The sequence below is a fragment of the Coturnix japonica genome, chromosome 2 (genome assembly GCF_054131305.1).
Source record: "Coturnix japonica strain WE chromosome 2, WE-NBRP24, whole genome shotgun sequence".
NCBI classification, from domain to species: Eukaryota; Metazoa; Chordata; class Aves; order Galliformes; family Phasianidae; genus Coturnix; species Coturnix japonica.
The window spans coordinates 113,847,935-114,136,292 of record NC_140664.1 but is presented as its reverse complement, the minus strand read 5'-3'; the positions used below and the strand labels follow the sequence as shown (position 1 = coordinate 114,136,292).

The 288,358-nt window shown below is 35.2% G+C and overlaps 2 protein-coding genes and 1 long non-coding RNA gene across 8 annotated transcripts in view; all 3 read right to left on the bottom strand.

Annotated features, from left to right (window-relative positions):
* DGKB (diacylglycerol kinase beta) overlaps nucleotides 1–5,941 on the bottom strand; it is a 325,927-nt gene extending 319,986 nt beyond the window's left edge. The window contains exons 1-2 of the mRNA XM_032443169.2: nucleotides 5,830–5,941; nucleotides 2,709–2,851 (exon numbers count right to left, since the gene is read on the bottom strand). The gene's annotated coding sequence lies outside the window, so the exon portion shown is untranslated. The remainder of the gene's footprint in view (nucleotides 1–2,708; nucleotides 2,852–5,829) is intronic.
* Nucleotides 5,942–7,335: 1,394 nt separating this feature from the next.
* LOC116653033 (uncharacterized) lies at nucleotides 7,336–27,547 on the bottom strand. 2 transcript variants are annotated; one of them, XR_004306416.2, is made up of 4 exons: nucleotides 27,435–27,547; nucleotides 13,617–13,682; nucleotides 11,157–11,241; nucleotides 7,336–7,446 (listed from the first exon to the last, which is right to left on the bottom strand). It is a non-coding gene; the product is annotated as an uncharacterized LOC116653033 (long non-coding RNA). The 2 variants fall into 2 exon arrangements; XR_004306415.2 differs by lacking the exon at nucleotides 27,435–27,547 and adding an exon at nucleotides 19,187–19,298.
* Nucleotides 27,548–98,900: 71,353 nt separating this feature from the next.
* AGMO (alkylglycerol monooxygenase) lies at nucleotides 98,901–270,786 on the bottom strand. 5 transcript variants are annotated; one of them, XM_015853865.3, is made up of 13 exons: nucleotides 270,511–270,786; nucleotides 263,967–264,097; nucleotides 251,565–251,716; nucleotides 198,394–198,497; nucleotides 193,194–193,289; nucleotides 183,254–183,320; nucleotides 180,857–180,922; nucleotides 180,665–180,744; nucleotides 179,467–179,601; nucleotides 178,893–179,009; nucleotides 171,814–171,896; nucleotides 170,614–170,719; nucleotides 98,901–102,109 (listed from the first exon to the last, which is right to left on the bottom strand). In XM_015853865.3, exons 1-13 carry the CDS (start codon nucleotides 270,613–270,615, stop codon nucleotides 102,029–102,031), a joined length of 1,323 nt encoding a protein of 440 aa, XP_015709351.1. In that variant the 5' UTR covers nucleotides 270,616–270,786; the 3' UTR covers nucleotides 98,901–102,028. The 5 variants fall into 5 exon arrangements, with proteins under 5 accessions (XP_015709351.1, XP_085394666.1, XP_085394663.1 ...); XM_085538540.1 differs by lacking the exon at nucleotides 98,901–102,109 and adding an exon at nucleotides 113,003–113,026; XM_085538537.1 differs by lacking the exon at nucleotides 98,901–102,109 and adding an exon at nucleotides 150,908–151,650.
* Nucleotides 270,787–288,358: the final 17,572 nt, after the last annotated feature.

Genomic DNA, 288,358 nt, shown 5'->3' with positions numbered 1-288,358 from the left:
TTTTATTTGCTATTGAGAAGTTGCAACAGTATCAGTCATCTGCAGTTATTGTATATTAGTACTTCTGGGAGAAACAGAGTTCAGTCTTCCAAAGATGATTTCATTGATAGCCTTAGCCTGGCTGTACAAAGTCACAGGTGTAAACTATTCAAAACTAATCTAACTCCATGTGAATTCAGCTGAGATAAATTAGCTGTATGTAATGGAAATCTGTTTCAAAATATGTAGTTATCAGAAGCAGATATAGTTCACCAAAAAAGGAAACTTATCAAAAGTTAAATCACCTAACATACACTTTTTTTTTTTTTTTTTAACTTTATTATTATTTTTTAGTGGGAATTTAGTATAAAGAAAAGCATCTTTCACTCAGTAAATTCAGTATACAGTAGGAATGTACTGCTACCTGCTTGCTGCCCAAGACCAGACACACCGCTGTTGCTCCTCTTTCCCCCCCGGCACTCTTGTCTCAAACCATCAGAACATCTTACAACAGGACTGCTGCTGGATCCTGGTGGTGACTATCCCCACTTTATGCAATTCTTGCCTCTTTCTATCTTTTCTGTACCCTGCCCTCCCTTCTCCACCGCCCTCAATCATCCGTCCTCCCCTTTCCCATCTCTCTGATTAAGATTTGTAATAAACTGGTCGTGCCAACATTTGAACCATTGTTTCTTAATCTCCTGCTGGGTATACATATACCAAAGAACTTCCTCTCCCTCCTATAAATTAGAGCAAGACAGGGAGAGACACAAACTAGGAGGACTAATTGACATACTTAAGGGCAAGACTACCATCCAGAGGAACCTAGACATGCTTGAGGACTGGAGTGAAGGAAACCTTATGAAATTTGCCCAGAACAGAAGCAAAATCCTGCACAAGGGAGGGGAAGGAAAAAACTCTGCAATGGTGGGACCAGGCTGGGCACTACCTCCTCTGGAAAAGCCCTGTGGATTTTAGAAGATAGCAAGCTGAGCATGAGCCTACAGGGAGCCCTGGCAGCAATGATGACCAACACCATAATGAGCTATATGGATAGGTACACTGCAAGTAACTCAAAGGGACTGATTTTCTCCCATTTCTCAATATTTGATACATTTTCAGTACTGTCTTATAGGATAATTCTGGCTGAAAAGACCTTGATGTCTTCTAACCTCTAGTAAAGATCAAATAGGAGATTAGACAAAGTCGATCTGAGGTTTCTTCTGTTGTCTCTTGCACCCTTACAAAGACAGAGAGAGCACAACTCCTGTGGGCTGCCTGATCTAATGCTGTACAGTCCTTATATTTTTCCTTACATACAGACTGAACACTTATTTTCACTTTTTGGCTATTAATTCTTTTCTTCCCAGCAGGTACAAATGTAAAGAGCTCATGTTCTTGAGAGCCTCCTTGCAGATAATGACAGGCTACTGTGAGGTCTCCTCAAAGCCCTCCTTTTCAAGGCTGAACAAGTCAAATTTCCTTAGCCTCTTTCACAGGCCTCAGTTTGGAGAGGCATCAGTGAAATTTCCATACTTAATTATTGCACAGATAAGGCATTGATTGTATAAATTGAGATGTAAGAGCAATGATATTTAAATTACTACTATATTTTTCTATACTCTGGACTTTAACAACATTTCTAGTAGTTTAAGCAACAGCAAATGGATTATAGTGCCTTTCAGTGAATTTAAGCCTACTTTTTTTTGTTACTCATTTTTACTTTTGTCAACATACGCAGTTTTCTCCTCTGTTCCTCCTATTTTAAAGATAGATCTCACTCTAAAGCCATCTTATCTCAATGGGAAGATTTTCAGAGATATAAATGGGCAATGGGTTTACAAGCTCATTAATCTACATGAAAAGTTCAACTTATTTCAGCTGTATGCAGGAATGAGCCCTTAGTCATAGTAGTTGAGAAGTGTTTATTCAGTCTGAAAAGACTATTTGGTTAAAGATTATCTAAGAAGCAGATGTCTTCTAACTCATTCATTCTTAAATGCTGTAATATAAAAGACTATTAAACTCTATAAATTCTTTAATATTCAGCTAGGCTGGAGTTAAGGGGCAAAAAGCATTTACTTTATATTTCTTGACACAGCATTATAGCAGTGACATGCAAAATTTTTTCACTGCTCCTCCTTGTATATATACACAGAATATCTAAAAGAAGCATCTGGCTAACTGTTATTAAAGAAAGATTTTAATGGAATATGTCAAAGATGGTTTTAAATTTGAAAAGATGATTTTAAAACATTAATGATCATCTGTATATTTACTGAACGTCTCAACTATGCAAACAGACATAGCATGTCCTTAAAACAATTGCTGAATCAGAGCACACATTTGGGAATTACTAACATTCAAAAACCAAGGTAAGTTATTATAGGAAAGCTTTATTTTATATGTAAATAATCAGCAATCTAAGTGTAATATATTCTCTGGTAAACGGTAATCATTTCACAGTCCTGATAGCCTGAATTATTAGATGTTATTAGATCACTATATGCACCTTGCACAAAGATCATTCCTGTTAATAAAATAAAAAATGAAAAACATATTGATAAGTTCTTGGCTTTCGTTGTCTTGATTCATGGAATTACAGTGAAAATAGAAACAGTGCAAATGGTAAACTTCCATGTTCTTGCAGCACATGGTAAAGAGCAGAGATAGCAAGAAATATATAGAGTACTAACAGTATTTCAAAATTCCTTGTATTCAAAAAATACCTTGTAAGAAGTAAGCATTGGAAAGAGAACAGAAATGGACATTCCAGCATTCGAAGTTTCACTAACCCGTCAGCAGTTTTAAAACAAACTCTTTTGCAACTCAGTATCCCCATGTTGTTTCCACAGTAGCTTTTTGGAGACCCCTATAGAAATATTAAAGCAGATGTGTTACTAAAAATGTTCCATTACAGATCCTTTAGATAACTTGCTTTATATATATATAATATACTTATACTATATAAGTATATATATATAAGTATACTATATAAGTATACTACTTATACTATAAGTAAGTATATATAAGATATATATATATATCACTGTAATTCCATGAACCTTTCTGTTTCCTGATTCATCATTGATTCCTTGGATCTTTAGTCAGCTGTTGTCTTTGTAAGACATCACTTTTCCTCTCCATAATAAAAAGGTTTGTATATTTTTAATGATTTGTTAAAGTTCTACACTGCCATTTATCATGTGTATTCTGTTCTGTATTACTTGTGTCAACTGATAAATTAAGGGAAAAAGTGGATGTTCTCAGTTCTCTTCTGTTCAGTCTTATCATAGATAGTGTAGGCAGATGATTCTTACAAACATCAACTATGTACATATTCATTTATCCACTTACTTATAGACACATGGCAAGCTACTGCTGCCTTTCTTTGATCTACCTGTAGGAATATATATATATTACATATATATAAAAAGCAAGTTATCTAAAGGATCTGTAATGGAACATTTTTTAGTAATATATATATACATATATATAATATAATATAATATAATATAATATAATATAATATAATATAATATAATATAATATAATATAATATAATATAATATAATATATATTGTATGTTATATATATATATATATTTAATTTGTAAGCCTTTTTATACGTCCTACCAGAAAATACCATTAAAATGTTCATATTTGTTATGTGATCATTTATGTTTTATGATATGTTTTATGTGATGTTCTACATACAGTTGAAAGAATGTATGAAAAAGCAGTTGAAAGTATGTATGAAAAATCATTCTCCACTGACTTCTATGGAAATAAATACAAACAGATTCCAGGGGTATATTTAGCATTTTGTCATCTTTTGCTCTTGTATATTATTTTACAGAACACGCTATTTAACAGCTAAGTTCTATTTTCACTATTGTTAGAGCTACCAATATAAATAACTCTAGACGTACACCATACAAATAAGGTTAAAATAGTCATTTTAAGAGTAACAGGATCCTCTGAAAAAAGCATTTAGTGGTATGCTTAGATATATTCCACTTCTGTTGTTGGCCCATTAATTAACTAATATTTGGGATCTATGCATGCAAAACCAGCACTATGATTTAAGACTGTGATTTTTAGTCAGAATGTGTTTTCCCCCCTCTGGGTAACAAAAATGCTACATTTAAAGACAACCACAGCTTCCTTAAAAAACATAAATAAATAAATAAATAAATAAATAAATAAATAAATAAATTACAGATCAATGTTTCACATCTGTCTGGGCCTTCAGTGGTACATTTTCTTTCATATCCCCCAGGGGAGACTAAGTATAGCAACCATGTTTCAAGCATTCCCAGTCTAAACTCAGGATCGAGGTCTGTACAAACCACAGGAGAATTGATTGTATTTACATAGAAATACAGACACAGGGCGAAGTGGTAGTGTTCCAAAAACTTTACAGAATCTCAGAATAGCTGTGGTTAAAAGGGACCTCTAGAGGTCAGCTGATCCAACCCTCCTGGCTCAAGCAGGTTCACCTAGAATAGATTTCCCAGGGTTGCTCAGCAGTTGAAGTGCATGGTGGGGGTGCCCCAGTACAGACCTCTTGTTCTCAACGAATACACACTTGCAACTCTTGCCTTATAGGAAGATAATTAATTTTTTATTATTTCCTGTGAATGGAGACCAATGTAGAAAAATTAACTGGACCAAAACCAGAATAATAATACAGTATTCACATACTTTCAGAAAGACAAAGAACTACTGCAATTTTGGATATCTGAATATGTGCAACTTCTAAGGAGTTTTGAAGGACAAAAGACACTGAACTTCACATTAGGCAGTAGGAGCCACACACTAGAAATTAGATTATAAATGTTTGCCTAAACATATCTAAACAATTTTTCATACCATTTTGAAGAGCAAGCCCTTATTTCCTTATGTATATTTTACTTCTCTGATTGATCTTATCCAAATCCACAAATTCTTCTGCTGTGGAATCTCATAAAGCAGTGAGCACAGTAGAGTTTGATATCTGGTTTTGGTATCTAAGAGTCCATGTATGTATTATTCACCCAATCTATAGAAACCCCAACCTTAGAGCTTTGTAGCAAAAGAAATGTCTGTTTCTAAATAGTAAATTAAACACAAATTGGGTAACCAAACAACAAATACAGTCCATGAATTTCCTACCTCCTGAATGCAAATCTTAATTACACTTTTTAGGCTAATTATTCTATGCTTAAATTATAAGCAAGTATATTACAAACTGACATTATCACCATTTTCTGTAATTCAGCATTTTTTATTATAGTTTAGCTTTATCAACTCTGAAAGGCTGAGAATTATCTGCTCCAATGTATAAAAAACACTTCAACTTTTATTAATTTTGATGAGCCCCTATTTTCATGAGTAGTCTGTCTATCTTGGATGGAATCACTACTGCCAGTCTGCTAATATGAATAAACATGCACAGCCCATTTCACAGAACACAAAACAGTTCTGATATTGAAAATTTTGCTCATTTCTGCCACTTATTTATTCAGGTTTATTATGTGGAAAGTAAATCCTTGATATTGTATGTATGCATATGTATGAACAGTCATCCACCTGCACGGAGCTATTTTTGGTGCAGTGCTTTAGCACTTGTGAGTCGGAATTTCAGAACTTATCTAGAGTTTTCAGCCTTTAATGATTAGTCCTTGATCCTTCTGTAGGAGGCTCACCTGACACAGATAATAAGGAAGGTAGGCTTGATGCAGGAGAATGGGAGATACAGAATACATTGTGCCTGACAATTCCAAATAGTGCTGCAACGAGCAGAGCTCCTGTGATGTAAGTAGCTGTGAAATAAGGAATTGGTACAGGGTCTTCTTCAGTTCCTCACCTGAATCACCTTCAGAAAATGTAAATTCAGCTTGAAACTGCCAAGTCCAACTTCCTTGCTTCTGTGTTGTTGTTTTTCCCCCAGTTATGTGATATTAAAGCTACAAAATAAATAAATAAATAAATAAAATAAAATAAAGTATGTGTTTCATACAGAAACATGGATTAGCAGGGCAATATAGACATGTCTGTTACTGATAACTGCTTGCTGTAATTTCACAATAAGTTATCAGAAAATCATTTCATAATGTATTGTATTCCAAACATTCAAACATAACATAAAATACAGCAGTGACACATATAGCAAGTATAGAAATCAGAAATAATCAAGTAAGAGCTGTACACTGGTACAGAGAATAAACAATGTTGAACAACTAGGAAGACCAGGAAATAAGCTCTGATTCTATTTATATATTGTTATATTTAAGAGCCATGTTCTCTAGCACTTCTGAATAAACAATATTCTTGCACAGGGGAAAGTATTTAAGATTAATTTCCAAGAGGAATTCATGAACTGGAAGCCTTCTATAACATAAAATATCAATCAGAAAAATGTTCTACTAATATGTAAAACTATTCAGAAGTCTACATATGAACTAATAACATTTGTTGTTCAGCTTGTCTGCAGCCAGCTTTAAGTCTCTTTAAGAGAAATGAGGTTTTGATGTTCCTACTCCCTGTTTTTAAACAGTGTTCAAAAAGAGAGGTCAGTTCTAACTAGATTTGACATACAGTTAAGAGGCACAGAAGAACAGAACTCAGGAGTAATACATTCATATAATTTCTATGAAAACCAGTGACCAAGCAGGTGAGAGACACCCAGCTTAGCACCTTAACTGGAAGAAAGGTTTCAACATGACCACAGTTAATTATCCTGCTTGGTCTTTCAGCTGACCCACATGCACACTGTATGAGGCAGGGCAAATTTAGGATCTTTCTGTATAAGCACAAGTATTTCAATTTACCCAATATGAGACCTATTCAAAGCTGAAAGTACTAGAGACAGAATGCCTGGCATGAAGCAGTTAGAAGTGGAAGACAGAGGATAAATGCATTCAGGAGGCTGGGGCTGTACAAGTCCTCTGTCCCTGTACAAATAATCAGTGAGGTATTGTAGAGTTGCACTGTAGCCCTTTGCAGACACTCATATCCCCACAGGTTCTTCAAAATGCCATCACTAAGTGTGGCAAAGCTGACCACAAAATGACACATTTTAAATTTAGAAGTGTTGCAGCAAAACAATTTTAATTTGCTAAGACAACCATTAATTACTCAAAGCTTCTTCTTAAATAACTGAGCTATGTTCTCAGCCTGAGGGACAAATCTATTCTCACAATAGGAAAATCTGCAAAGTTTGTCAAAAGAGAAATTATGCAAAGCTACTTCATCCTCCTTAAAGAGATGGTGGCCCACATTTAAGAGAAATGCTGAGCTTTGATTTGACTAAAAATCATACCAAATAAGATCTCAGGTATAACTTTAAAATCCCACATTTCATGTTATTTTTAAAATTAAATTTCACATATTAGAGGCTACATATGGCAATATGATACATAAAAATAGAGGTATCTCTCTTAAGCAGTATAAGAGAATTGTTCTTCAGTCTTCAATCTTCTTTCTAGAAAAATAAAAAAATAAACAATCCAGTTAGCCATATGCAAAGTAATGAAAGAATACCTTAAAGTAATGTCAGAGAGAAAGCTGAGGAATTTAATCAGGTGAAATGACTGATTTTCCATACACAAGAAAATAAATAACGATAAAAGAAGAAATAGAAAATTATCTGCAAATTAAAGAGAATCTTGAAATGTGTATTTAAAAAAAAAAAAGTATTTAAAAATATAACAATAACAAAAAAAAGAAAAGAAAAGGAAAAGAAAAGAAAAGAGAAGAAAAGAAAAGAAAAAAAGAAAAGAAAAGAAAAGAAAAGGAAAAGAAAAGAAAAGAAAAGAAAAGAAAAGAAAAGAAAAGAAAAGAAAAGAAAAGAAAAGAAAAGAAAAGAAAAGAAAAGAAAAGAAGAGAAAAGAAAAGAAAAGAAAAGAAAAAAGGCTTTATTATGTATTTTGTTTAAATTATTGTCAAGGTCTATGAGGAGTTTATGTAATTTTAATAGTGTCTGAAATTAGATAACAGTGCATAAAAACCCCTAAAATATGATGATAGTTTTTTCAGGAAGCATGTGGCATGATGTTACTTGCCTCAAGTTCCTGCTGAGAAGCCAGGAATTAAAGGATGGGTAAAAAGAAAATCACTTTCAAACTGGCAAAGGAACAAATATTGCATGTTCATCCAAATTATACATCTGAATAAGAAGTGTTTTATCCTAAATCCTAAGAAAAGTAACTTTGAGAAATACTTTCTTACCAAAAGGCATTAAGAAGGCTACAGAAGTAGAAATAGTAAGTTATGCCGTAGTTCTATCTGCTCTCCTCTTTGCAAACTGACAGATTAAGCTTTCAAAAAAAACATAATTCATAAAAGAAGAGCTAGATAATAAATACTGACTGTAAAATCACTTGCAAGGAAGCAACACTTTGCTGATGCCATCACCCTGTATTGTTTTTAATTGAGCTGTCAACTGAGATTAAGTTATTTGAAAGGGTCTTTCTATTCAATTAAGCTTCTTAATAAAAGTAATTGCTTTTCTAATTTCCCATTGGGCTATTACAGTATAATCCAGTATCAACTGGAAAAAACTAGAGACTCAATCATCTCAATTGATATTTGGAATGGGCCTATAGCATCAGCTATAGCCTTGGCAAAATAGTATGTAGGCAAGAATGAAACTGTATATGTTGCAGGAGAATTAATAGGGTAAAACTCAGCCTTTAATAATTAAGATGTGACAAGAAAATGGTTTCATATTATTAGGTTCCCCTTAAATTGATATACTTTAAAAAGCAAATGAAAGGAAGGGGAAGCGCAGCAGCATTTCCTCACAAAAGCATGATCAGATAGCTGAAGACTAACTAAGCTAAGAGTGAAATGAAAGTACAGATGAAAGTATGTGTACAGTTCTTACTGAAATGTTGAGATATTTCTTCACATAAGAAAAAAGCCCTACATGAAATTTCTAATTTCTGGAATACATGATGTCTGGGCAAAGAGTTCCCTCAGTTTCTAGATGATTATATAACTCTTGTTCCAGTGTGCAAATTTGATGCAGTTAGCATCAAATAAAACAGATAGCCAGTTTCTGTGGGCCTCCAATGAAAGTCAAAAATAGATGGGTTGCAAAACAAATGGAAGCTTTCAGAGTACTTTTTTTTTTTTTTAATTATTTTTGATATCTCTGAGATTCCTACTACTTGAGTTCTTTTCCAACAAATGTCTTTTGCCTAAATGCGAGTTAGATAAAATAGTTCCTATTTGTATGGTGCCTGGCACACATACAGTACAAGTCACCGTAGGTTTAGGAAATTCTACTGAGATCACTGAAAGGTATCCTGGAAACAGCACTTAACTAAAAGTCAGTCTTCTGGAAGCATGCAGTTCAGTATAAACCAGAGAAGGAGATTTCTAAGTTCTTCTCAGCTTTCCTTCTTGCAAAGCAAAAAGCACTAAAAATCTCAGGTGCAGTACCATTTAATTAACTTTCTACCTAGAACCACAGACTGGCTTTCCACAGAATTATGGATAAACTGTCATCCACATAGGCACTCCACAAGAATCAGTTTAACTAATTATTCAAAAATATTTAGAAGGTTTTTGTGCATGTATTTTTTTCTGTTCTGTCTTATAACAGGCTGCCTTAAATACTTATATTTTAACCTAATTCTTTTCTTATAATTAGAAACCATAACTATTTCAGCATATTTTCAGAATACTAAGCACTGTACATATGTCTAACTAGGGACTTCTAATGCAAAATTTGCAATGCACAGAATGCTAAGCTGCTCTGAATTGAAGCAATGCAATTGCTTTGGGGAAGGGAACATAAAATAATATGTATTTTATGTTAGATGACTACACCACAGGACATTCCATAATCAGCTAAACTACTGGCTCATTATCTCTTTCATAACTATGCCAAAATAAGATATTTTGCAAAATGAATCTTAAACTTTGTAAAACAAATAAAAATCTAGCTTTATTACTCATGAATTAACAATATAAAAAAATTACTTCTTATATACAGAACATAATACTTTAATTAAAAAGAAATTTCAAGCACTGATTTTAAACATGCATGTTAATGTAAAAAAAAAAATGCCTGCTATGCAAAGTGATTCATACTCCAGAAGTGTTACATGCAGTATAAGCAGAAGTGTGTAGGCATTTACAAGATACAGATAGGAAGTTCTCCTACCTCAGTGTATTTGCAGTCTAATGTTAAGACACATTTCTTCCACTGCCAGTAGTTAACCTCCTTCTGCATGCCAGTTAGTATTGCTTTCCATATTAATAATTTTATGATTCTACATTAGAATGGCTGGACAAGACCTCTAAGATCATCCATCCAACCACCAACCTACCACCAATACTGCCTACTAACCCATTTCCCGAAGTACCACATCTACATGTTTCTTGAACACCTCGAGAGAGTTACATTTCCTTGGGCATCCTACTCCAGTGCTTGACCATTATTTTATAGAAAAAGTTTTTCCTAAAAAACAACCTGAACCCCTCTTCCTACAGCGGGATTCTTATTGGGTGATTCATTTTGTATTTTTCTGCATATCTTGTGTGGATTTAATTTTTATTCTGTGTACATATGTATATATATATTTACTAGAACGACAAGAAATATTTCCTACTCTATATATGTAGATAATATATTTACAAAGGCATCCAGTTAAACTACTGTGGTTTGTGAAGATGCCTTACTTAGAGGCATTAAGATAATTGTACACAGTTCAAGAGCTACCCTCACCTCAAAAAATTTATGAAATAACTATATACCTCCAGAAGTTCAAGATATGAAAGAACTTTGCAAAGGATGTATATCCTGAGTAGATCAGTATATACACACAGCAGTATAGCAACAACTGCATGCATCTTCATGGAGTTCCATTAATTATAGAATGAGTAATTTTTTAATCTTATTTTTCTTCACAAGCTATGAATATTTTTAGTGATAATTAAATAATATTTTAAAATATGTATTAAAAAAGGAAAAAAAATATAGAAGAATAAAGGAAAGGAAAGTATCATAAAATTTGACCAGAGTAATAGCACCAAACTGTATTTTGCATTATGTTGAATTATCAATTCAGTTATTTTAACAGGTGCTTGATTTACCAGTGTGTAATGTGGCTCTTTGAACAACAGCACTTAGTAGTGAGAAAAATTATTTCAGGGGCTATACTTGATTGCAAATGCACTTACCACCCACAGCTCTGCGCATCTTCCTTTCATTAACAGCAGTGGAATATCAACTTAGATCAGAAGGAGAACAGTACATTTGAATTACCTGATAGATTTGAAGCAGGTAGGACATGGTTTCAGAAACTGTCCTTATTTCTGGATTCAATTTCCTTTATTTTGCAAGTTAAAACATTTGAACTTTAGACTTCTGTAGTACACGCATTTATATATGAAATACAAGGCTAAATAAAATTTACAGCAACTGTGTCCTTTTTAAAAATGTAGCTGCTTTTGCCAAGAGTGTGGTTCCAATAGAATCAAAGAATCACCAAGGTTGGAAAAGATCTACAAGATCATCCAGTCCAACCATCTGCCTCACTAAACCATGTCCCTCAGTACAACGTTGAAACCTTTCTTGAACACACCCAAGATACCTGACTCCACCATCTCATTGGGCAGCCCATTTCAGAGTGACCACTCTTTCAGATAAGTAGTATTTCCTAACATCCAACTTGAATCAAGGTGTTTTCATCACTGAATCACTGCATTCTTCATCAGCAAGTCATTTTGCCTTGCTTTAATAATCACTTAAAGTCTGTATCAGGGGGGATGGAGCATATAAAGAGAGGAAGACTGCTCAATTAAAAATAATTTTTAAAAAAGAAAGATAAACCTTGTGTTGTAGTAACAAAGATTAGTGGAATCAGTACTCTAGAATAAAACTAATAAAAGTGTGTAAACTGCAGGAGACAGAACAACTGTGAAGTTACATTAAATGAAACCAACTGGCAAATGTGAAAATAGTATACATCAGCAAAGGCAGATGGTGTCTCTAAACCTAATTTTCTTTAACCACTATGTACCCTGAAAAATTCAATCTTTGCAAATAAGACACCTTTACAGATAAATTTAGTAGAAATGACATTCATTTACACTTGGCACTAATCCTAACCATCTTCAAATAGCAATCGAAACCCATATTGTATCATCTGAATGGTGCAAAATTTATGTGATTCTACCACTAACACTTTTGCAGTTTACACAACTGAAAATAGTTTTGTCTGCATCTCGGATAACATGCACTGCCTCAGATCAGCAGTTTTCCATTCAAGCTTTAATCAAAACAATACACTGAGCATTCACATGGGGCATTAGATAAGCCTTTTGCTAGAAGCTGACTCAGAATGTCTGCATTCATTCAAATGCTTCTGGAAAACGTTTTTTAACTAAATGCATACATTTCTGCTACTCAGTAAGAAGGATTATTCTGTGAAGGTGAACTTGCTGCAAGAGTGCAAACTTTATTAAAACACATTATCAAACAAATGAGAAAAAAGCACAGAAAGAATTTCAATATCTCTAATTCTATTTCTATCTTACTGATGGTATCAAAACATATTCCCTTATGAGTCACATATAACATACTCATTTTCATTTGAAAGTTTTCTGGTCATCAACACAATTTCCAATATACCCAGCTAAACTAAAGATCAACCATAGGAACTGAATGGTCTTCTTCAAGATTTTCTTCTATAGCAAGGACATTTTTATTTATTACTAGTAATTATTAACTGATTTATGTATTCTGTTAAAATATCTAAGAATGTCCGTGGAATGGAAAGTTATTGAACTGCCATAAACAAAGTGAAAAATACCAACCTAGGTGCAGTTAATAACAACATAATATTACAACCTGGAAAAACTATAGCATTACATCATTAATCTCCATAGGAAAAAAAAATACTAGATGTAAGTTACACAAAAATAGTGATGGTCACATACCAAAGAAAGAAAGATTTGCTTTCCTATCCCAAAGATCAGGGCTCAACAAAGACTGCAAAAGGAGGGATCTCCAAGAAGAGATCCAGCCCTTGAGGCAACCAGCATGTAAATGAGGATGAGGGAGAGATGAAACCTGCCTTGTTCCAACCCTTCCAGTCATACAGGTTAATTGATTTCACCCATTCTCCCAGAGCTGGCTTTGTCCCTTCACCAAATGCTCAATCATTGATTCAGGCCATGACTTATCAATTACCATACAATCTGTAATAGATGCTTATTTATTTATTTTTAACTGCAGGCAATTTGGGAAATATTTTAGTTAAGAAATTGGAGTACTTATAAGTGAAATGGTATCTTTATAACTCCATCTATAAGTCTACAGAATCAATCTGTGAAAAGATAAGAGAATATCAAATGTATACATTAAATGTTCTCTTCCGGGATGCTTTAAATAGCAGCTATCTTAATACATTTTAGAGCAAGAAAGGAAAATTAAACCTTGAGTTACAGAAAGGACAAACTGTGCCTCACAACAATTATATCAGGACACCATGTTGGTAAACAACTGACAGGTGCAAAGCACTGCCTTAGCAAATAGATTACAAATGAAAGCAGTCATTAAATGAGCTATGTTTTGAATGTAAAATTCAAGCTCTTCATTGTCTTAGACAAGCATCCAGCACTTTCACAGATACTTACATCCACTGTGAGTTAGTACTGTGCAGAAATTCCACAGGGTGAAGTAGGTGGCAGGATCAATTTCTCCTGCAGAAACATGCATGATGAGAAGGGGATTTATTTTTAAATTTAACTTTGCATAATAGCTTTAAATTTTCTATTATGTTGTTAACTATGAATACATTTTGTTCTATCTTCACACAGGTGCATAGGACCTATTCTTTCTTTTAAAAAACTTACTTAAGTACTTAATTTGCTGATAGATTTAAAATACAAATTAATTACTTGTCACTTGGGATAAACAGGCTCTATAACAAGCACAAAAAAAAAAAGTTAGAAATTTGTCATGTTATCAAAAAAAAACCTCCTATGGAAATTCAGTTTCAATAAGATTTGCAGCATGTGATTTACACTGAATAAATGAGCCTTACAGTTAAATCTTTTTCCGTATTCCCTATTATACATTCCTCTTCCCCTCTCACACTGCATATTCTTCACCTAGGAATCAATTCTACTTTGTTTCACCTGGAAGAACAGCCTTGTCCAACTTCAGAAGAGTCTGCAGAATCTTTTTGAACATCTTTGTATGCATAATACAATCAACAGGCAACTTAAAAAAACCGCTTAAAGATAAGTGACAACCACTTCATTTTCGGAATGAATATAAATAATGTATTCAAAATCCAAGTAATAATAACTCGTGTGCATAAAACAGCAGGGATTGTGCTTAGCTCCTCAGTCCTTACAATCTTGATTCATTGTTCCTGTAGAAATCTCTTCTCAGTATAACACATTTAAGCTCAATGTAACCCCACTTGAGTTTGTATCTTCTAGATATTAATAGCCTTCTGAGACTGTGGGTTTTCTTCAGAAGGACAACAAAGCTTTCAGTATAAAGTAAGAAATGAACATTTAGAATACTAACTTGTCAGTAAATTGGCTTTTTGATGGTGCTATTTGATTTCTATTTGCAGGAGAAATGTCGATACATTGGCAAATATATAAATTCTCTCTATATAAGTATCAGTTCCGGAAGATGTGCTTCATTTTTTATGGCCTAGAACTGTTACGACTGATATAGCTGCTATTTAGAAAGCAAAAGTTCACCTTTGACAAAATAGCATGTATATTAATATTTATTGCAATATCATTGTCAATTTCAAATGACTACATAGTGCTGATATAATGCTGAAAGACTGCTTTGAAGCTTTCACATAGGAAACAGTTTCAGAGATATCAGCAGGCTGCTTCCATGTGGCACATTTCCAGATAGTGAATATCAGAGTCAGTGGTTGGTGGAAAAGAATAGGTATTTTGTTCTCAAATGAGACAGAACAGTTTTTTCCACTAGTCAAGTTATCTACACTTGCAAATTGCTGAGATGCACTGGTCAATTTGTTCATTCATCCATTCAAAGAAAAAAAGCTGTTAAATCCAGTTTAGTTCAAGAGTCAAAAAGCCTATTCTTAAATCCTGCCTTCCCTTATCATCCCAAATAATTCTGAAGAGGTGGTGAGAAATGTAATTTTACTTCTTTATAAGCATGGAATGTATGCTCTTTTTTATCTTGTATGATTATGGTTAAAAAAAAAAAAAAAAAAAAGTATCCCAGAAAAAGCCTACAGAAATGAGAATCAGGAAATAATTTTCATACAGTTGTTAAGGAAAGTTTCACTGGCATACTTATAGCAATCAAATTTCAACGGGCATCTTGCTGATAAAGTTTTGTTTACTACGACTTTCCTGACTGATGTTACTATGAAAACTTTAAAGATATAATGGGAAATATATCCCCAGAAATAATTTCACACATTTCAATAGTTAGACTCTGAAGAAAACTAAAGTAGAGTAAAAACAAACAAACAAACAAACAAACAAACAAGCAAAACAACAACAACAATGAAAATAACCAACAAATCCACACAGATTTCTTGAAGAATTTTGCTACATTGTGGCAGGAGTGAATGTTTTCATTTCTCTAGTGGTAGCCTACATGAATTTATTATAAATGCTCTTTTAATGGAAAAAAAAAGAGCAGATATTATAATCATTTTAAGACTTGTAAACATTGAGAAATTATAGATCCCCTGCATGTTAATTGTTTCAAAGCATCTGGCAGTCTTACATTCCTTCCTCACAAATAATCTTGAAATTAAGCAACTGAGATGACATTATTGTAACTACATGAACAAACAAATTTGAAGCTGTTCTTTGAGCTTGACCCGCTGTCAAGCTGGAAGCAAATACTGAGTGGGGTCTGTCCAGGATCCAATATTATTCAATATATTCATTAATTACCTGGATGATGGAACAAACAGTACACTTATTAAATTTAGAGACAATACCAAGCTGAAAGCATCTGCAGGCACTTTAGTGAATAAGATTTGAACTGAAAGTTACCTTGACAAATTGTAAAAGTGGTCATCAAAAATATAAATAAATAAATAAATAAAAGAAGAAGAAAGAAAGGAAGAAAGAGAACAAGGAAAACATGCTGTTCAATAAAGAAAAATACAAAGTATCCCATGTAGCAATAATCCTTAGCTGGAAAAAAACAGAAGTAGGAACAATTGAATATGCCTCACATTTGCAGCGGGTAATGAATCATAGAGACAGTGAGAGTCAAAACCATCATATTGTATATGCAGGATCATTTTACAAAAGAAATGTTAAATGATCCTATTTGATACCAGCATAGTTCAGTCTCCAGAATTTCTGTGGAACCTGTCTAGGGCAGAATGAATTTTAATACATCAGAAATATTTAATAGAAGAAATAAAACTTATTTCTTACCTTCTGAACTTATTTAAACTAAGAAATAAAGTTTACCTTACAGTATGCAGAATTTGAACTCTGTTTTTTGCAATAATTTTCTTTCTCAGCAGAAAACAACATTGTAGAATTGCTTTATCTTCAGGTATAGGAAGTATACTACAAACTGAATTGTATGTATTAAACAATACCACAGACATTTGATCGCAGAGATAATATTTTTTGATGAAGAATGAGCCACAGAGGTCACATACATACAAAACCACAAACTGAAGCATGAATGTTCTTTTTTTTTTTTTTTTTTTTTTTTTTTTTTCCCAAAGAGCTTGTGAATGAAAAATGGCATGCTACTGTAACCAAAGTAAGCAGAATTTATAGGAGCAACATTTAGTAATATGTCAGGGCCACCAACACTCTATACAGTCATGACTGTTCCCACTTTCACTAATGCAAGGAATAAATTCAGGAAAGATAGGACAGTCATGCCTGCCACCTCTTCTATTTTGCTCATCAGAAATTATCTTCCATGGCAAAAAATAGTTAAACACCTCTAAATACATAATCCACAGAATATATCTAGAAGACTGGTTATTTTTACATATAATCTAAAGAGAAGTTGAAATCATTAGGATAAACAAAAAAGTTCATTCTACCTCCATCATTAGGATCATTGAAATAATTTTCATAATTTAAACTATTTATTTATTGTCTTTTTATTCTGCTTGAGCAATGAAATTAAACAAAAGAAATACACACTTGTTGATAAGCAATTTGCGATGTCCAGCCTAACTCTGGTGAATACAACTCATTCCATCTATGTAATTAAAATATTCCATGATTATTTTAACCAAGGGGAGCAAAACTCTAAGTATTAATAAAGCTCTATGATTGTGAAACAAGCTTGCTTCTTCTATTCATAACGGCACATGCCTGATGTATCTTTGCAGAATCAAATATTCAGATAGGACCCAGTTTACAATTTCTTTATTAGAGTTTCATTTCCATTTCAGTTAAGCCTTAATGATTTATGCCCGGTATAATTACTTTCTAGAAGTTAAAACTAGATATTTTCCTGCCTTTGAACCACAGTTGATCTAAATGCTTTAGAATGTATTCTTCTGAAATAGTACATGAACTCTTCACGAGCCCTTGTTCATATGCATTGTAATTCAGCTGTACAATGTCATGTTTATTATCACTTGCATTGTATAATGGAAGATATGTTCAGATAAGCAGTTATTAGTGCTGATGCTGGGAAAAGAAGCTCTTTATTCCTGTTGTTTTTGGAGCAGTTACAGTCATTGTAACAAATGAATTATGCACCCAACCTTGTACAAGGATGAAGATTTGCCCTTAATTCTTGTTTCCTATGAAGTTATGGGACTAAGTCAGAGTTCTGGAAACAGTCTTCATGCAAATGCTATGTTGCTCTTAAAAACAGGAAGTGCAAAACATACATGGGATTAGATAAATTGTACTAGCTACCTTTCATGCAAATGTCTTTATTTTAACAGAGCAAGTCTAGGAGTAAAGTTTTACTCAGTATAGGACATCAGAATTGGACTTTAATGCTAGTTATGCTAACTAGAAAGGAAGCCAAGGCAATCACTTAAATTCTTACAGTATCAGTTGATTTCCCCAGCAAAAAGAAATAAAAAGGAAATGCAGTAAGAACTCTTGTAAAACCACTTACATTTTTGGAAATTCTTAATTGGGAAATATATTTACATTGTTTAAATATTTAAATGATTTAAATATTTTATATTCATCATGTTTATATTTCTATAAAAATAAATATCACCTGCTTCAGTGAAAAACCTTTGCAAAATCTATTATTCATGCTCATTTAATCAAACAAATTAAAGAAAATTAGTTGTACTTTCTAATAAGTATTAAAGTGTTAATCCTGTAAACTTGTTAGGATTGGGTCTGTTGAGGCATGCTACTGAGTGTGGCATGTTTACTTTAGGAGTAATTTTATATATTCAAGTCAAACAGAAAAGCTTTTAGTACTCTGCTCAGCTACTGTGAAATAGTTTCATTTCTGCTATTCTCTTGAGATCCAGACTCAAAGAGCTTAAGATAAAAGCAATGGGAAGATCAGACCTTTATGACAGAAAGTTTAGAGATGCAATTACTGGCTTATGTAAGAGGGTAAGAAGCAAAATAGAAAATGTAGGAAATATGGGGAGAGATAAGTCATGAAACCTGTTCTTTTACACTGGTTTATCTGTCATGACAGAAACATGTTTATCATATTGAGCTAAAATGCCTCAGCTCCCACAAGCCCACCTTTTATGCAGCAACTGATGTGAGAGTAGCTCACTTTCCCCAGGTCCATGCTGTTCTGTTTTCTCCGAAAACAGAAAGAATGTAATGGGCATACCTTGTCTGTGTGTGTGGGAAGGGCATGCTCACAACCTATGGTCCTGTACAAGGGGAAGGACATATTCCCATATCTTTACTGTGTGCTGACTAGAAAAGATGGTGGTCTGCCATTAATACTGCTATTAGTAGAGGTAGTGGGAAATTTGTCTCCAGCTATCTTATCAGATCTTGACCACTGGTATTTTTTCCATTGGTGCTAAAAAATAAGTTACATCAACTCATTTCAGAAGTAGGGGAGGTCATCATGAGCTAGTACATAATACAAGAATAATGAACTATTATTAGCATTGTTCATGAGTGGTTTTTAAAGCCCAAACCTGCTTATTTATTTATTTATGATTAGCCATTGTCCATTTCTATTTGAAATTTTTCAAAGTATTTTACTAAAAATGTGTATCACAAAAGACAGTGGTTAAAAAAGATGAACTTACACAGGAGCATAGCTGCAGGATGAAAAACATTCCTCACTTTCTGAATGACAGCACAGAGATTTTCCTATACATAAGGATGGATAAAGTGAAATCAGCTGTAGTAAGATAGTAACGTTTCCCTAAGAATCTGTGGGAAGAAAAATATTCTTTTTAAAACAACCATAATGTTTTGCCCTCAATCCATTCCAGTCTTTTAATCCTTACGTAATGTATTTTTGTTTGTTTGTTTGTGTGTTCTTAATGAGATACAGAATAATAGAGCCCTAGAACATGACACCTTTCTAACATGGGGGGCTAGCATACTCCAAAGGTTGATCTTTAACTGTCATACTTTAAACATTCTTTAAATTTCTCTTAATCATCACAATGCAAGATATTCTTCTATATGTAAATGAACTGAAACTCATGACTTTCTGCCATGATGTTAACAAGCTAAAAAGTAACAACTATTCACAGCACAGCTTTTTTTGGAATAGACAAATAAGATTGCAGTGTTTCCAAGTCACGAATAAATTCCTATATTTCCTCTTCTCTTTTCTTTTAAATAGATTCAATTGATACAACCCACTCACTGCCATCTACCATCATTAGTAATTCCAAAAACAGCGAAGAACTAAAACTTATCCTCAAGCAAGTAGAATTTGCCAAGGCTCAAAAACACTAAAATTTTTTCATTAGAACTTTTATGCCTTAACCTGGCAAACTCTTTATACCAGTCAGAAAGTACTTGTATTTGATATAATAATACAGAAATGCATTTAGAGTATTAGACATCTACTGGCTATCTTAACTGTAGCTTTCCATAGAGACAGGCTTCAGTGGAACATCTAGAACACCAGTACACTGACGCCCTATATATGCTGCATAGCAAATTAGAACTACTTTATATAAACTAATTGTAACTGACAAAATCAAAACTATTTGATGTTAACGAGTTGAAGTTTCGTACTGATTCTAGTGGAAGCTGCCTAGTGCAAGTTATTTTTATGAAAAATATAGGAGGAAATATTTGAGGTTGATGCACAAATTCATGAAACTCACTTAGGACAAAAGAGTTTTCAGGTTACTACTAGGATAGTAGACACTGTTTATGGGAATGGGTATGACTGCCTCATGAGATTTGATATTCACCCCTATCCCTGACAAAACATATGCCATCTAGAAATAAATAAATTACAAGTATTAACAGAAAAAGGGAAATGAGGCTGAAATCAGTCTTGGAACAATTTTCTTCCAGCAAATTGTATTTCTTAAAAGCTACTGAATCTGGTCTCATCAAAAGAAAATGTCACAGACTCTCAAAAGTAAAGGACAGACAATTCTACAGATTATTGGATCATGTACTATTTATAGGCATCTAACCTTTTCAGCCTCAAAGAAAAGCAAATAGAACAGTTGTGTCATAGATTCAAGCCCCAAATTAGAGTAATTTTGTAGTGTTATTGTATTTTATTAATCACACATACTCAGCAAAACACTGAGTCACCACTAGCGTGAACATTCCATTGTCATAGTAAATAAAACTACCATATTTAAATACTCCAAAATAAACAAATATGTAAATACCTGATTTTTTTGTTTGTTTGTTTTTACACATCCTTTATCTTCTCCTTGTATACTGACAACATATTGTTTCCAGTAACCATTTAACAAAACAGAGTTTGAGTAATAACTGAGAGGGAAATCACGTATGTTCTACAGTTCTGAAGGCAAACAATTCTAACAATTATATTCAATTCATTGCCTAATTTAGGTCTTATTTGGAAAAAAAAAGTCACAGAAAAGACATGAGGTACAAGATAGGACCAGTGAAATTATAGGAAAACTATCAGTTTTGGTTGTATGAGTGATAATGGAACTAATTGCATTGAACAGGCAGAGGAATCTGCAGTGCTTGAATACTTGCACCTAGCACTGATGGATTTCAGCAACAACTGTGAAGTAAACAACTGACCTCTCCCTCTCTTTTTATTTATTTATTTATTTATTTATTTATTTATTTATTTATTTATTTATTTATTTCCCTTGTTTGCTTCTTTAATTGTTCTTTCAAATTATGTGTTGAAGTACTCCAGAACAACTTCCAACAAGTGGATAAATAAAACGAAATGCTTTATCTCCTTTATGCTCCTCATTTTCAATGTAATTTTCATTGCAATTCACTAAAATAGCATTTCAGCTGTCTAAAAATAGTGAAAAAAATAATAAAATTAAAAGTGGATAGATCTGAAAACACCTTCCCTCTCCCAAACTGAGTGAAGAGTACCACAATTCAACTACTGTATATCTCACCACTATTTCAAACACTGTCAGATTTGAAATTCAGACACTCCAATGTTCCACACCATGTTATTGAAACTATTTCCAGCTTTGATGAGCTAACAGTTATGTCCATTTCATAACAAATATAAGTGTCCTTAAATGACTGCCCAAGATTCATGCATGTGTGAACCAAATTGCTCTGCAAGGATTGTCCAGAACTTAAGAAGGAAAGGGGTTAGACTTCTATCAAAGTATCAGCTTGTGGCATGAATGAACCATAATTGAGCGGTGGAAAGATTGCATCTGTTTTCAGTTCACTCCCAAATATTTATTCATTATATTTTCTGTGTTAGCAGTTTAGTTGTAATTTCTTTTAATTCAATCATCTCCAAATAAGGAGGAAATTTACTGCTTTTCTGAACCAGAAATCTTCCCATCTTATAGCAGTACAGCAGTATGATTTCCAGCACTGACCTCCTTGGCAGGAATTGCAGCACACGTAAGATAAAATATCATGCACTACTGGCCATAAGAATATTGTCATGATTTCTACACTGTTGCTGTGTGCTTACCTAGTTTTACCTAGTTTATTAAGAAAATCAGCAATTTTATAAATGTGAAGTATTTCTCATTTTATAAATGTGAAGTATTTCTCATTTTATAAATGTGAAGTATTTCTCAAGAAACGAGTGATCTTCAAGCATTAAGAAAGTAACTACCTTAGAAATTCCTTACTTTGATTAACAAGACACAATACTGTCCTAAACAAAAAAGATATTTGTTCTAATTCCTATTTTCTATCCCAATATTATATGCCAAAAGAATATCAGATAATCACGAGGAACTAAATCAGTGTCTAGAGGAATTTATATCATCATCAACAGGTCAAGAACTTAGATATTCACTTCATTCAGTTAATATGCGTGAACTGAAAGACTACAAGTGAGTGTTTTTATATGTTGAAATGTGTCTGTATGAAGACTTTCACTGACTTCAGTCAAGCAGCTCACGTGAAGAAAATCTCATCAGTGTAAATAAGTTCTGTGCAATCTAGACTTCAGTAATTTCATAACCCTTCAAGCTGTTTTTGCAAATGAACTAAGAAAGCTTTCATTATATGAAATGAAAAACTTGTGATAACAAGGCTGTCACATTATTTCACTCTTCAAACAGACAGATTACATTATTAAAAAAGATATCTTAGAAATTGTTTTCATCAGTTGTTTGCATGATCTGAAGCCCCTTATTTCACAGTTTTCTTCACAGTCTAAACTCTGTTTAACCCACTTGTCCAGTCATTTAAATCTCTTCACAGTAGGTTAGCACCTAATGTCTCTGAAAATTTATATCGCTGATATACATTTTAAAAATCAGTTTGCTAATTTTCCTTCATGGTTATCTGCAAGATATAGGCATTACCAGAGGGTGAGTCATCTGACTTCTCTCAGGATAATATTCACTTTTCTCAAGGGCTGCACTTTTTTTCTTGATTCAGTACAGTGGAGTCCAACTGAAGCACAGAGGATTCCAAAAATAATTGTAGCTGAAGTTAGCACAGATTTGATGCACAATTTGTTTTCTTCATTTCTTGTCTACTGCTGTCTCTCTACATGCACTGTAGTTACAGCACTGAGGGAGCACAGTTAACATAATACTAAAAACCAAAGGAGAAAATATAACTTGAGAGAAAACTCTGAATTACTGTCCTCACAAATGAGGGTAACCAACAAACAGAAGCATCAAATAGTTATGGTTTCCAAAATTTGTGCTTTTGAAAGATGAAGCAGTTAAATACCACACAAAACAGTTAATCACAACTGTATATAATTTAACTATAATAATTGAACTAATGCTACTTTAAGAGTGAAAAAAACAACAAGATACTTCACTTTTACCAAGCTCATCACCATAACTTGGGGACACCACAGCAGAGGAAGTCATGGAAGTTTGCAAATGGTTCTTTCTTGAAATATTAATTAGAACAGATTTAAATATCTTGAAGAAATAAATTTTCTAATTTCCTTTTTAAGAGCGCAAAAGTTTGGCAAAGAAGAAAGAAATAATTACTTGAATGCATGAATGCTACTGAACAATGAACAACAAACAATCATGCAATTTCAGCAATTTTAAGGAAGCATAAAGCCCACCTAGACAAAGAAAACATTAGCATTCCTTTGACACTTCATCTCAGTGGCTTTGTCTGACAAGGTTTCAGACAGAATATAATATCTCTCAGACCTGTCAGCCCTGACAAGAAACTCCAGTGACAAGAATAATCATAAATTGTATGAGATCCTCACTCTGATTGAAGTGGTTTATTCCAGGATAATTTTAAACAGAGCTGGCTATATAACTTGCTTTTTTGTGCTACTTAAAATCTAACCTTTTCTTTTGTAAAGTGTACACTTCAAACAAAAATAAACATTTCTTAATGGAAGAACACAGTCTTAGATAAAGAATTTGCTGTTATTAAAATGAAGATGACCTGCTGTTTTGTTTGTGGTTCTCAGAAGTTCCTCATTACTTTTTGTCTCTCCTTTCTGTCTCTCTGGCTCTCAAATCTTTTTTGCTCAACTTCCTTCAATCTTCAGTATTTCCCACAATCTGGATTTTAGCATCCAGTAAAAAATATTACACACAAGCAGTGAGATAAAGACTCCCACGCATAATGTAAGATATTACAGAGTGCCATTCTTTCTGTATATTCTGAGACTGATAAACAAGAGCCAGCTAAAGAAAAATGTAGATTAAAGAAATCATAAGACGTTGCAAAAACTTTTTTTTTTTTTTTTTTTTTTTTCTCTTCATAAAGCCATAAGTTGTTAGAACCTGTAATTCTTATCTTTAAAAGAAGTCTGGATCTCCCTTGAGCAGTGCTTCCTCCATCTTTGGTAGATTCATGAGTCTAATTCTTTATGCCTCTGAAGAATAAAACTTATACACCCATTTCTAAAATAAAATTTAATCAAACACTAATGGATTATAAATAGTCTGTTAGCCTTCATTTGTGTACTTTTTTTTTCTTTCTTTTTTTTTTTTTTTTTTTTTTTTTTTCTTCTTTATTTTTTATTATAGAGCCACAAAAATACTTAAGAAACTGCAGTACCTCTCTTATGAGGAAAGACCAAGAGTACTGGGACTTTTAAGAAGGCTCTTAGGCATCTCATCAATGTATGTAAACACCCAAAAGGAGGACACAGAAACAGGAACCAGGTGATTTTCAGTGGTGTCCAGTGACAGAACAAGAGGCAGCTGATGCTGAAACACTAGGGTTTCCATTTAAACATCACAAAATACTTATTTGCTATGAGGGTGACTAACCATTGGCACAGGTTCCTCAGAATGATTCTGAATGGTGGACCTGCTTGAATATGGGGGTTAGATGAGATGACCTCCAGGGGTCTGTCAAATCCTGTCTAGGATTTGAGAGAAAGAATCCTTATAAGTACACATCTAATACAGTAGTATCAAAAGGAGAGTATTGACAGGATTGAGTTAAAGAAAGATACTTTATCAGAATTTGAGCTCTGTTACATATAAGATTACATGCAGAATGTTTTGCACTGATTCATCAGTGACAATATAGTGTTACATCAATCATTGTATTTTGGGTCTACAAGATTTGGAGGAGACTAAAGTATTTGGGAAAATGCTGCTTGTTGTATAAAGACAACAAGAAAAATGAGAAGATTACTCAAGTAACTGAAGAGTATATTTTCTCCACTGTATTTACAGATGACTCCATAGCTATTACTATTATCTATATCTTTTATCTGGAAAAAGAGAGAGTACAAAGTGTGTTATATATTTGTAAACAGACACAGAAATAATTGTTCGAAACTGAATGTGAAAGTTTGTTACACAAAAAAAGATGACAAGACAATTCATTACTAGATCCACATTCTGTCTAGAGATGTACACATGCTGACATAACAAATGAAAGAACTGAGGAACAGATACAAAATGAAAGTGTTCAATGTTATTGTAGGTCATAACTAATTCTTGCAAAGAACTGCTTCACAGGTTTTGCCACAGGAGCAGTAAAAGAAGGCACAGTACAAAGCAGGTTAGTAGCAATCCATGAATGAATCTCAGATTTTCCACTAGTTATTAACCTGTCAACATTTGGAATCTTTACTCTTCCTTTCTCAACTAATTCTCTGAAAAGGTGAGTGTAGATCTGTTTGAAATATCCACTATTTTAAAAGAATTTACACCAGAGTTGAGTGGCATTAAAATAGGAGGTCAACTTCCAGCTTACTTTTGATGAGGCATGCTTGGAATTGTACTAAAAACCATCTGAAAGAAAATTCATGATTTCCCCTGTGTAGATTATTCATATGTAAGGACTGAACTGAACTAATGTGAAGATATGATAAATTTAAATTGGAATTTGCTACTGTGAAAATCAAACTTCAAATAAAAATGTTATCCTAAATAATCCCTAAGTATCAAAAAGTATAAAACTAAGAAATTGAAAGTTCTAGTGTCAACACTATGGAAATCTTATAAACTCTGTATTCCATATCTACATACGTTAATGGAGAACAAAATATGAAGATAATCCAAGCTGACACATTCAAATAATAACTGAGGCCTTAATCCCACTGCCTACCAGATGCATTTTGTCAGATCTTATACCTAGTAGGAAAGCTAAGAGATTAAACTTGTTTGAACCAACTTCAGGTCTCTCAGCAGTGTGGTAAAAACTGAATTTTCCTATCCAAGTCATACATGGTCGAGATCTGAGCACAGTTGGAAAGAAGACAGCTGCTGGAACTAGAATGGAGCTCAGGGGAGCTGGTCTTGCAGCCTTCTCAAGTCAGCAAAGAAATGGAGAGAAAACAACTCCCAGATGAAGCAGCTCCCTGCTCCAGCTTCTGTACCTCTAAGCCTCAGTCACAGCAGGATTTTCTTAGGTCACTCAGTGGGAAAAACTACCTCTTACAGCCTGCTGCTCTGGCATCTTCCTACCTCACCTACAGCAACAATCCATCCACAGAGCAATCTGTGTTCTTACTGTACCCAAGCAAGTGATTCCAGCTGAAACATCAGCACTGAGTACATGCTGTTTCTTCTAAGTCCCTTCTAGATACAGGCCACACACACAGTGGTCTCACATGGACCAGTGGGAAAGAGAGCCAAAGGACATTTCTCTCTCTGAAGATCAATCTACCTTGCTTGTCTTTACCACTGACTTTATTCAGAGGTTATTCAAAAGATACTATTCAAAGGATTCCCCATTTCAGTTGATTTAATTAAGGTTATTATGTGCACAAATTGCTTTAGGAAAATATGATTTAGGTTTACTTGAATGTTAATATCATGTTGGTACTATCTGTTTCTAAACAGCTAATATAAATAATTGGCACTATGCCTTGTTAATACATCTGAAAAAGAAAAAAAAAAAAAAAAAGTAATATTGTTTAATGAAGTCAGAGAAAACATCGTTTTGTGACTCATGATATTTTTAAGGATGAAAAATTTTCACAAACCTTTCTCCCAGAACCAGTACAACATTTCTGATGTGGCAAAACTCAAACATTAAACTCTATGAGATAGAAGAAATCAAACAGAAAATAAACTGGGTCTGTGGGTGATTCAATGTAAATGAAGTACGGTACATCACAGGTTCTTTGGCTTAGGTGAAGCAGCACTGAGACAAAAGATGGATAGATTATTTGAAATGGAAAGGACAGAAATAATAATACAGAAAACAAAATAATCTCCCCAAACCCCAAGATTTTAGAAGTTTTAGAAATTAAGCTACCTAGAAGCTTAATTACACAAATTCCACTTCCATATGTTTCCTCCTTTCTTAGATAAAATTCCTGCCATACTTTTGAGAAATATATAAAAACCTTTTTTTTTTTTTTTTTTGCATTTAAATACTTGTGATTCAGAGCATGCGGATATTTTTCATCTTTTTTTTACTAGCTGAAGCATAAAAGCATATTGTTCTTCAGTAATAACATATTGCTCTTACCTTTCTTGAAAAACTAGCCTGTCAGTTCTTTGAGAATACCTGGATTCAACATCTATATCAAATCACAGAACCTTATATGAAAACTTGTGCAAGGCATGAGTCTCACCTTTATATGCAAAAAACCAAAACCAAAAACAAAGCAATAATAATAAAAAAGAAGAAGAAGAAAAAAAAAAGACTATAAATGACAGATCCTTTTGCAAGGTAGGCTAGAGTGACTAGTTCTTGTCATAATGTTGTCATAGTGACAGTGACATCAATATACTTCATGACAATCAGTACAGCAATTTATCTGGAGTAAACATCAGCTTTGATTCCCAAGTGTATTTCGTTCTGATCTCCTTTTCACGTTTTATTAGAATATGTATATATATATATATATTTACACTATTCCTTGGTTCAAATATAGCTGTACTAATTCTGACTGTAAGAAACATTATCAAAAAATAATTTTTAAAAAGTGCAACAACAAACAAAATGGAAGAACATGAAGCAAAATAGTTTGTATGTAGAATTTATTTATAAGAATTAAAATCTCAGACATTGTTCATTAAAACAATGCAGAGCATTCAATCAAATGATAAGATAGCAAGTTTATAAAAAGAAAATTAAAAAGTGACAGAATATTAATAAAGACTTCATAATCAGAAATAGTTTTGAAACTAAGTAGATAAGCTGGTTAACGAAGGAATGGAGTTCCTCATTACCTACTCTAAGACTTTTGAACTTCAGTCTTAGGAAGGTTTTAGTTTGGTGCCAACAAAAAAGGTAAACATAAACTATAAAGAATTAAGGTATATATAATTCTTATGTTTGTTTTCAGTACTACTGGCCAATTATAGAGAATAAATACTGAATGAAATATATCATTGGTATTACTCAATACTTTCCTTATTTGTTTGGATGTTACTAAATACATTTAAGAATTAAGCTGAACTAAAACAATTTAAAAATATCTTTAGCCACATGTGATCCTTATTTAATTAGGGGAGGGGAAAAAAAAAAAAAAGAAAAAAAAAGAATGCATCTGATCAGAAAAATAGTAACTAAAAATATGAGGATTATCTCATTTCCCTCTGTCTTTGGATTGATTTTAAATTCGTGAAGACTGAAAGGAGAATAAGGAGGGGAAATAGACTAAAATAGAATTCTTGTTTCAGAATTTTATAAAACCAACTTAAATTCAATAAAAGTATACATAGAAGTATCTGAGACCCAGTACATAGGCTGCCAGATTTTATTTTAAGATTATACCAAGCAGAAATGCTACAATTTATTTTGAAATGTGATTATTTCACTATGTGATAAACAAAACTTACGCTCTTATTACCAGCAGAACAGTTAATGGGAGGCCTTATTGCCTCAGGATTTTATAACTATCCCTAAATGATTATATTACAGGCTCTGAAAAGTTTGAACAGAAGTTTATTATGAAGTATGAGCCAAAAATTAGATAGTTCTTGGTCCTGTGAGTCGGTACTTGGCACAAGTACGTTTATATCACAGTATGCCTATACTGAATAAAGAAAAACAGCCTTATGGATCTAACCATGCAAACTGGGAATAAGAACAGTAGTCTATGTTCCATTAAGAACACAAAACAAAGAACTGTACTGATCTAAAATTATTCTGACCAACTGTGCATCCACCTGAATACACAGACACTGAATTTAAACAGCTGTTTAAATTGTGAATAAACCTGTCACACCATAGTGTAGGTAGCACAGTGAAGAAGATAAACAATCTCCTTAGAGTTTAAAATAGCTAAGGTGTAATTGCTCATGCTTTCTTGTTTATGATGAAACACTTCTGCAAAGAAAAAAATTGCTTACTATATCATGAGTTAAGGGCTGCACAGAGTAGCCAGATTCATATACTTCAAAGACATGTTGTAGTGACCTATAAGTAGTCAAATAGCAAAATAGCAAAGTAGTTCACAAGGGGCAATCTGTATAGATATTGTTGATAAGAATGATAAACAGATTCTCCCCACAGTTGCTCTGGACACCATACTATAACAAGCAGCACTGACAGAGTGAATATATCTTCCTTAAACTCCACAGCTGATGCACCACTAATGTGTGTTAGGTGTATAATGAGTTTTACACTGTTCTTTGCAGTGAATTTCTATCCACAGCACTGTATAATAAATATGGGTGACTTATATATAGTTTTAAATTTATTTTTAATTGATCCTTTCCCCACTTTTTCAAGCTCAGTGAAGAAAGCAAACACTTTAACAGGAGCTGGCCAACTTGTACTAACATGTTGTGCCTCTCCTGTGTAGCAGTTTTTCTACACAATTCTCTAGTCAGATGTTATTAGAGACTAGTTATAACAAAAAGGAATGTAAAGAGTGTGAAAGAAGTCTTTTAAAGGAGGAGAAAAAGCCCTTGGACTCTTCAGCAAGATATTCAGACCGACTTCAAGTAACAAGTTTAATGCAGACTATTCCACATCTCTGCTGTGATTTAACCTTAGAAAGCTGCTGTACAGCACACAGCCACTCGCTCGCTCACTCACCCCTCCCACCTGGATGGTGGGAGAAACAGAAGGGCAAAAGTTAGGAAACTTGGTGGAGAGAGTGAAAGCAATTGTAAACCAAGCCAACAGAAAATCAAGGAAATTGAGCTTCAGCCTTCCTAGGTGACTGGAGAGAATGCTGACAGATAGCAATTGAGGCAATGCAGTCAATAATGTATACTGGGCTGAGGTGAATGTCTTAACTGGTTACATAAAGCACAATATCCTACTGTGACCATGAGAACAAACTAGTTGATGTAAAAAAAGGAAATAAACCTGAAATTAATATGTTAGTCAGTGCTATCATTCTCAATCTCCCTATGATTTTTTTTTTTTTTTTTTTTTTTAAACAGCTTCAACAAATGTTGCAGTAAAAAATATTTCAGGTAGACTACTGTTATTAAACACAGGAATAAAACCTTTTCATATCAGGAGAGAATTAAATATATCTGGACTGTATGTTTTAAAAAGATGAAGCATAACAGAATTAAAAGCATAAGAATTAAAAGAAACCACAAAGATTCAAAACATTTTTGCTGTTGCATAAAGTGGGAGCAGGTGCTTAAAATGAATTAAGAGGATATCCTACTGACACAAATTCAGAAGTGGAATGCATATGAAATACATGACTTTAGGAAGGATTTTGCAATAGGAGAAAAAAAATCTATATAAAATGAGAACAAGCATACTCCATAGGCTACAATAAAATTCAGAAGGAAACTGCTTCATTTTTGCTTCAATTCTTATCATAGAAAACTAGAATTCCTTCCTGAGTTGGAAGGAATCCACAAGCATCACTAAGTCTGACTTCTGTCTCCACACAGGAACACCTCAAAATCAGACCATATGTCTTGGAGCACTGCCCAAATGCTCCTTGAACTCTATGAGCTTGGTGTTAAGACCACTGCTCTGGGAAGCCTGCTCTAGCATCCAGTGACCCCCTGGTGAACAACTTTTTTCTAACTAACTCCTTGCTCCATCTTTTATGCTCCTCTTTGGTACACGGTTCACTTGGTTGAATAACTCGCCATCAGCCAGAATCCCCATATCACTTCCCTCAGGGCTACTCTCCAGACTCTTTGTCCCCAAGTCTATACATATGTTCAGAATTTTCCTGTCCAAAATGCAGAATCTGTATCTTGTTAAATTTCATTCCATTGGTGACCGACTAGTCCTCTAGTTTGTAAAGACCTTCCTGCAAGGCATTTCTACCTTTGACAGAGTCAACAGCTCCTCTCAGTTTAGTGTTATCTGAAAACTTAGTTATTATAAATCTGAGTCCTGAATCCAAGTCACTTATGAAAATATTAAAGAGAACTGACCCTAAAATGCAGCCCTGTGAAACTTTACTACTAACTGGCAACCAATTGCACTTAAGCCCATTTACTGTAACCCTTTGAGTAATTCTTAATTACTTGAAGCATTTCTCTATTTTGTATTATATTGTACTTTCTTTTCAAGTAGCCAATGCTGTCAATAATGAAACATAGTTATTTTGGTAAAATAAAACATGTTAAGTCCTTGGTTGCTATAGTTTCTCACTTAAAAAGTACAGTTCCAAATTGCACTGAGTTACATGGGTTAGGTACTCAACAAGTACATGAACCATTCACGGGTTTATAAAAGAACTCCCTCAGAATGCAACTTATGAAATCATACTGAACAAATAACCTGCTTTTTGAGAGTTAAAGACTGCCTCATTTAGTGTTCCTCTTCATGACTGCACTGACAAATATACCACAGAAGAGTTCAGAGATGTAATTAGCTCTTTTTCCTCCATCAAACAATGAAAATGCAAAGAGAATGTCCTTTTAGAGATACTAGTATGTGTGCTTAATGGGAAATATTTGAGGTTGGTAGAAGCATCATCATAAAGCTTGGGACAGAAGACATAGATTCGTTTCTGTCACAGGGTCTCTTTAGCCAAAGTTAAAGCAAGATCACCTTAACCAAGAGGGTAAAGTAAGCCATGTACTGGCATGGATGCTGACTGTGGGTTACTACTACGTATCACTGTTTTTCTTGTGTTTACATAGTAAGCAGACATAAGGATACAAAACCATCTAGTGAGTGTTGATGGATGCTGGTGGAAATTGGAGATGGTCAGAGCAATTTAATTTGCTCTGATGAGAGTTAATTAATCTCAGATCTTGAAAATTTTGATAAAACTTTGTGTACCTTCACATTTTGTATGTGTAATACTTTATGATATTTTTAGACATAAGAAGTATTCTATGGGAGAGTATTATGAGGAGAAAAAAAACAATCAAATTCTCTTTCAAACATTTCCTCATACAAAAACATTTCTGAGGAAGCAATGCTGTTTTTCACGCAGAAATTTTGTTGCTAACACAACTAAGTGCTAATCAGTATAAGTATCATTTTCACTATATGTATATAAGGCACCTAGTTTTTGAGCAGCTGCAAAAATAATGTGAAGGTACCAGTCATGTAGATGCTGTTTAAAATAAGTGAACTTACAATAGCTTTCAGCTTATTGTTTGAGAACTAAAAAATGAAAGCAAAATTAAGTAGGGCTGAACCTAGTAACATTTGAAGTTTTCATAATAGACCTTTGGAAGATTTAGAAACACAGCATCTTGCTGATAATATGCTACCTTGCCTTCAACAAATCTAAAGTAAAATGATTCATTTACAGAAGGGGGTGACAGGCTCATAGCTTTTCCAAGTAGTAGATTACAGTAGATTACTGACTCATATTTAATCACTGAGACTCCTCAGGTTTTTCCTCTCCAACTTCATGTCAGAATTGGTTGTAATTTCTAGTGTGAAGATGTATCTAAATATTTAGCAACACACATTCTGGTCCAGTTTGGATAAACATAATGGTTAATATTTCAAAACTGGTAAAATTATCTTGGTAGTCATAGAGTTAATTTTTAAGCTGCAATGTTTTGTTAAATCAAATTCCTCACAGAACTTGCCCTGGCTTTGATTATTCTCAGAATTTTTATGGACAGAATGGTGATAAAAATTTCTGTATCACCCAATATCCTAGTTAATAAAATATAAAAACCTTTACTCAAATTGCCAGATAATACCACACAAAGAGAGTCTTAAAACTTTCTGTAGCATGATTTTAAAGCATAAAAAAAAAAAAAAATAAAGGAAAAAATTTTGAAGATGCTATCAATAGAATTTAATCTGCTTGACAAAATTAAACATTTATATTTTTGCCTAAATACGGAGCAGGGAATAGCTGACTAGGTAGTAGTTCTGAGTATTATTAACAGCTGTAGTACTGAATTGGTGAAATGAGATTTGAACTAATTGGAAGGTAGTTTGTAGCATGCATAAGGACACACAGTCATTACTCCGTGCTCCTAGTTATGACTGTACTGATAGATCCACCACAGAAGAGACAGTAATGATCAAATAGATGTAATTAGCTACTTGACAATGTGAAATGTTCTGGAAGTAGAACTGCACGCTACAGATCAAGGTAAGCATTGCTAACTTTATGTATTTCTAATTCTAAGTTATGTAAAGCTTACCTTCTTCCTATAGTTCAGCTTTAAGAACCACAAAAAAAAAAAAAAAGAAAAAAAGTTTTCCTCACCCCTTCTGAATTAATCCCTACCCACACACAGAGGGTACTATCCACTATTTAAGATAGTGGGAGCAATTTCTCAACTCAGTCTCTTGCCCCTCTAAAAATGGGGATGCTCAACTGGACCCAGATGCTCAACTGGGTTGCTGTTGTGAAGGTACATTAGGATCAAAAAAGCAGCTCTTCCTCCAGTGCAGCTAATTTAATTTAGCAAAATCTGCTATAATGACCTTTAATTGTATATTAACACCTCTGATTTGAGCTGATAGCCATTTCCTGGGTATTCTTCTGAGACACAGTGCTAGCCATGAGTAATTCCTGACCTTTAGCTATTGAATTAACAACAAATTTTTAATTAGTGAGCAGTTAAGCCAAAACTCTTCCTAATGAAGTCTCTTATGAGACTATTCTTTGGCTTATCTACTACAAAATACCCACTCCCTTGGGAAGGAAATTTCTTTTCCCGAGGCTTTCAAAGTCCTGCAGAAGAATTCTGACTGAATTTGCTTTACTGTAACATGGTGGCATGTTCATATGCATCAGAATGGGGAGACATTGCATTAATAGAATTTTCTGCTCTCTTGCAAGACTTAAAGACTGTCCTCTCATGCAGAGCTTAAACTTGAACCTACTCATAAAATACGTAAGTTGCAGTCCCTCTAAGACTACTGCTGACATACTCAAAGCACAAGTTATACACAAATGCCTCATCTATGCTAAAAGTTGCATCCTTCAGTTGCCATATCACTGCACTTCTGTAAAACTGTTTAGTACTGCATAGTTAACAGAACTAAAAATATATAGAAATCTTAAAACTTCAGTTCAGTTAGAAAAAAATACTGCAACAATTTTCATCTCTCATGTAAACAGGAAGGTCTGTCTTCCCTAAATGCCAAGTAATTTGTTGGTTGTCTCTTCTTTTATCTGTCACTGTTTTCTAGGGACTTGTATAATATAGGTTGAATACCGTAGGTCTTCTATTTCCAGAAGCTCTTCCTAGGCTCATTCAGCTACTTTTACATTTCCCTCTGCCTTCGTCTGATAAAGGCTTCTAGTCAAATCAAATTTTTGATGCAAGAATTATAAATATTACCATGCTCAATTAAAACAAGTTATCCTCTTACTGATGTACAGAAAATAAATAAAATTTTATTTAAAGGAATATATAAAGCTTTTAAGAAATTATATTTAAGAAAAAATGTAGAAAGAACAACTGGAGTTCCTACTTTAGCTAATTTCTAATACACCTTTGAGGGAAACAGAACTAGAAAAAGATTTATTTTTTTTTTTAACTGAAACAATTCACGGCTAGTTTTATATTCAAAAATAAATAACATGAAGTGGTGAAATCCCTAAGGGAAGTACACAGATTTTACCTTGTAGCCTTGGGGATAGTACTACCAGAGACACATTTCACTGATAATCTGAACTACTGAAAGTGTGTGCTTAGCATAATAGAAACAAACCAGAAATCATTACTAACAAGGTAATATAAAATTGCAGCCACAGAAGCAAATAATTGCAGGGGTTGGAATGGCCCTCTGCATATCATTTATTCCATCTCTCCACTGCTAAAGCAGGTTTCCTGGAGTACATTACACAGGAAAATATCCAGGCAGGTTTTGAGAATCTCCAGAAGAGGCTAAACAACCTTGAGCTTGTTTCAGTGCTCTATAACCCCCTAAGTAAAGAACTTTTTCCTCATGTTCATATGAAACTTTCTGAGTTCTTGTTTGTGCCCGTTGCCCCTTGTTCTGTTGCTGGGCATTACTGAGAAGAGCCTGAAATTGTTCTCCTGACAGCTGCTCTTGAAATACTTATCATTGTTTATAAGTTTTCCTTCAGTCTTCTCTTCTCTGGGCTGAAGATTCTCACATCTCTCAGACTTTCCTTGGAAGGGACATGCTCCAGGCCCCTAACCACCTTTGTGGCTCTCTGCTGGACTCTCTATAGAAGTTCAATCTTTCTTGAAATGGGGAGCCCAGAACTGCACATATCTCTCCACATGTGGCCTCACCAGAGCAGTGCAGAGGGAAGCAGAGTGTTTTTTAAACGCACCCCAGGATATCACTGATCTTCTTGGCTACAAGAATACACTGATCACTGTGGTCAACCTGTTGTCCACCAGGAAACTCAGGTCCTTCTCCACAGAGCTCCCTTTTGACAGGTCATCCCCTACCCTGTACAGATGTATGCTGTACTTCCAAAGTGATTGGAAAGTTGCACACCTAAAAATATAAAAATAAAAATGCTGCTATCTTAATTTTAATATTTAAATTTCCCCAGAAGACATAAGAATAAAATGAGGTCTTCATAATTTTATTTATTTATTTAAGAGTCGCCATTTTAGAAAACCTGTTGTGCTAATTAAGTACATAGATGAGGCATTTGGTACAGCTGGATCTATACTGTGTTTTCTTGTGCTGAATTTCTCAAACAAGAAAGGGATTGAGAAATGCCAACTCAGTGTTTCCATTGTGGGGTATGAATCACTTGAAGATTGAAAAAGATTTGTTATTTTTGTGGCATACTAGACTGCAAAGCTGAGGAATTTTACAGAAACATGTATGATCTTTCAAGTTTTCAAAAATATCCACATATATTCCATATGTTCTGCATATTCTGGTGAACATATATTATGTGAAATTAGCATAATTGTGTTAACAGTAGAAGAGATTCCACAGAAATTTATAAAGCAGAAGCAGAGAAATGGACGAAAAGAAAGCTAGCAAGTCATAATATTCCACAAATCATCCCAAAATTACTGCTTTTTTGACAGCTTATAACACCCTAACTATACTGAAGGTTTTCTCAGCTATTGCATTGTAGTAGTAAAATCTACTTAAATACTCAAATATCTAAAGACTTATGTTGCAGAATATGACTATTCTCAAATAAATTCATCTGAAGATGACAAAATTACCTACATAGCCAAGGCTTTAAAAGACAGAGTATGAATGTAAATGGTCTCTATTTTTTGTATACACAAATCTGCAACAAATAAAGACTGATTTTGTCTGCTTCAATTGTGACCTATATAAATGAGTTATAAATCAAAATTAGGATAATCAATTCAGTGGTATCTCAGTCTTGAGAAAGACCCTTGAAGATAGCTTAGTTACTATGATGGTAGTCTTTAAACACCATATTAACTTGTAGACTTGTTAATGACTTATCCACTCTTCCACAAAGAATAAAACACAAAGCTTATTCTTCTTACAACTCAGACTGAGTCCTGCTACCAGATCGCTTTGTTTTTTCATTAGCAAGTGAACAACAGACCATGGAGATATTAAAAATCATACTACGGAAATTACTTCTTTCACTTAAAAGTAAGTTTTTCATCTACTGCAAATAAAAATAGTAACTGCATTATTCAAGATAGTTATAGCAATTCTTCAAACTGTAATATAGCAAACCTCATTCTGAGCCCTTTTATTCATAAACTCTATTATCTGAGAACTTATTAAAATGACGTAGGGAAAAGAGAAAAGGAAAGGAAAGGAAAGGAAAGGAAAGGAAAGGAAAGGAAAGGAAAGGAAAGGAAAGGAAAGGAAAGGAAAGGAAAGGAAAGGAAAGGGAAGGGAAGGGAAGGGAAGGGAAGGGAAGGGAAGGGAAGGGAAGGGAAGGGAAGGGAAGGGAAGGGAAGGGAAGGGAAGGGAAGGGAAGGGAAGGGAAGGGAAGGGAAGGGAAGGGAAGGGAAGGGAAGGGAAGGGAAGGGAAGGGAAGGGAAGGGAAGGGAAGGGAAGGGAAGGGAAGGGAAGGGAAGGGAAGGGAAGGGAAGGGAAGGGAAGGGAAGGGAAGGGAAGGGAAGGCAAGGGAAGGCAAGGGAAGGCAAGGGAAGGCAAGGGAAGGCAAGGGAAGGCAAGGCAAGGGAAGGCAAGGCAAGGGAAGGCAAGGGAAGGGAAGGGAAGGGAAGGGAAGGGAAGGGAAGGGAAGGGAAGGGAAGGGAAGGGAAGGGAAGGGAAGGGAAGGGAAGGGAAGGGAAGGGAAGGGAAGGGAAGGGAAGGGAAGGGAAGGGAAGGGAAGGGAAGGGAAGGGAAGGGAAGGGAAGGGAAGGGAAGGGAAGGGAAGGGAAGGGAAGGGAAGGGAAGGGAAGGGAAGGGAAGGGAAGGGAAGGGAAGGGAAGGAAAGAAAGAAAGAAAGAAAGAAAGAAAGAAAGAAAGAAAGAAAGAAAGAAAGAAAGAAAGAAAGAAAGAAAGAAAGAAAGAAAGAAAGAAAGAAAGAAAGAAAGAAAGAAAGAAAGAAAGAAAGAAAGAAAGAAAGAAAGACAGGCTTAGTTTACATTCTCTTCCTTCCCATTTTTCCTCAACTTCAGCACAATTTACAAATATTTTCTGTCAGCTCTTTTCCTTCTTGCTTTTTCTCCACTGTCATCATGCACTTTGTTTTCATCAGTCTCTCTGCTCTTCTCTGACTGTATTAACTTGATTTCTCTAGCTCCAACATCCTACCAGTGACGTGTACCAAATATTTATTACATTTGTTCACATGTATTTTTTAAGCGTATCAGCATGCTGGATTGAAGCCTGGATAGCCCATAGGAGATTTACCACATATTTTCTTTGTTTCCTATCTAAAATTATTGATGTCCTGTTTCTGGTCATAAAGATTTTAAGGAAATTCCTCTTCGATTAAAAAAGGATGTGAAAACTTTCCTTAAGTGCATTTTTTTTCAGAGAAAAAAAATTTCAAGAGAAATTGAGGCAAAGTGTTCCTGCCATCTTTCTGCCTTTGACAAGTTTAGTCAAGCACTTTCTCCTATGTATACACTTATCAAGGTGTCAAATTTGTTAATCTGGTTGAAGAGTTAAAAGCTGCTGGACAGCAATACACAAAGCTGAGGAGATTGATGCAATGCCATGTCCATGCTTAATGCTTTAACTTCCCTTCCTGTCTACACTCCCTCTCCCCCACCCAGTGCTGTCATTAGTTGTGAAACATCTTTATTTTTCACAAGTTAATTCTTAAAAGTATCGATTAAATAGAGAGTGATTTAGCAGGACTGAAAACATTCCTAATCTGGACTCAATTCTGAATGTGAGGAATATGACACGAACCCAAAAGCAGAATCTGTTAATGTCCTAGAAGTGCCAGACAATTTGTCAGTAGAGAAATAAACAATTATAACTGCCTGAAGGCAGAAGAATGGAGCTGAGAATCTTTTACTAAAGCTGTTCCCTGTATTCATTATGTTCCTTTTCCTCAGTCAACATCCTGCTGGTAGCAGCAAACTGCTGCCTGACCAGTATAATGCACAGATTTTATTATTTTAACATGCTAATATATATATATACCTTTTAGACTCTCTTCCTAAGAGAGATTTGTATTACAATATATGAATACATATTTATTTTCCTTTCCACCCAGATGAATTTGCAGCTAATCTCCCCCAGTTTTTCAAGGACATACAGATTCTAATAGCTTTATATCCTTAACAATATTGTGGAAAAAAAAAAAAAACAACATGATTGAATGGAGGAGGAGAAACTCACTAATGCCTTCCAGTGAGCTAAATTCTTATTAGAAAACAGAAAGGGTATGAAAACTCCAGTCATGGCACAGGTGGTGACAGGTGGCTAAGACATCCTTTGAATGATAAATTGAACTATATTAAGCATGAGAAAATTCAGTCAGACTTAATTTGTTACACTGCCAACAGAAGTCCAGTTACTTTCCCTGTGCTGCGTCACTTAGCAAAGAAAAGTGTTTCTGTCGCAGTGATGGGTACTTCAGCATGTCTTGGGCTTCCTGACAAATATTGTCTTTACAATGTAAATACTTCATACCTTGTAAGTCAGCTCTTTGAAATCAAATTTCCGGTTAAGAACAAATCCAGAAGAAAGAGGAAGCTGAATGAAAGAACTTCAGTGAATGAAAATGTGAAGACAAAAAGGGAAAGAGAAGGAAAATCAGTAACCAGTAAGCTGCAATTCAGAACTGTGATTTACTTCAATTAATAAAACTCAAGGTGGAGAAAAAAATTGTTACTGTTTTGAGGCTACTCAACTACATATATATTTATATACAAATAAGCAAAACTTTTTTTTTTTTATTTTTTTTTAATGAATTGGAAACACTCAGTTTAACTACAAAATCTCAGTGTTATTTAATGTGGAGGTACTATTCTTACTTGTAACTAAATGCATCTGTCCTTATAATTTTTAAAAATGATATTAATAATTAATGATCTCTCAGCAAAGTTCAGGTTCAGTTAGGCCTCGCTATTTAATAAACAAAGTAGCATTCTATTTTTGTTACAGCTTTTGTCTGAAGATCTGAATGTACTTCAAATGACTCTAGTAGTCCAAAAAATGTGTTTGGACAGATAAAGAAAGTCCTCACCCCCAAGTACAATATGGATTAAATTTTAATTTGATTAGGTTTGCCATATAATTCATGCAAATACATAATATCATTTTCATCCTGACATTTTATTAAGGATTGTGACTTGTTTTCCTCATGTTTTTAAGATTGGCTTCTAATTTATTTGACTAAGTATGACTCATTTTATTTTTTCAGCACTTCAGAATCTGTGAAACATTTGTGTATGCAGATGCCTGAACATATTGCTGTACAAATGCAATACAACATGACAATATGGTACTGGCTTCTTCAGAGAAACATTTAAATAATGGTATTTTTCTGGATATGTTATCTTGTAATTGGTATAAATTAACTAAACTCAGTGCAGTGATAAATACTAAAGAAATCTGTGACTATATTGTGAGTCTATCAGTATGTAATTAGCATGTCTTACACTGTGTGTGAGTACATATATATATACACATATATATGTGTGTACTTATATTTATGCTGCTTCATATAATGTAAAAGGAAGAAAAACATTGTAAAGCAGGAAAAGAAAGGTAAAGCAGGAAAAGAAAGATAAAGCAGGAAGCTGAAAACAGTTAATTGAAGTATAACAATGAAGGAAAAGGAAAGAAGACAAGGGTTTGGAGAAGGAAAAAAGCATAAAAAGCATAAATTTGCCTAATTTTTTTACATGTTTACATTGTACATACACTAATATACTAGTAACTCTATCGTTACAGTATTATTTTGAAGAGGGTATTTTCTGCTGGAGATAAAATTGATGGGAAATGCTAGGTAAGTGCTGGTGGTTAGGCTTAACTTTCAGTTTTTCATGTGAATGTTGGCACTACTGTTCTTATTTTTATTCCAAATGGACAAGTTTCTATCAAATCTCTTCTTCGTGAACCACATTTATTTAAGTTTATTTGCTATCAATGGAGGAACAATCATACACAGGGTATCTACATCTCAGCCTGCATCTCATGAAAGAGCATATAAAGGTATTAACAGTCCTACCTGGTATTTCCAAGGACGATTCGAACAATAGATGGACTGTGTTGTTTTACTTGGCAGACCATTGAGAAAGCATCCCAGACTGGGTCTAGAGACAGAAGTAAGAAACTAAAATTATTCCAAGTCAAAGCTACCTGGTATTCTGTCTGCCTTCAAGTTTTGTGTCATCACTTGCTGTCACAAGACTGGTTTCCAGTTCCTTCAGATGCCACACACATCTTTATCTGTGTTTAGAACACCCAGCTCCTCTCTCTTTCCAACCATTAAGGGGATTTTCAGTAGAGTTAGTATCATATATGGTACCAATCTTCTTATTTGCTATTGAAGTTTAAGCTAGATAAAACAAATCCAATGAGCACACAGAGCTATGGAAATACTTAATCCCAAATCAAGGAGGCTAAACTACTTGGTTTAAAAAAAACTCTTCTATTGTGATTATTAGATTCCATTTAAACAGCAGAGTCCACTCTTTAATTTCTTCACCCTGACTGGTAAAATTACAAAAACTTGTGAACTATAATATCATCAATGATGTTAAATCATGATTCAAAGGTCTTACGTAATGACAAAACACCTACTGTATCTGTAGTAAATTATTTTAAATGCATAATTTTGCTGATTGGAATTTAGAAATTAGAATAACCTTCCTATCAATAATTCTTGGTTTAATTGGCTTTTAAAATATTTTTGCCTACTATGATAAAAAGCCTTCTTACAGGAATCTTCTACATGGGTCATCTCCTGAATCACTCCAGCTTTTCAATAAGTAGCCCTATGAATTGCAATTTTTCTTTTGTAAAAGCTGTCTGTAATAGCCTCTGATTTTGTTAAACTAAGTACATTATAGGAGAAGACTCAGTTAGCATTTTTAACTTCTTAAATACAATGTTATCTATGAGTAAAGTACGCATGAGAGCAAAACTGACTTTCATTACAAGCTGTGTTACAAAACAAGGAAAGGTTTAATAATGGAGAACTGGAAAACATGACCTAGCTGTTTCATTTTTATTTGATACAAGTCTCAATATTGAGACAAAAATTGACTAGTGCAGAATTTGGTTTCTTTCCGTGTTCTCTGTTGGAAGATGCTATGAAAGGCTGAGTATACCTATTTGTATCACAACTCACAGCTTCACAGTTAAGAGTAAATGATACCAGCTTGTGCTATGCAAATGGCATAAAAAGAGATTGCACCTAATTTTAGTTCAAGTAATCAGGAAAAAGTAGTTGATGGTTGCAGTTAAAGTCAGTTCTTTTCCTTGTGGATTATGTAAGAGAAATCATATAATTTAGTGTGTGTTGTTTAATGGTGAATTGTTATGTGATATGCTTTGATAACAGTCTAAGTTTTAGAGTGAATTGTGTTTATCTTCTACAGCAGTCTTAAGACTTGCAGGGCTTTCAACAGAGTAAGCATCCATCTAAGAATTTTTCCATTGATAAGAACTCATTCAGCATCAGTTGGAGAAGATACATTTTGGCAGCTCAAAAATCAGTCCACTGTGATGCATTTCTGAAGTGCAGAAAGATATCTTCTCCCTGCACTCCACCAATATTACCGAACATTGTAACTATGAAAACAATGGTGTGATAACATTTGTCATACAGAAGTCTTAGCCCCACAGTCCTACAGAAAAACATAATTACTAATCTGAAGTGAATAGTTTTTGTTGAGTGTGTGTTTTGTTTCTCATTGTTCTGTCACTCCCCTACAGCTAAGCTCCTCATTGTAGCTCACAACCAATGTTTGCTTTTCTTCTTGAAGCAACTCACAGGCAGTAAAAATAATGAATATATGGGTGTAAACACTGCTACTGCCATTATAGGTCAAAAGAATTCAGTGTATAATAGTTCCTTGCTCATTCTGCTGTCCAGTTATTTATGTAGGAATTGAGAGTGAACTGAAAGACACAAAAGTTAAACAAATCACTTGTAATGATTCACAAATGCCTGTCAGAGAACACTGACACTGGCATCTCAACTTGCAAAACGTTGCAATTAAAATACAACCCCCCTGCCAGTGTAACAGCACATAGGATTGTACCACCAGTAAACTCCATCAGAACAGTGTAGGGATTAACTTCAGTTACCAAAGTACGCACAGGACTAGGTACTGTATTAAGGAACTATTTCACTGAAGATACAACTATAAAAGGAAGTGTGAACCCTAATTATCAAGTGTCATTCACATACTGGTTGGATACAATAAGCATTAATGTGAAAAGCCACTTTCCTTTTTTTAACTTGGTGTTAATTTCTCAACTGAGTTGATATGCAATAATTATATATGCAAACAATTAGGAGGACTAAAATACAATTAAATGTAATTAGAAAGGATGTTATTTAGCATCCAAATACATTTTAAAATGTTCTTATCAGTTTTATAACAGTCTATTATCGTTTTACAGTCAAATCCTCTCACCAAAAATAATAATAATCCTATTGTCAAGTTAGGAAGGGAAAATTATGAAGATTAGACTTGGAAATTCCCTCAGACATCATCACTGGCTGAGGCCAATGGAGAACCAGCATTATTTACTTCAATTTTCATCCGGATGACTCAAATATAATTCACTTACACCTCTGAGACACTCAGATGTAAAATATATTTGATGTTAAATATTTGATAACTGCAGCTCACTCTTCTTTCTCATTCCCTGGCATTTTTAAGAGAACATATTCTCTCTTGTATGATTAAAATTCTATCAAACAGAGTTGCTGTCCATATTTTGTATACATGGGGCTAGAGGTTAAGAACTTTAAGAAGAAATAGACTTGAATTCTAAGCTCTACTTGCAGATTTTAAATGCAAATTCTTCCCATCACAGACTTTCTTAGTATGCAGCTTTTGAAACACTCTGAGTGAAAGCCATCCTTTTTTTTCCCCCTTTTTCCCCAATTTGATCTGAGCCTCTGCACTCCAGGAAAACAAAAGGAAAAGAAAAAATCCACAAACAATAAATATTCCCTTGATATACTGTTGTCCAAATATCACCAACCACAAGAACCCTTGCCCAATAGTTAAGTAAGGAGTACAGAATTGAAGAAGAAATTGTGTGCTTTCTCACTGAGCCAAATAGATCCATATGCCTTGCTTTAGTATAACCTAGCTTGAGCAGGAACAAAGGAATGACTTTTTCTACTCTTACTTTGCATCTTGGACAGCTCTCAGGACGTAGGACCTCTGGGTTCAAGCCCATGCATTCAAGCAAATCTAGAAATGAAGATTTTCCTTCATGAATGCCACAAGCCACACGTAGGGCATAAAAAGTATCAAATGTTTCCTCCTCTGACACACTCTTAGAAGATAGTTCAGTATTAAGACTGGAGCAAGGAAGAGATTTGGAAAAGGGAATCCTGTAGAAATACTTATAACTGAGGTGCTCCACCACATGCCTCTAGGCTGCTTCACATTTGGATACAGGAAGTCATTTTCCAGGGAAATTCTAGCTCTCTATCACAGCCTCCATCTCTCATGGAAGAAAGAGATGGTAACTTATTTCTGTTGCTGATAAGCCTCTCTCCATTCACTAGTGATGAATCTATTTCCTTAATCCAGGTTCACAGCATTCAAAGGCAATTCAACTGTCTTAATTTTTGATCAGCTGCAAGAATAACTGCTATTAAATTGGCAACATCTCCCTTTCCTTGATCAGGAAAGCCTCTAAGGTGAACTGAACATATCAAGCTTGGGATGAAAGGCAATCTGTATCTATCAGTTTCTAAATTATATTTATCTGCTAAGTTTTTCAATTCTCTGAAGTTTGCTCCCTGAACTGTCGTACTGTTAAATTAGATTAATAACCATGCAGTATGTGGATGGCAGTCTTGAGTTTGAAAGTTAATGGAGCTTATTTCAGTATTTCAGTTTCCATGTTATTCCATATGTTACTTTCCTCAGCATTCTTAAGAGATGCTTGTCTAGAGTATTGCTTGAAGACATCATGCCCAGTGCTTTTAGTACTCTAACCACAGACCCCACATACCTTTCCATCTATAACTACATGCTCAATAAATTATCCTTAACATAATCCTGAAGTAAAACAAATGAGATTTTCAGTATGCTTGCTCACCTTTGCTAGTAATATAGCAAGTAGGTGTCTATCAGTCATCACTGTTTAACAATCTCAATCATTAGTAGTCAGCAATGATTAAAAAAATAAATAAATAATAGTCAAAACAATTAGTGAAAATACAGTAAGAAAAACATGGAAAATTTGCTAAAGATAGTTTTCTCTCATTTCACACCTTTTAATTTGGAGCTTCAGTGCCAAAACTGAAGGCATGAGCCACATGCATTATTTTCTCTTTAGCATTAGGCTTATGCTGAATATTCATAATTCTCAACTGGCTGAGACTAAACCACATTATGTCATTCTACATCACTGATACATCTGAAAATAATGAAAACAAAATATCTAGCATATCTTAGGCCTTTAAATTTAATATTAATTAAAAAAATAGTTATATCAGACTTTTTTTATTTTTTTCTTTTTTTTTCATTTTTTCTTGCTAGAAACCCATTCCTTATTGGTCATGGAATAAATCCTGAATAATTTCCGTTTAAACAGAGAAACACTATCTGAGGTAAATATTAGTCAAAGTTTATAATACATAGATTCCTACATTTCATTTCTGGAAAAAACAAACAATGAATAACTCAATTTTGATTTCAATTTTTTCTGTGAGAAGGTTCTTGTCACTGAAAAAAATACAAGCAACATCACCTGTATACTAAACAAAGCAATAAGTGGCAAGTGTACAGGTCCAAAACCCCTGCAGCATAAATAAAGTCTTGAGAGTGAGCTTCCCCTTGAGGAAACATAATTCGATAATTATTTAGAAGGTAATACTACTGAAAACAATTATAATTGAATGAAAGTGAAGATGGACTGACTACACCAGTCATCAACAATTTGTTTTGTTTGGTTGCTTAGAGCACATTGAGAACATTTGGAAATTGAGTTAAAAGATGAAAGACATTGGTAGAGCAGTCTTATAACCACTTTAAAAGGAAAATGAGCTTTATTACCAATAACACAAGTCACCTCAAAAGAGAAACAAACAAACAAAACAAAAAAACAGCAACAACAAAAACCCCACAATTCCATTCTCCCACAACTAAAGACTGAATGTATAATAATTGTCTCCTTGTGAGTAAAGAAACATGTATCAGCTGCTTCAACACATTTAGCTTAATATATTAAAAATGTACTATTTTGGTTACAGCACAAACAAGATTAAGATGGTTAGTGATAATACAAGACATCAAAGACAAAAGAGGGCAAGTATTAATCTGTCTGACTTGCTTGAGCTTGACATTTTAATCTGTATTCGAATTTCACACTTTCATTTTTAAATATGGAAATTCTTTAGTTACTTTCTAAGGAGTTGCTGCCTTATGTCTTTAACAAAGCCAAGAAGTAAGAGAAAGGATATGAGGATGAGTGAGGGAAAGAAAAAAATCTAAATCTGTTTCACTAAAGGCTGAGATTTCCTTACAGGTAGAGTACAGAAAAGAAGTCCTTTCTATCTCTGATCTGTGATGATCTCATTATTTTTGTTCTACATGAGATGCCATTGTACAGAAATTGTACAGAATTTTAAGGAGCAAATGTAATTATGCACATGTATGCCCAAATGTTTCTGTTTCTTCTACTTAACTAATAGCTGTCACATGATGTAAAAATGTGTAGAATTGCCATCACTGTTAGCTAGGATGCATATTGTCACAGCATTCAAGAACAGAGGACTTCCTACATTCACTATGGTGAAAGTACCATTTTCACACTATGTATCTATCTCACAAGGCCCAAATAATAGGATTCTCCACTCCAGATAAGCATGAAATTAGTACATTTGAGTAATTGTAAGCATCATCCCTTCTTCAGAAAAGATGAATTCAGTCTTTTGAAATTTCTTTTATCCATAATGATGGCCAACAGTGAAAAACTTACATTGAACCTGTATTACTTAATATAAAAAGAAAAAGATATATTTGATTTGTGTTCTTTTTTCTAGTTCAGTTCAGAACTTTATCTAATCATACTATGTACTAAGCTGAATCACATCACAACAAGAATATTTTTTTAATGGTTGTCTCTTCCTCTCAGTGTCAGGAGCTGGAAAGAATCTAACCTAAATTAAGCAGAGGAACAGACAGGGGAGGTGAACAAGAAGTGTCAGCAGTGCTCCTGTTCAGTAAGGTTCCATGGCAACTATAGTTAGCTTATACAAGATACCGAAGTTGAGTTAAAAACCCAATCTTCAGCAAGTTAATATAAGAAGTTTGCAGAAACCAGTCAGGAAGAAGATAGCTGGACAAATGGTCATACACTCAGTGCTTAGGATGGCATCTCAAATGACATAGATTAGTGTTTCTTAAAATTTGCCACGTATATTTGTACTGAAAGTAAGAGTTAGAATATGCTCATTCCCACATCTGCACACACCATGGATTAAGTTATAGGCATGTCCTTTCAGTTAAACAAAATTCAAAATTCCCCTGAATTTTTACATCTACTATGCCTCCACATAATCCAGAAATGTTAAGCTTCCTATATTCAGACCATACCAAAGTTTTATTATGGTCTTTTCTCTTCCCACAGAGTTTTCAAAATCACATTAGTGGTAAGATACTAATTAGTCATCATAAAATAGTAACTTCCATTTCAAGTCTGAGTGAGCCAACTAGGAAATATGCTTGAGAATAGGGAAGGCTTCGTGGCATCTGATAGGTGTCCACAGTGATCATGTAAAAGTTGAATTCAAAATTCAGTGCTTGAAGAGAAAAAAGCTGAACAGAATTGTCAACTAGGACTTGAAGACAGCAAGCTTCTCAGAGATCTAGTTAGCAGCGTCCCTTGGAAATCAGATCAGGAAGGTTTAGAGGTCCATGAGAACCAACCACTTTTCAGAAATCACCTTTTAAAAGACCAGGAACAAATGATCTCATAGTCATTTAAGTAAGCAGGGTAGACGACTAGCCTGGCTGAACAGAAAATTCTGCCTAGAACTAGGGTAGGAAAAGAAAAGGAATAATCTCTGGATGCTAATTTTGGCTTCACAATGCTAGTATGGAGCTAAAACTTGCAACTGTTGTGAGGAAACAGGAAAAGCTGATACTGACCAGCGTAGTGTCAGACAACAAGAAGAGGACAAAGAAAAACATCAGACTATTGCTTGAGGTAGATGGCTACCTACAACGCTTGGGCTGCTCAGTATTCTGAGTTGGAGGATCATGGTTTGGGAGCAGCAACTTCTCATGTGTAGTCACTGAAACAGTATGGCAACAGCTGTATCCACTCAATGTTCCTAGGTCTATGGGGCCTGACAGGATTCATTTCAGAGCACTGATGCTGTTAACAGACATTATAACTGGAGCTCTCTCAACAATTTACTAAAGGCTCTGGGAGTTCAGGGATGTTCTTGCTGACATGAAGCTAGACAACATTATACTCATCTACAGAAAGGGCATGAAAAAATACCCAGGAAAGTAACCGTAGTCTAACCTCAGTTATGAGGATTATCCCAGAGGTTACTGAAAGTCAGTTAAAGAGCAAAACTATTGTCGAGCATAGTCAACAGGAGCTCATGAAAGGGAATTCCCCTTTAGAAATTTGATCTAACTCTATGATAAGATCATCTAGTGGTGGATGATGGAAAGGCAGTGGATCTTTCTGAATTTTGGTAAGGGAGTATTGGTACCACAGCGTCTTTCTGGAAAAAACTGTTAAGAGGTCTGGGCTATGCTGGGTAATAAACTAGCTCAAAAGTAGAGGTCAAAGCATCGCAGTAAATGAGAATACATCTGGCTGATGACTGGCCAGTATCAGTGGAAAAGCCTTAAAAGAGGGATCTCTGATAACTCAGATCTGTCAGATCATATTTGGACAATGGCATTATGATTCAGCATTTGGTTAGCCCCCTAGTAGTCAGGCAATTTGAATGATGTTCTTCTGAAGATCTTCCTGTTGTTCTGTTGCCTGTGACAAGGTACTTTCAAAAATGTTTCAAGGCCCATCTTCAAGAATATCAGTAGCATCCTTGATTAACTTTACCCTGTGCAACATAAAGCTGTAAAGAGGAATTTTAAACACTGTATTTGAACATAAATCCATTTAGAATTTACCAGACTGAACTTCACAACTGTATGCTGAATCATGAACTGAGCTCTGAGTATTTCTAGAGGAGAATTGAATGTTGTCACTCTATGAATCATAATTTCTTCACACCTTCCATTCTTCCTTGGGTGAAGTAAACTGTTTTCAGTGTTAGTTATCTCAACATTTTTCATCATCCCAGTGAAAGATCTGGCCTTTACTACAGTAATTTACATTGTCAAACTGATTCTCAAAGACTACACAAAGGGATTCTTAAAAGCACATCCTCATATTAGAGCACAGACAAATCAAATTGTGCAACAGTGGTGTGGTTGCCAGTGAATCAGAATTTGTGGCAGAGAACACAAAATCATGCATTTCAGGAGCTTGCCCAGTATTTAGTTTTTTGAAAATACAGAAGCAGCAACTTCATGCAACCCATTCTAATTGTGCTATCAAAAATTACTGAAGCATTACAATTACTGAACAGTCAACACAATATCTGAAGATTATGTTCTTAGATAAAGCCTAAAAGGCTCCATAGTTATTATCTGCAATGTGTGTAACCTCAAGGAAAAAAAAAAAGTGATACTCTTTACAATTACTACAATAACCAATTCTTAAAATTTTATCTTAAAATTCTTGTCCAGTTTATACAGTTTGAGTTGAAGGTGCAGTTGTTACTAAACTTGCACGCTTTCAAGTTTAGAGGATAATTCTCTTTTGTGTAGAAGTCCTTTTTCACCTTATATTCTTTGCAGAAAGAAAAATAACATTGTCATGGTTTTGTAATTTTGTACTTTTTGCTATCAGTATTCCACATCATAACATCATGTAAAGTATGGATACTTCTATTGAATGTGCAGTCCACAGAAGAAGACTACATATCCCAGAGAACAACAGGGTTAATTATAAGTCACGGGACCAGAACGCTGTATAATCTCGTTCCCAGGCTGGAGTGCCCGCCTTCTTCTCTCGAACTTCTCGGGGAGTGGGAAGCGTTCCAGCCGTGTCGCCTAGAGTTCACAGTAGGCCTCTCGGTTTTCGGGGACTCTCTCTCTCTGTTTCATTCGATTTGTTAGCCTCAATTATATTATATTGTGTTATCTTGTATTTCGGTATCATATTTAGTAAAATAAGTTTTTCCTCCTTAGATTGTCGCTGTTTTATCCCACTCCCCTTTTCCCCCTCCTTTCCGGGCCCCGGGGGGGGGGGCCCACGGGGTGGCTTCCCCTGTCACGGGCATAGGTAAATCTAAGTAACCCGTGACATGTTGTTTTGGGACAAGTTACAATCATCTTTGACAGGAGAAAAAGAGTAGCATTGACCACATTAGTGTACTCTTCTGCATGCTTTAATATACATTAAATTACATAAATGTATGAGAAGTCATCTTAAAATCTTTGGAATACGAAAATAGCATCCATTACAAACCTTGAAACCTGAAGTGCTAACTGAAGTCATGTCCTGTTTAACAGTATCCAAAGTTGTCTATCTTAAATTGATAAGCCAGGCGCTGTCCTTGCCTACTGATTCAGAATTTTAAGGTTCATCTTCATGGACTCCCCAGACTTAATGCACTTTGAATGCTTTGCATAGTTTTGTGCACCAAGTAAATTACTAAATCAAATTCAACATATACAGTATTTGTTTTTCATATTCTTTGCTCCAGTATTTTTTGTCAAATAGAATACTCCCTTACCTCTGTGTTTCCTTCCAGGAAAATGATCAGTCATGTATATTAAAGGGTTATACACCCTTACCTTTCCTATGCTGTGCTGTCACATGTGACTATCACTCGAAGAAATCAAGTCTAATGTTCTCAATTGGACCAGTAAAGACTAAGCATAGTTTAAATTTTAGATGCTGGAAAACATCGGTGTTATTTCTTCTGAGAGATTTGTAATCCAATGAATACAAGTAATTTTATCAGCCTGTAGCCACGCATACAATTTTACCTTCTCTAGAATGACAGTCCCTAATAGCAATCACAGTAGAGCCAAATGTTAATAAAAATTTCTGTATTCTGCTTGGCAGAAATAAGACATTTAAGCTAACATCAAAGCAATAAGTTAAAGGGACAAAGAGTTTTCTCTGTAATTTTCTATCAACTTAAACATTACTTCTACCACAATACATTTTTTTTCGTCATTGAAATTGGTATCATTTAACTGTAATGTTCCAGTACTTTAGCAGTTATTAATGACATTATGTCCTAGGAGCAAAGGCTAGGAAAGAGGAGTCAGTGAAGGTGGCACAACTACAACTTCAGAAAATAAACTAAGCTTTCCAGTGAAAGATTTTGGGTAGCAAAGATTGGAGTCAGATTCGCTTTTTTCAGTAAGTTGATCCCACTTTTTAACTTGAATGATTTACTTCAAATCTTACTACTTTTGCAGGGGAGAAAACCTAATAGTTTACAAAGTTAGTCCAGTCTTTATAGGAATAGGAATACCTTAGTGAGAGCTAGGAAGGGGCACAACAAATTGCTTGCTAGAATTTCTGTGACAGGTATGTTGCTTTACTTGGAGAATTACAGAGGTTTACATTTTTAGAACCTACGTTTAAAGGTGCTTCACAAACAAAGGAATAGACATTTGAAGTAAAGTATCTCTAGTTGGTAAAAGATATTGTGACAAAAAACAGCAGGCACTTTCTGAAAAACTTAACTTTTATGCTATGTAAGTATTTTCAGACATCATCTATATTTCATTCTAATTCTTTTTATGTTGTTTTTTTTATTATTATTATTCATCACATACAGAAAACATGTCCCTTTCTTTTACATTATTAGCATATCTATTACACATTTTAAAAAAACTGTTAGTATTATCTGGTGCATAAATTATATATTTCTTATTCCACAAATCATGAGCATGAGGAAAGCATTCTTTCATCATCATTTTTTGTCAGTATGCCTTTAATCTTTTTTGCTATTTTTTAAAGCACTTAAGGGAAAACTAGAAGCCAATAATAAAGAAAGACATCACACACGTAATCCCACAACAAATTGAACTTAAAAAAAAAAAATAAATCATATAAATAAATAAATAAATAATTCCTCTAGGGCCTGACAAAGTAAGTGTAGTTTCAGTCACCTTCAGATGATCAATTCTCTTGTAAAATAATGAGTAGAACAGATTTGATTTGTACTCTCCTTTGAGGTGGTTCAAGCAGAAAAAAAAAAAAAAAAAAAGCTTTATGCATGTTCTATGAACTTAATTCACTCTTTTTAGAACTTAAATATCCAAATTAGTATTCTATAGGATAACATGGAAAGAGCATTGGTGAGCAGATTTATTATCTTAGAATTACAGTTTATCTCTGCTGATTAAGATTTTAGTAGTAAAGTATTCAATACTTCAGGTAGGTTAAAGTTAACATCTTTGCTCTGCCCAGTAAGCCAATGGATTTTATGAGCGCCTGCACCATGCATTCTCAGCATGAAATCCCTTCTAACAAGCAGACAGACATATGTACCAGTTTAAAACAACAGAAGGATACACTTCCTTGTTTCATGAGAAAATTCAGCTGCTGGCAGATAATGTGACAGAGATGAGGTCTTAATCTGAGTGAGAGTCTTTCCCTCCTCCTCCTCACCAGAGGATCCATGTTAACCACAGGCTAAAGACACTATTTTAACCATTTTTAATATGAGAGATATCCATTTCAAAAATATTCTTTCTGTATGAACTGTATTTATGACACATAAGAGCAACATCCTGATATTTTTTTTTGTTATGGGTCCCACACATTTCATACATATGGTCCTTCTATTCATCTTTCTACATTTTGAATGATTATCTAATAAAAATCCTCCTGCTTTTTTATTTTTTATCCTTACCTGGAAATTCCTACAGTATAAAAGTATATATACTTTCTTCTGTGCAAACCACAGTTTTCAGTTTCCTGAGCTAAGATAATCACTAAACAAGATGATGTGTAGTACAGAACCTAATCTTGAGGATGAGTGCTCAATGCATGACTAAATGTGTGTATATTCTAGCTTTCTGTAGAAATGGAAAAAAAAAAAACAAACAAAAAAAAAAACCCCAAAAAAACAAACCAAAAATAAAGACAAAACAAAATACAAAAACATTTTACTAATTCAACTTAGACATTCTGATATAACTGAAGTCACCCCTAGTGGTCAAAACTTTTATACTGATTTTATTTCACAGTCCCAGACAGATAGTAAGACATCACACTAAACAGGCACCTTCTGTACAGAGTGACTACAGATAATAATAGATCAAAGAAAATCTTTGCCAAATTCCTGTTCTTTGTGGTATTCTTCTCCATGACAGGGACTGTAGCATTTAGCTAATGGAATTGTTATGCTCAGTAATGCAGATTGGAGACGGCATAGAAACTTCATAGAGAAGAGCTGGTAACTGTGGAAACTGCCCTATCAAAAAGTAGGATAAAGGCAATGACCATAGAAGGCTACTTGGAACAGCTCTATGTTCCTGCATGAAGATTTATTTTGACTCTCTGTCAAGTTGGTCCTCAATTGTCCCAGAGACCTTTATCCACTGAGTCTCAGTGCTCAGTTCTTGCCTGACAGGAAAAAAATGTCACAATAGATGACCAATCAGTTATATGTGACATGTTTCCTGGAAGAATCAAGATTAAAAATAAAAAATAATAATAATAAAAAAATCTAAGTTCCCATTTCAGAAGTTGAACATGAGAAACTACACTGAATTTAATTTTTCAAAATGTTGTCTTATGAAAAAAATAAACAAAAACTTCTGTGTCAGGGTTACAGCTCTTTTTTCAAACATACTTGAACTGCTGGGGCCTCTGGAGCATAATTCAAGTCATTAAATTCAGAGCATGCAACTGCAGAGAAATTGTTCTTTGACAGAGTTTGTAACCATAGGATAAGAGAACTGAGGGCATTCAGCAAGGCTAAAGTAGAAGACAATGCCAAATATAGAAGAAAGATAGGTATAAACAGAGCAGTAAGCACTTTCCACAGAATATGCCTGCTTTTTTGCTGTTACAGCAGAACATAATTACTTCAAAGATACTTTTAAAGTGGAAAGGAAAAGAAAGATTTATTGGAAGCTCTTCTCTTAAGCCACTGTTTAGCCATACTGCAGCCTTCCTTTCTCTTTAACAGTGCCTTCCTCAAGGGGTTTGGCTAGGTAATGCAAATGTTTTGGTGCAATTTATTTTGACTGCTAGAGAACTTACAGTTTTCAAGTAACCAGAAATAATGATCTAGTAGATTCTGAAGAGCTCCTGAGTCTCTAACTGTAGTCTCAAAGGTACAAGTCCTTCAGAAGCTGGCTCAGGATCACAAGCTCTTAAGCTTGATTTGGACAAAGTTGCCTGATGTTAAGTGTGTTAAATGACTGGATGACTTTTCAACAGTGATAGTCATCCACAAGTTCTACAGTCATTTTTTAATCTTAAAATCTACCTCATTTCTTCTTTAAAACTATAAAATCCATCTATAAAAAATGAGAATTATGTTCATCCATTAAAGTTACCCTAAAATTGTATATTTATGTCTCATAAATGTCAGCATTGTTAAACTTGAGCTGTATAATACACTGTTTTGAGACCATTTTATGACATCAACAGATGAGTTAATGAGTGGCCAAGATACACTAGTGAAGTATTTATCGAAGAAATACAAATACACAAGAGTATAATTTAATTGATTTGTAGTGGAACATTATAGATTGATATAAACTAAATTTTCAGGTAAATGGGTCATAATTAAAATATTCTCTTCCATAGACGTATTTAAAACAGAGAGGAAACAACTGCTTTAACTAAGGAACAAAACTTGAAATTTGTCAGTTTAGAAAGTAGGTAGAGGAGTCATCAGCAAGGGTTCCATCAGAGTAACAGCTGACAGAAGAAACCAGTCCAAAATCTCAATTTGTAGCAAACAATTTTTTATCAGATATTGTATGATCTATACCAAATATTTAACATTTAAGTACATTTGAATACATGTTTTTGATAGGTTATGAGACTCTTCCTTCTGCTTTTTTTTTTTTTTCTAAAAAGCACCTACAATCTGAAATATGCCTGTTTCTTTACTTTTTCCAGCCCTGCTCACTAACAGTTAAATCTGTCTTCATTTTTTTGCTGAAGGGAATGGCCAATTCCATGATGCTTTGTGTTCTTCTAGCACTGAGTTCAACCAGCTAGTATGAAAGGCAGTGAATTCAAGGTGCACTCTCACATTTGTTCTCAAGTTTAGTGGCAAATAAGATCAGATTTATTTAACAGGTTTCCTGACATCTCCTAGACATACATATCTCCTCTAACTACAATTATCTTCATTATATCCTTTACTGTCACTCTGCCTCCCAAATTTATTTTCCTACTTTGCAGCTCTTAAAGTAGTAAGGAATTAGTAGGAGAGCTGAATTCAAGCTGTTGTTGTAAACAAATTGTACAAATCCTTTGAAATATAGTACATCCACAGTTTTATGCAAACTTCATAATTATTCCTCCATGAGCAATATATAAAAAATACAAGCAATACAAAAGTATTGCTCAAGCAATACTAAAATTGAGATATAACTATTTCCTCCCTCATAGTCAATGTAGAAATCTGACAGACAAATAAGAAAGAAATAGAATAAACTTTTAAAAAGACTTTTTGTAGTTATACATTCTTAAATTAACAAAAAAGGAAATTCAGCCATATATAATGAAAAGACTAAAAAAAATTAATTATTAATTAAAAATTTAATTATAAAATTAAACACTGATTTTTTAATTTTTTTTTTAAAGTTACTGCTGGATTCGCCCCAAAAGTCTCTGATTTGGAAGAAGGCTGTATGAAGAATACCTGATGTTTCTAGAAGATAAGTCACATACCATCAGATCTGCAGCTGATGATCACATCCAGAAGAACAAGATATGCACAGCAACTCCATAATCAGGAAAAAACCACACTATGGTCTGAAGATGCATCTGGAGAGTTTCTTGGTTAGTGATATTATTTATTTTTGTAAAACCCAACTGTCTCAAAGTTTTCCAAGGCAGAAGAGAGAAAAGTAGCTCTAGTTCTGCATACAAAGTGTCAATAAATCCATGTGAGCTGAAACCCTGCTGCCTGAATTACTCATTCATTGTAATTTCTTACTGAAGAAAAGCTGAGTGTGAACCACTACCAGGTGTGTAATGATTTCCACTGAAAGGAAAGCCAGAGAGCACTGGAAAATAGAGTAGGAATATGCACTGCAGTGTCAGGGGATCAGAACTCAATTGTGTATTGTGGAAGGAAGCAACTCCACTGTGGAGACGAATTCCATCCTATGTTTCTGCAGGACTACCCCCAGTCTGTACATTTAAAAATATATATCAGAACTTCCCAGAGATGTGACGAGACATACTTCGGTGTATTTCATCAAGTCAAAAGCAAAAGTTTTTGTAAAAATTATTGTGTTAGGGAAATAATAATCATAGTTATTCTTACATAACTGACAAAGTTATATCAGTAGTTAGTTGCAAGACTATTGCAATGAGAATATTATAATTAATAATTGCTAAATGTCAACAGCACTAGACAGTAAGGGCTGAGACATGTAATATATGTAGGTTACACCAAAATTAATGCCACCTATCCATTTCCATGGAAACTACAGCTACAAAGAGCATAATAACACTATTTGATAAAGCAAATTCTCCAGGCACCACCATTAACTACACATTTTCACCACTAATAAACAAGATCATGCATGCTGTGCTTGTAAAAATCTGCACCACTGGAGGTGATCCATGGTTCACAGCTGCTATGATGACCTCAGTGCCAGGGAAATGTTACTCATGCAGTTTCTCTCACATCAACCTGGCTATATGGAAGTCAGATGGCACCATACCTGGTCTATGCACTGGGTATAGTAGGCCAGTTCTGGCAAGACTGGCAATGTGCTCCACATTGTTAAAACTTATCAGGGCCTAGTGTTATCCTGTTGCAGAACAAAGGCTGTCCTATTCTCTGCCCTGATTCTGAAAGTTCAAGCTTTTTACTTAGTCAGCACTACAGTGTAGGAGTCAGAGTTGATGGTTTGTCTATATTCCAGGAAATGTAGAATAATCACCCTTTTCCTATGCTCCCCAAAATAGTGCACATCTCTTAACCCTCTGAAGGCTGTGTCTTGAAGATTTTATTTGATGGGAAGTTAATATGTTGTCACTCCATGGACTGATGTTTTGAGTCTGGCTCACAGTACCCTCTCATCACTTCTTATCACCAGTAATGTTGTAGTCCTGGAAACTGTCACCTTCAGCCTTGTAATGATTCAATAGGTCCTGACAAACTTGAGTATAGTGTCCTTTCTTTTCCTGTGTGAGCATCCATCTGCAGTATTCCTATGTTGATACCATTCTTTCCAACACACTGAAGATGATATTCAGCTCCACACACAGTTCCCTGGTTTTAAACCATCACATAGATGAGATGATGAGGACATTCTTTGAGGTGTGATATCTGTGCTTGGCCATTTGGAATGTGGTATGTCTTTCACATCCTACTATCTCACTGTACTCACATCCAGTGTTTGGTCTTCATAAATGTTCAAAAGTGTCAATGAATGTTAAGGGGTACAATTTTTTCTGCATGGAGGAAATCAGTTACACATCTTTGTTTCAAATGCAATTCCATGTTGGATGCCAGTTTTTTGGTGTTTTTGGTGGTTTTTTTTTTGTTTTTTTTTTTTTTTTGTTTTGTTTTGTTTTTGGGTGTTGGTTTTTTTTTTTTTTCAGGCTGCCCCTTCTGCTGCCATCTATTACTTAGTAACAAAATGTAATGGAATATTGGTGGGAACGTACACTCTTTAGTGTCGTACCACCACAATCTGCCACTGATGTGGTGGGCTAACACAATAAAATAGGAGACACTACTTTCAGAACAGCCCTTGAATTTTGTTTATTGAAGAAGCTGCCTTAAGCGTTTCTAAGGCTATGCCCAGCCTAAAGCAACTGATAATTTGACTTTGTTTAAACATCTTTTAGTAATGAATAAACTAACCAAAATTTGCCACAGACTAAATTTTCTTTTTTACTATCCAGCAGCCTGGTTATCAAGTCATCAAACTTTGAAGATACTTACAACTCATGACTGTTATACTCAAAACTTTATTTTACTAGATTTTACTTCTAGTATGAATTCTAGCCTTGAACATTTCCTGTGGTCACTTTTAAGATTATGGAAATCCCAGAGCAAATGCATTAAATTCATCCACAGGGAAATTTCTAGCTGGGCAAGTTAAGAGCACTGCTATCAGGCATACAAACTAGGAAACATGCAAAGAGAGAGACTCCAGAGAGGAAGCAAATCCCTTAATAAAAATTCTATATGTTTCCTAGATCAGTTTTTGATATTGTGCAATCACACATCCTCAACAGTGAACAAGAAAGGAGCTATCAGAGTGCATATTTCAATCCCAAATACCCAGTTTCAGTGATAGAACTAGAGGGAATGGTTCCAAGGTGTGGCAGGGTAGATTCAGGCTGGACATTAGGAAATATTACTTCTCCGAAAGGGTAATCAGGCACTGGAATACACTGCCCAGGGAGGTGGTGGAGTCACCGACCATGGAAGTGTTCAAGAAACGTTTGGATGTTGTGTTGAGGGATATGATTTAACTGGGAAGTATTGGTGATGGTTGGATGATCTTCTAGGTCTTTTCCAACCTTGATAATTCTGTGATTCTGTTAATTAACACATATCACAGCAAGAATTTGATTTTATGAAAATTAATAAAAATGTTAGAAATAACCTTACCCTCTATCAACTAAGTCGTAAATCAATATTTTTAATCAATTTTCATATTTTTATTGTAAAACAATTTTATTTAGAACAGTTTCACTGCTCTAGGAATTCCACATCATCATGTCTTTAAATGAGATTATTTTGACAGACATAGGAGAGTGCTACCTGGATGGCTTTAACTTTTTTTCAGGACAATGATGCTTAGTAATCCCGAAGTAAGAGAGACTCAAGGCGAAATCCTAAGACAGTGAATGGAATATATACAGATCATACACTCTGACCTGTGCACTTTTGATATAAGGAAAAGTACACAGAGAATTGACACATAGGTTAGCCAGGTATCAAATTTTATGGTCTAAGAGAATGTCTTACACTTCCATGTAATCTGAAATCCTGAGGTATTGAAGTGCTTATAATTCATAGTTAACACAGTTTCTTACATATGCAAGCTCTATTATGAGACATTTTTTATTATTTTGCTTACAATCCTTACTTTCAAACCAGAGTCCCCTTAATTAGATGCTGTAAAAAGAAATTAAAAATAAATTCTACCTCAAAGAACTTGCAGGCCAACCAAAAGAGAAAACAGATGGGCAGAGACAGATGGTGGAACAGAAGGAAATAATGAGACTTCTATAGTAGATATAAGAAATGTAATTAGGCTTATCATTTACCCATGCATGGTAAAGTTTACTATGAATGAAACGCACAGTGAGTTTTCATCGAACTTCTGCATAGCAGCCCTTTTTTTCTCTCCTACTGTAACAAGGACAATCGTGCAACACAAAAATGGTGCAATTCAAGAGTAGTTCATTACTCAGTTCCTTATTCATCTAAGTTTTGCTTAAGGGTCACCTGGACCATCTTCTGAGCCCTTTCACAATGGAGAAGTAAAGCATACATTGTGTTTAAAGTTTAAATTATTTTGTTTAAATTATTGAAGTTTAAATTATTCTGGTTTGCTAAAGAAGCATCTTTATTTTGCCAACACTGTAATAGAAACCCTTCCTAACCAAGGAAAAAGAGATTATCTAAAAATAATATTTTAAAATTGAGATATTATTAGTTCATAAGTCGTTTTCTACTCCCCTCACAATTTTACATTTTAAGTAGGAAATACAAAACTAACTCTTGATTGAATTATGTTTCTACTGTGTTTAGATGTTCATTTATTTATTTGTAAACATAATTATGAACCTTTGTTTTACTAGAAAGTGAGGATCTAATGAATTTGTAGTGTAGCAGAGGAAAGACAGGAAAACTTAATACCACCTTTGGTTCTGTGCATGAATCAAATTTAAGCTCTACAACAGAAACACAGATTAAGTTAAACAAGGCAAAATATATTTGTCTTGTTTGTTTCATTCTACTTGTCCAGGACATCTGCTGAGCTAGAAAACAGACTGCATGATTTTTAAAGATCAAAAAATATACAACGAAGTATCAAAGGTATTATATTATGTCTTATTGTTATGTAGGATGACATTTTTCTTGTCAAATATAGGCATATGAACATTTGTGTTGCATTTTTTTTTCCCCACTATGTCTGTTGTTCTGTACAGTTCTGCTTGCCACCCCTTAACCCTTTCTTCTCACTGTCATAAACACCACATAGCGCTGCACTTTTTTCCTCCTCTGACAGAAGTTTTAAAATAGATTTATAGATGACCTTTGTGTGGGTTGCCTTCTGATAAGTAAAAGCCTTATTATTTCCACTTAATCAGTAAAATGCCTATAGAAAAGGAAATGTCAGAATGTGGACCTTAATAATATTGCTACTTTGCTGAGTTACAATAAGTTTCTTGTCTTTGTAGCTAACTGTTCTGAGAAGAAATTGGTAACACAAAAGTAAGCATTTTTTCAGCATTATTATTTAGGTCACTCCAAAAGTAATGTCTCCTATTTATTTCTATGGAAACTTCAAAACCTACAAAGATCACAATAGCATCAATTGACAGAGTAAATTATCAGCTACAAAACACTATTTTTTATTTTTTTTTTTTCAGAATAGGCATCACCATTTACTATGAATTCTTGCAAGCAGTAGACAAGAGCCTGCATGCTGTGCTTGTAAAAATCTGCATGAGATGAGATGACACATTATCAGTGTCACCTCCTGTTGAAAACACCTCCTACTGCCTCACTGTGCTCACATCCACTGTTTGGTCCCCGAAAGTATTCCAGAAGTGTCAGTGAATGTCAAGAGGGTGCAATCTTTATCTGCATGGAGGAATTCAGTTACACACCTTTGCTTCATATCAGCAGCTCCACATCAGGTGCCATTTTGTCAGACTGCCCCTCTGCTGCCATCCATCACATGGCAAGAAAATGTAATGGAATACTGGTTGAAAGGTTCTCTCTTTACTGACATACAACCAAAATCTGCCTCTGATGTTGTAGGTGAATGTAATAAAATAGGAGACGCTTCTTTTGGAGCAGTCCTCATAATATCCATAACACACAAAGTTTATTTCCTCATAAAGAGATAGGGGTAAAATATGTAAAGACAGACACATTCTTCACCACATTTCACACTTCCATTGTTGGTGCCAAACATGTCAGAAAAGTCTGTTTTTTGAATGTCTCACATAAGCATAAAATGCTTAGCAAACAGTTTTCTTTATGTGCTTTCAGCCTTTTGATCTTGATACTTAGGAAACTGCAGTTACTCAGAACTTTAGGACTGGGCTTCCTGGCCTTTTAAAATATACCTAAGGACCTTCTATTTAGCCATTTTTTAAAAATTTATTTATTTATTTATTTATTTTTCTTCTTCAAAACAAAGAGGTTTAAAAGATTAAATAGAAGGAAAAACAAAAACAAAAAGAGAGCCTTTATACAGTTTCTGTAGTTAGAAGCCCTGAGACTCAACACAGTGATATATAATGGAAAATACAACACCACAGTTTTATTAATGCTACACTTCACTGTTTGATTCATGGTAAAATTACATAGTATTCAGATCAGTATAGTCCAATACAGCATTAAGTATCCATGAATTCCAAACTACTCAAATCTCAACAAAATATCAACATTTCCCGCTTTTTATAACTATTCAAACCAATGATATACAATGCCATTTCAAAAGAGCTCTAAAATCATGATTGGATTGATTTTCACAGATAATTGGAGACCTGGTATACAGTAAGGAAAGGCAGGAAAAAATCCTAAACACTTTAATGCTTTCAAAGTGCCTACAGTTTTCAGAGTCTTTGTAGACATCTGAAAGGTTACCAGATTTTTATAACTGAATTATTAGAGAGATTTATTTCAAATCAGAATGTAACTTGCTCTATTTAAAACCAGTTCCATTTATCTTCTGATTTTATAAGTACTATCCAGCTGTGTTACGTAGGACGTAAATGGCTCCAAGTGTTTCATGAAATCTAATAAAAATTGAGCTGTTTCAAAAAAAAAGTAGGTCTTACAAATATGTCATCTAGCTAACCTTAAGCCTCTAAATGTTTCACATTCTGAACTACTTACTCCTATGAAAAAATTAAAAAAAGAGAACATAATGCCTGTAAGACTGGCATCCACATGATGAAAACCTTGACATTAGTCTTGTAGGGAAAACAAAGTAAACTGTTCCTGTGAGTGCTCAGTGATGAAGACAGTCTTAAAGTTAGTTAAAGATTAGGTAAGTATACTTTTTCCGTGCTTATCACATGGCAAGAAATCCTAATGAGGAACTGTCTGTTCAGAAATTATAGAACAGCACCATGGACAGTAACAAACGAGTGCTCAAAACAAAAAACTGCAGAGAGCCGTTGCCACGTTTCAACACTTCACACTCTTTAGGGAACTGAAAGATACAGGAAATACTGAGACTTTTGCATCTATTATGGTTTAGATCTAATAACATTTAAAATCCTACATGAAACATTTGATTTGCTTAACATTATTGATATAATCTATTTTTGGTTTACCTTCTGCTCATAAAATATCAACTGATTTTATTTGTTTGTGCTTTTGTTTTCTTCTCATACAGACTCCTAAAAGTCTTTTAAATATCTACCTAATTATCTTCAGTTCACATTAAGCTTGTTTCCTGATGCATGTCGAATTTCATGAGCACAAGGAAACCTGAGAAGAAAACATTTCTACACTGTAATTTCTTTACTTTTGACAAACTCAAACTTTCCTAACTATTTTCAGTTAGATAAAAACAGTCTATTAAAATACAGCCACTTCAGAAATTGGCCAGTAACTCAATTCTGAAACATGGCCTTGAGAATGTGTTTTCAATGAAAGTTAAGGAGGTGGATTAAATTTGTTTAAAATGTGTGGATAGAGAAATTTTCTGTGGAATACTCAAAATATCTATCTTTGATGTATTCCAGTCACATATCTGAACTGCTCTCATACCCGGTCTAGATTAGATACAATTGCGAAAGCCACTCTACAGAGCATTGGCTCCAATATTTGGACAGACTATTAGACAGCCTGCAACTAAAGAATAGCAAAGCTGACAATTTAGGACCTCCCAGTACAAAAAGAAGGTAGTTGATTCTATTACATCAGTTCATCCAAGTACTACAAGGAAAATTATTAAGGGTCTGCAAATCTTATTCATCAAGAATGACCTGCAAAACTACTACTACTGTTTACAATCTGAGTTCAGAAAAACAACAGAACGGAGAAGAACATTATACTCATCCCTTCAGGAATGAAAACAACTCTGACATATTCAACATCATTTTCTCCAAAATGCTTTTTGATTTTAAAATTGCTCTATTATCCCATAAAATTGTCTTCAGTATTTCTTTTTTATTTTACATTTCAGAATACTGAACAAATCACTGAAGTATTTTCACGACAATATTTTGCAAGTATACAGCTGTTCACTGAGAAATTAAAAACAAATGGAACATCAAGCTAAGCAATTAAGTTTGATTTCATATGCTACTAGCTAGCCTGAAAACACAAAGCCCTCAATCAGCTGTGATTTTCCTGTAGTTTGAGTCCTTGGAAATCATTTCAATATACTGTATTTTCAGTGTTGCATACTTTAGTTTAAAAATTGTAGATTAACATATTTCATTACTTAGAGAGTTGTAGACTATTATCTGACATCTACAGAATCTGTGCTTGCTATAACTCTTTTTGGAATTGTTAGCATTTACTTCTCAAAATAAAAGCTGTTGGCTTAACTGTAGCTCTATTGTTTTAGGATATAACCATAGTCTTGTATATATTCATGTAAATCATGATCAAACAGACACTGGCTGTTGAGTTAGAAATGGTGAATTCAGTAACAGGTTGAATTTAGCATAATTAGAATAAAGGGAATTCTTTATTCTATGTTTTTATGGTTCTATGAAGCAACCATTAAGAAAAAAAGAAATGATAATAAAAAACAACCCTTAAGTTTCTATGAAATGCTTCCTCTGTAAACTGTGGTTACTTTTCTGTGTTGTATACTTAAATATATAAATAATTGCTGTAGAAAATTTAGTGTTATTATTATTTATTTTGCTGCTTGGCCCTGCATATTTCTGAGTGCCACAATAAAAACAATCACTGGGATGATTTATTTCTGCAAACAGGCCCCGGTGGATTTACTCTGAAGCTACTAAAGCTGAAGTCCTTCTGCCTTGTGACCTGAAATCCTGTATTTGTTTTGCTTCTATTAGCAACCATAAATACAAGCTTCAATATTTTGGTATTCAATGGAAGCCTTTTTTTTTTTTTTTTTTTTTTTTTAATCCATCTACATATTTAACCAAAATATTTTATTCCATAATTTCTTTTCCATTCTATTCATTGGCTCTCTCACTCAGACAGTGTCCATATTTCTAATCCACTGAAGAAATTTCAGGAAAACTCTCAATAAAGAAGAGTTTGCACTTCTGAAAAAGGTCTGAGTTGGAAATTAATTGGTTATGTTCAACAACTGCATCTGAGCTGTTTCTACTATAAAATGGGCCAGGCAGGCTAAGATGTAAAAAGAAAAAAAGTGCTCGCTGAGGTACTGGCTTAGCAGCAACACTGTTGTATATGGCTTGCACACCTGGCAAATGGAATCTTGCAAAAAGAACAAGCAAACCAAAAAGCAAACAACCAAAACTCAAACACTGAATAAAATTAGGAAAAAAAAAAGTGCGGGTGGGGGGGGAGGGTGAAATATTTACAGACAGTATAAGGAAATATCTTTCATTAGGATGGGGTACTGTGTTACTATATCTTCTCAATTTCCATTGCTAATCTTTTTATAGAATCTTGCATTTTTATCTTATCTTTGCACAGAAAACAAGTGAGTCATACCCTGGAATGTAAGGGTTCATACACTGTAGGTTAAATGGAGAATAATGAAATTTAATTTAAAGTGTTTCATTTTGTTCCTCACAATGCACAAGATTCACACACATAGAACCACATCAGGTTACAGTGTGCAGTGTTGTGCCCTTACACTGTCTTCATACACACAAAAAAACAATCAATATCTACATAGATAATACAATCTTTATGTCAGTTTTACAAAGTCGTAAAGAAACCTATGAATCCAGGTGTCTGGTTTCTTGTTATATTGTTGTTGTTGTTTTGATTTACATCTCTTTCATTCTCTCTTTTTTTCTTTTACTTTATTTATTTATTTAATGTGGGAAAAAAAAAAGCAACAAACAACCCTGTTAATTAATGTTTCCTTATGCAATCAGAAAGAAATGTTAGATTGCATGTATCAGCCTAAATGTGCTGAACTCCATTATTCTGAGCACAGATCCAGATGATTCATTAAAGAACTTCCACAGAATAAAAAGAAAATAAGGAGGAATTCTATATAAAATAGCATAGCATTCATAAAGTTAAGTTCTAAATAATCCAATCCATCCTTAAATTTTGTGTTTACTTGTGGCTTTTTACTCAGGAATAGGTAGGGAAAAAAATTGTATTGTACAAGTCATTCTTTGACAACTGAAAAGAGAAGTATTTGACTTTAACTCTTGTGCTAAGTTTAACACTGAGAAGAATAAGAATTATCTCACCACTATTTTTTATTTCATTGAAACAATCTTGTCAGAGTTGCTTAAGAAGTACCATCCCATCATGGCTTTAAAATAACTTTGTTCTCCCTGTGCAGATCATACGTGCTTGAGATAGGTTAGTTTTTTATAGAGATAAATCACTAATTTGGATGTAAAAGTAGTACTAGTATTTCTGTTTGAGCATCTTGGAACATCAGCAATTCAATTCTTACATCGTTTCTTTATATACTCTCTGCTATTTTGAGATTTGAAAAGTTGCAGTACATTCTTTTGTGACAGTTTAGTTCACAGCATCATATTTTGCCACAGAAATTTAGGACTAGAGCCAAAATGGAGGCAGTGGAAAGGTTCCCATTGACGTCAGTGGGCTTTGGATCAGGCCCCAGATGGCTGAGGACTAGGACTGTTAACTTACAATTAATGTGCATCTACACTGACCCTTAAATAGTTGAGGCAGGAAATTCTTCTTTTGGTTTTTAAAATTGTTTTTAGAAGTCTTTCTGGTATTTTTTGAGATAACACTAATAAAAGAACATTAAAAAATACCAATAATAATAGTAAAAAATCACCTTCAGGTACTCCAGGGGAAGCTCAAGCCTCTGTACGAGCTGCTATTTGCTGATCTATAATTAAAAAATGGAAACAATATTTGGTAATGCAGCGTTGACAGATAGAAAGGTTATTTTCCTTCACACTTCAAGTTTGTAAGTATTCAGTGTCTGAAGGACTACAAGTATTTTTTCAAGACTGAAAAAGCTTACTAATACAATATAAATGTGTGTGTGAGAGAGAGGATTCCCAGCTAATACTGAAGTGAACAAGTGCAACAAAACTAAGGTTAAGTAATGACAAAACTTATTTTCATATTTCTTTGTTGCTTTCATATTCCAGGCCTTCCATACCCACTCTCAAATAACAATGTTTTAGCTCTCTACTTCACAGTTTGAGCATTTAAATTTTGTTATGGCAGTTATGCTGGGTCATGTAAGCTTATTTTTCTTTTTCAAAAAATGCAGGCTCATTTTTTCACTTAATTAAATGCTATTGCTTTATGTGGAAGGGGAGTGGATCACAACTCATACACCACTAATAATTCACAACAGAGATGAATTACAGTTACTTCAAAATAATATGATATGTAACTAATGTAACTGTTGGGAAGGATTACTTCACAGATTTTACTTCATTGAAATTCTTTAAATATTACTGACTGGGTCTAATATTCTAGTAGTTCTTCAAACACTTACCAAATAAAAAGAAAAAAAAAAAAAGCCACTATTGAATAAATATCAAAAAACATAGTTGGTGATGGAATAGAAGCTTTTTTTTATAATTTTGAATAAACAATGTAATAAACACGTGAACTATTTTTAAGCTTGCAAAAGAACACTTAATTTGAAGGAGTAAATATCTTCTGAAGCTGATTACTCATTTTAAATAAAAGGTAATTTTATTTTTCTGCATTGCACAGATCTAGTACTGGTGGTCCTAACCATTTCAAAGAAATAGCTTGTTTGTAAAACCTTTATTTACGTCGTAGAAAGAAGGGACATTTTTATGCAATGTTTTAAGCATCTGCTCCAATGAAAATATTTTCCTTCTGAAATGCAGACTGTTTATAACTCATATGCATTTCATTGCTGCACGAGATAATAAGTCATAAACATCACAATGTAGCAGCAAAAAAAAAAAAAAGTTTGACTTATTTTTTGGAGTGCAGAAATTTAAATTTAAAAAAAGTAAATGGAGCAAAATGAGGCAATGTCAAAAATACTTAGCAATACATCTATCTCTACGCCCATTCCAGTAATACAAGACATATGTTATACCACTGAATTCAGCTACAAATTCTTACAAAATGCAATGCAGAGCTATATAGTCACTCTGATCTCCTGGTCTGTGGATGACTAACCTAACTAACTTCTAACGGTAAAAGCAGTTTTACGTAGATACAACAAAAGACTGCTGGAATTAATACATTTTTTATAGAAGTATAAAATTAAGGAGACAAGTTCCTGCATCTGGGCAGTTTCACCAAATACAAAACAGATCACCACATAGAAAAGAAGCAAATAGATACATATATGCAGAATTTATAGAAGTGTGATAATTAGGAAACAAGTGCACTTTGTCATTGTACAATATACAGGTGAAAAACAAACAAAAAAAAAACCACCCCCTCTCCCCCCCCCCCCCCCAATCTCAGTATCAGACTTTATAAGATATGAAATACAGAGAACTTAAAAACAGATGACCTTCAAGGTCCCTTCCAACTCAAGGCATTCTATGATTCCATGATAAAGGCAGTAAAGGATTTCAGGAAAGGAGTTTCAAACGATTATTTTCCATTTTCAAGGGACTCAATCAATATGCTTTCAATGGATATGACTGCACCAGTAGGAAACTACAATCTATTTGGAATTAATTACATGAATTATTTTGTACCTCTGTAACAAGTGAGTTTTTCAACAAAATGAGTTGTTCAGCACCTGTGGAATGGAAGTTCATGCTAAAGAAAATTCATTAATAAATAAACAATGCAATCTTAAGAACAAATTGACAAAAATGAGAAAGAGTTGTGAAGTAGTAATCTAGATACAGAATAAAAACTTAGACAAGTCCAGTTCCTTTTCCTGGTTTCTGCAGGCTTAGTTGTGGTCTTGTCAATGATATTCTGCCCACAGAGTGAGACAGTCTATCACTACACTGAGGAATGGTTATGGTTCTACCTTTCAGCTCTCCCACCTCTGCCAGCCGCCTATGTCCTTCCGGAAGTAAAGACTTCAGAGCTTTGCCAGGCAATGCTGGAGCAGGATGACTGAGCCACAGCCATACCCAGTTCTGCCCTAAACATCTATTTGTACTGCAGGTCAGGAGAAACAACACAGGCACTTGGATCTTCCCTGACCATTACTGCTACATCTGCTAGGAAATATAAAGGATCTTCTCTTAATAACAACAGTCTGAAGAAAGAGGAACCCTTTCCTAGAGAAGTTGAAGCAGAGTGCCTAACAAAAATATCTACTGAATAAAATGAGGCAGGATTTATAAATGTTCCCATTAGTCTCACACCTGAAGAATAATTGTAGTGAAAAGACACACCCAACTAGGTGTAGCTCTGGGCTAAGGACCATTTGCTCAGCCTTTTTCTTCATGAATACACTGGTTATATATTTGAGTCTGCAACTAGAGTGAAATAAGATTAATTGAAAAGCTTGTACAAGCATGAATCATGTTAGTTTACCTAAACCCTTTGAGATTAGATAGTAGAATACAAAAACATTTCATTGAAACAAGAAATATTCTCATATATATCATTTTGATGCTTTCATTACTCTTTCAGAAGGGAATTATTTGAGTACTGTGGGTTGGTTTCTAGAGATGTATATTCTAACACTTGCAAATATTAGAAACAAGTGATTGTTCAGAGACACAAGTATCTCTGAGTGAGTACAGTATCCTGGGAGAGGAAACAGTAGTAGCACCTCACATGTTAAGAAGTGACTTAGGGTGTGTTTATTGAAGTACACTAAGGACCCAAGAAGTAATAAATTCTTAATCACTTAGTAATTATGGGAGCTTTTTGTTTGTTTGTTTGTTTGTTTTTGCATAGAATGGGAAGGACCAACTACACTGTCAAAACTTCAACCACTTCAGGTTGAAAACCTCAACTTCAAGTTCAGAACTTCAGTTTCAGGGTACTCGGTTGCTCCCTTTTAAATCTTGAATTTTGATGACTTCACCTAGATTTATTGTTGTGATCCCAATATTATACCATTACTGAGTAAGAATTTGAATCCATCTGCAAAAAGATACTTGAGGAAGTTAAAATGAATTCACTGAAGGTGTTTACAGAACTCCATCATGCAACTCTTGTGCTGCTGTTTATTTCATACAAAGGTTGACAAAAGTAACTCAAGGCCACTGTTGTGAAAGAGAATGCTCATACAGAGTTTCATGCAGCTTAACTTCATTCATTCAGCTAATTTCTCCTAATTATCCAAGAGTGTCTGTGTATAAAAATATCTTGGAGGCACACCAATCTTTGAGCTTGCTACAGAATCTTTGACTATAATACAGAATTGGCTGCATGCCTAGAACTTCTGGTTTCTTTCATCTGGCACTTCTTCTCCTAACATTCTAGACAAGTAAAGTCTAGATGCTATCTCCTGTTCAAGAAAGCAACTAGAAACAGTCATAAGGATTCAGTTTTCTACTAGAAGAAAACATCAAAACTTGGTCCATTTCATTTCAGAAGGAAGAGTTACAATTTGTCTTTGGATTCCTATTTAAAATAAAATCAAGTCCCTCTTTTCTTGAAAATTTCTACTCTATGATTTCTCAGTTATGCTTTTTGAAACATACAACTCCTTTGGAAATACAAATGATAAAACTGACTATAGTACTGTGACAGAATTATATTTACTCCTTAACTTTCCTTCCAGCTATCCTCATACATTCTTAGTTGGATCTATGCTGAATTTCTTAAGACATTTCTTGAATAAATACTGTGGTTATTTTCCACTCCTAACTATTTATAAGCCTCATGTTTATCAGTGAAAACCAGTAGCTCTTTTGATCCTACCAAATACATTTATTAAACAGAAAAGAGGAAATTCTGTTGCCACTATGCCAATACCATAATTTAATTAATCCTTCCCATTTTTTCTCTGCTCATACCCATTAGAAGACACATAAGGAAACTGTAGATAATTACCTCAAAACTTCTTATTTGTCTCTAACACACTTTTATTTCACATTGACTAATGAAAATATACCCTTTGAACTACAATTTCAATAACTCTGTGAATTTTCTGGATCAGGACAATAATTAAAGAGATATGCACAGTCTCCCTAAAATTTAAGACACAATGCATTGTAGTGAACATGCTCATGGTCCAGAGACCTGACCAAAGCATTGTACCCAATACAGTGGATAGGATTACGTGCTCTTTGCTCACCTTCAGATTTTTCTGAACAAACAGATGTAAATCGGACAGTCATAGGGGAAGAAAAAATTGTCACACTATGCTAGTCTCACACTATCTCTTCTTGCACCTCCATCCTCAACTTACCCTATAACCATAGAAGCCTGAGGAAAAAAACCTAACATCTGCTGTAAGCTCACAGGCAGGAGTTCCTTCCTAGTGTATTTGTATGCTACTGTGTCTGCTGTACACAGCTCTTACAAGTAGCATTGCTCTCAGCAATGTATTATTGCCCTTCTTATGCAATAGATAGTGCTGTTTGTTGCCTGGGAGAACAAGCCAAACCCTCATCACAACCTCCCTTCAGGAATTTGTACAGCGCAGTGAGGAGATGAGGGTGGTCATGCACAACCTGCATTTCCTGAACCCATGCTAGCTGGGCCTGATCCCCTGGACATCACGCACATGCTGTGTGATCTCACCCAAGATGATTTGTTCCATAACTTTTCTTGGTACCGAGGTAAGGCTGAAAGGCCCGCAGTTCCCCAGATCCTCCATAAGGCCCTCCTTGTAGATGGGAGTCACATCCGCAGGCTTCCAATCCTCCAGGACCTCTCCAGTTATCTTGGAGCACTGGTAGACGGCAGAGAGAGGCTCAGCAATTACCCCTACCAGCTTCCTCGGAACCCAAAGGTTAAGCCCGTGCGGTCCCATGGACTTGTGGCAGTCCAGGTGGAGGAGGAGCTCTTTAAGTGTCTCCACCTGAATCACTGGGAGTGCATTTTGTGTTCCATCCCAGACTTTCAGATCAGGGTGTAAAGTGATTTGAGGATAACTGATCTGTCCATTAAAAACAGATGTAAAGAAGGCAGTGAGGACCTCAGCTTTCTCCTTATCCTCAGTGGTCACATTCCCTGCTGAGTCAAGTAAAGGGTAGACACTTTCCTTGTTTCTTCTCTTATCACTGACATGTTTGTAAAAGGATTTCTTAGTGACCGATCTAAATTTGAGTCATGCTTTTGCCTTCCTAACTTCCTCCCTGAATACCTTAGCAACTTTCTTATAATCTATCCAAGTAGCTTGTCCCTGCTTCCAGAGGACATCATAGACTCTTTTTCTTCCAGAGTCTCAACAGTAGTTCCCAGTTCATCCTTACCTTAACAGTCTTCTTCCCCTACAGTTCACCTTACAGCAATCAGGGAAAGCCTTTTCTTGTGCCTTTAAGACTTCCATCTTGAGGAGCATCCAGGCTTCCTGGACCCCTTTACCCTTAAGAAGTGACTCCCAAGAGACCCTTGTAACAAGCATCCTGAATAGGTCAAAGTCCGCCCTCTGGAAGTTCAAGATAGCAGTTTTGCTAGCCACCCTTCTGACATCTCCAGGAACAGAATTCTGGAATTCACGGTCGCAATCTTATTTGAATAGAATTTTTTCCATTTTGGTAGTGTATTCTAACTCACTCTGAAATGATTCTACTGCAGTTTTTTGTTACCCCTGGAATAAACAAGGGAACTGTTGGATTGTATCTGTAGTTCTTTAGGAAAGAAAATATAGAAAGTAAATGATAATTAAAAAACACAACTCAAACACTGAGACTCCTAATTTTATTAATTTAAGCACTAGTGAGCCTGATATTATTTCATTTGTTCCTATAGTAAAGTATCTGAAAAAGCAACTAAAATCCCATAGGACCTTATTTAGAAACACAATTAGACAGCAACACACAATCCCTCAAGAATTTTCTTTTCTTCCCTTCTTACGACTCCTTCCAAAGCAACCATCTAATTGTGTGAAGCTGCTGTTTGAGGAACAGTGGGAATGGATAAGTGGAAAGCCACTGTGGAGTTCTCCTGTCAATAAAAAAACTGAAGATGCTATTCTCTGGCCCTCAAGAGGATCAGAAGGGTGGTTTTCACAAAGTGGTTTAAAACTAATTTCCTTTTTTTTTTTTTTTCTTGCTCTGAGTATTTCTGACCTCATATATATTTTCACCCTGAAAAGTTTCAAGCTTTTGCATTAGGATTTATAGGAATGGATTCTGATTGTATGCGTCTAGTCCCAAATAGGCTTCATATGATAACTGCGCCCTTCCTATTGATATTTTAAAATGTCATCAAAAGAATAAATGAAGGCCATGTGTTTTTTTAACCTATGATTTTTTAAACATTTTTCAAGTTGATTTATTTTTTTTTCTTTTTTTCCCCTCAATTGAATTTGTTTCATTTGTATTTTTATTGAAAGAGAAAGCCTTCTCCCTCTCTTAAAATATCATCAATCTATACATCACCAGCAGAGGAAGGAAGAATGAAATATAGCAGTGAATGAGGAAGTAATGTGTTTGAGAATCAGTATTATTTCTGAGTGGTAGGTATCCAGAAGCTGTTTATTTATAATTCAGTATCAAAAATTATTAAGGTGGGTACTTGCTTCATGGACTTCATAGCATTTGCTGTAAGTTTTCACTGGTGTATTTGATCTAATTCTGTGTTCTTCTGCCTTCTGCTATGTGGTTCCCAATTTTAAACATTTTTTTCTTGCCTTTATCCTTCAAGTATAACACAGCAATATGGATTAGATCAACATCTGCATTATGTTTATAAATAACAACAGCAATTATATCATATGCATTTTAGAAGTGGAGTAAGAATGTCCTATATTTAGCATGCAACAGCTATTCTACTGTCTTAGTTTCAGCTGGAACAGGATTGTTTTCTTTGGTGTCTGGTAAGATGTGATTTAGTTTTAGGAAGAAAAAAAACCACAGAATTATTAACACACTGATGTTTACAGTTGTTGCTAAACAGTGATGTATAAAGCCAAGGCCATTTGCAGCGAAGGGATCAAAAAACTGGGAGAGAAGAACTAGGACAGCTGACTTACACTGGCCAAAGGGATATTTCATGCCATATGGCATCATGCAGAAGGAGTTTTGAAGGGAGTGGGAGTTCATATCTTTCTCTTCCAATGCTTGGGTGGCAAGCTGGGCATCAGTCAAGCAATTGCTTGTTATATACATAACATGTATAAAGTTATATACATATATATATTAATACAAACATAATTATGTCATAATTGTCCTTTTCCTTTTCTCTGTCTTAGTTTTATCTCAACTCACGAGTTTCCTCTCCAGCCCCCAGCCCCCCACCTTTCTATCCCCCAGCCCATTGGGAAGGCAAGGGATGAGCAAACGGCTGCATGCTGCTGATCCACCAGCAGGGTCAAACCAGAACATCTACAATGAGTTCTTATGTTGCATATGTAATTTACTGTGAATTCATGTAAACTCACTGTGTGTTTGGTTTATTGCACAGAGAACTCCATTTCTTAACATTCTTCACAGTAACTCTAATCCTTTTCTCAGGAACTGGTACTACCTGCAAGCACATTCTCAACCTGCACTTTTGCATTTGATGTCTTTTACCAAGTCCACTGGTAAAAGTCACTAGGAAGATCTATATTATTGCATTTTTTTTTCTTTGTTTGTTTGTTTTATATTTTAAACATTTCTCCAGTTTTCTAAGATAGTTTGAACAGCTCTCCCAAAAGAGATGTTGGAATTCTTGCAATTGCTGGGCATTTCAATAGCCACATTAGTCACTGCTGAAATAAAAAAAACAAAAAAACTTTACCATAGCCAGAGTAGAGCAATGAAAACATTCAGTGTATACATCCTTCTGGTGGGACTTCTAACAGTTAATTATTACTCTTGGTTCAGTGACCCCTCTAGCATCTTGAATCACTGCTCTATGGAAATCCTGTCTTCCCTAGCTTACTTGAAAACCTCTTAAACAAACAAACAAACAAACAAAAAATAAAGCTTAAGAAAGAAGCACGATGATGTAACTCATTAATTATGATGGCATTTTATATGTTCAACTGTCAAATTTAACTTACTCATTGTGATATAAAAATAAGATTAGTTCACAACACTAGTGCGCACAGTGATTGAAAAACCATAAGACTTTATTCTAATTTTATACTATTTGAAGGCAGAGAGGCAGAAATGACTTAATAGTTAGACATTATCATTAATAAATTCTGGATGCATATCATCCTACAAAGAAAGACTTGTAAGAAAACTTCTGTTTACAGACAGGTTACCAGAATTTTATTGTTAAATTTTTATGTTGCATAACTTAAATACACACCTGCTCCTCATACACCTTGTCCTCTAGCACCGTCATCATCTCTGTAGCCCTAAATAAATGAATGAAAGGTCTTCAAGGGTCAGCCTATTCAAAGCAAGAGAAAAGTGAAAAAACAATCAACCAAGTGAATTTTTTTTTTGTTTAAGTAAAAGATATTTCAGTGCAGTGTAACATACATATGGCCTTGTTCCCCATGTCTGTTTCAGTGATAAACTGGTTGAAGAGTTTAACATGAGCCACTCACTTATATAGTCATCTATTTATAAGGATGATTTGGTTATTTGGTTATGATTAATGTAAGAAAACAATACTCAAAGGATAATTTAAGGACAGAAATATAGAAGTTTATGGTTCCTATTCATTTACTCTTAAAGTTGAAATTCCTGCAGTATTGAACTTATGAATTTTATTTACTTGTTCTTGAAGACTCCAATCCATACTAAAATTGACATAACCAATTCCCATATTTGGCACAAAATCTGGAACTCCAGCCAAGTGTAAGTAAGAGCTTTTCTGAAATTTAGTTTGATTTCAAGCGTATGTGAGTGAACAGTGTTGTAAGTTGCTATTACTTCAAGTCTGTCTCCAGTTCATAAGAAAAGCATTTGCAATTTTATGGAGATATCTCATCATTATCTCTTCCAAAGCCTCATCAACTCTAGAGGACAAATCTGTCTCAGCCAAACTGGTACTGAATGGAAGATGTTCATTTAGTCTAACTTAATCTTTTTTTCCTCCCAACACTGGGCAGAAGGACTTCTGTTTCCATAGTTACAAAGATATTTCCTTTGAACTTTTTCCAGGAAACTTTTATCTCTTCCACATGCACTAACACATTACCTTATGAAGTCTGTATATATTTGTGAAACTCTTTCTCCTTCACCACCAATTCCTTACTGGATGTAAGAGAAGAAATTTAGCCCATTGTTAGGATCAAGGTTGACTTGCTGATTTAGGAATTTTAACATTTAGTAATATATTGTTATAAATTGAGTGCAGAGTACTGCAAATGATACTTTAAAGCACTTTTTTCCTGAAGTTGTTATTCAGCAAAGCTGATTCCTTATTATTAGGCATTTTGATTCAGTATAGTTGCATGCTTTAAATTTAAAAAAAAAAAAAAAGTGTCATTCTGAAATTAATTTTTTTTTTCTTCCTCCTAATATGAAATCGATATCTGTATTAAAAACTCAGGAAATATACATATTTTTTAAAGATAAAAAATTCTGGCAATCTGACTTTCAGTTAAATGCATCTCCCACCCCTCACCTCCCCCTTGAAAATGTTTATATGACTATCTTTTTTTTTTTCTAGTTTGTTCGTTCTAGTTATTATTAGCATATTGGTCTTCAGGATGGAATAATTTTCAGTATTTCTCCATAATCATTCCCTTTCAATTCACAAAAATCAGCTTTTCACTAAATCAATACCTACTCTAAACTGATATTGTCAATAAAAATAAACAAACAAATGTTTAGGTATTCTTTTTCTTAAAAGCTTTTAAAAAAAGCTTTGACGTGGAAGGATATACAATCGATTCCATGGTTCAAATTGGTGCTCCTTAAAGTGCAGTTCTTTGAGCATAAATGATTCCTCAGGCACTAAGAAGTGAGCTGCTCTTGTAGTACAACATGATGCTCAGATCTTACTCTGAGCTACAAGGCTCTGCATGCTACTTGACATACAATGCTTTTATTGCTGCCTGAGTAGTTAACTAAAATGCCTAGAACTCTCCAGCACCAGATACCTCTGGTGGTATGAAAGTTATGCCAAAGTGTGCTAACCTCTGGTTTCTAAAGAGAGGGAGGCAACAAACAGGTTTCTCTTAGCAATAAAAGTTGCCACTTCATCCAAAAGAGAACTGGGCTTAGCCAGAAGACTGCCTCACCCTTGCACAATGAAAGGACATAAGGTGCTTACATTAATATCACCACAACATTACAGAAATCCATTTTGTTTGAGAAACTAACATCTGAACAAAATGAACATCTGAAAAAAAAGTTATTTCAAGTGTGTGTTCATTTGTGTGGGAAAACACATAAACATATTCAACAGATTAAGCTGGTATGTAAATCATTGTATTCAAGGATTAGAAGATGACACAAAAGTCTGTGCAGAAGACAACAGAGCTCCCATTTTCTAAGGTCCAAAACTCTTACTACCTTAGCTTTAAATGGGAAGTCTCATTTATGTATGTTTTTGTAGAACTATAGTCAGAAAACGTATCATTTAGTAAAGTTGTTTCAGGACTATCACATCCTATGCTTTGTTAGCAATCAATATGCTATTAGTAGAGCTAGTATTCTTCTACATTCAGTAGAAATATCCTTGAAGCTCTGTGTTTGCAATTGCCTAAAAATAGTTGACTAAATATTGGACGGACAAAAAAAACACCCGATCTTTTATCCAGTGAATGTTCTTGAACACATGTCATTAGCAGCTCAAGAAAGATGTATATGATAGTATGGATCTTACTGATAGGAAAGTTAATTAAAGAAAGGGAGGGTTTGCTGTTTTAGATTGTTTGTTTTTGTTTTTAATTTATGTTTTCTTCCTATTTGCTTGTTTACCTCATTGAAAAAAAATAATTAAGGAATCATAAGGAAGACTTATCTAAAGATTTTCCTGAATTCACTCACTGCCTGACATCCCTAATTATCTGATAACCATTGTTAACCATAGAGAGAGTGTAAACCATAGAGACAAAGGTCTAGATACAAGGTCATTCTCAATTCTATTGACTCAATGCTAATGAATAAGCATTTAGTTTACTTGTCTACTGACTCATCTATAACAGCAGCTACATGAATTTTGCTGACATCCATCTATTTCTGTTAGTAATGATCTAGTAAACAGTTTAGTAGAAATTTCTCAGCTGCATTTTAACTATATACACCCATGAGACATGTGGGGGAGTTACAAAGCAAAGAACAGAACAGACAAGAAATCTGGTGTGAGTACAGTGAGTACTCTTGATACTTCTTTACAGTAATATTTCTTTTGCTTTTGCCCCTGTAGAATTCCAAATAAAATCATAATTTGTCTGTAAAGAGTCATTTAAAGCCAACAAGCCAACTGTACCATTAAGACAGATCCTAACATATTTATTAAAATGAAGGCAGTGTTTCTGAGAAAACAACACTTTATTCATAGATGGATGAAGAGCTGCTCTCTGCAGTCAGAGACATTCAGCAGTTAAGATGTGGTGTTAACACAGCTGCAGGCCCTGGCAATTTCACATGGCTCTGCTCTTTTCTTCCTCCCTCTTCTATCTCAAATTCTAGAGGAAAGTATTGGATGCTTTCTCATCTGGCCTGTTTCTGTGCACTAGTCACCACAAGAATATCACTGTTTGATGTAGATTTGGCTATTGTACTTTCCCTAGGGTTATGAAGTCAAATTAATCCCTGTTTGTTGTTAGTATATTGATAGATATTTATATATAATTGTATGAAGACAGGACAATTAAGATGAAATAGATGAATTAACTCAAATGGGCAGGGGAGAATCATGAGAAAAAAAAAATCATATTGTCTTTGGGTTTTTTCCTTTTCCTAAACATAAAAGCCTTTTGTGTAGATAGATATACCATATAACTAACTCAAACAGCGCTATAAGTAGAGCAGGTGAAGATTACATTAATATTTCAACACCAAGAGTCACTAGGAATGTTTCCTCTTCAAAATCAACAGTGATCCACAACTGTTTTGCCTTGAAAAGCATTAGATAAAAGGTATCTCTGAGAGCATACATTTGTAAGATACACATCTCTTCCATCTCTAACGGCATACATTCCTAAGACACACCTCTTCCTTTTCTTTTTTAAAGAAAAATAACTGATGGATTATTGGTTTATATGACAAATTCGTGCAGCTAAGTTATATAAAGAGACTCTGATACTGTTAGATTTGTCCCCCAAAGCAAAGTCTGTAATTTTCACTCCTCTTTAATGCTCCAAATATTTAATGTTCTTGCAACAATTGCTTGTCTTGGAATAGTTTCTAGGTTCTCCTCCAGGAAACACTTTTACTGTGATTACCAAGGGAAAAGGGCAGAAGAAAAATTCTGCTCCTGTAGATTTTCAAGTTTTAAATCGGTCCTAAATAGGATCAACTGTAATGGATGCATTTGAAAAGAAAACAATCTTTTCTCCTGCTTTGAGAGCTGATTGATGAATTTCCTGTCTATGAACTTTGAAGGAAAAAAACCAAAAAAACACTAATCTACAGAAAGCAAGGCTCAAGGAATAAATAGGAACATTTTTAGAAACAATCCTTGGATGCAAACAAAAATAACTTCCTTCATCAAGGGTATGCTGACTACTAAATTTTACTTATAAATATTTGAAAAAAATTCTTTCTATCTCACTTACATTCAACTATTTTTTGTATCCCATACTTGCATTGAATTGTTTCTTATTTTATTTCCTATTTCTTTAGAAATATGACAATAAAATTTGATTTAGAAACATTTTCAGTAGGCTCTAAATGTTAACCAGTGTTGAGTATTTAATAGATCAGAATAGATTTCAGAAAATTTATTTATTTTATACACAATTCCACAAGCTTAATAGCATAGTGCTTCTTTATTTATAAAGCATTTTTTGCCACTAACAGAAACAACAATTTTCACTGGCTTTTGAATTCTATAATAAAAGAAATAACTCTATGTTTTCTATATAACTAATGCAAACAGGTGATAATTTCACAGTGCTCGTCAGCACCAGTAATCCTGGAACTGAGTATTGAAGAGAAAGAGAAACAACAAAAAAACTTACTTATGAAGTTATTCCTAATGGGATCAAGTTAAGATGCCTCTTTTATGCTCAGTTCAGTTATGTTTCATACACACTGAGAGAGTTAGATGTCTTTGAAGACCTCTGAAAGCAAGTCCTTTATGATAAAGGCATTTTCTTCCTCCCATGTAAAGTTCAGAGTTCCAGACAGTTGGCTAGCACGTGTCTACCTGATGGCACATAAAGGACTTCATGCACTAATAAAAAAGTCAATCACTATCTGGTCTCCAGATATCCATTAATCCAGTGACTAGAGCACTACATGATAAGATGCCCTTTTCTAGTTTTCACTTAGTTGTAAGGTAACTAAGCACACACTCTCCACACCTCAAACACCTTAAAAAACCCTCTGCTGAAGATAGGGCAGCTAGCAGACAGCATTAGGGAGTAGTAGGGCCAGATCCCTCTTCACTGTAGAAGAAAATAGGAGCAAGAGCAACAATAAGAACAACAAAATAAATAAATGAATAAATAAATAGTAAAAAATTGCCAGCAGGAACTCAAGAAACCTGAACATATCTTTCACATAATAGTTAAAATTATTCTGACGTCAGCATGTTTTTCCTCTTGCCTGTTCCTCTTTTGACCCCAGAAGTCTGGTACTGCTATTCTGTATGGCTGTCTTGACACAATTCATCCATGCTCTGGCAGATACCCATTTTCAAGGGAAAAAAGCAAACATAATGCTGAAGTCATTTGTCCTGATTTGTCGGAACTATTTAGTCATTCATGTCTGAGTTCTATTTACGTAACAGCAAGGCAAGAGCTTCTAAAACTTTCTGCCACTGCAAATCACTCTGAGGCTTATCTATCTCTATCTGTCTTACTTTGAATGTAACAGAAGCATTCCCTCAGGATCCCCAAGAGGACAGCAACTTCTCGTTTGGACTAAGGTGAGAAAAATAATAACGTGGAATTACTTGCCTCAGACCTCAGGGAATACTCAGGCTGGATATCAGGAAAAGATTATTCACCTAGAGGGACAGTGGGCACCTAAACAGGCTCGCAAGGAAAGTAGGCATGATCCCAAGCTACTGGAGTTCAAGAAATGTCTGGACAACACTCTCAAACGCAGTCTGATTTTTGGGCAGTTCTGTGTTACTGCCAGAAGATGGACTTAATGATCCTTGCAGTTCCCTTCCAACTTGGGATAGTCTGTGATTCTATGATTTACATCAGTGCGTGTAAAGATTACTGTTTTCAGCTTCTGACAATAGTCTCTCACCCAGCTTTCATAATCCCCTCAGATTATAAGAATATCAGGAAAAAAGATTATCATCTGCTTCTTAATGATTGACTGCAACCCACTCACAAAAAAGTACACTTTCCAAGATATTTAAAAATTTAAACTAAATTTCAATCAGAACATGCTAAATATGTTCATCTTTCTACAAAAGCATTAACAAAAAATTAAAAAATTAAATACATCAATAATTAAAACTGTATACCCAGGGAATTTTCATACCAAACAGTATGATGTGAAGAGACTTTAAATATCTAAAGGATTAAAAACTGAATTTCTTTTATGATTACAACTCTTCTTGGTACTTAAGTAGGATCTGGGGAGACTCAAACACACAATACTTGATTGTTGATTTAAACTGTATATCCATACTCAAAAGGTAATAGAAAATCAATGTAATTTCCAGAACTTCCCCCTCCCCCCCCCCAAAAAAAAAAAAAAAAAAAATCTGTTAGAATATACATTCTGTATCAATTTTTAGAGCTTTTAAAAGATCAAGAATACTCTAGGATTTTATTTAATAGCTGTGTTTTGAAAAACCCTAAATAAAAAAGTGATTTATTTTAACTAGGTTTATTTTAGCAGCAGCAAAATTGCTATTTTATCCCTTGATGATTAAAGCCCTGATGCTTCCTGAATAGATCTTGACTTTCTAAAATTCTCTTTACTAGTTACAATACAATTCTAAAAATAGTAATTCAATGGATACTTCTGAATTTTAATCTCTTTTTGATTCCTTCTCAAGGCAGTTAACATACACTAGAACTCTTCTCTCTGGCGAGAAGGTGTAGAGTGAAGCTGCTCTGAGATATCTTTTACCTGGATAGAACGTTAACCATCTGCTGCATCTAATGAACTGGATATAGCTTTTTCCAATGCTTTAAAGTCAGAAAAAAAAGCTTGAATTAATACTTCTCTGAACACTCTCTTCTCAAAATGTCTTCTGTCTTCTTTAGTAGGAGCTTTAATGTTTAGCATAAGGCATGAACCATCTTTAAAGATATCATTAGCAAAATATCTCCTCAGGTCCAAAAGCTGTTTCTACTCTCTCTGCATGTGTTTGTAGTATGCAGATCCTACAACTCCACCTCACTTTTTCTGACCTCTTGGGTGTGCTTCTTCCAGTGTGTCAACACAACAACCGCTCTAGCATTATAATGAGTGGATAAACTGTTTCTGTACCAGAGATCATATTTATTCATCTAACCTTACTGTTTGGGCTTTATTAGGTGGGTTTCTTCTTCCGGCAATATATCAAGCCTCATGCACTAGGTCTAAATTCTACAAGGATCTACACCTTCAACAGACTGAACATGATGAGTCAAAGCCATTTCATTCTCTATTTGATAAGAAAAAAAACACTTGCTGACCACTTGCTAACTGACAATTATTATTCCTTTTTATTATTATTATTATTATTATTATTTTACTCAAGATTTTTGAATTGGTTTATCTTTTTTAATGACAAGCTAAATATGTTGTGAAGATCCAGCCAGAGAATTGAGGAATTGTTAAGGTTTGAAAAGAACTCTAAGATCATCTAGTCTGACTATCAATCCATCATCACTATGCCCACTAAACTATACTCCTAAGTGCCACATCAACAAGGTTCCTGAAATCCTCCAAAAACAGCGGCTCCACTACTTCCCTGGGCAATCTGTTCCAATGCTTGACCACTCTTTCAAAAAATGTTGTTTTTTTTTTTCTAACTTCCAAGCTGAATCTCCCCTGGTGCAACTTGAGGCCATTACCTCTCATCCTATCAGTCTTTTATCACAACCACATGCTCCATTTACAACATATTTTTAAATGTATTCTTTGGTTCTTTTCCAGTCTACATGTCTTGATTTTACAATTATACTGGTGCTCTATATATAGATCTCATTTAGTTCTTGATGGACTACAGACATCCTGCTAGCTAGCCTATTATTCAGCTTCTTATCAGTTGCTCTCAAAACCATTATTTCAGTGGCACGCATATAGAAGTTAAGTCAACTCTTGCCCTACCTGAACTGTTTAAAACTACACTTTCTAAAACAACTTTTTCCAAGTAGCAGAGGAACCTTTTCTAAATAAGGAAAAAAAAAATACATTAGGAAGATCACACAGGAGAAGATAAATGAACCAAAAGGTAATATAGCAACAATATCTGAAGCATGTAAAAGTGAAATATCCCTTACATAAGTGCAATGCCTGAATAAAATTGCATTCTTAAAATAAACAACTCCTAACAAGAGAAAACAAAGTTATTCTTTTTAAGAATTTCCGCTAATATTTATTTTCTACTTGCCACCAAAGATTCAGCAGACTTGTGTACATTAACCTCAAGCTAAAAAACATTATCTTTAGAACTATGTTGATTCAAGCAAAATGTAGGTCCTAAGTTTTATTTTCTGAAGAAATGCACTGTCCCAGATTGAATCAAATGTTAACTTTAACTCAGTTCTGTTTGACAGGAGAAAGCAAATGCCAGTCTGAATAGTCCTGGAATTTTTTTTTTTAATTATTTTTTTTTTTTCTGTGTGTGTGTGTTAAAAACATAAATTAGGCTGCTAAAACTGTATGTCTGATAAGCCCCACGTCTTAGAGATCTACAAACACAAATATCTATGGATCTTCACAGTAAAGAATGAACAGCATTAACTTCAGTAACTTACATATTACATTATAAAGAACTGGCTAGAAATTTCTGTACATTTAACCTTTTTCTGGTGCACAATCAATTCCACATTCACTGTTTTAAAATGAGTTAAATCAGAAGTCCTGCATTATTTTTTCTGAGATTACAAACTTACACTATCAGCTTTCACAGTATCAAATATGGACTAATAATAGATGGCTCATTGGTCTGACTCATTGTTTTAATTCTCAAATATCACATCCTACTTTCTAATATTATGAGTCAAGTACTCTTGAACTGTGTTGATGTGGTTTATGCCACTGCACTTTGATGTACTGTTCTGTACTCATTGTTTTTAATAAGATATAACTTTTATACAAGCCTACTGACTGAATCTAGGTTAAGTGCAAGAATTGCATTACATAGTGTAAAGGACTGAACTGTTTTTCTTTTATTGTCTCAAAGCTTACTTCGTGAGGCCTTTCTGATGATAAGACTCTGACTGGCGACTGCTAACTATCTAGGAGGGTGAATGGTGGGTGTTGTTGTGCCACAGTACCTCTGCTTATGATTGCAAAGATAAGCAGAAGCAGGACGAGCAGTCTTCTTCAGGGGTGCTGCTCGAAGGAGCTGACCACTGCAGAAGGCGATAATGCTTGTGTCTGGCAACAGAGTCCCCCCCTCCTTGCTGGCTTATCTGTGGGCCAGGAATGTCACAAAAGCTGGTTTTAAACCCTATTACAAAGTGTGTTTACCTGCTTGTTTGGAAGTTCAGTGTTTGCTCAAGATACGTTCCCGAAAATGCTGAGTCAAACTTCAAAGAAGAAGAAGAACCCCCACCGAAATGGGGGATAAAAGGCCATCGCTAAACTGGGGACTTTGGAGACAAACTCCCAAAGACACCTTTGATGGAGAATTCCCTGAGGGGAAAACCTCGTCGGAAGAACCCCGGGACCGGTTTGCTGCGGAGCTCCCTGGCTGTCTCCCATCCCCTGCGGTGATCAGATGAGTTCCTGAGATCCACGGACCTAATGTGTACCTCGCTGGACCCACGGTGGTGACTATCTCTTTTGCTCTCTGCAAAGACTCCTTGCTTCTATTTCCTACTTTTCCTATCACCTACCTTCCCTTCCCCATCTCCCCAAAAAAACGGCAAGGACTTTAATAAACTGGTTGGACCAACATTTGAACCATTGCTTCTTAATCTCACGCCGGGTATACACATATCAAAGAACCTTGCCTCCCTCCTACAAATTGGAGCGAGACACATAGCCTTTTGGTCTAGATCTCATGGTTTTGTCTTGAGGGTCCATCCATAATGCATTTTCTAACAATTTTTTTGCAATATGTTTTGCTTCTTTAAGGATCCTCATGCGTTCTTTTCCCCAACTGTGGCTTAAAAATGTTGTTACATTTCTAAAATTATAAGACTTAATCTAACTGTTTATCATCTGACCTAATAAAACAAGGATTTCTCAACCTAATAAGGATAAGAATAAATAAAACAATGAAATTTTCCATCTCACTCTTTGATTTGAAGCTGAGAATAGAAGGGAGACACTTTTACTCTCTGGGGAAAGAAACAGAAAATTAATCTTCCATTGCTTTTATGCCTGTGTTAGCAGCAGGATATGAGGTCACACTGCTGCTTCAATAACGATTGCCTGGTCTCCTTCGCCAAGTGCTGCATTCCTGCAGAGCATGAACAGCATGTCCATGAAAGAAAATCTTGAAGTAATGGTTCTATAAATGCCTAGTCTGCACTGCTAATATAGTATATCAGCTTGCAAAAAGCCCTGTAGATGACTAAAGGCTACTGAGCCTTGTAAAATTGTTCTCTCTCAAATCTTCTTCTTGGAGATCACCCACAGACAGGCACAAATGCAGACAGAACTGTAAGTTCTAAGGCTACAGTGTGAAAGATGTAAAAACAAAGATTTAATGCCTGCTTTCATTCCCCTGTCATGATCCTATAAGATGGAGGATGTAATAGGAGGGCAGGGAAGTGAGTTAGTGCAGGAGTGTTCCATAGGTACCTGCAAAGAAAATACAGCCCCTGCTGGCTAACTAACAAGGCTGGGAAACACTTGGATTGAACTATTAACAGCAACCTCAAAATTACTTTATTTCTTGTATGTAGTGCACAGTATGTCTTCTTTATCAAGCTGTGCTTATGAAAGTCATGAAGGACAGAAGCTGCGACCATTTGAGATTTATGCAGCCCAAGTTTCTCTTTCCTCCTTTAAGAGGTTTCTTTCACATATCAACCTCACCACAGAAGTTACATATCTCTATAGCTAGTAAACACTGTCTAATATTGTCAATTTCCAACACCATCATACTGTAAAAGTTCCAGCTGCCGGGACTTAATAGCACATCTTTTTGACCATGTCAGAGAGAAAAATGGAAAAGGAATGCATCAGTTGTGATTTCCCCCACAGTCAAGAAAATAGTTATTCTGTTGCTTTTTGCAGCTACTCCTACAACAAAACAACTACAAACAACACAAAAGCCAACATCTAAGGAGATTAAAGAACAAAGCACTCTTCAGATTTCTTTCAGCCTCCAATCCTTCCAGTCCTTCATCTTAAACCCCTCCTGATCAGTATGCAGTTTCTTTTTATTTTTAAGAAGCCAATGGAGAAGACATTGCTTGCGACTAACATGTCTTAGCTCATTCCTTACTCTATGACAAGGGGTTCTACAGATCAGTTAGAGAAGAACATCCTTTTGGCTGTTTTGAATCTGACTGACTACCTAATGCCAGCTGTTTGAGTTTCTTTCTTTCTTTGTTTCCTACATTAAAGTAAATACCCTCTCAGTTGACCAATCATTTTTCCCTCAAGCTCTTAGTTAAAACCTTCAACTCTTAGATTCTCACTCTTTGTAACAGATAGCAACGTAGATACAACTCAAACACAAAAGATGGTATTCAAAAACACCCTAAACAAATAACAAGCCATCTTCAATAGCCCCTCACAACATCCAGACTAGAGTGAATGCTTATTTTGGAAATTTTACATCTTTGTGTGCAATACTATTTAATTCTCACAGAGAGCATGATCAAGCTGACACTTAGATTAGCCCTTCTGCTCTAACTCCACAAGTATCATTCTCCACACTTCTCCAATAAAAACAGGATAAATCCCCTCTAAAAGTCAGAACTCTTTCTCAGAGCTGACTGTTGCCCATTCCTATAACAAATGCCTTCAGTACTTTTCTATCTACAAGGATAAACCAATGAAGTTTCATGCCTCAGAGTATGATCTTTAAGACAAAGATGTTACATTTATATATCAGTTTAAAGGATATAATTATATAAGCAAAATTCAATAATTATGAGTCATGTGGATATGGAAAAAGTAAATCATGTTAGAGAAATCCAGTTACTTCCAAAAAAAAAATAAAATAAAATGAAAAGCATTATTGGGCCAGGTAAACCAACAGGCTTGACATAGCTGGATATTTTTAAAAGGTTCAGAGGAAATTCAAAATGATGGATCGTTGTTATCATTAAGAAATTTTCTATCTGAGTAGAGTAAATCTTTGTTTAAAATAGGCTTTAAACTTTTCTCCAGTGTCAAGCACTTGTAACCTTGTGTTCACATCTGAAGGTTATTTTTCTGAAATCTGACTCTTTCCAGTCCTTGAACTTTAGTTTTTTGGGGGCACCTGTTTTTTCCTATAGAACAGTAACAACTTCAATGGTCTCCACATCTGTTGCTGTTTTTTGCCTTTAGGAAACAAACAAACAAAACAAAACAAAACAAAACAAAAGATAAAAGGTACCAGCCATCACCACAAAAAAAGACAGCAAAATAGATTGTAGGAAAAACAGAAAGGCAGCTGCTGAGAAGCAAAGTCCCATGGGGCAATAGATGATTCTCTAGATTTTCATATTTTATTCAGTGGTCTAGATAAAGCTGTAATAAGTTAGATCATTAAATTTGCAGATGATACTAAAATAAGGGGAGTATTTAAGACTCAGAGATGTAAGAATAATCTTGACATTAACAAAATGGGCTCAGAGGTGAGATAGGAAATTAAATGAATATTCATTTAAAAATGACACATTTCAGTAAAAATAATGCCCAAGACATACTGAGACACGAATTATAGTAAATTAATTAATAACCAGATAGTTACAAGTATATTTTTATTGCCATTTACATTCATAGTCTTACTTAAAGATAATAAAAAGGTCCCTACCCTAAAGGGATAGAAGATGAGTAGGGACAAAACAACACACTGTAACATAACACAATATGACTTGTTTCTGGAGTATGCTGGCAAACAAGGGCTACAGCTGCCTGGACCAGTTGGTCATTACCAAGACTCAGAAGAAAGACAGTGGGCATTATTATTGCCATCTACAGCTTTCCAGTACTACCTTATCTACAAATTCACATTTGATTACAGAATACATCAAAGGTCTACAGCTAATTCCCAAGAACATAGGTTTTCAGCATGAATACTCTTATGCTACCAAGTATCTGAATAATACTCAATGAATTTAAACATCTATTTTTAGGAAAGGAAAATCACCAGATCTTCAGCCCTCTCTCAAGGTTCCATAAGAAGGATGTGAAAATAAGGCAAAGAGAAAATAATAGTCAGTAAACTGCAGAGAAAAGGAGGAAAAAAAGAAACAAACAAACAAACAAACAAAACACACAAAACTAATCCAACACCAAGTTTATGGCTCTTAGCTCCAGTTCTCACATACACGCACATACACTAAAAACTTACAGCATGACAAATACCAAAATAATTCTGTTTATATAGCAAATTACAAAAGCTAAAAATGTTCTCTATTTATGTAACTGCATTAGCATGCCACAATATTTACCTGCAGTGCAGAATACCTTTTTTAGAATACCAGTAAAAAAGACAGGTGTGAATAAGAAGCCCCAGAACTAGCCTGTTAATAGCCCAGTTAGTTACAAATGTTCAGGTGTAGAGACTTACTAAGAATTACTCTTTGTTACAATTCTAAGACAGAAATTTTTAGGATAAGCAACTACAGCGTTAACAGAGAGGACCTGCTAAGGTCATATGATTAATTTATCTAGGAGCTTAGCAACAGACAACAAATCTGTGAAGTACTTTAATAGTGATAAGCCAATGGATTAATGCTGCATCAAGAAACATCTTGAAGGAGATCAAAGTAGTAAATAAAATGCAATGACAAGAAGGAGAATAGGTTATTCACTTTCTTGACAGTAACAAATATAGAATGAATTTAAAAGATCCCACGTGCCTTAGAGCAAAACAAGCAAATGGGGGTGGGGAGAGGAATAATGACAAAGCTTTACATCAATTAATAAAAACCAAATAAATTTACACCATTCTTTCTTCAACAAAACATCTTTGCTTTGCAACAACTCTTTTTATAAATAATGTTATTCTGAAGTATTTTAACAAAAGTAGAGTAGTTACAGAATAATGAAGTACTATTTGAGATTCCAGGAAACTAAATAATTTATTTAGCCTCCATTGCACGGAAAAAAAAAAAGGAAAGAAAAGAAAAACCATTGAATCATCTGAATCATACTGGAAATTAAGACCTCTGATTTCAGTTTAGAAAACATTGTTTGATATTTTTGCATAAAGAATGCATAGAAGTAAGTGTATCACCATAAAACAATCCAGGGCTTATATATAAAGCATTATACCACATAAATAAAGCCCACAAGTACTCCAGATAAGGCCTCAGTTAAATACAGATTTATCAGAGAATAAAACTGCTATGAATTAAAGAACATGCTAGGAGAGGATGACAGGATCACTTGCAATCAGTATATATGGGTGTATCATCCTTCTGTATCTTGTTGCTAAAAGAGTGATATCTCATCTGAAAAAAAAAAAAAAAAAAAAAAAGAAAAAAAAAAAAAAGAAACTTTTACCTCCTTGATCTCACTTGCTGTTAAACAGAAAGGTGGTATTCCATGTGGATATAAGCCACACCCTTTAGAAACTCCTTGAGCTAACTAGCAAGCCCAGGTCATCCTTCTTGATCACTGTTGATCATTTGTGCTTTGAGATAACAGCAGATTTTTATCATTAGTCCTTCAGCACACGACCTCACAATTTGTATTATTAGGTTTCATTTTCAGCTATTCTGTTCATTAAGATCACCTTATATCCACATCTGTCTTTCAGCTTTATTAGCTAATTTTCATTTCTGCACTCAAATATCATCTACCAAATTAATTTTAAAAAGTTAAGTAATGCCATGCTAGCCTCAAGAGGAATTTTGTAGAGTTCTACTAACTCCTGGTTTTCTTTTTGTAAGCTCCTAAGAAAATTAGAAAGGTAAACTGAGTTTATCTTCAAACCTAAATGTTTAGGGATAGTACACAATTTGTTGAGTGTGTGTCAAATAGACTGTGATAGATTTCATTATTCCATAAAATTATCCATAAATTCAAATTATTTTTTAATGAATCCTTTCTATACTTATAAAATTCTAAAGCAGTAAAGTTCACACTTCAATTAAGTCAGGCAAAATTTTACTCCACTTTCTTTCGAGCATAACAGTCTGCAACCTCATTTGACCTTATCTTTAGGTTAATTTCACATTAACCTTGCTGTTACAGTATTAAAAAGGCTACTGATCATCCCCCACTGATGCCCTTTCTGCTTATGGATTTACAGAACATAAACATCACATCACAGAACACCATCACATCCTAATTCAGTAGGCTTTTCTTGAGACTAGTGTATCTAGTCACCCATCTAGTCTCTTATTTCATGTGCATTACAATTCTTGCATTTATCATAGTCACTCCCAGTTTGGCTAATAATTTCATGTGTGGCATCATATAAAATTGTTTCTTAAAAATTTTTTACCTCCACATTTTCAGTTTCTCTTATTTTTTTAAACTTATTTGAATTCAATTGAGATCAAGCTAATGAGCATTAAATTACTTCAGTCATTTTCTACTTTTTTTTTTTTTTTTTTTTTTTTTTTTTAATGGAAGCATAGTATCTGCTGTTTTCTGTTGTTGAAAGCATCTTTATTTCTCCATTATTTTGGAACACTTAATAATGGGTGACCAAATCAGGATAAAGAGAAGGACAAAGAATTCTACAATCAGCTTGCAGAAGGTGCATAATTGCCAGTGCTTGTTCTCATGGGAGACTTCAACTTCCCTGATATATGTTGGAAATATAATACAGCACAGAAGAAACAGTCCAAGAGGTTTCTAGAGAACATGCAAGATAGCTTCCTTATGCAGCTGGTACGAGAGCCAATCAGGAGTGGTGGGATCTAGATAAGCTGGACTGCTGGGCTGAGGTGAATGGGATGAGGTTCAACAAGGCCAAGTGCAGGGTCCTGTATTTTGGCCACAGTAACCCCATGCAGTGCTATGGCCTTGGGGTTGAATGGCTGGATGACTGTAAAGAGGAAAGGGACCTGGGGGTGTTGGTTGATGCTCAGATGAACATGAACCAACAGTGTTCCCAGGTGGCCAAGAGGGCCAATACCATCCTGGCCTGCATTAGAAAGTGTGGCCAACAGGAGCAGGGAAGTAATCATCCCCCTGTACTCAGCACTGGTGAAGCCGCATCATCCCTGGAAGTGTTCAAGGCCAGGTCTGATAGTGCCTTGGGCACCCCGATCTGATGGCAGCAGGGGTGGAACTAAATGGTCTTTAATGTCCTTCCAACCCAAACCATCCTATTATTCTATGATCCTTCAAGAAAATTACTAACAGAGCATCATACAAGTATTATCAGAAACATTTTTGAACTTAATTCATGCAATTCACTGATAAGAAGAACAGTACAGAAAAATCTAAAACACCTTTTCTGATTCTGCTTGGGCATGGCCAATAATAAAGTTCCTGGCTATACAAGGACAAGTATATAACAGACCTTTGTGCTGCCCCTACATGCTGTTTCTTATAGTTTATTTGCCATAATCCCAGCAAAGGTTTTAGAGTTTTACTCTTTTCCATTAAAGAAATCTCTCCTTTAATGCTCAAGCCTGGAGAAAGCTTTCATTTGTACTTTCTAGTATACTGTCCTTATATTCATTTCAGCAATCAGTGACACTGAAAGCACTGATATATGTCAAAAACTCATTCTACGTCATTTGCTCAGTGAACTGGTGTCAATGAAACTGCTTATGAAACCAAACACACATGTTACCAAATCATACGATTATTCTTCTCTAACAGTATTTATGCAGAAAATTCAAAATATACTGGCTAAACTATTTGATATTTTGCCACATTATCCTTTTATAGATAAGATAGAGGCACCAAATTTGTATGATATCATTCTTATTGAATAAATGAAAGGTGGGATGAATTTGGATATATTTTCATCATAAAAATTGTTTCTACAATTTCATTAACATTCATTTCTTCCTAAGGACCTGTAAATCCTGAATGAGAGTGGAAACAAGTAAGAATGGAGACCATAATGCTGGCTGTAAAACTGAACATATATCCCCCAGCAGCAGAAGAAATGAATATATAAATGGCTTTGAAAACAGAAACTGAAGATGTTAACAATCGTTTTATTTGGTGTAAGATAGTGTTTATACATAGAAATGTGAAAAATATGCAGTTCAGAAAACATTCATGCCATCTGAGTCATTATAAATTTCTTGTGCTGTCAGATCCTTTGATTCAATTATATTTGCTACTGTAAGATCATATTTCATCTTTTCCTTTCACAGTAGAATTTCTGCCTGACTAGCTTCTTGTCTGCATTGTTTTTACTATCACAATGAAGTCAATAAAGTGTAAACAATGAGACTGGTGAAGAAACACAATGATAAACATGACATAAGATACAAGAAACAACACCAGGAAGAACAAAATATAACTAAAAACATAAATATTTTAGGGAAAATATAATAATCAGAATTAACTGAGATTTCCAAAAGAAAATAAAATAGTACTGGTATTGTACTTAGAGCTGACATTACTAATAGTTGTCAAAGTCTTTCATTTAACTAGAAAAGATTCAATAAAATCCTATATTTCTTTCATTTCAAAGTTGAAGCTTTGGTCAGTGAGAGATGGATGAGTTTCTAAGCCCACCCATCACCAGAAAGGAGAAAAAGGCATGATTTCACCTTTAAAATGATAAGAACTACAGTTATTTATATTTTTTTTTTTCCCCTCGTCAATGTTTTCATTCTTGCATTTATTTTGATGACTGTTATCTATTTGCTTTTGTTGAATTTGGCAGTTCTAGTGGTCACAACAATTACTGATATAGGTTTGATTTTTTTTCCAAAAGATTATTCTTCAAAGTTCCAATAGATGTCACTATCAAAATATAAAAGAGAACTGGTTGTGTAATGCAGTCAAGAAGAGAGGCAGTGGGAAAGCCTTACTAGACTGCATCAAATATCAGCATGGAAGCAAAATTCTCTAAAACAGGTACTGAAATGAGGATCAGACAACCAAAAAGTTGTACACCTTTTCATTCTTTAAACTCACATCATCTCATTAAGAATATCTAATAGTTTCTCAGAATGTGACAGTGTGAACCTGTTGAGTGCCTGGGCTAGTAAGCACATTCCTATTTTCTTTTTATTGTTTTCTGATTCAACTATAATGAAAGACCTACCTCTTCTTTATCCCACTTTGCACACTACTACAATGTGTTTTAGAATCACAGGTTGCTCTTGTTGTGGATCACTTCTGGAGTAAGTCAGCTTTGAAGCTTTACCATTGATTTTGGAATGACATATTAAAACATTTTTTCATTTCTCCTTGAAATGGATAACTGAACCTTATGAGTAAAATGATTTCAGAGTTATTTCCCAAGCGGAATGAAAACTTCAACTTTTGAACTGAAGACACAGATTCCTTGCCCTCTCTGTCAAACCTCTAAAACTCAAAAAGCCTATTGTTTATTTGAATATTGAAACAATTCACTGTTTTGAATCTGTTTTTACACTGATTGGAACAATGTAGCAAAACCTCATGTAGCTACTCTTTCAACACTTTTACAGGATATTGAGATGACTGTACCAGCCCTACTGTCTTAAAAAACAAGCAGCTTTACATTTTCTAACCCCCTAATTTTGGGGAATACAGCCAGGGATGAGAATCTTTCTGGATTTACAACAAAACAAAAACAAAAAACAACCAAGAAAAACTTGCTACTTTTTCTGGCAAAAATATCTGCATGCCCATTGGTTGAATGTCATTTTGATTTTATCTGTACTGGTTCAACTTTTGCAAAAAATGTAGCATGATGTATCCTCCCAAAATCTGTACCACAAGATGTCAGTATCCAACGCAAAGAGGTCCCACATTCATTCCTGAAGGCTGTGTGTGTTCTGCTCGTGAACCTTGTTCCAGTTGGGAGTTATTTTGAGTAACGAGTATGTCCAAGAAATTGTTAGCATATTTACCAGCAATTTTCTGAAGGACTAAAGAGATAAACACAGTTGAATAATTTTTTGCAAATGACTTCTTCAGCTCATTACTTCTTTAGAAATTTATCTGCCTAGAATCCTGGACCTATGCATGAATCCAAAGACTCAGATGTTCTTCCAGTGACAAGTCTGTGGCTCCCAGACCAGGGAACTTTTTTATATTAACACAAATATCTTTAAAATAAAATTTGACTCTATGCCACAGAACTTATAACATATAACTTATAACACTGCGCTTACCTTTCAAGCCATTTCTTACAGAGAGTTCAGATGAACCATAGTTTGATGAGTTTAGGATGTGAGATATTTCAATGAGCCAAAAAGAACAAACAACCAAACACAAAGGTCAGTACAGCTACCCAGCTTATGCCAATGAAGGATTGCACTCTTCTTAGAAAACCCTGTTGAAATATGAACAAGCTTTTGTTTCTTCCTTATCTAATTATCATCATTATTATTATTTTTATTTATTTTTTTTAAATAACAGTGTTACTCTGGTTTGATTAGAACCTCCCAGAGATAAAAAGCATCAGCTTCTGCTGAAGACTGCTGAGTATGAGCACATGCTTCAAGCAGCAGGGTTTCTGCCCTAAAGAATTGATAGCACCTGGGCACATGGAGCATAGAGTCAACTCTCAAGGAACACAGCAAGGTTCTGTTTCATTCACTTTTCGCCTGCTGGCTCTTGCTGGAGAAGGGTCTCTCACTAATCTTTTCTCAGGTGCTACTGACAGCAGGAACCTTATCTGGGAGACTCTCCACCTTGGAATCAGATCATTAGAGAAAATTAGACATCAGGTCCTCACACGCTGTGCCTAAGGAGTTTACTAGAATGATTGCCTTTAGAAATTTTGCAAAACAAGCAGCCAGAAAGTAGACAGAAAAAGCACAGCATAAATCTTCTTGACTCCTGAAAAATTCTTGCATGAGTAATCCATACCCATGAATGTGATGCTAAGGTCCACATTTTAGCTGGATTTCGCCACTGATGTTGTTTTCCTGTAGAAAGTATATTAAAAGCATGTATACAATTCAAAGAATACAGTGAAAAAAAAGTCAAAGATAGAGGCCTCCAATATTGTTTGACATAGCACAACAAAATCATTATATTTCTATATATTTCTAGCTCTTTTTTTTTTTTTTTTTTTACCAGAAACTATTTCACAGAGGAATAGAAAGTAAGAAGAGCCTATGTATGTTATTATTTTGCCCCCTTTTAACCTTTGTGTCTGCAGCATATGTAGTCAGTAATAACATAAGAAATACTTAACTCCAGAAATCCAGAAATACTAGAGAGTAGTTGAAAAATATGACTATGCCTTCTGGAAACTGTATCTACATATACTATTCTACATGAATGCAGGAATAAATCTCCACTTCTCAGAGACCAAATACATGTCTTCTAACCAGACATGCCCAAGGACTCAGGCACTACTAATTCTGTTGCTCTGAAACCTCCTTAGCAGGAAATTGGGTCTTACAGTTGAGTATTTTCCACAGAATATATTTAGACTACATAACTACATTTTCCATAAGTTCCAGAAAATCTTCCAGAAAAAACAAAAACATCCCATTGCACATTTTTGGCAATTTTGATGGAGCTCAAACTGTGCAACTGAATTTGAAATGCTGAATTACTTTTACTGATATTAATAATGGAATTATCAATTTTTTGAACACCTATTAACATTTATTAACAGTTATATTAGTTAGTATTAATGCTATTTTCTCCTTTAATCTGACAGGAATCCACTTCGGAATTTCTTCAATACACAGAAAAAAATTAGCTCCATAGCTAATTTTTGTGCTATACTGCCTACAACTACTTTATTTGTGAAATAGTATCTAGAAATAATATTATTATAATCCTTCTTCTTTCTGGAAAGAAAAGAAAAAAATACATATTTTAAATTCACTGCAACTATCAGATACAGTTGATTTCTGTTGATGATTCACAAGCATTGTATACAAACTTGTATTCCCATCCTCTTAAATAAGAGAAATATGATAGGTAGTGTACTCTGTAATGCATTTTAGTGGGCACTTTTAATGTTTCATTGGCCAGAGCTACGTCTTACCTATTTTCATTATCTTGCTTATAAATACAACAAAATCTGACAGGACTGTGAAAATGTGAATTGCAAATACATGAAAAATGCTTAATCCACCAGCATATTTATTCATCTTATTGACAGGCAGAAAAAAACCCTACTATAGATTAGAAGACCCATTTGGTTTACAGTTACTTAAAGCATAGTTTCATGGAGAACTTCTTGTTTTCTTTTTGCAGCAATGAACCAGAGGTTGAGGACTGTATGAAATTTCTTCACTGCTGAAACCATTAAAAAATAAAAAGTTCCAGTGGAAAACGTGGTTCTGCAGCTTTGGGTTGGCTATCTTAAGTTTGAATTTCACTTTGCTAAAAAATGATGTGAGATAAAAATTGAATAAAAATGAGATAAAATCTGTTCTAGCCTCTATATGTCCCAAATGATCTCTGCTGCCTAAGTAGTATGATGATATGTATGTAAGGCATTAAGACACTCTAAGATTTTTCTCATAACAACAGAAATATTGCTAATGAAAAAAAAAAATAAAAAAAAATCAGCTATTTCATTATTAGCCTTGAAGACAAGAGTCTTCCTCTATATATATTCCTCTTTAGAAGCCATATTTAATGGAAAATGTCTTTTATATAAGAAAATGAAAGACAATCTAATTTCCAATGGCAAATATTGCTTTAACAGTCTCAGGAGCAACTCTTTTATTTCTCCTACTGATCCCTGATTACCAGGTTTCCCTGTTAGACATCAGTATGGAATTCAGTCTGCAGTAATGACAGGGAACGGGGAGTACTTAGAGTTTTCCAGAAATAAGTGTATCGGTACCTACAGTGATGCAGTGTACAACACCTCACCCTCTCTCAAAGCCTTTTATTACACTGTGATTAACAGAAGAGTAAAAATAAAATCTGTGCTTTCAGAATGATTAAAGGTAATGAGTCATCTATGAGTCATAAGTGGAGAGAAGGTAAAAGGCTGTCAGAACTGAAATCACAAAAGCTTGAAGCAGAGAAGGAATGCCATTATATTCAAAAGACAGGCTTGTGACCTCAATGCAGACAAACACCATCAAGAGACATGATCACACACAGTAAGTTAATAGGTCATTCTTCAATCTAAAAAGTGTAATTCAATTGTGTTTGTATGGTATTTTTCTTTCTTGGCAAATATTTCTTTTATTGTAATTCATGTGCAGATAAATTACACACGTTCAAGGTTTATGGAAAAATCTAAGTAGGAGAATCATCATAAATTCCACAGTGTTTGAAATGTTCCATGGTTTTCTTCATTCACTCAAACTCTGCTTAATCAAGCATTAGTACTACTGGACTGTCTTTCTCCGCTACACTAAGATCAGCAGATTAAAATATAGTGCATAAAAACTGAAGTAGTACTTCCTAAGGCACAATCATCCAGTGATAACTAAAGCACAGCACTGAAGAGAAAAAAAAGAAAAAAAAAAAAAAAAGAAAAAAAGAGAAGGAATTAGTACCAAAGAATCAATAAAGGGAGCAGAAAATGGGAAAAGGACTGTGTTATGTTACTGTCATAGAAATAGAAAATGAACCATTAGAGTAAACTGGGCAGACATGTATGAAATAAATAAATGTAACATTACAAATAGATGAGCACTGTACTGTGTGTTTTGAAAATCAGAAGAACATAATGTTGACTAATAAGAACAGTAAGTAGTCACCTTTAGATAAATACATTTGGTTCTCATCAATAAAAACCATATCTTTCTCTGTGGGTATGAAATGTATCATTAGGTACACCTACACATTAAAAAAGGATCCAACAAATAAAACCTGACCAAAAAAAAACAAAAGCAAAAAAACAACTAATTCAAGAAGGAGACTTTTTTTTTTTTTTTTTTTTTTTTTTTGTACTGATAAATAAACACAAGAGGGGAAGAGACAGGATGAAATAAAGGATGGAGCATTAAAAATATAGAAAGGGGAGGGAGGAGAGGATTCATTTTGTATCACTTCTCTTTGCCAAACCATAAACACAAGGACACTCAGCAGTTCCTTCTTACTCAGTGTTTCCACATTTTTCTGCTGTTTTCCATAGGTGGGGCAAAAATGACAAAAGATTGAGCCAAGTTTTCCATTGGCCCTATTAATATGGAAGCCTGCCCCAATATGTGAGATATCTTATTTTACTTTACCTTGTGGTTTGTATCTTAGATTTGAACTCTTTATTTTTACACTCATTTCCTTTTTAGAAACACAGAATCCTGAAGTATACAGTACATCTCTTGTTTGCATTGAACAGACCTGCTAGGAGTGAGAGGTTACATGACAGCATGACTTTAGGATTGTGTGTGCTCAGGGTAGTGGGCCCTTGAAATTTCTGTTCTTTGGATCATTTCATTTTAATCCCAAACTTAATAGGCTAAACATAAGCACAGAACCAGGAAACCCAAGAAAACTGCCTCGTTATATTTTCTCCTTCTAAAACCAAAGGACTTATGGAAAAAGGAATGACCAAGAATAGTTTTTTTCCCACTTTCCCATTCTCATTTCCAGCATGAGCTATCCCAAGAGTTCACTAGTAAAGCCTCAAGTAATTACTAGTTTAAAAAGTAAAGTATTTTAAAATATTATTTGCTAAAATCTTATTATCTGTCCTTTAGATTTTGAAATTTCTATGACTCTTTTTTAGTAGTTAGAAATATTTCATAATAAATAATTAAAAAATAAAATCACCACTTGTAGGATTCCAGAAGACAGTTTAAGGAAAACATAATCCATGGGCAACATAGTTTGCACAATATTGCAAGATACATCAATGCTTTATTTTTTGCTCTCCCTGATAAAATGCATGTCTGAGCCACAGCGCTATGTACCAAAACCTAAAGATCAACAATGAAAATTCTGAACAACTCTTACTCTTCAGTGCCACTCTGCCTAGTTGTGTCTAATTATGTAATATAAAATCCTGAAAGCTCAAAGAAACACATCTTTGTTTGCCTTTAAAGAGAAACTTCAAAATTCATCATCTGATCAGTTCCTTTATTTTAGAAGATTTTAGGTAACAATGCCCATAATCCCATAGACTTGAGTGAAAGCTGTCTACAGGAAAGATGAAAGGGACCCCAATCCTTACTAACTGCAGTGAAGAACTTGGAGCTGTAACTTCACGTCACTGTTTATCCACTTAAGGATTCTGATTTTAACATAGCACAAAGAAAACCATGGTAGCAGCTTACAGGAACAAGCAGCTGTGCAATTGTGGTATTTTTAATTAATGCACTGTACCAAAGCTTGAGTTGCAGTGAATATTGCATCATTATTGTTTCTACATATGGAATGTTCCAATATGAAGGATAGCAACAAGATTTTCAGTGACTTCAGTGGCACAGTCATGTCTCAAGGGAACAAAGGATTCAGCTGCTTACTTCTGGATTTTCAGTAACATGATACTGACGTGTGCAAATTTTGGGCAAGGCCTTGTGTAAGGATGTGACATTTTAACAGCTGGAAAGAGTAAGGGAAGTCACTTTTTAACATCCTTGCTAAAAGAAAAAGAAGATTCTGTCAATCCTTGGTTTTCTCCCAAAGGTGTGTGACACTGGGAATTTTAAACATAAACAAAACCAAATTGAAGTCTTAAGCAATACTGCATATACTACAAATGTGATTATAATGTTTCTGACTTGGATATGTGATACTAAGGCGTTAGTTTGCAGAACATAATTATTTCCAGAGATATTGAACTGTGGATCTCTAAAAGAAAACAGGTACTTGTGCAACATCTGTTAAACAAATATATATATATATTGTTATATATATATTGTTCACTAATATTCTCATATAATTCACCTATAGTTGCTGGAACTAAACAATGTAGACATATAACAAATAAGTAAGCCATGAAATCTTAAAAAAGGGAGGAAAGAAGATATATCCTAATGATAAGCAACATCTGTAGTCAGAATTTAATTCATTCAATTAATGGTTGGTAATATATTAATGATGCATAATTCAATTCACTAGCCACCTGGCCTCCAGAGCCTCTTGATTATTCAAAAATAGATCTAGTATTGGTTTAAGGTGTATAAAAATTAAACTTGTAACAGAGAAAGTTGAATAGTCATTGCAGAAAGATATACAGAGACACAGATTTTCACCTCAGCTGACCAAGAGAGAACTAGAAGGTATCAACCACATATCCTGTTCTTGTCTCTTTATTTATTTTGGTACAGAAACTGATTTTCAATATGACTCTTTATTGTAGTACTCAGTCACTAACTTGACCACAAAATTGTTGAGGAAATGTTGATGTCACTATTAGAAATTTTGAAAGTATAGGTGCACTAACTTAGGTAGTAACTTGTGATGTTAGTAGATCTTGTTGTACATTCAAATTTTGTACTTTAATTATGGCAAGAGACATACACAATGAGTATTGCTATCGCAGTGATTCCACAGATGGGGAAATTCAGGCAAAGACATGGTTTTGTTCAGAAATGGGAAAACTCCTGGCTGCTGTATGTTAATCATGAGATTGTACTCAGAGGTATACAGTTCTATCTAGCCATTTCTTACATAGACATTTATTTATACCAGGTAATGAGTAAATGCTTAAATTAAACCTTTAAATAAGTATTTTAAATATGATTTCCTTTATTGCTTTCATGGGGCAATTTTTTTTGATCTTCTCATTACTTACATTGAAGAAGATCCACAAGAAACTTTTTCAGTTAAACATGCCTTAAATTTAGGAAGGTATTATCATTACTTTGCAGCCCATATATTTGTACCTCTAATCAAACACCTAATTTCTCAGTTGAATATTTCAGGTTCTGAAATGATGGGCAAAAGTCACTTGATCTAAATACAGAATAACTTAAAACTTGTGTATAAAGTAAAAATTTATATAAATTTATATAAAATTATGCTGGTACTTCCATTAGACACTGTTGCAATTTCATTTATCTAACGTTAATGCCTGGCTGACGACTAATTGGAAACAACTGATTGCATGATCTGTGGCATCTTTTATGGCTAAAGACTGAAAAAATGCATTAATTAAAAATAGGTTGGCTTCACACATGAAGTTAGTTAGCATGCCATTAATATCCTATAAGATAATGGTATGAAAAACAAAATAGTAGCATTTTTAATCCAAGTATTATTGCTAGCTAGAAGCATGCAAGACAGCTTTCATTTTTTAGCTACTTGACTATAAGTACAACTAAAAGTTCCGGAGCCAAGTAGAAGTTGGAAAAGTGTGAGGAAAGAAAAACAACCCAGCTCCAGTATTTTTGCCAGTCCTGCTGTTTGGAGACTCCCTTTACCATTTGTATTTAATTTTCCTATCTTAGTAGAAACCATCTTTCCAGCAGCTCCTGAAAGATGTGCATCTCCCCTGAGATCACCTCCACAGGAAATTATGAGGAATTAAGGGCCCAGCCTTACAAATATTTTGTCATGTGAGTAACATTAGTCAATGGGATACTTGTGTGCAAGTGCTGGCTTGATCAGTATCTTAGGTTGGCAACTGCAGGTGTATTCCTTAAATAACTCAGTCTAAACTGAATGCCTGTATTGCATACATCCGTCAACTTTTCTGAAGATATTTCAACTCATACTAGTTTGAGATATTTTATCATGCTGTTTTTAATAATTTTCTTGTCTCAACTATACATCTTCATGTAGCTGTATGCTAGGAACACCAAACTGTACATGATCATTATGGAAAAACTGATAGTCATGTATCAGCTGGTTGCTTTATAGCAGATTGCTACAAATATGTTCTTAATTATTCATATTCTGAAAATACTTTTCACATATGGTTAACTACTAATAAAACTGCTGAAAAATGTTATTAGTTTTACATGGCTTCTAAGACACATTGGTACCTTGAATGCAAAAAATATACATTACGAATGAACATTTTATTTAAATAGAGAGGTAAATTAAATATTTTAAACATCAAATAAAAATAAACTCACTTCCCAATTAATCTTTCAAAGCTTCATATGAAATCAAACCCTTCCTATCATATGTAAAATGACCATGATTCAGCAAGAGTCATAGCTGATTAATTCCAAGGGACTTAGGAGGTTATTCCGAAGCATTGTTTCCATAATTCAAGCAGTATAAGCTCTGTTCTTTCAGAGACGTTTATCTTTAGATGAAGTAATCCGCCTCATAGTTTGAATTCCCCAGAATGCAATGCAGAAGGAAAACAAGACCTACAACACAAAATTTAAAATGATAAGCATTACATAATACTTTAAAAATGATGTATATCTGTAAACATAAGTAGATAAAAGCACAAAACTCCCTAGAGGAAAACTTACAGAATTATTCTAGGCATACTGATAAATTCACCTAAAGGAAGTACGCTTTCTTCTTCTAGTTCTCTTCTAGTTTCCATTTGTTCTTTCTGAACAGCATCAAAACAAAGTAACTGACAAAGTCTGTATGACCTTCCCTATTTTGGAACGGAGGTTGGATTTGGAGTGCTCAGAGGTACATACAGTAAGACAGGACAATAACAGATGCTGTGCCAAAATGTGGGTGCAAAAATGTTGACTTTTAATTTCCTGGCAAATAATGTCTGAAGATCACTAGCATTGCAAGTTGCATGGTAGTATATAAATACCTAAAGTACTCTTAAAACAGTCTATGGTAAATGAAGTGTTCCAGTTGCAGTACTTTAGATAGATATTTATTCCCAAACCTACTACTTGTGTTGAGATGTAAACTAGATTTGCAGTAATTTAGGAAAAAATACTGTTTTCCTTTGCTCCATGCATTTTTTGCTAGTCAATGAATTTTAATAAGAATTCTACTGTTTTATAATAATTATTATTAGTTTGCTTGCTAAAAAACACTTGAGGAGAAGCTGGAATATTTGCAGGGTTGAATCTAATTCTGGTAATAGCTTTGTCTAAGCAAGCAGAGGAGGACAAAAAGTACCTTTTTCCATGTTTATATGTGAAATGTTGCATTTTAAAATCTTTGATATAAATCTCTGGATTTCACATTTGGAATAAAGTTTTCAAAAATAGGACTGTCATGGGTTATGAAAGTAAACATGAACTGAATAAGCATTCAGTTTGCCCTGGCAGATATTTTGGCCAGGTGATTTCTTTTGTTTGTTTGAAGGGACAGAAAATTCAAACTAAAAAGATTTTTGAAGTCAAGTTATAATAATTTTTTTCAGGTTTATCTGTAATATAAAAGTACTGACAAGGACAGCTCCAATTTTAAGATTAACATCACTTAAATTTCAAAATTTAAAAATGTATGGCCCCTAAACCTACCACTGTCCTCATCTGCACTGTCATTCATCAAAATACATGAGATCTGAATGTCCAATATAAATAAAAAATGACCATAATATCTAAGAGGTACCAATTCTGCATGGGATGGATTGAAGTCCGATCCCCCTCTGTTCTGCGATGTTGATGTAGAGGAAAAACAATTATAAATAACTATCTACATTTCTGATTTTCCTGTTATGCAATGTGCATTATGTGAATTGTGGCAAATATAAAATGACATCTTCTGACTGCAGAAAAACTATTCGTCATGCTATCTTAAGAAACACATCTTATCCACTTGTCATAATTAGTACTTCACTAACATGCTACCAAACTCGTTTCATTCCTCACCTCAAAAGATCACCTCTATTCCTGGAAGACACATTAAATATAGAAGTATTTCATTTTCAGAAGCATTCCTAAGCACATTTAATGACTGAAATGCAGGGCATTTGTAGGGGATTAATGACTGCTGGGAGATGATGATCACCTGAAGAAGCACAGCTATGGGCCATTAAGCCCCAGGAAATGTTCTCAGCTAAAGATGGTTATTGCTATTATAGACTGAAAATGAAAAAAACACGTTGGGTGAATTTTTTACTTTTAAAAATAGAGCAATGCAGTTTCTTCTTTCTTAATTAAATTATTCATTGTGATTTTCATGAAGCATGCAATCAGTGCCTGTGGGGGTGTACTTCAAATTGCAGTTATTACATTCAGAATGAAAAAAAAACACGTAATGCATGCCGTGGATCTGCAGAACAAGTTCGGCTTCATCATTCTATGAGTATTGATTCACTGCCTATCAGTGTCAGGACTGCCAGTACTCGATGGAAAACAACTTTCATAAAATAATAATGTTGCAAGGTTGAGGGGAAAAAAATAAAATCAGGGAAAAAAATTAAGGGGCCACATCCTCCCTTACATGACAGAAGCTCTGGCAGGCTCTATAGCTATAATGCTGACCTATAATGAGCAGAGCCAGCTGCATGGGGCGACCAAGCAGAAACTTGCTGTGGGGGCTGGAGTTCAGTTTCTTCCGATTACTGCTACATATTCTGGAAAGGTTTGTACCACTTGAATAAATGGCGCAGTCAGGAGATGTCAGTAATGGAAAACCAAGCTGATACATGCCAGAATTCAGTGCAGACAGTAGTGTGGGCAGCAGGAAGCAGCAGAAGAGCATTCTACCAGGTGACTTAAACTGTAACTGACTGTTTGGGTTTTTTTAATATACTTGAGAAAGTATAGTTCCTGAAACTTATACATAGATATTTTGAATTTTCTGTTAACTTTCTAGAATCTTAAATGTGATTTTAGTTTGTTTACTTGTTTTCCCCTTTTACAGTTATTTAAATTTTTACATAAATTTACATTTTTTCACATGAATTACCATTTTTTCTCAGACAGTCCAAACAGGATAGTATTTGTCTCATGGTAAAAATATTTTAATATCAGTTTCCTAATTTACTCAAATTTGAAAAAAAAAAAAAAAAAAAAAAAAAAAAAAAAAAAAAGAGATAGAATTAGAGAGCATGCTTTCTTACTTTTTTCACTGATAAAACTTCCTCCACAAATACTATTATATGTCAAAAAGCTGAACATGAGCCAGAAATGTGTGCTTGCAATTGAGAAGGTCAACTGCATCCTGGGCTGCATCAAGAGGGGTGGTCAGTAGAGTAAGGGAGGTGACTGTCCCCCTCTACTCTACCCTTGTGAGGCCCAATATGGAGTACTGAGAAAGCCTGTGAGCACTAGTACAGGAGGGATGTGGAGCTGCTGGAACAGGTCCAGTGGAGTGCCACGAAGATGATCAGGGGGTTGGGGCACTTCTATGAAGAAAGGTTGAGGGAGTTAGGTTTGTTTAGGCTGGAGAAGAGAAGGCTCCAGGGAGACATCACTGTGGCCTTCCAGTACTTGAAAGGAGCTTACAAGCAGTAGGGGGAGTGACTTTAGATGCTCTGACAGTGACAGAACAAGGGGAACAGCTCTAAACTAAAAGAGGTAAGACTTAGATTTAAGGAAGAAATTTTTTACTGAAAGGGTGATGAGGCGCTGGCATAGGCTTCCTAGAAAGTTTGAGGATGCCCCATCTCTGGAAGGATCCAAGTCCAGGTTGGATGGGATCCTGGGCAGCCTGATCTGGTGGCTTGCAACCCTGCCTATGGCAGGGAGTTGGAACTAGATGATCTTTAAGGGTCCCTCCAACCTAAGCCATTCTATGATTCTGCAATAACAGTAGTTACATAATGCAACAGCTCATCTTGAAAGCTGAATTTTGCAGAAGCATATATCCAGGAATGTTAAAATGCAAACTTTTTACCACCTCTGTATAAGCATTTGTTATCTTTATCTGTTCAAGTAACTACAAACTAATTATGGGCTCTCCTTTAGACTGCTGGAGGAAGACAGACTTCTTCCAAATATTTACATTATCTCCTTCCCTACAGTCTTTCTATTTCCATATAACCTGTGTTCCCACTGTGAATAAGTCTCCAGAAATGTAAATAGCATTATTCATAAGAAAAAGATACCTCAGCTACTGGACTAAATGCAGGATTGAGTCTGCTGTTCACAACAAATCCCCACTGGAGTGATCTAAGTTTATTAAGCTGTAAAACATTTTAAAATAATTATCTAAATTCAGGCACCCAATTCTTTGTGATTAGCTTTGCTAATGATCACTAATGTTATTTTCTGCCATTTTTTTTTTTTTGTAATGAGTTTGGTAGGTCTGAGTTGCCTAGGCACAGTGTTGTGTGTTTTGGTATTTTTCCTTGTAGATTTAATCTGGACAGAATTAGAAGATTTTAGACACTGGTCTAGAAATGTAGACCAGTGTCCAAAAGATACCCCTGCTTTAAGGAAAGGAAAAGGTTTGAACCACAAGTCCTCAGGTCCCTTCCAACCCAAATCATCCAATGATTCTCTGACATTTCTCAGATTCTGCGCAGAACTGTTCACTCTAAATTTCTCTGCAGGGTATCTTGTACCTGTTCAACAGAAAGGGTACGCAACTACCCATACTCTGGTATGGGTTCATGAAAATCAGCATGTTCAGAAACTTCATGAGGGGGACTGTTCACATAAAAAAAATAGGCCTAGTACTTTCAATGATGTGCCTTCTCAATCTGACACTGCAAATTGTTTAACTGATATGGCAAATTAAAGATTGCAAAGGTTTTTCTATATTCTTCTCTCCAAAAGCACTAGAAATCATTTTACATTATGAGTATTAAGAATAAATTTTAGATTGAGAAGTCTGTTTCTGTATATAATTATTCTTTTCTAGTTAATAGAGCGCAAACTGATATAATAGTTGATATAAAATAAAACATAATGATATAATAACAATACAGTAACAAAATGGTTAAATAAACAATCCCAAATTTCACAAGTTAGTTTTCACTCAGACTATGACTGTTTCACATCCCCTTTCAAGACTACTTGTAAACAGGAATGTGCAGAACAACACAGAGGAGATGGAAAATACATGTCTCAGAGGAGGAGTACAAGGTTTACTGTTTTGAGATGTCAGGATCTGGGTAACAGCTATATGCATCTTCTTTCTCAGTGCAATGTTTTTAAATGAGAAGTCTGAGGCTGGTAGAGAAATACCATGATTTTAGCAGTAGATATAGAAAGCATGTGTAGAGTGCACAGATCAAGTAGACTGCTGCACTAGCAAACAATTTTCAGTAACAATACTTGGAGACCAAAAAGTGGGAAGCTGATTATTATTATTTTTTAGGGAGGGTGTGAGAACTGTGGATAGAAGGGAACTATAATAGTAGCAGCTTCACAGCACTTGTCCAAGATTTCTGCAGAACTAGCAGGATGTCTGAAAATTCTCCATGAGGGTTCATCATACAAATTTAGACTATTGGTGCAACCCACATCTGGAAGTTTCAGTACATCCCAGACATAGAAAGTGTGATTAATAGATTGTTCGCACACATGCAATTAACCCAAGCACCCTTATCCCCCATAAAAATGTATAGGCAATTCACTCATGGACAGGATTCTTGCTAGTATGATATACTTCATTAGTTTTGTATTTCATAATTAGCAGATTGTGAGAAAATAATAGGGAAGCACTATGCACATCTTCAGATTCTGTTAAACAATTTAAACATTATTCTTTTTTTAAAATGTGGTCTGAGCCTCTAAAGCCATATAAGCATGAAGACATGTAAATGTAAATGCCCCCACATCCTAAAAGTCCTATGTTACACATCCAGGAAAGACAAAGAAAGATACGGAGACAGGATTCATATCCTTCAGTTGCTTTCACAGCTGGACACATTCCCACTATGAAATGAAATGCACTGCAGAGATGCTTGAGTTAGCAAGGACAGAAGCTGTTAAAAGTCTCAGCACAACACCAGGTTGGCTGACTTTCCTGGCACTGCACCTGAGCTACTACCTTACATCCTACTGCTAAACACATGGGGATTTTCACACAAGCAGATCTAAAATGGCCTATGTGCAGCCAGGACAATAACTTGAATCCTACTAGACCGAGGACTTTCAAATTGCTTGTATACATATCCTACTGAATTGTTACTTGTTATATTCCTTCCTTCTGGGGTCAAAGAACAATCCACAACTTAAACACTAGGATTCTGAATGTTTTACCTCACTCCTGAAAGGGCAAAACCAAAACCAAACCAAAACAAAAGCCTGAAACTAGGAAACTTTGCTGTCAAATATGAATAGGAACTTTCAAGCATGTTACGTTGCACTGCGCTAACACAAGGTAGAGATGGTATCAATAGTATACTTATTCACATACACATAAACTCTCTTCATGTTCTTCAATATAAAAATTGTCAAAATGTTTTACTGAAATACCTGAGAACACTTACCATAGTACATTACTTAATTCCATGCATAAATACTTAAATTATTCTAAAACATTTAGCCTTTTGAATTCTACTCAGAAGCAGAACTCCCTTAAACTGAAGTCTTCTCATATGTTCAACACTAAAATAATTTCTGCATCTTTTAACAGGTTTTTAAAAGGAATTCTGTGAAAAAAAAATCTTTAGCAGTTATAAAATGTCACTCATTCTTTGAGCTTAAAAATCTCATAAAAAATACAAACATATTACTTTGATACACATTCTTTGCTCACAGTGCTATTCCCTAGGTTTCCAACTTTGCCTTTAACCAGTAATTTGTACCAGCAAATTGCCATTATCTTTTTAAATGACTAATTACTGGAAACAAAGTAAGAGCCACAATTTGCTCTTTTTGTATTTGCCAGTCTTAAATTAATTCTCACCTCTATCTACCTGTTAGTCCCTGTGCTTATGTCTAGGTGCATATCAGAAAACCTAGTGGCTTTATAATTCTCCTAAAAAAGACATATCACCTAAAAAAATGTGTCTGGTAAATACATTTTGAAGCTCCATGCATTTCCTTTCTGATTTTACTTGTAGTGATTAAAGTCTTGCATTTGAAAGTATTTCTCAATATTAAAATTGTATGCAGATATATGAATCCATTGGCTTAAGTTTCAAAAATATGAAAATTATAATTCCTGCCCACTCTAGAAACTTCTACCAGTCATTACAGTTTTGCCAGAAAGTCCACGCACTGTGCCATCACTTAGGGAAACCCAGCCCATACTCTGAACCTCTCTTGGCTGCTGGCTCCATACTTTGCTCCTGGTGAACAGAGAGATGAGCATCATTGGACTTGTTCACTGTCTGGTGCTGTAATACCAGCTAGTTTTACCACACCAGAGTGGTTCATGGGTGCAATACTGGAAGAAAAATCTGTGAAATAATGCTTTTTACATTTTTGACAATGGAGTACTGAAAAAAAAGATAAACAGTTTTAGAACTTAATTCCAAACTTTTTGTTTGTATGTTTTAAATGAAAAGGTCTTTACATTTTCAGCTTTCATTTTCTCTCAAATTTGAGAAAAAGGCCTGGCATGGTTTGATGATTTTTAGTTACTGGTATTCCACATCATAACATCATGTAGTGCACTGGGAGTTAAAGTGTTAATGCTCCAGTTCTGGGTACCTGCCCAGAGGAGAAGAAGAACTACATTCCCCAGGGGTCTTTGCGGTCCTTTGAGAGGAGATATAACTCCTGGCAAGGTCTCCTCCCTGCTGCCCATCCTGACTGCATGCGTCGCTTCAGTATCAGTGTAAGGCCTTCAGCTGTTTGGACACTCTCTCTCTCATTATATTTGATTTATTAGCTTCAATTCTAATTGTATTGTATTATAGTGTGTTTTCTTGCATTCCGATACCATATTTAGTAAATTTGTTTCTCCTCAGATCAATGCCACTGTTTTTAATTATTTTCGGGTCCCCTGTTCTCTTTTCTGGAGATGTGGATTTCGCGAAATCCCTCTGCCCCACTAGTGATGGAACTGGGCAGTACCAGCCTGTAAACCATTGACAAGGCCAAAAAAATAAAAAAATAAAAAAAAATAATTCTTAGCATATTTTAAAAGAACAATTAAAAATAATAACACTTTCATGAAGCTGACAAATCTTAGAAATATCTCAGTCTGTAAACATACTGGTTTAATCTTTTGCAGGCTATAAGGCCAAATGAGATTGAAAGAGTTATTAATAGCTGTTCAGTGCAGAAACAAGATATTTGAGATAGTTCAGTTCCAGTTTGGCTAAAGCTGTTGAGTTTATTTTTTCAAACATTTAAAAAGGAAGTGTGCCTATTGTGATGAAACATCTCAATTACTTTTATGCCTGTCAGCAGCTGTAATACAATTATATACACCTGACTGCACCACTTTTACTCTCCAACTTGTGTTTGAGCTTTAAGAGATATCCACAAAGAAGTATTTAGTTTTATAAAATGTAAGCTAAAATATATGTAAACAGAATATTGTCCTCTCTTGTTGAACAAATATGAGGCTTGTTTTTCTTTAATCAATACTTTACTGCAGTGATCATACATTTAATCAAATTTAACTTGTTCTCCTTTAGCTTAAAGAACCGAATGCTTTACAATGCAATACTCCAGACTGGACATGTATATTGCTGTGCATGGTAAGAGTAAGATTATTGCTTTTATAAAGTCATAGGTACTATACTGCTTAATCCTTCTGTGGTGAAGTATTTTCTTACTTAATGTGGCAAATTCATTTAAAATATGGGCAGGATGGACCTGCACTCAAAGCTGTCATGCTCACTTAAAAGAAAATTAAAGCAAAAAAAAAAAAAAAAAAAAAAAAGATTGCACTTTTTGAACACATAATTATAACATTTTGAAATCTGGATTGCACATTACCTCACTGTCACCTGATGAGCACCTATGGGAATAGCTGAACCTGATGAACACCTATGGGAATAACTGAACCCCCATAAGCCCTCCATTTTTATATCTTATATATATATATATATTTATATCCTATAATATATATTACTATATATTATTTTTATAAAAATAAAAATAAAAATAAAAATAAAAATAAAAATAAAAATAAAAATAAAAATCCCAGCTTTTAACTATAAACCCATAGACATTAGATCACTGACAGGAAAACTTTGCTACAGATATTAAAAAGAAATGATGGGAAAAAGCTGGCTACTATGACTAATGGCAAATGTGAAAGAAGGGAACAAGAATTTGCAGAAAGGGATAAAACAACTGAGTGATAAACAGAAAGGATTTCCTCTACAGTGGGAAAAAGAAAACAAACAAACAAAAAAAAAAAAAAACAAAGAAAAAAAAACAACCACATGATAAAAGTATTCAAAGAAGACTGACAGACAGAAATCAAGGCTAGAAGTCATTTGAGACAAAGATTGCTCTGAAAGCCAATATGTTTTTAGGAGAAATTAATCCTTTCATCAAAAGGATGGAGAACATAGAAGGCTGTTCTCAGCAAAGGAAATACATTAATATGCATTGATAACGTAAAGGAAAAATCTTGCCATAGAAGACACATGTCCAAGACGAAGATAGACAGAACACACCCATCATGCTGGCCAGCCCTCTTTCTGAGGCCAAAAGCAGTAAAATATGACTGCTTTTAAAGTTCCACAGAAAAGAAAAATGCTGAGGTCAGTCCAGCCCTGTGTCTATCACTGTACATGGAAAAAAAACAGATATCCTTCTGACTATTGATGTGTCACTTTCTTGCTTATCAACAAAATTTCTCCATGTTCTGGCTTATTGTTTCTTTTTTTTTTTTTTTCCTATGAGAAACTCACATTCCCAAATCTCACAGTCTTTTGATTTGTAAAAGTTGCTGTACTCAATATCAACCACAGCTGTATTCAAATATTAAATTCAAAATTTAAGAGAAAAAATAGGTGTCTATATGCCTATTTCTAACATTAAAAAACAAAACAAAACAAAACCTACAAAATACCTTTCTTTTTCTTTCCTTTCCTTTTCCTTTTCCTTTTCCTTTATTTATTTATTTATTTTTTTTAATAGAAGGACATTTCCTAACAGTTTTACTTAACTGGAGATACTGAAGCAAATGTATAATTTAATTAAAGGAAAAAATATTAAATCTAAGAAGAAACCAAATGCTCAAATATAAGTGAGAAATAATGGTTGGCCAAGAGAACATCATTAAAAAAAAGCAAACCTGGAGAGTTGGAGTAGTTCACAAACAAAAAATGCCTTAATCATACAATGCTGATATAAAAAGATGTCAATACCACCGCGGAATATATTAACAGAAGTGTTTCATGTAAAACACAGTCACCATTCCTGCCTGCTCTAAATTGGTGAAGTATTTAAAGAAAATATAGATTAAGTGGATATAGTCATGAAGCAGAAAATAAAATTAAGACAAAAGGTTTCGATAAGTAGACATGTAGGAAAGCTTGAAGAAATTCTTCTGTGTATTCTTGAAGAAAGTAGAAGTCAGAAGGAGTTCTGATATGTGAAAGATTAGTGCAACAAGAAAAGAAGATAAGGTACTGCTGAAGGTAATGAAATAAGGTTATACTGTTGTGGTTTTTTGTTTGTTTTTCAATTAATCTAAGATTTTAATATAAAATAACCAAAAAAAAAAAAAAAAAAAGAAAAGAAAAAAAGAAGAAAAAAAACAACCTGCTGCTTGGAAGGATGGTACAGTGTTACAATCATCTACATTAGGAAGCTGTGAAAGGTATATGAATTGTTATACAGGCATGTGTCTATGGCATAACTGTAATTGATCCTCCTTCAAGTGGAGACTCGCTGCTAGTCCAGTATTTCTGTTTATTCACAGTGAATACAAAGGATTTCTTCATTTCAAACTAACATTTGGTAACACCATCTGCTTTGCCAACAGCAGTCAAGAAAGATGAGACTGCATAGCTCACAGAGCAACCACTACTTAGCAAACACTTTTTGCAGTAACCAAATTTCATCAACTTAATTCTCAGATCTGGCTGTCATCTTAGTCAAGGAACGAAAAGTAAAATCTGCTGCTACTTTTTTTTTTTTTCTTTTCTTTTTCTTTTTTTTTTTTTTTTTTGGTTTTGTTTTGTTGTGGTTTTTTTTATTTTTTTTTTTCTTTTTTGTTTTTGTTTTTGTTTTTCCCCCAGCTTCTAGCATTGGAAAGATTTGAACCTGCTTCCCATCAGGATGATAGGAAGAGATCAGCAAGAGATCAGCTTCCACTGGTTCTTTCAATGTTAGCTTCAAAGACTGATGGCAGAAGCACAAACTTTCTCACTCTTATTTTATGTACAGTACAGTCTGCATGAAAAGATATGGCACCGTATAGTCAAAATCATCTGCCTCTGAGGCTCTAAAAGAATAGTCAAGGAGTTACCATAAAAGTCTGGGATGCTGGGATGTTCGGATTGCATTCTTTGCAATAGAATAGACTTCTAGAATTTACACCTCCTAAGGTGAAAAACAGAGAAATCATTTATCTCCCCCAAAAGGTAGTACTTTCTAACTCCCACTTCACTAAAATCTAAGACAATTTCACTCACTATGGTAATGCAGAAAGAATAAAAACATATCAAAGACAGATTTGTCACTTTATGACTTTTTCTGTGACAAACATCATATCAATAATTCTAAATCCACAGTATTTTTTTCTTAACTGTTCTGTGCTTGCATAAACAAAATGGACATCTTTAAAAATCAGATAATTGAGTGTATTTCATATATGGCTCCAGCTATTGAGCAAATTTAGCTCCATGTTTCATGGTGCTGACCAAATGAAGAGCTAAAAATGCTGTGAGAAACTGTTTCCATCTAATGATTACTTTGGCTTAAAAAAGTTACAAGCCACTATACGGTGAAAATGTTGAAAAAAATATCACTCTGGACTTCAGTTTTACAGAAATATATCATCTTCCTAATCTAAGGTTTTGTTGTTTTCCCCCTCCCCCCATGTTGGATTCTAGATTAAAAGAGATATTGTGCCCTAAATACGATTCTGTCTTGGAAAGGCTACTGGGTATTGTTTAATTTGTATGTCAAAGGGAGGGCTGAAGTCTCAACAATTGTTAACCTCTCCCATGATGCACTAATAAAAGGTCAGAGGCCCACATGTGACTTGCAGCCTGGGGAATTTCTCTCAGTGTTCTGCCAGGGATGGGACTGCCTGAACGTTTTCTCTCATAAGTTTTAAGCCATAAACTGCATCCTACTTGGCTCAGTGTGCCAAAACTGGACCCAGGGGTATCCAGAGTCTTGGCTGATGGGAAAAAATGAATGCTTCCTATGGAAGCCACAGCTGTTTTCCTGAGAGAGAGAGAGCACAGATGCTTAAACATTTCTCTGCTTTCCGTTTCTGACTACCTGTTCTGGCAGCCGTTCCAAGAAGGGGGGAGTACAGAGGCAGGCATCCAGCTGCTTTCAATAATCCGTGGCAGCACAGGTACTGATTATCTAAAAACTAAACATGTTCAACAAGCATTGTTCTGTGAATTTGAAACTATAAAAAAGGTGAGAGCATGTACTAATGCTCCCATCCTCCTCTCTTGAGCAGAAATTTATTGATCAGGATAAACACCTTAATTATGAAAGCAGAGAGTAATTCAGGGGATAAAAAAAGAAAATGTACTTTCTTGAAAATAAAATACATAGAAGTGTGTCTTATACATACATACACACACAGAGAAATACAAACATGTAGATAGTATATATATTCTATGCATTTTCCAGGAATAGGATTAGTTTCTTCAGTCAGACAATTGCTGAATGTCACAATATGGTTTCAATTTTAAACTGTGGGGTAGTATTTATCCTGAATACAATTTCTAGAAGTCAAAGAAAGTATGTAGGCAAAGTTATGTTTTGTACTAATTTGGACCACGATTATGTCAGCTGCCTCCTCAATTCTACTGAAATCATATAACAATAGAACACAGCTTTTGATACTGCATAGCAACTGTTAAGTAATTATCTTTAGCTAATTTCTTATACATATTGGTGACCAATGAACTTTCCATATATATAGTAAGTAAAAGGTATGTCCTTTTCTTCCAAACAGGTTGTATAGGAGTTTGATAGCACTTAGATTGATTCCCTTTAACATTTTTCTCCAGTAGCATCTTTTGAAGTATTATGGAAAAAATTCAAAAAATATCCCAATTCAAGCACAGTTAATTAATGCACAATGTACAAATGGGATAGTAGATAGCTATAGCTGATATGTAAAGAGCAGAATATCACATAAGACTGTACAACTGGATTTAATGATTAGTCATTGCTCAGTGGATCAACACTTTCTGTTAAGATTTCAGTTCACCAGTTTATTTGCTTTTGAGGACAGCTGCTCCTGATTGCTACCTGCAGCATTCAGTCAGTGCCTGCTCCTTCTGTCACAGCCTATATGAAATGAAGAAACATCTGTCAACAGGGGAAGCAAGCAGATAATATTAGTGCTTTCCATCAAGAGCTGTAAAGTGCTTTAGGAAAGAGCAGCTCTAGAAAAGTAGTGATTCTTCTCATCAGCCAATCAAAAAGGCATTTGCCTGTAAGATGTCTGAATGATGTTTCCTTCAAGACTCAGGATAGACAAGTTGAACTTCAATGGGCCAGTCTTCCTCAATATTTTCCCTCTCCTTCCCGTTATACTCATCAAAATTCTTCATTTATATTTAGCCCAAAAGTGTGTTGTTTAGTTTTCTGGTTTTTGTTTGTTTGTTTGTTTTTGTTTTTTTTTCTTCTATGTTGATCACCATCCACACAGCAGACACTCAGATCTACTTCACTGATCAAACTATCTTGTGAGTGCATTTGTGCTGATGGCTAAGCTGTTCTCCAAGCCAGTGTGTTTCCCAGTCAGAGCAAGAGCTTTGGTATGACAAATCCTGCAAAAAGTATTATTTAAGATATTTTCTGAGTGCTTACTTCAGATCAAGGGAGCTTTAAAACTAATGAAGTGAAAGGTAGATATCTACTTCTAAGTGACAAGAAAAAGAATTTTGGTCTGCTGAGTGGTGATCTCACAGCTGAGCCATGCAAACTGCTTTTCTCCTTCTAGAGGTAGAAACCACTGACGGGATGGATCACGTACAAAATCTTCTAGGAACAGAATAAAAGGAATAAAGTGGTTTCACTTGACCAAGCCCCTGAAAGTCAATGAGTTTGAACAGGTAAGGAAGTCAAAATTATGAAAAAGAGCTACTGTACTTGAGCAACACGTTGCCTCAAAGTGTTCACATGGGAAAGAGCCTTGGGAATTTTGCTGCCTCTAATATACACTAACCAGATTCTGCCCTGCCTCACTTTCTCCTTTGTAACTCATTTATTGCATTTCCAAAAGGACCAACTCCTGACCTTTCCATTTTCTTTTCCTGGTCATCATAACACTGCATTTGATAGCCTAGTACCAGAAAAGAAAGCAATATACAGTGGTTTCTTTAAATCCAAAGTAAGTGACAGAAGTCTTCAAAAATGTCAGGTGACTGACCCAGATAAAGTGTGATTTTGTGACAGTAAAAGTCCATCACTTGCTAGCACTTTTAATAACAATGTCATAATTTTCATTTGTTTAACAAGGATCAAAGAGGTTTTGCTGAAATCTAAATAACTTTGGCAATAGTGTATGTTTGTTATGTTTAGTTATTTGCAATGTTTTGCTATGCAAGATTTTGCTGTTCTAGCTCCTGCATTATTTTTCCACACTTCAACTGACTCATAACTATTTATTTATTTATTTTTTAACTGTTTTTGTCTTTAAAGCACTGTCAGAATAAAAATCTTTTGCAGTTATGCGTTACATCAGTCAAATCATATTTTCAGAAGAACAAAACAAGTAGAACATTACTTTCCTTTTATTTTTTTGTTAAAAGCCAGCAAACTTAAATACTGAATCATACAGAAAATATGGAAAATAAGTGTGTTATCATAAAAATCATTAAAGCAGGAGAGCAAAAGGAAACAGGGTTATAGAAGTACAGATATATTTCTGACAAATTCAGATATACGTGATATGAGATCTAATTTTGCAACCTTTAACTCACAATAGTAGTCTTACTGAAGTCTACAGAAGTACTCATTTAGAAAATATGGGATAAACCCTAGAAGACTGAGAGAAATCCACTTTTTTCTTTTTCTGCTATGAGAACAAATATTGCATCATAAAACAAATGATGTCCAGATGAGTAAAATAGCTTAGCAACAAGATAATCTTATAGAAAACTTATAGGCGCATCTATAGTGATGACAGATAATAGGACCCAAGGATATGTTATTATAGACAATTTGGAGTATAGCATCTGAGTCATATCCCGATTGTTAAAGAAATTATTGTCAGATCTTGCAGGAAGATTAGTCTGTATCTAAAGGGATTTACTACTGATATTATAATAACATGTTCAGAGAGTTATTAGAATAACACAGTTTTTGGAATAAAAGAGAAACAAATTTATTCATAAAATTAAAGCACCCCTAGCTGGCACTAACAGAAAAAGATGAGCTATCCACAGATTAGTATCTAATGAAGATTATCATAGGCTGTAGTGCTACGTAAATATATTCAGGGGAAAAAAATAAAATAAAATAATAAAATAAAATTAAATAAATTTTTTTTTAAAAAAGGACAAATGTGAAAAAGAACTAAACATATAAACATGATGTTTGAAAATAGATGTATTTTTAAATGACCAAACATAACTTTTCATTTACTAAGTCCACACAAGGAAATAACTTAAATGGATACTTAAATTGATAGGTTTGTTCTAGCTGTGTGAGTAGCTTTCTGGGGGACCATATCACAACAGTGACTCTGATTCATGGATTCTGATCTAGATCCATGAACCCTGTCCTGGATCAGCACACTTAGCTGTGCTCACCAGGTCATAACCCATACTGTGACACTGGTAGCATGGGTTGGCACTCCGGTGAGTTGAACTACCATCTTCCACAGGCTACTGTGGAACTGTGGCAAAGGCACAGAATTACATAAAATATCCCAAAACAAGACATGAAAGTGTTTATAATACAGTTCTTTTCCCACACATCCACAGTAAAGATCAGAAATTACTGTAAAATGGAAAATATATTTTGCATGGTTTTGTAATTCTGTGTGTCCAATGGTTTGTTGATTGAATTCAGTCTGAAGATTCCTCTATTCATTTGTATTTGGTACTGAAATATGATCAGTGGAAGAATTGGAAATACGGGAACTGGGAAATAAGGCCAAACATACATTTATTATTTTATTCTGTCAAAAGGTTCCGAAGCTCTTGTATAGGACTGATATGATGATCTTATTACAGAGATGAATTTATCAATTCAAACAAGACAGCTGTAGATTAGAGTCTATTTTCCTCTTTTCACATTAAAAAAAAAATGCAAAAAAATGCATTTGAAAATGTTTGCTGTGCATTGTCACAATTCAACCATGAAAAGGTTTGCTATGTTTCTGTGAAGCATGTTTAGATTCATTTTCAGATAACATAATTTATTTGACACATTTTGATTCATATACAAATTTTAAGGAAATAGAGTAAACTCAAAATAGATTTATTAATCAAAATTATTCGGCTATTTTCTTATGGATTCTGTTTTTCCAAAGTTCAGCTGTGGCTTACTGCAATATTTGATGCGTCTCCATCATAATATTGACTAAAATTTCTATTACATATACATTAATAATATGCTTAAACTTATAAGATTACCCTGATTGAAATAATCAAATAGACATTTGCAGCCTTCTTAACCGGGAACGATCTTTGGCATAAACATGAAGCAATTCTTGAACCCCTATTTCTCAAGAACAGGCAAACCACTATACCACAAAACTCCTGCAAGCAGGGAGGTAGTTCAGTGATTAGAAAAATTTTAAAGGGCTTACAGAGAAAGGAAAAGACCTGCAATATGCCATCACTAGGTCAAACTCATGGTGGAAACTCCATCCAACAGGAATCAAAAATTGCCTCATTGAAGCAAAGTGGAATAAAGTGGTCTATTTACTCATATAACAAGCCTGTATTATCTTATCTGCACTAAAAACCAAAGGTGTTGGCAGCATCCTAGCACTGGCTATATGTTGGTAGATATCCCATAATAAGTTCACAAAGGTAGGAACAAAAAATATATAGACTCTTTAGACACCAAACCAGTACATTTATAAACCTCTTCAACATAAAAGAAATACAGTTCCCGTAACTTCATTCCTGCTGTTCTATTGAAGAAAACATTCCTCAAATACTGATGGTTATATTTTCCCATTATAGCTCTTTCTTCTTTTATTTATTTATTTTTTTATTTATTTATTTGCTTTTTGCTTTTCAACGTTGTATTTGCCATTCTGGTACTACATTGCCAGCAGCAATTAAAAATTAACAAGAAAACCCTAAGATTTTCAGTTCTTCCCTGTTCAACCACTTTATTTTGTCACTCTGCTATTTAACTAGTTCAGCCTGTCTAAACGTCTGCTGGTACTTTGTGTACCAATGCCTGTCCTTGCATCCCACCTGCAGTTAGAACCATGTGTGTGATTTTCTCACATACTACCACCTTCCTCTTACATACCTTGTTCCATCCTGGATCAGATCTCACAAACACATGGATAGCAAAAGCATGTCATAATAAAGGTCAAAATGTATTTTATTCAGTGGAAACAATTTTAAGCTCTATGTACTAAAACCAGTCAGAACTGGCATCTTTTTAAGGACACTTTTCTTAGAGCTCAAGAACTCTCCATCTAGACATGTAAGAAATCAAGCAGGAGAGGCAAGAAACTGGTGTGGCTGAACAAAGACCTGCTGATCAAACAGAGATGTCAGAAAGAAATTCACAGGCAGTAGGAGCAGTGACATGTAGCCTGGGAAGAGTACAGGGATGCTGTCTGGATGCATAGGGATGTAATCAGAAAAGCTAAAGCACCTCTCCAGTGAAAACAGGCTAAGGGAGCTGAGCATTTTCAGACTGGAGAAGAGAAGGCTTATGGAAGTCCTTGTTCCAGCCTGTCAGATCTTAGAGGAGGCTTATAAAAAAAGATTTTTTTTACATGGTCTGATAGTGAAAGGAGAGGGAGAACAGTTCTGAACTGAAAGTGGGAAGATTTAGATTAGATATTAGGAGGAAACTTTTTACTCAGAACATGGTGAGGCCCTGGAACAGGTTGCTCAGAGAAGCTGTGGATGCTCCATCTCTAGAGGTGTTCAAGGCCAGTTTGGATGAAGCACTGAGCTGCTTGATCTGGTGGGCAGTAACCCTGCACAAAGCCATAAGGGTTAGAACTAGAAAATCTTTAATGTCCCTTCCAACATAAGCCACTCTATTACTATCACTAAACTGCTTGTTAAGGTATATGTTCACTTTGAATAGGGAAAAAGAAAGATGGAATTTTTTATATAAATAAATCAGTGGAGGCCTGGAGGAAAAATGACTAAACCCTGGTAGGTTTCAACAAGAGGGCCTGGATCAAAAGAAAAAGAAAACAAGAAACAGTGACAACAACAAAGGAAGCATAAATAAGGAGTTTACAGGTAGGATGTAATTTTCTCTACTTAGAGCATGAATGAATGAATGTAGCTACTGAAAGTCACTTAAGTAACAAATGGACATTTTGGGCTTAGAGAAAAAAAAACATTTGGAACTTCAGTTATTATTTCTGCTTGGGTACTTAGTGAGAACACTATACATAAGTAAGTATTTAATAGAAGTGCTAATGCAATATATCACTTCCACAATATGAAACACAAATTTACAGGAGTTTCAAGGGATACAAATATTAGAAACATATGGTTGGAAGAAATTTCTAAATCATCAAGTTCAGTTCCAACAATGATAAGAAACTATATAAATACATACTTTTTTCCAGAAAAAACCATGGAACATTAAAAAAAAACAAACCAAAACAAACAACAACAACAAACAAAAACAAACAAACAAAAAACCAAACAAAAAAAAACAAACAAAAACCTGAAAATATTTTTCAAACTGCTTTCCTAAACTTTAATCTCTAAAGAATCACAGAATCTTCAACCATTGTATACAAAAAAAAGACCAGGAAAGTCTTTATCACATACTAAGAAACACATACAGAGTGGAAGTACAGATCATCAAAAACCAGGCTGTCAGAGCTGGCTTTTACTCTTCATGCTCTGGATAAAATCTAATTGCACATTACAGAATAGAAATATATTTTCCACACTAGATCTCTGAAGTGACTAATGTAGCCTAGAAATTGCTTTGGATTTTTCTGGGAGGAAAATGTTATAAGTTACATAGCATTATAGTAATTCACATCATTAGTTTTTATATTTATTAATTCACATTAATTAATTACCCCTTGGAGTATTTGTGTGGTTTCTGTAAATAAGTGTGTGGCCTGGTAATCCATCACAAAAGATTTAATGTGTAGGTTTATGTGTGGAATGCTTAACTGAAGCAATATCATAGTGATGAAATCAGAAGAAAAACACGCAATCAAATATGCGTGTCAGGAACACTTCCTTTAAGATTTCTGTACATATGTCAGCATGGCAAAAAACTGCAAATAAAAGTGAAATAAATAAATAAATAAATAAAAAATGCATAAGCAGGTAGAAAATTTCAAGAAAATAAAAAAAGAAATCAAATATAATTCCTGAAACTCCAGAACATTTACTTTTCTAGAAAATAATAATAATAATAAAGAAAGAAAAAATAAAAAATAAAAAAAAGTTCACAGATTGCTTAAAGTAAGTGCATCTGGTAATTAATTCCTATTGAGAAGGTTAAATTTCTCTAAAGTGCCTGTTCCTAACAAATCAATCTTGCCAAACTGGCATTGAGTGGGCACTGTATATTAGAGGATACTTGAGAGTCGCATGCTGCAAAACGTAATCACCTTTCCACATAATCACAAAAGCTAATAGACATTTAAGTCAGCTCCTGTAGGTTGACACTGGGAGCTCTCTTTCATTTTTGGTTGTAGTTGCAGCATCTCAGTAGCATAATAGGGAAAAATCCTTTTTAAGTATTTTATGTATCTTTGGGGTGAGTAAAAATTTATGAATAAGTATATGGGAAAACCTGCCACCTGCCAGTTATCTTTGTGTATACACTTTGAGTGTTTGTGTAATTATACACATACTTCTAGCTTTGCAAAATTTGTACAGAAATATGCAATCATAATAGAAATATTTTGCATGCATTTCACGTGGGCTAAAAAACAATGATTAAACATGACTGCGAAGAATTAAGCACCAACAATAAAAAATAACAGTGACCAATTTTAGAGGCTTCAGCTTTAATAATTGTTATTATTATGTTTTTAAAAATTAAGAATATATCATAATCTTGTTTATGAAATAACTAATAATGTTAATGGGGATTGCATAAACCACATTTGTTCTTCTTGTTTTATACCCAGCGATTGTTTACGTGAACTCAGCAGCCCTGCTAAATGACTTTGTTTATCTCATTTTGTATTAAACATAATCAAAATGCTCACTTTGCTAAACTAAACTTCAGATGGTCTCAGATTTGAGTGTTTAAACTCACACTCTGACCTGTTAGTCTGCATTGCCACCTGGAGGACCTCATGGCAAAGTCAGGTCGAATTGCTGAGGTGAGATTTTGAGCTAAGGCTCTAGGAATTCAAGCTGCCTCTTGTGCTGTAAGAAGTGACCTATTTGCTCCTCTCTGCCCCTTGAAGAGTAGGAGCTAAAGCTTAGAGCCTTGGACGTGCCTAGCTAGTCAAGCAGGCTAGCAGGTAACCCTTGTAGATTTTTTTCCAAAAAGAAAACAAACAAAAAAACTCAACACAGCCATAACCAGCAAAATATAAAAAATAAATAAAAACAGTTGTGTTTTGAAATTAGTGGTTAGTCTGAGGCCTTAGATGTACAATACAACCTACAAACAAGTGAGGAAGAACACACTACTCAGCTGAGCAAGAGTGATTTGAAGAATTTTGAAATGCAGGAAAAATGAAACTTCAAAAGGAATATATCAACCTGCAAAACATGCCCAGGTAATATATCATGTTTGGGAAGGAAAATAAGCTGATGCTACTTTGAATGGCTGTCAAGCCAAATCCAATATAAAATTAAGGAAAAAATGTTTCTTCAAAATTCAAAACCAATGTAAATAGAACGTATCCTGCAGAAAGTTAGAGAACAATATATGATAGCCATAAAAAAATGTTGGGTTTTTTTTGTTGTTTGTTTCTTTTGTTTTTTGTTGTTGATGTTTTTGGTGGTTTTTTTTTTGGTTGGTTGGTTTGTTTAGTTTTTTAAATCAAACTGCCATATTTACATTTCAGAAACATCTTTTCCATATCTTCCCTGAAGAAGTTTAATACTCCAGACTTATTTTGGTTGAAGAAGCCTCACTGGTCAAGTAAATGAGCATGAATTGAGGTAGATCACTCTCTTCATAGATCCAAGCCTTGCTATACTCAAGAAAGGAACAAATTGCCCAACACACAGAGAAGTGACTACTGCAAGGAGAAAGAAAGTGTTTCAGCAGAAGGAGAATAGGTGCAAGTGAAGAAATTATCCATCAGAATTTTCTGGGAGGTAACTATAACTAGTGGTGGAGTATCACTAATACTGTGAGTGCGAGGAAAATGCTTATTTGCCTTAGGCTGGAATCTGGTGTGGAGTGCTAATGTGATACCAGAAGTCTGAATACCAGTCTGAAAGAAAAAAATTAGCCTTACTCAACATGGATTTAAACCTTATGTTACACAGTCAGTATGGACTAGACAAAACAGAGATCAAAATCTTGGAAAGTCACAGTAGTAGTCTTCAGCATAAAACAGACAACCTGTTATAGGCAGAAAAAACATATGATATCGTAGGTAGAGCTAAAAGTTTCAGAAAAAGTAACCTATAGAGATTGAAAGGGAAATAGGAGAAAATAAAAAGAAAAAACAAGTTAAAAAAAAAAAGTGAAAGTATTACAATGACAAGAAATGTTTCTCTTCAAGATGTAGAGAAACTATATGGAGTTACTAACAGAATGTTATTACAGAAGTTACATCTTCTGAAAGAGGATTGTGTTTTGGCTGTCTTTCATAGTACTTGTGCCTTGTGAACCATTCTGTGGCCACCTGAGTCCTGCAAGGACATTTGTTCTTGCTCTTTACCAGAGTGCAAGTTCTTGATCTTTCATCTTCTCCAAAACTAACAGGATTGTGATACTGCTACTAAAGACACAGCTTGGTGCCTGTACAGAGTCACAGAATGGCTTGGGTTGGAAAGGACCTCAAAGATAATCTAGTTCCAACCCTCCTGCCATGGGCAGGGCTACCAGCCACTATATCAGGCACTATATCAGGCTGCCCAGGGCCTCATCCAGTCTGGCTGTGAACACCTCCAGAGATGGGGCATTCACAACTTCTCTGGACAATTTGTTCAAGCATCTCACCTCTCTCTGAAAGAAAAGTTCCCTCCTAAAATCTAATCTAAATCTCTTCTAGTTTAAAACCATTCCCCTTTTGTCCTATCACTATCAGATAGTGTAAAAAGTTTGTACCTCTCCTGATAATAAGCTCCCTTTAAATACTGGAAGGCAATAAGTCTCCTTGGAACCTTCTCATGTCCAGGCTGTACAAGCCTAGCTCACTCACCCTTGTAGCTCTCCTCTGGAGCCACTTTAGTAGGTCTACATTTGCCTTGTATTGGGGGCACCAGACCTGGATGCAGTACTGCAGGTGAAGCCTCACCAGCACAGAGTTAAGGGGTGCAATCATCTCCCTTACCCTGCTAGCCTGCTCTTTTGATGCAGCTCTGGATAGCGTTGGCCGTCAAGGCTGCAAGTGCACATTGCTGGCTTGTGTCCATCTTCTCATCCACCAGGATTCTCAGGTTGGTTCTGCAAGGCTGCTTTCTATGATTTCTTCTCCCAGTCTGTACACAGATCTGGGATTGCCTCAACTCAAGTACAACACCTTATACTTGGCCTTTTTCAACATCTTTAGCTACACACGAGTACAATTTTCAAGCTTGTCCAGGTCCCATTGGATGGCAACTCTTCTATTGTATCAACAATATCACTCAACTTGGTGCCGCTCCAGTCTTCAAGACCATATCTCTCCAATTTAAAGATAAGCATGTCACCCAGAACCATGTCAAAAGCCTTAGAGAAGTCCAAGCAGATAACATCAGTTGCCCTTCCTTTGTCCACCAATGCCAACATTCTATCATAGAAGGCCAACAGTTCAGTCAAGCACTATCTGCTCTTATTGAAGATGTGCTGGCTGTCTCAAATCACCTCCTCATCTCACATGTGCCTTAGCATCTTTTCCAGGATGATCTGCTCCATGATTTACCCAGGCATAGACATGAGGCTCACCAGTCTGTAGTTCCCCAGATCTTCCTTTCTCTCTTCCATAAAAATGGAAGAGATGTTTCCCTTTTTCAGGCATTGGTTACTGCATTTATATCAGTTCTCTTGTGAAAGAAAGTATTGGCTGAAAGCAAGTGTTGCCAAGCTCTTCATGTGTTCACTAAGTTTAAGGAAGAGAGAATTAATTTGGATGTAAATATTTCTTTCAAATATTTAGCTAGTTAATTGCCAGCATAAGCATACCACTCCAAATTCACATTTATGATTGTGGAAGAAATCCTTCTGAAATATTCTTAAAGGACTACATCTGCAATATAAAGGATGTAAAATAAGAAAACATCCACACTCTGACAGAAAAAAACAAAACAAAACAACAACAACAACAAAAAAAACAACAGTAGACAGACATGAAGGTGAGCACTGTAGATGTAGTACAGAATAAATATTACAGCCTGCAAAAACTACAAGACAAACTATTTTAGTATGCTTTAGTGTTTTGAAACTACTAAACTACTTTGGTATTATGCTGTATCCTCCTTATATTTCTTCTACAGATTTATACACAGGAAATTAAAGTCTGTACTCACTATATGGCTGTTACTTAACTGTAACTTCTAGGCTTCAGTAAAAGTCTCTTTAGCAAAAGAGTGCTAAAAAATAACAAATCATTAAGCTACTTGAGACACATGTGGAGAAGGATTAACTTGAAGACCTATAAAACAGAAAGGGATGAGAGAAATGAAAAAAAAAAAAAAAAAAAAGTTACAAAACACAAAGTATTGGCTCATTGTAAAGGTTTGCACCCATTGAGCAATAAGCAAGATGAAAGGAAAAAAATCTACAGATTCTCTCTTTATGCATGCATTTTTTTCTGTACCCTGTCCAGGATAAGGGGCTTACTGGTATTTAATAAGGCACAGGTGTATTGTGAGGCTCCACAATTGTCCAACATCAGATGGAGCCAGCCTTACTGCTGTCCTGCTGGCTGGGTACAGGTTACTGCAGGACCCTCTAACCTGGCTTTTTCTGCAAGCTCACTGAACAGTCTGGCTGCCATTTCATAAAACAAAAGTCATTTGCCAGAAAAAGGGTTAAATGTAATACAGCTGGACAGCTGAGCAGCTGCTTTCATGATTTAAATAAAAACAAGCTGAAATCCTTGCTGTCAGCTCAGTGATATATGACTTGTAATGGGATGTTTCCAACCTTTTCTTCCATATGGTTGCCTATGTTAGGTAATACACACAGCCTGCAGTGCAACTAGCTTCCCAGAAAACATCTGGGTCCCATTCCTGCTCTGTTAGCTTCATCGTTGCCTCCCACAAACACAGATGATTCATAGGACAACATCCCTTTGGTTAAGGATCAAATTAGGACATTTCATTGATAATTTTATCATGCAGCCCAACTGGAGTTATGGGAAAATGGAACTCATTCAAAAAAAAGTTTCTCCACACATATTTCCACTCTCCTATCTGCAGTTGATAAAGTTAAGATTTCAGAAACAGATTTTTAATGACTGCTTAGAAAAATAAAATTAAAAAACAGAGTAGCCTATCTCCTTTGAGGAATGTATTTCCGTTTGATTTCATCTTCTCTCTTGACTAGTTTTAGTGTTACACCCCTTAATAAAATGCATTTTTTGACAGCAAAATCATAGCATAATGCTTATTTTTGGAAGCTGAAATCAAAACCAATGTCTTCTATTGATAAGAGATTAGGATCTGATGTAAAAAAAAAATAAAAATAAAAAAAAAAAGCTTCGTGTTAAAAAATTTAATGGACTAGAAAGAAAATGAACAGCCAGCCCTGGAGCTCATGCAGTGATAGTGGCTTGCTTCTAGACTCCTGTTAAGAAGAGACAAAGTTGGCAAATACCAGCCTACCACTTTTCTGGATTAGGTCCTCCAAGCATTCATTCAGTAAAACATTTAAACCCATTTTTGAGAATTGAAACTTTGGTTGTTATCCGTTGCTTTACATTTTTGTGGTCATATTTTTGAATAAAAATGGCTGATGATGCCAACACATACACAGCAATTCACTGATTTGCACATCTAGTTGCTAACACTGTTCAACGGTCTCGTGTGAACATCTTTAAATCTTTTTCTGAACAGTTTAAATTCCATTTGAGTTGGTTTGGTGCGATACATCATTTCACTGACAGGAATTATTACAACAACAACAACAAAATACAGCTAAGGCATTAAACTTTCTGTCTAATCAGTTTTCAAAATGCCATTTTCCCCTCTCAGAATTTTAGTGAGTGACAACAAGTAGATTGGAGAGATAATTTAATTAGTGTAGCTTATTAAATAACTGGACAGCAGCTTGCAAATGTCTCTCTAGTATCATTTAAAATTCAAGTTTAATTATATTCTTTCAGGTAAGTCAAAATTTTATTAAGATGCCCAACAGAAACAAAGCATCTTTCAGCATGACTATTTCCTTTTTGTTTTTGGCACATTTATATTTAGTCTGAGTGCTAACCAGTGCTAACGTGGATGACATGTATCATGTACTAATGTTAAGAAAGGACAAGATTCTTGTCCACTCATCATTCCAGGTACAAAAGAGAAGAAAATATAAAACAATAATATTTTCACAGAAACAGATGCATACAAGCACAGTCCTAAGTTGTATTTCAAGAACTACCTATCATAGGACAGTACTGGGCCTCTGACATTTATATCAGGACAATCTGCAAGCACCACAGAGATGCTGGGTCATGATCCTGTTCATAACGAAGCAGAGACTGACTACCATAGCACCGAGTTGATGTAACTAGAGACAGGCTTCTGTAACACCAGCCTTTCAAGACTTTCTAAATCATGCTCGGGCTGGCAGTGCTGGTGCTGGCGCAGACCAGAGACAGCACTAACAAAGACTTACAGCTGCCCAACTTCCAGCTGCCAGCTCTGTGATGTACTCAGAGGACGTGCAGCACACATTCTCACCCAGTATGTTACTGGGATTTACAGAAAGAAAATCAAGGGCTGCCTTTGTTTCAGAAAGTCTGGTAATGTTTTTCTGTAAAGAGCTGCTGGTGCTTTTGTTTTACTGACACTCAGAAATTGCTGAACAGGTCAAATAATGATTGGTTGTAGTATAAAATCTGCCATCTGACACCATGGGATCTTCTGGAACGGAAAAAAAAAAAAAGGAAAAAAAAAAAAAGTACATGAAAGAACAGATGGAAGATTTGTTAGAAATCTGTTGCTTTTACTGATAATTTACTGAAGTCATTTTTCTCCCACTGACTTACTCTTTTTATGTTAGTTCAAACAACATTCTGTTGATTTGTTGGCAAACAAATTCAAAATCAACAACTTAGCAGCTTAACAAATTGACTCAACAGATATTGACTAATTATAAGCATTACAGATAAGCTCTTTTTGAGAGAAAGCATATAAGAATTTTTACATTGTTTGTACTGCTGCAGGTAGTAGAAATCAGGGCAACCTTTGTCCTTCCAGTTCAGAAGAAAGTTACTTCCCTTTCTCTCTAAAAAGTCATTCAGTATTGAAGACTAGATTAATGTATTAACTAAATACATAGGTCACTCCAAAAGTAATGCCTTCTATTTATTTCCTTGGAAATAACAACAGCTACAAAGAGAACAAAACACTGCTTGATAGTGTAAATTATCAGCTACAAAACCTTATTTTTCAACATAGTCAATACCATTAGCTCTGCATTTTAACCAGTGATGAGCAAGTGCCTGCGTACCACACCCTTAAAAATCTGCACCAGCAGAGGTGACTCACTGTTTCACAGCTGCTATGACAACATCTTTGCTGAGAAAATGTTGCCCACACATCACCTTTCATTGGCTCAAATAAATAAATGTAAGTCAGATGGATTACACGGTGGGTGAGGTAGGACAGTCCAGTCAATGCCAGTGTGCTCCACTGTCTTTCAAAGAGACATGGGGCCTGGCATTATCACATTGCAAGAGAAAGGCTGTCTGCTTTTCTGGCCTGATTCTGGAAACGTGAACCTTCAGCTTACTCTGCATTGTAGTGTAGCAGTCAGAGTTTTTGGTTTATCTGTGTTCCCTGAAATTCCTTTCTATTCCAAAACACAACACACACCACTTTACTCTCTGAGAGCTGCATCTTGATCTATTTCTTCAATGGAAAATTCATGTTTCCACTCCATAGGCAGCCATTTGACTCCAGCTTGCAGTGGTAACACCACATTTCATCACTGGTAATGATGCGATCCAGAAAACTGTCACTTTCAGCCTTAAATTGGTTCAATAGGTCCTGAAAAACTTGCATGTCATTTTTTCTATTACTGTGCGAGCATTCGTGGGACACACTTGGAGTAAAGTTTGAGATATTCCAAAATTGCCACTGTTATTTCCAATATACTGAAGCCAATTTTAGGCTCTGTACACAGTTCTGTGGTCATAATCCACCAACTTGCATGGATGAGCTGATTGAAATGCTCTTCATTTCATGTTGTGACAGCTACACATGACTATCCAGAGTATGGCTCATCTTTCATGTTGCTGCTGCGAGCACTGAAATGCATCACCCACTGTGCCTCACTGTGCTCACATCCACTGTTTGGTCTCCATCAGTGTTCAGCAAGTGCTGATGAATGTCAAAGGATGAAATTTTTTCCACATAAAGGAATTCTGTTATACACCTTTAACCCATATGCACATTGGTTACATAAAAATTGGTACATAAAAAATACTGGTACGACATATTTGCTCCCCAAAATTTCATGGATAATAGATAAAGATGCTATTAGTTCTAAGATCGTGATATACATAGAGGTTTTTGTCTTTCATTTCTCAGTGCTGATAATTCTTTCACCTCTTTTTTCCTCCCTTTCATCTTTTTACTTATTATATTACTTCATTATTCATAAAAATCAGCCATGACAGCAGAGTTTATTAAAATAAAAAGTAAGAAATATGCAACGATGAACAATGAAAGAACAAATATGAATTTAAATATGAATTTTCCTAATAATGTTTAACCCTTTACAGCTGATACATGGACCTGTATAGACCACAAAAGCATGCAGGTAACTGGATGTACATGAATGAAAGCGTATACCAAACAGGCTCCCTTTCTTTTCCACATAAGGGGGTACAGAAGTACCATATGCATAGATTTTTCCTTAGTAGCTGCAATTTATAATGATTTGACTAATCATTAATGTAACAATTGTGCATTAACTTGAATGAAGAACCACTCTAATGAAATAAGATTTTTTTCCATGAAGAAAAGCATGTATCTGAAGAATATTTGAAAGAACACTTAACTCAAAGAGGAATGATAGGCATATCTATCTCAGAAATACACATACATCTGCAATTCTTTAAGATTCAGCTACATGCACACAAGCACATAAGCAGATGACAGACTTAATGTATGAAAGAGAAGGACGAGCAAAATTCCCTTTTTCTCTAGTGAAAATGTTCCACTAGGCTAAACCCTACATTTGTAGTCCCACCTTTCCTAATGAGACAAGTCAAAGAGGTAACAGGGGACGAGGAAGGGCAGCTTCTGAACACTCTTCTTAATATCTTGCTGCTTCACAGTGAGACAACCAATTGGAGTAAAGAAATGCAAAAAAAAAAAAAATTAAATAAAATTTCCTCTCCTAGAAGAATGAATTCCAGGAACTTGTCTTCATCTGCTTAACAGAGATGATGGTGCAAGGGACCTCTGCAGGAAGAGTTACCCAATCTGAAACATCCTGTTCCTGCCTGAAACTGTCATGAAGATATTCACAGGCTATATTCTCTCATTTCTACTCTTTGAGACAATTATTTTCTTCAGAAGAACTACTTTTTGGGGTGGGGAAGGGGAAGTTCTACTTAGTATGATCTGCCTTATCACTCGCAAAGCTCTCAGACTGATTATAAGCATTTTTCACAGATAAATTTAGAGATAGCCATAACTCACTCTATTAACCTTGGGACTTCTGGGAAAAGTCTTCTGGGAGTTCTGAAAAGCAATTTATGAAAAGCCCAAGGCCACAGTAGCTTCATTGTCCTATAAACTGCTCTCAAAGTTATACACACATCCAGTTAAAATGATCATAGTTCAAGAAAAACTGGTTATATTCTTATCTCTTTGATCATTACACCTTCATTCATTTGTTTTTTGAAGTTCAAAAATTTTGAAGATTCTTTGAAAGTTCAGGCTAAAGTTAATTATTCTGCTGTATTGAGACCCAACCCAATTATCATATAGGCCTTTCATTTTTCCATCTTCCTTTTCCCCTTCAACATACATAGGTTGTTCTAAACAAAAGCATTACTTTTGGAGCAGCCCTCATAGATATTCTCTTGCCAGTCTCTTTCAGCAAATGTTTACACCAAATTCCTGAGTACATTAATAATTTCCTTAGCAAGGTTCAGCATAATGATGATACTTACTTCAAGGAAAACAATATTATAAGAGTAATACCATAAAAATGCTATTCACTAATAGTATCTATTAATAGTGATAAACTATCTTCCTTGCATCCAAGAAAATGATACACAGAGAGTATGTGTTCTGAAGCCTGGGAGTTCATAGCATTGCTAGATGGAGAGAACAGCACTCCTTATGGGAGGAAACAGAGTCTGGAGCGAGGGGGATAATTCATGCCTGGGAAGGGGATGTACAAGAATTTTTTGGAAGCTTTCCTGAGGGTGACCTTCAGCAACAGGAAGGTCAGAAAGAGACAGCTGGCAGATAGGTGTGGAATATTACTAAAGAAGACTTATGGGAGGGATCCAGGTTTGAACCCCAGCTAGCCTGTGGAGTTTTGTTAATTGAGCTAGAATTTAACATAGTTCTGCCAGGAATACGATGCATTAGTGAGAGGAACAGAACAGAATACATAAAGCCAGATGAGCATTTTTCTGGTGACTCAGAGAACTCAAACAATTACAAGGACTACAAAATCTTTTAAAGATTATTTTCATTTCTAAAATAGCAGAGTTCTAACTGTCACGGACAACAGTGTTTACTGAAAGCCAAACAGCTTAAGTCACTTATACCTTTAGATATTGTGCCTGAGATGCTCAGGTTCCATAAAACAAATAAATACCCTAAAGTACTTTGAATTTTAAACTTAAAATTGGAGGACATTATTGTACCTTCTGTACGCTGTATTTGACTTGACTGTTCTGGATTTGGAAGCGGTAATGCTGGTGACTTAGCCACATCCCCAGCTGGTCAGCTCCTAATCTTGGGTGCAGGTGTTCTCAAAGCAGTAAGCGTAGTTCACTACGCATGCAAGTAAAGATACTGGATGGAATTGCATGAAATGTAGTAAGATTCTTAAGTTTATGTGTTAAAATATTTCAAAGATATTCTGTACATTAACACATTTAAGTCTTCTAGAAAGCAGTAATTCTTATACAGATTACTCCAGCAATCCAAAATTTACTATACATTCATGACCATCTGCCTAGAAATTATCTTTCACTTCAGAGAAAAATGCCGAGGGAAAAAAACAAACAAACAACCTCTCCTAGCAAAAAAAAAAAAAAAAAAAAAAAAAAAATCCCCACAAAGTTCAAATACATAATCGAGCACAAGCACTTATAAACAATAAATATGAGCCAACATCTGAGATAATGAAAATATGTCAATCAACTTTGAGGAGACTGAATTTTGCAAACCACAAAAAAGTTTAATGCTATAAAAATGGTTGCTATAAAGATTGGATGCAGACTAATTGATTCATTTTAAGCAGTGCTAATTTCTGTAGCCTGGAGTAATGATGAGATAGCTAGCATAACTTAATTGTGAATGTAAAACGTACTGTAGAAGCTCTATTTTGCATTCTCTACACTAAACTGTATGAGTGTAACATGGTGGGATTTGGTTCAGAATCTAAAAACGAAACTGCCTCCATTATAGACAGGAAAGAATATAATATTTAAGTAAGTTTAAGATGTTGTCAGTCTATTCTATTTTACTCAAGAAGGTATATATGTATATTTTATAAAACATCATAAAGAATTATATTTAAATTAATTTAAGATATTATTGAGTCCATTCTATTTTCCTTTAAAAGATATAATTCATCTGTCAATGAAGACATAATTTTTCTCAAAGTTCACATCTAAAAGAATAATGGAAATACCATTCTTACACTGTCTATCCAAAGAGAGGGGAAAACCTACATTACAACATGATAGACAGACAAAAACACCTGTAAAAGTAAAATTAAAGGTAGAAGGTTTTACTGACCAGAATTAAATGGCAAATCAAATGTATCTCAGTGCTTTTTTGATCTGCCATTTTCAGATACCTGGTATAATATGACTCAGTGTGCCATCTTTTGCATTTAAAAAATGTAACAAAGAAAAATTAACACTCTCCTCCACACTCTCCCCCACAGATTTATTTTTTTTCTATAGCTTCTCACTTAGTAGCTAATAATGGTTTGAAATCACAGTGCTAGTCATGAAAATCTCATTATTGTTCCCTGTTTCATAGATACTTGTAAGACTAAAATAAGCAAATAAACAAAACACAAAGAAACTCAGTCGTCTTATCAGTCATCTTACATTTTATATTCACATTCTACACTTCACATAACTTAAGGTATCATCAAGATTCTTTTATGCTACAGCAACAAAGTACATTTTAGAACAGTTAGCTTTCTAAGGAGAGGGGAAAAAAAAACAACAACACAACAACAACAAAACAAAACACAAAAACATATTCTAAAGCACAAAGATAGTTATACTGAAAGCAGAATATAGGAACCTGTCTCCATCCATAGGTGTTAATCTCATCCACACAAAATCAATTGTTCATCATTCTCACTCTCATTCACTACAATCTCTTATAAAATGTAGCCACGATCCAGCCCTATTCCTTTCCTTTGCACAATTTCTGATTTTATCTTTTCACTTCCTTACAAGCTACATGTGCTTTGCAGTACTTTCATTTTGGGATGCACAATACAATCTGTGATACCCAAGTCTGCAGAAGTCCCCAAGATTTTTTATTTATTTATTAGGTTTAACAGAAAAAAGTATTTCTAACATTTCTTTCTCCTCAAATCTCTGAGTTTAAAGAAAAAATGTTGTCATAAAGCAGTAAGAAACTGCAGCAGACTAAGGAGAGGTACGAGTGCCTCATTTTGAAGTTTAAACAAGAACAAAAAGCAAAATAGAAAACAGGAGAGCTTTTCAAAAAGAAAAACAAACAAACAAAAATCACATAAAAAAGCAAATCTTGGAGGTTTTCTATTTAGTGAAATGAGCCCAAATACCACAGAACTGTCCTACTGTTTTACTGGAAGGAGAGGAGGAAAAACAAATAACTAATCACTAATACTTTCACCTGCAAGATGGAGTCAAAGCAGAGGGGAAACTAAAGGTTTATAGTGGTTTTGCACTACCCTAAAGATAGTAGGCATGATATTTTTTTTATCCTGACATGTTAAAAAATTTTGATGCTCAGTAATCAGGAGCGACCCTAATGATTCTGAATAACTGTTAGCATAGAAGAGGTATGTACAGATATTCTGAGACTTACTCTGAAGTACATATTTGTATTAAAATGTAGAAATCCTCATGACAAAACAAAACAAAAAACAGATCGAGGTTTCTGCCGGAGGTCAGGGTGTCTGTAGATCATGACCTGAGACACAATATGCTTTTGTCTCACCTCCAGATTAAGGAAGGCTTTATAGCCATCTTTGTAAACCACAACGAACAAGGAAATTCAAATGATTATGTTAAAAATCCACAATCTTAGCAAAGGTACAGGACCTTCTGCTGCACTGCTAGAACTCTGGTCATTTGGAAGTAGTTTGATGGACTGAATGATATATTAGAAAGAAACATGGATTTATTTCATGCTCCTGCAGTGCTGAAACAGAGAATGGTTTTGTTAAGTAGGTGATTTTTCTACTCTAAAAGCCCAGTTTCATACCAAAAAAGAACCCATTTATGAACTCAGTTATACAGTCACAGACTCATTTCCTGTCTTTATATTTCCAGTTTGCTTTCAAAGTTATTCCCTTCTGCAATTTGCCTTTTAAAGGAATAAACTGCTATTGAAATTGTGGGGGCAGAAAAAAAAAAACAACACATTTCCTCCAATGCACTTGTGAATTTCATTATATGTGAAAAGCAGTTTTTAGCTGCAGAAGCCAATATTGCTTAGAGGAAGTCGAGTGGAGGGGCAGATGGAGGTGAAAGGCTCGTGTATACTTTCTGTGACCTGTCTAGCTGAAGCATACGGATGTGATGTAGGCCACTTGCAACAGAGTGAACCAGAAAGAAAAAAAAGGTGGGAAGTTCTTCTGGTGTCAAGGGAAAAGCCTTGGAGAATTAGCTGAAAACATTTGCAACAAATTGGCAAAGTCATTTGAGTTCGATTTATGTCTTGTGTTTCAAAGTGGGTCAAGAGTTCCCTACACCCCATACCTCTAATTTCCTTTCTCTTCACCTAAAAAAGAGCATTGATAGGAATAGGTAGTACGTGGGAGGCACTGGAGTTTTTTTATTATAAAAAAGTGCATCTAATCACTAGAAAAGAGACAGTCCTTCCAGACACAGCATTTATAGAAACAGAATCTGTAAGTCCTAATTTGGAACTGGGAGATGAAAAAACTCCACCAAAACCCCAAAGCAAACAACAAAAACAACCCCCCTTCCCCCCAAACTAAAAACTAAAAAATAAAAATATGTATTAAAAAAATCAATTTTTACAGAAATACTTCAGAAATAATAATTTTTCTAATCATTTCACTGGTAGTAATTCACTGCTAGAGAATAAGGGATGAAAATTTACTTATATGAGAAAGTAAAGTAATATCATCACAATTTTCCCCAAATTCTTTAATCGTTTTTATTGAAATAACTACGTTGTAATTATAAGTAGCAGCACGGCCTTTGATTCTAATTCATTTGGAACAAGAAAATAAAGGTATCAAAGTATTTCTGTATTTTTTTAATTTGCTTTGTAATGATCTTTTTTTTTTTTCTTTTTTTTTTTTTTCCTTTTTTTAAAAGACATTTTCCTAAAGGACAATTGCCAAATCTTCAAATTATAAAGGTTTCCATATGTTCTTGAAGATAAAACTTTACCTCATGATAATTTTAATATCAGCTAATTGCAAACTAACAACCAACAACAACAACGACAACAAACCACCAAACAAGAGTAAAAACAAATTCTGTCTCCTCTCTATCATTAAATATCTGTTGATAGCTCTACCTGACATGCTTCTTCTGTGCTTAAGTTTTATGTATGAACATATTGCCTTTTATTCCAAAACAGTATCCAAAGTAGTTTCTGACATGCTTTATGCTATATGAACATAGAAAGAAATTCTCATAAAATATACCTAAAGAGCAGATCAAATATGCAACCTTCAAATTTGAAACTTATATTCTTACCATCTTGACTATTTTGCATATTGTTTGCAGAGCAAGTATAGAAAAGAAGTAGATAAGAGACCTCCCCTAACCTCCCCTGTACATAAGTCACTCCAAAAGTAATGCCTTCTATTTATTAACATGACAACTACAACAGATACCAACATTGGCGGGAAGGTTCAGCCTCTACTGCCATACCACAGACATCTGCCTCTGACACTGTGGGCCAGCATAATAAAACAGGAGACATTACTTTTTTAAACTTTGATTAGAGTATTAATGCTCAGGTGTATGTCTGCAAATTAGATGATGCTGAGAAAACTGATGGGATGAATTAAAGAATACTTCTTCTAAGCATCAACGTTTTTGGGAAGTTCAGGGTTATTTCATTAATCAAGGTGAAAACTCAGAAGAGATGGAAATACTCACAGTAAAGCCAGTTCCACTACTTGTTTGTTGACATATTCCCTGAGACAGGGAAGTTGAACTTCGGGAACTGCTTCATAAAGTATTTGGCAATGTGAAAAGACACTAAGCAAAAACTAGTATCAGATTCCAACCTTAGAGAAAAAGAATATCTCAGCCATATACACAGAAAATAAAAAGAGTGCATAAAAATGTTGAGAAAATAAGGCCAAAAGTTTCAGGCAATGGAGCAGCACCATGCTTTCGCAGACCTCTGACTACCAGAGTCTTGGCTGAATTCCCAGCTTCAGAAGTTGGATCAAACTAATCTTCATTTAGCCAAAGCTTATGGAATCTCTAAAAATGTAAATCTGAGCTGCAGCATAAATGTGAGAGAATATTTCTTGCCTTAAACAATTTTTCAATGCACATAAATTTTAAAATTAAATGTCGTGACTCCTTGCTCAATTTGGACTATGCAGCAGCCAAAATAAGTTACCAAAACTAATGGAAATAGAGCACTAAGCTTTTTCAGGATTATAATGTGATGCAAGTGTTGGAGAGAGCGATGACAGAATTTGCACATAGTTGTCCCACCTACAGAAATGTAAAAAAAATAAAAATAAAATTCATCTAGATTTTTACAAAACTGAACAATTTGTTGACGTACTCCAGCATTAATTATTACTTACTAAATCTCCACAGCTAATTTTCGTTTACAAATGCAAACTGTTTATGTATACACAAGCTGTATATATATTAAAATATTAGGAATGATGGTTTATGAAGATGAATCTTTTTGAAAGCATTAAAAGATAAGCATTTACACCTGAGATTCTATAGGTGTAAAGCCATATCAGAAAGTTTGAGTAGAAATTCTGAGTTCATGGATTACCCTTAAATGAGATATTGTGCTGAATGAAAATAGTATTGCTGGGTAAATTTGACACCATTGTAACCTTCTAGGTAAAGTTAGAGAAATACTAAGAAAGAAAACATGCCATACTCAAATGTTTTGACAGGAAACATATGAGAGTTGCTCCAAAAGTAATGTTCCCTATTTTATTATGTTGGCCCAAAATGGTAGAAGCAGTGTCAGTGGTATGGCAGTAAAGGTGGAATCTTCCCACCAGTATTGTTACATTCTGATTCTGTGTGACAGGTGGCAGCAAAGGGGCAGTCTGAGAAAATGGCATCTGACGTGGAAGTGCTCATAAAGCAAATGTGTGTAACTGAATTAACCCATGCAGAAAAAGAATCCCCCAGAGATTCATTGACACTTGCAAAACTTTGATGGAGACCAAATGGTGGACATTTGCACAGTGAGTCAATGGTGGTGTGTCAGCAGTGGTGACAACAACAGTGGATCACCTCAGCTGGTGCAGATGTTTACGAGTGTGGTGTGCAGTCTCTTGCTCACTACTGGAGAAAATGCATAGCTAATGGTATTGAATACACTGAAAAATAATGTACTGTAGCCAAAAATCTGCTCTATCAGTGTTGTTGTGCTCTTCTTATCTGCTGTACATTCCATGGAAATAAATAGACATTACTCTGGGAGTGACCTATGTATACGTGGAGTGTGTTAACTTGCATAAACTTCATAGTTTATAGTTACCTCATTCCACAAGGTAAATCTAAATGTTTCTGTACAGATACAGCGGGTTTTAGAAGAAGAAATGTATATGCATGGAAATTATTTGCACATATTTTCCAACATATGTGCAAATATGTTACATATACACCCTGTTTTATTTGGTGATTTAAAGCAAGAAGAACAATTTTAAGAATGTGTCTACGTGAATACTGCAACATATTTGCCTGGATGTTATTTACTTCAACCTCAATACTTGCTAATGACTTATGCTCTACTGCATGTTTTGTAAAACTCATCAGGATTTTTTGTTTTGGTTTGTTTGTTTGTTTATTATTTTTCCCTCTGTTTGACCTATACATTAAGTTTTGTTCCATCCTGGGACTGTGGAAAAGAGATTCTTCTGGTATGGTAGGGTAGTGTACGATGGGACAATGAAACAGGAACTTGTGTTTTATTGTAACACGAATAATAATAACATAAGGTGGTAGCGTTCAGTTAGCAAACTGATAAACTATTCTTTTTATATGAACAAAGACATCAAAGGACTGGTCTCACTTGTACTCACTTGTGCCTTCACAGAAGTAATGTCAGCCTCCCTTAATCCTTGTTTTTCTACTTTTCCCCTTTGTTTTCTTTGTCACCACCTAGGCAAAGAATGTTGACCTACTTAAAACCTAAACTAAAACTCTGTCTGTTTGATAAGGTCTTCTAATAGAATAGGAAACTGCTCTTTAGAGTTTTAGAACTAGATTCCTTTAGGATGAAACTCAATTGAAAGATGCCTTCTGGCAGCTCACCTGATTCTCTCTATCATGCATTAGAAATTCAGCCAATCATAAGTCTACATCCAGGCTAAAGTAAAACATGATCAGCGCTAACTCAGATTCTAAGAATGAACTAGTCTGCTCTAAAGATCAGTTCCTGTTGTGATGCACTACTTTCTAGTGCAGACAGAGCTATATCACCTAGTGATGTTGCTATCCTGAACAAGCATTCATTTTCTCCCAGAAATGAAGAAAAGCAACATTTATAATACTAACACAAATTATGCTAGTAAGTCTAGGAAGCAACAGAAAAATACATACAACTCCAAAGCTTATTAAAACATATAAAATTAGAACATTCCATAAATATTTGTTATACGTATTGGACATCTCTTTAAACGCATCTCAAAAAATTTGGAATTAATTTTTGCATAAAAAACAAGTCATTTTACTGTCAGAACATTGAACAAAACTAGCAGGATCAGTTAGGAGTGATTCATCCCTTGTTTTGGAAATGTAGATGAAAGATGAAGGTATACCATCCAGAAGAAATATTGAACAAGGAGTGTTGAACATATGTGCTGTTTCCTTTTTTTAAAAAAAAAAGTTCATATCCCACCCAGGGAGAAGAACTGACCCTGATAAAGAATGTAAGTGATCTTGTTTGACCTGTGACGCAAGACTAGTGTTGACCTCTGCTGCTAACCACAATGAGTGGTTTTTGTTATGACAGTGAGTTAAGTGTGCATTGCTAAAAAGGAATGCAAGCAATATGAATGATGCTGAAAGTCAGGAGAATGAAGTATTGATTGTGGAAGTGAAAGTGTGTTTGTTCATGTAGGTATGAAATTCCTACAGTGGGAAGAGAAAGAAACACAAGAGGAAAAATGAAAATAAGTATATGTATAACAAAATCATTTCTATTTTAGAAACAAATCAAAGGATGTGCCACTTTCTTATTCCCTCCTCAGGCCAGTGCTGCTCTTAAAAGCATATTATACCTACTAATTATAATATTAAAAATAACTAACCCAAATATTGTCCCATATAATTGTGAAAATACCAACATATTAATTAATTTCTATTTTATGTGATGTTAGTTATCAGTATACAATATTATTTACATAACTCTTAAGATTATAAATTAAGCACTTCTTATTCAGCACATGCAGCATGTGATTAATCATTCTTATTCAGAAACTGTCCATTCTACTATTTGTTTTTCTTTTCTTTAAAATAAGCAAACACTCTTATTTGCCAATATCTAGTTGCATATTTGTTTCTAATATAGCAGAGTTTCTGAAAAAAATGATTTTAATTATCAATTTTCTCCCATGGCAATGTTAAAGTATAATAAAATGCAACTGACTGCTTACTGACAATGCATCTTTCTACCTACAGTATGGGAAACAGAATGCTTAGTATCCAGTTCATACAAATACATTGTCTATATAGGTCTTTTGCTAAATGTGATTAATGCAACAGATGAAAAGCTAAAGTCAAATTTAATCTACTCATTCTCAAAGCATAAATCAATGCACTTCAGTTCACATTCAAGAAGAATGATTTATTAAAGGAACTGTAAGAGGAATTTATTAAAGAAACTCACATCAGCTGAAAATTAGTCCTCCATTTTTAAATGTGACTAATAGAAAAACTGGAGAATATAACAGTGAGTCTAATTATGTTGAAAGTTTGTTTTTTTTGTCTGTTTTTTTTTTTTAAGAACATTTTACTTTAATCTTGATATATAATCATAAACACAAAAGAGTAACACTGCTAGGTCTGATGTACAAATCTTGGTAACGTGTGAAGCAGTTGGACAAAGAGAGTCTAACTTGTCAGCAGTCAAGATGCAGTACATTTTTAGTAATGGTAAGAATATGTTTTGTGGAGTTGGATGACTCAAAAGACAGGAAATATAACATGGAACTACACATCTCTGGGTCATGGGTTCAAATGGAACCTCAGGCTGGATCCACACTGCAGTGCCTAAACTTTAGAAGGCTGCTTATAAATTGGAACTCAGATGTAACTCACTTTACATAGTTGCTTAAAGCACCTTATAAATACAAAGGGGAAAAAGAAAAAAAAAAAAAATAAAAAAAAAAATATTCAAGAAGATATTCAGAAAGCCCAGAAATCTGACTGGAGCCTATTTCAAGAGCCAGATGTTAAAGCTTGTTGCCTGAGGTGAAGCACCCAACTGTTGGTGCCTCAAAATACTGAGCGAGGTTCACATCTCTTCTTTCAGAAGAGGTTCTAAGCAACAAACATGAGTACATTAATCTGGCCAAAAACACAGCATACTGCCCAATTTAATCTACAATGTCATTTAAGCCACATTTATTTCAGTATCTTCATTCAGTAGGTAGCCCAAGTAGCATAAATAGGCATGTGCTAAATGGAAAGCATGTAAATGAGGAAACAGCTTAACTGTTTTGCTCTTTAACTGAAGAATTAAAGTAAGTTAAAGTATAACTACTTACTTAAACTACTATGTTTATGTTGTATTAAAATATGGAAGTATAAAATACCACCTGTACTGATTCTACCACATCAGAAATTCCAATGAATGGACTGGTTTCAGAACAAAATTTTCAGGTTAAAGAATACAATTTTAGTTCTGATATTTTGCAGGTGCAAATAATCAAAGGATTAAAATTTCATCAGCAGTTTAATACAAAGATCATTAAATTTATATGAATGACTGATTTGTGAGCACATTTAAATTCTCCAGTGCCTAAGTGGCTTTAGTTTTTGTTTTATACTACATATTCCAATTTCTTTTTCAACTATCCACAAATCACTAAATAAGTACTTTATAGGAATAAGTTCTCAGCAGTTAGCACCCTGCAAAATCTCCTTTTATTTGAAATGACTCTTCAGAAGTAGACTAGAAAATACACTGACACTGCATCATCCCATGTCAGGTTCTAAGACATTTTAAAAGCATTGAATTTTTCTAATAAATACTGAAAGTTATGTTGATATTTTGTTTCCTATGAATTTCATCCTGTAAGAATGACAGCCTGTGAATATCATCCATTTCTCCTTCTGAAAAACTCCTATGAAGCTTAAATACTTGTATCTGCTACTTGACAAGTAAAATCTTGCCAGCAGATTTCTTTCCCCAGTGATTCTGGAAATGTTTTTTAGCATTACTTCTAGACACCTCTATGTCTTTTCTCAGCAAGATATATTCCATAGCCATTGTATCGATTTAATTGATTATGAAAAAAAGTAAAAGGGTTAAAAAAGACTCAGTATGTTTCCTTCCCTAAAAAACCTACATGCTTCCTATCTTACAGTAGAAGTCAATCTCTTGAAATTAATCACAGTGTTCTTTGCTACAAAGGAAGGTAGAAGCATAGTAGCAACACTAGGCACTTGAAGAGTTTGTTCTAATTTTATCAATTTCATCATTATTCAAATGTTGAAATAAAGCAATGTGTCTTTGCATCATATTTTATAGAATGTTAACTCTTCTGCCCTGGGGACTTGCACAGACATCTCAGCCTGATCACCAGCAAATACAATCAAAACTTTTGACATGTCCTGAGATTGAATCCATTAAAGTGTAAAGACTGACATTTTGGAGCATTCACTTTATGTTACATTGACAAATGGAGGGGTTTTGTATTTCATTGGTTAAGAGAGAGTCAGCTTTTAGTTATTTGAACCTGGGGTAACTTCACTCATGGATCAAAAAAGACCTCTTGGGGCTTCCAAAGTCTTAATTATTTTAGAGCTACAAGGCATGATTTGGTAGAGATTTGGGTAATGGGAAACATATTCTTCTGGGATCACTTCACTTTGGGGAGCTTTCCAGCTGTGAAACAGGCTCTCAAACTTAAAAGCTCTCCAAAGCTCTACCTGGCCCCAGGCCCAAATTTCCCTATAACAGAAGCTGACTCGTAGAAGAACCAATGTAATATATGCAACAACAACAACAACAAAAAACCCTGCAACATTAAAGAATTGCTAAGATTTATGATAACCCTAAAAGTTGTTAAAGTGTTTTTAAAAGGGCAGCTTTTCACATTTAGAATCAGAAGAGTGTTCATTTTTATATGATTGCCACATACCAAATTCCACATGCAAAAGTGACAGCTATTTTATTATACAAGGTATATAAGGAGGCTTCCAAATGACAGTATTAACTTATTAAAATAAAGTGAAGGTTCCAGTTGTTATCAGAATGATAAATAACAGACAGTTACAACCACATTAGCAACTGTTTTTTCATTTGTTTGTTTTCCCTCTATGACAATTGTCCTAGACACTGCTTTGTGAGTGACCTCTGCCTCAACAGTCATGGCAAAACAGGCAGGTCTTTATTCATTTTTCATGTCAGGTCACAATTTCAGCCACCATGATGTACTTTCTAAGGTCCTTTCCTTTTTCTCTTACTAAGAAATCTAAGATCTAAGAAATTTTCATATACTGATGATTTTATGAGACAATTTCAAGTCTGCAAATAATGCAAGGAAGAATGAAATTTTGTTTTAGTGACTATTTTGGAATGTCAGCATAATGGATACTCCAAAGCACAGATTGTGGACTCAAATGTGAAAGTGTGCTGACTTTCAAGAGAAGTAACTATTCTGAGGTAATGCTTACAGTGATGCTATAACAAATTAACAGCAATGATTTTGTTGCAGGCTTATTTTCTTAAAGGTAGTTATTCCTGCAAGAATAATTGGTTTTGATAAGCAAGCTGAGTCTTGCAGTTAAAAAAAAAAAAAAAAAAAAAAAAAATCAACTAAAAGTGACCTGAGGGAGACTTGTAGGATCTGATTCTTCAGGAATTACTCATACACATAATGTTAATAATGTATGTACACTCTTGCAGCAGCAAAACCTCAGTTTGTACATTATGCATATCACATCATAAATTGTCATACACAAGCACTATTTCCAGAATTTCCACATATTTTCTTTCAGCCCACTAGGACAGATTTTTTGTTGGTATCTAATATGGACACCTAAAAGACAGACATCCACTTGCAACATGAATAAGCATGTGAGGGCTCTTTGGGTTGCAGTTTGCTTGGTTCAATATGAAAAATCTGGCTGGGTTAAAAAAAAAATTAATTTGGACTTCAGCCTGAGGAGGTTTGGCAACACCCATGGTTTATAGAATTTCTACTGCCTGCTGTTCACATTCCAGGTACTGCAATGCTTCACAATCTTAAAGACTTCTGCTTCAGTAATTATTTTTACAGACTTTGTGATAATGCCAATTAATCGATTCTCATATGATTTTCTTCTTACTGCTTATAACACAACATTCCAAATTAAGTTCAAAATCAGATGGTAATACAGTTTCTCTTGAGCAATATTTTAGTTTACTTTATACAATTAACTTACTTTAAAAAACAAAAAAACAAAAAAACAAAAAACAGAAAAACTGCAAATATTTGGAACAAATGTGAAAATTTGATACCTTTGCTTAGGGAAACAAGAAAACTATTCAGTGAGATACCAAAGCTTCATGAAAACCCTTATTTTTATTTTGAGACAGCTTTGCATACTCCCGCCAAAATCAAGCTGGCATTAATGAAAATTATATTTACTATCTCTGCTGCTTAATAATTCAATTTATTGAGTATCAAGTTTTATAGGAGCAACTGTACAAGAATGTACAAGAATGTACAAGGGTTCCACTGGAAAATAATGCCCCTTGTTTTATTATGCTGGCCCACAACATCAGAGGCAGATGGTGATGTGGCATAAGAGGCAGAACCTTCCTGCCAATAGACCACTTCGTGAGGTTGCCACGTGGCAGAAGGCAGCAGAGGAGCAATGTGACAGGACGGCATCTGACATGTAAGTGTGCATGAAGCAAAGATGTATCATTAAATTCCTTCCTGTGGAAAGAAATTGCACCCAATGACATTTACTCAAGATTGTTGAATGTTTATGGAGTCCAAACAGTGGAAGGTGAGCACAGTGAGGTGGTGGGGTGTGTTTCAACAGTGTCAACAGAAACTTGAAAGCCAAGTCACATTCCAAGTGGCCATGCACAGCTGCTATACCATGCAACAAAGAACATTTCCATCAGCCCATCCAAGCAAACTGGCTAATGGTGGCGACTATGATGAACAATCATAGTGTATCATAGCTGAGAATCTGCTCTATCAAACAGTTGTATTGTGCTCTCTGTATCTATTTTAGCATTCATGGAAATAAGTAGGGGCCATTACTTCTGGAACAACCTATATTAGATTGTCAATATCATGGTGTTGTTTTTTTTTATTATTATTTTATTATTCTTTTTCTTTCTTTTTTTTTTTTTTGGGGGGGGGGGGGGGGGGGGGAATATTAAGGAATATCTAGCCTTTCCATTTAGCTCTTCTACTACTCTACGACAATTGATCAGAAAGCATTAATGTAAAAGAAGGAATGATCCTCCACAATTATTTTGAAGGAACACAATGAGGATATCAAAATATAACTTGTTAACCTGAGTCACAGTAACCATGAAATATTACCTTGTAATGACTGGGATAGGAGGAAGGAATAGGAGAAAAAGAGAATGGAAGCTCTCAATAAACTTAGAAACTTTGAAATTTGGTAGAAAGATATTTAGAAAAATTTGTCTAAGGGGAAAGCAGTTGAGGAGATTTGTAGGGCCTTAGAAGAAACTTAGAAGAAATTAAGAAGTATTAAGAACCTACCTGTAAAAAAAAATTAAATCATTATTGAGAAAGGATATTAAATCACAATCTTCTCTAAATCACAAACTTCTCTTGACTCCAAATGCATGACAAAATGAACAGGAAATATGTGGAACATACTATGAGAAAAGGTCAAACAATTTACAAAAGATATATATGTATAAATGTGTATTAATCCCCAGAAATACTGACATAATGTATAACAAGTATAATTGTTTGAAAAATAAATTCAATCAAAGAATATTCACACGGGATAGGACAACAGACAGCAAGGACAATTCAGGCTTGATAACTTTTGAAACTGTGAGATCAACTAGATACTGAATTACATTGCCTGGGAAGTGACCACTACTGAAAGAATAGATTGGAAATAGAGTTATTGACCTGACATTGGGTTGGAAAAGGACTGGAGGATTATAAGCCATTCATCCGGCGCAGTGTCTATTTCTACTATTTCTATTTATCACTTCATATCACTTATCCTATGAACCTGTCATTCTCTGTCACAGTCCTTTCAGCACCTCATGAGGGGTAGACCTGTTCCATTTCTTCAGTATCTGATATTACTTTTGGTATGGTAAGGAAAGAAGTGGGCATGGGACATAAGGAGGACCTGAAGATATAACAGCAAGGCCTGAAGAGAATTGCAAATGGAAAGAACACAAGGAGGAAGATGAGTTTTTGTGGCAAATATGTATAGAGGTAAATACAAATACACAGGAAAAGCACTCATTGTTGCAGGACCACTGCTCACAAAAATGCAGTAGATGATGTTCACTGAATACTAATTTTCCTCTTTAAACATCCAAAATTTAAACAAAAGTTAGATTGATGCTAGAAGAACTATCTCACACTGCTGTAAAGCACAGAAGAAATTACTTTCCTTAAGAAAATATCTGAAGTTTGCAAAAAGCCATCAATAAATAAAGTATTTGCTCACAAGGACAAAGTCCATCTGCTGCCTGAGAAAGCATTAGCTTAGGCACTAAAGTGACACAGCACTGACCTGACTGCAGCATATTAATATGATACTGCACCAAGAGCCTTGCATTGTGACATTCAGATAACAGTATTTTCCCTATTCTTTTTTTTTTTTTTTTTTTTTTTTTTTTAACGCATCTCAGAAGAGAAATAAGGTGGTTGCTAAACAATGGAATTTTAAACAACTGTAATAATTAGCTGAAGGTTCTTGGTCTGTGGAAACTTGTATAAAAAAAAGGGAAACAAAAAGAGCCAAAGAAAACTTAGTGTGTGGTTTTTATTTTATTTTTTTATTTTTTAAGTGTTCCCTCTTTTGTTTACTATTTGTAATGAATTTTAGGTGTCCTTGAATCCCTAGGAGTGTGGTTAGCCAAAGTATCTGTTCACGTCTTGATTAATGGAGAAATCAGCATGAGGCTAGAGGGCAATCACAGAGTTGTTTGTGTATCCCTGATCCTACCTCCCATCTGCTACACACAGTGGTGCCTATAAAGCTTTTTAGCCAAGGAAGACAGCCAAGGCTGAAACTGCCAGGTTCCCCAGTGATAAAGCTACTAAATACTAACAGCTAAATTCTGTCTCGCCCTGGAGCAGCAGGACCCTGGAAGCCAGCAGAATTTCCTGCCTTGCCTCACCCCTGGAATTCCCTTACTCTCAGCCCTCCAAGGGTTGTGGAAAATGTTTCCAGGAGATCAGTCATACCAAGATTTTGGAAGACAGTCATGGAATCTTTCCTGTCACTATTACCTAAACCGTCTGCAGCTTGACAGCAAACCTACAGTATCTGCAACTCCACTTAAGCAGATGAAAACGTGCAGAAGTTTCTTTTACAAGGACTCCACTAAGTAATGCCTGCTATTTTATTATGTTGGCCTACAGTGTCATAGGCAGATATTCGTTGTATGGCAGCAGAGGTTGAACGTTCTCACCAATATTTCATTACATGTTGTTGCTGTGTGACAGTTGGCAGCAGAGGAGCAGTCTGATAGAATGTCAGTGGCATAGAAATGCATTTGAAGCAAAGGTGTGAAACTGATTTCCTCCATGCAGAAACAAATTCACCCACTGACATTCACTGACACTTGTTGAACAGTTATGGAGACCAAATAGTGGATATTGGCTCAGGTAGTTTGTTTTCAGCAGTGGTGACAGTGTCATGAAAGACAAGCCATGTTCCAAACAGCCATGTAGATTTTTGAGTGCATCATGTAGGCTCTAATTCATCACTGGTTATAGCTTCCTAATCCAAATAAAAGGTTCTTTTAATTAACATGCGTACATGAAATATTAATATTTATCTGTATACTTTCCAAAAGCTTTACTGTAAGCATGATAGTAAACAAAGTTCACATCTCTGTTTGAAATAATGATGCATCCATCCATATTGCCAATTGTGCTGCATTACTGTGTAAACTGGATATCAACTTCCTACAGAAATCAGTTTGTGCTTTTTGTTTTTCTTCTTGTAATTGTTTGTTTTTGGAATCACTAAGTAATTTCCTCCTTTATTTTGATTAACTCTGATCATGGGTGGTGGGTCTGAATTGAATAACATATATATTTATGTATTACCAGCAGACAACTACTAAGAATTTATTATGTCATCTTTAATTGCAAACATGAAATCAAAAAGTCCAAGTTTAATAGAAAACCGGTATTTAGAGTTCAAACAATGAAAATCCTACAGTCCTATGTGAACCAGATATAGACAAAAACCTTCCACAGATTCTTCCACAAACCTTTCTAGTTTATTCTTGAACTTTTGTAACCTTATTCCTTCTGTTACATGAGACCCCCTAACCACAGTTCAGTACAAGTATTTGGTGTGAAATTCAGTCTATCCTTCCCCCCCCCATCCCCTTCCCCTTTTCTGCTTTGTATGTAGAAAACCATTCATTTCTGTTTACCTTTTCTGCTATGTTTAGACTACACAATTCTTAAAACTTGGATTCATTATTTTAATGTATGTTTTAAAGCTACATTTTGTCACCAAACACAACCTTTCACTTTTTTTTTGAATGGGGTGGGGGGATAGGGGGTGGTCACCACATGACATATTAACTTCAGTTTTGAATATTTTCATTTGTTTTTCTGTGCAGGCATGTTCATTATATTACCTTAACAAAGCAAAAATCTACCATGAAACTTGGCAATACAAACATATATAAACTGTATAACCAGCTATTTCTCACTGCCAAACAAGCTAACAAGTGAGCCTTACCACTTGAGAGGTTTGTAAAGAAGCCCTTTTAAATTCGAAGGTTTGAGAATTTGACGGGGGGGGGGGGGAAATGTGATTTTTAAACAGTAAAAATAAAAATACCCTACATTTTTTCTTTTCTAATTTGTGATAATCATGTTTTGCATCTCTGAAGGCTAGAAAATTTAGTAGAAAAAACTGTTTGTAATTTTTAGTAAAGGGATCAAAGCAGTTTCTTTTGCAAGACCCTAAAAACTACTCAATTCTTAATAAATATTTTTCAAGTATTTTATTGTCTTAATCATAGTTTTGTCAAAGCTAATGTGACTACAAACATTTGCTTTGAACCTGTAGTTTGTATGTACATAATTGCTTTAGCAATTGGTGATACCACTTTTATTTCAGTACTTTTGAGAGATGTAAACAAACTCAAAGTAATTTCTATCAAAAGACAAGCTATGTCAATGAAGACTGACAATCTTATTTATCTTGATGAAGTCAAATAGTAATTCTTTTAATGCATTTCCCGTGATAAATAACGTATACCACAGAACATAGTATACAACATGTGTGTATCATTACATGTTAAATATAAACATATATTTTAATTTTGTGCATATTACATACATATATGTAAACACATTCATGCAATTTTTAGGTTTATATGTGTTGAGTTTTTTTATCCATTCATCTCTTATAAATATATACCTATGTTTTAACTTATTCATGACAAATAACATTCCTAGGTGTTCATTTCAGTAGGAAGTAAATAGCCATGAATGACCTTCTTGTCTCTACCTTTGATTTTCAAAACATTTCTTGGTGACTTAACAAATGGTTCACCACACTTCAGTTGAAGGGGAAGAAGATGTCAGTGGTTTGATGGATGAATTTTACTATAACTTTGACTAGAAAGAAGACACTTAGCACCATATATTTTCATGATTTGATTTACATTCCTATTGACTAAGTACAACAGAATTGCTAAAAAGGATTGCAAAGAATAATGAAATCTTTGTTTGAGGGCTCTAAGATAAATTTTTATGAAAATACACATAGCACATTCCCTGAGAAGCTCATCATATAGCAAATCTGAAAATTATTTGCTCCTGTGTGTTGCTTCATAATTTGTTCTTAGTCTTGGCTGCAAGAATGCTTCAAAGCTTTGCCATTGTGCAAATGTTTAGAGTACATGTTATGTTGGAACAAACAAATAAGTTCATGAAATAACTATCATCAATAGTAACAAAAAAGCTATTGTTAGAAAGTGCTTTTTATTCAGTTTTTTTTACAACTGACATTGTAATTATATGCAATAAAGCAATTATTTTATGAAGACATGAGCTAATGTGTATTTTGGCAGTAGGAAAGAGGGGCTTCAACTTACTGCGCAGGGACCCACTAGATCCTTTAGGTTAGATCCCACAGCCCTTAGCAACTTGCACACGCTAATAGATGATAGGACAAGGCCTGTATAAATTTCCGGGGGCCAGCTCCACTATTTTCTTGTAATGACTTAAATTAGACTTCACTACACCAAATCATACTCAAGAATACTGCACAGAGATGACTACGTATTGATTTATTGGCCTTTTACTGCCATACTGGCAAAGCAAGATGGGCACACAGCTACACACATCAGTTATGTCCACACCCTTTTACATTCACAAATTCTCCTCTTCCACCATCTTTTGCACTGTATAAATTGAGGGTTTTATCTTTGTTTACCCTTCCATACATTCTCCTTTCAACTCATTTCACAAGCGCTATGCTTTTATTGTTCATTTCCTCTTTTCCTGTTGGACTATAAATGTTGTATTTCTATTGGAATTTTTTTTCTTTCTCTTTTTTATTTTATTTTTTTCTTGCTTCCCTGCCAGCTTCATTCTACAGCTCCCCACCCTTCTTTATTTGTCTTCAAATTGTGGCTAGCTTGTAGTATTTCTGAAATGGTTATTCTTATCATGCAGTGTCTTTCCCCCCACATCTCGTCTCAAGTAACTGTTCTCAACTGCTTCTCCCCTCCCTTATGTCCTCTCCAGCTACGTTCAGCTAACCCTTCCACAGTATTCAGTAGAGTACTTCTTCTTATACTGTCACATTGCAAAGCTATTACTAATGACGTTAATTCTCAGATAAAATAAGGTCTAAGTAGAAGCAAATTCTTTAATTCTACCTTTACCATCTGACAATCTCTTTTCCAGCATATACAAAAAAAAAAAAAAAAAAAAAAACTCAAAAAAACCCCCAGCATATATTATTGTGAATACAGAAGAGTTTCCCAAGTTCTCCCATACTGACACAGAAATATGTGCTTTAAGTATATAAGATGTCCAACACAGTTTCTAAACCACGTCATTAACTTAATATTTTATTTGGAAAATTAATTTGTTAACCTAAAATTCTGAAGTTTCCATCTATGAAACAGACTGAGGAATAGCAATTTAGAGGTAAATCCAAGAGGGGAAAAAAACAAACAAACAAACAAAAAAATAAACAACTGCTCTCCAAAATATTGTATTTTCCACTTTGATCAGGAAAGCAAGAGGCATAACACCTTTGTCTCTATGGCCTCACTGTAACTTTAGTTCAATGGGATTCCAAGGAATATAGGAAGATTTATTAATCCCACAAGGCCTGTAAACGGGCTATTTTTCCCTTCTTCATTCTCTCTTGTAGGTGGGGTTCTTCATTTTCTAAAATCCTCTTAAAGGCTGAGGGAGTGGAATTTTAGGCTTCAGACTTAATAAAGGAATTGTTTTCCCTTGGGTTCACAACACTGGAAAGAGGTATAAGAAAGCTCAGAACTAGAACTGATGGAATAATTTCACTTTTATTATTATTATAACCCAGTTCTAAGTGAGTAGAGAACACTGACATTTAAATCAGTAGCGTAATATCAGTACAAAAGCATGCACACTTCAGATACTGAAGTATACACTAGCTTACTAACGTGAATTTAGTTAAAAATGACAATTTACTTTCATACTGCCACAGTGCATGGATAAGATTTATTTATATATCTAAGGAACCATAACTGAGACAGACATATAGATGTATATTATTCTGTGGAGCATCTATGAATTTTGCAACCCTATTCAATTTTTACTCTACTGAGTGGTAATTAGTACTGGTCATTTACTTTGGCAGCATTCTGTCAGAGAGCCAAGTGTACCTATAGCATATACAGAAAAGTTAAAATATTGAGATTTATACCAGTCTACATGTAAAACATTAAAAATATATCTGATTTATAACTGAAAAGACAACAATATGGAGTTTTGCTTCTCCTTATCACACATACTCTTATACCTGTATTCAACTGATTGAGACAAATAGATGGCAGGGATTTTAATATGGAGATCCAAGAAAATGCAATGCTTTAAAAGGACTTGATCAAGTTCAGTGGCAAACATGATGTGACTGATGTTAGACATGCATGCAAAATTGTAAGCACAATTACTTATAAACAGTAGCAAAATTCTTGTATCTTATTTTGCAATATATTTAATGCTTCCTCACAAGGCAACTACTAGATTTTCAGTGTAGAATTTCCTTTCCTTAATCTGTCTAGTAGCTATTCACACAATAGTTAAGACAAATTTGGTTCTTGTCAAATCTCCTCTACTTGTTATCTTCTTTCAAGATTTTCTATTAGCCATAGCAAAGCACTCCCATGACCAGTGTTATGGAGGCCAGAAATCCCTCTTTGAGAATTCTTAATGTAACTGACTGAAAATTATCTGCTCAGAGAGAACGATGACTTATGAGATCAATTTAGTGAAAGAAAGAAGAGACTGGGCAGAATGAACTCAAATACAAACATTCAGGCATAGGCTCAAGATAGACCTCTCTGATGAAACTGGAGTTGATGAAAGACAGACTCCTTGCAGTCAGGAGCATGCAGTATAGGAGCAAGACTTTTAAGGGAGCTGAATATTAAGGCAAGGAGTTTGAACTCTCTGTGATTGAAGTTAGTGAAGGTTCAAGAAAAAAAAAGTGTTATAATAACAGTAATCTGGCAAGGCATTACTATGCTGTATTTAGCATCCCTTGTGGAAAAAAGTATTTTAAATACACTCTCTTGAAATGGACTTGGCAACTCTAGCTTGTGGGAATACAAGTATGAAGGGCACACTGAGCTTATGATAACAGTGGTTTTCTTCCTCTAGTGCTCTTCCTACAACCTTCAGAAAAAGAACAAAACAATATTAACACCACAGTAATACTAATTTATATACATTTTTCATCTGAAATCATATGCTGGTTGCATATGATTAAAGACACCTTTAATACTTCAGATTTGCAGAGGTCATTTTCATTATGAAAGATCTCAATCCAGATTTGCTTAGATATGGTCTGCTTAAAAGTGGAAGATGCTCCTTCATAGGGCAGAGGAGAGTCCTGTTAGAAATGAGTAATGCAGTGATCATAAACATTTATGCCACCCCCACACTTCAATTATTTCCTCAGATATTTACAGTCCATGCCTCTGAAATAGCTGGGAGCTATCCAGGACCAGTTAGGGTCAAAAATCAGGTTCTACTGACTTCAAGCACTATGCTGCTTTAGTATAGTTAAAATTAGTTTACATTGGAACATGGAAATAACAGAATCTAGGAGAATTTCACATTCAGAGTCCTTGTCAGATTTGGCCCAGTTAATCCTTTAATTGGATGCTGAACTTCCTAAGTACAAAAACAGAAACTGAACATACTGCTGATATAGTAACATATGGGAAAAACAGCATGTGCATAACTGGTAAAAAATCAGTGTATTTAGCTTTAGAAAATACTTTTAAAATACAGGAAAACATTGGCAAAGAGTTTTGTTCACTTTTTTTTTTTTTGTTTGTTTTGTTTTTTTAATAGAAAACAGAATCCAGACATATTTAACTATATTATTTTGTGCTGGTATAAACAACATAGCTGACAACATTTAATGAGTTTCCCAAAATTTATTTCAAAGTAGTGCTTTACAGCTTGAAATGAATACCAGTGCTGGCAGGTGTCAAGAATCAACAGCAATTTACTTTCAGAGCAATGATGCAAATTACACACTTGAATTCTACAAAGAAAAGAGCAGCAGTAAAATGCAGAGTGACAGTACTATGAAGTTTGCAAGTAGTGTGACGGATCAGCTTCCTGATAGATCTGGTTTACTCAGCAAAACAAAATCTTTGTGACTAGCACTGATGGCAAAGGACACTTAAATTGAACTATGAAATTAAATGAGGTAGTAGGTGAAGAACTTACTATATTTCCTTCTATTTCTGGAGTCTACTGACATTTTTTTTGCTCCTTTTTTTAATTTTTTTTTTTTATTATTATTTTTTTTTTATAAACACTATTTTACTAAAGTGAATGCTGAACAACAACTTTTCCAACTCCCTCCAACTCTCAGAGTTATACAACTAAAGAAGCTCAGTACAATACATAGTACCTTGAGCAATATTATGGTAAAGAATGATATAAGATTGTGATTTGGTATAAAAACTGCATATTATATAGTTGCATTCAACTATATAAATAGTGCCATTCTTAAGTTTGAGTTAGATTTTTTATTCATTAATCACTTTGAATTTTGTTTGAAAAAAAAAATATATACTGTGTAAATACTTTATCTGAAAAAGTAGCCAATCTAGAAGAGTTACTTGAAACCCGTAAAACTGTGTTATTAACCTTAAACAAAAATAGAAACCACAGACATAATAAAGTTATAAACCCAGGCTGAATATGGGAGATCAGTAAGTGAATTCAGACATATAAAAGCTTCTCCATAGCCAAAGAGAATTTCCAGCATTTCAAACCAGTAAGGTAACTGCCTTGTGTAAGGGGATCAGGTTAGTGGAAAGGAAAATACTGAGTACAACCCAGCAAAGATTTGAAACACATGCTTAACTTCATGCATCTAAAGAGTCCCATTAATGTGAAGTTAAGCATGTGTGCATGTCTTTGTAGGATTATACTCAAGTGATACCCCTTTGATGAATGTTGCTTCCTGTGTTAGCAGGGAACGGCATTTGATCAGGCCAGCATGGGGTTAAGCGCCCTTTATCTTTAACCTCTCCGCTTAGGACCCTGCTATGCTGGCGGGGGTGTGGGTGAGGTGGAGAGAAGTAACACCCAGCCCTGAAGGTGTATAGTTCAAGTTTTGGTTATTTTAAGAAAGAGAGACTCTGCAATAGCTGAGATTGCAGGTCTAATTGTAAGATTTGTATTCTGCAGATTCCTGAACTGCTTTGGGTTTCAGGAAAATTCCTGGCAAAAATGTGTGTGCTTTCTTTTCGTAAATCATAGCTACTGATTAATATGGAAGTATCTCTGATGATTCTCAGAATAATTCTGTTGTGCCAATAATATACCACTCATTTTATTTTCTCTTCCCCTTCTACCTAAAAATTATTCTGCCAGAGGGCCAGCTCTACCTATAACCTAATGATTTTTTTTCCCCTCCAAGGGTAATCACCAAACCTGCTTAATATACCACAATGAAAAATCATAAGCCTAATTTGAGCTAGGCTGAAGTTTATTCAGGAGTGCTCACTACTTTTGGACTAACACAGCTGTCTCTGATGGGACAAATGTACCATAGCAGATCATGGAGCATGGTCTGGAATATAGAAGTGAAAGAGGACTGTGTTTCTTACTACACTGCAACTTCCTCTATGGCTTAAGGTCTTTAACAGTGCAATTACAGAAACTCCTTACAAACACACTAATTATACCTAATAAATGCATTTTAATATGGGAATTCTTGGATGCATTTTCCCTCCAGTTAATCTAAGACAAAGAAAGATATCATCTGCATATTATTCTTCCATTAGAAGTATTTAAAGAGGTTGGATTTTTTCATGTCATTTTTATTGAAAATGTGTATTTTGCTACACTTCTTCCAAATAGAAGCTAATAACTTAACAACCGTGTATAGCTACTATATTATGGTCTGCCTTAGAAAGACACATAACTTGCATATATGTGTCACTAGGCTTAAACTATATACATGCCTCTTAAAATGAGGAAGAAGTCAAAACTTCCTCCTAAAATGAGAGTCATGTGAAGTATATCAGAAAAGAATATAAAAGAGAACTTAGCAAAAGGACAAAATGAACACATTCTAGATTTTCTGGTGAAGAAAACCAAATTAGGATTATTAATGGCTAAATAAATATTCAGTGGGTGTGAAAAATGTTGTCAAATGTTAAACCCATCCAGAATAGAAACAGTATAGAAAGCTGAGAAATACTTTGAAAGAAATACTATTTTATTTTTTTTTAAATACTGCTTTATTATTCTATATTTTGTTTTAACAACAGTGGATTTGGATATACACATTTAAATAAGGAACTAACAACTGACCTACAACAGTAATTAAACTGTAGCATCCCTGAAGTATGGTTTGTGATTGCTTTGAATACTCCTGTCTTTACAGCTAACACTCCTTTCCAGTTTTTATTATCACCTTGTTATTCCCATTCTTCCTTCATGATGTTATGGTGACCATATAATATGTGACTAAAAAATAGCAGCCTTTCATACTTCAATCCCTGACTTCCCCTGGGGGAGTGGATTACTGCATCATAATACTGGTATCTGTTAGTTAATGCTGTGGGCTTCACTCAGCTTCAAAGAAAGATATTAAAGGCTCGTTTTCCACTACAAGGCAGGTGTATTTTTATTAGCTCTTTTTCAAAATTGCTATGACTTCACTTGTGGATATCCCGCCAAAAGCCATTATTGAAAGCTGGACTATAATTGCTAAGGAACATGCAATGTCTGAAGCACTAAACCAGTGTTACTGCAATCCTCCAACAATTGACTGAAACCAAGTGTTACATCATTAAAGCTGAATTACAACACACCCATGGAGTGTTTTCCATGTGTGCTATTTTAAACAATAGTAGAGAAAAACCTGGCTATAAATCTACTGATCTCCAATTTGTTCAAAATTCATGAACAATGAGGGCTGTCTGACAGGCTCTGTTGGCTCCGTTTTAGTCAGAAACATCACGCACCATAATTAAATGTCTGTTTGGCTTTTACTGGAGATGGAAATGCTAGCTTAAGTTATAAATTTAAACAACCTGTCACGAGGGGAGACACCACATTTGTACAGTTTAGGAAAGTTTAGCAATTGTAATTGCTCCAGGAAAGGCAAATAAACTAATGGAAACTGTTCTATTTCTTAATTGGCTTTGCGTAGGAAAAAAATAAGCTAATGTGGTTATGGTATAGCTTTCGTCTGGATTGGACCCTGTTCTTTGCTTTGGTAGAAAAATATCAGTACAGCGATGCTTTCCATCATCGTTGCTTAATTTTCACTGATATTAACTGATGAGTACAGTGATCACAGCTTCTAGGCTAAGAAAGGATGTCAGTGACAAGTGGAAACAAAATATCATCAGTCTTCCAGAAAAATGTTTAATTCAATACAGCACATTTCACCCTGATACTGTCCAAGTGGAAATATTTTGCTGTCACACTGGTATGCAGAGGCTATTATAGTTCAAGCAAATCCTGCAATTTTTCTACTCAGCTTCAGAAAATTTTACAGTGCCCAGATTCCAGTGGAAAATATTTGATCACTCATATACTTGGACAGAAATTTGTCACCTGGAATAGAAATCAGGGTAAACCTGCCAGCGTCCTTATGCAGACAGGCTCTGCAAATATATACTAGGCAAGATCTCTGCCAAATAACTTGTGTCTGGCCAATACCACCTTTCAAGTAGTCTGTGAATACCAGCTGCCAATAAAGATTCATTATGCCATGTATAGGTAAATATTATTTTAGTTTTTGCATCTACAGTTTTAAGCTTACACAGTAGCAATTCATTTGCTCTCCACATATAACTTGTCTGCAAGTTTTGGTGCAGTAGCCAATCACAATATTCACACTTCTCACTAGCTGCTAAACAATATTCTTCTTTTACTTAAAATAGATCACTGTCAGATGCAAACATTTCCAAGTTATGTTTTTCACTAACACACAAAGTCAGTATTATGGCTATTTTAAAACAGTAATAACACATGCAAAACTTCATAGTAAATGTTATAATCATTATCTAAAAGTCTTCCATCTGCATTTCTTTTCATGAAGCTTCTAATAATGAAGCTAATGGTTCTATAATCCACTGAAATGTCTATACTTCTGAAAGCAGAGATATCCTATTTTTTGCACTAATCAAATATCTCTGAACTATTCTCCACAGTGAAATTTCAGAACCATTCACTTGGGTATAGATGCCTAAGAATTTTCTCAAATTATGCACTGCATAGTAGTCACTAGAAAAATAAAAAACACTTTAGAAGGGCATGTGTACCATTTAATTTCACTGTAGATGTTTGCCTGCACACTTTCATTCTCTCTTGTTAATATATATATATATATATAATATATATGTGCGTGTGCGTTTCTTCAACTCAGATGAGCTTCCTTCAGAACATTCTTTAATTTTTCACAATTAATGTTATAAAACTCCTCAAGCAGTTAATTTAATTTACACTTCAGTTTTACCACTATCTTCACCTGTTAGATCTTCAAAGAGAACAATACTGTGTATATCTTTAATGTTTGATTCTGAAATATATGTCACAGCAATATCATCCAGGACTATTTTTTTCTATATTACTTTCCCATTTGTCTGATAAATCAACTCGCTTTCTCTTTTCCTTCCTTTCTTTAATCACATGTTTTCCACACAGGTTCATCACTTTTTCCTTTCCCTCCTCACCTCAGAAATTCTGCCAGTTTACCTACATCTCACTACAACTCAAAACAACTCAGTTTTTTTATGCTCTCTCCTGAAGCCTCTATATTGTTAATGCATACTTACACACAGACACTGTACTACTTTTCTTCCTCTATGTACATACCTATGGACCTATGTGCACACATAGAAAGCTAATAAATGAAGCCCAGACTATATATTATAAATAAGTAAATAAATATTAATATGTATAATTTCTAAATAGTTGGTAATGTCTATGTTTTCTTGCATATACCAGTTTAAAAAAAGATAATGGCAAAGGTTTAATTTTATTTCGGTCAATTACACTGCAATTTTCCTGATATTTTTCTGTGCCTGATTGTCAGCCTAAGTTAAATACAATTTAATTATTTCTCACTTCTCTTTCCAAATTTCCCTGTGAGACAGATATCATCAACACTGTTTGTCTGCCATCTCTTACTATTTGATTTCCATCCCTCTTGAGATCACTATATCCAGATGTGCAGATTCTTTCTTAACAACATACCTGAGATAATCAGTCTTACCACTGGATTCTTATCCAAGAACTTTTCTTCTCACATATCCAGTAATGCAATTCTGTTTCCCAAAATGTTTATATCTTGCTAATGTTCACAGAGAATGCCGAAAAAAGTGTCTTAGCCCCTCTAGTCCTTTTACTGAACAGTGGTAGTGCCAAAGAAGTATTTTGCTACTTACAGTCAAGTCTCTCATTTGTACGTCAAAATACTGAGTTGTTATTGTGGAGTGAAGGTGTAGCAAGAAGCTTCAGGTCCTCTTCAGTAAAGTGAATGCCAAAAACATGCAAAGAATAATATCCCTATACCAACAAGAAAACAGGGGAAAAGTCCTTTTCCCTTTAAATATTTTGAATCTGGGAACAAGAAATATTTGGAAAGCATTTTTAAAGCTGATCAGCAAGAAGATTATTTTAAATTTGTTTTCCTTACCATGTGCGAATATCACTGTTGGCATTAAAGGGGAATTTATTTTCATTGATGCTACATTTTTTTTCAATTATTTCAACAGTAAGGGAAAAACAAAGAAGGAAAGCAAGTCACTGAACTACTGAATTTCATCTAATACCAAAGCAATCTATTCTCCCACTCAGAAACATACTTCAAAGTGCACATACAACCAGAATTTTTCAATTTTTTTTGTTCCCATTAAAATAAAATGACTAGGTGTTTCATGTGTTTCGTGCAATGCTAAGCATTATTTTTAAGCTAAGTGGTATGAAAATGCTAGATGAAAATGAACTCCAGAGAGTTGGCATTCCTTAAAAAGCACAGTATGTGAACAGTTACATGTGCATAATTATATAATTACACTTGATGGCAGCAATAGCACATAGAGAAGATTATTAATATCAGGTAAAATCCACAGAAATCTCATGAAGATTAATATCTTCTAAAAATACACAAATGGTGACATTTGGGTGCAGAACATATTTTAGTTTTACATTTCAGCATGACAATTACCATGAAAGAAAGGATCAAAGCCAAATGGCACAGCTGGCAGCTTGAGAATAATTTAAGAGGTGTACTGGCAATAGCTTTTTGGTTTCACTAGGATGGACTGCATTAACCATAATAGGGAAATGATGGTGAAGAAAAGTCATACAGCAATCTTAACTGGCATAAGTACAGCGTTAGCTGAACCTGTGGGTTTGACTACAAAAAATGTTAAGGGAGAAAACTTATGCTAATGAATATGAATAAGAGCAACATTTCATCTATATCTGGGGACAAAACAACATCCCCAAACTACATTTAGGCTTAAATTAGTGATTCAGGATCTCGTGAACAATGGGAAATCTGATAAGCTCATGTCTATAATGTATCCAACCATGTCTTTTCTATCTTGTCCTCTAGTCTACAAAGAGGCAATCTATATGCAAAAATATGACTACATATATAAGAAATTGGTGTAGTGGGACTGGATGGATGTAATATAGGCTATGGACACAAAGCTTTCTAAATCCCGTAAAGCTCTCTAAAGTTTGACTGTTATAACATAGCAGGGGTGAGACCACAAAAGCACTTCTTATTGTATTACCAGTACTAGTATCTCTACCAGCTAGAGATGAATCATCAGATCTTACCTCTGTCATTTAATTCCATTCCACTTTCAACCTAACCAATATGTGAATATGTATACCTTTTCTTTCTTTTTTTTTTTCCAGCAATAACACATAGTTTCAAATGTAACATATACTATCAAATGTAAAATTTCCAAGTCTCCCCTCAAAGATGGCTAGAAGACATAACTATGTCCTGTTTTAGCAAATTTCCTTCAAAAAACTGGACATTCATCAGATCTATCTTTATTTGTTTTGCAAAGTATTAAGCATAGCTTCAATTCATTGCAACTAATCTAACAACACAACCTCCTTTCACTGTGAAGACTGAAGACAGTCTAGCCCAGAAACTAAACCTTTGTCCACATATGAACATTCAGAAAATCAGAATCTCCACTTCCAAATGGATTGTAGATATGTATGGATTGTATGCCTGAAATTACAGGCACATATGACCAAATAATTGCAGATTTTACAGTTGCAATGTGCTCAGTGTACAGTTTAATAGCATTACAAAAGCAAAATAAAATAATGAAAGCCATACAATTTTGTCCACACAAAAGGTCAAAACAAAACAGCAAAAGTATTTGACTGGGGAGTCTTTAGATGGACTGTCCTGCCAAATAAGGCAGTTTTCTATAAGTATTTAGCAGAATTAGTAAGCTCATAGAAAGTGATGAATAGTCCAGTAAGATACATGAAAACAAAACTAGGATAGCATCAAATTATACGTTATTCTATAAATATTCTTAAACAGAAAAACACCGTAACAATGTAATGGGAAGTATAACTTCATAAAAGTATAACATGCTGCTATTCAATTGTTTATTGTTATTTGATAGAATTCGTTGACATCTATGCACCTTATACAGCTGTGAATTTTTTATTTTATTTTATTTTATTTGTTTGTTTGTTTGCTTTGCACAGATCAGATAAACTCTCCTTCAAGTTCTGAAAGGTTTTCTAAAATCTTGGAGGCCCTCACTAGATTTTCTTGCTCTAGAACTAGTTCTTTGTTTCAAGCAAGCTACCAGTAAGCAAAGTATAAAAACAGAAAATATCAGAGTGTGAAAAAGCTCATCTGGATCATAAGCTCTAACACTGTACCAACTCTTCAACTGTGTTAAAACTTAATAAGGTTTGCTTATTTTTTAAGCATCCCATCTCACCAATGAATATCTTTGGTCATCATGTAGCCACTCAGATGAAACACTATTCTCTCTTTAGAAGTAGAGGTAGGACAATTTATTCAAATGGTTTATTTCTTGGTATGTGTGATTTTAAGACTAACAAGCTTAGAGCTGCAGATGCAGGAAAATGCAGAGAGATATAGAGATACGTATGTATAAACCAACTCAGTTAACTGTCAGATTCTGTTTCATAATATTCTGCTTTTCACTTTTACTTAATATTTCACTTTTTTATTTATTTTATTTTTTTTTTTTTTGTAGCCAACTTACATGGAGTCAACAAGAAGATAAATAAATATATCAAGATTTATAGCCATATACAGATGTGCAATGAAATCAGGTAATATACAGATGTGCAATGAAATGGGCAAAATGCAAAAACTTTATAATAGCCTAAACCAGACATTTTCAGCTCTGTATTAGCTTCCAATTGGCAAAATAAACAATTTATTCAGGGCGTTTCATGGGCTCCACATGAAGATAAACCAAACTAATTCTGTCAAGACAGATGTGATGATTCCCAGATTCATGGGGGGTGGGGACTGCATTGTTTTTCTTTAGTTTCAACTGACAACTAGAGCTTTATATATACTTTTTTTTCCCATAGCACTTATTTCTAACTTTTATCTAACTTTGAAATATACAAAGTGTTTTGCGTGTTCTGCATTTGGGAATCAGTTGTTAAACAGAGCATTTGCTAATCTTCTTTCATCAGGCAATTTTTATTTGGCATTGGTAGGAAAAGGAAATTTTAAAACATTCTCTTTGCGTTGCGTAATACCCAAATATAAAAATAAGTATAGCACTGTTGCTTTCTCTATATCCACTGATTCTATAAAAATCATAGAAAACAGAATGTATACAAAGAAACAAGGCAGTAATAGAAAAATAGATCAGAGCAAAGATAACAGCTTGATTTTATCCTATTGATCTACTGTTCCCTTTATGTAACAAGCAATGGCTGGTTAGAATTTACATTGCGACTTGTTCATGCCAAAATGCCATTAACAAGTTTTCAGTGGTTATTTCAGGTGATGTAGTAGACAAAAATAGACTCAGTTTGTACTGTGGTTTTCATCCCCTTTTCTTCATTAAAAACTGCTGAAAAAAAAGAAAATATATAGACTGTGCAAAACAACAACAATCCAATTATTAATTTTGATAAAATACACTAAACAGTGGGTTTTTTGTTTGTTTGTTTGTTTTTTTTTTGTTTTTTTTTTTTTCTTTTCTAAATATAGGCATTTGTTTATCTCTTCTGTGGCATATGTTACAATCTGGATCTGTGAGTCTCACACAGACATTATATTCCTAAAATGTTAAATATTTATAGTGATATCTATGGTTACTACTACAAAGTGGAACAGGATGCTTACAAGAAGAAAAAACTTGTACCTTCTTCTCACTTGTAGAACATATAATTGGGTATCTATGGTCTGCATGTTTTCTACAGTTCATTTTTTTTTCTATTTAAGTCTTGTGAGACTAAAATACCCTAAATACTTTAAACGCTAGGCTGGTTCATTGTGGTCACCTTGTATCTGCCAAACCCAGAATTATTCCACATCAGAAATATCTGGCTTAATTAAAGCTGTCATCTCCTAAGAGCTAATTCAGTCCCTCTGCACATCACATCGAAGATAAAATCCTAAGACATCTGCCTTCATGGTCTTGGCAATATAGGCACAGCTTTCCTCTGTTTATTACTGGGATGATTCCTACCAGCCAGTTGCAACAGTTCTGGTGTCAGGCTATCTGATTTCAGCACAAAATCTACTAATTTGCCATATCAGATATTCCCACTAAACATACTCATGCAGGAAAGTGGGATAAGTTAATGACAGCCACACTGCAGAGCCCATGCACATGTCAGCTGTACATGGTAAGGCTGGCAGGCCTCCTATTCTTGGGTTCTGTGAATAGCATATAGACAAGGACATAATTTGATGTATGCATTCCAGTGGCATCTTCTGCCTCTCCCCCACTACATGCGCAGGAGGGAAATCTCAGCAGGTAAGCTGGTGTCTCTCAGTTTCATTCATCTTACCCCTTCCTTTGTTGCTTTACATTATGCTATACCTGATATATGCTAAATATATGCTATATTGTTGTTGAACATGAAACATTTAGGAAAGCATAAACTGATTGGTAAGCACTGGCCCTGTCAAGAAACATGAACTTGCTTTGACTGCATTTGCATCTCCTCTACAGAATCCAGGCCACAGAGGGCCAGCCCAACGCCTGCCTTTCACTGTAGTATATGCCAGCACTGCCTGAACAGTAGTGCAGAGATACCTTTGTGCAAATACAGATGACTACTTTACAAATAAGGCATCCTCCAAGAGATCCCACACTAGAAGCTTCTACTATTTTATTATTTATTTCTCTTTAAAGTACAAGAAGATAAAATGACATAATAGTTTTCCCCAGTTGTGCTCCCTCCATAGGAAAAGTGTAGGTATGAAACAAATCAATGCCTTTGTTCATTAAAAACAAAATTGCCAGCTAACATTTTACTACTGGAGTTGCAATTGCACAGATAAACACATCTACCCATGTGGAGTATCTCAGCTGTCATCAGGGATTTATATGAGTGAAGCAATTCATTGGTATGGAGAGGATTTCTATTTTTACCCATGTGTTATGATGTAGAAAAGAATGCAGTTTGATGAGGTTTGTAGCATTCCTGGCTTTTAGAAAAATTATGCCTTGACTTATGAACTAAACCAGTCTGCAATGTAAATTAGTAACAATGTGTGTGAAATGGCGCAATTTGATCATATAAAGACACTCAGATGCATAACTGAACATTAATAATCTCATTTGGCAGGGCTGCCATCTTTAAAATGCATACAGATACAAGCCAATCCCTAACTGCTCAGAAGGGTCAGAAGTACATTAGAAGTATCAATATGAATTTTATTTTTCTATTCACCTGTTTAGCAGGAGCTGAAAGTGAAATGCTAAACTGCCAGACGGTGTATGTGAATATGTATTTGCTATGTTTCAAATAACACCTTTGCTTCATCTTTGACTACACACTTCTGATTTCCATTAAGTATGACTACCTCCTTGTCTTGTCGAGCAATTAAAGTGACAAAAGTAATAGCAGATGCCTCTTTCATAGTTAAAACTACAGCATGCAGCCAATGGCTTGCATTTTATTACAACCAGTCTACATTGCCTAATAATTGCAAGGTAATTGAAAAGATCCTGATAATAAACCACTGGTTTACTTTTTTTTTTTTTTTTTTTTTTTCAGACAAAGCAAATATATAACCCAATTGAGGCTTCATTTTAATGATACATTAGATAGTTTCCAACTTGTCCTGATTTTTGTTTTATTTTATGATTGTAAATAAACCCTGGAAAATTCCTTCCCCTATTTTACCACCTGAAACTGCAGCTGTTGGCTGACACTATCAAAGCCTCGCAATTCCAAACTCACGTGCAAATCTCATCAAGTGCAGACGCTTCTAATTGATTCCAGAAGTTTTTCTTTTGCTAAGATCAGCGGGCAGAAGAAGAATAATGAGCAGCTTTTAAGCAGAGGGGGGAGGGTGTTGAGCTCAGGGAGTGGAGATTTTAAAAGCTCCAGCTTGGCTGCTCTGCCAGAAATGCAGAGCAATTTTACGGTCAATTGGCCAGAGCATCTGGAACTATACATCATAGTCTGTAGTTGATGGTGGTGAAGCTGATTCTCAAACTGGCTAAGTCTAAAATCAGTAACGACCGCTGTCACACCTAAGTGGAAACGAACTTAATCTACTGCCAGATTTTACTGTGACTTTTTCTAAGGGACATTATTCCCCTTAGAGTAGTTGTCAAGAATATTAAAAGTTCAGTCTACTGCATGGTATTGCAGAATTTTCTCAATGAGGCTAATATAGAAAATACAGATTACAACTCGTGTTTATTTAATTCCATGTGTGCTGACAAGGCTTTTTATCATGAGGTAGCAGTTTCCTTCCATCACTTCAAAAATACATTTCAGATATACCCGCCAATCTAGTTAGGGCACAGAGACTGCCTAAATACCGAGGTTGTAAATCATAATATAGGGCATGGAGCTTTCACCTTAATGGAAACCAAATATAGGATATGCTGCACTTTGAAATGTGGCACAGATGATCATAATGAGGGACCGAGGAAAAATGCTGCAGAGCAAAAAACTATAGATGTGGAAATATGTTCTTATGAGTAAATGTTTGTTTTAAGTCAGTACTCATAAGTCAGTATCCTGACGCTGGGAAATTACACTACGAAACAAGTGAGGCAACAGCAAGCCTTTGTATAACGAAAAGAGAAGTAAGTAGTGTGGCTATATATCACATTAAGAGGGACTTCTGTGGAATGCAGAGTACAGTGCAAATCAGTTCTTTACTAAAGAGATATTATATATTTCATCCAGACAAATTAGCTGACATGCTCATAAGAAATACAAGAATTGCATCAAAGACCAGAGAAACAGTCCATTTGGTACAGAATACTGTCTCCAAAAACATTTGGAACAGCTGCATCTACGAAGTTCATATACTCTGGAGGAAAAAATAAATAATTTGACCACAAAGAAGTTCATTTCTGCCTTCATTAGTTAAGGGCTGAATTATAACCTGCTTCACAACACTCTACATATCTTCCACTGTTGATTATTTTTCTAAAGCAACACATGCCCATACAAAATATAAAACAAGTACTTCATTTAAGATTTCACACAGGTATACACCCTCTCTTTTTCTCTCTTTTCTTCAGTGAAAGTTGACCTAGACCTTTATTCTTCCTACCTGTTAGTAAATACATGACTGCTGTTGGTTCTGTATCTATGCAGCCAAACAGTGCAGAAAGAGTCTGGGTGTACAGACAGTCTCAGATATAAAGCCTTAGAACAAAAAACAAACCAAACCAAACAAACAAACAAAAAACAAAACAGGCTCAACAAACAGACATCTGCATTTCTTACTCCAGCTTTTTTCACTCTCATTCCCTCAGCTTATGAGTCACAGTAGTGAGCTGCAGCCACTACGAGAGTTAGTGAATACATTTCAGACAAGAGTTCCAACAACACGTCAATGGCTCTCATTTCTACTTACTCCTCATTAGTATAACTGTCAAATAACAGCCAGTGCTTGACCAAAATCAGATCATGGAATATGCTGACTGATGCCAAACCAGAGAAGCTAGATGGAAATTCTTTGAAGAGGTGTACCATCATCACAAATTTATTTTTACATATTATGCCTGCTGAAATGTCACATAACTGAATGTACAAGCAATGTTTTCTGCTACCTCCAGGTGATTAGGAGACTCCAGACCGAGTCTGACAGAAAAAGATTTGGCAATAGTAATACACATGATCATCACATTACACAGACATGAAAAAATCAGCCTACAGCAAATTCACTAGTATAGGATGTGGCAGCACAGACATTTGAATAGAAATGCACTGACTTCTCAGCTTACTGTCTAAATCCAGACAAATAACTCCATCACCAAGGTGTTCAGTGAATTCCATCCCAGAAACAATTCTCATCAGATCTAAAAAGTTCTTCAAACTTTACTATGTCTTTTTTCTAAAAGCCAATCAACCAAAAAACAGAGCAATAACAGAGCCTATTTCTTTTGCCTAAGGATACGAAACATACACAACACAAGGAATAGAAAATGCATGCTGAGAAATGTGTAGGGCTCCACCTCCCACAAGAAGAAAGATTATTTTTCTAACTCTGATAACTTGGAATTATTGTCTTCATTGGAAAAGGAAAAAACACCATGAGAGATCTCTCAAGAATATTTCTTGGAAGGACTTCAAATACAACCAAGCCAAGACTGGTAACCGCATTACTTAATACAGAATTTCAAAGCATAGACAGATGCAATTCTGTGGTTATTGGAGTGCGGACACAATAAACAATTATATGAAGACTGCAGCATTACCAAAACAAGCAGTTCTTTCTTACCCACCTCTAACTGCATTTTACTACCATGGTCCTCTGCATTAGGGAACTTTCTTATTCCAGAAGAAGTTAAGTAATCAAACTTATGCAAAGATAAATCTTTGGCTGTATCAGTCAGAGCAGCCAGGTGACTGAATTAGCTAGGTAGTGATGTCTTTACTGGAGAAAGAGGGCAGGGCTGATTCTCCTAATGGCATTGCAGTTGTCAGCTGCTATTTTCACAGCCACTTGTGCTAGTGTAATAGCAAAACTCTCCCTCCTTCTTTCCCCCACTCTTCTTGTTTTCTCTTATTTCTGTACTTTCTTCTTAGTTTTCACACAGAAGGTGAAAATTTCAGTAGTTCTTCTAACTGTCAGATGTGCTTACGAACTACTCAAACTCACTGAAATGGCAGAAAGCAACAGGAATCCAGGACTAGGAATAGAGATAGGAGCAGTCAGGATTGAGCTGTTAATTTAATTATTTAGACTTGTTGAAACTCTCCATTTAGATCAGCCTAAGCTGATGACAAAACCACACCTTCAGCAACTCCCACATTAGACAGTCGTTTGAAGTTTAAACACTTATGTTTACTAGTTAGAGCACCCTACAAATAATACTGCATGTATGACTACTTCTGAAGTCTTGTTTACTGCTTATAAATATTAATGAGGAATGCAAGTATATGAATCATAGGCACAAGAAGAGAGAATTCACAATTTTCACTAATGATTTAACATAATATATGGCAAAATCATTCTTGTACTTATCTCCTTACTTATGAAGGATGGATTTTAGGAATGCTGAACAAAAGGGAACTTTTCAGACAAAATTTAGTTTTAATTTCTGTGAGAACAATTTATTTATTTTGCTTATTGGTGTCTTCTGGTTGGTTCTAAATGATCTCATTGATTATGACTGAAAACATTAATAATCTGAAGAGGCTTTTCAACACACATTGTCAAATTTCTGGCAGTTTCCTTTTGCCCATAATTTTTTCTTGTAAATTCCATTAAAAAAACACCACAGTATACATAGCAACATTCCTATTATGAAACTAGAAATTGTATAATGCGTTGACAGTGCACAAGCAAAGCCTGTGATTATAAGACTTGCATATCAAGACAGGGGACTCACAAACATCACAAATCTATTAATATCACAAACTTGATAATTTATGACGAAGTGCAAGTCTCTTGCACTGACATATCAAAATTCTTCACAAGGATTATTTGATTTGGTCTTTTTGAGAGCAAACAATTTAGAGGATACCTATTTAAGTTCCTTCAAAGAAAAGAATGTAAGCAAGGTTCTCCTGTTTCAAAACAGTCAAAACCAGACTAACAACTCAATGTCAAAGAAGGGATGAGGAAAGAGTCACTAAAAAGTATAACATTAAGGAAGAAAGAAATGAAGAAGTAAAACTACACAAGAAAGCAGAGGAAAGTGCAGTAAATAAAGGGGAAAGATTTTAGTATTTTAACAACAGATGGAAATAGGGAACAGAATAGGAAACCTTTTTTTTGGTTTTTTTTTGCCCCATGACAGAATAAGAAACGATATAGAAGTATCAACCTGAAAATTTTACTTCTACTCCTTTAACCCTTCACATATAAGCACTTTAGAAAGGCAAGGGCTGGAGGAAATTTATAAGGTATATTTTGACACATAATTCTGCCCAAATTTAGTTAGAAAACCTGAGTACCTGAAGTCTGATATCTAAAGCTCACAGGCTGTAGAATTAATTGCCAAATAATAAAATTATTTGCATTTAGACTATCTATTGTAGTAGGCTATCAGGTATCAGTCAATATAAAAAAATATATATATTTATTTTGCATTAAATATTGTCCAATAATTATTGTTTCCTGTACCAATGAAAAAGACCCACAGTAATATAATACATGTTTATGGGTTTTTTTTGCCTGATCTGAGGGGAAAGCAGGAGAATCAGCACCACTACTAGAAATACCCTATTAGAAAAGTTATTGGTTGCTATATATTTTGCAGCTGTATCAAGTCACAAAAGTCATTCTGGATTTAATCAGTAACAGGTCTGAGCATCAATCATTATTGTTTACTTGCTTTTTTTTTTTTTTTTTTTTTTTCTCTTTTTATGCCAAAAATTAACTTTCTGATAACAGTTCTACTAGTTTACAAAGGTTCATAATGTTGCTGATAGCCAACTTTGCTGATGACCAGCACATGGTAGTTTGGGAATGTTATACACATCAGAATCTGTAACTCAGTGTCATCAAATTCCAATCACATTAAAGTAGTATTTTAACCAACCTTGATTATAAAATAAAGTAGATTATAAAGACACAAACACAATAAAAACATGCCCTATGAACACAAAAGCAATTATACTTAAGCAGATTAAATACCTGTTTAATCCAATCTCCTTTTAATGCCTAGACGTCTGTTCCTGGTGTTCAGTATAAGCACAGAGCAAAATATTTGATATTTAAGTTCTTTAGATTTGTTCTGGTTAAGTAAGAATTACTCAGCCCAAATTCAGGAATGAACTTCTGGCCATTAATATCGTATTTTTTGCAATGACTAGTAAACAGATGGCTTTCTGACTTCTTTCAATATAAGGTGGTTATAAGAAAGAAAACAATATTAAAAAAAATAAAAATAAAAAAAAAAGAGAAGAAAAAAAAAATCAATATTCTCTTCAAATTATATGATGAGCGTAAAGAAGCCAAATGTACATTTGTAATGTTCTCATTTTTTTAAATACTTTATAAGGTCACTAGCTTAAACGTTTCAGAATAAATGTCTTACTTCATATGCGTAGTCCAACAAAGAAAGCTCATTTCTTAAGTAGCCAAGTTTGTATACTCCTAAGAAGACTGAGCATCGGATAATTTCCAAAATTACTGCTTTGGGTCTACAAACAGGAAAAAATTCAGATTAATGCAGTTTCTTTCTTTCCTCATTGACTTCAATGAAAATCAGAATGTAGAAATAGCCTATGAATCCTGCAGCTATACCCCTTTCTTAAACTTTCAGCTACACTTTTATAGTATACAGCTTACATCCAGTTAGAATACTGAATTTTCTGGGGTGAGAACATGCATATGCAGAGAATATATGTGAATTCACACACCTATAAGCATGCCTTTTAGTCACAGAAATGAGAACAGAAAAATTCTGAAAACTGAAGAGCTCAGAATCTTATCATTGGCACATTTCTGTAAATTTATGTTAATTCTTTTTATCAAATTTGTACATAATACTGATCTCTGATTTCTTGAAAAACTTTTACCCCATTCAGAACATACAAGCAAAATGTATTCTTTTCTGAAAAAGACAATGAGAATTATGTTCAAAACACAAATGGCACAACAATGAAGATTCTATTCCACATGTCTGTGTTAGCAGGGCAAATACTCATAGTTTCTCTGTAAGAAACTGTAGTTGCTATTCAGCTTTCCATAGGGTCACAGCACTCATATGGACTATTTCCAGAGCATACATCTCACAGAACTGGTATATTTCTCAAGATCCAATTTGATTTGAATCCATAATGACCAAATTTAGTCCAAAATCAATGCTATCATTCACATGAGTTTGAGTCTGTGCTTTTTATGCATTTCTCACACACAGTCAGCCAATCTGACACCCATGATATGCTACAACATAGGTCTTAAACAATACGGCTAAGCTTGAACAGCATGGGACAGTCTACAGGCCTGCCAGTATCACAAAACCAGAGATGTTGATCCAACAAATGCAAGCACATTTGAGGACATGTGCAACTGGTGCTTCAATATAACCAATAACTGCTACTGGAGCACTTTTTGTTTTAGTTACAGGTTATTTGTGGTTTATCTTCTACTCAACAGACGGAAACATACCTGTCTGCATATATGTATATAGTTCTGTATCAATATAATTGTGGGCACACTTGAGATTTCCTTGTAATATTAATAATGTAAAATGAGAGAAGAAAAAAACAAACAAACATGCTTTATGTCTTACCTGTTCTCCATAAGGAATCCAAAAGAAGTCAGGGACAGAATGATAACGACAATCCTCAGTAGAATAGTTTCCTGTGATAACGCCTGTTAAAAAACAAAACCAAACCAAAACAAACAAACAAGCAAACAAAAGAACAGAAAATATAGAGAAAAATAATTTAGGCAAACTTTCTGAAGAGAAACTGAGTTGAACAGAACAGCAGTTTCAACTTTCCCTCAGTGGTTTTAGTGGCTGTTTCTGAAGTAATTTGAATTTTACTTCGCAAAAATTTGTAGTAATAATTTTTATAGTTGCCTCCATCTCCAAAATAATTATTAAGATACACCCTTCTGCACCCCATGCTTTCCTGAAGTTGCTTGATTTCCTCATGCCTTAGCCTATGAGGGCACAATCATCTTTCTAAGTAAAAATCACCTTGGCCTTGTTCAATTTTTTCATTTTATGTTTTTACAGTTGACATCTGTAAATCCCAATTAATACCAAAACATATTTGTGAGAGCAGGCATTCAAATGACATGACAATATAGCTATATTTCAATAAGAAACAAAATAAATAATATTCCCTCATTACAAAATAATGCTTCCAAATCAGGAAAGCTCTTCAACTCATATCATTGACTTCAACCAGACTGAAAACTTTTAAACATTAACATGTGTTTTATTATTTGGACGCAGAGCAGCATAAAGATTTATGTCCTTAATATTTACATCTAAATAATAGAAACAACAATCAGAAAATAAAATTATTTCCATGATGAAGTCTGCTGTTTTTTAATTTATTAAATATTTTTATACTCTAAACAGCTGCCTCTGCAAATCAAATATTTAACCACTTTTCTTGTTCCCTCCCTTGCTTTCTCTCAAATAATTAGCTTTGAAGAGCCCTTATTTTTTTTCTTAAAAATAAAATAAAATAAAAATATAAAAATAATAAATACAATATGAAAGTAGTGCATCTTGCTGACTTACAGGAATTCTTTCTGGTTTGAACAGCAGTAAAGTTTATGAACAGCATTTTGCACCTCAAGATCTCAGGCACTGAAAAATCTATGAATGTCTGCCTTGATTCCAATAAAGCCCACTTTGCAGCAAAGCCCACTTTCCTTCAGCAGTGGCTCCTACCTCGCAAAGAGATCTAAGGTAAGTATCTGTGAGTGTTGGAGGCCACAGGAGAATAATCTCAAGTTTTATAGCTGTGTGAACTTATAGTGCCCATGTTTGCAAAACACATCAAACCACATACTCAGGCTGGGTAGGGTTTTGTTGTTACACTGAAGAATCACAAGCACCTACTTGGATATCCTTAACAAACGAATACTAAACAAAGAAAACAGCATCCCAGCAATGCATGAGCTAAACAGCAGCCTCACTCATTTACAAGCCAGAACACACTTTCTCACAAACGACACCTGACAAACCACGCTGTTGCAAAGATTTATACAAGGATAGATAAAATTCATTACTGGAATGCTACACGTGCAGTCTGTCCCATCCTTCCTTATGGTAAATTTATGAGATCTCAAACTGATGATTAACATAATCATCTACCAAGATGAAGACCTAAGGAAAAGATATCCTACACTATTCTTACATTCTTACACAGAGTATCTGCTACTGGTCACCACAAGAGACAGGATATAGAGCTGACACTGAATCATGGAGAGACTCAGCATTGGGACTCTTGCTTAAGTCAAGAAAGTAACATTGCTCTGATGGGGTTGTCTTTATATAAAGGTTTTTCTCAACTAGGATACATTCTAAAATTTCCAATATAGTTTTACAATATGTCAATAAAAGACAACAAAAGACTTCATTGAAGACACTGAAAGTATTTTTTTTTTTTTAATCACATCAATTTCTAGAATCCAAAAACTGTACAGCAGATTTCCATTGTTGACATGAATCAATTTGTTTTGAAGTGACAAAATTTTTGGACAGAAATTTCTTCATAAAAATCTGGTACAGACTGTATCTGAAGTTAATAAAAAGTAATTCTTAAACTGTTCATCTACCCACAATAAATTCCCACTTGAATTTCCTATTGAAACTGGGTCATTAAAAAATTCAATAATTAAAGCTAAGATAGAAAAGAAAAACATGATTTGGCACACGTATAAGGCAATTCACCCACAGATTTCTTAGAAATACTTTATTATGTTTTTCAATGATAGTTCTTTGTCAGATAAGGGGTTTTCTGGAGAACCGGGACTGTAATTCAAGACTTTCCTCTTTAGATTCTGTCCTCCAGTTTAAAGTGTAGAACTGCACCTTCTTTAAACCCAGCCCTAGCCAGGTTGCTGGTTTTGTTTTGTGTTAGCACTGCAATTGCACAGTTGCCTTAAAAATGTCCTCACACTGGCAGGGCACTGGTTTGAGGAAAAGAATGTAAAGCTTTATTTCTCTGCCAGGTAACAAGAGAATTGAATATCAAGCCTAAATTTTGAACAGTGTTTGCTACTTTACAATATACGGCTAAAATCACAATTTACAGGAAAGGAATGTATCACAAAATACTTTTTTCCTTCATTTGTGTTCCTAGTCATGAGCTGCTTGGAAACTTTTGGTGAAATACATCTTGATGTCATTTGGAAGTAACAGATTTTAGAAAGCCAGAAAAACACAGCATAAATATCAATGTATTAGTTTGCTTTCCCAAATTTCTCCTTACTCTTCCAGTGGCAGCTACATACTTGATTAGTTTATTTATTTTCAAACTTGTATCACCATGTGAAGTGGATGCTGACAGCTGGGGCATCCATTTTCTTTGTATTACTTTACCACAATCAACAAAGTATTCTGGAAGTTATATCACTAAACTAGCTATCATACACTGAATCTACACACCACAAGTTACAGTGTGAAAAGAATGTGCATTTTATACCTTTGTTAGTGCTAGCATCTTCATACCTCTTTAAATTACATGCATGGATATATATATAAAATAAATGAATATTTATGTACTAGATTACTTGCATAAACAGAGAAGCCACAGCAGGATGCTCAGCTGTGAGTCAGTCACAACTTTGCAATGTGGTGATTGGCTATAATTAAACAGAAAAAAATATTTCTGTTGGATTTTCATTTCACTGAAATCTTTTAAAAATATCCTGAGGTCTTAAAAAAAAAGGAGGGCTACAGATTTTTTGGAAGAAGTTTACACTGCTTTGTAATCACTGTTTTTGTTTTGTTGTTTTTTTTTTTGTTTGTTTGTTTTGTTTTGTTTTGTTTTTTTTAATTAGGTAAAAAAAGAAATAATACATTTAGACAAAGGAAATATGCCCTATGTATTTTTAAATGTAAATTGAAAGGTTCCAAATTCCAGATAATTTTTCTTCCTTCTGAAGTATAATACAATGAATTTTCTCATCCTAGGGCATTCGGTGTTTCAACAGAAATGCTAGGAAAGATGTCAGCACATTTCACAATTTGACAGATGCCTTGCTGTCATATATGACCCACTTTTAATATTCGAATGAAGAATGCTAATACAATGCTATGGAATTTGTGTTGCTTGCTGGCTCCGTATGTATTTTATTTTAACTGAGAATTCATGAAAAACTGTAAGTACTTAGCAACATTCCATATAAACTTATATTACTTGTGTTCTCAACTTTCAAGAGACCTATCATATCACCACATACATTTTGTCTAATTAAAAGTGCTCACATATTCATGGCATCATAATCACAGTAAAAGTTACAGTATCTATCAACAACAAAAAGACATTACAAGATGTGTTTAAGGTAGACTTCATTTTGATTTATGTGATACAAGCAGTTCTGGAGCTATGAGACTTTTGCTTTGAATGTACTGCAGTTTTACACTCCTAGCACTCTCTCTGGGACTGATCCAAATCCCATTACTTCAATGATCTAGATGTGTGCAGCTCAGAAATATTTTTTATTCTCTGGATATAGTACAGATTGCTATATAGAAAATAAACACTGTATGCTCTCTCCTGTGGAAAATATATATTTGTTCTTTCTTGTTTTGCTCTTTTCATAAGTTAAATGTAGGTCATTCATACCAAAGGTATATGGTTGCTCTTTGCACATAAGAGAAACTTAACACTTCTACAGGGCGTGAGACCAAACACTGAGCAACTGTAATCACTTGAGAAAAGTAATAGCTGTATGCTGTGTCTTATGGCTATTATGAAATGGAACTTACACCTAAAAATGAGGAAAACAGTTAGCTTTCTCCATTTATGGAGCTATGCCACAGTTATGACATAATTCATAGCCAGACAGAAAGTTCCAGTTGTATCCATAGACATTTTATAATTCAGTGTAGTGGAAAACTGATATTGAAGAGAGATTTTTGCCAAGTAAAGTTATTCATACACAAGCTTCCTTCTCATGACATCTTTCCCACTGTACTGCAGAGTGATGCTGGAACTCTGCCTTGGGACCAGCACTTTCTACACCAACACCGAAGGTTTATGTCCTGAGATGAAGTGCTTCCAGTCCCCTGTGTTCTCATTCTTATCCTTATTACCTCATTACCCCACAGTTTTGTGTAAAGAACTTTCCAGTTGCTTTGTTGCTCATACACGGTAGATGTTCAAGATATTTCCTCTCTGTGATTGCAAGAATTTAATTATTATATGGGGTCTGGGTGCGTTTTTAAACTTGTTAGTAATTCTTGACCAGCTGCTGTTATCAACAGAGAAAATAATTTGAACCATCCATTTTTCCTTCCAAGACCAGAGAAATACAGGAAGATAAAATAAAAAAATATGAGAAATTTCAAAAATGAACTCCTCAGTCCTTGCTGTTAAAAGAAATATTAACAAAAACAAACAAACAAAAACAAAGCAAAACAAAAAATACAACGCCTTATTTGATCCCTGATGAAAACATTACTTTTGCATGTTTGCAGGAATTTAGAAGCATATGCTGAACATTTTTGCAGAGGTTTTTCTCAATATATGAGCATAGCAATCACTGGCAAATATCTTGTACATACGATAGGTATTTATAGAATCACAGAATCATAGAATTGCCCAGGTTGGAAAAGACCTTGAAGATCATCAAGTCTAACTGCAGCCTAACCATAGTACCCTAACTCTAAAAACCCTCTGCTAAATCATATCCCTGAGTACCACATCCAAACAGCTCTTAAACACACCCAGGGATGGCGATTCAACCACCTCCCTGGGGAGCCTATTCCAGTACTTAACTACCCTTTCTGTAATGAAGTGCTTCCTAATATTTAACCTAAACTTGCCCTGGTGCAACTTGAGGCCATTTCCCCTTGTCCTGTCACTTGTCACCAGTGAGAAGAGACTTGCCCCACTCTCACTCTAAGAACCGTTCAGGTACTGGAAGAGGGCGATAAGGTCTCCCCTCAGCCTCCTTTTCCCCAGACTAAACAGCCCCAGCTTCCTTAGCCTCTCCTTGTAGAGTTGATACTCCAAGCCCTTCACGAGCCTAGTTAACCTTCTCTGGACCTGCTCCAGTACCTCCATGTCTTTCCTGAGCTGAGGTGCCCAGCTCATCTTTGAATTAGTTTCCTTTCTTCAGAAATTTCTCAGGATAGACTAAACCTCATATGGTTTTGTGATCTCTAAACTCTCTGCAGTATGACTTTCATAGTAATGATAGTGATGTGTATTGTAACTTGTACTAATCAGAAAAGTAGACCTAAACAGGATGGAGCAGTAGGCCCAGGTAAATCTCAAGTGGTTCAATAAATCCAGTGCAAAGTCTTGCACCAGGGTCATGGCAACCTCAATACAAGCTGAGGGATGTAAGGGTAGAGAAAAACCCAGCCAAAAAGGACTAGAGGGTACTGATGGAAGGCCAGCTGGACATGAATAAGCAATGCGCCCTCACAGTCCAGAAAGACTGTGCATCCTGAGCTGCATCCAAAGAAGTGTAGTCAGCAGGGTGAGGGAAGTGATCCTGCCCCTCCTCTCTGTGCTGGTGAGACCTCACCTGTAGTGCTGCATCCAGATGTGGAGTCCTCAGTACAGGAAAGATTTGGATTTCTTGAAGCACAACCAAAGGGCCAAAGAAATGGCCCAAGGGATAAAACATCTCCCTTAGGAGGACAGGCTGAGAGAGCTGGGCTTCTTCAGCCTGGAGAAGAGAAGGCTCCAGATCTGACAGTGGCCTTTCAGTATCTAAAGAGGGACTATAAGAAAGAAAAGGACAGACTCTTTAGCAGGGTCTGTTGTGACAGGACAAGCGGAAATGGTTTCAGGCCAGAAGAGAGGAGATTTAAAGAGGATGGATGTAAGGAAAGAGTTTTTTATGATAAGGGTAGCGAAGCACTGAAACAGACTATCCAGAGAGGTGGTGGATGCCCCATCCTTGGAGAAATTCAAGGTCAGGCTGGAGAGGGGTCTGAGAAATCTGATCTAGCTGTGGATGCCCTGCTCACTACAGGAAAGCTGGACTAGATGATCTTTAAAGGTCCCTTCCAACTGGAGATTCTATGGTTCTATGATTCCTGAGTTACTTTTCTATTGGAATGCTAAACAAAACACTTTTAAAATGTTTCTCAAAAAAGAGTTTTATTCTATTTGCGTGATGTACTATTCAGAACACATCTAAGCAATAAATAAATAAATAAACAACAACAACAAAGAACAAAAATAAACAAAACAAAAAGAAAACACCAACTTCAAAGACTGGACAAGACTTCTGAAAATTCTGAATTATTTTTGCAATTCTTTATCATCCTTCAAAATTGGCCTCTGAAAATCTGACTGCACTTGACATCTTAAAACGTACACAACCTCAGATCTGAGATAAATTCTTCCTTTAAAAAGGTCCTAAAGCCTGATGTAGATGCTTACTTTTTCTACAAAACATTTATTATTTTTAATTTAATTGCACAAATAATTAATATAGTTACTATTTTAGTATATGTTTTAATATATATTTAATACTATGTAATTACACATATACTTATTTATTATTAGGCCATTACAGAATCTAGTTATTATTTTATATATAATAATATATATTTATATATATGATTATTTACATAGAATGTGAGTCAGGTCCTAGAATTTCCACTTTATGCATTATTATGTAAGTATGTTGTGTGTCATATTATGAATTACTTACAGCCACAGTAGCAAGAAGATCAATATACAACTCCATTATTACAGCAAAATGTATCACTGCATAGCAGTTAAGATAAGCTGGTACACTTGGATTGAAGGGAACTTCATTTCCAGTGACCTATATGAAGCAAAATAGTAACAGCCTTCATCAGTGATCCACTGCAGCCTCTTATTCCTTTGTATACCTCAAAACTATAAACACAAAAAGATTAAGGAACACAGATAATTATACAAAGATAATCTACAATCTTACATACATACTGTCAAGTGTGTATATTTGTGTGTGCATGCACATTCACAGCTGAAAGAAAAAGAGAAACTACCTTAGTATATAGAACTATTTTGAAAATCTCTGTAGGAAATGAATAATGAAAAGATAAACAAAAAGTTATATTTTTCCTTCAAATGAAAAGAAAAACACAAGTAAAACATTCATTTCCTTCAGTCTTTTCTCTTTACGACTGCTAATTTGCTAATTTAAAATAGCATGTGTAGAGTTCTTAACATTGATCCAGTAGCATTAAGAGGTCCAAGTAAATTACACAAAACTGAAAGCCTCTACATGTAATATTTACCGCTGGGATTTCCTCAGGAAGGCCAAGTCTAGGTTTGCCTGGTCCCCAGCCTGGGCCTTTGAATATGACAGAAAGCTTATTGCAGAATCCAGGTGCGGCCCAAAACGTATTCCAAATATGAGCCAAGGGACGTAACTTAAATAAATAAATAAATGAATGAATGAATGAATGAATAAATAAATAAATAAATAAATAAAAGAGCAAGTGATTTTTCATTGTTAGTTAAATGAAATTTAATAAAACATTACATCTTCCTCGTCCTTAGTGTTCAAATAAATTACTTTTTGAAAGTCTGTAAAGAGAATATATTAAAAAGAGATGAAGAGAGAGGTTCAGAAAACCTGACTGAAATAGGCAGGAACCATATCAGGTCCTTGGTTTATAGTCAGGACTATAGTAACTTCTACTCAGAGTAAAATCTCTCTTTCCTATAAGCAGTCCAGAACATTTAACAATATTTTGTATAGCTGCATTTATGATGGCTTTAAACCAGAATTTTGTTATTGGGACTTTGACATGACATGCTCTCATTTCCTAAATTACTCAGTGCTGACTGGAATGTAAATAACAGTACAGACTGTGGCCATCCTTTCAGCTTCCAGCTGAAAGGTAGAATTTCTAATTCTTTGTGATGCCTTCTGGAATGAACAGCCATAAAGAGTCCCCATGAAATAAATCGAGACATCTATACTCCTCAGTTATTGACAATTTTATGGAGAATTTTTTTTATCCAGATTATATGAAGCTTGGACCAAGAAATCCACCAAGAAGAACCGTACTAAGTACTTTTTCTTCTTTTTCCTTTCTTTTCCAAACAGTTTTTGTTGAAAATATGATGGCTGCTATATTACACTGTCAACACAAATCATTATGAAGCATCCTGAAGATCAAACATGCAAAACAGATAAAAAAAAGACATCACACAATGGGATTACTTACAAAATAACAATATTTAGAGAAGACATAAACAACAGATTTTACTTTCTGTCTGTGCTTCTCTACATATTGCTCTGTGTGTCTGTGAATATGTTTAGTGCAGCAATTAGTAATGAAACACTGAAGACACTGTGGATAGTGAATTGACTACGTAGCAATGCAAAGGTAATCCCAGTTATGCCTGAGAGGAGTTTCTTTTAAACAAGCAGTCTTTTTGAATGTTTGTTGAAGATAACAGAATCATTTATACAAAGGATAGCACCTGGAGCCAGATGGGTTCAAATGAATTTACTGGATGTGTTAAGCCATATACAACTTTAGCATCTTCTGCCTCAAATGTTCCTGAAGAAAAAAAGTTGAAATAAATAAATAAATAAATAAATAAAAATATGCACACTTTGTTTGACACGCTAACTAAACATAAGGGAGAACAGCTTGTTTTCGTTATACTTACCAAATATCCTGTCCCAGATAATGAGTGTGCCACCATAATTTTTGTCAATACAGTAAGGATTTCTACCTGTAATAAAAATGATCAATGAGTCAGTGCATATCTAAGAATATATGCAAGTGAGTTATAAAAGGAAATCTTAGCACCAATTCTTAAAAATATTTTTAAGGGGTAAATTAGCAAGTTTGCTAGTGATGCAAACCTGGGAGGAGTGGCAGACACATCAGAAGGCTGTGTGGCCATTTAGTGAGACCTGAGCAGGCAGAGAGTTGGGCCTGGAAGAGGAACCTTACAAGTTTTAGTAATGGAAAATGCATAGTCCTGAACCTGAGGAGGAATAACTGTATGCATCAGCACAGATTAAGGTCTAAGCTGCTGGAAAGAACCTCTGCAGAGAAGGACCTGGGTGTCTTGGTGAACAACAGGTTAGCCATAAGCCAGCAGTATGCCTTTGTGGCCAAGAAAGCCCGCGGTATCCTGGAATGCATTAAAAAGATCCTGGCCAGCTGATCAAGGAGGATGATCCTCCCCCTTTACTCTGCCACATCTGGAGTACTGTGTCCAATTCTGTGCTCTTCAGTTCAAGAAAGACAGGAAAGGGACACAAAGATGATGAGGGACGTGGAACATTTCCCTTAAAAGGAAAAGGTAAGAGGCCTGGGACTGTTCAGCCTGAAGAAGAGAAGAATGAGAGGGGATCTTATCACTGCTCACCAAAAAAAAAGGTAAGTGTCAAGAGGAAGGGGTCAGTCTTTTTTCAGTCACATCCAGTTATGGGACAGGGGGCAATGGGCACAACATGGAATATGGGAAATTCCATATGAACATAAGAAAGAACTTCTTTACTTTGAGGGTGACAGATAACTGAAACAAGATACCCAGAGAGGCAGTGGAGTCTCCTTCTCTGGAGATATTCAAAACATGCCTCAATATTTTCCTGTACAACCTATTTAAGTGAACCTGCTTTAGCAAGGGATTGGACTAGATAATCTCTGGAGGTCCCTTCAAGCTCCCACAATTCTGTAACTCTGAATACTAAGTTAGCTACCTTTTACATATTTACAAAATTTCTTTTTTCTGACAATGCATTTAACTCTCCTCCTACTTGGATTCAAATATACAAATGTAGCATGCTGTACTCAATATTTCTGTGAAATAAAGAATTCAATTGGTGAGTAAATTCACCAAAAATATATTTATGAAGGAAAATAAAGAGTTAAAAAAAAAAAAAATCACGTCATTAATTTTATCTAAGAAAATGCATGTTGAATATATTTATGCATAATCATCTCATTGCTGCCTTTCAGATGTATCTATGTTCTATTGCTATATATCTGATCCTGCCTCTACTATTAAAATCAGGGTGATTTTTCAATCTATTTGCTAGGGAATGCATTGTATATGAAATATCTACCAAACGTTTGAGCAAAATCAAACCATGGAGTTCGTTTGGTTCAACTGTACAACACTCAATTCTGCTCACCTCTGATCAGGATCAGGTTCAGAGGATTAGTCTGGATTTACAGCATAGCAAATAAGAGCAGACTGTTTCCCTCCAGGATTACCAGTACTTGTGCAAATTTTAAGGATTAGATAGTTACAGCACCACAGCCTTTTAAAAAAGTCTACACAGTGCTATAAACACTCTACACATGGAGGATATAATAAATATTAATAACATCCTCCGTACATATGATTCCATTTTAGTCTGTTTCATATTATTTTGCTCCTCCATTCCTACCTCTTGTCTCATTATCTCTGAACTCTAAATGAGCCAATGACATCTATAAACCCCCCTCTTATTCCACAGATATGTTCATGGCATTTTTTATGACTCAGAGGAGTTATTAATGAAATTTAAATATGCAGTACCATCTTAAATTCTTCCGAATACTGATGGAAATTCATATCAGCTGACAAATATATGTGTGAAGTGATATTTTTCAACAATTCAGACAATTGAAACTAAATTCCACAGAAGTGTTTAACAGCTCTACTTCAAAAAGAAAAACGTGTTTTACTGCATATTTAGTGACTGAATTTGAATGCAAGAGCATCTGTTACAAGTTGATAAGATGATTATGTTTTAGCAGTCAGGGAAAGTGAGATATGTTTCTATCATTCTTTATATTTACAAAACTATTTTGTTCAAAATCTTCAAGTTATCTCACATTATCCAGGTTTCATTTCTGCTCAGCAATTAATCTCAAAAGTAAAGAATTAATTATTTTTAAATATTGTTTAATACTATGTTACTTATCACATAACAATGGAGCCATTATTAAAATTGGAATCCTTGTATACTACTAGAATATATTTTTTATTCTTGCTTATTACAGTCCAAATAGTGAATATTAGCAAAAGCCCACTGAGGAATTAGAGGTCATGCTTTTAACTTACCATGATGAACTCTGTGATGACTAGGAGTATTAAGAATCCACTCCAGTGGACCAATGTTAGTGATAACCTTGAAAAGAAATAATGTTTATTTGAATTTGAAAACAGTGTATAAATTCAATAAGAGGAGGGAAAGGAAACAAAAGTCAAAAGGATTTTTATTTCCAGGAGATTTGCCTAAAAAGATGAGAACACTATTCTTTTTTGCTTTAACTTGAGTTCATTAGGAGATTTTTCAAGAAAAAATAAGGGAAATCTAGTAAAATGCAACTTAAAAAGCAAATTTCTTTTTGATTAATCAGCATACTTTCTTCTTTTATTATTAGTTTATGATTCCATACACATCATTCACAATTTTTTATCTGTATCTATTGATATTTCTTGGTGAGCAAGCAGTGTAACTCTAAGATACCAGTAATTTGAATATTCAGCCTAAGCAAGTGGTTGTTCCAGAAACAATCTCTTTCAGTATCTTTGACTGCTTTCTCCTTCTACCAACACCTTTATCTTACCCCAGCAGAAATAAAATAGTAAAATAAACCTACCATTAGAGAACCAATGCAAGTAGAAACTATAATTTTTCTAAATGAGTTTAACTGGATCATTTCTTGAATCTAATTCAGTATGTGGATTACTCAGATTGGTGCATTTGAGAAGAAAGTTGCAGGAACAACTTAGACCAGTGTAAACTCATAGTGATGATGAGACCTACAACTGTTAAACAATAGAGGAAATCCAGCCTTGATCCTCACAATACTAGATAAAAAATGGCATAAAGTGATGATTGCTCTAAACTTACTCTAATGATTCAAGCTTTGTCATAAAATGCTTATGAATTAAGTTCATGAATAAAGCAAATATGAAAATAAAATTAATAAATATTTTTGTTTATTATATTCATCTTTAATAATATGAAAAGAACTTCTGATTTTTAGGTTAGCAGAGCATTTCTGTAAAGGAAGGAGTATAGAAATAATCCAATTCAGATAGAGAGAACTGCAACATCTGGAGCATCTCTCTCAAAAGCACATGCAGACTGGCTGGAAAAGCAGAACACTTGGACAAGTTTTGTTATGTTTTGTTTAACTTAAAAGCCAAGGACAACATAAGTAGGGCCATTTGTATTTCTCAGAACTCACTCAAAATAAGTTCAAGCCTGAAAAGACCACCAAAAGGTGAGAAACAATTCATCATTCATACTAGCTCAATTTCCCTTATCTCTCAAGCAGAAAATCCCACTGTACTAAGCTATGTGAGATGTAACCAGTAAATTGAACTAATGAACTAAATGACTTGGATTGAACTGTAGCCCAGCACCTGAGAGAACAGCTATCTATCTATTAGACCACATCTAATTTTGATCAAAATGGTACAGTATGCTATTTCTAGAAATTTCTGCAATCAATATGCTTAATTCTATACTTTCCGCATTTCTAAAATAGGTAAAACAAACAAACAAACAAACAGACAAAAAACTAAAAATTATTGCCAGTGGAAAACTTTTAGCATTTCACATATTTTATAAACATAAACTTACATGATACCATCAAGAAGGAATACATCACCTCTGTAACGGTGGATTCTGAAGCCTTCTGCAGTAGTACAATTTGAAGGACACTTCAGTTTTGTTGATGTTTTCTACTTTCTGCCACCTTGCCACAGGAGGCAAAACTTATGAGCAGATCCATAAATTGCCAAGGCTAGGATAGTAAGGTTTTTTTTGCTAGGCAAGATTTTACACTCTCTAACCCTGTCATTTGAGGCTAACAAGAGCCTACTGAAATCACAGTGCAAAAACAACAAAAAAAAAAGTACTTTGAAGAAGTTGGCAAGTAACAAAATTTAATGTGGTAGAACAACAGTAAATGTTCAAAAGAATGCCTAGAAAGTTACAGAGATAATCCAGCTACCAATCAGCCTTTCAGCTGTCAACTACCCTCATTGCTGTGGGGCAGATGTCTGTCATTGCGTCCAGACATCTTCCTTGAAGAACACCAAACAATGCTGTAGGTAAATATTTATACTAGCAGTAGCCAGGCACACTATGCAGTTGCAATCAGTCACCAAGATATATATAAACTCCCTATGATATCAGAATAAATCACATATTTTGTGGCTGACAATTGAGATTTTTATTTGAAGAATAATATACTTTCTACTTTTTTTTTCTTTTTTTTTTTTTTTTCCCTAAACTGAAAATTAGTTTCAAAATTAAATTTAAAAATATATAGTAGAAATGCCATGGTCCAATGTCTCTATTGCCTTTACCGCAAACCTTATTTCATTATACTGAAAGAAAAGGATGCTATTTCTGAGTATAAATAATTCTAGTTTATATCATCATCTTGAATTTATCCTGAGAGACAGAAAAGTTACTCCAATTAGCCTTTTCCAAGGTGTTACTCCAATTTTTGTAACAATTGTAACTTTTCCAAAGTTACTCCAATTAGCCTTTTCCACTGCTAAACCTTTTCCAAGAATGATCTTATAATTATATACAAATAATGACCAATATGGCTGGGAGAGGAGGTATTCCTCCATTAGTTTCCTAGATAGAGGTAACTACTTCACTAAATCAAACCAAGTCTCCTATTTTTCATCTCCCAATTAACACCTTGTGTTCACCTAAGCAACTGTATCACTGGCCCACAGTGTCCTGCAGCATTCCAGAAAAACTCTTTTCCTATTTGCTTTGTTTATTGTTTAATATCAAACAGCTACAAAACAATTTTCACCTGACAAAACCTTAAAAATAGATTAGATAAACTACACATGAATTTGCTATATACGTATCTTACGTACATCATTCAGAAAAGACTAGTAAGGTCTTTTCTCAAAATGAGCAGTTTTACCTTTTTTTTTTTTAAAAAAAAAAAAAAAAAAAAAAAAAAAAAAAAAGCAACATATTCCTACATTAATGCATCAAGAATAATACTGCAGAATTACCAGGAGAACACTTGAAGCTGCTTCAAGAGTAGCTTATAAAAAACAAAGCAGGCTATGTGCTTACAAACTTTCCACCAAAATATTCCAGAAGTCAAACCTTCATATAAAACAAGATTCTTTTTTTTTTTTCTTTTTCTTTTTCTATAATAACAGGTCTTATATAAAGATGTTTCCTTTGTGACAGCAATCCCTAGCCTAAAGGAAAAGAACATCATGCAGTCTCTTGCGGCATGTAAGCACGTCCGTTTGCGGTCTCAGAGTTTGTCAGCACCAAGGGAAATCTTTATTGCCTGGTACCTGCACCACTTCAATGTAGTTCTTGTTTAAATAATGAGAAAAAATCGTGACATGAAATCCAAAGGAAACTTTACATCTTGTGTAACAACTCCTCCTGTCACCACTACAACATGAATCTTTGCTTAACTCTGTTTCAACATGAATGTTAGGAAGGAATGTCGACAGAGCAGAGGAGGCAATGTTACAGTAAAAGCACTGCTAAATTAAAAAAAATAAAAATAAAATCTTCTTCAAGTATAAGAAAAGCTGTTTGTATCAGAGCATGACTTTCAATTGCATAGTGCTAAAGATCTGCAGGACAGAAGAAGGTAAATTCATCCCTGGAGCATCATTAAAGAGTACGCTTAACTTAACTCTGGGGTTTCAGCTAGACTAGTTGGTAGTAGAACAGGCATTACAACTGATTTCTTCATCAAAAGTAAGATAAGATTTTTATTCCTGATATATAAATCTGAACTTCAGACAGTTTGGTGGGGAAATTTAAATATAAGACTTTAATTACATTCCCAATAGAGCTGTTGTGTTAATTCAGGACAACACACCCATGTATTTATACAGATGGCCCTGGTGATCATGTTTGCCATGTGAATTCTCTACAGGGAGGCTAGGGAAAGGCAGATCTCCTAGGATACAGGCTTGTCTGCCCAGTTTCACACTTTGAAATCCTCAGCAAACCCTGATTTATATACCACCAACTGTTTTCCTATCTGATTAGGCAGTTTTCTATTCCAGTTAGCATGTAAAATGGATGTAGCCAAATTTCCACACTGAGGAACGAAAAAACAATATTTATAGTTTAGAAATAAAATAAAGCCAAAGGAATCATGTCTGTTGGGATCATAAAGAGTTTAATGGGGGTTGGGGTGGGGGGTGAATTTCTGACAAATCTGGATTGTAGGAATGGGAGGTGAAAGCCTAGTTTTAAAGGATAGTCAAGTTTAGGGTATGTTTATATAATAAACACACAGACTTAAGAAATGTGTTTATAATAAATTATCTTGAAGGCAGACAGTTGTCACTTCTTGTTGGTTTATGCTTTAACCAGAAGGTAAGGTTTGAATCAAACAGACATCTGACATGAATATTTCAGCTACCACTTTCATCAAGTGAATGCAACATTTGAGTGTTTTATTTTGTTTTTTAAATTTTTGTACGTTCTAATTAAGCCTTCTAGTAGAAAGATATGCAAATGTTGGATCTGTCAATCAAGTTGTCCACTACAATGAAAGAAAACCATAATTAACTTACTGTTTTAATTGCAATATTACAAATAGCAGAGCACAATGGAAGTAACTCTTCCAGTCATATATCAAGTTGAGCACTTTAAACAAACTCCAGGAGAAAAATTGCTATACAATTTCAGTACTTTTTTAATCAGCTTGACAAATACATGCTGGTGACTGTGGAGAAAAAAGCAAAGCAATAAATCATGTGCCAGCGCTGAAACAAACCAAATATATTAAACTGTAGCTCTTCACTGTACCTCTTTAAAATGACAAAAATATAGTCATCATCATGCACTTAGGTTTTTTCAATAAATAAATGCCTTTCAAATATTATTTTGGTTTTGAAGCCATCACCAATTAAAATTACTCAGTGAGTACATCTATGAGCAAAATCCAAGATTATTAAATGTAACTTTATTCAAATGTAGAAATATATAGTTTTGTTTGTTTTGCTTTGTTTTGGTGTTTTTTTTTTTAGTGGAATTTGTTTTCCTTAATTTATCTTCACAGTAATTTAGTATTCATTCATTACTTTATTAACTGCAATTGATAAATAGGTTGCTTAGATTGTTCTGCAGAATGCAAAAAGTTTTGTATTCTATCTCTAATTATCCCATTTCACATGCACCTTGATAATTCTCCTCAGATAGAATAGACATTGATGACATAAATAAAAATTTTGAAATAACTTTTTTGGTTTTAGGGTTTCTAGAGGTACATTGATAAAACACAACACCGCCAGATTAAACATTTCATAGCTGTATCTTGCAAGAATAGTCTTTAATGCAAGGAGCAGAAGTCAACACTCTAACTTGAGGGCTAAATTGTTAGGATGACAAATCAAGTTTCTGCTTATATTCTTGTCCATACTCTTTTCATTTCTGGTCTCACTAGTGATCCAGCTCCAGAAAGGGATGAGAAGGGTTCCTGTGTTGGATATTGCCCATCCATCACAGACTTCCAAAATAAATTCATTACTGAGTAGGCAGTTTTTGAATGAAAATGATCTCAGCTGCTGAGCTGCATGGTAAACTGCAGAATGTATTAAGCAAGCTCAGGGAACTACTCAGCCCATTTAAATGATTCAGATATTATTAAGTCCTTCTCTATTCATCAGCTTAGCTGAAAGAGAAGCTAGATAAGAAGCATTTAAGTTACCATAGAATGGCTTAGGTTTGAAAAGACCTTAGAGACCATCTAGTTCCAAACACTGATGCTGTAGAGAGGGTTGCCAACCATCAGGCTGCCGACAGCCCTATCCAGCCTGGACTCAAACAACATGGGTTGTTTCTGGCACCCCAGTTCAATCACTAAGAGTTATCAGGTAGAAAACTGAATATCAGACTAAGAGAAGGAACTACTTACAGTACAATAAATTAAGCACAAATGTATACCTTTGCAAACTCATAGCATTATTATTTTTTAAACCTATCAGGGGATCATCTCTATTTTGTGCACTAGTAAATAATTTAGTTTATTTCCAAAATCTTCCTCCCATTGAACAAAACAACCCCCCAAAACAACAACGACAACAACAAAACGCATCCATTTCCCAGTGCAAATACTCGAACACACAGTAAACCACTACTTTTGCTGAAATGCTTTTTTAATACAAAATCTCATTTTCAGTTTTAAGATACAGATTGTTAAGCTGCTTTAAAACTACTAGACTACTGAAAATATTTTAAATAACCCTTTTTTACACTTGTTTATACTTGTTTGCATCTGCATTCCTTTCTGTTTATTTAAAAGAGACTGGAGCACACTATGTGCAAAATGTTGGAAAAAGAAAATGCGAAAATAAAATATGGAAGAAAATAAAGGACCAGTCTCACTTGTTTGGTCCTGAATATAGAATATAATAACTGTGTACAGAATAGCAGCATCCCTAAATGGCTTATGTTGGAAGTGACCATAAAGCCAACCCAGTTCCAACCAGCCCCCTGCCTGGGCAGAGTTGCCAGCCACCAGGCCAAGCTACCCAAGCTACTCAACCGAGCTTTGAACATCACCACCCTCTAAGTAAAAATATCTAATCAAAACTTTCTTTTAGTTAAGAACATTGCTCTTTACCCCCTTGAATATCTTATCTGTTGTCTAATGCTGTCACTAATTTACCACATTGTCCTGAAGAATTTATAATTCTTCTAACTGCCACCCACTGGACATTTGTCTCAAATAGTTACTTCTTAAAGAGTTGTCTGTGTCCACTAGATCTTAAAGAACAGATCTTGATATTGATTTGGTATTCACAAGCATATTGTTGCTTAAAATAACTATGCGTATTATTAATTTTACTTTGTTCTTTAACATTCTTGTTAAATTTCCTCATTGAATTTGTGCCTGCATTTCAAAATCCACTGAAGATTGTTTATAAATACTCTGTCTTCCTAGGTAAGAAATGATGGACTTAAAGACTTCAGGACTAAGACACAATAATTCACCCTTACTGTCAGCTGATATGCTTTGCATGGCAGAAACAGAATCCCCCCCCAATGAAAGAGTAAAGTCTCCACAATTTCTGTCTTTGAATTTTTTTATTTATTTATTTTTTAATTGAAGAAAACAGAGCATAAGTCAAATCTAAAGAAAGTCAAGCTTCAACCTATGCTCAGTATAGAAGCATCCTACTGAAATCATGCTCTCTTTGCTTTTTTTTTGTGTCTCGTGGTTGTGAATTTGGGGGTGGAGGTGGCAATAAATATGGCATACATGGCATACTTCTGCAGCGAGTTTCAGACCAACTGAATCAGTGTTTTCTGACATAAACACATACGTTTAGGACTATGTCTAGAGTAATTTCAATTCCCTTTTGCCAGCCTACATAAGGTGCTGCTAAATTGTTTCTCAGTCCTTTCCTGCCTGTTCTCAGCAATGTTATTCCCTGATAATTGGAATGCATCACCTTCATCTGCTTTGATGATGCAGGAAGAGTTAAACAAGGGGAAAAAAGATGCTTTAACAAATCTGACTTCTATGAGTATGGTAAAAGGCATAGATTACAATCTCTTTCCCCAGATTAGAAAATTTAACAGAAACTAATGCATATCAAAGATCAAACAGGCAAGCAATAATTTGCCTACACAGTTATTACCAACAGAGATTGACTCAGTTGATATTTTACTAATACAATCTGACATCTCATAAAAATTACAGCTAAACCAACAGAAACTCATTTCTGTTTCTTCACAGGTGTCTATCAGGTTATAAACACACCTAACTTATTGGTTGTTATAAATGCATAACGGAAGGATATAGTTTAATATAAGCCATAGACCTTCGAAATCACCTGTGAAAATAAACAGAAATGGACTATTTCTGTCTGTCAGTAACAATCCTGAAACATTTTGTGGCTTTTGAAAAGTTAGATTTTAAAAGGACAAAAGCTAGCTAATACCAACTATTTATTTAAGCAACAAAAACATCCCAAACTGAAATTTGGACTTAAATAAAATTCCTTCCCTTAGATGCAAACTTTCATATACTTTTTAAGACTCTTAAAAGTCAGGAAAATATCTTTTAGGGGAAAACAAACAAACAAACAAACAAAAAAAAAAAAACAGGGAAAATCTCTAAATAGCTAAATTGTAAGAGTTATCACAAAACAAACCACATTGAGTGTAATAGTTAAAAATCAGTTTAACTTCATCAAAAATACTTGTTAGTTTAAACCTCCATGCTCCATGTCTACAATAACTGCTGCTATTTCATGTCCTTTATGTTCTCTTGTCTACTAGGTCCTTACCCTTGAGAGAAGAATAGGGTGTAATCCTATTTCTATTTTGACATTGTTTTTGACCTTAAAGCATGGCTTCAACATATTTCAACTGATTTTATTCGCATTGCAATTTCAATAATATCAACACTACGAATGTCTCTTTAGTAAACAAAAATCTATGATTGGATCAACTGGATATGTATAAAAGATCCACTGTTTTCCTACTGACACACTAATTTAGCAGTAAGAAGGGCTTATCTTTTCATCAAGAGTGAAATAGTGAGTGTTTAGACTACTGTCTAAACTTAGCTCATACAATATGAAAACTGCTTTAGAGTCTAATAAAGGATTTCAGACTTTAGAAGGATATAGGTGATTCATAAGCCTCTGAATTTCACTTTAGATGTACACTGTGGCACCAGTGCTGGGACTCATGACTTACTGCTAAACACCAGAGACATCTCTGAGCCAAGGAACAAATAGCTTCAGACAGAAGAGAACAGCTAAATGAGGCACATGATATTTTTCTTAGGAATAAAACACCTAAAAACCAATTTGGAAATCCCAAGTTATGGTCAAAGAAACTGCTACCATTCAGCTCAGAGTATTTATTTGCTATAATTTCAAACTGTTGGAACATACTTGCTCAAAACATTCTGACAACATTAACTTGAGTTTATTGCAGTTCTGGTGAAGTTTTTTACATTTTATTGTAAATCTTTGCTATTCACATGATGTTGCAGAACTTGAGACATGTATTAATTTGTTTAGAAATTTGTCCAGAAGAACTGAAATGTCAGTAACAAAAGCTTGCTACTGGGCTACTGTAAATAGTTTCTTTTTAACAGTTGTGTTGTTTTGTTATATATACCATACATATACATATATATAGTTAGGCAAACACACAGAAAAGATAAAATAAAAACAAGAATTTAGCCAACATAATCACCTAGAATAGCAAATAAATAGAACAAAATTGTTTTCCAAATAAATTGTCCTCTAGATGGCATAATGGAGGAAAAAAAGGTATTTGAATCATCAGAGTAAAAAGGATTAAAAGTATCACGGAGTAAGGTAAGCAGAGGCTACTGACATAATATGCAAAAAAATAGTGCTCAGGAGAAGGCAGAAGTTCAGCTACTTGAGAAATGTGGGAAACTACTTAATAATTGCAGTCTGTTATTACTTTTATGAGTAATTAAAATAGATTTTGCGTATGCATTCACAAAACAAATATACAGGTACAGACATAAACAAATAGCCATCAGGAATCTAAATTTTTTCATCCAAGAAGTACATGCATTAAGATGGAAATAATATCTGACTTGCAACTCTGAACAATCTTTAAGCGCTATTTTTTGGACACTTTTCCCTATAATATTTATCTTAGAAATGAAATCAGATGCAGTTATCCACCAGAAATTTTTAATACGCTGCAAAATAGGAAAAAAATACATTAAAATAAAAAAATAAAAAATAAAAAAAATTGATTCCCTACAGTTTCTACAGTTCCTTTTTTTTTTTTCCTTTTTTTTTTTTTTTTTTTTTTTAAATCTAATTGGGACCAACTGGCCTCATTGCTTCTTATAAACTTAGCAATATATATTCAGAAAAAGGAATAAAAATGAACAGATGTTTCTCCTTAAAGAAGTCAGACAAAGATTTTTCTTACACAATAAATCAGCTGCTAGTGGATTTCCAGGACACTGCTCCAGGCTAACTGTTTAGGCATGGCTTAAAAAAAACGGGGGTTTACCTCTGTATGTATCCAAAACTGGTAAAGTAGATTAAATTGCAGATGAACAGCAAACACTGATGGTGGAATAAAAAGAGCCATGGGCAAGTTGAACATCTGGAAAATGAAGAAAAATTATACACTTATCACTCTAAAATTGTGATGATATACTGAAGTACTATCTCAGGAGCTCAAAGCACTGCACAAGATATTTCTATCTTAAAATGCCTCTATAATGTAGACATTAGATAGAATAGATACTGATTATTATATTGCTACTAGACATGGAATAGTGAGTGAGATATAAATTGCTGTGAAAGTCATTTGTCAAAAGTAATAAAGTAAGCAAGCAGTAAAATCAAGAATTCAGAAATCCTGAGACAACACATTTGTTCTCTGAGCTATACAAAGTAGACAGCAACATATCCTTGACATGAAGGCTTTACTTTTAGGGAATAACTATCACAGAGTAAGCAAGGTGTGAATTTACAGCACTGTACCTTTTCCATCCCCTATGCAAGCACCAGAAGGGTAAGGCAGTTTACTCCAATTTCAGAACTGATTACAAATTCTTACCCTAACTTGCTCACAACATATCCCTTGAAACCAGGATATCTCTGGATTACAAAGATGGGCTGGCACAGCAGTAGTTTCAGCAAACTATCTCCCTAGAAAACATGATTGGTTCTTATAAACAGAGAAAAGTCTCAGTAACTTCAAAATCAACTGCTCAACTGGCTGAGCAATAAGACTTCCAATGCTTTGACATGTAAAAGTTACCTTTTTTTCTTCCCCCTTTTGCTTGACATTCCATTACACTGGCTGAATTAAGAAGTTAATTCTTCCCTAAACAGATTCAAATTCCTTTTCTACTTCTCACAAAATAAAGTCTTTAAATATCAGAGAAAGCAATTTGATAGCCATGATAGGCCTCCTGAGCCAGAAATTCCTCAAGCATAGGTCTGCAGAAAAACAATGCATAGTATTATCAATGATATTCCTCCTGTTACTGTCAAGAGGTCTACCCAGTAGGTAGGACATCAAGCTGGGGATGTGAAACAAATGCATGTGACTGACATAAAAGTCACCACAGTGTTACAAGCCAGTGGATAACTCTAGCTTGGTCTGCTGGCTTCAACACTGGAAAGAAACCACTAAATCACAGGAACTTCAGCATTACCTGCAAGGGCTGGGACAGCTGTGATTTCAAAAGCTGCGTTCAAAGACTTCATGGATCACAGCTGCCCCACAAACTATACATACACTGTTCCTGTTTAAGTGCCTTGGAAGTTGTTTTTCAAGATGTAAAGGAATTCAAAGTTAGTGGAAGGACTGCACTGAGCTTCTGGAGTTTACAGAACATCAATTATCTAGCTTTAATCAGTCCTTGAAGACTGAAGTGTTTGTGCAATAGTTTTGAAACCAAAAGAAGAGAAAAAATATATTGAGAAGTTGTACTTTACACATTTAATTCCTAATAATCACTCAATCTCAGTAAACTCACACAAATTCATAGCTACTTTTACTAAAGGTGGGAGCTAGAAAATGTCATCATGGAGGTGAAGCATTTAGGCATGAAATTTTGAGGTGGGTAGGAGGCATCTTTTATAGTTAAACACTTAGAGCAGATCAGACTGCCACCAACCTGGACTCCCTTAGTACTCAATTACTAAAAGTGCAGTAAACTCCAAGAAAAGAGACTGGGAGATATTTGTCTCATGATAGCCAGAGAGCTGGCATGTTTTTTCTCAAAATCTTACAGTGAAGCCAAGGAAGGACTAGGACACATGGCCAGTAAAGTTACTGCAATTTTCTCTTATTATTGATTGTACCTGTCTAATAGCATGATAAGAGCAGGAAAATTTTTAAAATAAGAACAGAGAGGAAGTTGATTGAAAAAAAGAAAAGAAAAAAAACAGATGGTTTTCGGATTATTCATGGAAGTGATTGCAGGATTTAAAACAGAGTTAGAGATAATACACTTTTCCCCTAAAAGTAGCAGATGCAATTTGGTGGTATTTACAGGTAACTCAGTAGGTAAGGAAGGATCATCTTCATTATACAGAAAGGATGTGAAAGATTATTTCTGAAACCTTAAGCCATACAAAGAGATTAAATACTCTTATATAAAAAAACATAAAAAAATAAGTCTCCCATTTGTGGTTGCACTGCAACAAGATCAACATCAAAACGAAAAGCAGAATCATTTGATAGCTTTTGACTGGAAATACCAATTCACCAAATCCAAACATTTTCTGGGAACGTACCAGCTTTCACCAATCTACTGAAGAAAAGCTTTCCTGGCTCAGAGATGGAATTTCTGTTCAAAACTGCAGAAAAATGTTTGTCACACTCAAATCTTTTCCCATGTGTGAATTCAGCAACAGAAATTGAGAGAGAGCCACAGTGAGTGATAACCTGGTGGGAAAGGCACTCGCTGAGGAAGTGGAGAGGGATTCATGCATCACAGCTGTGTGTCAACAATTAAGGCACTGGCCTTTCTGGAACTGTGTATGTCCACCACATTGCTGAATGCTCTCTGAATTGGGCATGCTCTATCTTTCTGTCTAATTTTAAGTAAAAACTTATAAATGTTTCCACAAAGAAATGGAAATATGTGAGTATCCTGAAGTTTAGCAGAAGGGCAGTGTTTCCTGAACAAGGGCCAGCACCGAGCCTATCTCTCTCCAAGCCCTGTCTCTGGGGCTAGCTACTGATCTTCTCAGCAAAAATCAGAGGGACTATGGGGCACAGAAATGCTGCAGTGCTCTGCAGGGAAACTACCCACAGCTCGCTAACTAGTTCACATGGAATATACTTTTGTGAGGATTCATCAGGAAATGGAGATTCTGTGCTGGAACAAAGAGTTACCTGTTTCCCTTCTAAAATAATATACAGGCATTTCCACCACTTTTAAAGCAGCAGGTAGAATTCAAACCTTTACATCTAAATTAACTCAATAGCTTTAGATAAATTTGAAATTAAGTCTTACTCTTGAAAAAAGTTAAAAACTGGTTCTCAAAGAATTAAGCCACATCTATTCATGGTGCATATGGTGCATTCTCCTTTCACAACTGCACTTTTACTAAGCATTTTATCAGTTGCAAAAAAATGTATACAACATTATCTTGCTGATATCTTCTTAAAATTAACATACATTCTTTCCATCTTCTTCACTGCAGATAAGCTTCAAAATTACTTCTCAGTCTAAAAGTAGGTCTGCTTCTCCACAGCCTCTCCACTGGATGAATGGAAATGCATTGTGTGGAAGTGATTTGAAGCAAAATTCAGTTTCAAGGTCAGTACAGCTCACACTATTGATTGTACTTAAAGCACATTTTTCTTTTTCATTTCACCTCTTTTCAATCAGCCCAAGCACAACCCACACAGATCGATATGCTGATTTATTTATCATACAGTTTTTAACTTAAAACACATACAGATCTGGCAACAGAAAAGTCTCACAATCCCACAACATCCACCGCAACTTTCACACAGCACCCACAAAACTAGATGGAAACTGCATTCAACAGTACCATTTTAGTGACATCAGACCACTCTCAAAGATTAACTAAAGATTTCACTGAGTTTCAGCTTCTAAGCAGATACATCCATGGGGTTCTGGGAAAGTCTGTCAGTTCAAAAATAATAGAAGTGCAAGAATTAGCAGCAATTGTGTTCATGCACATTAAGGCTTTGGAGAAAGAAAATCATCCCACCTCTCAAAAGTTCTGGGGGGAGGAAAATCCTCATATTTACATCAAGAAAACACTTTGGTTAATATCAAACATTTGGTTGAAAAAACATGGCACACAAGTGGATTTCTACACTGTTTTCCCTTTGCTCAAAGCAAATCAATGTTAAATGAGCATGTAATTTGCCCAGTGATACCAGTGTGGTCCTGAGGATCATCTCCAGGACCTAAGAAAACCAGACATGTTGGCCTCCCTGAATATTTTGTGCTCTCAGAGGCATCATCCTCAGAACCAAGCAAGCAGACAAAGTGCTCATACACACACCCATGTGTACACACACAGGCTTTTTGTCTCTTTTGAATTATTGTTTTTGTTAAGCATTTGAACATATGGTCCCAATGGGTATATGTTCAAAGGTTAAATCTTTAACATGGCCATATTTATACAGGAAGCAGAGCTGTGACAGAGATATTTCCACTATTGTTCATTATGGCCATTTAAAGTTGAGGCACTGCTGCTTACATCAGATGACTATTTTATGAATAAAATTAAGAATTTATAGGAAAGAATTTAAGAGAAATCTCAGAAATAGTATCCCTTTCTCAAGTTCCTGAAAAACCTGGATTTTTTTCTTTTTTTGGAACCTGCTGCTTTAACTAATCTCATGTTATGCTTTTGACAAAGTCATGAACAGCAGGCTAAATCCACGTTCAGTTATGCGAGCATAAATCCAGTTGTTCATAGAATAGTCAGAGAGAAGCCAGAGGTCTGTGAGTTTCTTCCACCCACGTGTATTACACCTCACTGGAGCAGAGCTTTTATTCATTTTATATATATGCATTATATATATACATATATATATGCATATAAAAATATATTTAAAATTACTTTAATATCTAATGCAGATATTTCAAATTCTGAAGTTATAATATCAAAAAAGGAAAGAAACAAAAATGAATGTATCTGAAAATATGTTTTTAAATCTGTAAATGAGTAATAATCTTATTTTCTATTTGATGTGCGCACAGCTCAGTGTTTTTTTCTGAAACAAAACTAGGGAAAAGTGGTGGCATACTTCTTTGACTTACTTAAGCACTGACACATATGTCATTAGCAGAAACAAATAAATCTGCTTACATGTCCAAAGTAATCTTTACTTGTTTTTTCTCCACTCCCTTCAGCTACAAAGACAAATTTTTGAGTAGTTATATTATACTCTGAACTTTTCCTGTACTTATGCATGAATAACTAAATAGAAAGCTATGCTCTTTTACTTGGGAAATTATGAATATATTTAAAATAATTAACCTTCTTAATTACTTTATCTTTTTGCAAGTTTGCTTTAAAATCATCAATGAATGTACTTTTAAAGTTGATGACTTTCAGATTCTTCAGTTTCATCTCCTCTGCTTTTCAGAGCCAAATATCTTAAATAATTAATGTTTTCCTTTGAAAGGAAATAAATATTGCATTTTCACTTCCACTAAATCATGACGATATTATTTGTCAAATCTTGTGTAACTTACCCAGGAGGTGTATCTCTGCAGAAAGGATTGTCTCAGGGCTGTGAACAAGTTGTAATCTTCAGAACTATGATGTACCTGGTGCGCTGCCCACAGTATATTAACCTCTGCAAAACAGATAATTTCTAATGACGCATGTGCCAGTGAATAAAGTAACTCTTGTTTCTCTTGGCCTTTTTTTCTTCAGCTAAATAAAACTAATCCTCCAATTTACACATTTTATTGTAACATAGTGTAACATGCCATAGCAGGTAACAAAAACTATTGTCCAGAGCTGAGTTTCGGTAGGATGGGTTAAATGTCAATAAGCAGATACAAGTCAGTGTAACTTTTGTGTCAATGAGAGTGAGAGACTATAGTAGGAACTAATGTCATCACTGGAGGGACAGCAAGAGATATGAGAAGAGAGCTTAACAGTTAGAAAGCCTGAGCTAAGTCTCCTGATAACATGTGATTCATTAGGAGCTCTGTGGGGTTAACAGGGACAAGGACTGACTGTGTCTTAAAGCTTTCATTGTTTAGTGAAGTTATAATTCAACACTAGAAGGAGACACAAAATGTTCCAGAAATCTTATGCTTCATATTTAAACAACTTAGCCAGCATCTGCTGTTATTCTTATGCTTTTCTGGAGCATGTAAATCCACTTGTACCACAGACCACAAAACACCATTGCCTGCCCACTCTTTTTACACAAATGGAAAAACAAATGGTTTCTTGCTGGAAAGTGTTGGAAATTCTGGAATCAGTCAAAAGACAGCAGTTGTTCTCTTGTGTTACAATTCAAAAAAGTTTCTGGAATAAGGACAAAACCAGTGTCCTGTGTTTTTTGTTTGTTTGTTTTTGTTTTTGTTTTTTTTTCTGAAAGTGTGACACCTCTGTTGTACTACAGTGAAGAGGAATATTTCAAAATCCTCTTTGCATTTCAAGGCATTTTCTTACTTAGTGCAAATTTGTATGCTCTCTTCACAATGAACACTGATATCTAAACAGTCTTAAGTGGGAGGCTATCAAACAGAAAAGAAAGCCAGAAATACTCATGGCAATCAGATACAAAGATACAAAGAAAGAAGAAGACCTTAATCACAACAAAATGAGAAAGTGGGTGGCTAATGTAGATCAAATAATGCCTATTTAGCACAAAAACTAACTCAGAGTCATATACATCCCAAGGGATTAAGCATACTCACATCCTCAGCAGATTACACAATTTACAAGTTAACTAGCTCTCCATCAGCTGTGTGGCACCCAAGATATCAGAGAAGTGCCACTGGCAGATATTATAATACCATTTGATCTTATAATGTGTATTTAAAAAATTATCTAGTGTCAAGCTTCACTCAATAGTTCAGGTCTGTTGATTAAAATCTGTTTGCAATATGAAGTAATGCCAAAAAAAAAAAAAAAAAGAATCTTAAGGTGCCTTAAATATTTCAATGGACTTGAAATGGTCTTGAAACAGGAAATAACAGACTTATATGTTTTATGATGAGATTTTAAAATGTAATGGATTTTGATAGATTTGATGGACAGACTGCACAACAACACCATTTCTGCACATTTTCCAAGTCACTGAAAATCCATACCATTGTTGAATTGAAACTGTAGGTTCACTTATCATAAAACTAACTTAAGATTCAACCTGAATATTATTACTTCTTTAAAGGCATTTCTTCCTGAAGCAGCAAAAGGTTCACTGTATCAAGAATTAGCGATCTCTTTCTCTTTCAAGAAAAAATTATATATATATATATAATACATAATAATATTATGTATAATATATTATATAATATATTATATCATATATATTATATAATATCATATATATATATGTGTGTGTGTGTGTATGTATGTATATATACACAAAAATAACACTAACAAACCATCTTGACTCACTTGTGCCTAATGAGCTCACTAGGAGATGAATTATTCAGGTGAGCTTCAGTACTCAATAATAATTTGTATTTAAATGTTTCCCAAGACCTCAACAGAAGCTGAATGAGTGAACAAAGCATCTGAAAAGGTGGAGGTTAAAGACCTGTCTCCTTAGTTGTTTTAAAAGCATTTACTTCCTATCACAAACTGTGTGTAACACAAGCCTCCACTCAATGAAGTACAGCTGTACAAACAGGGTACAGTAACTGGATCTTGCTTCTTTCCCTCAGTCATTTTTCTGCATTGTGAAAAGTTCAAGGAAGAGAATCTATGATGATTTTTACAGTCTACTTTCATTCTCGTTAAGGTCAAATGGCTTTCAAAACGAATTACTAAAAAGACATTTTATTAACGTTCATTTTTCAGTTAAACTGCCTCTTACACTAACGACGGTATAAAACAAGGTAACTGAATATTGGTAAAATGTTAATCTTTCAGATCTGCAAGTCAGCCTAAATGATCTATCACTCAAAAAAATACCACAAGAATATTAGGGACATAAACAAAATATTACGTCAAAAGTAATTTAACCACTAACACTATTTTAGACTTTTTCTGCTACAGTTAAGAGAATTAAATCTTCCTGCTAAAGTCTCCTCTTGCTGACATCATTGTCACCATCTGTGCTAAATTCCCTGATCCAAAATAATTTCTGTCCCCAGCACTAGCATAAGGAAACTGATTATCCATTACTTCTGTTTAAAAGAGAAGAACATGTCATGAATCAGTGTGAAATGGATCACCCCAAAACCTAATCTGTAACCATTAGCACACTAAAAATATTACCACAATTGCAGCTAAAAGACATCTCACAAATGTAAGAAACACATCAAGCACTCATTAAAGAATACAGCTGATTGCACATTAACTACACAAAACAGGGAAGTACGTGTCTACATAAAGGATAGACCCCTTGCAAAATGGTTGTGGTATTATTTTCTCATTCATATGTAATGATGATTGCATGAAGCAAAATGAAAAAAAGTTCTTTGAAAGAGAATGAAATTATTAAAGACCATCTCACATGTACTTTCTAATGTTTATAATTAGGTAATGGACAAAAATATAAGTGAGATGCAGTTGTAGGTTTTTCTTTTGTGTATGTGTGTGTGTGTTTATTTTTAAAGAAAATTTGGGGTATGATCATGTTTTGTACCACCAGTTACCAGTTAACAGTCACCAGTGAAGCCACAAGTAGTAAAAAAAAAAAAAAAAAAAAAAAAAATAGGCAAAAGAACTGCCACCTAATGCTCTAAAGAAATTTTTGATGATGCTTTCTAAAATAATAGAATATAAAATAAAAGAAAATTACATAACTGAAATACTCATATGCACAAAATCGCTCTTTTTCATTGAGGAGAGTGAACGCCATAGAAGCACAGGATAATTCAGGTTGGAAAAGATGAGAGGTGAATTCTAGTCTAACATGCTGCCACCAGAAACAACTACCAGGTTTCTGAGGGTCAACTAAGCCTTGGAAAACTCCTAAGACAGAAACTATGTAAATTCACCATCACCCATTACATGAGGCCTGAATGTTCTCATGGTGGAAAAGTAATTCCTTATATCCTGTCAGAATTTCTTTTTATATCCAACAACTCTTGTCCTCCCATCATACAAAAAACCTGACTTCAGCATCTTGGTAGCCAATGATTCATCAGTGATGCAGAGCTATATTTAGGGTCCTCCAAAGCCTCTTTCTCTCCTATTCAGTTCCCTCAGTCTCTAATTTATTTATTTTTTTTGTCAATAGAAAATATTGGACTAATGGTAAAAAACAAAACAAAACAAAACAAAAAAACACCCAGATTTTCATTTTCCTTTAGGACTATGATTAGGAACCAAATTTCTCGCCCAATTACTTTAGCAGTTGCAAGTCTAACTTCATGTAGACTTGACAAGCTAGAGAGAAAACTGACGACCTGATGATAAACTGTCCATCATCCACAAAACATAGTACCAATTTCCGTTCCCTTCTCATCTATCTAGATGGCACCATTCATTCTCTCATTGTATTACATGCTGAATATTTCAGGATTTATACTAAGTGACATGTGAAAATATCCATCAATCCTGTACAATGATAGTACAGTAACACTAACATATAAAACAATAATAACTTCAGAAGCAAGACATTGTGGTCATCTTCCCTATATCCAAATAGGGCATCTGATCTCCACTCATTAAAAGGAAGACAAAGAAATTCACATTGGTAAAGGAGACCCTTACCCCATTAGGCATATACTGAGTCATTAATCATCACCTCTATTTCAAAATTACATATTACCTATACCTGACTCTTATTAAGTCTGTTGTGGTGTGGTTCCTCTTTACTCTTCTGACCCAACTTTGCTTTATGCTTTTCATTTAAATGTTCAATAAATATTGTAAGATATGTTGTATGCCAAAAGCCTCCGCTTCCTTCATATCATGAATTTAATTTTCATAGGAACAAATTCTTCCCTCAGCTACGTTAATGTAAGCATTGGGCTGTACGGGCTTAATGAGAACAAGATTAGATCCAAGGACATATCTGGAAGACTATACCACATGCCACACACAAAGAAGCCTGCATACAGGGAAATGCTTATCTCATTTTGTTTTTTCAATAAGCCATTTTAGTAAGATTTTCTGGCCTTGGCTACAGGGATTAATAGTTTGTGTTCTTAGGATAGTCACACCTAAGAATCAAAAGACTAACTATGAGTAGAACTGTGATTGAGTCATGAGTTAGACAACGATTTATTGAATAGCTTTGAAAATTTTCTGAACTTTCCTCTTCTGCACATTTTTATTGGAAATCACCTACCTATCATAGAATCACTCAGGTTGGAAAGTTCACTGCTGGTTAGGAGAACCAGACTAATTTAGTCTTTGTTTCTAGAATCTATCTCAGTAGTTTAAGTGAACAAATCAGTAGCACCCCTACAAGTCTCAATCTATTACTCTTTGGTCATTTTGCAATTGAGTGTTGCAGTGCTCAGGTAACTACAGCATAGACAATGCTTCATGTCATATAAGCAGTCTCAAAGGAAAAATAATGTTACAACAAGTAATTCTGAAATATACTTAGTTGTAATCCAGCAACTTTGTTAGGAAATCTCTCTAGGCACTGAACTTTCCGTGATACTAGATGTGTTTTTTCTGTGCTTTGTTTAGTATTATCTGTTTTTCAGCTCTCTTCTTGAATTACTCTATGTGGTCAGCAAACTATTTACTGAGTGGGCTAACTTATAATCAAGTAATACATGGTGTATGCTCCCATGCCTTACAAGACAAAAATTGGAGCAACCTTCTACAAAACCTGCCTCCAGAATCTGTGCACATGCCAAAATCTGCTGTTTGATCTTCTGCCATACCAGTTGAAAACACAAAACTGCTCCCACACAAAAATCTACAATAAGATCTGCAAAACTTAATATGCAGAATGGTCTAGGGAAACGTGGGAAGACCCAGGACAAGCCAAAGTATTACATATGCTACCCAGAACAAACAATGGGCTAGATTATATCCCCACATAGCAAAAATCTGTAAGGACTAAAGTATACTTCCGTGCACTTCTGAATCTGTAAAGTATTTAAGACATAACATGGTTAGAAAAGCAGAGCTTGGCCAGGTCAAAAACAATGGCCCACTCAACCAATAGATGCCCTGTGTTATTCCATAAGAACAGGACACCAATGGAAAAACATGAAGAGAAAGCCCCGGTGCTCCCCAGGACTTCCTCTTTTTTTTTTTTCTTATAAGAGTAGTTCCCTCAGAAGCTAAGCTCCATGAATCACAATTCCTGCAACACAGTTATATCAATACAAATACAACTAATCTCATTACAGCAGGTCAGTCCTAATCCACAGCCAGAATGAAGTCCTTCATACAGTTCCTGAGACATACAATTCATACAATTCCTTCATACAATTCCTGAGAATTGAATGGTCTCTCTCCACAAATACCATGGAAAACCACAAGGAATTACTAAGTAAGGATTCAGAAATTAATTCACATTGACTCAGTCTCTGACTTCATTCATAATTTTATCCCACTGCTGCATCTCCCTCAAAATTTCTTATACCGACTTGCCTGAGCAGCCTGTTTCTCACACGTTCCTAGAGCCAGCTCTCCAGTTGCTTGGACCAGCATTGTAGCAGTTTTGTTTGCATGAGTTCTGAGTGATCTCTGTTGCAAAATGTTGTGTCTTTGTACTCTGAGGAATCATGATGGTAGCAACTGTTAGACATTTCAAGCTGTATCTTTGTACCTCAAGGAATTGTGAAGGCAGCAACTGTTAGACAGTTCCTTGTCTCTTTCATGGTTGTAAGAAGTGAGGCCATTTACTGTCTGCACTGGCTTTCATAATAGATTCTTTTCATGTAATAGTCTGAAAACAGCTCTGATTATTACCAAATAATAAATAACCAGAGTCGCAGAACCTTAAAAGATAACTAGAATAAAATCCAGTTTGTGAACACAGTCCCAAGACATACCACATTTCCCAGCATATGTGCACTATTTGGCCAAATCCTTTGGTTACCCATTCTTCAGTGGAAGTTCCTACTGGTTATAGTGATGCTTGCCCACCTGACACTCTCACAACCTCCCAATTGAACAGCGTGACATGATATATATTAACTTTCATAACTCACTGCTGCAGTAAGTTTCTGCAGCACTTAGCTCTTTCCACACCTTTAAAAAAAAATAAAAATAAATAAATAATAATTAAAAAATACTATGAAGAGGAGCATATGGCTCACTAATCACCGAATCACAAATCATTCTGTTAAACTAGATTTATATATATTACAATTAAAACCTGCAATAAATTCCTGTGTAAAGGAGAAGCTGGTGCAAAATGACTTCTATAGAGCTATGTCAATTCATACAAGCTGCAGACTTGAGTCAAGCTTTTCCAAATATGGCTGGTTGCAGCACTGGCAATCCTTAGATCTGAATATTTGCCAGCCTGTATAATATAACTTGGTGTTGCTGAATAATGATGTCAAACTGTGGTATAAATGTGTGAAACACATTAGCTGTGACCAAATCATCACTTTACTCTTTAGTTCGACGATTAAAAGTACTGAAACTAAGTTAGTTCTTAAAAAAAAAACCAACAAAACACAGTTATTTCAGAGAGCCTATAGATACATATTTTACTTCTCAAATTTCTTACAAATGTTAATAAGATTTTTTTCTGAAATCTCTTTGCCACTGAAATGTCAGCAATTTGTGAATATATTCATCCTGGAGGATCTTAGAAAGAAACTGCTGGAATGAAATGGGGAAAATGAAAGAAAAAAAAACAATAAAAAGGAAAACCTTTTTTTTTTTTTTTTTTTTTTTTGAGAAAGAGAGAGAGAGAGAGAGAGAGAGAGAATGAGAGAGTTCTTATTCTCCTGCATTCTGGGGGCTGTCTCTACACAAGATTGATGTCTGGTGTCACTGTTAGGAAGTGCAAACTGTTCAGCTTCATTGCAATCTATGTCCTCATCCTCCTGCTCCACAGGATACCACATACTTTGGCAGGCAATATTCAGATGGGAAGCACTTTAATGGCAAGAATGGATGCCAGTGAAACCTTTTCCCACAATGTTCAAAACTCGAAACTTACATATGCTACAGAAAAATAAAGCTGCAGGATATAAGGAAGAAAACAATAACTGATACTAATTTAGCCACATTAATCCTACTTTTTGCCCCTCAGAACAATACATTAAAAAAAATGCAAGGGAAATATATTTTAAAAAAAAAGGAAGAAAAGAAAAGAAAAAGAAAATAAAGAAAACAAGAATGAACCGGAAGAAATTAAAGTCCTCCAACTCACAGACAAAAACAGACTTTTGAAAAAGAAATATCCATGAGTGCTTCATTCAACTTCTACTTTGCAGGCTGCATTCCTGCATTTATTTATTTGGTTCTTCATTTTTGCAGAGCCAGAAAAAGTAAGTCTGAACACTGATAATGCAGCGCGGTTATTCTGGTGTAAAAGTGGAATTAGTTCTACAGAGTACTCTCCTGCAGGGCTTTAATTGATTTATTAACTAAGTTCCTGAATGACAGATACATGGAAATGCAGATTAGACTTGCAAAGGAATCCATTAAAATTTACGGAGAATATCAGAGAAGCCTGGGGGACATACAAGATACACCACACCCCTTAAATCAGCATTTAAAACATTCTAGGGAAAAATATATATATATGTATAAAGAAAAAAAAAAAAAAAAAAAAAAAGTGTATGCACATATTCACTCCCACCAGCTTTTGGATTTACAAACTACAGAAAAACCCAGGCAGACATGTTAGGCAATGCACATGTGTTCTGTATGGATCTGATCCAAAACATACTGAATTTAGTTAAAAAACGTCCATCAGCTTTAACAGCTTTTGATACAGGTTCATTATATACTATGCAGTTCAAAACAAAGGACTGTTAACACTTCAAACTCAAGTTCAGGCATCTAGACCACTCATATTTATTTTTATGCTTGTTTTATAAATGTTTCACATTGTTTCTCTCAGAAAGCAAATGAGCTAATATATGCTTGGAGTAACAGATAGTGTAAGCTTATTTAGCAGTGATAGACTCATTGTTTATTTGTAGTGTATGTGACATATAGAAAAAGAAATGTGCATTTTCAGCGTTGTTTACCTTATGCTCCCATTCATAGCTGAACACAGATGTTCTGCATGCATCAAATAGCTACCTATTCTTGCTACTGTCATAGAACAGACTGGCTCTGGGCACTACAAAGGATGCTAAAATTTTAACATCCTTTTCCATTTATCATCTGAACAAGAAGAACATGAAAGCCATACAAATAGGTAAACAGACCAAATCACAGGCAACTTGTCAAAGCGTGCAGCCTCAATTTAAAAGTAAAAAAGGATAAAATAAGCTTGCTTTGATATGGATCCAAGCCAGGATCCGTCTGGTAAAGCCCAGCCCCAGGTCCATCAGCTAGAACTACCTAGAGGGTGCTTCTAACACCAGAATGCAATCCTCAAGTTTTTCTTTCCCACTACACCCTGATCTGTCCCTTCAGCTCAGAACGCAGACAAATCTAAATTAGTCCTACACAAATTCAGGCTCATCTTTAAGTTGAAGCCATCCCTCGGGCTACAGCAGTTTAATTAGACAGATTCAGAAAAAAGCATAAATTACACTTAAATAAGGCCTTATACTTTGTTGTCCACTGCTAATGATACTGTTTTATTCGACTGTGAGTCAGAGGTGTTATTTATAAAAATATTTTTAGAAAAGAGGAAGTCGAATAAATAATTACTAGGTGAAGACTGGTAAAAGCATACTGATAGAAGCTTCTCTTGTTCAGCCAATTCCAATGTTTGCTTTAAGTTTTGGTAGTGGTAACTGTGGGGCCAAACCTTCTTCAGCACTCCCTGCAGACCCAGATTCCAGGCCTAGGAGTTTAAGATGAAAGCTGGCAACAACAGCAGCTAACAGATGAGTCTGGAGGTGTTGGAGAACATGAATATGAACAGGCTCCTCTGCGGCTAATTCAGACTGATTTGTGAAAGCACAGATATAGCACTTGACCTGTAAAAATGCACTCCTCCTACATGCTCACTGGTTTTTGCAGCCACATCTTCTGGCTGTTGTTACTTCTAAGATTTACATTTAATGTCTGGATAATTCGTAGCTGAACTAACAGAAAGAAGCAGATTACAGAGACAGAAATGATTTTTAACTAATTAATTATGTCATAGTAATATATTTCACTGTAATTTAATTAATTTTTATCCTTTTCCTATTTTCTTATTTGCTCTAAGCCATGAAAACAAGCTGAGATTGGTAGTTCAATGCAGTATTCATCTACTGTGTTTTATTCTTTCCAAGAACACAAAAATAAGCATTAAAGCTATGAAGTGCAAGACACAAAACTGCAGACTTACCTCAACCACTAAAGTTGTATATAGGAAACAGATCTGCCTAAGAAAAATAGTCTCCTCTATTTTATAAAGTGTCATTATTATCTGCCAAGCATAGGATATTTTATTTTAAATATAAAAATAGATTTTTATTTTTTTTTTCTTTCCAGCTTGGAGATATCTGGTTAAGATCCATTGCAAGCCAAAATTACGGACCCAAAATGAGAGCTTGCTGCTGGCCTCTTTAAGCAGGCTGTGCCAAATGTAACTCTAGTCTACCAAAAAAATCTTGCTACTCCACAGCCAATCTCCTCCCACAGTTGGCGGGGGAGGATAGGGAAATAGAGAATCTCTCTCTTTATCTGTAAAGTGTTGATTTTTTTATAGAAAACATACTTGTAAGTACATTTTTTTTTACAGTGTGTTAAGACATATCAAACAGCAAGTATTTATGTATAATTTCATAAGATATTTTATATGCATGCCTGTACCAATTATCTCTACACCCAGCATGGGAGCTCTCAAAGCTTGTACGTTGAATGAACACACCATATTCATCTCAGAATTAACTTACATTCTGGGGTGGAAGGCCCCAGCAACAGATGAAGTCTTGGTTTTGGTTGCTCAGCCCACCAGTACTCTGCAACCACTGAATGGTGACCAGAGGGAGACACGGTACAACTGTGTCAGTCCAGGCTAAGAATATCCTTTGCCAAAATCCTGGAGGAATTGCTAAAAGATAACATTATGGAATCAAGACCCAGACAATTGAAATGGTATAATTTATAGCATCTGGTATAAAAAAAACCAACAAGGTATGAACACCAGCAAATTTTATTTATATTCCAATTGCTGCTGGAACACATCAGTACAGTAGATTCACATGCGCTTATAAAGAACTGGAAAACCATATATGTAAGTGTTATTTTGAAGAAACTGACCAAATTGTTTAAATGGTTTTTAAGTCTCTTTGATCTCCTTTAAATGATATTCCCAATTCAATTGCTGCATTTGAGAAGTAACATATTCAATAAAACGAAAAAAGAATTAAAAGACAGGGACAGAACAGTACATGTCTGTGTCTTATTTTATAGAAAGAAAATATTGCTTCATGAGCTGATGTTTACTTCCCTCTGGTTCTGGCAAAAAGAGCTGAATTTTATGAGTACTAAATGCTTTCCTTATTCCCAAGACAAATTACAAGAAACATGGTACTATCCAGAAATAAATAAATAAATAAATACATGAGGAAAAAAAAGAATAATAAATGCCTTAGTAGGATGTTGGTGATCTCATACACATTGTATATAGATAGATAGATCTGTTTTTAAGTGTAAAAGTAAAATAAACATATTTTTTAAGTGCTCAAGGCAACCATATTACTACATAGATGTTCACCTAGTTTTAACCACACCACTCTCATAATCATCAATATACATTTCCTGAACGTTGACTACAAACCCTTAATTCAGGAGCATTTACTTTGGTGTGTTTTTGAGTATCCAGAATCTAGAAGCATCGGCCTCTTCTGAGACTTGGGACCTCCTGTTCCATAAGACCACATAAGGTCTGAATAACCAAACTTATAAGGAAAGATTTATAAAAGTGTACAATAGACAGATACATTTGTTTCTGGAATAGGGTAGGACTGGTGAAGTAGAGCTCAGTAGAAAAGCAGGTGGTTGAGATTATAATCAACCAATCAAACAAGCTCAAGAAAGCTGGACCAGATGGCCTTTTTTCTGTTACTAATATTACTTATGTTCCTATTCAGCTGTAAGAAGTTACAAATAGTTTACCTGTTCATATTTTTCAGACTCAAATTACATAAGATCAATGCTCTCACTTCACCATCACATTTAAAGTTATCATGACACTGTCTGTAGTTGTATTTAATAATTTACAATGCTACCTACTCAGGAGAGAAACTGGTAGGTGTAACAGAAGTCTTGCCTTTTACAGCACAAATTATGTAGCAAGCCATATAAAAAATGAAAGAGTGAAGCAAAACAAAACAAAACACACGCACACACCAAAGAAACAAAACAAAGCCCCCAAAACCTTAACCTCTCGGGGCTAAATGCTACTAGATACCAAAAAAAATTAAAAAATAAAAATAAAAATAATAAAAATTTTTTTAAAAAAAATCTAAAATTAAAATATATTTCCTGTATTAAATAATAATAATAATAATAATAATGAAATTTTGAAGGAAAAGTTATGGCCAGGCCTAACCTATAATCACATAGATTACTAATTTACAACTGCATCAAACATGTCCAAATCTTTCCTTCATCTAAGATGAGGCATATTTCAATCTATAAATACAAATTTGGGAAGTCATTTCACAGGTACAAGAAGTTTAACAAGTCTAAGATCTCAACTGGAATTAATTTATTTCAAAACTGTACAGAAAAATCTTAGTTAAACACAAGATAAGGTGAGAATGGCTCTTGCATGACCGTGTAAGTAAATTGCTGTTAAGAAAGCAAACTTACTGCTAGTTGCAAGGAATATTCTGATGCCATAAAAATTCTAATAATTCACTGAAACAGTTTAAAAATAGTTTTAAAATAGTTTAAATTAATTTAATTAAAAATAGTTTTAAAAAGAGCGACACAAAACATTATTATGACTGGATGCAAGAGTTCATTCATTCAACACATCTTTACTTTCCAAACTGGGTGTTCTCACTGTATTTGATGTCACACATAATGATATTCATGACAGAGTAAACTGTGCCTGTCAGATACCTTATGAATTATACCATTATAGGTAATTCTGCATTTATGTATATTTACATTTAAAAAGTCATCATCTTTGGGGGTAATTGTCTGAGCTTTGATTCCACTCTGCAGGAATTACAGGTGCAGCAGCATAAAGCTCAATGTCTAATTGCTAAATTCCAATTCATATGTATTAGGAGTCTTAGAGAAAACTACACAAAGCATTCTAATTATCACTATCACTCTTCCTGTAGGCTTATTAAAGTAGGTATAAAACATGTTAGATTCCTTCAGTTACTAATATCCATAGTTGTTGACTGCTGCTAGAAATATACTACACATCCCCAGCGTGAATCATATTTCATCAACAGCTTTAACAATGCACTTTACACATTTTGTTGATCCTGATTATGCGGAGATGCAAGCATTTTCTTCAGTTTGTGGTATGGGTGGTTGACTGAATTGTCTGCCACCTATCATGACAGTACAAAGCACATTGCACTTAAATATTGCTGGCTGGGCAATAGAGTAACAGGATGAATGAGCATAGCCAAAGCCAAGCTTTTGAGGTGGTGGAGAGAAAGAGACCTTCCCAGAGGCACAGAAAACACTGCACAGAGATGTCACTATGAATGTCCTTGGGTTGCACCACTCCATTCTGGAATAATCTGTTGTTGAATTATCTGGAATAATTCTGCAGTTGGCAGGCACTATATGGGCTTTTCACATCCTTTTCCAGCCTGCTTCATTTCAGTGTTTTTGGATACCTGTGCTCAGAGTTTTCTTGTTCTAGTTTATACATGTTTCTGCTGTTCTGGTAAAGCATAGCTTTAGAGAAATGCCCTGTATGTTGGCCCTGTCTCTTTTAAAGGAAAGTCAAGTGGGTAGTTTTGTCTCAAGGGTCTTGTTAACTGGGAACCTGTTACATATGTTACATATGGAGATGTGTTTATATGCATTTTCAAGTGTTTTGTTCAAACAAGATCACAGGGATTTAGAGATCTTTCTTTTATTTTGCACACTGTAGGGTCTCAACGACATTTGTATAAGTTACTGAATGATACTAAACAAGTTAGTATTTATCCATGTATTACATCAATTGATAAAATGTCACTACTTCAGCACAATAAAATAAGTATTAAACGCAAGAGATGTAGTTGCAAGAGCCTATTTTACAGCAAAACATACTGAGAGATAGTTTGATGGAGTTTATTTTAAAGGATTACAGCCATAATCAGTATGTGATCATCTGATTACATATTATGTTAGTGTAATGTACATACAGATGTTCATTTATGTAAATTTTATTCTGCCCTTGCACATTCTCATGAAGTTATTTAACCTGGACTAACTCACCTATTGTTTTCACCCAGCAGAGCAAAAGGGACATGTAAAGTCAGTCTCAGCGTCAAGAGAAAGAGACACGTAAAAAGCTAAAAGAAACAAGGAGCACAAACATTTTCTCTGCCAGCCACTCCATTCTTTTCTATAACTCTTCCAGCATATTTGCAAAGGTATCAATATTCTACTTGGCTCTTAGATCAGATAAACACACTCAAAATGGGAAAATACATAGCAAACACATTTCTCACAGAATTCTCATAAGCTCTAAATGAATAGTATGGCTACAACATTCTGTTCACACCTAATTCAACTCTTTTTCATCCAGTAAAGAAATCAAGTGAGCAGATAAGACTGGAATCAGATGGCACAATTTCATGTTTAAACAAAATCTGAGTGAGTATGCTATGAAGATAAGCATTTTTTTTTTTCAACTGCTTAAAGATATTTGGACTCCGATGTACAGTCTCATTTTTTCTGAAAATTGCTTTGAATCCTTCATTTTAATCCAGTTTAGGGATAAAAATAAATGATTATTTCTACAATTGTCAGTTTATTATATACAAATAAATAAATAAATAAATCACAAATGTTAGCTCGCAAAGTGATCTGCTTCACATTATTTCTGCATTTTGCCTTATACGCTTATGTAGTTTTAAGTAGTTCTTAAGTATTTCTAACACTATCTGCTTTTTAAAAGTACAACAGACAAAAAAAAAAGCACATAACTTCAGTACCAGGAAAAACAAAACAAAACAAAACAAAAAACATTCTTCTCTCGGGCAACTTTAAATATAAGGCTTAAGTCTGCAAATTGTTGATGCCTCAATAGTGCCTGTATGTGCAGAAGCCTTTCAGATTTCTTCGGAGTTTCAGTACCTGACAAAAGCAACTGAAGATAATAAAGTCCATGAGACAATGGCACTCTTTGGAAACCAGCAATAAACTTTCTTGGAAATATGTTTCATAATAATTTCACACTTTTGGTGTCGAATGGATCCTGGGAGCTTACATATCAATTGACAACCTCATGACCCAAGGTTTATGACCTCATGCACAGGTGGGGTGGTCTTATTGCAGTTTAACGAGTGAACCATGAATGACAAACATCTGCATCAAATTTTCAGATAAATCAAGATGATCACCAACCATAAAGAACCAGATTTTATTTATTTATTTATTTATTTGGTACTGCAAAAGTCTCCTACAGAAACAGACTTCATAAAGAAAAAAAAAATAAAAATAAAAAATACTGTTTCTTTCCTTAGCTTTGTTAAAACATGGATGGGGATCCTGAAAAGAAAAACTGAACTACCAATTACTAATGCCAGGTCAGATCAGAAAACATCATTGAGTTCATTACTGAGAAATGTCGATGTTCTGATGTTGATTTTTTCAAGTTGTTTTTATTGTTTTTGGTTTTTTTATTATTTTCTTCCTAAGATGTTTACCCCTGATCTATACAAGTAAATTCTCTAATTTGGAGCCTAAGTTTCATTCTTTGGACCTCAATCTGATCTCTAAAATAGCCAAGCTATAGTTCCAGGTCTGCAAGAGCAATCTGCCAGCTCCAGCTCGTACAATGTTGCTGATTATCCAAAATACAGCCTTGCCCTACCTCATCAACGCCCTCAAGGGAAAATCTGATCTAGAATCAGTTACGTAAAACTTTTGACAAAGAACAAGAACAGTTCTTTGGCTCTCAAATTCCACTCTGTTACTCTATTTATCAAGATTTGATATATCTTTAATCTAGCAGATCAGTACAAAAGCACGTAAAATAAGAAAGAAATGCAGGTAGGGACACAAGGTGATTAGGTGATTACAACTTCTTAACTGGATTTCTCCTTAGAAGATAAAGTTGTACAAATTTAAAACCAAGACAGCTACACGTTAGATTTTGAGTCCATAAACACTCTCTATTCTGTATACTTCTTTATAAGTATGTAATTATGCATTATCTAATGATAAACACTTCTGCAGTACAGTTATCTGTCACTACACAGATAAAGCTTACATTCCCTAATTTCTGACACTTAATTTTAGTTGATATTGATAATTTGAGAGTATCTATCTATAAATATGGATCTTACCAGGGCCTATTTACCACACTAGTTTTCTGCACAACAGAACTTCCAGACTTAAAAGTGCATGTCAGATTTTCTTATGGCCACTATTTTGGATTAATGAATGAGCGCTGCACATCTGATGAGATCTCCAGCTGCAACCCAGAGTCACAATCTATCATGGACAAGATCTGCTGGGTTCTGTTAGGAAATGGTTTCAGAAGTAGGAGAGTGAAGATGTCAAAGGTCACAGCCAAGAGACAGCTAAGAAAGCCTTACACTACTACCATGAAAAATTTTCATCTCAAAATACATCTGTGCAACTAATTCTACCATAGTAACTAGAAGGACAATGACAAAACAAACAAACAAGCAAACAAACAAAAACACAACCAGGGGAAATTATACTCATTAAAGTACTTCCCACAAACAAAAAAAATTTTACAATGCTTGACTGAGTGAAATGATGAGGTCATAAGGGAGAACCAGCAAGAAGGAGGTAGAAGGATAGGTCAAATCCTTTATAAATAAGCATCAAACATGTATTTGCTATGTGTGGCCTCAGTACTGCTGAGGGAGCTACGAAGAAAATCCTATAAGAGGAGAGGCTGCAGATCCATAAAGTACCCACTTTAACTATTTACTAAGTCCAACATGTCTACATTTCTTTATAGATGACAGTAAGTAATAGATAACTTGGTTAAGTAGGTAATGGATAGAATTAAGGTAAGGCTTGAGACAGTTGATGTTTTTATAAAAAAAATACTATCTCCAATTCTTCAAAAAGATCATGATAAATTTGAATATACCAACATTTTAAAAATCAGTGCTATTTTAAAATAAACACATTACTTTCAGGGGAAACTGCACTAAGAACATCAACAGCATGATTAATTACAACATGTAAATTATCTTGCTAGCAAGAATCACCCCAGTCATTCATAGCATTCTGCAGAAATTTGAGGTCTTATACTAAAAGCTGTACTAAAGCATGATTATGAAACAAGTATTTTAATATTGTACATCTATTTATGCAAATGAAATTATTATCACTTCCTAAAATATAAGTGCTTCTTCATTAAAAACTGAATTTATCATCAATATGTTATGGATTTGATCTAGTTAGAAAGTATTAGTTGAAATCTTGCACTCAGATCACTTTATATGAAAGATCCTAAAAGGCACTCGATGTTAAAGTAAAAAAAAATAATAATTTACTTCCTACATGAATGTCAAAATGCATATGTTGTTTCAGCTAGATAAGGCTACCTAGGGTGATAACAATTGTAACAATATTATCTGTAACTTATGAATACATTTCCTGGAACACTGAGTGTTACAGTGACTAAAACAAACAAACAAACAAAAAGCCTATTCTTGGCAGCATGCTGGATTAATAAATTGCATCAGCTGAAGGAAAAAGCAGATGAGTACCAGAGCAATAAAGTAGTTATGGATGGCAAAAACAGTGAGATTGCTGGGGGAAGCAATGGGCAGTCAATTAGAGGGAATCAGGGCTGCTATCTTTGGAGGCAGCTCACAATCAAGATGGAGCTTAAAGTGATTAGGAAACTGGGAAAAATAAATAAATAAATGAAGAGGCATTTCTTGTCTCCTAGCAACCAAACATGATCGCCTGACAATACCATGTAGGCATTTTGCATGTTAAAAGTCAACTGACAGTATTAAAGGTTGAAGAGTTAATACAGAGAAAATATGAAATGGCATTTCCCACCCATACATGCAAACAAACTTCCTCTCTTAGTCTTACTTATTAATCTGAATATTTTTGAGTGTTTTTTTAATGACAAGGCTCATGTTCGTGGTAAAGGACTACATCATCTGTACCCTGAATTGACGCATTGAGTCGGACTGCTCACAGGACCTGCTGGGCAGATGTGTTCTGCAGTGCATCTGCACAGATGTGGTTTGTTCTTCAATCAGCTTTAGCACATTTAGAGACATCAGTTTTCTAATACTGGAGATCCAACAGATGTTTTTATTGCCAAAGTCTTACATTACTGTACTCTTACAGAACTCGATTTCAGGTTTTAGAGACAAAATTGATATCTAGATGCTAGTAATGTACTTAAAGATCCATAGAAGAAGCAAGGGAACTATGTTCTCTGCCTTCCACTCAGATTTATTTCCCTGTGATCTTGAATTAAATCCTAGACAGGTACAGTCTTCCTCCTAACTGACAGCCACTTCTCACAGTTTACAAGAAAGTGACAGAAACAATTCCGTTATCACAACAAACTATTTTTTTAATTTCAATTTTTATTTATTTATTTATTTACCGTCAGTAAAGAGTTGATATAGAAAGTACAAAAGGAATTTTTTTAGGATGTTTTGCTTTATGATTACTGGGGACATACAGCACTGGCCTGGTGAAATGCCGAAGCTGTTGTTGCTATCCTAACAGCATGTGTTTGTACTAAGCTGGGAAATCTAGATCCTCTGTGGTATATGTAAGAAGATGGTCAGTTTGACTCCTTTTCTGCAATGCAGCAGGAAGGTAAGCATAGCCTGTATTGTCAATGGCATCTAATTTTTGTGAGAACAAACTAGTGCTCAGACAGATTAGTAGATTCAATACCTGGAAATCAAATTATCTCAAATTTGTATCAATCATATTGCTTGCTGTGCTGTCAAACATTTACCATCCAGGGGAGTAATGACATTCATTTTTACCAAGTTTCATGCACAGCCAATTCTGTCCTCATTTCATCATTAGCTATCTCTATACAGTTAAAATGGAAAAGAAGGAAACAAACAGAAATACCATAGATAGATATACCAGTGAATTTGTAAAACAATAAAAATTTAGAACTTGAGCTACTGAAAGGAAGAGACAGGTTAATAGAATATATTGCACTTCTTTAGGAAGAAGCTAATGAGCTGGAAATATTTTGTAAAAGTTACAATGTTTGTGAATAAGGGGAGCTGTTTACTCTGAATACCTTTGTTCTGAATAGCCAGTGTTTTCCAGTGATGAGATAATTCCAGTGTGTAGATGGCAGTCTTATGTTCACTCATACTTTACAGTGTTCTCTTACAGACAGACAATAGGAGCAGATGGAATGGCTCAATCATTCCTCATAATGATCCAATCACTTTGGAAGTGGAAGAATTGAAGCTCTCAGGGTAGCCTACTCTTGTTTGGAAACTATTCCATAAATGATGCTTTCATTGCACACATCTGAAAAAGTGTGCATAATGTGTTATGAGTATAGCTGCAGTAGTCAGAGATCTTTCAATTCCTTTACCAAATAACTCATGTAAATTCATCATCAGTTAATAGAAGTATTAGTCTGTAGCTGTGGAAATCTTATCTGTAATAACTTATTCATCTGCAGTCATAAAGTCATGCATCTGTATCCCTCAGTGCTCACTATGGCTTGATGCTGATCCACGTTCTTTTTTTCACTTTTCTTGATCGTATTTCTCAATTATAATCACCACCAAAGATTAAGAAATCAAGCCTTTCGGTTAATATCTATTATCCAGAAACACGCTAGATCTTCACAGATTTATTGGATCATAACTTCCTAACAAACTTTTCCTAGGGGATCATGGTGAAAATATTCTGACATTCTACATTTCTTCAGCAAGCTTTTCACTTGAGTTCTTTCAGCCTACAAATCTTCAATTTCTTTCCTCATGCAGGATGGAGTAACTTTCTGGCAACACTCAAGCCTCTAAATGGCAGCATTAGTATTCAAAACAGAATCATAGCCTTAGTGGTTATGATCTCTTCAAGTATTTGTGTAATTTTTCCATCCGTAACTTGAACTATGGAAATGGAACTTGGATACACTTGATTGTTCTTTAAAAAGCTTGTATGACTGCTGAATCAGGCTCAGATCATCATACAATGAAGTTTATCAACTCAGTCAGAGCTTAGCTGTAGAATTTAAAGAAGATAAAAAGTTATTGAGCAACTGCAGATTCACTCTTTTTATATGTTCTTGGGCAGCTCATAGGAATGCAAACTCACATTTAGACAACTCTTGTGATCTGCATTTTGTTAATTTGTACAGAATCTACTGATAACCACAATTTCAGATACATATCAGGTATACAAAGGTTTCCATAGATACAGTAATTCTTAATCATGAATCTAGAAATGATGAAAGAAGAAAATCATTCATGAAGTATATTTACTGAGTTCAGGTGAACAATATCAAGGATAGATGAAAAGTTAATGTGTATGATGATGTCAGTTTACTTTGAAATGAATAATCATTTTAGGCTTTATCAGCATTGAAAGGTAAAGTATATTGTTTTGACTTTGTTCACTTTTTACTCCCTCCAAAATATCATTTCAGAAATTCTGAGTTATGTCTAGTGTAGATAAAGCTGAAACCTTCAATCCAATTATCTTTTTCAGCTTACCCTTTACGACGCTATTCACTAAAACATGAGCTACGAACTATAAACAAAAAAAGAGAAATAAAAGAAATAAACCCACTGTGTTCCAGCTGCAATGTACAGATGAAAAAGAAGAAGAAAAAGTACTGGATACCCATGCAAGACAATGTGGAGTACAGTCAGTTGTGATTACAAGCCAGCTGTGTGAGCTTGCACTCTCATTAGCAGAGTTTTAAATTTCTGGGTTTAGGATAAAAGTTAACATATATTTTCTTCCTTTTCTCTCTTTTCAGAGAGAAAACAAAACAAAACAAGCAAACAAACAAAAAAGTGGCTTTAAATGAATTTTAAAAAGTCCTTATCAGGGTGAACTTTACTCCTCTACTCATCAAAATGCAAACTTTTTTAACTTGTTCAACCATAATTCTTGTTATGGTTGAGTTTGCAAGTTACACATTCCAGATGTGAGGCAATAATAGGAAAATCGCAATGTGGGGGTTGGATTTGGGATATCTGTATGTGTGTCTGCAGCTTTCTTTTCCCAGTAGGTTTCCCACATTTATAAACATGAAGTTGTGAATAATGGAAACAAAAATTTTTTAAAAGAAGGGCCAATATTTTCAAATTATAAACAAATAAACAAACAAAAAAGTATGCTTTCTTATGATTCACCCATTAATTTTGGAAACTGGTAATAATAGGTCACACCATTTATTTAAGAACTCAGAGGAAAACACTGTCCAATGATTTCTTTTATTACAAATATTTTTAATCTTTGGAAATGAAGCCAGTAGGAACTTCGGATACAGTGGAGTTCAAAGTTTCTGTGGGTGTATGTTGTAGTGAAGTAAAGAATGGTGATCCAGGCAGCTTTAACTTGCCAGATACAATTTCCTTTCTCAACACAGTCTCTATGGGCCTGCTTAAAAAAACTGGAAAATTTTACATTTTATTTGCCAAATTGGCCATAGCTGGAATCAATCAAGAAGTAATACCAGAATTTTAAGTTTTGTGCAAGAGGAAAGAATAGCTACAACAGCTCAATGCTTTTTTTTTATCTTATCCTGAAAAAGATGCATGCAAATCACACAAACTCTACATGTTCTGTACATCAATAATATGAATGTGCATACATTGTGTGGATACATCAACAAATTACACATACATAACCCAAGGTCAAGCCCAAGATTTTCAGATGTGATCAGTCTCTAAATCCACTCATTGGCAAACAAAAACATCCTGTTCCTGCAAAGTAATGTGCTCCTGGGTCTTTTCTAGAACGTATCTGGTGTGACTGGGAACACCCTGGAAATAGGGTTGGGCAGGCACTGCCGTCCCAAGAGACACAGATAATCCACTGCACACTGAATAAGGCCTGAATCTCTACTTTTAACTCCCCCTACTGCAGCCTTTCCTCTAATCAGGCAACAGGAAAGCAGTTTACACCTGGGGTCAAGTGGGAAGAAACTGGAAACAAGTTCCTCCAAACAGATACTGTTGGCAGCAGGAAGAGCAGGGAAGGGCTGCCATACCTGTCTCTCTTCCCAGGAGACTTTCCTCATCATCGTAACTTAGTCCTCAAGCATCCTTCCAGAACAGCAGAATTTCTTTGACAAGTCCTCCAGCTCTTCTGCAATCCCAAGAAAATGAAAAGAACTGGAAGTTTTCTGCCTCACCATATTTTGCAGTACAGAAGCATGGAAAGCGCTTCAGGGACTGACAAAAATATTGCTCTCAGTATGTAGACTGGATGAGCAAAATCAGTTCAGATAAGCAATTAGGCTCATCGTCATTTTGCTGGAAGTAAAAACTGAAAACAGTAAAAACAGTTACTCTGAGCAGAGGACATTCTGGGTGCAGTCTCAGCAGATACAGCCTTGGAAAGAAACATAATGTCAGCTTTCTTCTCAAATCTGGATGGTTCAAAGAGCTTTTTGTAATATTTATACTGACTCCTCATTCTGTTTTTTAGTGCGCAACAGCCTGGCTCCAAAATCTACAAAAAATCTCCAAACAACACTCATTAATTTGTGACTTTTGGAGCAGAGATTAGACTGATATAAAAGCAAGTAGAAACTTCAAACAGAGTAACAGCCAACATTTGCATGTGGCCCTATCTTACTACGAAGACGGATATCCCTCAAGTCTCCGTATTTAAACTACTTGAAAATTACAAGTACCTGGAGTTCTTCGGGATGTGTGTGTTTTATTATGTTTTATATAAAGAATATTTTTACAATGTATTGTGTTTTGGAAGAGTTATTGAATACAAAATGGAAAGTGCAAACTAATCCATGTGTCCTTCTGCACTTATTACAGAATTCCTTTTCAACTTTATATTAGAAACAAATAGAAAAAAATAAAATATTATTTTCCCTTCTGATTGTCTTCATATTACAATTTTTTTTTCAAGCAGCTAGTAGATACATAGCTAACAAAAAGCAGATCTGTTTATTCTACCCTGCTGGGCCACTAGAAGTACTGAAGCTTACAAGGAGGCATTTCTCATATGTCATGAGAATGAATGTGGTTACAGCATAGATTAGAAATCTAAGGTTAAACACAACTTAACTGATCAGAGATTTTTTTTTAACCACAGTATGAAAAATACACACTTTAACAAAGCCAAGCTCATTTCAGAGACTTTTTAAATATTTTTTTGATATGTTTCACATGTGAAATAATTTCAACCGCTTACAGGTCATCTAAGACTCAGCTGGGGTTATTTGCTGCATTCTGACAAGCTTAGTTTTGTATTTAACACATTAGATACAAACATCTAGCAAGCAAACTAGATGCTTCTGCTACTTTGAGAAGTAAAGCAAAAAATAATTTTATAAAAAGAAACAGTGTTGACAGGTCTAGATGGTATTATGTGCTAATGCTTTCTGGGCCTGACCAGATGCTATTTCATCCACTTTTAAAATTTTAGTTTTAACTAAACAAGAAGCCAATAATCTGCCTCCTACAGAACTGAAATTAGTTGTCTGTTATCTACTATAAGCTGCTGTCTGAGGGTATCGTGCTCTGTTACTTCATTTAGGATTCACATAAGCTCATAAAAAATAATGGACTCGTCTAGTTCAGACTATTTCAAAGAGATTTGAAACCAGAAGAGATACCTAATTTTATCATGTTGTTATGTAGTTGATGTATTAAAGATCAACTTGTTCAAAAGTTTACCCTGAACTTTCAATACTCAAATATCATCAAGCACCAGAATGGAGCAGAACACTGAGGACAAAAAAAAAACAACCAAAAAAAAAAAACCAACAGTGACATGCCATCAGACTTGTCATTTACCAATGGAGTTGCTGTTCAAAACAGCATCCTCTCATAGGATGCCAGGAACTTAAAGACTCATCAGCACGTTTTAATGAAGTAATAGGACAACTGCTGAAGTTTTTTCCTAATGCAAGAGGCAAACAGAAAACAAACAAATCTACTTTCTCACTCAAAAACAAAATATTAAGAAAGCAAATCACATTGCATGGAAAAAATGCTTAGCAATCACAGCAGTCATTGAAACTGCAACCAGAACAGAGACAGTGACACACCACCAGTGCTAGAGCTGCATCAGCATTCAGCTGTCACAGCAATGAAAAGACAAGAGCTCTCCCTGCAGTGATTCCTCTGATAGAGCTGAATAACACACATCCATCACAGATGACAGAAACACAAGGATTCACAGAGGGATATGCAAATCTGCCAAATCCAGCCCCACACAGCACATGCCTTAGCATTTCCCTGCAGCCCTAAGACCTGTGCCTTAGATGGGAAAGTAGCATTCCCCACCCAAAATGCTGCTGCTCAGAGGATACCTTTGATTAAAATTTGTGTAGGTGCAGAGACACCTGCATCATGAGTCCTATCTAGTCTTCAGCAGGACTATGAGTCCAGACTTCTTCCAAAAGCATCTCAAGATTTGAATTTCTTGTCACTGTAAAATTGCACATAAACTTCAGCATTTTGTCTATGCACTTGGAGACCAACAAAACAAACAAACAAACAAAAAAAAAAAACAAAAAAACCAAAACAGAGCTACTTCTTGAAACTCATTAGAGAAGTACAGCTGAAGGAGAAAGGGGAAAGGAAAATAGACTGCACAATACGTAATTTGCTTGAAAGACATGACAAAAAAGCATTTTGGAAATATATAAATATATTAAAAACATCCTGCTCTGCAGCATATAAATATTTTTTTAAAACCTGGAGTATTTATACTCATTTGTCTTTAAGTAACCACTCAGTTCATTTGCCACCTGTACAAAGTGTTATGCTGTTAAAAGGCAACACATCCACATGAAAATCTCTGTGTGGGCACATATTTTCCCTCGGAACACTTGTATGACTTACTCACAGCCAAAAACTCAACTAGATTGTTCTTACAGAATAATCCTATATTAAGTCAATTGCAGTAAGAGTAATGTAGCTTTCTAGTTTTGTTTCTGCTGTGGGAAAGTGAGGGGAAGTAATAGGTTAACTTCTAGCACTCATTTGCTGCTTCCTATTAAGGACAGTAAATACAGAAAGGAAAAGTCTCCTTCCATTCCTGGATGGAAAAATATATTCCATAATATTGTTGTGAAAGACGACTGTGTGCTAGAAGTGGCACCAAACTACGCAGCACATAACCAATGTCTATGCTTTCCACTCTGACAAATGTTTTGATGTTGTTCAATACTGCAAAGTCAGGTCATCTCTGAACAGCATTGATGAATCACTGTTTTCTGAGAAAGCCCTCTTCTGACTGCAGTTTTTTATGTATAGATTTAAAATAAGGATCAGTATGAAAAGAGAAAATAGTATCCTCTACTAAGTGGTACTTCGATTATGCTTTTCTGATATCAGAATACCTGATCATAAGGACAGAATAAAGAAAGAAAATTCTTTTGTCTGTTAACATTTATAAAAGTAAACAAAGACAAAAGACACATAGATGACAAATGTCTTTATCATTTTATTTTACCTGCAAAAGGTACTTTGAAAAGAAAATATCCCCAGGGGGGAAATACTAAATATCACTGTGATACAAATGAGACATTTGAGTTGTGAGCACCAGCATATGAACCACTGTACAGCTCATACAGGAATGATCTTCACTTAATGGGCTACTCTAGTTCTTTCTCTGTCTCCTCACAGCTATGCACATAGATGCTCCCATACCATGTAACTGGAAATTCTTTTCAAGAAACAAGGGTATTTGTTTGAGTAATTTTTCAAGTACTGAGAAACAATTGATGTGCTGACATTTGCCAGTAAAGAAAAATAAGAAAATACTCATTTTATGGTGTAATCAGAACAAACTAATAATAATTTAGTTTGTTCTGATTTAGGAAGAAAACTTTACTTAGGAATTGCAAACTTTAAAAAAAATAAATGCAAGAGGAGTTGTTGAAAACTCATTAAAATCAATGCAACTCAATAAACTGTCATGTGCTTTTACTTTTAAACATAGTGAAAACTGTAAAAAGCAGCACAAAATCAGCTTTTACTGCTTTCTAAATTTGTTCTGGTTCAGAAAGCGCAGTGCTTACTACAAAAAATAATGAAAGCAGCTAATAAACATTACAGAAAACAGTAGAGTCGAGCACATGCAAACAATATGCCGAATAGCTGGTGATTTTCTGTCTGCTGACTGACTTCAGATCTTGTCACCAGCACAGTCAATGGGGGACAAAATCCTATGGAATTTACTGTGCAATGCTGGCCAAGCAAAACAACCACTAGAACACAGGACACTGGACATGTCACGTGCTGTCATCACAGATCACAGCGCTGTTCTCACTCCAGTGCCAGCAGAAAAGCCTGCTTTTTATATTAAATGCAGGCTCCCTCCAATCAGTTTTCATAAAAAAATAAAAAATAAAAAAAAATTACTTGTTTGTAACAGTATTTAAATCTCCGGCAATTATTCTGATTAAGTCAAGATGCTTCCTTTCTTCATTCAACTGTTTATGCAGACTACCTAACAGCTAGATAGAAAGCATATCACAAGACATTTTATTTCACATTTTTTATGGTTCATCATTCCAATCACATCACCTAAGACACAAACAAAGTCTTGGGAATCTCCAAGAAACTTGTAGCCAAAGCGCAACTTGACATATCCGGCACACTCAGAACATCTACTGAATGAATGTGGTTTTGAAAGCTGAGATGTTAATACTTCTGCAGAATTTACAGAGTCAATGTATTTCACAGAATCACACATACAGTAAATGCATTCATGTCCACAATAAAAACTACAGAACAAAACTACAGAACAGGGAAATGCATCTCTGGTTAATTAAAAAAATAAAAAAATAAAAAAATAAAACAAAAATCAGAAAATTATATAAATATTTTCCTACTAAATAAATCTGGATAATTCAGACTTCGTCTTAAAGTATTTAAACTGTTGTTGTCAAAAGCATCCTTGGCTACCTTTAGGGTGCTATTGAGAATGATCATCCGAGCAGTGGTCCACGAAGTCATTATCACACATTCTTTAAGGAATGTAGTTTATTTTGCCCTATCTGCAATTTCTTAGGAAGTTGGGGAAGTGAGAATGTTTGGTAAGTGAAGTTCTCTGTTCAATGCCTTGCTTTGTTTCTCTTTGCAGAAAGAAGTGATTTTTTTGTTGCTACAATTACCATGAATGGGAAAACAACTCTTCTTAACCTGGCTTTGAGAGCTGAAGAGGTGCAGTTTAATATAATAAAATGTAGGGACCCTCTTACCTGATCCGGGCCTCTAAATACAGAAATGTGCTTTGATATAACAGTAACAGTTGTTACTAGCACACAATTTATTGATTACAGTTCATGTAATATAAAAGGCCAGTGACTGGCTAAAACAAAGATATCCTAGTATGGCAGCAAGACACACGTCAATATGTAGTATGTTGATTTTCTCCTACTTGCTTTAAGCTGCTGTCTGCCCGAAGTCCATCAAGGTCATACACTTTGAAAATTTCAAATTTTGTAACAGCTGGGAAATACCTGCCAAAAATATATCATAGCTTCAAACATATTAAAAGCTCACACCCACAAGAAGGAAATGATTAGCTGTCCCAGGAACAACATGCTCCCGGTGTAATTATTAGGTTTCATTTTTCGTTAACAAACAAAAAATCCATAATCACGTTCAGAAGTTTTACTGAAGGTTACAAAAGCTCATTTACACAATTACCTTGTTCGTTTTCCTTCTTACTGACTTACGTAAATCCACATTCTGGAAACAGTGGATTTTTTTCTCATTTTGGCAAAGACTGGAAAACACAGGGATGTCATGCATCTATGATTAAAATTATCAAGCCAAATTCTTTTCTCTCTACACCTGTGTGAAATTTGCTATAAATAGGTGGCTCAGGCCACAGTAATAAAATACTAAAAACAGTTATCATTAATAATTCAAACTTCATTTGTGAAATAATGAAGTCCCTTTCCTGATATGCTGTCTTTCATTTTTAAAATCACATTTTTTCAGGCTCCTAAGCTGCAAAAGACTGCATAAAAGAACATGACTGGCTACATCTTTAATATTTGCAAATCTTTCTGTCAAATGAGCACTAACTCTTAAAATTTCCCCTCTATTTTCTGTTTGTTTCTTCCACTTATTAGACCTCTTTTCCATTATTTATCTGGCATACAATTAAAATATACTACAGTGCATTGCATCAGGAATTGTGTTCCCAGTGGTGGATAACATGAATGGTAACAGTCATACAGAAAATAACCTATTCTAATTTTGCTTATAACATGAAGTTATAAATATGGGTTGCCTAAAGTTTTCTAACACTTACAGTGAGCAGAAAGAATTTCCTGAACTACAGAACAACAGAAAATTGGTAATGAGGAGATAACATCAGGGCAGATTTACTTGGGGGGACAATAAATCTAGCCATTATCCACTGTTACTTTTGTGCTCATTCACTTCTGTCAGGTATAACAAAGTGGAACCCACACGAGCGGTACCTCTCCCTGCCAGCAAGACCAGATTGTTTCTTCCATTGGATAATATTGTAGAGCTTGCAGCTCTACACTGCACATTGCACATCAAATTTTATATATGTATAGATGTACATACATTAGTTACATTTTGACTGCCAAATATGCTTTATTTCCCACTCCTTTCTCCTGATCTTGATATAAACACACAAAATTAGCTATTCCTGACAATTCTGGTAAGGGAATCCTAAGCAGACTTTTTATAGGATTTTAATTTCTTTTTGATTAAGCCTGTGTGAATTTAAACTCTTAATCACAGCTCCTGCCAACATTTTACGTAAATTGCAAAGCCAATCAAGCTTTGCTCATTTGTTTTCATTATGTTTCACCTCATGTAAACGTTCCACTTGGGTAAATGATGGTACGCTGAAATGTTAAAATAGCAAATAAAGAAAGGAAAATTAGGCCTAGAAACACTACAGCATATAAACTCCACCAGCCTACATCCTGCTCCCATCCCAGCTCCAAATAAAAGGAAAAAAAAGAAAAAAAGAAAAAAAAAAAGTCTTCCCACTCAATTCAAATGACCTTAAGGCTTGCCTGCATACTTGTCTAAACATTATACTTCCATTTCTCAGCCTGCCACTTTCTTCTTACTCAAGAAACATGGATTCCAATGTAACAAAATTAGCTTCCATCTGTTAATACACAACTGAACAGAGGAGTAAAAGAAAAGCTTCAGGTATACCCCAGAATTAGGGATTATGTCATCTCTAATACCACTGCAAATCCAAACAACCTAACACATACTATAAGCCCAACATTATAGTAAAGAAATCACATGAATTTTGGACCAGAAAATCCTATTAATGGTGTCGACTGTAAATAGCTGGCAAACACCAAGGCCTATGACTTCAGCACTAAAAGTGGAAGACAGCCTATGTATAGCCTCTGTAAAAAAAAAATAAATAAAAAAATCCTGTTTGAACAGATGCAAATATTAATCACAAAGAAGGTTTCTCAGTTTCATTCTGGGCTGTGAGACTGGCAGCTTCATCAGCTTCTATAAGGTTTTGTACTATGAAGCATCCAGCTCAAGTGATAACAAGACAAAATGGTTTCCTGCAGGCTGGCCAATATTACATTATATGAAATTCTTTTCCTCACGGCAAATATGTGGAAAGTTAAAGTAAATTCATCATTTATATCTAGCTACTCTAACTTTTTATATTTTCTAATCTAATCACCATACTAAGAGAGAAATTAAAGGCCTTTCTAAGCTGGGATTTCAATAGCATTTAATTTTTATTTTTTAAAAAGTATTATGGCTTTAAGATTTTAGGCAGAAGGCCTTGAGGAATCTAAAATTAAAACTGTTATTAGAAGCAGTTGAAAGCAGGCAGTGAACTGAAGCTGTGCCTTGCAATCTTGGCTATTGTTGTGTTATTGCAGAGTCCCACAGGCGGCCCTCACATGTACAGTACAGAGACTTCACATCCTGGATCTTTTGATTCTTTTGTCTGCCCTCCAACCTGCGCGGCCAGGAACTTTCACTTGAGAAAGATTTATGAAGCCTCTGCTAACAGGGTCAGCCCTGTAATATCACCAGAGGGCTTCTTCTTAAAAATAATAACATCTATCCACAGCTCTGTAGGGCGGTCTTTCTTGGCATCCGCTCTCCCTGTTTGTCTTAACAACCGATTCACAAAAGGCCCCAGCCATAGCACGGTTAGTGAGCAGTTCTGCTAGGCACAGTAGCCCTGTCTGCTGCTATCTGCCAGACTGGTGTCAGCCCAGATAGCCCACACCTCGAAGAACAGCTCCGACTTCCCAAAGGCTTGGCTGCTGTAGCCAAGAGAGGGTCACACCCTCATATATTTGGAAAAGTTTGGAAATCCAAAAAGTCTGTAAGAATTCTGCAAGACAAAGTAATGCAAGTATTCTAGGGACTCTGATTATACTGAATGACAGCAGAATACATTTAGTTTTATGTGCCAGCTAGTAATGTTACAACTTGGACCAGTCACTTTGACTGACAGTCTGTTGTCATTTCAAATAATTAGGAGATTCTTCTCCACCATGTTAAAAAGATTCTTCCAATGCCCTTATGACCTCTACGGTGCAGGTGGTTTGGCTATTTATTCTACATGCATTTTGGAAGAAGGAGAAAAATTACTTTTGCTCCCCTTCCTCCAGTTATTAAATATTAAAAATAGGTTGGGAAAATTATTTTTGCAGTCATTTTCTCTATAGCAGTTCATGCTTAGAAGCTTGGACAAATCCTCAGATAATCTGTCCTACTCTGTATATTTCTTAATAACATAAAAAGTTGAACTTGGTCCCATTCCTCCCCTCCTGCTAAAGAAAGTGCCCTTAAATTTATTTTATTTATTAAGATTACATAAAGTGTTTCTTTCACAGTAAGCATTCCTAACAAGCTTAGTCCCCTGTGCTGGGAGGAGAATGACTCTTTTCATGGATACTCAGCCAAGGGTTCCTGAGAGTTAATACTCCCACTCTTCTTCTTTGAGTGTCAAGGGATTTTTAACATCCGCAGAACAGACAGGAACTTGGTTTTATGCCTTAGGAAAAGAATGGATTTTTTTCACCACATAATAATCTGCTGTGCAATTACCAATAAAAAAGTAATATTCTCCGCTATAAACTGAACAATGTGCCAGAAGCATTTATTGGTAATGTACTGCAAAAGGCACAAGGAATTTAAATCAAATTCTAAAGTGAATATATAGAAATCAACGACATAAAGAAAGCATGAGAACTATAAAATACAAATAATTTAAATGATAAGTAGAAGTGTGTAATATGATAGACGGGGCGTTAAGACATCATGGACTAAATTGTTCATTTGTATAAAATACTGATGACTAGTAGATAGCACTCACTGCATCAAATACAGTAAGGTCTAGATAGGTATAACACACACATAAAAGAAACTTTAGCTTCAATAAGCTTGGTGTGGGAGCATTTTCCTTCACAAATCCAACCAGAGGACAGGGCCTTTGTTAAACTAAAGACTACACTTTCTAAAGTTAATAAGACAGAGGTAATGAAGGCTTTGTCACTGCCACGTCCGTTTACTGTAGAAATGGGGTTAACCTGTCTCAGATTAGTATTTGTCTTTTTTTATTATTATTATTGTTATTGTTGTTATTATAATTATAATTATTACTATTATAATAATAGTATAATAATAGTAATATATAATATTACTATTATTATTATTATTATTACAGTAAAAGAGCAGATAGATGAAACAAACAATTAGCATAAGAAACAATTTTAAAAGTGATTAGGTGAACACATATTGCCCCCAGAGCTACTATTTTGTTGATGTGAAATGATGAAAACATTAACAGCACTTAAAGGTTTCATAATAAATTCATTCTGAACACTCAGTAACTGGAAATGTCTTTTCATTCAACAACTGAATTGCTGTTGAGTCAGAACCTGGCAAAAGTAAAATACCATTCATACTGTATAAAACCATATTTTTGCCTCTTTTGTGGCATTTCATATACACGTTTACATGTAAGTATTAAATTTTGGAATAAATTTCCCTTTACAAAGACATTATAAACATTTATCTATCTACTATCAATTAAAACCATTCCCCAAAAAACCATCATGACTCTATACAAGACAAATTTTAAAAACTGCTCTACAGACTGCTATAATAATGCTATTCCTCTCCTAATCCATGCTTAAAACCAGGTGACAGAACAGCGGTAAGAACAATATGATTTCAGAAAGTGCATACTTTATCCAGCAAAATGAAAGATTCTTGTCTAAAGCAATATGAGATAAAAGCCACCAAGCATGAAGATTTTCTTAGGTGAGAAGTAATGACAGATTGGGAAAAATTCCCAAAGATAACTTGTAATTGTTCTTTTAGGTACTACAAATCAATGCAGCAAAACTTAATACAAAGTTATCATCTTTTGCCACTTTATCATCTTAGAGTTTGCAATGAGTTTTATACTTCCATGCCCATCAGACATAAACCAGCCCAACTAAATAGCGGTTAATTCCACAGGAGAAATTACTACAGAACTCAGCTATTCTGCAGGAGATAACATTCTTTTTCTCCTCAGCAGAAAAAGTATTCCTTGTGTATTTCAATTCAGACATAAGAATGTAATAAAATAACCATTAAATAAAATAAATAAATAATAAATTAAAGAAAATCTGAAAATGATACTCACATAAAAAAACATCTCTACACCTCCATTTAATGTTTTTTTCTCATAGTGACTCAGGATCATAGCATGGAAACAACACAAGTTGAAAAATGATATGGATTATACTTTGGCTAAGTGAAGCAATCTGTTTCCCTCACAGGCTACCACAGGCTACAGAAAGAACATTGGCTAGTGGTTCAAAAGACCATTACTGTTCAATATTTGATCTGGATACCTGTCTAATAGAAATCACTGGTTTTGGATCTTGAACTAGTGACAATCCAAAATCTCCATGCATTGAGCATCGTATAAAAAGTAAGACCATACTGTCTGTCAAGATCCTTAGTCACACTTACTTATGGGTATTTTCACATGTACAACTCAGTAGTTGTACAATTTAGTAGGACTTTAAAAAGTTAGTACACACAAAAAGCCCCATAGCATTCTCAGTTTTTCAATACAAGCAGGGTATTGACTATCAGATGTTGTTTACCATTCAATAGTTGTACGACAGTTTTAAAGATATACGATGGCTCCTCTGAAAGTAATGCCTTTTTTTTAAATGTCAGTCCGTGACATCATAGGCACATTGGTGGTATGGCACAGTAGAGGTTGAACCTTTTCATCAATACTCTGTCACATTTTGTTGCCATGTGACAGATGGTAGCACAGCACTAGACTGACAAAACTGCACTTTATACCTTATAAATTTGCATATGAAGCAAAGGTGTGTCACTGAATTCCTCAGTGCAGAAAAAATGGCACCCATTCAACTCTTGATGAACATGTATGGAGACCAAACAGTGTATATGAGCATAGTGAGGCAGTAGATGGTATGTTTCAGCAGTGGTGCCAGCAACATAAAAGACAAGCTATGTTCTGGAGCCAAGCACAGCTGTCATACCACAAAATGGAGAGTGACTCAAACAGCTTAGCTGCACTATTTATGATCAGGGAACTTTGTATGAAGCTTCAATCGAATATCAGCTTCAATGCATTGGAAACAATGGTGGTAACACTAGGATACTGCAAAGCTTGTGCCAGGTGATCCCCACAACTGCTCACACAAGAACAGAGAATATCATGTGCAAGTTAGTCAGTACCTATTAAAATGATGCAGCTCTCAAGGTGACAGATTCCTAATTCACATAAGCAACAGTGATAAGACATGGTGTCACCACTGTGAGGCAATGTCAAAACAGCAATCCACCGAGTGGCCATGTGAATTCCCCACTGAAGAAAGAGTTCAGGATACAGCTCTTACTGGGTAAAGTGATGTGCACTGTCCTTTTGGTAAAGGAAAGATGGGACCCTTCTGGATCTCCCAGAACCAGGAAAACCATCAAAAGAGAAGAATACAACATTTCTTGTCTGATGTGGTAACATCAGACCCCATACCAGTTTAAAGACCATAAAACACATTGCCAGTCTTGGCTGGACTTTCCAATCACATCCTCAGATTTGGTACCTTCTGACTTCCATATGTCTAGGTCGATGACAGACAGACTGTATGGGCAGAATCTTCCTAGCAAGAATACTGTCATAGCAACTGTAAAACTGTAGGTCACCTCAGCTGGTGTAAATTTTTTAAGAGCAAAGCATACATGCTCCTGTTCATTGCTGGTGAAAATACACAGCTAACAATGGTGACTATAGTGAAAAACAGGGCTTTGTAACTGAGAATTTGCTCTATCAAATAGTGTTACTATTCTTTTAGTAACTGTTGTAGTTTCCACAGAAGTAATTAGGAGGCACTACTTATGGAGTAACTGATGTATTTAGAAGTAGCAATTAATTTTGTTACTCTACCAGCTTCACCCTCACAGTTTTTGAAGTTTTTAATCTGTTTCAAGTAAACATTTTAAAACAGAAAATACTCCAAATATTTATAATGTTGTGAAAATATAAAAATAGCTATCCATTAAAAGTGCACAGATTCAAAAGCATTTCTTTCTGCAAAGATGAGTTTTCCACACTTCCTCCACTACAGCTGGACATAAAGTACATTACAAGTCACAGCTCAGTAAGGGAAAGGCCCTCCCTTTTAGGCCGTCAGGGAAGTGCTAGAGCCTCAACATGTCCCTAACAACATTTCCACTGACCTTTTCCACATGTATGGGAGGCTCTGACCCAAATGACCTCCTAATTTCTCAGGCAAGAGCAGCATCTATTCTTACCTTGCAACAGTTCACAGTCTCTTGAAGTAGAAGACAAATTGTAGGACCTTATTAAGATACTATACAACAATGCCTGCTTGTTTTTCAACCACAGGTACTGCTATGTTCGTACCTTCTTCTTAGGTCACATATTCTTCTTAAGTTATTGTAATTCTGAATGATGGAAATCATTCACCTTATCCTTAATAACTTTAATATATTCTCTATCAAAATAATAATAATAATAAAATTATAAAAATCATCTTTGGAACTACCAGTCCCAGTAAATTTTCCAAGACACTATAAAATAACCACTCACCACTGATTCTTAAAGATGAAAAAAATCATATTTTCTGCACCCTGTATGGATGCAAACCATGTTCCTGCACAGCCTTAGCACACTGTTGCAGTCAACTGAAAAATTAAAGTTTCTGATTCAGTTGTTAAAAACAGTGCAAACTCTCTGCAGATAAAAATAGCTCCTAGTACTAAAAACATTTCAACTTTCAATAAATGTGTTCTGAACTGCCAGGACTATCTCATTTAATTGGAAGCCTCAAGTCATGAGGAACCATTAGATCTTTATCACATTTCCAGACTATAAATTATAATTTCAAGATGCAAGATGTATATATTTATGCTGTTCTGACAAAAATGACTTCAATCACAACAGCAGATGTTTTAAAATATTTCTGTCAAATTCCAAAATGAAATTAATAATAATAAAACCTGTTGAAGGTTTGGATTTCATAAGCTTTTCAATAGCAATAAAATTGTCAGATAACAAACAGTATTTTATTATAATAAATTAGTAAAAGCATTTAAACATTTTATCTGAAAACAATTAAATTTGTTTTAAAAAAGACGAAGAATTGCTAAAAATAAATATAATACATAATGACACAAAAATATCATTACTGAGCACAATACCATAATTGCAATAAGTCTAAGTTTATTTTGAATCTAAAAATTTTACTGTCATTTCAGCTTTTATACTAGCCCCAGTAGCAGTCTTGTTCAGTGTAAAGTTGTTACTCCTCTCCAATACATCATGTACACCTGGAAACTCCCTGTAGTAATGCTCAGCTTTTGAAACAGGCTTTCCACATTCCTCTCTCTCCTTCAGCTTTTGAAATACTTTATCTTGTATAGAACCGTACAAAAGCATTTTGCTTTATTTTGATGAGCGTGCCTCTGGCAAAGGTTGTGAAGTACTTGAGTTTCAACAACAGAATTATGGGTACCAATCTCAAGAAAGACTCATGCTTCTGAGAACTCCACAGCCTCAATACAATTTATTTTATTTTTAAAAGTGCTTCATCTTGAGTACAGCATGGTGACTTTTGGCCTGATGTAGAATAATTCCCCCTGTTCAATCATCAGTAGTTCAGTAGCATTATAACTCACATACACATGAAATCAAATACGGTCAGGTCAGCTGTAGTGCTATCAACACAATCTCCTTTAAACACATAACGCTCAGATTACTATTGTTACGAAATTTTACTATGCATGTCACACACTGCTAGCTTTATTTGGCACTTGTAGTCATGACTTGTTCTTCCGGAGGAATTCCTCTATAATTGAGCATTAGTTATTGCACCATCAGAATACAATGTTTCCGTAAATTTTAAACAGATAACAGCACTTTCTAGCAAGTGTTTTTTATAGATACAATTTTATTACCTAGTTACGAGGGAAAAAAAAGAAAGAAAAAGAAAAAAAAATTGGCTAGAAACAGTTTTCCTTTTCTAGTTAAAAAATAAAAAAATGAGCTTAACAGAAAACATCCTGCCATTGCTCCCAAAGGAATATTCCCCAAGTACAAAATGAGGAAAGGCCATTTCTGACTGTAAATATTTTAAATCCTGATGTAATAATAAACAGCTATCCTACATATTTTTTTTCTTAATATAATCTTTGCTATATTTATATTACAAGCATTGATTTTATAAGTATTTTTATCTGTTTCTTTCATCTGTGAATGTTGGTTTCAGGTTCAACATTATTAATGATGGCAACAGTCCAGCATCCTGGCAGAAATATGCAGTGGGCACAGATTGCTCTAGTTCCAGGCCTTGCTCATATTTCAGATGAGGAGTGGGCCAGTGCAGTTGAACTATTATTTTTCCACAAAGATGTCAAGAGACTGCAATGAATAGGCTCCTTTCATTATTCTCTGAAAGAAGAGAAAGACTGAAAGGTTCGTGGTGAATTGTATCCTCACGTAAATGTCAGGACGAAGTAAGACTCCATGCAAAAACATTTTCTTTACGTCTTGGGTAGTCTTACACTAAGAAGTACGGCAGAATTGTGTTCATGGTATCTGAGATACTTCAGCAAGTAGAAATGATTACATTTTCTATCTCTTAGCTAATCTGCTCCCTTATATGCGAAATCAAAAAGGCAGTTATTTGCTTCCAGCTAGCTTTCCTGAAATCAAGATATTGAACTGTCAGACTTCAGCTCACAAATGCAGAATGGTATTTGATCAGAAAGGTATTTGATCTTATTTCCATATAAACACACTTACCAAGAGCAGAATAAATCTTTCAAAGTCACTACATATACATACAATTTTTGTGATTTTACCCTGTAGGCTTAGTCAAATCAGAAAAGTTACATGTGAAATTAACATTTCTTGTTTTCATTCAGAAATTTTCTTAAGTATCAGGTTAAAATACTTGTGTACACACTAAATTGTAACCTGTACCACATTCTTTTACAAAATGATATTTAATAGTCATTATAAATTAAAAGTAACTATCAACCAAGCAGCCTAAAGAGAATGTATGGAATTATTCACTGTTATGGATTACCAAAAATAAAAATAATAATAATTAAAAAAAAAATTGCTATTAACTGCACACTTATTCAAAACTTCACATAGTACTCAGTAACTTAAATCTAAAATCCTTCAAAACATTGCAAAGAGATTTTTTGAAGTAAGTAATAAATAAAATCTTCTATGGTTAAATTTATGACTTGCCTGAAGAACAACAGGCTTACAGTTAAAGTTGCTAACGTATGAAAATCAAGAGTGTAAAGTAGGGCTGTACTGGGGCTCATTTTGATCTTGTTAATATTTGCCATTCAAAGCAGCAGTCAATAGAACATTCACCTGTGTCAGATTTGCATGTTGCAATACATTGGTTTTAATTAGTGCTCCAAATTTTCTTTAGAGAAAATCACAGATACAGAGACTCAATATCATTTCCCCGTTTTGAATTTATACCAACAACACTTAGTAGTTACTGCTGGATTTTATTTTTTCAGGCACACCTTAATTCTGATTTTACCTCTACAGCATTACTTCTAAACCACACAGTAAACATTTTCAGAAATGACATAGATTATAGAAATAATTTCTACTGAAGTTAGCAAGGGGGGTTGTAATGCTTCAAAAGTTAGACACAAGAGTGCTACTGAACTAGTTGAGCTTTCCTGTATCAGTGTCTGATGGAACAGAATAGAAGAACTTTAGTGGTTGTTTTGGGGTGGGATTGGTTTGGGTTTAGTTTGTTGTTAGGTTTTGTTTTTCTCTAAAATAAACTGACTTTTCAGTTATTTGCAATTTTACTTGGCTTAGAATATACTGTGATCAAATTAGCCCTGAAAAACTAGTGAAGACTGGCTCAATATTTTGATGTGGCACCTTTAAGTAAATCTAGCTTGCAAGAAGGAAATTTAACAGCTGTTTGTGGAGGAAGCATCCTTATCATTTAGTCAGAGGAACCAACTGCTTAGCATAATTTTAAAGGCAGCTCCTCTGTCACAGGCATCATCATCCACTCGATGTGTAAAAACCATTTATAAATATTAGCAATCATCCAGCATTTTTCAAAAGAACAGGAAAGTTAATCCTGTTTCCTGACTGAGTTGTGCCTTGCATAATTATATTCTGACTACCTAAGTTCCCCTGCAATTTCAGTTAATTACAGTATTCTTCTTACTTCCTGTCCTAAAGTTATTTGTGTAGTAACCAAATCCCACTAGACTGGAAGATAAAATAAGCTTTGAGAATTATTGTGATTCATGTGTAAAATGCTGTGCTATCACCTCACAGAAATGTCATGACATATCAGATATTGTTACCACCTAAAAAATGTGTGAAACTTTTCAGCAATTATATTAACACTCAGCAGACCTCTCAAGAGATGCTTGCATTACTTGACCAATAGATATAAATTAACAAATATTAGTACAACCATTTGTTTACATAAGCAAATGAACAATGTTAAATATCTTTGAAGAGTTGTTCTTTCGAAGATCTTGTAGAAAGACATTTTCCTGTAGCACTTGCCATTGCCTTTTCATTCATAACTGAGAGTAGAGGGCAGTTTTACCCAATTGTCCCAATAAAAGCCACTTTTGCCAGTTTTTTTGCATGGCAAAATCCTTCTATTCGTTTCAAAAACTTAAGTCTTTGAAGCATAAATTAGGAAGCTACTAGGGTATTTTCAACACACAAGAGAGTTGTCCAAACCATACTGAAACATTTTAACCAGCAGTATACAAAAATACAGAATTTCTTGGTGACTGGTACAAAATGATTTCAGTTATGGCACAAACACTCTCTGAGTAGTTAATGACATTTCTGCAGGCTTATATGGGACAAGGCTTTATACCTTCATCTATGTAATGCAGTAGCCATTAATCTATCTATCATAAATTTCCTCCTTTCATATTCAGACCACTCCACCTCATTCTGAATTCACTTATACTCCTCCATGTGGCCCAAGCACCTACTGTTTTCTGTCACATTTCTCTGCTTCATCCATCCCTCTTCATACTCTCGCCAGTATCCGGTGGTGCTTCCATAACCCAATTGCACATTTAGTTCCATTGCATTTTCCTACCTGAATTTCCTATTCAATGCCCAAGTCTTCTTCCTTCTTGCAATATCTAAAATTTTAGGACTTTGCCTGCTGTAGTCTAAATCCTATCCTCTATGATAAAAAATAATTTCAATATTCTTGAATGCAAAAAATAAACCAAATTAGTAGTCGAGGCACAGAAATCAAAGCCAAAGGAAAGATAAAAAATTATATTAGAGTTATTTCAGAACCCATACTGCAAATAAAGTAGTTGAGCCGTGATAAATATTGCAAAAACAGGCAATGCACAGATAAGCCATCAAGACACACTTGAAAAATAACTAGTTTACTAGCAAAGCTTTGTTCCTCTGTTCCCCCACCTCTCTGTCAGGATGAATCTCTAGGCAAAAATCCGTGACATGATGTATCTGGTGATACCTGCAGATTTTTATGTCTTATAGTATCATCCCTTGTTCTGAGCACTTCAGGACAATTCAGTGCAGTATTAGGAGGGTTGCACAGAAACTGAAACAAGCTTCTTCTGCTTGCTTGCAAAGAGCAACCTCCAGGTCAAGCTCTAGAGCTTACTTATTCTCACACATAACTGGTGAGAAATTTATCATCTGGAGTAGAAATCTGAGGTTGGATGACCTATATCTTTGAGGCATGGATTTCTGGAAGTTCTTAGTTTATTCCTTTCTAAGGAGATACTAGGCCTGTAATTATATGGCAAATATGTTTCCTAATGTTTATGTACACAGAATGAGAGCACAAATTTACATAAACAGAATAAACAAACAAAACCTTTAAAGGCTGTTTCCATTTAAAATTACAAGCCATAACAATTAAATGAGCTTGCAGTGCTTAACCATGCTTAGCACTTCCTTTCCTGTCCAGGAGAATGATCACTGTTTAAAAACATTATGGTTTTCATTAAAAAAAAAAAAAAAAAAAAAATCACTCTCAACACACTCATTTTTGGAGTTCCTAAAGGAGCAGTGCCTCCTATGCACTGCCTACCTGTACAAGGCAGGGGGCCCTTTAGCATGAGTAGGGAGAGATGAGGCCAGTAACAAGTTCAGTGCGTTGGAGGAAGGAGCCTTCTCTGCCTCACTGCTTGTCCAGTGGCAAGACCCTATCATCCCTTTCATCCCTCATCAGAGGAAAATCCCTTCCACATTAAGTACAATTATAGGCGCAAACTGGCTGCCAGTTTCTGAAACTCTGTCCCTTTAAGTTTAAAGGGAGCTGGTTTCCTTTTCAATTTTAAATATATCTCATTCATATGGGAATAATACACAATCAAATCCAATATTTTTCCTACTGCCTAGCAGCTATATTATTTACTTGACTTTAACAAGACTTTTCTTTCCTCTTCCCAAGTTTGAGAGCAAGCACAAGCTGAGATGAGCTGTGCTGCTGTAAGAGCAGGCAGCAGCTACTTCCAACAATTTATTTGAAAAGAAGCAGATCTGTATGTTAGGTGGGAAAGGGAGAGACTCAGCGTAGGCGGGGGAAAGAGGGGAAAAAGTCAAGGTTTAAATTTTTGTTGTCGTAAATAGGCAGCTTGAAACATGGGAATAAAAAAATAGGAAACTTTCAGAGACTAGACACACCTATTTCCTACTGCTGGAAAATTAAGACAGTTCCCTAAGCTACATCTCCCCTAAAAAACAATGCACAAAGGGTGTTAAGTTAGCCATGCAGACATAATGACCCTTCAGAAAATCCAACTCGTATGCTGTGTAAATTTGCATGTGCAATCTGCATCTGTTTTTAAGAAACTAGATTGAAGACAAAACACAAAAGTTTTAGTTTGAACTTCATTTCCCCCTGCACCCCCAGATTTGTAGAGATAATTTAGCACATTCACTATTTACAACCTCCTTCTCAGAAGGCACAGACGCAGGTAGTGTATTCATGCCTTCCAAAATGTAACTGTATACATCTGGCCAGCAAACATCTGGATATTTATCTTCACTCATCATTTCCTTCAGTAAGTCCAAAAAACTGTCAGTTATTTCAGCTGAGATTCAACCCAGGGGAGTAAAAAAAAAAAAAAAAAAAAAAAATTACATCCTTCTTTTGTCCAGGTTTTATAAACTGCTTTTTACCTTTTTCCCTTGGATTTCGGCAAGTATAAAAATAAGCAGCCTGGATTCCTCTGACTGTTGCTTTTATTCTGTGAATATGTACTTCTGTAGCCACAAGGAGCATACATATGCAATTGTATTTATAACACAATCATATTTGCAATGCATGCAAAACCTCCTGCATCTTAAAATGGGCTTTAAGTGTTACGCATTTTACAAAGAATGAAGAGTACAAAATCCAGAGGAAACAGCTCAAGTCACAAGTAGGAATTGACTTGTGAATAAACTATATAATGTCAAAGAATTTTTCATACTTAGGATAGTAGCAAAGCAGGAAATGTGAATATATCAATTCCTTTAAAAAAAGCTCTTCTACAAAGATCTTCATCTGCCTTTGCCATCCTCCCATTTTACAGAGATTTAATAAAACTCATTTTTGCAAAACAATTTTGAGGTTAAAAAAATAAACAACCAACAAACATCACTGTGAAATACTTAATTATTACTATCAAACATATCTAGCAAAGCAATACATGATCACTCATTTCAGAACCCATCTTTCATCGATAAGATTAGCTTTTCTTGTTTTAATTTTCTTACTTAAATTTCTATTACTTTTCTTAAATTTATTTTGGACTCCAGATTTCAAAATCACAATCCTGGTATCCATGTATCCATTCTGAAATTATTTTCAGAATGTTTTGAACAAGAATTCAGACTTTGCAATGACTTTTTGAACTGTTCTTTACGTGATGTTGCTCTCACTTTCCACTTATGATTTCTATGAACCAGCTTCTAGCTTCCCGATTTAACTCTGTTTAGTGGTATTCAAGTGCTTTTAAAAGAGCAGTTAGCATGAAACTTATAACAATTTCTACAGAATAAAGAGCAAAAATTAATAGCAAGACTTCATAAAATTCTACACTTAATATGACTTTAATGCATACTGTGGGTATATTGCAGACTGCCAACTGCTGCAAAGTATTTCTGATTCAGATTTATTTCAACCATGTGGCTAAGGGAAGATTTTAATGATACAACTAGCATACATACTTAGCTGCGCATTCTCTGTAATACATTTAGATTCATTTTTTCAGCTTTAAATCAACAAACAATATACATAGCCACAAAATTACAATTATTTCAGAATATGTGGGCAAGAAAACTTGAGCAGAGGGGAAGACATGAGAGATGGATTTGACAGACCTGACTGTTCTGACCTCAAATCACTGCTAGTCAACAAAAAAAAAACCAAAAAAACAAAAAAAAAAAAAACCAAACACCTTTACAAACACTTTTTAAAAAAAAAACCACAGGAATAAAACACAGATAGCTATTTCCAGACAAATCTGTCTTAACCTAGAAGACGGTCCAATGCAAATAATCTTTTATTTTTAATTCTGTAGCACAACATATGTTACACCAGTGAAAAAGAAAAAAATAAAATAAATATATTTTTATTAAATATGTAGAATGTATTTTGGAACTCAGTGTTAATAATGATAAATTATTTTAAGAAAACAATAGCGTGTAAAATATATGATCCACATATAAAGCATCTTACACTACTGCCGTAAAATCATTAGAAAACATATTTCTCTCTCTGTTTAATAAGTCTATTTAGAGTTGATGAAAACCACAAACATGATGTCAGTAACTTCTGAAATGCTTCCCTATGAAAATGTTTTACATGCACTTCCCTTTTCATACTTAGCAAAAGTTTTGCCACTGATGAACTTACAACTATAAAATGCAGAAGTAGGCAATAGTGATGCTTTTGATATACATTTATAGAAACAAATTCTATAAAGTAACAAGAAAAAAAAAAAAACATCCATATTTTACAATCTCTTGTGCCCTGGTTGCTCTGTATTACATTCAGTAATGAATACTCCCTGACATTTATACTGATAATCTGTGTAATGATGGCCACTTACATGTCCTTATCAGTGATGCTGGGAATGATGATACTTCATCAGAAGAAAAGTTTGTTAAGAACACAACTGAATGAAGAGAGCAAAACCTCAGTACTCTCCTGGACCTTGCTAAAACTTGCCTGTCTTCACACACACATACTAATAGAAGATGATTATTCACAATTTTTGCTTCCAGCAACAGGAAGAAATTTTCAGACTACTTCAACTTCCATTAAGCCATCAGGATAACTAAACCAGACAGCAATATCTAGAGACTCAGTCCAAGTTCCTTGCAGAATCCAACTATGAATATTGTAACAGCTCAGTGATACTTATTCAGGATATCTGTCTTTCATACAGTTTTACATATGAGAACACTGTAGATACCCTTCTTTCAATGCAACATTTATGCTCTTTTTAGAGTATGTTTTATTTTTAAGATATTAAATAAGTAATTTTACTTTCTAAATATTTAACCTTGATTAATTCATCTAGTTTGACAATTAGTAATTCTTGAATAAATCTAATTTAGAAGTGATGTGCTTTATTTAAATAACTCCAGTTAGTGGAAAAAAAAGAGGAAAAAAAAAAAAAAGAAAATGTAGTGATGCAAAAAAAGAGAGCATTTGAAGATAATTTTAGCTGTTAAAAGCAGAAAAACAAGTAAAATTCTAGTTAGTCATCTTTGTTAAGATAGTTGGTCATCTCTGTTAAGATACATCTTCCAGGAGCACGCTATAAATTTAGGTTGTCTGTGATGTGGATATTGCAACCTGTATGTTCAAAAAGCATTTTGGCAGTTTAAATACTTTAACTGAGGCACTGAGGGAAACATGTGCAACAAACCAAATGTGTATTCCAGGTACAATAACATTTTGTCTGCTCCAAACACATCTTAAATGTTAATTAGCAATTTTTAAATAGATAATAAAGTATGGTAATGGTCTCACAAGACTTTTAGCAAGCAAGAAAAACTATTACAGACATCCAGATATCCAAACAATATTCTGAGAGGATCACCTTGCCAATGGGAGCTAAGGTAGAAGACATTTTCAGTCTACTTAAATAGCCATGTCAGAACTTTTATTAACTTAAAAAGACACAAAAATTTTAAGTAATCATGCACCTATTCTTTATAAGGAATTCACTTCAGTCAGTAAAAACTGAGGATTGTCAATTAGGAATTGGAATTATTTATTTATGGCTAGTTCTGAAATTATCTCAGGTAGATTGTGAGCATTTAGAAATATCTGTCAGTCACATCAGCTGATAACAAGTATATCCAAAAACTATAAATACATACATATTTACACATAAGATACATACACATAAGATGTGCATGTATGGGTGGATGCATACTGAAAAGCTATTTAAATTACAAAAAAACTTTGCTAGAAGAACATGTGTCCTTGAAAGAAATGTGAATAATGATATTTCTGATACCATCTGGTCCTTAACAATGGGTACTTTTTAACAACGTCCCAATGAGGAGCAGAAGTGCACACCCAAGAAAGCAGGTTTTACATCTTTGCCTTGCACCCCTAGCCACATGTTGTCATACCTCTTCACACATGTATTCCTTGGAGAGAAACACACAGCTTCTCCAAAGCTCAGTTCTGCATAGTTTGAGAAATGTTTTCAAAGAAATTTCAAAACAGACATTTTTGATTGCAAAGTACTTCACAGCACCTCTTAGTTCAAGTGCAGCATCAGATCTAAGAGGTAGTATTCTGCATGTTTTTTTCTCCATTTTAAAACTATACAGACTGACAAACAGCAATAATGACCAGGCAATTTTTACTAGCACAGCAGGGGAAACACAACTCTTTTTTTAACAGAAAAAGCACAAGCATCAAAATGGGCCATCTGTTTTAGCAATGCCTTTTATTTCATGAGGACTCTGCTTCTACTTTAAGTGACAAAAAATAGTTACCAACGCTGCCGTTTGATGAATTTTATGGCTTTTGCTTTTACTCTAAACCTAATTCCTTACAATTCCATTTTCATACAAGAAATTAAAAACGGTTGTTACATTTGGTACCTCTTACTGCTGATCTGCTGATTTCAGCAGATTGGTAAAACATAGAAGGGTCATAAAAAACCTTCCCCCTTACAGACCATTCCTGTAAGCTCACGACAAAGTTCTTTAGCAAGTATGTAAATGTGCTCATCAGAAACAGCTACCATCTCCAAAATCATTGAAACTGGTGGCTTAGGACAAAAATAAATAAAAAAAAATAATAAAAATGTCTGGATCAAGTGATTCATATGCAACTCGTTAGGAAATGCATATTAATTTATCTCTAAATTAATAAGGAAGCCTTTTGCTGAAATAAGTAACACAGCTTAAAATTAGATCAAGATCAAGGAAAATAAGAATATATTTTCTCTTGTGGGTTTTCACTTACAGTAAGTATATATTCCTAACTTAAAACACATATTTAAAATTAAAGACAAGAAGAAAGGAAAATAAGACAGATGTAGTTGATCTTTTCCTTGAACTTCCAAACAAAGTTACTCTCAACTTGTAAATTCACTTGTTGGAAGACAGCTGTATAGCATCTGAGAGGCCAAATAGTATCTAGTATAATATCTAGTAGATATTATACTAGATACTATATACTATAATATCTAGTAGATCTACTCCACATATTTCACAGGTAAAATGCCCTAAGAATAAAATCTACAAACTACTGCAGTACTAGTTTATCTTTCCCCATATTCACCAGATGCAAAAATACTCAACTTGAAACTTTAATAATCTCACTTATATTTCTTAAGATATTATAGGACAAAGTGTTACACACCATTTCATTGGTTTGCAGAAAAACACTAAGAAAATTATGTCAAATGAACTGTTTCTTCATAGTGTTAGATATTTCCACATTCATGTCTCATTGTGAGACTACAAAGGGATGTTTTTTCCCCTTTCAAAATGCTCTTGCACAGACTAGAGGGCAGCAGTAGCCAAGGTTATGAATATTTGAAGTCCACTGTCTTCCTAAATGGTCATCCCACATTACATTACAGAAACTTTCTCCCATTTCACCACAGAAGATACTTGTTTGTGCTCAATGACATTTCTATCAGATTAATTCGGTAGTCAGACACATCATTATGATCACAACAGCCACACATGCAACCTATCAGTTTCTTCATTTTAACTACCCATTTAGCTCACACACTGAGTGAATTTCCTTGGGGGATCTCAGAAAACAGTCAATTCATAGTTGATTTGGAATTCATAATAAGCTTCAGGAGCTTATGTGTGGTAGAAACTTTTCTTTAAAAGAAAAAAAAAAATTAGGTGAAAAGATCAAAGACTTTCCCTGTGGACTTGAATATATATGGATACTTATTTTGCATTTCCTAACATTTCATTGTAAAAAGTATGTTACTAACTTGATCCTTGTCAAGAAGATCTAGAACTTTTCCTCTAAGTCTGTGCACTCACGGACAGCCTCAGGTCCTGCATATGGAAAAAAATGAGACTGCACACTCCAGACACCCACAGGTATCTCTTGTTAATGCATGTCTACATAGAGAGACTTGACCAGGACACTGCATTATGTAAATGCTCAAAGCAGGATTTCAGCAATGCTTAAGAGGAGCATTAACTTTGTGCTGGCCCCTTTCCCAGCCATAAGAAAAGACAACTAACAAAGAAAATGGAGGAACATGGTTTCTTTTTTATTTTGTACTGGGGAACTTGCCAGATCTCTTGACGGCGGGAGCTTGAGAAAAGATAAACAATGCTGAGAGAAGATGGAAGGAAATGCCATCTGAATTTTTGCTATAAAATATTGTGTCAAAAAAGGTCAGTTCACACTTTTATGAATATAGATTTCATTACATTTAAGGTTAAGAGATACATGGTCTCTGACATCATTAAAAAAAGTTCGTTTGTTCTTCCACCAAGGCTTAATTCACGATAACCGTCGGGATATATTAAAAATAATTATTATATATTTGAAGAAAACATGCAAGGATCATGACACATCTTTAGTAACTTTTGTCCTGATATCCTTCCATCATCCATCAGTGCTCACTTATGCCTTCCCAGACTAGATGCTAAACCCAAATCACCATACTTAATTCCTTACCTATAGCAACAAACCATGTACTAATTTCTCCTCTGGAACACATCTTATAATAGTTCTAAAAAGCCAAAAGTCAGCAGTCAATCCCTTTTTCTGCAGTCTAGCCTGTCAGGGAACTTGTTATTACCATCAATCTAAGTAGCCTCTGGCTCTTAGGATATCTATTCACTTGTAATCATCTTCTGGAGATTCAGAAGTGAGAACTAAATGAAAGAAAAAAATCCACATTTTCTCTCATTCTCATCTTCTAAACTTGTGAGATTAAAAGGATTTTCCAGAAAGTCACTTGTCTCACAATTTCTAAAGCAGAACAGAAAGAGGTCTGCGATATCTGCAAGTGCCACAACACATTTAACAGCCAAAATATGTCCACCTAAGATCAGGACATTATTCTTGCCAATATACAAGAAATCAGTCTTTCACACAACAGGAACTTATTATGAACAATAGCAACCTGAAAACAATACAAGCAAGCTCCTATAATTTTACAGGACTCTGGACCACTCCACATCAGGAAGCCTGATTGCAGCTGAGGGATTTTCAGAATTACCTTTTTCCAAACAAAACGTACACTTGACTGGCAGCAGAAGTAGTATCATTTTGGTTTGGTGAGACCGACTGTGGGTCTTTTTACAATTTTACTTCCCACTCTGAAAATTATATGAAAGGAGCACCTCTTATTTCTGAGAAGAAATTTAAAAGGTACAGTTGTAAAAATAAGCATACAGAAACAATGAATGAATGATGTAGTTTATTTAGAATTATGTAGTTTTATTTAGAATTGGAAGTCAGGGAATGAATCATAATCACATGAACTCTCTACTTTTAATTCATGTTATGCTGTCTGCAGGTATTAGACTAGAATCAATCAGAAGACAGAACAAAAAAATATGACAACCAGCTATGGCTTTTGCTATTTTTGTGAAGCAAGAAGAGGCAACATTTTAGTATCTTACTCTCCCAAGCCTGTTTAAATAATAAGAAAAAAATAACAAGTGCCAGAATGACAAAAAAATGTATCCTCTAAAATTCACAAGAAGACAACATTTTTCTCTTAATCACTGGGCATCAGTTCCCTTTGCAGTCAATAGAAGCTGCAACAAGAAAAAGAGCAAAGCTTCATTCAGTCCCTCGACTTATTTCCAAAGTTTTCCGTCTTTCATTGGGACTGAAATAAACATGCTGAACAATCAATATAGCACTGAACTGACAGGTAAACAGTATAATTTTCTCAAATGTAAGGACAAGCTTAAAAAACAAACAAACAAACAAATACCCACCACCCAACCATTCTGTTGCACCCCAAATGGAGCCTCTGGCATGCAAGAGAATATTCTCATTTACTGCTTTTCCAAGGGAAATGAAGGTTTTTCTGAAAAGAAAACCTCATGTTTCTGACCATGTTCCCAATAACAAAAGTCAGGCATCATTTTATGGGAAATTCATTATAATAAAAATAAAATCCCTTAAACCCAAAATTATTTCAATATACTATCAAGTCTTAATATAAAATCTACTTAACAAGTCCATTCCGATAAACTGACTTCAGACAAGCACATTATAAAATGCAGATGAAAGAAGAAGTTCAAAGGCAGGAATGGGTCAGATAAATAAAGATAGCATGATCATATGATTCCAATACCCTCTCCAAAAATGAGTGGCTAATGTAAATGCTGAAAAAAAATTTAGGCTTTACTGACTCCTTTAACAAGCTTGGAAGTCCAAACTCATATTCTCATTAAACAGTGAACATAGAATTGTGCAAGCACCCAACATGCCAACATATAAGAATAATTAACTGCATATATGTATAATTAACAGAAAGATTAGGACTGTTTTTTATTTTTGCCTATTCCTATATTTTTAATAGCATGAATCATGAGACACTGTCTGTCCCCATTTATCCATATATGGATTAGTCTGGTTCCTTATATAAGGATGAGTTATCCACCTGTGCAGTACTGACTAAAAAAATCCTTTTCTGCTTTCCCTAAAGTCTCCAGATATTGCACAGATACCATGCCAGCAAATATGGCTTAAACTCTTAGTCCTCAATTAGCGAGCAATTCATGCACCATTGTTAAATTGACCATATGATGACTAAAAAGAGTTGGATTTCCTAAGAAAAAAAGCTTGATACAGAATATTTCAGTGATTTCATGTATGCAGTCACCACACTGCACGTTTTTCAGAATTCATTGGGTAATGTAGGAAAGAGCAAATAGGAATTGTTGAATTGTTCTATGAAATTGTAACTGAAGATGCTTACTGGGAGAAGAGGAGAAGCTACATTACAGATAAAGAAGGCTAAGAGAGACCCTACAGCTAAGAAACTTCTACTTCTCAGAAGCTGTTTCAGCCAAACAGTTGGTCCTATGGAATGGCAGAATCTGAGGAGTTCAGAGACTGTTGCTCCAGAATAAGCCTGATTTATTTCTTATCCACCATAAATAAACTGAGAATTATTAAGAGACACTCCATTAACTCAAAACTTTACACAGTAGCTGGAGAATCCAGATAGAATACACTTATCAGTTGATGCCTATTTTATGTGCTCCACACGTAACTCAAAGCATGGGCTGATATTGGCTCAGGCTGCTGCTGACAGGGACCCTGTCACGTATCCCTTCGGCAGCTGACACAGCTGCCTTGGGCCTGGCAGAACAATGCAGCCACCAAGGTTGGCCCAGCTGAAGGAAACTTGCTTCTCCCAGGTTGTCTGAGGGGAGGGACACTGAAGCAATGGAAATTCCCCAGCAGTAAAGGAGAACAAAAGAAAAGGTGTTGGAAGCTGCTGTTAAAAAGAGACAGGATCTCTGAACCTGCTGGCTGTCAGACTAGGACAGCTTCTCCAAAGCCTGAAAGTAGAGAGGAGAGACCCCAAATTGTCCTTAAAAGTCTCTGCTCATCGCCAGTGTTTCTGAGTGACAGCTCCTTGTTTTTGCGTAGACCTGGAAAATTCTAGATTTCCTCCCCTGATTAAAAGGTGTGGCTGCTGCAGAAATTAGTTTACAGAGTCTCTAAATTCCTTACTGCCGCTGTCATATGTCTGCAACAGGCGTATCAGCGAGGCCAGAGCTCAGGGAGGAGTGTGCTCCACCACAGCCAGAGCTCTGCACTGCCTTGGGACCAGCAAATCCCATCTTCTAGCACAAATAACTCTGCAAAGGACTCTGCACCTGGAGAGGAAGCTTGAGGAGTAATCCATATATGCTAGATTAAAATATCTGCTAAAAATCCCCTAACCCACGCATATCCTTCCCCTTAAAAAAAAAAAAAAATAAAATAAAAAAAAAATAAAAATCTTATTTTGCAGCTTATTTTCTTTAGCAATATGGCCATACTGATTGTTTCTACTGAAGCAAAAGGAAAAGTTACAGCAATTTAGAAATTCATTAAAACACCAAGAGAAAAAACTGTGGCTAACTAAATTCTCCCATTGACTGCCATGGCTTTTGGATCAGGCCCAGAAGAATGCTGGAATAATTGGCAATACATTTTATCCTCTAACTTTTCAGTAACTACTGCAAACAATTGAAAATACAAGCACATACTTAGAATAACTTTATCCTTTAAAAAAAAGAGGTCACACCTAAAAATACTTCCTCTTCTTGCTGTATAACTTCAGTTTATGATAATAACTATCACACACATATAGCAAAGAGGAAAACATTGTTTCCCAGATACTGGGTAAAAACTCGATATTTCAGATTAGAGTTTCTGCTCCAAAGGAAACTTTGAAGTCTGAAAGGATTCAGCCTTTTTATTCAAATACACTAATGAATAATCCAATTATTGGAAGGACAATGTGAAAATAAGACAAACTCATGGCTACTTATTACCTTATCAAATAATTGCTCAGAGACGGGGGAAGCTATATGATGATAACAAAATCTCTCTGAATTTCAGTTCTTCATTTTGGAACAGTTAGTGCTACTATTTACAACCTCAGGCAAAGTCCACACAGCTTGAATTTCCTGGGATACATACATGTGCTATTAATCTGTAACTTTGCTCTAGAATCCAAGCCTGTATCATCAAGCTCTGTCACTTTCTAGCACAAGGGTGTGTTTGTCCACTTATACCAGAGACTGATCCAGCATCTCTGCATCTCCAAGTGCATAGCTATTTTTCAGGAATCTGCATCTTAAAAGCATATCCTTCATTCATATTCTCCTTTCCAACTTCTGAATCAATCTACTTTTGCAGCTGTGTTGCCCTGTTCCAGATATTATCGCTGCTCAACCAGAGGAACTGTTGTCCATGCTAAAATCCTAATTTAGAGTGATTTTCTATAATGTTGCATCACTTCCCTGTTTGACAGAAACCAACATTTCTGCAGCCTCCAGAAGCCTAGCTTAGCTTTTACAGAATAGCTCAGGGCTGAGCTTCTTGAGATATAAACATTTTGTTGCATGTTTTCCACAGCTTCATTACATACTGAGAGAATTGCCTTGGATTTTAATTCTAAAACTGCTAGCATGATTCATTTCTAAGTATGCAGTCCCAGAGTTACCCTTGAAATACAGAGAAACAGATAAAAGTGAATTCACAGTTGCTGTAGGAATAGAAAAAAGTGCAAATGCTTTAGAAAGCTTAGAGCTGATTCTGCTCCTTACTCTGGTACTGGGTATTTTACCACTGAGTGGTGAAAATTGAGCCAGGCTAACACTTTCAGGCAGTTATTTTTTTCAGTTAAAAACACAGGAATATCCTCCCACCCTGGTCCAGTTCTCAGCCGGGGCTGCAGCCCTGCCAGCGCTGTTAATGTCATTGTTTGCGAAGCATATTCCCAGTCTCGCGCACACCCACGCAGGGCTCCAGCTCCCAGCCGCAATGTCCCCCCCAGCACATTGTTCCAGCTCCCCACGCTTCCTCACCTCCTGCCCTGTCCCACTGTGAGCCCTGGCCCCCCACATCATTGTTGTCCCCCTGCACCCACCCGGCATTGTTCTCCCCACTCGGGAGGGACCTTTCCTACCTCCCACTCCTCACAGAAGCTCATGCTTTCTCACCCACTTCCACATTCTCCACACACCTATTGGCATCAAAACATTTTCAGTTTTTGAAAGCACATTACATAAACTTGCATTACTACATTTCACAGCTTTTGTGGGTTGTGAGCACTCTGCCTTGAGAGGTCCAGTCCAAAGTATGAAACAATAAGGAGACTTTTACTTCTTCACTACAGGCTTTAGATCAGGCCTAAAATTAGGTCTGATACAAAGTGCTACTGCTCTAGCAGACAGAACACAAAAGGCTAGAGCAAACATATGTTGTCACCACAGAGAGGAAACTTGTAACATATACAATGAGAAACTGGCATTATAATGCCTTCATAGTATATAAGAACAGAAGTAACAGGCATGATTTACACAGCCTCCACTGTTATAACAAATACCGGTTGAATCCTTTTCAAATTCATATACAAGGTCAAGTAAAGTTATAAATGTATTTCTCAAAAAGAACATAATAATGACCTTTAAGTCAAGCATTAATTAAAGACAGGATTCTGAAATATCTTATAAACATATGTATAAAATGTGTGTATCTAAACACAACACAAAAATATTTTAATTCATTTATCAATACTGTAATTACTGATTCTTTTTCCATTAAAAACAAATAGCTCACTCTTACCATGACTGATGCGATGGAACCAGTAGTATGCAAAGTCCACTCCCAGAAATGTCAAATACCATGTCCATTCTGAGTCCCAAGGCAGTTCAAAGAGTTTGTAGTTATTCCATACATAGATGTAACTAACTATGTCGACACTTCTGAATAGAAGACTGAAACAGAAAACCAAATAGTTTTATCAGTCTATTTACCACAGGAGTCTTTTTGTAACATACAAAAACAGTGTCCAAGCTTCACAATCTTCATCAAGTAACAAAACCAATACTAACTTGACAAACATGAAGCAAAAGTACTACTGAGTTTTTTAAAACAAACTCTCATCCATTCATCACGTGCATTTTGGAATGAAGCATGCCCATTAAGCAACTGTTCAGCAGTCCTGTGCCTTCCAGGTGGCACAGTGCTCCTGTTCTCACCTTCCTGCAAGAAACTCATTAATTCTCAAGTTCAAAGTGTAGTGGCAATCATTTTCCATTCAAACTCAAATGTATGATTATTGTGAAAGAACTAAAATCTTTACCTTAATGATGAGTAAGAGAAATAACTAGAGAATCTTACAGGCTCAAAGACTGTGCCCATGAGAACCTAATGACGTTTAACCAAGGCTGTGCAAGGTGTTACACTTGGGTTGAGGCAATCTGAGATAGGAGTTCAAGGCTGGAAGAAGAACTCACTGAGGGCAGCCCTGCAGAGAAGGACATGGAGGTCCTGATGACAAAAAAGCTGGACTTGAGCCAGCAGTGTGTACTTGCAGCCCGGAAGGCCAACAGTACCCTCAGCTGTATCAAAAAAACAGCATCCAGCAGGTTGAGGGAGGTGAGCATCCCTCTCTACTCTGCCCTTTAAGGTCCCATGTGTAGTACTCTATCCAAGACTAGGGATCTCAGTAGAGGAGGGATGTGGAGCTGTTGGAACAGGCACAGAGGAGAGCCACAAAAATTATCAGAGGGCTATAGCACCTCTCCTATGAAAAAAGGTTGAAGGAGTTGGGATTATTAAGATTAGAGAAGGCTCTGGGAAGACTTCCCTGCAGCCTTCCAGTACTTGAAGGGAGCTAACAAGCAGGAGGGGAGCTGACTTTTTATATGGTCCAATAGTGATAGTACAAAGGTGAATGGTTTAAAACTAAAAGACAGGAGATTTAGGTTAGATGTTAGGAAGACGTTTTTTACTCAGCAGGTGGTGAGGAACTATTACAAGCTGCCCAGAGAGGTTGTGGATGCCCCATCCCTCAAGGTATTCAAGGCCTTTTCTGCAGTTCCTGACTGGTTCTGCTGAGTTCAGTATAGAGTGGGATTTAATGCTAGGACTGGCACAAGGAAAGCAAAATAGCTCATTCTGAGGACGAAGCGGGTCTCTGTCCATACCTGCTCATTTTTCTGACACTTCTCTGTGGCCTGTATTTCCTCTTTTTCAGTTTGGTTATTTTTCATATATGTGATTTCAGCAATTTATTTTACCACACAGCCCCCAAAATACTTCAATCAACATAACTAAAAGAGGACATATTATATCCTTTCTCCTCCAAAACCTTGTTTCGCAACCTGGGAAGACACTGATCTGTCTTACTGGCCATGTAGAACTCTACTGAACATCCCTGAAAATAGTCTGATCATGCACTGTCCTTTTCAGCAGATGGACTGAAACAGGAGGGAATCTCAGAAAATGTTGCTGTTTCATCTCATGAACTCTCACCGAACTTTGTGGTCATCTTCATATTTTCAGAGACATATATTCAGTAATTCCACACTCCCAGCATTAACACTTCTTTCCATAATGGTGTTTTAAATAAAATTATTAACAAGAAACAAAGTAAGCTGAAAATCCAAAGTTCCCAATATCAGGCATCAATTATAACAGCATTGCATCCACCATACCATGCAGAGAAGATGAAGCTTTACAAGAGGTGCTCCTTGAGAAGATGAGAAATAACATATTTTCCATGGCCAGCAGCCATATTTTTACCTGCAACTAACTCATTCCTACACCTATGACAAATAAACCAATTCATCTCTTGGGCAAAAACAAAACAACAAAACTCAAATATTTTCATTTTGGCAGCTGGCAGATTAAGGATTTCTCTTAAGTTGCAATGGCAGGTGTATCTGCAACTTCAAAAAATCAACTGATCTATGCCTAGAAGTTGGACCTTACACACCTGGAACATGTTTAATTTTCATAAGAGCTGTGTTCTATAAATATTTTTAAAGAAGATTATATGTGTCCAACCAGATTTTTGCAATTCACCTCATGAGGCATCTGTAAAGGTTAGTATAAATTCTCAGTCACTTTCACAACAGGTCAGAAGGGAGCTGATATTATTCAAACACAAAGAAATGGGCATTTCTTAACATCTTTTCAATGGCCAGGAAATTTAAAACACCTTTTGCAACATACAGTATCAGTTATTATTAGGTACTGTTTTCTTACTTTATTCTTTTGCTTTTATTAACATATAATGCCTTTGCAGTACACCCAAAGATATGTGGACTGGTACATTTCCTCCATTTTTGATCAGCTTTCAATATTTCACCCTTGAGTCTTTTTTTTTTTTTTTTTTTTTCTTTTCATTTTTTCCACAAGCTGAGGCCAAGGTGTAAAACTTGAGCTACCCTCACAACACATTTTTTATGTGTAACTTGCTGTACAAGTCAGAATTTGCTTATTTTTTCCTTCATGCTTGAATCACAACTCTACAACGCATACCACTATCTGATTACAGTAATTAATTTGCAGTAATCCATCATATCACTATGCAGTGCTGGAGAAAGAAGAGTTGCTTAGCTAAGTATTTTTTTAAAAAATTTACAGTGTGATAGATAGAGAAGTCCAGGGCTTGCATTCAGTTACAACTCTGAAAGTTCACTTGGAGTTTTAAAGGTTTATATTGCCTATTTTTTCTCCCTCAAGTTCCATTTTCACTTCTTGAAAATACTGAGGAGAACTTAAGAAAACATTTTCCTCATTTAAATGTTAGTTTTAACCATAAATATGACAGAAGCAGATATCTAAGACTTTTGTCATCTAGTCTAATCCTCTGCATAAGGAGCAATAAATCCTAGAACACACAGACTACACAGAAAACCTTATTATATACATTATGTAGATTAGTCTTCTTGGATTTTGAACATTTCTGCTGAAAATTTTCTTATGATGAGCAAAGTATGCACTTGAGCAACTGTATTGACTCAGAAATGGTTTTCATATTCTTGTTTCTAAAGTTCATACATGCTTTATTTAAAGGTGACAATATTTGTTTTAATAAACCATTTCCCCTCTCTCCTTCCACTGGGTCAGATTATCGCTTCCTCTAATTAAAAAAGTCCAAGAAGGAAATTCAGGGAGATGAACTCTCCATGTGGACATGAAGATCTACTTATGGTAGATCCCAATGGGATAATGAAGGAGGGAAAAGGTGGAGAAAATTCAACTGGAAGAACAAGCAGCTGACTCCTGGCAAAAATACCAGGTCTTGTTTTGCTTCCTCCAGCTCACAGAGCAACCTTTGAGCCTGGAATCAGCTTTCCGGAGAAGTCTTCCATAGTCCCCAGGACAGTCACCAGAAGTGAGAAGGATCAGGGGCAATAGCTGTTGTCTCTCTGAGCACAGGGAAAGAACTGTATATGGAAAGTGAAGTCCACAAGGAGACAACCTAGGCTCTTGCCACTGCTGCAGTCACCACCTCGCATCACACTGGGACATGACCTGGGGCCCCTGAGCTAAAAAACACAGCTCTACAGCTGGACCTACAAAGCCTCAGCTCTCAAGAGCTTTAACAGCCTTGCATCCTTGGAGGTCAGACACAGAGGGAAACATGTTAAGACACCTCGGTCAGGAGGTTATATTATCATTAAAAATAGTGAGGTATTACTAATACATTGTTTCCCTGGGTTAAATAAATTAAGTTTTCCCAGCCTGATTCAACTACATCAATGTAAAGTTTCAAAACGTTAAACAAAGGCAGTTTCTCCTCTGTAATTGGAAATTATTCAAGCTATATACGTAACAGCAGGATACATGAATAATTAAAAGCTCTGTAAGCTTTTGTTTCAGAGTGGAAAGTGTCAGGATTTCCAATTCCAAAGACCCTCACGGAGCTTTCTTTTCCAGATTAAAAACTGGCTCCAGTCACAATTGAAATAAACATTTTGATAACATGAATTCAGAAAAGAGAAGAAAGGGGAAGGAGGTAGAGGACTTTGAGAAAATGTCCATTTGCAAAACAAAGCAAACCTCCTGCAACTGAAATCCCCTTTTATTTCCTGTACAGGTGCCAGGTCTTGAACAGACACTCAATTTATTACCTTGTCAGCTGACTTATTAGGGTTGACACAAATCTAACTGAAATATGCCTGACATACTGCAGTCAAGGCTTTTTTCACGCTTTAGCATAAAGCCAAACTTTCCACAAGATGGAGAGAAGGGGAGAGAGAGCTGTGGGAGTTCTATTCCCTGTTTTCTATCATCAAGATGAATATGATCCTCTCCCATTCTTAATATGCAAAATCAGTCATGAAATAACCTAAGGCTAAAAAATAATTCACCAAAATGATACATCTGGGAAATGATTATCAGGCTCTGGAAAGCCCTTGATTACAGGAAATAGCACCTACATTTTGAAAAAATGTTCCCACCAGACACAAAAGCTGAATCAAGGTCTCTCCTCTTCCTCAGTATGGCTTGCTTTCTTCTCTGCCATTTTAGTCTAAATAATGCAAATCCCCAGTTTTCCTCAAGTGGGTAAAATAGAAAAGTAAAAAAAAAAAATTAAAAAATAATAAAATCTACCAATTCCAAAGCAAAGTGAAACAGAGGTAAATTTGGTACTCCTACTAGCTGTGTTACATGCCTTATTAGCCAAGATGTCATCTGACAGAGCTGACCTGTTGTTCACCAGACATGATCCTGCTGCACTTCTTTATTTTGTCCTCCAACTTAAGACATTACTATTAATTTCCAATAATAAGTGGTACCAAACATGAAAAAAACAACAAGAAAAACAAAACAAAACAAAACAAAAACTAAACAAACAAACCAAAAAAAACACAACAGGTTTTGGAAGCAGAAGGCAGCATCGTTATTCTTAATATGTCCTGTCTGTATAATTTGAGTCACTTCTTGCTTTCTTTGCTCTTTCATACATAAAGAAGCAACCTATAACAAATAAAAAATAAAAAATGAAAAATAAAAATAAAAAAATCAATATGAAATACTTAAAATATTTTCTTCAAAAATTCCATAGCCATTCATGATACAATCCATGGCAATAACACCTCCCATCCTAACTTTATATGCAGTTCTTTTGCAAATATACATACAAGTCATCGTTTACAAATTTCGAATTATTTAATTACTTCGGTACACCTGTACCTCTGGCACAGCAGCTTATTCTTCTTCCTTTATAAGAATGGAAACTGCATTTCTTAGATCTATTTATACCTAGCCAGGATACAGAGCAGTAGAATGAGTTCCAGTAAATTCAGGACACGCAGTGCTAGGAGATACTAAAACATCATTTTACATGAAGCAACAGACATGATGTTTGAATGTTTATACAAATAACACTATACAAGCGTAATACAAGAGCTTACTTGGTATGTTCTTTCAATAAAGAATCTATTTTGATCTCTCCTACTTGCAGAAGAGTGGCTATTCCACTGAATTCAGCAAATCTGCATTAGCGTTTGAGTTAGATTAGGAACAAGCCTATTATATCCTCAAAGGTCACGTACGAGCAGAAGTTATGAGTTATCCAGAACAAAGAAAGTGTTAATGTGACTGTTCTCACAGTTAAATTGATTCAGTGAGATATCATAGTGCACCAAACCTTGAAGTAAAAAACATTTACAGAAGAATTTTTAGTGAACACCTTTTGCCATGATTCTGAATTTTTCAAGTCACCATTTGCTTTTGTTCACACAAGACTATTATTTTCATTGATTTCGAAAATCAGAGAGTTTTCCCTAATTTCCACAACTACTAGGTGATGACCCAGCAAACCGTTAGCCAGTTCTAAAAATGCTACCCAGGTGCTCCATCTAGTGGAATTCTGATTTAAGCCTAATAAATCTTTTAGCAAAGACCAGAACTTTAGTCAGAAAAGTACGCAGTTTAGAGTCAGTGGTTTTTTTGTTTTGTTTTGTTTTGTTTTTAAAAAAAGAACTACACGCATGCTGATGAAATTTACGTTAATGAAGAATAAAGAATAAAAATATATGCAAATAACTAAAGGGTTTGAGAAACCTGCATATTTTGTGAGCTTCAGACATTAGTGAATTTATTAACATGTTTTTGATAAGAGCCAACTCAGTTCACAGCCTATGTTTTCACATAGAAGCACAAATATATCTGAGAACAAATGTTAGCAGATTGTTTTTACATTTCAAGTCACGCTAGGTGCAAAACTGGGCTTTAACATTCATGAATTCAGAAACCTTTATTTGGCCCACTGTCTAGAAAATAAGAAGTGTTGCAGCACTAAAAACAAACAAATACAAATTCCAAAAACAGCTGTCTTGTTATTAAGAGGTTACAACTCAAAAGAGTCACTGGCTTCCTGACAGGATTGTGTGAAACATGGCAAGCTCTTGAACATCATAGTAGAGACTACCAGTTGTTTCAGTCAATTAGTTTGAGAACATCCTGATTCTCCCAAGTCTCTCTCCTACATTCTGCTCTTTAATGCTTATTACCTTATACATCATTGCATTAGAAACCCCAGAGCCTTAAGTTCTGGCTCAGAGCTTTCCTTAGTCATCACCAGAAAGAAGCACGCTATGCATGCCAGCCTGTCTACAGCTACTCACTGGTACTCCTGTGCTCTGCCAGGAGCTACGCTCACACAGATGCTTTCCAGCATGTCTCAAACAAAATGAACCAGGTCTGCAAAATTCTCAGTTCAAACTCCTGAATGTTGCTGATATGCACAGGGGAGTACCCACCACTGACAGAGGTGGAGATGGTAATGGGGGAGCAGGGAGGTGGCGATGAACATAGGATGGCTGGCAGGAAGCTCTGGCTTCTTTTATGGGCACAGCTAGATTCTAACTGCTGCAAAGCCAGTGTAGCTTGCACCAAATCTATAAAGCTGTGTTAAACCAGGCAGCAAGTAAGTAGCAACACTCAAGAGGATTAAATAGCCAAGTATTTACTGAGTTTGCCCCACTCCATTCATTGATGATGAAGCAGGCTGACAAGAAAAAGGAATTAGACCAAACCAAGATTGTTCATGTATGGTCCCTGCTATGAGCTTAATTGAACTGAATTAGAAAATTCTCTTCCAGAATCAGGTCTGCCTGTTGAAAATGCTATCAATTCCCACGCACACAGCCATTGTGATGGTGTTTATCCTACCCTAATTGCTTTACCTACAGAGAATTAGTAACTTATTTCAAAACTTATTCTTACAGAGCTGTGAGGGCTGTGAACTTTGAGAAAACATGGGAACAACTAGCAGAGCATACAGCACAGTGTAGCCAGGAGTAAATTCTTATGAAATATACAACTATGCAACACATAGCTCATAGCTCACAAAGAGTGAGCAACAGGGTGCTGAGTAGATTCTGTCTCTTCAGTCTTGTTACCTATTAAAATCTTTTTTTAATAGAAACACCTATTGGCAGGCGGTGTCTAAATTGCCATAGGCAGCTGCTGAACTCATGGAGTTGTATGCAGCTTCAGTGGAGACTAAGGCAGTCCAGCTGCTGGCTGCCAGTCCTGCTCACCCGTCTCTCTCTCTGAAGATAAGTAAATACCTTTTGCTCCTATAATGATCTGAAATACCTTAGCATGGGATCAGACAGACACCTTAACCAAAACAAGAGAAAAGGATGAGTATGACAATGAACATAGGAAGGACAGAAGTGCAGTAGCCAGAAGTATGGTTGGTGTAGTGGCTCAGCAGCCTTGCTATTTAATCAGGTTAAGCGATTACCTTTCCATTTTGGCCCCATCTGCTCATCACTGCCCTAAGTCTGGTGGTTACCAGCCCTCAGACCTGCCAGCATAATTGCATGCATAGCTGCTCCCTGACCCAGCTCTGTCAAAATGAATGCAGCTGAGCTTAAACACCTCTTTTATAGTTCTTGGGGGGCTTTTGTTTCTGCTTTTAGCTGGATCACTTTGTCAGGACCAGGTTAGGGAGCAATTAAATGTGCAGTTATGTTGGCAGATCTGAGGGGGCAGCTGGACCAGAAGCAACACGTCTGACCATGGTCTAAGTAAACATCTGTCCAAAGCTTTATTCAAACAGATGTGGAGAAAAATGTAGCTAATAAGTCTTGAAGTGAAAATATAATTTACAAGAGACTGCACATATCAAATTTTCTTCTAAGAGATACAATCACTAATTTAGGCGGTCATAATTTTCTGCAGTCTTAAGCATAGTGAAGTATTTGGGAGGTACCTCAGGAAGCCAGCACTTACTTTAAGTGGAAGTATTGATGCAGGTGAGTATTTTGCATTCTGTTAGGACACTGTCAGCCTCGTGGGGTTGTGAACTGTTTGCACCAGTCTCAACCAAGTGCATTCTAATCATTTCTTCACACTGTTACTACTAAGGATTGAGAGGTTCTGTTTTCAGGCTGCAATTTTACATAACTTTAGAAGTGGGTAACTCAGTACTACAAAAAAAGAATCAAATATTACTGATCTCACTACCCCAACTGCTTTTTTTCCATGCCCATTTTTTGTTCTGGTACAAGATTCTGTGAAGCCATGGTAAGAACTGATTCAGGCTAGTATCATGGGGGAAGGTGCTCAGTGTGCTTCCTGGGCCACTTCACCACAGAACAACACAAATCCTGATGCTGGCAAAAGGGGAAAGGAAGATCAGAGACAGGAATAAGCAAACAGAATACAGGTTAGGCAAGGGTGTTTCATTTGGAAGCAGTTTTGGCCTAAAATGTATGTGAAACCACCCCCTCAGTCTCCCTTCTGGAAAAGAATTATGTAAAATCCAGATCTGTTAAGAATTGAACTGTACTGGTTTACAGGAGAAACAGGATTTCTACTCCTTTGAATCAATTACTGCTGATGTGCAAGTATCTTGAGATGAGCAACGTGAACTAACCCAAAAGGATTTTCTGATTTCTGATGCTCAGCACTACTTTAGAGAACTTTAAACTCCCCATTTCATAAAGTGAAGTATTTAATATATAAAAATTGTAGTGTTCTCTTCAGAAATGGGGAAGTTCATTGCAGATTTGACTGACAAAACCATTAAACATATATATTCACACACACACACACTATGACTGTGTTGCAGATCTGTGCACTAAAATCTGGCAATTGAGCATGACCATAAAGAACAGAGATTTTCCCAACTAGTCAAAAATGTACCTACCTCATTTATCCCCCAAACACTTTTTGATTTGATTTATGTTCTGCTGCTTTAAAAGAAGAAATGGGCCAATATGAAATAATGCACATACTTGTACAGAGGATATTTATACCCAAAATAAACTTTCTCTTGGGAGAATATTTTTAAAACAGCATTTCAAGCCTCCTGGCAATGGTTTGTTAGAGAAGTTAGTTATTTATTTAGTTCTCAGAAACTTTTTAACCACCAACATTTAAGTTGCAGGGAATGAGGTTAATAACTCAAATCTCCCCCTTTCTTCCAAATTCCTTTTCTCTGTATATAAAATTTACCAATCACACATGCAGAGGAATGCACAGTATGTATTAAAGCAGAGAAAATTATATTTAAGAATATTTTAGAATGAGCAACATGTATATGCAAAGCAGTTCTACTTACTGCATGCTGTTGAGTCTAATAAGTCTAAAACAAAACACATTACCTTGCCTGATTAGACTTTTCCTCTTGCACCTACATTTTATTTTATTTTTTTTATATTTGGCAAACAAATATCAATAATTTATGATTTGCATTTTCTCCAACAATGAAGTAAGAAACACTGAATAAATATTGTTTTCCCTAAAGAGGTGCAGTACTTGTTATACAGACTGTGAAATGGAAAAACATGCTCACAGGATGAATATGGTCTGTGACTCCTAATTCTTCCATAAAATCTAAAGACCTCCATGCAATGACGCATCTGAAGCTTCATTCTAACTAATAGACTGAAGCCCACCATTTTAGACTCAACCACAGATTTTTTTTAAGGAAGTGGCAAACCATTGCTGCTAGTTGAGAAAATGAAAATTAGTCCCTGGGAGAGGATACAATCAATGGTGTGTTAATCTAACCTTCAGCTGTTAATGATTTGCACTACTATTTCCCCTGATGCTGTGGGTTCTGCTGAAATATTGTTTTAGCAGTTTCTGTCAGCTTTCCCTACCTTTTTTTCTGCCTGAAAGGGAAAGACTGAAGTGAAAATCTTAGCAACGGGTTTTGTGTGCGCTACTTTTTTTCCAACCCAGTTCTTTCACACCATAGAAGCAGAGGACAGAAGGTAAACTGTTCTGTTTTTTCAGTTCAGGCCTCTTGCCAGTCTAACATTTCAAACTCCTCTTATTTATAAAAGGGTAACTACTCTACACCAAGCAGTCACTATTGGAAGTCTGAGATTAACATGCAGTTAAATAATTTAGAAAGCCTGTTTTTTTGCCTGCTTCTTTGATATTCAGACAGAAATTTCAAAGCTTTACAGAACTCTTTTATTTTTTTTTTTTTTTTTAAAGAACCACTGAGAAGAGTCTTTGTGCATCCAGACATGAGAGAGTAACGCAAGTGACCCAGATGACACCTCTTGTGTTGGTAAATCAATAAGTGTCCTGATCCTGTAGATCAGCCTGGTCCTACAAAGTATGTTTTCCTTAAGGATCGTTTAGTTCACTCAAAATAACTTTACAAAATAGTTCTTATCCAAAAGAAAACTGCCTAGCCCACAAGCCAAATTCTGCAGCAAAGTACTGAGTGCCAAAATAATAAAAGTACTCAGCACCTTGCTAAGCTGCGTTCCACACATGCAACATTAGTTTTCTTAACAAGCATTTGTTCCAGGAATTAGTGCCTCTGAAGCATTTTAGTATACTTTAAATGCAGCCAAAAGACCTCACAAAACCATTTAAACTTCATCACACATATCTCAGTCCCCTTGTTTAACTTAATCAATCCTGAATATTTCAGATAAGAAAAATAAATATGGTAAATCTGAAGTATACTACTGTCTAGAAAAACATGAGTATGTTGAAGAAAATGATATTTGAAGTATCTCTGTTTTAACTGCATGAAAATGAGAGTAAGCCTTCATTAGTGTTGTGTTTCAATGCACACAAGTCCAATGCTTAAATATTTAATTTATCATAGCATAAAGTATGACAAATTCAGTGTTCCTCCTTCACAATCATGTTCACAAGTCTTATTAAAAGCGCATAAAACTGTTTGAATACTGACTTCTCACTTTTCGTTTATTACAAAGTCTAAAAGTACTGTACAAATTCAAACATTCAATGAATAACAAAGTGAATGACTAGCAGATTTCACAATTTAAGTAAGAATAAAATGGATATTTTGTTGTTTCTGTGCTTTTTTAATGTATTTTATCACTACCTTAGATTGTAAAATTCACATTCACAAGAATGAGGAACCTGTAAGTAGCAAAGACTGCATTTCATTGATTCAAAACATTTAAGGATGATCAAATATATCATCCATTTATTTCTATATGGCCAAATTCAAGAACACATTGCCTATGAATGAGGAATGTAAACCACAATCTAAAAAAAGTATTTGAGGATGAAAGATGACTCAAAGGACTAACATGGACCTGGGATACATAAAGAGAGGAAGAAAAACTAGGAATAGAGAACAAATGACTTCATTACTTGGCACTGATGTAGCAGTTTCTGAAATATGGAGTGCATTTGAGACATCAACAATTCAAGGCTGAAAAACTGTTGAGGATTCAAAAAAGAACTGTGGGAATATTGAAAAGAATTGAAAATATACTATATAGTCAAATTCAAATAATTGAAACTTTTCTTCCTGTAATGAACAAATTACACTCAATGAGGGCAATCTGTAAATTCACACCTAGGAAACAGAAACCTAACCCCTCTTTAACTGAAAAAAGCATAATAAAATCTATCATCTGGAAGTTCACATCATGAAAAGTAAGATCTAAAACACAATATTCCTCACAATTTTTATAGCACCTGAAAAAGCACTTAAGAATTAGTCAGGTTCCCTATTAGTATATATTTAGTAAATAATAATGGGTATCTATTTAAAATACCTTCACCATGATGTAATTCAAGTTAATCTTATGACCTCTATGCAGAAGAGAGAAAATAGTGATCATATTTACAACATTTCCCTCAAGCATTAAAATCTTTCAGAAATCCACTGAAATCAGAAAAGATAATGAATTAAATCAAAGAACTTTGAATCCTGGGCCTAAAAAACTGACCTTAAGTTAATATAACATGCATACTTACTCTGGAAGTCGAGACAGGATACCCAGTGAAAGAGAACTTATGCCATCATTGATCCGACCTGGTAGCTTATGCTGCTGAACCCAGCTGACAACAAACTCCAACACAATAAAAGCAATGAAGAATGGAATACTCTGGAAAAGAATGGAAGAAAAAAAAAAAAATCACAATATAAGCAAGATTAGATCCACCTTTTCAAGATCCTTAGAAAGAAACTTTTACTCAGATGGTGATGAGGCTCTGGAACCACTGCTCAGAGAAGGTGTGGATGCTCCATTCCTGGATGCATTCAAGACCAGATTGGAAGGGGCCAACATAGAACAGCCTGATCTAGTGAGTGGCCTGGGTTTTTAAGGTTCCCACCAACTCAAGCCATTCTGTGATTCAAAGAGCAGCTTACGCCATCATACACTTCTCAGATTGTGTAACACGATGGAAAGTGCAAACGAGCAGCAAGGTCCCAGGCCACAGAGAGTGAAGATCCACTCAAACACAATAGAAGTGAGCACAGAAATAAGAAACAGCTTAGATTCAGAAGTCCTTTATGGCCCTCAGGTAGGAAAAGTTCTCCATATGAAATGCCCTTACCTCCACTGCCAACCCTCAAATGAAGGTTGGGAAGGGGTAAAGCCAGGATCTCCCTTGGGTGGCCATGCCTTCCTCTGAGGTGCTCAATCACTGGCTCAAGCTGTGACTTAGCATTTCCACTACAGGTTGGCTGTCATCTTTCTAGCTACTACTGCACCCTGATAAATACAGTAATGCTTGTTGTGGATTTTATATACAAGTACAACCTACTAGGCTGTCATTTTATATATACAACAGCATAAATCCAGTGCACTAGCCCAATGCCATATTAATTTACTTTATATCATCTGCACATAAATTATTAAGCAGCAACAAAACAAAATACAAAAGTCTTTCCAAACTCATTTCTCATATTCAAGAAAATCAGTGGTAGCAGCAACATTGGTGGACTCCTCTAACCCCAAATTAAAACATTTGTCACATATTTTTCTGAAAGTGTTTGGTCACTGAATCTGGCATACAATGCCATCTAAAAGAGATAACAGTGTGAATTGCTTTCTACTTATCCTATCTGCTGCCATGCTTTTCACGATAGTAACAACTCTTCTGTATGCGTTTTCACCAGAGAACCTAGGAGCTATGTGAACAAACTATGAAGCCCATTTCAATCCGGGCCATAACACGTTCTCTTTGCAGACCAAGTATCAATGATGCAATGCACCCTTTTCTCTTTTGCGTTGGTACTAGCTGTCAAATCATCTTCTGCCTTCCAGAAGGAAACCATAATATTGTGTGAGACAAGCATTTTTCAGTCACAACATTGCTTAAGTCTAGGATTTAACTCAAATGGTATATCCTGAGCCTCATATCTACGGACAAATCAAAAATACACAAGAACAATGCCCAGCAGAGAAAGGTATTTGCATAACTAGTAATAGGACTGCACTGCTACTGTGACAATACAATGCTTCATCAGTGCAAACAGATTACTACAGCTGTTTCCAAATTTTGATCAGCATCCTGAAAAATAAGAAAAGATTGACCAGAAGTAATTGGCAGAGTGTATGCATTCAGGGGCTTTTGTTTGTTTGCTTGTTACTGATTTTTGTTTGTTTTGTTTTTACTGACACAAAAGTCCTAAGAGTCCTTGCAGTCCATAGAAGGAAAAAGTGATGGCCCCACCAGCCACCATCTCCAACATTTAAGAATATGTGGCAATGAAAATAGGAAGCAGCAATTTTCCTTCCATCAGATCTCTTAACGTTAAACTCTCTCATTCTGTGGGAAAATTTAGGTCACCTTTTCTGTAGTATTAAGACATAAAATTTCCACCATGTTTTTAAGGGATAGAGAAATTCAACATTGGTGAGTTTTTATCCTACCACTAATTGGAATCAGCATATTGTCAGTCATGTCTCTCTTAGCCTTCTCTCACTGCCCCCTTCAAGCAACCTGCAAACGTGTGAATCCACAAACTGAAACCCTCCACAGAGTCCGTGACTATACCATATTTTCATGGAAGAAGCATGATGCTTCTGCAAATGTCAGTGCATTTTGGAGGGTGCTCATTTTTGTTGCCAAGTGAGACATGATCCGGGAATTCCTACCAGGCTGGGACACCAAAGAGACAAAGATGGATATAGACCAGATTGCTCAGTAGAAAAAGAATGGGATGATTCAAACCATGCAAGCAGCAAGAGATTTATAGTGTCTAGGAAATGTGAAAGTTCATAAACTGCAGCAGCTCAGGGTTAGGTTACAATAACAGATGAACGGAGATTGATATCAACATGGCACTTTTTAATTTAGATGCCTAGCTTGCATTTTAAATATCTAAAGGCCTCTTTGGGACACACACTAGCTGATGAAATAAAACCTTTGAAAGCAAAGGAAAACTTAAGGATAAATCCTAAACAGTTTCCATCAAAAACATTATGGTAAATCTTCTGATATTTGAAACAATAAAAAGCCACCCTCCATTTGAAATTATTGAAGCATGCTAGAAAAATATAAGTGCTTCCTGTTCTGTTTTAATTCCTTCATTTCTAGGTAGATAAGGTTGTTAACGTTCTGTTTGTTCTTTTTCTTTTAGTTGCTATGGCTAAACAACAGATCCCTAACTTATCAAACAGGCCAGCTAACTGTGCTTCTGCATCCAGCAGAGATTAAAATGGTCTTAGTAAGAATGACCAAGAAATTTGACCACAGTATTAAGAGTCAGCTCTACCACAGTCTATAGGCAGGTTTGAGGTTATAGATACAGAGTAGAAGCTGCACTTCAAATTGAATAGATTCAGAGCAGAATAACTGGAATTCTTTTTTCATGAAATGAAAATAGTGCACAGGAAAGATATGATGCTAGTATTCTGTGCAGTGCTTTACTTAGTAACTTCTGAAATGGTTAAAATACTTGGCTTTATACTAATATAACTTCTTCCCCATTGACTTCATTAAATATTTTCTTCCCACTATGAAGCTGTGAGGCAGCCAAGATTTGACAGCACTTTTTGACTCACAAATAGGGAGTGTCAGAGTAAAGAGGATAAAGAAACACTCAGGCAGTCTTAACCCCCTGCCCATCAAGGAGCTTGTAAAATTTATGACATACCTCTTGTTCTAAGAAATTACTACCTCTCTCCCATACATCCCCATTATGCTGTGTTCAAAGCAGATCAAAGTGATCAGCTGCACCAAGACTAGTGCATACTATTTCTATGAACATAATACATAATAGTTATTTTCACAGTTCAGGATCACAACAAGCTAGATGCCATACAAACAAAAGCAAAAGGTGTATCAGAAGTGTATAACTAAAACTGCAAAAAAGGAGGTGGTCAATAAAGCAGACCTCCTTCCAGTACTCTAAACATTTATTTTGTTGGGTTTTTTTTTCCTTTTTTTTTTGTTTGGTTAGTAGTCTTTTTGATTGGTTGTTGATTTGATGGTTTGTTTTGGCTTTATTTTTGTTTGTTTGTGGATTTTTTGCTTTTTGTTTGTTTGTTTTTTCTTATTAGTAATGACAGTAAAGACATCTAAGGAACCTGAGGAAGATAAGTAGTTCTGGTGAAATTTTTAAGTACTGTCGCTGCAAGCAAACTGGCACAAAATTAAGCAATAGCCACTGTTTGACTCCTGGGTCAGAGACAGCAGCTGGCCCGTTTTGATATCTTCTGATCTATAAATGTTTTACTCTGTTTCCACTTTCTTTCTCTTCATCCATCACCAGAAATGCTTAAAGGGGATTTACATTAGTTTTTGTGGGTTTCGTGAGTAACTGAGCCATAAATTCAAAGTCTTACATTGAGTAAGAGACTTTCCCTTACAAGTAACCAATACTTAGGAAATGTGAAAGACCATTTTAAACCAATTTTTACTTCATACAGTTGCAAAAAAATAATACTCTCAGTTGAAACTCAGCATAAATTCACCATTTTATTGCAAGCCTTGAAACAGTTTGTTTTCTTAAAGTCCCAGGTCCTCATAATGTAAGAATCTCAACTTTCACGTAGAACTAAATAAGCAAGTTCTGTGCCTCATTATTTAGAAGCAAAGCCTAAAAATGTGAATTGAGTGTAAATGTGAACTTAATCTTTAGGATCTACAAAGTAGAGAGTAAATAGCAAAGAAAAACAGTAATTACTAAGTTCAGTGCTTCCATTTGGGGCTTTCAGTAAAAGTAACCAGCGCACTCTCCTCTGAGGTCTGGCTATAGGAAAGACTTTACTGATCAAAAAGGATTCCCTCAGCCCATCTACTAAGTGTGAGGGAATCTGAGAAATGGAGTATGTGAAGTATATACTTAGATCCATAGCAGAGAATGCTTGTGAAAGGACAAGGTAGTATCTATTGTTGGAGTCAGGGTCTTCTAACCTGGGGAGATATAACTGACTTGTACTCCCTCTTCACTTTCTTGAACAAAGGCGTAATCATGGTTTTCAAAGCCTACTTGACAAAAGACCAAATAAAAATAAATTCAATGACTGTGGTACAGAATTTGGACCCCTTGTCACAGACTTTTGGAGACCAGCTGGAAGGTTATTTCTCCATGTCTCTGTTGAAGAGCTTTGCTTACAGGTCTTTGGTAACTGATCAGCATATGTTTTGAATGGTACCTGTGGTCTTCAAATACAATTATGCCAACAAACAGAGCACAGTGCAGAGATCAGGAGCCTCTCTGCCTCTGAAAATTGGAGCAATATAACCACAGTGAGAAAGTGCATTGAGCAAGTTAGGATAAGCTATTTCGTTTTCAGAATCAGAGCTGCTTCACGATTTGTCTTTTGCCCCACAGATGTAAAAACACAACTAAGTCCAGTTCAAAGGAGCTGCTCCTACAAAATGCATATATTTTGTCAATCATCAGAAGTGCTCTATTTTTTTTATTTAAATCACTAAAAATGACTATTTGAATGAACTATGGAAGGTGCATACCTCCACTGCTAGCATTATGTGTTCTTATGAGTTAGGAACATTATCTGGTACAGAACAGAACTTCTACGCACAATGTTACAGTCAGAAGAAATCCTAAAGACTTCCTAAGCTCAGTCTATAGCTGATAGACTATCCCAGCTCTATAACCTATAGAGTTGGGATAGTTGGGCTACTATTAGACTTTTACACAAAACAGAATTATGCTGTCAACAAATACATCAAGAGGGATTCCTGGTAAAACTATACTAAGATAGGACCTACAGGAAGTATAACTGTACTGAGAAACCTTTTATAGTTTAAGTTTTTTGCTAAATATATATCCCTAATAAATCCCTTGTAAAAAACCCTTATAAATAAGGGAACCATACAAAAGCAGAAACCTGCAGATGTTTCCATAATGCTAATTAGGAATTCTTCTGCAAATATTCTTAATTGTGCACTCAGTCACAGGAATAACAGGTTAGGACAAGTTGTGAGCAGAATATAGAACAAGCTACTATGGGAGAAGGAAAACCAGGGATACTAAGTAATGGTTCTGGCAGGAAAACGTGACACTTAGATGAAATGTGGGAAAAGTAAAAGAGATAGAGAAAGGCAATAGGTAGAACTGGAGGGAGCAATCAGCTGACTAGGCAAAACAGACAGGCTCTTGACAGACCTCCCTGACCACTACATTACAGCTTAGTTTCGCAACACCTCTGAGGAAAGCAGTCCACCAACCAGACACTGTATACACAGGTTGGGTTTGCAGCAGCTGTCTTCTTATCCCATCCAAGGGAACAGTGTTTGCTGATAGTCACCGTCAGCAGTGGGTTGCTGAATGCTGAGATTCCTGGTAAACTGCTGACAGTGCTGCACAATCCTGTAACACCCCCACAACAACCCAATAGCAGCAGCTGCACAGCAGTTCAAGATATGTGCCACAACAGATACGTGCAATCCGTAGGGAAGAAGGGAGCAAAGGTACCTCCATGAAAGCAGATACGCCAGCAGAGTGGGAGGGGAGAAAGGGACACATTGCAGCCAAGGGAGCTTTCACACTTGACCTCTGTACTCCTGCCTTGGAGCTGTAGGAGACAGCACTGTCCCAACACAAATATTTGCTCTCATTCTCTTAAACAACCTTTGTGTTTTTGGTGTTTTTTGTGGGTTTTTTTTTTCTTTTAAATATGTTTTTAATTTTTATTTTTTCCTTTGAGCTGTTGGTACTAACTTTAAGGGCATAAAGAAAGCTGACTTTTTGCTTGTGTTAAAATCTGCAAAGGATCTTGGCCTGAATAGCCTGACAGTACTATGTTTTCTGCTTTACTTGGTACTGACAATTTGAACAGCATTAACATCAGCACTCAGATGTGGAGCGTTCCTCTGAAAACTACCTCCTGCTATCAGTCACAAGCATCTGAGCCTTCATTTATAATACATTAGAAGAGTACGCAGCTTGTAGACACAGAAAGACAAGGTATTTCATCTTACTTTAGATATCCCTCCCCAGTCCTCCGGAAAAAAGGCAGGTGGTGCCTCAGCACAGGGTGGGCGGAGAGGCCGGCAAAGGATGCCGCCGGCAAAGAGGAGGGAAGGGGGCTCTCACCTTCTCTACGTAGTCGGGCACCTCCTCCAGCGTACGGAAGGAGCTCTCGCCGGGTGGCAGCACGTAGAAGAGTGCTCGGAGCTGCTGCCCCGCCGTGGTGCCCATGGTCCTGCCGCTCCGTACCGTGCCGACCCGGCTTTACGGTCGCCGCAGGTGCGCTGATGACGGCGCCCTCCCGGCGCTCGCTGCGTGGGGGCACCGCGGTCGCGGCCGCAGCCGCGCCCGCTCTGACCTGCAGCCCGTCCCCGCGGCTTCGATTCGTTTCCCGTTGGTGCTGAGAGGGTTTGCAGAGGAGAAACTGCCTACTTCTTTCGGCATCGTGCTGCTATGCAGATTGTTCTCTTATTATTTTTCAGTGTGTCCTTGTGTAGATGACCTTCCAGTATTTGAATGGAAATAGATTTAAGCAGGAAGGGAAGCAGTTTGTTACACTGTCTAAATAGTGATAGGATAAGGGGGGATGGCTTCAGACTGAAAGAGGGGAGATTTAGGTTAAATGCTGGGAGGAAATTCTTTACTCAGATAGTTGTGAGGCCTTGGCACAGGCTGCTTGGAGAAGCTGTGGATGCCCCATCCCTGGAGGCATTCAGGGTCAGGCTGGATGGGGTCCTGAGCAGCCTCAGATGGTGGCTGGCAGCCTTGCCCAGGCAGGGGGGAGAAACTGCATTATCTTTGAAGTCTCTTCCAACCCAAGCCATTCTGTGAATATTTGTTTTCCAGAAACAGGGCGAGGTGTCCCTGTCAGCTCTTCTGATCGGCTGCCCTGGCCAGCCAAGCACTCCTGTGCAGAATTTTTATGTTTTAGTTATAAGAAGGGCTTATCACAGCTCGATATTCTACAGTTCAGATTAATATGATTATGCTGAAGACATTCTCTAGGAGCCACCTATCATGGTTTCCATTGTAAAGGAGTGACATGAAGAAGTAGTGAATACAAATGTGTGCTTGTTCCCTGTAAAAGTTTTACAATTACTGGAATAAGAGCAGGCTTTGTACATTACGCTGTTGATCTGAAGCTCAGGAACATGTTTCTCCATCAGATGCTTGTCAGTCAATCTTCATACGATTGGCACTAGTAAAAGTCATAACCTTTGTGATAAAATAGATTGATCAGAAAGAAAATAACACAATGTCCCAACATTCCCTTCCTCACAGATGTTCAGTTCTACTTACAGTCTTTGCAGAAGAAATGGACTGTGTGTTCTGCCATCAATGATCTTGCTACACACACACACTGCTAGTTATCAGGAAAAATTGTTTGCCTTGATATAACCAGTTTTTTAAAGCATCTGTGACAGGCACTGTGAGCTGAATTTTTTTGTTTAGGAAAAGAAACATGTAGAAGTTGACATTAAAATAGGTATAATAATGCACCTATAATGTTTGAAACAATACAGTTACAGAAACATGGAGTCATTAGGTTCAGAAAAGACCTTTATGACCATCAGACCAACAATCAAACCATCACCACCACACCCACTAAACCACATCCCTCAATTTGAAGAGTTGGGATTTAGATTCAAATCTTGTAGTTTGAAAAATGTAACAGTACAATAGTACATCATGTAATAGCACAGATGTACTGGAAATATTTTATGTTGAGTTGAAGTACATCCTAGTGTTCTTAACTGTAATGTAGATTAATGGCTGTTTGAGGTTCTTATAAAATTAATTCTAATTATTACATTCTAAAACCCCAATTCATCTAAATGAAACTTCCAAATTCACTCAAAAATGACACTTTTCATTCTAGGTAGATTTCCAGTGCATCAAGAGTTCTCACAGGGAAAGTCATATGATAATAAATGCCTTTTCATTTAGATTAGCCTAGGTATTCCTATGTTATTACTCTCACATTCTGGCTGCTTGACCTCACCATAACCAAGATTCTCATTCACAGTATCCTAGGAGGCTACGCTGAGCTAGTGGAGCTTGCTCTGCTAGCATCTCAGAGAGATAAAATGACCAAAACTGAATACCAGTAAAAAAGAATAAAAATAATAATAAAAGTTACCAGTATCTGATAATTGATCTGCTGTGAAAACCATTGCCAGGGCAAGGGAGCCAGGGATACTGAGGATATTTGAAGTACAACAGAACCACTACTTCATATTACACCCTTCTGGGAAGAAAGAAGAGATACCAACAGTTTTTTGGGACTCAACACTTTTTAATTTATTTTGGATCCCCCTTTCAGTGTAAACTGTCACTCAAGTATCACCACAGTGAAATTCTTGCATTTAAAACTAGAAGAAATCATTTGGATTTGATTATACCTCACAGGGGAAGCAGATGGTCGTGTTTTCCAGCTTCTGTGCTCAAGGAAGTATAGATGATAGCAAAAAGACAGCTAAACCTCCAGTGAGAAGAAGAACAATTTTTAGATGGACGTCAGTAATCTGGCTGTACAAACATCGCTGATGTTCTCTAAGCATTGAAATTTGGTGTGCAGTTTCAAGTGCTCCCTATTCTCTTTGTTAAGAAAAGAATGGAAAATTAAACATCCAGGAATGTTGCCTTAGTAAAAGGTGTAACCGTCCACTAAACAATGCCCCCTCCATTCACTGACCTTGCACAGTCTCCTTAGAAAGGAGCTTTTTTTTTTTTTTTTTTTTTTTTAAAACAGAGAGTTAACAGTGTTTTGTGGGGTGTTTTTTGTTATCGTTTTGTTTTTCCTCAGCAATGACATCCTATGCTGCCATCAGAAATGCAAAAGCATGTTCTGTCTGGAGACTGCGATTCTGCTGTTGGCCAGCTGATCATTCCAGTAACCAAGGCAACAAAAGCCTCTGTTCTACTTAGAGGAAATTGGGGAGCTGGCCTAACACTGTCTGTAGGTGGATCACATTTTGTTTTCTCCAAAGAACTCCATCCCACCCACTTCATGAACAGAGAACGCCCAGACACTTCCTGTTTGAGTCTCTCTGAGCCCTAAACCAGTACTAAATAATAAACTCATAAAGGGAATTAGGGCAGGTTGAAATTGGGATGGGCAATATAGTCTGCCTTGGCAGTCATTCACAGCATCCTGAATCACATCCAGAGCTGGGCTGGGTCTAGCATACACTACTTATGTACTGATATCTTTCTGTGTAGAAACAGTTTATGTATGTATATTGTGTAGATGTAACAGAATTTTTCTCATCTCTCTGCTCTAAGTATTTAGTACCAATATTTAAACTTGGCAGTGAATGTTATTAGGAGAGTGCTAGATGCATCTGTGTTGTTAAAAATCTGTTATTACAAAATATTTCAAATGTATTTCCAATTGATAAACCCTGTATTGTATGATGCTTTTTTAAAAGGTAATTGCTATATTTGTTAGTATTAAATAAGCTATATATATTAATGTCCTGTTCTTAGCGACAGCATTACTGACTCCAGAAACCTGAAGCCAAGGGTGTGCTGTGTAGTGATCATCCTAACACCATGCAATTGGCCACTTGCTGCAAAATCTAGTCTTTTCTATCTCTTCTATGCAGGACTGTTAAATACAGAGCAGTGCCCAGGTATGAACATTGTCAGTTAATTGTTCCATTCATTCAAGGGTTGTTAAAACATCCAGAGAAAGTAACAGACCCTTCCAGTGATATGGCAGGGAAGCCCTCAGTGATACTAAACTTGGAACTTCATCATCCATGTTTCTTTCTTATTATCTGTTCTTCATCCTCTTGCAGGATTTCTTTTAAACAGTGATGTGCCTAGTATCTTTCACATTTCTCTTTCAGATAACAGAAATTTTGCTATCATTCCTAAAATTTTCCTCTGTTCCCAAGTATAAAGACCATTGGAATCAACTGCACCTTAGACTCTGGTGTTCCCCATTTGGAGGGTCAGCTGCTGATTTTCTATTGAAAAAGTGGACTGCACTGCCATCCCCTTCCTTACTTGTAACAGGTCTCTTCCTCCTTTTACCTTGCCCTGGCACCAACACTGGCAGGATTCCACGAGTTCATTTAACTCACAAACTTACTTTGCAATAAACTAGTCCAGAAGATGTGTATGTGTGCATATGTATATATACACATACTTTATTACTGCTCTAGTGTGCTAATTGGCTCACAGGAGCCCAGGACGCAGAAGGTAGAACAACACAGTTACAAATCAGAGATGGGGACAGTGTATAAAGAAGACTTCATTTCTGCAGCAGCAAATTATTAGATCAGTTGAACAGTTCATTGAGTCAGTCTCCTGTGCATTTGCCAAATGCAGGTTGTAATACATCAGCATGCAACTACATCCAAACAGTTGATATTTCCTTTACCTCTTTTTTTTTTTTTTTTTTTTCCTCCATCCCCAGGAAAATCATCCTCTAGTAGGATGGAAGCTTTTCTGTTATTTGCCTGTTCACATAGGAAAGAAACATTCTAAACGCTCTGTGGCACCCCTTCTTCTAGCTGACAAACATAGATCACGGGGCACCTTCTGCAAGATGGTGCTGTGCTTGCATCTACAAAGTACAGCCAGGCTACAAGAAAGCTGGAAGAGTATAGTCCATGAAATACAGTACACAGAATATCTAGCAGGGGATGAGAAGACAGTGGCCTGATTAAGGAGAGAACATAGCTGTGCTTGAGAGCTGCAGGAGGATGGCTCTCCTGGAGACCAGACTCCATAGAATTTGTTTTAACACAAAAAGCCAGACAAGGCTGAAAAATGGGAAGTAGAGTCTGAAGATCATGGCCTGCCCTATTAAGACAAAGTGAGAAACAGGAAAATTGACATTTAGGCTGATATTTTTATAACACTTCAATCAGCAAAACCTCAGTTTTCTCTACTTCAGAACTTACTTCTAGTTTAAAAAATACCACCAAAAGCAAACAATGACAACAACAACAAGACACTGCCAAAACAACAACAACAACAAAAAGGAGGTAGAAAACTCTTTGGTGAAGATGCTGCGCTGACTTCAAGGAAGATTAGCAGGGAAGTTCATCCTGAAACTCTGGCTGATTTTTAGGAGCCAGTTGCAAGCAGAAAATACTCTGATCTGTTTGCATGTTAACCTTCTCGAACAGTGCTGTAACAGCAAGAGGTTCCCAAGGGAACCTAAGTAGTGGTTTCAGCCCTCCCCCACTTCCAGCTGCACATTGTACACTCTCACTGCTTCCCTTGTGTAAGCTGGGGTGGTCACTAGACACTGAACTGAGCCATTTCAACATGCTTTGTCAGCAGAATAATTAGCCCAAGAAAACAAAAAGCCAAAATTGGCTTAAGTTGTTCTGAACTGAAATCAGGAGACATTCACATGGAAAGGATGATCAGGAAGACATAGTAGTCTAGACTCTGCCCTGCTGAGGAAAGTTTGGGAACTTGAGAACATCAAGCATGTCTCTGTATCTTGTACCCAAACTCTGTAAAAAGATGTTTCAATAAACAAGCATGTGGTCCGACTAAAATGATTGTTCATCCACATGGTTCATTTCCTGGCTGCTGAGCTGCACAGCTGTCCATGGGTGGCCTCCTGTCCATCAGGTGCTCAGCTACAAATGTATATAACTGGTGAACTCTCAATTAGGTCAGAACTGGCATTGCCTGAAGCTTGCTTCATGTGCTGCTTGTCTCTGCACAACCTCTAACAAGTTTCTTTTAAACCATGCACAGCTCCACACCATCTGATTCATTCATAGCCAGTTCTGATATAGGCACAGCTGCCTCATGAGTCAGGAAGCAGTCATCAGGGTACAGAGTCTAGGGAACAAGGCAGGAGCTAATTTTTAAGGGTTTTTCTTATTATATTTTTCCAGTGTTTTCTTCTCTTGAAATACTTTAACCTTTTGTTCCCTCTCTGAAGAAATATGTTTTGTTTTTTTGGTGGGAGAGAGGATGGGATGGGAGTTGCTGGAAAAATAAATTCCATCTTCAAGGCAAGCCTATCAAATAACTTTAGAAGAACAGTCTGCCCACCTGTTGTGGGTGTTTCCAGATTTTATTTGGCATGCTCTGCTATGAGACTTCTCACACTTTTATTCCTAAAAAATCTTTTTAGTTTAGTTTATTGGAAACACCAAGAGTCAAGTTGCTGCATGCTTTAACCTAATGTGGTATTTCAGCATTACGTAGCACACAACCTGAGATCCAGGGTAGATATCTTCCACATCAAAACTATTTGATCAGACACATATTAACTTTTTTAGTAGGTCTTTGCCTTATCTGACTATTGATTATAACTGATTATTTGGTATAACCTGAGTAATCTCTTTTCTGTTTTTAAATTAGAAGCACGTGTATCAACACCAGATGGATATGAAATTGTGAAACATCTCAACACAGGAATTACGATACGCACTAACACTTCATGTGTGCAGGCAGGAGCCATTTGGCTTATTCCTGAGTTGAAGTATGGGAAATACCACCTTTTAAGCAAGACTAATAAAAACATTGACATTTTAGCATAAAGAACAGTTCAAAAGAATTATGAAGATTATGCACATATATTTTTGAATGTACTTAAGAAAATCACTGGGTGAAATTTTAAAGCTTAAGATGTTCAAGCACAATGTGGCATTAAATAACTATTTTTCTTTATCACTGGAAACAGGGCATAAGTTATTTCCCATAGGAAAATTGGACAGTTTCTGTTCCTATCTATCCTGCAAATCCCTAGTTCATGCTCGAGAGAGAGATTCCTTTCTGTGAGTAACTCCCTTAAATAAGCTATGATGAATTACTAACACTGAGTGCAATGAACAAGTTTTAATAAAAAAACTACTTTGAAAGATGGAAATCCCCTTTATTTTCTTGTAAATTGCTTCTGGCAGACAACAGTCCTCCAGTGTCAGCAAGCCTGGTTGGAGATGGACAACCCTGATCCCACAGAAGGGAGACTGCTGCCACCGTCCCCTGCCACTCAGGAGCTAGTTCTCGACTCTGGCTCACGTTCCCCCATACTTTCCTTTAGGAGAAGTTACTTCCTTTCTTTACCCTTTAGACACTGAATCCATGCAATGGATTCAGATATGCTGGCAAAAAGGAACCTCCCTCCTGTTGCCAAAGGTCACAAGATAGTAGCCTCCCCCATCCATGGAATTCATCACCTGTCTGGTCTTACAACCCACAGCTGGTTCTCACGCTGCTCCAGGAAGACCTATCCATTGCTTCTTGTCACCCTCAGTGCTTTCTCCTCCACACTTCCTCCCACTGCTCCTTTACTCAGTGCCTTAGCACCTCTATCAAAACACAGCTCTCACCTCCAAGAAACAACAAATGCTCCCCATGCCCCAAACCTATGAGCAGACAGCATCCACCTACTCCAGTTTTTCTAAATCACTGCAGGTAAATCACTTAGCACTCATCATGGATACCATAGAGTAGCACTAAAACTGATATTACCTGAAACATTTGCAGTATACTTTTTATACCCCAACTACCTCTCAGTTATCAAAAGAGAGATAATGCCTGTCCTACTAAAATAGGTAAGTTCTTTCCTAATCAGAAATCAGGACAGGTGTTGCAAGTTATTTTTAATTAAATCTCCATCTCAGATGTGAGCTGAAGCTGTTGGCTCCAAAAGGTCCTAGAACTTTATAGAAGCAAGTAAGTCTGAAATTCAGACCGAAGAAGTGTAAAAACCAGGTCAAGACATAATAAAACAAATCTGCAAATAACTACTACAAAAAAAAACAGTATTGTCAAAAAATAAAAAATAAAAATAAAAAAAGCAAGGAAAATAAAGAAAGGCCAAGCTCTATAGAATTATTATGTTTTTAGGCTATTGGAAATCTAGAGCAGATACCTAGCTAAAGATATAGAGATAGGGTAGCATATGGTGAGGCAATTAAATGCTACCATAATGCATAAGCTCTGGAACTATACATTAAGCTTAAAGAAAAAGTGTTTTAATCCTTGAGTGCTTTTCAGTTTGCAAATTTAAAGCTCATTTCATGCCTGAGACTTTTTAATGTATTACAAAATGCAAGAAAAACTCAAAGTCGTTTGATTGAAATGAAGTATTAGAATATCATCAGATTACAAATAATACATATAACACAATTCACCATAGCAAAACCTTTTCTTTTTCTTTCCTTTCTGTCAGTTTTTTGTATCATGAGTACAAATGAATAGAGAAATAGAAATTTCATTTATTCATGCACATTGCTTTAGGGAGGGAGTAGGGGAAGACTATCTGCTACAAAATCCACTTATGAAATGCCAGTTTTCTTCTCTTTCATTCTAGTTCCAAAATTTAGGTCTCTGTATATTCATAAATGTTTCTAATCTCTTTTTATGTTTAGGGAATGAAATAGGCTTCAAATTTGTATGTCATAAGTATGGAATGTATTCCCTGATATTTAGTTTTGGGGAATCCTTCCAGTGTACAGAGTAATTCATACAGCAGCTGTAGTCAAGATGTCTGTAAGGTTTTCTTTTCTGAGTTGTTTACCTGTCATGAAACTTTTACTGATTTAATGTCTGAGCCAAAGCCTAATCAAAATAGTAAAATTTGTATGTGTAGTGTGTCGAGGGGTGGTGAGTGCTTATGGGGGTTTTGTGGCAATTCTTCAAGATTTTGGGAGACAAAATAGTGGAAAATTGATTAAAAAAAAAAGAAAAAGAAAAAAGATTTGTTCGAATCCACGCACAACTGTCTGGGTCAGTTTTGTCTACTAAAATAGGTTTGTAAAAAATCTACTCCATAATTTTGACATGAATCATCCTCTAATTTTTAAGGGACTGATGAGCTACCTGAGGAATGCATGCTCATTCTTAAAAGATTATGAAATCCAGTGCAGTCTGCACCGTCCATCTAAATAAAGCAATTGCACTCATAAAGTACATTATTTTGTGTTTACCTATTTTAAACAAATATGTTCACCTCACAACTCTCTCTAGTTTGGTGCCAGTTGGTTATGTTTTAAACCAACGTTCTCAGTCAGCAAAGCTGCTGTTGAAATGTTTGAGCCATTTCTGTGACAACATTAATCCTTTGTTTCAGACCACAGAAAGGAAAACCTTTGGATATGTAACACAGTGAGAGGAAGGATGGGAAGTAAGGAAACCAAGAATAAACACAGGCTTTCCTCTACCAGCTCTGCAGAATTCAGAGAAAAATATTAATATAAAAGCTAGGCTCCCTAATGTGTTTCTGAGTACAGGAGTACCTTTGGCATGCAGGCACTGTCACCAAGCTAAAGGAATTTGAATTTGTTTATCTGTGTCTCCAGCTGAGCTCTCAATGGGGTTTCACCTTCCTATATTTTAGGTTTTTTTACAGTTAAACTTGAAAAAAACACTTACTATTATGTAGTGAGCAAGAAAAATTTTCAATCAAATGCTTCTTAGAAGATCCTTACTTTTTTCCCCCCTATTTTTTTATCATTATTGTTGTTTTTGTTTTGTTTCCCTCTGCTAGAAACTAGACATAGTGATCTCATGCAGATCTATGTTTGTTTCAGTGTTTTATTACTGTAACTAAAATTAGAATCTGGAATGAAACATTTGGTAGGTAGTTCTGAACTAGCAAGTATGCAATTAGGGTGTAAAATGATGATACCTGCCACATCCAATAGTTCATCTCGAGTAATGCAAACCTGAATTTCCTCCACAGACATCTTGAGTTAACTGACATTATCATAATAAAAACATTTTGGCCTTATGTCAGTTTCAGAAACTGGCATTTCAGAAGCTGACAGATTTCCTCTTGTTTGGACAGATTAAGAGAAGAATATCTGCTACATTACTTTCCTTGACTATTCTGGGCAACAATTCCCCAAACTGTTAATACTTAGTCTAGTGTTGTTTTTCTGTTTCACACCCATGAGAGATACCAAAGCTGCTGCATTAGGATGGAGACAATCCTACATTCTTAATATATGTCCACAAGTCTCAATTTTGCTTTGTAAATGCTCTTCTTTTTTTGGGTGATGACCTGATTTACAATGAGAAATTGTTTCAAATATCAGAATTCTCCACAGTACAAGAACTATGTATTTTTAAAAGCTCACAGACTGAGTGTTTTGTGATTATAGGTTTGACAGGGATGTAGTAGATATGAGCTATGAAGAGTCTGGTGAGTGAGTCAGAGAAATTATTTGATTTCATCTTAGACACACCATTAAGCCTTCACCTGATTTTATAGCTCACAGACACACACAGACACACACACACAGACACACACACACAAGGATCTTAAATATCCTTAAAAATAAAAAAACTTGTACTGCGCTGAGCATCATGCTATCACTTGTATCTCAACCTTTATGCCAACTTCAGATATGCTTGTTCATCTTGGAGAATATAAGAGTGAGAACCAAGGTCATTTTGTTCTGCATTGTCATCCTTTCTTTTAAGGCATGATAGAGGTAATGCCTATGAATTATTTTATTATTGCTACTCTGAGAAATGTAATATTGCTTTACTGATATGTAGAACATTATATCTCATTTATCTCATATAACGTTCATGGTTATATTGAACAAATTGCAGCTGCGTTTAGAAACACCATTATTCACATTTCCTCATTCTGCTATTCTCTGAATTGTTAAGCAACTGCAAATCTTCACCTCAGAAAGAGCTGCATAGCAGCGACAGGCAAAAGTAGAGATAACGGGACACATGAAGCTTCAAAGGCATGAAGCTGCCTATAACTTTCAGCACGATTCTTTAGAAGCTGGTTTAAATATCTGAATGATAATATAATCTTTATCCATCAAAATATGTGAGCAGCCTACATCCAAGTTAGAGATCTATCAGATCTTAAGAAAAACTACAAAAGGACTGTTAAGTGAGAAAGCCTTTTGCTACACTGGACTAATTTTCTGATAGTCTGTGGCAGTGGAATATTCTTGTATATGTTTGTGAGGGGAATGTAGTCTCCTGCTAGAATGGAAAAAAATTCTCTGTATAGGAGAATCAAACACTGTATTCACAAAGTTTTTTTCTGAAAGGCCATTGTACAATGGACTCAGTCACAAACTTGCGGCTTCATCCACATTTAATACATTATATGATGAGGTTATTTGATGGATTTTAGCTTTTGACATGTTACAGCACAGAAACAATTTCTGTGCAGTTTTGGCTTTCTTTCTAATCAAAACCAGCAAGCTTCTGTTCCACAAATTCCATGAAGAATTTAATCTAATGAGTGAGATATTGACAGGTATTCAATTTGGGCTAAGTAGTTTTTTTATTGTTGTTGTTGTATTGCTTTGTTTGCTTAATGAAATGTCTTTGGTATGTTTCAATAAATGTATTTGTACAAGGTCTGCTTTTAATTTCAGGAGATCCTAACTCCAGCTTCATCAGGCTTATCTTTATGCTACGGCAGAATATTTCATTCTTCTTTTGTTCGTCTCTTAAGAGTCAGTATAAATTTTAATAGGAATCTGGCTGAGCCAGAAAGGAAATCATCTCAATAGTGCTGTATGCCAGTTCTTTGTGTACATCTTATATCTACAGTATGCTAAGTCAGTCAGAGGCTAAGCATGATATTGAAAACACAAGAGGAAGTTTTTATCAAAGTAGAACTGTTCTTTGTGATAGAAAACTAGTAGTGCAAAATCATCCAGATGTCTCAGGGTTGATAAAAAATACAACAGCACTAGATATACAGTTACTTAAAAGACTGCACTTTATCTCAATGTCATATCAGTTTATTGTAAACATTTTGTCAAGGGTTTTGCATAAGACTGCAGAAAAAGTTGGATTATTTTCATCACTGATAGAGCAAACAGTGCAAAGCCTCACTGTCAAAAGGAGTAAATGTGCCTGTATTTTCCTCATCCTCATTTTTTAAACTGCTAACACTGTTATTCATTCTGAACACCCAGATTACAAAGAGTAAAAAGACTGTTTATTCAAAAGACCTTCTGAAAACTGCATAGGAAAGAGGAAGCCTTGCATCTGTAGTGGCAATTCCTTACCTCCTAAAAACACTCATCTGCCAGAGACATCTGGCTCAGAGTGGAGAGATTTCATCTTCTGTTGGGAGGGCTGATGTCATGTAAGGAAGTCAGGGGAGCATACTAACTATTGTAAATGAGAGGCAGCAGCAGTGCTTATCCTGGGACTCCTGGATCAATTGAATGCCTGCAGCCCCCATGTGTTGATTCTGGCCCATTAATCATCCTGTTAATCTTCAAAAAGCTTAGAAGTGCAAGTGTATGGGAGAGTGAATATAGGTGAGAATTTGCAGGTGTCATTCACAAAATACAGCCACAGTTTCCCTCTCTTTTCAACAAACAGTCCTCCCAGTCTATTATAAAGCACAGAAGGAAATTCTTTCCACCACCTTTTACCCTGTCTGAAATTTCTGAGAGCATCAGGATTTTTAACATTTTTGCAAGACTGCACTATAAATGTGAAGAAACAGCAAGTCAGCACAGAAGAATCTGAAGGATATTCATTTTGAAAAATTTACACATTTCATTCAACCCATATCCATTAACCTTCAGTTTTTGAGTGTCACCACAATGTTTACTGTATCTCGGTCCTGTATCAACCAACTTTTCAATTCTCTGTAATATTCTGCTGTACTCTTTTGGGAAGGAACAGCATATAAGAACAAGGCAATTTTAGGCAATTTGAAGGTTATATCACGCTTGACACCTGACTTCACTTTAGTAACACCTGCCTGAACAATAATTAGCAGGCCACTTTTAAAGAAAGAACTTCCATACACCACAGATGGCATTTTTCATACCAGACAGGCAACGATGTATGTTGGAAGTGAGCCAAACTGTCTGCAAAAACTGTGAGAAATTCAAGACAGACATCTGAGTGGAAGGAAAGTTTTACCTTCCTCAACACTCCTACCCCCCCTCAACCATTCAGGAACATCTGTTCAAACCTACCTCCGTATAATGTGCTTTATTTTTCTTATCTACTAATGCTACAAATTATAGTCGAAGGAAAGCAGCATGGCAAGTTTCTTTTATATTGGTTATGAAACCTATGATTTAATAATGTAATGTGATGACTTGCCAGCTATAGAAATCCAATATTATACAACTCCTGTCAGAACCAGGAACAAAATTTTCTTAACTGGCTAGTAATATGGAGTTCTCAACTCACATTTCTATAAAGTGGACTTAATTTTCAATGGGTACTCAAAACTTTGTTGAAATCAGGATACTGTGTGTCATAACGGAGGCACAAAGTCAACAGTCACTTTGGAAATTATTGGCTAATGTCTTAATCCTGGACTGCTCACTGATTTGTATGAACTTTTTTGTATACCTTGGGCTAAATCCAAATCGCTGTGAAATCCATCGTAATCTTTCCATTGCCATCTATAGGCTTAGATGAAGTCCTCTGCTTCCTTGCAATAGTTTTACTTCTTTTTAGCAAAAATATTCTATATAAAAGGAATCCTGAGAACTTTTCATAATAATAATAAGTTGTCAGAATCAAAAAGCTTATGCATAAATGCTAGTTTTAGAAAAGGACCAGATATATGTTACATTTAGTAAAATTTATGAACTAATTGTGCACTTACTGTGCATTTTTATACAGTACTAATGAATAATTATGTACATGAGAATAACAGAAATGCATATATAAAATTATTTATAATGTGTCTTACTTCCAAACTTTTTTGCCTCTAGTAGTTTTTTCTTTCCTAAATGCATTTCTGTGGTGGTTGCATAAAATATTCGAAGGGTACTTTTCAAGCTAAATTTTTAATTTGGGAAAAAGCCCATTTCAGTATTTTCTCAGCTGTGCATGTGACTTTCTTGGCAAATCATTTAGCAAGCATTCAGAATAGACATATTTCTAAAAAGCCTGCAGACATAAGAAACAGACACAATGGCTATATAGTCATTGTGATGCTAAAGATGAGAATATGTCCCTAAATACTGTATATCTTGTATACATATTTACCATTTTCATTTCTTCACATGGCTTTACAGGTAAGTCAAACAAGGAGACATTAACAATATGAAGGCTATAACATTTTCATATAAGACAAGAGAATTCTTAAGGAAATCAATTATTGTGATGTTTACTTGAAGGAAGAGTGAATCTGAAACTTGTTGTTCATGAATATAAAATAATATTTTCTAAATTTTCTTATATTGGAAGATAAATTTTCAAAATTTACAGATAAAATCCAATCAGCAATAAAGTATTTTGTCTTTCTCTTGAGAGAAAACAAATAATGCTATTTTGTTGGACATAACAACTAAGTAATTAAATTCAAATATATAACCTTAATAGAAATAAATATAATAGTTAAAAATGTATAAAATAATGATATTTCCAAACAAAAACCCAAAACTATTTATGGAAAGAACAGAAATCAATTAATGTTCCTAACAGAATATTGTTTTTACTATTATTTAATTTTCTTATTTCTACATATATATATATAGAGAGAGAGATATATATAGATATATATATCCCTATATATTCATATTCTTATATCCTATCACAACCATATTTTTTATTTGTGGTTTGAAGAACCATGTATTTATTCCTTCTTACGAACCATTTGTTGCCAAAAGGACTCAGGGTCTTGAGGGTTGGAAGAGATCATGGAAATCACTCAAGAACTAAATAAGACCAAAAAAAGAGCAGAATAAAGTGTCCACAGTGTAATCAGTAGAACACAGCCCAAAAAGTTTGCTGGATCCAAGACAGAGGTGACCAGTACAAATTTCCTGAGTTCTCCACCATTTACTCAATAAAAGTACTTTAAAACTGACCCTTCTTTGAAAACTCTTTGGCATCTGTATACATAAAAGAACAGAAAAGTAAAGGAACTACAATTTTTCCCAAATATGATTATTATTTAATGAGCTCTTCATTCACAGCTCTTCTTGGGTTCTTCTCTAGTTGTTCATAAAGATCAAGTTTACTGCTCAGATACTTTTTTTTCAACTGAATGTAATCAATGTATTGCCAAATGACAGTTAATAAATCTTCAAGCATAACTTGGGAAGAAGTAAGAAAAAAATGCGAAATAAGAAACCTCCAATAAATTTGGATTTTACGCAACCGACTGTGATAACCTCTTATTATACCACTTGGAGGCCCTGAATAACAGCCAAAGGTCTTGAATTACATGGAAATTGATTCACCCACTGCACCTTTCAGCTGTATATGTCAAAAAACTATGGGAATTAAATGAAAATTGATAGAAATGCGTAAAAGCAAATGAGCTCTAGTAAATTCTTATTAATACGAAGTAATAGTGTGCATTATCAGTGAAGCCCTATGGCAGTTATTTCAAGCTGTATCAGGCACACTGCTTTTTATCAACGAATATAGATGTCAGGTTGTATACAGAATTCTCCCTTTCAACCCACATGTACCATGTGATACTAAATTATAGTACATCTTTGGTTAAACATTGCTCTAAAATTTCTTGAATCTTGTAGATGATCTTAAATACTGCATGTACCCTACCAAATACAGGCTCACCCAAGACACATAAACTAACTGAAGACAGGAAATTTTAAAGAGAGGCTCAAGCTGACTTTTTGTCCCTAAGTTACATAATTTTGTTTCCTCATAGCAACTAAAAGTTCATGTCTTAATGCTATTTTATTTTCATTAATTTATGCAAATAATGCTATTGCACCAGTCAGAGTCTTCATTTAGGAAACCAGGGAACTGCCTTCAAATCTGGCATCTGGTGGAAAAACAGAGGTATAGATAATATCCTTATGTTCCGTTTTTGCTATCATCTTGTACTCAGTGGCAGTAGAAAGAAATGAATTCCAATCATCTCCCATGTTGAAAAACTGTTGGAGGTTACTCTCTTTCTACAGTCAGCAAGATTATCTGTGTATTCACATTCTATCTCTTGGTTCAGTGATATGCTGAGCATCAAAGAAAGATGATCTCTGGGCAAATAAAATATGTTATGAGTCCTCAGAAGTAGGATTCATCAGTGATAAGATATAAAAGTTACCAGCCAATATTTAGTAACATGAACTAATGAAAATAAATAAACCAAATTAAGTTTCATCAGACTTCATTTTACCAAGTGCCTGCTCAGCCATTGCAAATTATAGTATCAGACTCCCATCTGTCAAGCTGTATGCTCTTAGCCATACCGTACAGCTGGATTGGTGAAAGAAACCACTATGAGTCTGCAAGCAGACAAAAAACATTGAGTATAGAACAAAACTTCAAGTTATAGTTCAAAAGCCATCAAAGTTGTTTTCAGGAACAATTTATGCTAAAAGTTTAATACTTTTCATAATATGCTGCATCAGTTTGTTGATTCTGCAAGCTAGTTTTTGAGTAACTAGTGTGTTCAGAAGAAGCCATAACACCATCTGCACTGATGAGTCTAGAAAGCAGTGTTAAGGAGAAGCGCATTCACTGATGCTGTACGTGACTTGAACATGAGCTAGCTGAAATCTGGAAGATGCACCTGGATTTCTGTGGGACTGCGCTTGTAAGTAAATTCCTTCAAGATCACGGTAGGAAGCTCACAGTGCTTAGAATCTGTAGCTTCAACTTCTGCCATTGTGGGATCTCTGCACCATATTTCACTTTGCAATGGTATACCCACAAAATATTTATTTTTAAAGCCATCAAAGACAGCTACACCCAGACAGTATCTTTTGGCCACATACAAAGTCTTAACTGCTTTTAAAATATGGAAGACAATCAATTTTGCTAATCTTCCCACACTCACATCCCAGTGTAAAGTTACATAATTTGGTGCTCTCCTGTTTAAAGATTTATTTAAATAAAATTATATAAATAAAAATTCTCCTAGCACTTTACATCCATTTCCATGTATCTCTCCCCTCTCCTTGTTCCTCATATCTCTACAGACTCAGCTAAACAAGGAATATGGAAAAAGACAATCCTCAAATGGAAAATATTCTACCTTGCAATGAGATTATTACAGCTCACATTTGCCATCATCACACATATTGGCTGCCTCCCCACTGCAAGTATTGCAGTCAAATCACACAGTAATACATCCCTCCAAATGCCTTGGGCTAAGAAGACATCGCTGGTATATTTCAAGTAATGTGAATAAGCTATTTCAATTTGTACTTTAAAGTGTCATCTCAAACTTAGTGGAACCCTTTTCAAGTTCAGTTTTAAAGTATATAAAAGGCAGCAATCAATTCTGTATGCCTGAAAAGGAATTTTGACAATGGCAGTATTTGAAAGATAATAATATTCTCTTACCTCTTATGTAGCAAAATGGGTCACATAAAATTTAACTAAAAGTCTTTGTTTTTATAAGAAGGTAGTATTTGAAAATTCAAGCTGGTTTATTTTAACTTTTTAGTCTAAGTATTTTTCATTTAAAAATTCAGGTATATTGCCTGTAGCAGAGAGCAAAAGTATCCTAAAATACGAAGTTTTAGTCTGGGTCACTTTTTATTTCCTATTTTGATAATCACTTCCATCACTCAAAAAAAAATTTCCCTTCTAGCCATCAAAGGAAAAAATATCAAGTATTTGCAAGTTGCAAATCTATCCTACTCACATACTGAGCAACTTTGTATGGAAAAACCATTTGAAAAAGAACTGAAAAACAAATAGCAAAGCCCCTTAACTCCTGGAATCAATAAAGTGCTCTGAAGTCTTTAAAGACATGAATTACCCATTGTTTGGATATTTTAAACTAAAATGATCATGACAACAATTAATGTGCAAGAAAGATCAAACTTACAGTGGAAAGGATTTGGAAAACAGCCTCAGATCTCTTGATTGTGTCTATCTTTTATGATTCCCTATTACTCCACATAGCAGAGCTACAGTGAATACTCTCAAGGACATGCACATTTACCACTTGCACTTTCTTTCACTCTGCATCTTCTATTGCAGAACCCAGTTGAATTCACCCCTTATGTTTTTTGGAGGCATTTTAGTATCTTTCTCTTGAACAACACTATCAGATAAAGGCACTGTGATGTAAGTGTGCGTCCCT

Coding starts and splice junctions, on each gene's coding strand:
- AGMO (XM_015853865.3), bottom strand. CDS start 270,615: ATGGGCACCACGGCGGGGCAGCAGCTCCGAGCACTCTTCTACGTGCTG. Junction 183,321..193,193: donor AGTTTTGGATACATACAGAG/GTAAACCCCCGT, acceptor TTTCTTTTCAAG/GTTATCACTAACATTGGTCC. Junction 102,110..170,613: donor TGTTGGACTACGCATATGAA/GTAAGACATTTA, acceptor TTTGTGTTGTAG/GTCTTGTTTTCCTTCTGCAT.